General features: G+C 42.7%; 3 protein-coding genes and 2 non-coding genes across 10 annotated transcripts; 4 read left to right on the forward strand and 1 right to left on the reverse strand.

The window, feature by feature from the left end:
• The first annotated feature begins 261 nt into the window (after positions 1–261).
• On the forward strand, positions 262–122,150 carry SMARCC1 (SWI/SNF related BAF chromatin remodeling complex subunit C1). Its single transcript, XM_068982944.1, has 28 exons — positions 262–456; positions 8,047–8,166; positions 15,344–15,429; positions 18,416–18,497; positions 19,838–19,930; positions 23,717–23,786; positions 28,390–28,459; positions 31,721–31,796; positions 36,535–36,660; positions 39,497–39,618; positions 42,127–42,251; positions 43,386–43,445; positions 47,975–48,012; positions 50,544–50,665; positions 53,954–54,025; positions 54,732–54,845; positions 55,400–55,553; positions 56,441–56,554; positions 58,372–58,431; positions 64,631–64,889; positions 65,591–65,752; positions 83,680–83,735; positions 85,797–85,911; positions 86,566–86,720; positions 91,723–91,857; positions 102,251–102,512; positions 117,075–117,251; positions 119,763–122,150. The coding sequence occupies exons 1-28, from the start codon at positions 262–264 to the stop codon at positions 119,858–119,860; spliced, it is 3,318 nt and encodes a 1,105-aa protein (XP_068839045.1). The 3' UTR covers positions 119,861–122,150.
• TRNAS-GGA (transfer RNA serine (anticodon GGA)) lies at positions 113,217–113,288 on the reverse strand. Its single transcript has one exon. It is a non-coding gene; the product is annotated as a tRNA-Ser (tRNA).
• Positions 122,151–128,522: 6,372 nt separating the features above from the next.
• CSPG5 (chondroitin sulfate proteoglycan 5) lies at positions 128,523–140,436 on the forward strand. 2 transcript variants are annotated; one of them, XM_068982982.1, is made up of 5 exons: positions 128,523–128,619; positions 129,296–130,406; positions 133,215–133,403; positions 135,296–135,371; positions 140,275–140,436. In XM_068982982.1, the coding sequence occupies exons 1-5, from the start codon at positions 128,523–128,525 to the stop codon at positions 140,434–140,436; spliced, it is 1,635 nt and encodes a 544-aa protein (XP_068839083.1). The 2 variants fall into 2 exon arrangements, with proteins under 2 accessions (XP_068839083.1, XP_068839084.1); XM_068982983.1 differs by lacking the exon at positions 135,296–135,371 and having other exon boundaries at positions 140,275–140,326.
• A 37,167-nt stretch (positions 140,437–177,603) lies between these two features.
• Positions 177,604–190,057, forward strand: ELP6 (elongator acetyltransferase complex subunit 6). 5 transcript variants are annotated; one of them, XM_068982183.1, is made up of 8 exons: positions 177,604–177,725; positions 179,737–179,815; positions 180,825–180,895; positions 183,509–183,627; positions 184,615–184,816; position 185,003; positions 186,689–186,852; positions 188,007–190,057. In XM_068982183.1, exons 1-8 carry the CDS (start codon positions 177,672–177,674, stop codon positions 188,133–188,135), a joined length of 819 nt encoding a protein of 272 aa, XP_068838284.1. In that variant the 5' UTR covers positions 177,604–177,671; the 3' UTR covers positions 188,136–190,057. The 5 variants fall into 5 exon arrangements, with proteins under 5 accessions (XP_068838284.1, XP_068838283.1, XP_068838285.1 ...); XM_068982182.1 differs by lacking the exon at position 185,003 and having other exon boundaries at positions 186,706–186,852; XM_068982184.1 differs by lacking the exons at position 185,003; positions 186,689–186,852.
• A 47,007-nt stretch (positions 190,058–237,064) lies between these two features.
• LOC138088047 (U6 spliceosomal RNA) lies at positions 237,065–237,173 on the forward strand. The gene has a single exon (XR_011145640.1). It is a non-coding gene; the product is annotated as a U6 spliceosomal RNA (small nuclear RNA).
• The last annotated feature ends 5,546 nt before the right edge of the window (positions 237,174–242,719 follow it).

Below are 242,719 nucleotides of genomic sequence, written 5' to 3' on the forward strand. Positions count from 1 at the left end.
CTGTGCAGGCGGAAGAGGCGGGTGGAGGTGCTCGTCCTAGGCCCGCCCGGCGCGAGTGCTGCGCATGCGTGCGCGCGTGCTCTCGTCGGTTAGGGCGCCGGTCCCGAGAAGAGGCGGGGCCAGGCTTCCGCGCCGGAAGAGGGTTGGCTGGGCGGGGCCGGGAGGCGGCGGTGGCGGCTGAGCGCGCGGGCGCGCGGGTGCGAACGGGGCACGCCGCGAGGGCCGGGGAGGGCCGGGCGGTGGGGACGACGGACGGCGACGATGGCCGCGGCGGCGGGCGGCGGAGGGCTGGGGACGACGACCGGCGCCGCGGGCGCAGGAGGCGCGGCGGCGGCCACGGGCCTGGCCGTTTATCGGCGGAAGGACGGGGGCCCGGCGAGCAAGTTTTGGGAGAGCCCGGAGACGGTGTCCCAGCTGGATTCGGTGCGGGTCTGGCTGGGCAAGCACTACAAGAAGGTGGGTCCGCGCGCCCGTAGGGGCCGAGGAGGCCACGCGACGGGGGCCGGGGGCGGCTGCTGGCCTCGCGGGCCTCGGGCCGCCCCTCCCCCCGCGCGCCACGAGGGACAACAAAGGCAGGCGCCGGGCCCGCCACGCCCCCGCCGCGAACTCTCGGCGCCCGCGGCTCCGCGGGCCCTCGGGGCGCCGCTCCTGGGAGCCCGGGCATCCGGGGCGAAAGCCCCTGCCCGCGCTTGTGAGGGAGCGGGTCGGGCTTCGTGACCCGGAGGGTGTGACTCTTCCTCTTTGTTAGCTGCTTTAGATGTGTGAACAGTGGTTATTAAAACTGTCTGAGCCGAGCTGTAAGAGCCGCGGCAAGTTTTGTTTAAGAGACCAGTCTTCAAAGTCCAGTGAGGTAACCAAGGTTTTCTTAAACCTGTAGTTGATATGCTAAAGAAGGACTGTGGACCGCTGTACTCGGACGTCGGTAACTGCAGGTTAATATAATGGATCACAGTGTTCTTGGGGACTCACTGATATTGAAAAAACGACGGCTTTTACTTCACAGTTCCCTCTGCGTATGTATAGTGGGAATGCAAGAGTTAATGTTGGCTTGTAGCTAATGTGAGGCTTTCCCTGAGAACCCCGTTCGTGTTAGGTCACCCCACTTCATATCACCTTCGTTTTCTTCATACCGTTTTTTTGCGATTATTTTCATTTACCTGCTTGTCTTGCCTTTGGAGTGTTGGACTGAGTCATTGGTACTGAAAGTTGTGACTTAGTCCCATTGTTTATAACAACTTTTTTAGCGTCCCCTTTATATAACTTATTTAGAAATGACTGACTCCCGTAGAAAGTGTAAGGAAGCCGAGTGCCAAAAGAAAAAAAATTGCTCTCTGTGTCCCAGAATTTCCTGAACACCCTTCAGAGTTCTCTACTTCCTCCGTTGTGGACCATTGCCCTGGAGCTGGGACGTTGTTTGGCCTGTTCACTACAGTGTGCCCTGGAACATTTTTGATCCTCATTGCTTGATCCTTAGTAGTTGCTTAGTAAATATTTGTTGAATGAATGAAAAGATAAAGTAGTCTAGAAACCTACTTTAGGTTTCGGGTGTACAGTGCAGTGAAACTTACCAGCCTTTGGAAGTTGTTAGGCATGGGCAGGGGTCTAAAGTTCTTCTGATACTCCACTGTGATACTTTCAGAACTCACCATTTCTTATCTCAAGTTTTGGGCTTCCCTGGTGGCTCAGTAAAGAATGCCCCTGCAGTGTGGTAGATCTGGGTTCCATCCCTGAATTGGGAAGATCCCCTGGAGGAGGGCATGGCAACCCCACTCCAGTATTCTTGCCTGGAGAATCCACATGGACAGAGGAGCCTGGCGGGCTACAGTCCATGGGGTCACAAAGAGTCTGATACGACTGAGTGACTAGGCACACAACACACACAGATCAGTTTTTAGAAAGTGAGAGGTGACATATATTCTTACTTACAGTATATTTTTTGGTGTTTTGACTTTATTCCCCTAGGAATTTTGGAGTCTCATTTGAAATTGTAGATTTTCCTCATTTATATGTTAAGTAGACAGTATTGTTTTTCCTTGTACATTGGTAAATTGCTCACTTTTTTTTGTGTAAACAGTAGAGCTTATGGTAGTAGCTAAGGGAATTGAATATGTTTATATTATGAAATTATTGTTTATCACGTGCTTTTCAGGCAATATTTTGGGTCTTAATATACCTTAATGTTTTTTAGTTACTTTTTTGGCTGCACTGGGTGTTGGTGCGCTCAGACTTTCTGTCATTTCAAAGAGCTGGGGCTACTCTTCGTATGGGTTTCTCATTGCAGTGGCTTCTTTTGTTGCGGAGTACAGGCTCTAGGGTGCTCAGGGCTTCAGTAGTTGCTGCATATGGGCTTCAGAGCACAGGCTCAGTTGTTGTGGCATAGGGGCCTGGTTGCCCCACAGCATGTGGGCTCTTCCCGAACTAGGGATCGAACTGATGTCCCAGTGTTGCAAGGCGGTTTCTTAACCACTAGACCACCAGGGAAGGCCCAGGCTGGATTTTTTACCCCAGTTTTGTCAAGATATAATTGACATATATTATTGTATTGCTTTATCAGTGTAGCTTTAACAGAGAGATACTCAGGAGGAATATTCCTTTGGATAGCAAGGAAGGGAATAGGAAAAAAGGAAGTACAGTGATAGTTTTTTCTACCTTTGCAGACTGCATCTCTTTTGGGCCAGGTTTCAGAGGGCAGCTTTAGGGTTGGATAGTCTTTCAGAGCTGGGTTTGGGTGGATGAGGAAGTGGCTGTGAGCCTGATTGCAAGAGAGGGGTGAAGCCAGTAGGCTAATGCTGGCTCCGTGTCCCTGAGGCCTTGAAGACAGAGTTAAAGTTATGTTTGACCTCTGAATGTTTCATAAAACTGAAATGTATTTCTTAGGCCTGTTCAGATTCAGAATTGCACATCCTTGGACTTGATAGTCAGAATCCTATCAGCCTCTTAGAGTGGTGTTGATTTGGTAAAAATATTTACAACATTCTTTGCTTCTGCGATACACACTATATCTCTCCTTGGTGTACACATAACTTTTGTGTTGCATTTAATACTGTATTTTCAAATTAATAAATCTCAGCAAATAAATCAACGTGACATTGATAGTAGCACTTTTATTGATGAGTTTATGCATGCACTATGAGGACAACTTGAGCATCCACTTTATCCAGGCATTTAAAACATTACTCGCTTAAATCCTCACAGTGGTCCTGTATGATAGATATTATTTGCTTCATTTTTCCCATGAGAGAAATCGAGACTTCAGGTTTAAGTAATTTCTCTAAGAATTACAGTTGAAATGAAGTCGCTCAGTCACACGACTCTTTGCGACCCCATGGACTGTAGCCTACTAGGCTCCTCTGTCCATGGGATTTTCCAGGCAGTAGTCCTGGGGTGGATTGACATTTCCTTCTCCGGAGATCTTCCCAACCCACGGATCGAACCCTGGTCTCCCGCATTGTAGACAGACGCTTTACCGTCTGAGCCATAGTGTCAAAACTGTTAGGAGTTACAAATTCGGGATTCAGAGAAGGTCCACCTGGCTCCAGCTCCAACCTCCCACCCCCACCCCCGACACCTTTTATTTTCTTTTTCCTATTTGTAATTCCTCTCCTTAAGAAACAATGTTGTGGTAAAGATAGACACTGGCACCTGCCTGTAAAAGCCAGGTGATTTCAAATTAAAAGAGAGTTCCCTTGTATTGTTTTTGTCTTCTGAATGTCCATAGAAGGTGCTCAGTTAATCTTCGTTCCATGAATGAACAGATTAACTAGAAACCTCTAGAAACCTATTTATTTAGGTTTTGTTGATACATTTGCATTACGGAAAGGAAAGTGAATACTTCTTGACTAGGATGAGCTTCTACTTGCCAAAGGAGTCTAGAGGAGGTGACCAGTTTAGGGACGCAGAAACTGCCCAAGGTTGCATTTTCAGTCCACTGCAGCAGTACAGAAGCTGGTTATCTACCTAAGGTGCCTGCTTTGTATTATTGGGTGTGTATCGTTTATCCTTAACACTGAAAGATATTTTTCTATCCATAGTTCAGAGTGGTTTTCAGATGATCAAACCTTGAGAAGGTCAGTGTATCTGTAAGCCATTAAGTTCCCAGGTAGGTTTCTTCCCAAAGTTTGGCTTACTCCTGAAATTAAAGATTTCAGGATGATTTAAATAAAGATGCTTTAGATTTAACGATGATCACTAAAACAGACTAGATTGCCCAAGGAAGGTGTTTCCATGCCCTTTACATATAATATTTAACAGGTTAAGACAGTTATTTTTTTCATATGGGACATCTGCTGCAATAGAATTGTTTAGGGAGAAGTTAAACTTTTAATATGTTATTAATGTCATGGAATATAAAGCAGATTTATTGATACAGCTTTCTAAGCATATTTTCCTAATTTTCTTAATCAAAACTTTGAGACTGAAAGATTTTTTGTTGTTGTCTTAAGTAAAACATGCTGTTGAACTTTTTTTTTTTTTGGATTAAAAATAAAATTTTTATGATTGAAGTTGTCTCTATAATCATTAAATTCTCCCCCTGTAAAACACCTTTAATAAACACCTTTAATCAAGGTGATGAAACACCTTTAATTAGGATTTATTATCTTGAAAACTATTAGGATCTTTTTATGTTTAAATGAGATTTTTGGGAGGAGTTGAACTGTCAGTATGGGATAGTAGAATGAGCATTACATTGGGTTGGTAAACGTGAGTTTAGTACTCTTGGCCACTGATTGATGTCATTGAGCAGATCACTTGATTTCTACATTTTACTTGTTCATTTTTAACTCCTGTAACCTGTTTTGAATCAAATGAGATAGTCCTTGAAGATGGGATTATATAAATTTGAGATACTAGTGATACCTTTGCCATATATCTCCTGATCCCTCTGATTGATTAAATAGAATGTTACTCTTCGAAATTTTTAAAAGTTGATTTAAAAATCTTATAATAGTTATACCCTGCCTTTTGAGAGGGTATGAGTATAGTTTACATAATATGTAAATGTCAAATTTATGAGTTAAAAATGTTATCTCTTACATGTATTTTCATGTTTGATAATTTTTGTGAGTGATTTGAGAAAGTATCTAAACAGTTAAAAAATATTTTATAGTTTTAAAATTGGATTTTAATATATCTAAGGTAATCATTTTGCTTGAGCCTTGAACCTGCTATCTTTATTCTGAAACTGTAGGGTTGTCCACGTGAAATCTTTCTCATTTCGAATGACAGTATGTTAAATGAAATAGCTGTAGATAGTGGTGAAGTTTAGAATACATACAAAGCTATGTATATAGGTCATTAACAATTCATTTTTGCCTAAAGGGTTTGGTTTTAGCTGAACAACCTTCCTCCAAATGGTGCCTTTTTCAATTTTAGGATTTGACACTGTTAAGTTGTCTGCAGGTATTAATTTTTCATGTTGCCTTACCATGTGCTAAAAACCTGCAGTACATTATGAGATCCCTTGGAGAAGCTTGTACTTATTAAAGATTGTAAAGTTACCTTGTGAGTATGTACAACATACTTTGCCAGTTCTGTGGGTTACACTTGAAGAGTTTATTCTTTATTATAGATAATACTGCATTCAGTATTACTGTTGAAATTGAGTATTCCTTATTAAAGATTTATTGTGTTGAACAATAGTCCTCAGAAAATTAAACTTGATGGTTTTTGTGTGAATTGGTATTATAGGAAAGGGGAATTGTAAGTAGTTTTTAACATTTAAAAATTGCTTACCTCGTTTTTTAACTTTTAGATTATAATAAATGTGTTCTTTAACTGAGATGCATGACATATGACAATATTTGAAGTGGATTTTTTTTGAAAGCTCAGTGGTTCTTAAAGTGTAGTGCATGGGAACTTGTTACGAACGCAGACTCTTGGACCTGACTGGGAGTGGGGCTAAAACTTAAGAACCACTATTTTACACTAACAGATCTGACATCTTATGTGCTTAATTGTATGAAAGGTATTTCTAGTTTTTGGCTTATGTCTGACACACGTTTCACTTCATAGCCTTATGGAAATGTGTTTTTACAGAACACCTTTGATATAAAAGGAAGCTATTTGTAAGGATAAAAAGGTGTAGTTTAGAACAAGGATAGGCAGACTTTTTCTATGACAAGGCCAGAGTAAATAGCAAGGCTTTGCAGCCCATGCAGTCTCAGTGGCAACTGCTCGACTGCTGTTGGAGGAAAGCAGCCATAGTCAAAGTGCAAATGAGTGAGTGTGCTGTGTTTTGATAAGACTGTTTATGGACACTGACATTTGAATTTCATATAATAATCGTGTGTCATGAAATATTATTCTTAGAACTTTTCCCCCAAGCATTTAAAAATGTTGGGCCATTCTTAGCTTGTGGGCCACACGGAAACAGGCAGTGGGCTGGATTTTACCAACCTTTGGTCTAGAGAGTTTCGTGTAAAACAAAGCATTCCAACAAAACACCAGCCTTCGGCAAAATTTAACTTATGCTGGCTGTTCCACATAGAGAGGAAAGCTAGTGTACTTGAACAAATAAAGAAGTGAGAGGATACTAAGCTTTAAGAATTGCCTGCCCTCTTGTTAATATATTATGCTCTTTCTTTGATTGGCAGCAGCACATATTGAGAACTAGTCAACTTAAGGCTTTGTAACTAACAGTAGATGATATAGCTGATATTTTGCTGTACAGATATCAGACATTATTTATTGCAATAGAAACATTAATTTTGAAATGTGAGGTGGTACTGGGAAAGAGGCTTTTCCAGAAAGAGAAATAGTGTTTTGGTTTTTTTTCATGGAAGTATAGATATTTCTACCTGCTCAGAATTGGCGGTTAAAAAAAAAAAATGATGGCCTTTCAAAGTGATATTGAATGCTTAATACAAAATTAAACTTATACATTTAATTGAACTCACTAATTTATGCTTTTCCTGTCATGTACTCTATCTTTCCTTGCTGTGATGTTCATTTGCTGTCTACCATGGATTTGCCCTTTGTGACATTACATACATCAGCATGGATAACTTTTCATGTATATTTATTTAAAAAGATTTTAAAATTTTGACCAAAAACTTGTAAAGCTTACCATCGTAACCATTTTTAAGTGCCCGTACATATGTATTTTTTTTTTTTTTTTAGTGCATGAAAACAACCATTTTAATGTGCTCAAAACTCAATTGCATAAAACAACCATTTTATTATGCTTAATAGTTCCCGTGTGTCTGGAATTTGGATGGGCATGTTCAGGATGACTATCTCTGCTCAGTGGTGTTTGGGCCCTTGACGGGGGAGGTTTGGTGATTGAGGGTGACTTGACAGCCGGGGACCAGAATCACCTGGAATCTTCTTTACTCATGTGTCTGGTGGTTATATGTCAGTCTTCTGGGACATCAGCTGGGGCTTTTCCATGTGACCTCTCTGGGTGGCCTGGGCCGCCTCAGTGTGGTGGTGTCAGGGTGGTTGGACACCTTTGTTGCTGTTCAGGGCTATAAAGGTGGGTGTCCCAAAGGAACTGCTTGGAAGCAAAGCTGTCTGATCTTTTTTGATTTATCCTCGGAAGTCACACAGCATCGCTTCTCTTGCATGCTAATTGGTTTTCAGTGAGTCCCTAAGGATGGTCTGATTCAATAGAAGAGGGCATAGATCCCCACTTCTAGATGAGAGGAACATCAAAGAGTTTGTGGATTAGTTTGAAAAACTTTTAACATAGTCGGTTCTCTGGCCACATAGGAAATTCAGTGGCCAATAGCTCTCATTCCCTTATAGTATCAGGCTTGAGTTTGAGGTTCAGGATCTCACCATCCAGGTGGGGATGAGATAATTTCGGTTTGGTTTCTTGGACATAGTATTTCTCATCCTTAAGATCTGTTCCCTAAAAAAAAAGATCTGTTCCCTAAAAGGATGTGTTATTTATCCAGCCCACTGCCCCCAATATTTGTTTATAGAAGTGTCTCAGACACTTAAAAATCTGCCACTGGGCCAGTGCTTAGGTACTAGGAAGTAAACTAATAACACTGTCTTCTGCACAGTTGTCCCAGTTTTTGAGTCTCTGTCTTTATCTTGCAGTATGTTCACACGGATGCTCCTACGAATAAAACTCTGGCTGGGCTGGTGGTACAGCTTCTTCAGTTCCAGGAAGATGCCTTTGGGAAGCATGTCACCAACCCGGCCTTCACCAAGCTCCCGGTAAGTACATCAGCTTTTCAGACTGAGACAGCTTCTGTTTCTGTACTCTTGAGTGGAGCCTGCAGCTCTTTATTTTGCTAGTGCTATTGTATAGAATACGGAAAAAGGAATCTCTACAGAATTTTTGCTGTAGAATTTTACTGCTTTTGAACTATAGGAAGCATCTCTTTCAGGAGTCATTTAACATTGGCATTAGACATCACAATAGTTACTACCTAGACTTATCTGTTAACATTTTACTATGTTGTAATTTCTATATTGTCTTTACTAAGGCTTTCCCTTTTTTTTCTCCTGATTCAGTTCTTGTGGCTAGAATGCTGTTTTGTGGAATTTCTTTTATTTTGTCCACGAGATTCTTCTGAGCTTATGTGAGAATATGATTCTGTTCCCCTTGAAGTTGGTATTTTGACTAGAGCTTGGACTTGGTGTAGAAATTGGTCATGTTTTATTTCTTTTTTAAATTTGTAGGCTTTGTTCTTTCTTAAACATTTGATTTTATACAGAAAAATCTGATACTACCTGTTGATTTCTCCCTTTTTCATACTGATCTTTAAAATTCATAAATATTTCTAGTTCTCATAAATCATAGTCTGAAAACTCAGTTATGTTTCTTTACCTCTGGGAACATTCGGTTTATTAGTCTTCTCTGCTTGTCTGTATTTCTTTATATTTCTGAACTCTTGATTGTACAAATACTAGATTTCTGGGAACTACCTGTCATATTTTCCTGTAATTTTTGTCTTCCAATTCTCTGGTTTGGGTTTTTGTAGTTTCCAGTCTGCTATTTGTTGCCTCTACTGAATTTGTTATTAGTAGACTTTTTTTTAAATCTAAAAAGCTTCCAGTTTGTGTGTTCTTGTTTCATCATTAACCTTTTTGTTTTGATAACTCACTGATCTCTCAGATACAAATGAGACTAAAAAATATTATTTTACTGACCTTGGAATGAATCTGTCCGCTTTGCTTATGGTATTTTTGCCACCCAGATATTTATTTTCATTAAGTCAAATAAATGGATGTGGTTTTATGAATCATGTTAGGATTCTTTCTCCACTCATAGGTGATAAAGGGTTTCAGCGATGCATTCTTGTATGATTTGTATGCTGTGGGGTTTTTCATGTAACTCCCTATCCATCTAGAATTTATCTTGGTATTCATTGTGAGCAATGAATCTAGTTTTATCTTCTTCCATATGATCATCTGGTTAACACAACAACAGTTATTCAAGGGTACTGCCTACCCCCACTGATTTTTGAGTTCAGCAAATATTAAGCATTTGAGTATGTGCCAAGTTCTGAGAATTCACGCAGTAATGCAGCGTATTGTTTGTCCTCAAGGGGCTTACACACTCTTTCTTCGAGTTGTATAAATAGAGCCTTTGGTCTCAGGAAATGTTTTCCCAGGGAAAGGACATGTGAACTGAGTCCTGAAAGTAGCTGCAAGATGAGATTTTCAAGCAATGAGAGCAATGTGTAAAACCCTAAAGGCCTGAGAAAATTTTGGCACTTTAATGTGGTTTCAGATAGTTCAGCAGGGTTAGAACAGTAGGCAGAGAGATGGGCCAGAATCAGTCACAAAAGGGTAGAAGTGTGGCTTTTATCTTGAAAGTGGTTGGGAACCAGAGCAAGGGGGAGAGTAGAGGTAGCTTAATCAATTTTGGGTTTTATAATAATCCTGCAGGCTTTGATATGAAGAATGATTTGGAAGCCTTGAGATTGAAGGCTTTAAAATCTCTTTCTCCATGAAGAAGCTGCTCTCATAATCCAAGTGAGCTATAGTCAGAATAGAAAGTTGAAATAATGAGAGGGGGTAGAACTTTGTGGGCGTTTTTGTTTGTTTTGGTCGGAGGATGGGTTGTGCGGGTAAAATAAGAAAGAATTGCCTGGGATGACTGCACTGAGCAGATTCCTTTAGCACTAAGGTGAAAGTGAGAGTGCAGAAGCAGGTTTCTGGAGAACAGTACTCAGTTTAGTCTGTTTGAAGTTGGCTCTCCTGTAGGGCATCTCTGATTCTGAAATCCTGTAGGTAGTTGGAAATGAGATCTGGAGTTTTAGAGAAAAGGTTGAATTAGAGGAAGACATTTGAGAGTTACAGGGTGCTGGTTGAATTCACATTTGTAGGGCAAGAGCATTCCTTCTGTTTTAATTATTTTTTAGTTACTCTTTACCTACTTTTTTACATGTAATTTAAGTTAGTATATTAGCATTATAGTAAATACATGTATATAATTTATAAATACATGTTTAGATGTTGGAGGTACTTAATGGGAGCTATTCAGCTGAATAATGAGCATATTTTCTGTACTATGGCAGATTGAGGGTTTGGGGGTAACTTCTATAAGCTTAAAATTAATTGAAAGTAAACATTTGCAAGAATAGTGCAAAGAACTTTCATTTTCCTTCATTTAGAATCCTCAGTTTTTAGCATTTGGCCACATTTGCTCTCTCACTCTGTTTTTCTCTACATGTTTGTACATATTCTGAATCATCTGAAAATTCCATGTTCCTTTACCTCCAAATACCTGAGTGTTTATTTCCTGTTCTTTTACATTATCAACTAGATTAGAATGATCAAATCAGGAACTGGTTGAAGTTTTTATCATTTAAAACACTATAATATGTATAGTTTATATTTTATCAGGTATAGAATCATTTAGAATAAAATTTACATGTAGCACTATATGAAGTATTTTATGTAAGGTGATTTGCATTATATTGGTATTCCTAACTAGGGTTATATGAATGTCTTAAAAAGTAGTGTTTACAGGATGGTTTATTTGGGGAATATTAAACTCTTGGGAACTAATCCATTATAGTTCTTCTGAATTTTAAAGATTTTAAAGAGAATATTTTTAGGCATAAGCTGTACTTAGAAATAATTCATGGTTTAGTGCTAGAGGAACCAGATTTACTTCTTTTTCTTTCCAAATAGTGTTTAGCTTGTTCCCAAATGAAAGGGATTGATACAATAAAGTGTAATGGTGTAAAACGAAACTGAAGGAGAGAGACAGTAAAGCAGTGTTTCAGTGAAACACGTAAGCTATTTACCTTAAAAAGCTTTTTTCCTGAATGAGTAGTACTGGTGTAAGAGCTCACTATTTGGGCTGTTTTTTGTTTTTTTTTAATCAAACTAGACTTGTTAGTTACTAGCTCCCTAAGTCATATTAAGGGCTTCCCTGGTGGCTCACATGGTAAAGAATCTGTCAGCAATGCGGGAGGCCTGGGGTCAGTCCCTGGGGTGGGAAGATCCCCTGGAGGAGAAAATGGCAACCCACTCCAGTAGTCTTGCTTGGGAAATCCACAGGATAGAGGAGAGCCTGGTGGGTCCTAGTCCATGGAGTTTCAAAGAGTTGGACGGGACTGAGTGACTTTCTGGAGAAGGCAATGGCAGCCCACTCCAGTACTCTTGCCTGGAAAATCCCATGGGCGGAGGAGCCTGGTGGGCTGCAGTCCATGGGGTCGCTAAGAGTCAGACACGACTGAGTGACTTCACTTTCACTTTTCACTTTCATGCATTGGAGAAGGAAATGGCAACCCACTCCAGTACTCTTGCCTGGAGAATCCCAGGGCCGGGGGAGCCTGGTGGGCTGCTGTCTATGGGGTCGCACAGAGTTGGACACGACTGCAGTGACTTAGCAGTAGCAGAGTGACTTTCATGTCACTTCACTAAGTCATATTGGATGTTAAACAGCTGGCTCAACATAGGATATGTTCTATCTAATGCTGAGAAATTAGAAAGATTTAGGGGGAAAAAGGTGCTTTGTAAGGCTAAAAATATATTGCACAGATAAACATGGTATGAATTGAAACAGAAGTGTTTTTTTACCTCCACAAGTAAAATTTCTTGTTATTCCATAATTCCTTCAAGGCTTTTAGTACATATGCATACATAACACAAACATAATTGTAACACGAAAAGCTAGTTGATTTTGTATTCTGCTTTTTTATTTATGTGTGTTTTTTAAATTGTATTGAAGTATAGTCGATGTACAGTGTTGTGTTAGTCTCAGGTTTAAAGCATAATGATTCAGTTATACGTATATCCATTCTTTTTTGGATTCATTTCCCATATAGGTTATTATAGACTATTGAGTAGAGTTCCCTGTGCTATAGTAAGCCCTCTTTGGTTATCTGTTTTTAAGTTCATTTATATCATTTAAAAAATTTAGATTTGACAAGTTAGTGATATCATATTTGTTTTTCTGTGTCTGACTTGTTTTACTTGGTATGCTAATTTCTAAGTCTGTCCATGTTGCTTCAAATAGCATGATTTTATTCCTTTTATAGCTGAGTAAACTCCTACTGTATATGTACCACATCTTTATCCATCCCTCTGGTGATTGACATTTAGGTTGCTTCCGCGTCCTGGCTATTGTTCAGTAGTGCGGCAGTGAACATTGGGGTGATGTATCTTTTCAAATTATGGTTTTCTTTGAATATATGCCCAGGAGTGGGATTGCTCAATCATATGGTAGTTTTAGTTTAAGAAACCTCCTTACTATTCTCAATAGTGGCTACCCCAGTTTACATTTCCATCAACAGTATAGGAGGATTCCTTTCTCTCCACACCCTCTCCAGTATTTATTATTTGTAACCTTTTTGAGGACGGCCGTTCTGACCAGCTTGCGGTGATACCTCATTGTAGTTTTGATTTGTTGTTGTTCAGTGACCAAGTTGTGTCCAATACTTTGTGACCTCATGGACTGCAGCACACCAGGCTTCTCTGTCTTCACTATATCCCAGAGTTTGCTCAAACTCATGTCCATTGAGTCAGTGATGTAATTCAACCGTCTCATCCTCTGTCAACCCCTTCTCCTGTGCTCAATCTTTCCCAGCATCCGGGTCTTTTCTAGTGAACCAGCTCTTCGCATCAGGAGGCCAAAGTATTGGAGCTTCAGCTTCAGCATCATTCCTTGATTTGATTTGCATTTCTTTTAATAATTTGCGATCTTCATTTTCCTGTCACCCATCTGTGTGTCTTCTTTGGAGAAATGTCTATTTAGATCTTCTGCCCATTTTTTTCTTTTATCGGATTGTTGGTTTGTTTTTTAAACAGCTGTGTAAGCTGTTGGTCTATTTTGGAAATTAACCCCTTGTTTGAGTTGCATCATTTGTAAATATTTTCTCCCATTCTGTTGGTTGTTTTTTCATTTTGTTTATGGTTTTCTTTGCTGTGCAAAAACTTTTAAGTTTAATTAGGTCCCATTTGTTAATTTTTTTCCCGTTTGTTTGTCTTTGTTCCCATTACTCTAGGAGATGGATCCAAAAAAATATGCTGTGATTTATGTCAAAGAGCATTCTGCCTATGTTTTCCTCTAGGAGTTTTATAATAACTGGTGTTACATTTAAGTCTTTAATGCATTCTCAGTTTATTTTTGTATATGATGTTAGAGAATGTTCTAATTTTATTCTTTTACATGTAGCTGTCCAGTTTTCCCAGCACCACTTATTAAAGAGACCATCTTTTCTCCATTGTATATGCTTTCCTCCTTTCTCACAGATTAATTGACCATAAGTGCGTAGGTTTGTCTTTTGGGCTTTCTGTCCTTTTCTGTTTTCTGTGTCTGTTTTGGGGCCAGTACTATACTGTTAAATTGACTGTGGCTTCATAGTCTTCATAGTATAATCTGAAGTCAGGGAGTGCGATCCCTCCAGCTCTGTTCTTCTTTCTCAAGATTATTTTGGCTGTTAAAGGTCTTTTGTTTTTCCATACAAGTAAAAAATTTTTTTCTTCGAGTTCTGTGAAAAACATCATTGGTCATTGATAGGGATTTCACTGAAGCTCGATTACCTTGGGTAGTGATGTCATTTTGACAATACTGAGAACATGGTATATCTTTTCATCCACTGGGGTCATCTTTAGTTTCTTCTGTTAGCATCTTACAGTTTTCAGAGTACAAGTTTTTTGCCTCTTTAGGTAGGTTTATTCCTGGGTATTTTACTCTTTTGTTATGATGGTAAGTTGGGTTGTTTCCTTAATTTCTCTTTCTGATCTTTTGTTGTTAATGTATAGAAATGCAACAGATTTCTGTATATTAATTTTGTATTCTGCACTTTTGCCAAATTCATTGATGAGCTCTAGTAGTTTTCTGGTAGTGTCTAGGATTTTCTAAGTATAGTATCATGTCATCTGAAGATAGTTTTATTTCTTCCTTTCCAATTTGGATTCCTTTTATTTCTTTTCCTTCTCTGACTGCTGTGTCTAGGACTTCCAAGACTATGTTGAAGAAGAGTGGTATCAGTGGGTATCCTTGTCTTGTTCCTGATCTTTAAAGGAATGCTTTCAGTTTTTTACCATTGAGTATGATGTTAGCTGTGGGTTTGTCATATATGGCCTTTATTATGTTGAGATATGTTCCCTTTGTGCCCACTTTCTGGAGATTGTGTGTGTGGTTTTTTTTAATCATAAATGGATGTTGGATTTTATCAAAAGCTTTTTCTGCATCTGTTGGGATGATAATATGATTTCTTCAGTTTGTTATTGTGTATCATGTTGATTCATTTATGGATACTGGAAAACCCTTGTATATTTCTGAGATAAATCCCACTGGATCATGGTGTATGATCTTCTTAATGTACTGTTGGATTCGGTTTGCTTGTCTTTTGTTGAGGATTTTTGCATCTATGTTCATCAGTGAAGTTGGCTTGATATTTCTTATTATACATTTTAAAATTTGAATTTTATTTAGTTTTTTAAATTGAAATTGTAATTTACCAGTGGAGTTAGTAGTATATCATTAATTTGTCCATTAATGTTTTCTGCTGAAAAAATTTGATGTGTCTTTTGTAGGTCTTCTTTTTCATAGACTGTTCACTTAAACATTTTTTTGTGCCTCAGTTTGTTCCAAAAAAGTAAGGAACTTATTGAATTAGGAGTTGTTTATAATTTTGAGTTTACATAAAGCTTAGACTTCCCAGGTGGCTCAGTGGTAAAGAATCCACCTGTTAATGCAGGTTCAATCCCTGGGTTGGGAAGATCCCTTTTAGGAGGAAATAGCAATCCACTCCAGTATACTTGCCTTGGAAATCCCATGAACAGAGGAGAGTGCTACTGCCCATGGGGTTGCAAGGAGTCAGACACAAATGAGCTTGCACTTACTTACAAAGCTTAGAGTTCAGACAGGAGTAATTGTCAGAAGTTTTTATTTATCTCATGTGTAACTTGTATCATCTTTTAGGCAAAATGTTTCATGGATTTCAAAGCTGGAGGCACCTTGTGTCACATTCTTGGGGCTGCTTACAAATACAAAAATGAACAAGGATGGTAAGTTTTTTTCATTTATTTGCACGTTTTGCTGTGATGTGTGTAAGGGAAGAGTCTCAAAGTGAAATGACTTCCTAAGTCATTATGAAACTTGCTTATTTAGTGTATCAATACAATGAAATATTTTTATCTGAAAAGATTTCAGGTGGTTTTGAAGGCTACGTGAAATAAATCATCTATGGCTTAAATATCAGGCCAACAAAGAAGTAAAGGATAGAGTTACAGACTTTTAAGAGGAATGAAGAGTAATAATTTTTCCAAATCTTCTCAGATTATAGCAGAATTATCCTCTTTCAAGTACAGTTATAAACCAGTTGCAGTACACACCTTCCCTTGTCTCCTGTGATTTACACACTTGCAGTGAGTGGATCACTTATGTTCTGACAGTGCATATCTTAATAACTGTCCACCCATTTGGGCACTTGAATAGTGGCTTGTCATCTTGATTATGCTGCTGACTCAGATGAGATCATAAGGAATTAAGATACTCAGGTTGAAATAACATGAAGCATAATTCAAACAATTGGCAAATCTTCAAACAAAATTGTACTGATTGATTGTCCAACCAGAATGTATTAAGAGTGTACCTTGTCCCCTTTCACTGGCCAGCAGTTGTATTTATTTGTATTACTTCCATCTTTTCATCCTAGCAATTTGTGATAGATTTGAAAAAGGTTTTATAATTTTAGTTTAATTTACATTTCCCTTTTGGACAGGTTTGAGCATCTTTGCATAATTTAAAAAGTAAAGTTTAAATACTCTTGGTACTTTAAAAATAAGTCAGATAAAATATTTCAAGTAAAGGTTATACTGTATTTATCTGTTTTCTTTTGTTCAGTTTTTCTTAATATTCATATATGTACTTTTGCTTACTTATACTGTAGATTCAGAAAAGCTTTAATGTGCCATGTTATCAAATTACTGTTTGGCAAGCCATTTTGGTTTATTATGATGGAAAATATAAATTATACATAAAAGAAGAAAGACTAATACAGTGAATTATTTCTAGTCATGCATCTTCTGCTTTTTAGAATTTCATCTGTAAATACTTCTGTGTATTTCTAAAATTAGATTTTAGAGGTTTTCTTGGCAGTCCAGTGGTTAAGACTTTGCACCCGGCAGGGGGCATGGTTCAATCTCTGGTTGAGGAATTAAGATCCTGCGTGCTGCATGGCATGATTAAAAAAAATTAGATTTTAAGAAAGCATGATAATAGTACCATTATCACAGCCAAGAAAATTATCGGTAATTTTTCAGTATTGTTAAGTACTGTCCACTTAGTGTTTGTTTCCTTCATAATCTGACAAATATTTTTTATATTTTGTTTTAATCAGTATCCAAACAAGATTCATACACTACAGTTGGTTCATATGTATAAGTCTCTTTTTTAAGTAATTTTTTAAATATTTGGCTCTGCTGGGTCTTCATTGCTGTGTGGGCTTTTCTCTAGTTGTGGAGAGCAGGGGCCACTCTAGTTGTGGCACACCGCACTGTAGTTGTGACTTGCAGGCTCTAGAGCACGGGCCCAGTAGTTGTGATGCATGGGCTTAGTTGTGCCGCAGCATGTGGATCTTCATGGACCAGGGATTGAACCCACGTCTCCCTCATTGGCCTTGAATTCTTCACCACTGAGCCACCAGGGAAGCCTGCCTCTTAAGCTTCTTAAAACATTTCTGATTTTCTTTCTCACTCTTCTTCTTTTCCTGAAAAAACTACATTCAAAAAAAATAAAAACAGGCTGACTTGTAGAATTGTATTATGTCCTTGTTGTTCAGCCACTCAGTCATGTCTGACTCATTGTGATCCCCTGGACTGCAGCACATCAGGCCTCCCTATTCTTCACTATGCCCCAGAGTTTGCTCAGATTCATGTCCATTGAGCTGATGATGCCATCCAACCATCCCATCCTCTGTTGCCCCCTCTTCCTCCTGAAGAAAAGGCTTTATCCCAACCAAAGTATTTAGGAGAAAATAATAGAATGGGAAAGACTAGAGGTCTCTTCAGGAAAATTAGTGATACCAAGGGAACCCTTCATGCAAAGATGAGCACAATAAAGACAGTATGGACCTGAAACAGAAACAGAAGATTCTAAGAAGAGGTGGCAAGAATACACAGAAGAACTATACTAAAAAGATCTTCATGACCCAGATAACCGCGATGGTGTGATCTCTCACCTAGAGCCAGACATCCTGGATGTGAAGTCAGGTGGGCCTTAGGAATCATCACTGTGAACAAAGCTAGTGGAGGTGATGGAATTACAGACCCTGATGCTGGGAAAGATTGAAGGTGGGAGGAGAAGGGGATGACAGAGGATGAAATGGTTGGATGGCATCACTGACTCAATGGACATGAGTTTGAGCAAGCTCCAGGAGTTGGTGATGGACAGGGAAGCCTGGCATGTTGCAGTCCATGGGGTCGGAAAGAGTCAGGACATGACTGAACTGAATCTCTGGAAATTACTAAGAATAGGTAAAGACAACAGCAACATATTATGCTTGGGTACTTAGATAAAGAAACATTCGGGAAGGAGTTGAAGTGTAGGTAAATAGATGAATTTTACCACATTTGGGACAGTAGTAGTTAGAGCCTTATAGACACTCTTGACTTTGAACAGATGACTTTTAAGCGTATATAAAGTAGACAGACTTTCCGTATACTTGGAGAATGGTATAGTAGTTCACTGCCTTTGGATCTGTGGATTACTTTTATATATGATGTAAAATATCTTAGATTTACAGAAAACGGGGGATGCTTCTTGAATTTGGTAGTTCATTTTGATTGGAGTAGATTGAATATCATTAAATGTAATGTTTTATGATGGTGTTGACACTGATTTCTCATACTGCCAAGAAAATATGTTACACATTTTGTAGAGTGCTATTTTAATATCCAAACCTTTTGAGCTCATTTGTATTGGGTACTAAAACCAAGTTTTCACTTTTGTTTAAGGTAGGAGACAAATTAACTAATGATTTTTTGCTTACAGGCGGAGGTTTGATCTGCAGAATCCATCCCGAATGGATCGTAATGTTGAAATGTTTATGAACATTGAAAAAACATTGGTTCAGGTAACTCAGAAAATTTGATTGTTAAAACTTTTTTCCTTTAATATGCTTTTAATTCTAAGATTGGCTTTATTCTAGCTCAAAGATCAAAGGGAGAAAAGTTTCCTGAAATCTATTATTGTATTATTTTTATGATTTTTGGGGATTAGAGCTATAAGGTATGACTATGTCATGACTCTGTCACTTATAAATATTTTTCTTAAACATGGTAAATAATTCATAATATTTTCTTTAGTAATTTCACTAATCCATTATTTAGATCTTTCATATTTAATATGAACATTCTTTCATCCTAATAGTCCTTTGTTTATACAGTCATTTTCTTTGGATTTGTTTCATGCTGGTAAGTCGCTTCAGTCATGTCCGACTCTGTGCGGCCCCATAGACGGCAGCCCACCAGGCTCTGCTGTCCCTGGGATTTTCCAGGCAAAAACACTGGAGTGGGTTGCCATCTCCTTCTCCAATACATGAAAGTGAAAAGTAAAAGTGAAGTCGCTCAGTCGTGTCCGACTCTTCGTGACTCCATGGACTGCAGCCTACCAGGCTCCTCCGTCCGTGGGATTTTCCAGGCGAGAGTACTGGAGTGGGGTGCCATCGCCTTCTCCGTTGTACATTCATGGTTGTACCATAAATAGAAATCTTATTTCCCCAACTAGATTACAACTTGGAGAAGAGAACACTTAATTTTCTTTTCTTTCTTAGTGTTTTTACTAATAAGTAATTTTTAATAATCACTGAATTAACCTTCATGGGGAGAGGCGACTGGCAATTCTGCTGGGTATTATCATAAATTTAATTCCTGAAACTTTTCTCATGGGCTCTTAACTAAGAGACATAACTGAGCAGTTTTTGTATCTTGGCTAATTTTTGGTGATGATTTGGGGAGTTAATATGCATGTTTTAATCATTGCTATTCATAAGATTAGAAGTGGGAGAAAAGAACTATAATCAGTTTTTATATTTTAAGTAAATTAAATGATGAACCAAAATGGGCATCCCTCCACCCCCAGGTTAGGTAAAAATGCTACATGAGACTTAGACTCTCGAGTCCAGGTAAAATTGACTAGGATTAATTTATCAGTATAATGCCTTAATGAAAAGTATAATGAATTTCTCTAGGTCATGAGTCTTAGCAGTTTTTTGATCAGTGAATGGCATTAAGTAGCCTGCTGAACACCTGGGTTTTGTATTGAAATAAGGCTGTTACATGCTGCAGCAAAGTATGTCTTCCTATTTTAAGCAGTATGGCTTTGAGTGCCAGCTTTTGTCATTAAGGTAAATGGATAAATAATGTGACATTATTTCAGAACTAAGAATTTGGAAATGTTTTCTTTTTCCCTCAGAGCAATTGTCTGGCCAGACCCAACATCTACCTCATTCCAGACATTGATCTGAAGTTGGCTAACAAATTGAAAGATATAATCAAACGACATCAGGTAATATACATGATCACTTCAGAAACATTGTGTATATAGATTTCTTGTGAATCTCAGCTATAAGTTATATCTTTTGATTTCTGTATATATGTGCATAAAGTGAAAGTTCCTCTCTTTGGGTTCTTATAGTCCCAAGTTTTCTTCTCTCTCCCCTTGCCTCCAGTTCTTAGCCTAAAATAGCATTTTTCCACTAGCGTTATTGAGATACAATTGATACATAACATTCTAAATTGAAGGTGTCCAATGTGATGATTTGATACATGGCTGTTTCCTGGAGTAGCATTTAAGAAAGTCATTGGTGTGGATTCATAACAGTCTTACAATGAAATACGTCTTTTTAGAGTTAAAGAGACCAGTGTACTGTGCCTCCTTGTAATTACAAAGTCAAACAGTGAGAGTTAGTGACACAGTTATTGGTAGAAGGTCGAAGGTCGAATATTACTTCAAGTAAACCTGCCTCTCTCCCATTATATGTATTGTATTTATATTTGTAGCTTTGAAAAAAATGACTGGAAGATTCTGTTTTCTCCACAAACTTCCCTTCTCTTGGTTTACATGTACCAGTGCTATCTTCTCACATCTTCAGTTCCTTTCTCTAACTTTATTGTGGTGAAGACCTTGGGTATTTATGCATGTATAGGTCTGTGACTACATAGTGGCTAAACTGTAAGCAGATCTTTGTCATGGTAAACTAGCTGAGGACACTCAAGGTAATTTTTTGAAGCAACATCACTTGAATGACAAAGTTTTACCACATGTTAGAATTGGTTGAGAAACCTCATGAAATATGTTTATTTTTTTCCTGCTACAAGAGAAATTGCTTGTTGAATTATATTTTAGCATTTATTAAAGTTGTCTATTAAGTTCTCAAAGCAAATATTCCTAATACTGCTTTTTTTAAATTAATTTTTATTAGAGTATAATTGTTTTACAATGTTGTGTTAGTTTCTGCTATATAGCAGAGTGAATCAGCTGTACATATACACGATATTGTTGTTTACTTGCTAAGTTGTGTCTGACTCTGTGACTCCATGGATTGTAGCCCACTACACTCCTCTGTCCATGAATACTAGAGTGGGTTTGTCGTTTCCTCCTCCAGGGGATCTTCCCAACCCAGAAATTGAACCCATGTCTACTGCATTGGCAGGTCGATTCTTTACTGCTGAGCCACTAGGAAAGCCCACATATACATGTATCCCCTATTTTTTAGATTTCCTTACCATTTAGATCACCGCAGAGTTGAAAAGGGCCACATATTTTCTTTTTTAATTTTTTGGCTGCAATGTGCAGCATACAGGATTTTAGTTCCCCAACCAAGTTGTCAAACCTGTGCCCCCTGCAGTGGAAGCACAGACTCTTAACCAGTGGACCACCAGGGAAATCCCTCTGATATTGTACTTCTAAAAATTGGCCATTTAGAACAGTCTTTTTCTTACCTATAACATCTGCACAAAAGAGAAGAATTATAGGAAGGTGCCTTTAGATCAAGCAGTCTGAAATGGAATTCTTTTTTTTTTTTTAACTAGTATTATGACTTTGAACAAGTCACTTAACCTTTTTTCTTTTAGATTCTTTATTGGAGTGACCGTCAAATGTATCTTAATTACAGGTGGAATGTTAGAGGGCATAAATGGAAAAAGTTAACCAGTGGGTTTCTGCTTTCAAGCTAAAATTATATACTCTTATTGCTCTGAAATCATCCTGGGAAAAGTTTGTATGTTTTCCTGCAATTTAATATTGAACATTTAGGTGTCATAGTTCTTAGGAAATCTGACTCAGTGATTGTTTTCTAAGGATAACCTCCAGAGAGATAAAAAGAGCTTCCTGGTTTCAAGATCTCTTCCCTAACATTCTATGAAAGTAATACTAAGATCAGATGATCAGGCCTTTGCTCAAGCATTTAAAATGCTCTAATAACTCTATTGATTGATCACTTACAGTGTGCCTGTCACTGTTCTTAGCTCATTGTGTCTGTTAACCTAGTCCTAACAAAATTCTTGTAAAAAACGTTTTATTGTTACAACTTAATTTCACAGAAGACACTGAAGCACAAAAACATTGGGTACTTGTCCCATGTCTTGTTAAGTAGTACAAGGTAGAGCTAGGGTGCAAACCCAGGCCTGTCTTATGGACTCTAGAGGCCAGAGTCCTCAATAGTGTGCTCTTCCGACTGCTGCCACAACACATTAGTTGTTGACATTCCCTTTTTAACCTTTCCTCTGGCTGTTAGAAGTGTGCTCTAATACTTCTGATGATTGTGAATTCTTTGCCTTCTTTGGTAGCTATTTCATCTTTACATGGCTCAGTGGTAAAGAATCTGCCTGCCCATGCAGGAGATGCAGGTTTGATCCGTGGACCAGGAAGATCCCCTGGAGTAGGAAATGGCAGCCCACTCCAGTATTCTTGTCCGGAAAGTTCCATAGAGAGAGGAGCCCAGTGGCCTGCAGTCCACGGGGTTGCCAAGAGTTGGGCACGACTGTGCATGCACAAGCGCAAGAGTCATTCTTAGATGGCCCTGAGTCTGAGAGGCTTACAGTTTCCTTCATTGGAAATGGCATTATAGTGCTTTCTGATAGTGATATTTAGTGAATACTCATTGTCATGGACAAAATTAGGTAGTATGTTAATGTGCTACTTATACCTGATTTTAAGACTTCTTGTCATTTTTATGGTTTCTATAATAAGCATTTTTTTAAAAGCATTTATTTATTTGGCCAAGTTGGATCTTGGGTGCAGCATGTGGGATCTTTAGTTGAAGTGTATGGGATCTAGCTCCCTGACCAGGGATTGAACCCAGGCCCCCTGTACTGGGAGTGCAGAGTCTTAGCCGCTGGGCCACCAGTGAAGTCCCAAGAGTGAGCATTTTTTGTGTGTAAGTGACTTCAAGTCATGGGACTTCCCTGGTGGTTCAGTGGTTAAGATTCTGGGATCCCAATGCAGGGAGCATGGGTTCTATCCCTGGTTGGGGAACTAAGATCCTGCATCCTGTATGTTCCCCCCACCCCCCAAATAATAATAATAAAATAAAAATAGATGACTTCCATGTCATGTTCTAGACTATATGTGGTATTCTAGCTGTGGCTTAGCCAGAACTTGACTTCAGCATTCTATCATTGACTTAAGACAGCAGTAGCATCCATGGGATCGCGACTGAGCGACTTCACTTTCACTTTCATCCATTGGAGAAGGAAATGGCAGTCCACTCCAGTGTTCTTGCCTGGAGAATCCCAGGGACGGCAGAGCCTAATGGGCTGCCGTCTATGGGGTCGCGCAGAGTCAGATAACAACTGAAGCGACTTAGCAGCAGCAGCAGCAGCAGCAGTAGCATACATACATACTGGAGTGAAGTCAAATGTCCATCTTGTATGTATGTGGCCCTAGCTTATGACTCATGGCCTTAAACTTGCATTGATTCACTTCAGGTAACATTGATAATTTGTGATGACTTCGGGATAGCTTGCAAAATTAGTTGAAGGTATTCAAATTACTGATAAAGTTACCCAGAGAGAGAGTTCTGAAGAGAATTAGCCAAGAGTTAGCTAATAAATTAGCATTATTTTCCTATACAAAATAAAAACTGTCTATAGATAATTTTTGTTTCTTCTTGTTAATCACTATCCCTTTCCTTGACTAAAAATAATAAAAATGTTGTAGTCTTAAAATAGTGCTGTTAAATTTAAGATGTAGAATAATGCCCCTGTAATTCCCAGGCAGTTTACATCTGGCATCTCATAGTTTATTTGTCATATGTTTTATTTTTACATTACTTGTTCATTTGCTTTCCAGGGAACATTTACTGATGAGAAGTCAAAAGCTTCCCACCATGTTTATCCATATCCTTCCTCACAAGAGGATGGTAAGTTAGTTTTTGGTTATGGACTAAAAAACTATATTTCACTAGATTTTTAAATTATCTCAAGTGGTTTAAACAATATAGCCAGCTTTTTAAAGATAAGAGACTTTTAAGTATCAAATAAATTTCATCGGTAATTTAAGTTCGTAGGGGTTTTTAATTTTTGCTCAGTTATGATTAGCAAGCTAACTCTGTGACATCCAGTTTTCTAATCATTAGACTTATTTCTTTGTTGGTAATCATTATCTGGTGGTTAAGTCTAGGCCAGCCTTATATACTAACTTTGTTAATGTTTGCCATACCTCTTGTGTTCTGAAAATTAAGAGAAATTGCAAGATAGAGGAATATCTCTTGGAAGATTGGCTTACTGTCTAAACAGGGCCCCTCAGCAATATTTTAGTTTGGTGAATTTGTAGTGATTCAGATTTTGATCTTTAACTTGACTGTCATGAAAGTTAATTTTGTCATTGGCCAGAGTTCATTAGACCTATGAAAACTGATTTTGTACCTTTTACAAAGATTTGTGCTAACCATTCTTTCAGAGGTTGGAAAGTTGGGAAACAAGCTGTGAGTTAATCAACCAGGTTAACTAACTTAGATTGAGAGATCTCTTATAGGGATCAAATCTCTGGTAAGCACATCATATCCCTTTAGGACATCTATATGAAAAGTCAAATTATATCAGATTTGAATGACTAATTACCCCATGCTGAGTGTTTTTCCCTGACCAGTGCAGTTATGCTAGAAGTCAGTAACAAAAATTACCAGATAATCCTTGTATGCTTGGAAGTTAAGAAACATATTGCCGTATAATCCATGGGTCAAAGAAGAAGCTATAATGGAAATGGGAAACTTTGGAGCTGAATAATTATGAAGTGAATAATAAAGTGTGAGAACATTAAATTTTGTAGGATGCAGCGAAGCTATGCTCAGAGGGAAATTTTATCTTTAAATGGATGTATTAGGAAAAAAGACTGAAAATTCAGTGGTTCACAAGAAATTTATCTCAAGAATTTAAGAGAAACAAAGGCAAGGGCAAAACTTAATGAACTAGAAAGTAGTAATAGCAAGATGATGAGCAGTGTCAGAAACGGTTCTTAGAAAAAACTAATAAGACAGAATCATGTGGCATATAAGCGACAGAAAGAGAAAGAAGAATGTCAAGAATGGAAGGGGGGCATCACTACAGATCCAACAGATGCTACAGTTGTAAGAGGTTAGATTGATTGGTTGCTTGCTTGCTCGTGCTTTTGGTGTTAAATGTAGGAAACCATTTCCTAAATCTAGAGTCACGAAGTTTTACACTTGTCTTTCTTCTAAGAGTTTTATAGTTTAGCTATGACATTTAGGTCTTTTCATTATCTCTTTTGATGCAGAAATCTTGATTTGGTTTGTAACAGTCATAATTTTAGCTCTGTGATTATGATACTTCTATAAAGTGTGAAACCTCTCTCTGCCTTCCTGGTTTAATTGGTGGTTTCTCAGATTTTTATCCTTTTAGGTAATAGCAGTTGGTTTCCACTAGATGGAGGTGGTGAATTAGCTGTGTATATAGCATTCTATTGTTGGCTAACTCTCCTCCAATAAGGCTGGTATGGAACTTTTAGCTTATGAACTTTTTGAAAAAAATTACCTTTTACAAAAGATTTGAACTGTAATTGTTATATCTAGATTTCTTACTCATGCTAGTTTTGTTTTTCTCCTTTGTTTAACACAACCTTGATTACTACATACTGATGGTTGTTTGGTATGTTGCTGTCAGTAGTTACAGTAATTGTTAGGAGATAGCATTTTAATTTTAATATATTGGAAGCTATTTTTTAATGTAAGATATGCTTCTCCACACTATAGGATTTACCGTAGAGAAGCTGACAAGTAAATGTAGACTCTCAGCAAAGCTCTGTGTTGGGTTTATTACATATACCGTTTTAGGTAACTGTAGATGATAACAATACCAGCCACAGCACATTACAACCGTGTTGTAAAACTCTTGCAAATGCAGTATGTCTTTTATATAGATTAGTTAAGTTTAAAATAAAAGGTGATATTTAAGATATTAGTAATATTTTGAATATGGTATGCTAAAGGGGGCACAAAATAAAACCATAAAGGTAGTAAATTATGAAATTTGAGGAAAATCAAGTGGCAAAGTTTGTGTATCAGAATAGTGGGAATAAGAGTGAGTAGGTCAGAGAACATGAGTCTGATTTAAAGAGTTTTGTTTTTATTTGGTGAGTGAAGCAGAGGGTAAACAAATTTTGATGGTTTGGTGAAGAAAAACATGTAGCTATTGGCTATAGTAGTAGAATTTTCCTGGGAGTCGATTCCTGGGATACCTGATACAAGGAAGCTGGTTAGAGAACAGGATCCATTGGGAAGGTCTCAGATTGCTGGAGGAGGGTGTGTGTAACCACTGTCTGGGATAAGTCCACATATCAGGAGAGCACAGGAGATGAGTCCATATCTTTAACAGTCAAGGGAAGATAAGGAAAACATTTCCAAATACAAGCAGTGGGCAGTGGAATTTTTCTACAAGAAAGTAAAGCCTGATATAAGGCATTTGGTCAATCAGGAAATAATTGATAACCTTTGAGAATGAAATTTCAGTAACTTGCAAATGAGAGCAAGTTGTGAAGTTGGTGGAAGATCACCATTGCCCCAGAATTTATGGCAGGGAAAAGACATCAGAGATGGTTTCGGTTGTGTCTTTCATTGGTGGCTTTACAGTATATTTCTGGGCAGAGCACATAGTTGAGTTAAGACCTGCTAGGAATAAAGGGATTGGTTTAAGAACATGGTTTGAATTATAGCTTTTAGCAGAAAGAATGTGTACTTCCTCAGAGAAGAAAAGAGAATTTTAAAAAATTGAGATACTATTTAGAAGAGGAAAACAGACTAAATATTGTTCAAAATAAATTATTTAGATAGAAAAGCCCCTTAGGCTTTCTTATCTGTTCTTAATTTTTTTTGTTCTCTGACTTGATAATTTTAAACGACTAGTTTTTAAGAACTTTTGAAATTTTATATTGGAAAGTGTACAGCAAAGGGATTCCATTATACATATACATGTATCCTCAAACCACCAGTTTTTGAGTTTGCTTTCTTTCTTCTGATTGGCCAAGTCTGATGTTGAACCCCTCTAGAGAATTTTTCAGTTTCATTCTTATAATCTTAAACTCCAGAATCTCTTTGTTGATGATTATTATTTTGTTCATACATTGTTTTCCTAGTTTTGTTTAGTTGCTTTAAGTGTGTTCTCATGTAGTACTTTGAGCTTCTTTAAAATGATAATTTTGAATTTGTCAGGTAATCCATAGATGTTTGTTTCTTTATGATCGATTCATTTCATTCCTTTGATTGGACCTTTTTCCCTTTTACTTCCTGTATTTTTTTTTTTCCTGCTGTGTTTTGTGCATTTGGATAAAGAGCTGCATCTCTCGGTCTTTATGGCCTGGCTTGATATAGGCAAAGACTTGGACAGATCAGCTCAGCTTGAGACCTGACATCCATCAGACAGTTTCTCGGCTTGAGTATATGATTTCTCAGAGAGCTTTGCTAGTTTCTCTTTCAGGAAATTATAGTCTCTTGCTCTCTCTAGTGTCTGTCTGCCGTACAACAAGTTTGCTGTTGCTGCATCAAGCCATTGAGTGAACTCTGATTTGTGGGTGCCCAGGCTTTCAGAGTATGCTGGTTTCCCATTAACACTGAATTAGTTGAGACAGAAACCTGTCCTATAGGTTTGTGGACTTCATGGTATTAGTCAGTGAAGCTGGGGCTATTTCCTGTTGATGTTGGCAATGAGAAGCCAGTTTTACTTAGCTGATTTCATTTGGTTTTTCTGTTCTGCTGTTACGTGAGATTCAAGGGCCTTATCACCTCATTAGTTCCTTTTTAGTACTGGAAATGAGTTTTTTAAGCTACCAGAATTTTCTAAGCTACCAAAGGAATCATAACAAGTACTGAAGTGCAGATATGATTCCGCTATGATTAAATCAACAAGAATCATCTGATTATATACATGTGCATCTCTTTTTGTTCAGGAAACTTGAAAGTATCTACACTATGTCATATTGTTTACACTCTTGTTGGGCGGGCTAAATTAACAGGAAGTCATTCACATATAATCAAGTATTATTGCTAAAACTTCTGATATAGCACTATGAAGTGCTGTAGGATACCAGAGAAAGTGAATCTGGAGGGAAAAGAGCAATTGGTAAGACTTTCATCAAGGAGCTGAAGCATGGCTTACACATAGAAAGATGTGTCATGATTGCAAAGCTTACCAGAAAAATGAAGGAGAGGTTCTGTGTGGGAAAGGAAGCTGTAAAAAACATAGTGGTCTTGATTTGGGTGGATCTGGTGACAAATAGGCAGGTGGGGGGGGGAGTATTTTACTGAAGTAGACAGTTGGTTTTATCAAGAGTGATGGATAATTGACCTGGAATCTAATAAGTCTGAATAATCACTGAAAAACCTCCCCTTAATAAGGAATTTTTGGAGGAGCTTCTAGCAAACCAAAAACTCTAGGTAGAAATTAAGTTCAAGAAATAGTTGATTCATCTCTTCTGTCAGATTGACTAAAATTGTTTCTCTTTTTCCTTTTCAGAAGAGTGGTTGAGACCTGTGATGAGAAAAGACAAGCAGGTGTTGGTGCACTGGGGGTTTTACCCTGACAGGTAATGGTGAAATGTCCTTAGACCTGGTATATAAACAGTTTCGTCAGTTATATATATATACAGTTTTGCTTTCTGAGTAGTAACAATTTTGTTGATTTGTTTTAGTCATTGAACTCAGTTCTTTTGAGTATTCTCTACTGACTTTCGTGTTTATTAAGTTACTGAGTTCAGTGGAGTTCACAGGCTTTATTTATCTTAAACTGATAAGTTTGCTGTGTTTGTCAAGACAGTCTTTCAGTAATCAGTCTAATACCGACTGCTAATTTGGATTTGTTTCCTTTAGGAAATGAATATTTCCTCTGGATATTTTAATGACTTGTTAGTTTTATTTATTTCTTAAAAATAGGCCATTTTATTAAAAAATAAGTCATTTTTCAGTTTATGGATTCTTTATTAAGGATGAAATTATGTATAAAATGAAGCATGTATGATAACTCATACTGTATTTCAGTATCTAAATGTGAATTAATGTTATAAACAAGAACCTGTGTCAGTAAAAATAGTGGCTCTTGTTATTTAATATTATGGCTGCATAGAGGGAATGTAGACGAAGGATAACCTTTCATGTCCTTTATCTTCAGCCTGTGGCAGAGCTGTTCATGTGTTCATTTCACTTTTGTCAAGTGAACAGACTCCGTTGTGGGTTTTTCATGTTAGACCAGTCGTCTTTCACCTGTATCCACATCCACTTTTAGCCTTTGCTACCACATTTTTGTGAGCAAATCCAAGACATCATTTCAGTATTTCCGTTATAAATATTTTAATATGCATTTCTGAAAGATAAGTTGTTGTTGTTGTTGTTTAAGAAATAAGCACAAAGCCAGTGTCAAACCTAAAAAATGTCAGGGCATTCCTTAATGTCAAATCATTGACACATGATACATTTGATTAATTGATAAGATTGATGTTTGTTAGAATTTAAACACATCTTGTGTCAATTTATTACTTAACTTATTTTTCAGTTCTCCCTTTGGGTTCTCCCTGTGTCTTCACCCCTCCTTACAGTGTATTACTCAAGAAATTGGGTTGTTTGTCATGCAGATTTTACCACACTGGGCTTTTTTATGGCGTCTCTGTGATGTGTTTGAACGTTTCTCCATTCTCTGGGTCTAGAGTTGATCAGAATCTATTTCAGTTTAGGAAAGGAACAAAACCTGCATAGGTGTGTGTTCTTCATCTGGAGACATATAATGTCTTGGTTATGTGGTGTTTTTAAGTTAATCTGTTTGAGTGACTTTATTTAACTTGTAAATATATTTTTTTGGAAAGAAATATATTTTTTGGTATCTTAAAAATTTAAAGAACAGTATTTATACAAGTTGAGTTAATTAGAACCAAGATGAAGTTAGCTTGCTTGTCAACCTTTTCTGAACTATAATTGACCATTTTACATGAACTAACATTTTTTAAAAAAAATAATATTTAGGTAAATTCTTTTTAGAGAACATTTCTTATCTCAAGGCTTTAGGTATTCACGGCACTATTAAACTTACAAGAACTATCACAGGAACTATTGGAGTTTGAAACACTTAGGTGGAAACTCAAATTTATGACAAGCTCCGTAAAGCATAGGATTGAAATGAATTTTATAGTTAACACTTTATAAGACGTGTTAGCCTTTTTGCTAGCCTTTTGTTTATATATCAAATAAATTGGAATGACTAGCTCATGTCTTATCTTCTCAAGGGACCTTGTTAGTTCACTGTCTTTAGTAACTTAGTTTGTGCCCTCACTTCTTGGGCAGCATTTTCTCACTAAGACTTAAAGAATGTAAGTTTTAATCACCATCATAATCTTTACCTATTATAGTTAATTATTTGGCAGAGGAACTTTTTTCCTCCAGTTAATGTTTAAATGTTCCTAGAAAACTTACCACAGTGCTATTTATAGACATGTTGAGCTGTACTTGTTCCAAATGCTTTTGAACTAACTTTTGAGAAGTGGCTAAAGCCAGCCAGTGCTTGTTACCGTATTTATATTTCATTTAGTTATGACTTTGTTCTATAATGATTTATTGGCCAATATAGGAGCATTGATAAAGTAGGTAACTTGGCAGGTAATTTTATACTTATTTCAAAATTGTAGTGGGGGAGGGGAGTAATTTATATCAGTGTGTTGGATTTCACTAATAAGAGAACCATTGAGCAGAGACATGTGAAGATTGGAGGGAGTGAGCTAGATGGATATCTGGGTAGTGAGGAGCATATATAAAGGGTATGAAGGGACCCCCGCTTGGTGTATTTAAAGCACATTACTAAAGCCCATGTGAGTTGAGTATAACATGAGTGAGAGGGAGTTCTAGGAGATGAAGTCATAGGACCAAATCATGAAGCCTTGGCAAACCAGTGTAAGGATTTTGACTTAACTCTTGAATTTGGTGCAGGTTGGAAGGTTTTAAACAGTGAGTGGTATGGACTGACAGCTTTTAAAAGAAACCGCTCTGGTTGTTCTGTGAAAAATGGAATCCCAAGGGCTTTGCCCCAGAGTGGAACTGTGAGAAGTTAGATAGATTCCAGACATAATTTGAAGGTAGAAGTGGTAGAAGTTGTTGATAATTTGATTATAGGGGTAATTGAGAGTGAAGTCAAGGATATCGTCCAAGGATTTGGGCCATAACAACAAGAAAAATGGAATTGGGATTTTTTGCTAGGTCATGTTGGGGTTGGGATGGCATTATATGTTGACTTCTGGGTGTATTAGGTTTGGAAGCTTTATTTGGCGTATAGTGAGAGATGTAGAATTGGCGATTGAGTTTATGAGTCCCGAGTTCAGAGAAGAGGACAGATAGGCAGATACAAGATTTCAAGTCATCAGAGTATGTTTGAAGCCGTGAAACTGCGTGAGATGATCATCAAGGGGTTGAATAGGTGCGGGGATTATTCCAGAAAGTGAAGCTTGGGGCTTCAGTGTTAAAGAAGTTTGGGAGGAGAGGAGAAACTAGCCATGGAGACAGAGGAGAGGCTAGTGTCCAGAAGAAGTGCCAGATAATAGCTCTGTCTTAGAGGACAAGTAAGGGACATCCTTTGACGAGTGGTTAACATGTTAAAATTCTGTGCACAGAGGCTTAACCTTTGGGTATCACGACGTGAAGGTTACTGTAGACCTCTGCAGGAGAGTTTTCTTGTTAGAGTGTTAGAGACAAAAGAAGGTGATAATTTGCTATTACTGGATCCTAACAGTATTTCTAAAATGTGTTTTTACCTCTAGATCAAAGTGAATGAATTTGGGTTCTAATTTCTTTTTCCATTTTTTTTTTTATAGCTATGATACTTGGGTCCATAGTAATGATGTTGATGCGGAAATTGAAGATCCACCGATTCCAGAAAAACCATGGAAGGTGAGAGATCTTTTTTAAAACAGAATTTTTTAAAAAGTAAAAACAAAATTTACTGTTTCATAAGTTAATAGCTCTTCTTAGGTGTTCTCAACAACAGTGTTTTAAAGAGGTATATGCAGAGTGATGACCTTTCTTATCATCCTATTAAGAGATACCTGTGGTCTTGAAGACCTCATTATCCAGGTCTTAGATTAGATGTCTGCAATGATGTTTGAGGACACCTCAAAGCAAGTTAGATTGCAGTTTGAGATATTGAGAAAGGAGTGTTAGAAGTGGAGTTGAACATTGTTGATGTCATTTAGGAAGGCTAGGAGCAGTGCTTGCATGACTTTATATAGACTTGTCTTACTGTTCATTTCTATTATAATGTTTTCAGCTTTTAATGTGGAAATTTTGAAAGTTGCAAGAATAGTACAAAGCAAAGCACTGTTTTATATTCTTCTTCCAGATTCCCCTCTTATTATTGAAATAATTTATCATCTGATACAGGGCCTGTATTCCATTTTCACGAATTGTCCTGTTGATGCAGTAGGCTTTATAGTATATTTAAGTTTTTACCCTGATCCAGGATCCAATTCAGGATTACACATTACATTTAGTTGTTACATCTCTATATTCTATTTTAATCTGAAACTTTCAGCTCTTTTTTTTTTTTCTTCTGTGACATTGTCATTTTTGAAATACATAGGTTAGTTGTTGTTATAGTTCTAGAATGTCCTTGAATTTTAGTTTGTATGTTTCCTCATTATTATGTTCAAAGTATGCACTTGGGCTGCAGTATTCCATACCTAATACTGTATCCTCCTCCGTGCATCATACTGGGCACCTCCTATTGTCCATTTTCCCCATTATGGCTGATAGTTGGATTGTTTGTTAAGATACTATCTGCCTGCTTTTCTCACTGTAACATTACCATTTTTCTCATCAACATTTAAGATACTTTATAGGGAAAAACTGAGAGTGCAGAAATACCCTTTTTTTTAAATTGAATTTCTATCTGAAGGTTTGCTCGTTGATGAATAGTTTCTGCGAATGATGCTGTCTGTCTGCAGGTGGCATTTCAAGTGAGGACAGGTCCCCCCTTCTCCCTCGTGTGTCTGCGCTCTGCGGGCACTCACAGAGCACTGACAGTGCTCCTTCCTTTTGATGAATTATCTGAATTTGGCCAGGGGAAACTCCTTTAGGCTGCCTCCTGTGATCTTCTGGCATTGTTTGATTCATTTTTGCATACCTCGTACTTTCTGGGACAAAAGATGTTCCAAACTCTTTTTGTAATGTCCCTATCCTAGTATTTTTACAGGTAGCTCTGTTTTCCATGAGTGATTTTACATGATTTTTATTGACTTTTATATAGGATAAGCAACACTTAAATTGGATCAAAGTGTTATATTTTAGACCTGGTTCAGCCTGTTTCCAGTTGTGTGACCTTCAGAGAGATAGCCTTTGAGCTTTAGATTCCATATGGAGTTAGCAAAAATTACTTTTTGTTTTAAGTAAACTTTTAATTTGGAAATGAGTCAAACTTACAGAAAAGTTGCAAGAAAAAGAATAGTACTTGGCATACTTGAATACCCATTATCCACATTTGCCTGTTAACATTTTACTCCCTTTTTGAGTTACTATTTATATTTGATACTTGCATATAAATATTTTTTCCAAATCATTTGAGGTAAAGATGCATATGGAATGGGTCTTTAGGTATTTTAGTCTACTGTTTATATTTCATTGTTGCTGCTTGACCTGGTCATTTTTTAAAAATAAATTTGTATTGGAGCATAGTTGATTTTCAGGGTTGTGTTCTTCTGTACAGCAGAGTATATATCAGTTATACATTATCCAGTCTTTCTTAGATTCTGGTCCCATATAGGTCATTACGGAGAATTGAGCAGAGTTCCCTGTGTCATCCAATAGGTTCTTATTACCTATGTTTCGTATAGTGGTGTGTCCATGTCAGTCTCCCCCTTCCTCCCTTGGTAACCGTGTGCTTTCTACATCTGTGACAAATAGCTTTGTCACCTTTTCATGAATTCTTTGACTTCCGGTGTTTCTTCTATGAAGTGCTTGTTTCTACCTCCTGCTTTTTTCCATTGCATTGTCTTTTTCTTTGTGGATGTTATTTAGATATTCTGCATAAGAACATGCATGGTTATGTCATCATTACTTGTATTAAAAATAGATTTTCCTAGTAAGCTTAGCTTTTTGTTTTTTGCTTCTGAGGTCATCTTGATATTTTCCTATCATCTTTAAAAATTACTCTTTAGTTTTGCATTTTGTGTATAGAGCTTTTATTTTTTAACGTGTTACGATGTAGGAAAGATTTCTTCTTGATGTGGTGTTAGGTCAGCTCTCCATTCAGGGTGGGAAGATATTGAACCTGGATTTGTCTCCCAATGATCCATGCCATTTCTGTCAAAAGTAAGCTTTTATACAAGTTGTGGTTTGTTTCTTGACAGTTACGAAGTTTAATTAGTTGATTTGTTCTGAGTAGTATTCCCACTTTTTTCTTCAGGAGTCGCTTGGGTCTTTGCACTTTTGTATAAAGTTAAGAATCAGTTTGTTGAGGTCCATATTAAACTCATTGAAGTTTTGATTGGAATTATATTTAAACTATAGAACAACTTGGAGAGAACTGACGTCTTTACAGTATTGAGTGTCTCAATTTGTGGAAGCAATTTATCTCCCTATTTATTTAGATCTTTTATATCAGTAAAGTTGTATACTTCTCTTCAGATTTCACTGATCATCTCAGAATAATCTATAGTAATTATACATTTTGAAATTTTTTCCTCTACTAAGTCTGGTATATGGAGTGTCGATTGGATAAAACTATGTTTCCCTTTGACAAAGATTGGCAAATTGTATCCTCTTGGGTAAATTAAAGGCACCTGTTTTTGCATATAAAATTTTATTAGATCACCAAACCCATTCATTTATATATATTCTGTGGCTGATTTCACACTATAGCAGCAGAGTTGAATAGACCTGAAGAACATATGGCTTGCAAGCCTGAAATGTTCACTATCTGGCCCCGCAGTAAAGCATGTCAATTCCCTCTATATTTGTGTTGTCCCATTATCTTCAGGGAAGATGATTTTAAAAAACAACAACAAAAACTACCTTTAAATGTAACTGAAGAGGTTATATCCAAACCATTCTCTCATTGAAAACTTGAAAAGAAAGTGAACTTACGTAGAATATTGAGTTTTAAGCCAGCTTTTTCAGTCTACTCTTTTACTTTCATCAAGAGGCTCTTCAGTTCCTCTTCACTTTCTGCCACAAGGGTGGTGTCATCTGCATATCTGAGGTTATTGATGTTTCTCCTGGCAACCTTGATCCAGCTTGTGCTTCATCCAGCCCAGCATTTCACATGACGTACTCTGCATAGACATTTAGAACTTAATACACTAAATCACAAGTTTAGAACTGGGCTTGATAGCAGTTTACCACAGTATCATTTTATAGGTAAGGAAACTGGGCTGATTTTATGTAAGATTATACAACCTATTAATATTATTCTGAGGCGAAGGTATTTTTATGAGAAAGATTAATAGAGCATAGTAGTTTAAGAGCTTAGGCAGAACTCAGTGCAAGCCTAAGTTTTCTCTCTAGTAGGGTAAGTAATTGGGCAGCTTACTGACACTGTCTCTTTTGCTCATTAGAAAACTGGAGAGGCTAACCTGCATTGTTTAGAGGGATTAAATGAGATCATATTGTTTGTAAGGTGTTCAGCAGAATGACTGGCACAGATGATTGTTAGTTGTCCCTACTGTCCTAACATACTTTCTCAAGAGAATTCTACCAAGGTCTGCTGGATAGTAAAGAACGTACAATGTGAATCTTCCGCTCTGCTTTTAAAATACATATATTCTTTTCAGTACTTTGAAAAACTATTAAATTTTCAAATGCTGTGACATTTGAAATTTGTCTAAAATTTACCTTTTGTAATTACTTAGAATGTTATTGAATGTATAAATATAGATACATCCTTTATGCATAAAGAAATGATTATCTTGGGCCTTCTGTTTTTGAATGTTTTTCTCACTGATTTTTTGGAAGATAAAGATGCAGCGATTAGTGAAATGAACCACATAGTGAAATACGAATACCATATGGTATCGCATATGTAGAATACAAAATTTACTCCTAGAAACAGTGGAAAAGTGGATGCCAAGGATTGGGGAGTAAGAGAAATAGGAATACCAGTTTTCACTGCAAGATGAATTAGGTCTGAAGAGCTAATGTCAAAAATGAAAAAAGTTGAAAGCAGTGTATTTTAGACTTGAAATTTGCTGAGTAGACTTAAATGTTCTCTTATGTTCATACTAACACACACGTGATATAAATATGTGTGGTGATGGATTCACTGGGGCAGGGAATCTGTCACAAAGGGTACACATGTCAAATCACAGTGTACACCTTAAACGCCTTCACTTTTATTTTTCAGTTATATCTTAATAAAACGAAATAAAAGAGGACATGATTATAAACTTTAAGGGTCTTGATTATCAACACCTCAGTGCACACAAAACTTGTGATGCTATTTTACTATTTACCCAAAGACATGGAATAAAAATTAGACATGGTTAAGTTGCCACTCGTGTCGTTAGTAGTCTTATATTTTTAAACTATATGTAGTTAAAGCTTTAAGTATACTAAATCAGCTTGTTTCATTTTGAGTACTTTAAAACTGTAGCCATTTATTATTTACATAGCTCTTCATGCTTTGATGTGATTTTAGGTTCATGCGAAATGGATTTTGGACACTGATGTTTTCAATGAATGGATGAATGAGGAGGATTATGAGGTGGATGAGAACAGGAAGCCTGTGAGTTTTCGTCAGCGAATTTCAACAAAGAATGAAGAGGTATTTGGTTTGGCACCATTTTTTTTTCTCTTGGTGTTTTCTTCCTTGGCCTGTATCTTATCAAATCTTATTAATAAACTAATGTACAAAGCAAGGGTCATCAGCCATCAGGTGTATATAAAAAGTTACTAAATGACCATAATGATCATCTCAGGAGCTGGCGTCTCCCAAAAAGGAGCATGACAGTCTCAGAGAGTCATTAAGGTTTAAAGTGGGTCATGCAGTATGTAAGGTGGTACAACTGATTTTGGTTTCTAGATCTTGAGTATGAATTTTGTAAGCTAAATATCATTTTCCACAGGAAAACTAGTTTAGTTTTAATATTTTTTAATAACTTTGTTGGGCTTCCCAGGTAGCGCTAGTGGTAAAGAAACCTCCTGCCAATGCAGGAGATGTAAGAGACGCAGGTTCTATCTCTGGGTGGGGAAGATCCCTTGGAGGAGGGTGTAGCAACCCACTCCAGTATTCTTGCCTGGAGAACCGCATGAACAGAGGAGCCTGGTGGGCTACGGTCTAGGATTGCACAGAGTTAGAGATGACTGAAGTGAATTAGCATGCACAATAAAATGTAGGCTTTAAAGGTCTCAAAAGTTATAGTTCAGTTCTCTTTTGAGGCGGCCCAACTTGACAGTAAACACTTAATCTTTAAGCCACTTAAATATTTATCCATGTTTCCTTGTAAGGTAAAAGTTTAGAAGTGGGTGTGTCACTAGAGAAACACTTGAGACTGAGAAGAGGGCTGACGTGTGTTCATGTTGGGTTGTGACATTTTCAGATGGACACCTGTGAGTCCAGGAGTCTATTTTGCTGGGGACACTTAACATTTTTGCTTTTTGTCTTGTATTTTAGTTTTCTGAAAAAAATCTTGAGACATAATACGTTTAAAACAGAATTTAGAACATACAGTTCTTTTGTACCTATTTTCAGCCCTGAGACTTTCTTACTAAAACTGTTTGTCACACACTGAAGATTCTTTATTTTTAAGAAAATATTTAAAAGTTGAGTCTTTTTCATATCTTTTAAATTCCTATTTTCTTTGGCATTTGACTTAAATTTTTTTTTAATTTTACTCTTCCCCCACTTAAGTTGTTGGTGTTCATTTGCTGAGTCACGTCCGATTCTTTGCAGCCCCAGGAACTGCAGCACACCACACTTCTCTGTCTTTTACTATCTCCCTGAGTTTGTTCAAACTCATGTCCATTGAGTCAGCAATGCCATTCAACCATCTCACTTATGTGCTTATGGATTTGTTTCTCCTTAATGTATTTCAAGCCGAGTCTTTTGTTACTGAAAATAACCACATGATTGAATTGGCATATTCAGATCTACTCCTGCTCAGATTTAGATTGTTTATTCACTTATTTTAGGGGGGATTATATAAAAACTAATATCCCCCTTTAAAACTTTAACTTCAGGCTATACAATCAGAGATACGTGGTTTAGATTTTCTTTAAAACTTCTCTGATCAGGGGATTTTCCCAGTGGTCCAGTGGTTAAGGCACCATGCTTCCACTGCAGAGGGAATGGGTTCAGTCTCTCATTGGGGAATTAAGATCCTGTATGTCACTTGGTTGTGGCCACACACAAACAACAACTTCTTTGATCGCCTGTAAGATAATCCACATTCTGAATTTGATGCTACAGAGCTTCTGAAAGGAAATGGATAGTGGTAAGGGGTATGAGGGTACCAGAGGACATTGATGTTTAATTGATGTTTTAATCTCTGATTCTTTTTTTAACCTCAGATACAATACTTTGGATCATTTCAGGTGTCTTGTCTTTATTATGATCTGTTCTTTTAAGTGGGTAATTATCACCTACAGACTGACTTTTGTGTGTTGATTTATCAGTATATCTTACAACTCTGTGCTGTGCTTAGTTTTCAGTCACGTCCAATTCTTTGTGACCCCATGGACTATAGCCTGCCAGGCTCCTCTGTCCATGGGAATTCTCCAGGCAACAATACTGGAGTAGGTTACCATGCCCTCCTCCAGGGGATCTTCCCAACCCAGGGATCGAACCTAGGTCTCCTGCATTACAGGTGGATTTTACTGTCTGAGCCATCAGGGAAGCCCAAGAATACTGGAATGGGTAGCCTATCCCTTCTCCAGGGGATCTTCCCGAGCCAGGAATCAGACCAGTGTCTCCTACATTGCAGGTGGATTTTTTTCAGCTGAGCTACCAGGGAAGCCCATGTTACAACTCTCCTGAGCTCATTTATTAGCTCTGATAGTGTTTTTGTGGATTCTTTTTCCATACGTAAGATCATGTCATCTGCAAACAGGAATAGTTTTACTCCTGTGGGTTGGCTTTTAAATAAAAAATTGCAGGCTTGTTAACTTTTACTTCTTTTGAGTCATCTCTTCTGTTTCTTTTAATGATGAACTAGGAGTAGTTTCTGGTACTCTTTCACATGGTTATTCAGCCAGTCTTTGTATTTCATTGATTTAATAGCTTGTGTTTCATGTTTTTTCCAGTGGTTATTGTAAATGTTTCCCGTCCCTTCTCTTCCTTCCTCCTCCCCCACCTTCCCGAAACACAGAATTTGAACAGGAACAGTTTTTAGTTGTATGGGGTTTGAGCATGTCTGTTCTGTAGCAAAGTTTGAATACCTGTGGGGTGGTTCTTACATATCTATCGATGGTGTGTCACCTGGAAGGTAGGGAAAGTCTTCTGGCTGCTAATGGTCCAGGATGGTTTATATTGTGCCTTTCATTTACTCTGAGCTAGTAGGTTTGACATCTTCTTTGTGAAATCTTAGTTTTGGACAAGGATTTATGGAAACTGAGACATCAGCAAAGCTGGCTGATATTTATTTCCATTTCCTTCTTCCTAGCCAGTCAGAAGTCCAGAGAGAAGAGATAGAAAAGCATCAGCTAATGCTCGAAAAAGGAAACACTCACCTTCCCCTCCGCCCCCGACACCCGCAGAATCCCGGAAGAAGAGTGGGAAGAAAGGGTAAGAACTGCACTGTGATACAGGAGGCACTGAAACAGACTCGAAAGGACTTCCCAGATTTTTACCTTTACATGGGACGTTTGGCTGTGGGAAGTCTAGCTTCGACTTGGTACTGTCTTTCCCTGATTTTACCACCTGGTCCTGTACGTGATCCAAGTGACGTACGGAGGAGTGAAGCTCTGTTTTATGTTCTGCGTGGTGCAGCAGTGCAGTGCCTTGTTCAGTAAGCCACATTTGTATTTAGTGAATCTTGCTTGAGTGGAGGTTTTGATTTCTATTGAGTAGGTTCTTGTAGGGATTCAGGTCTTCCTGCCCTGAAGTAGATAATAGATGGTTCATAATACATAGTATATATTTTGTATGTAATAAATGCATATTAAATAAATACTTAATAATTTTAGGGTTGTCTAGCTCAAAATATATTTTAATAATTTCTTAAAGGTTACAGTTTAGTTTTAGAAGATGAGAGTTTCCAAAATTTATTCTTCTCATGTGACAGTGACTTACTTGAATTTCTGGCTATTGTCAAGTAGATCTTCACAGTGCAGACATCTTTTTTTCCATTAGTTTCCTTTTGTGACTTTCTTAAGCCACATTTGTCTTTTGCTGCCCAGAGCATGCCTTGAGTCTCACTATTTCTTGAAAGGTTACTTGAAGCATTCTTAAACATGTGTAGAAGCTTTTAGAGAATTTAAGAAACTCTTAGTCTCATAAATAATAATAATGAGTTAGTCACAGATACAGAAAAGATTTTTATCTTTGTCAAGTCACATGTATTTGTTGTTAAAATAGATTGTTCTTTGGGGTTTGAGGAGGGTAACCTTATTTTCCCAAACTTATAAATTTAGGAAACAAATTTCATAAATTCTGAAATGTACTGTTGATGTTCAGAGATTTCAGAGCTACCTGTAATATAACAACTTTCCCAAGTGTTTGGGGCCTGAAATTGATATGTTACTTTTCCCTTTATGGCCTAAGACGGGCTGCTAGGACAGGAATGGCCACAGAACCAAAATGTTATGTCCAGGAAGCTCACAGTGGTGGCGTTTAGCCTCTGCTGTAAGTATTGTTTATAGTCACTAAGTCATGTCCAACTCTTTTGTGATCTCATGGACTGTAGCCTGCCTAGCTTCTCTGTTCATGGGATTTCCCAGCAAGACTATTGGATTAGGTTGCCATTTCCTTCTTCAATCTTGCCAACCCAGGGATTGAACCCACATGTCTTGCTTTGGCAGGTGGGTTTTTTTACCATTGAGCCACCAGGGAAGCGTCACTCTTTTAAGTATAAAACCCACCACATTCACGTTCCCAAAATAAATGTATGCATGTCCTTTAATGTATGCATCTGCCTTCTAATGAGCAGGACTTCGCTCATTTAAATCCACTTAGAATACTCTTATCTAACCAAAACATCTTGAAACCTGTTTTCCTAACATTTGTTATATTCATCTTCCTCGCATCTTTTCTTGCTTTTAAAGTATTTGATCTGTCTGCCCCCTTTAATTTCATAGGCTTAAAAATTTGTCCTATAATTTTTATTTTAAAAATTATTTTTACACTGTATACCTTAGTCTCACCTGTGCCAACATGTTGTCCCTGTAGAAAGAGAGCTATGTGGATTCTCTCAGCAGTGTGAGGAATCTTCACTCTATTTCTCCATTCTCATTTCCTTGTCAGTATATTCTAAATTATTACCTCAAAACAGAATTTTTTTTTCTTATGCTTTTACTCATCATCCTGAAACATAGCCAACTTTTTAGTGAATTATTTTAGTTCCCAAGGTTTAGCTTAACTGTCACTTGACTAACTCTCTGAGGGTGGGGTGTTTTTTTTTGGTCCTTGTATTCCTTTTTTTGTGTCGATGCACATCACATTAAATGAGGTAGTTCATGATTTTCGTCCTGTAGTTCTTCAAGATAAGGAATCAGTCCATTCTTGTATGAACTTTAAATAGGCTTTCTTGTGTGTGTTAGTTTTAAAAATAGATGTTGATTTGCTTGATGAAAGAGCAATGGCAGTTTTTACAAATTTAAATGTTACTACTGCTTTTAGTGATTTTACTTTGCACTTCCTGGTGTTTGGATGATATAGAGAGCCAGGAAGAATACAAAAAACAAACAAACCAAAAGAAAAAACCCAAAACCACCCACTTAGTTGTATATATCTTTGAGAAAATTTCTTGTGTGATTCTTTATGATCTTTAAAATACTTGCTGTATTTCCATAGCAAAGTTTTTTTTGCTACACTGATGTAATTACCTTTTAGGATACTGTCTGCAGTTTGAATGGTAGGATTTCTGTGGCCATTTCTTATGCCCTGTAATTTTTATTTTCCTCTTGACAGGTGAGATGTACTTTGGGGAATGTATCTAATTTGTTTGGATTTATGTTTGTCCCTTAAAGTGATTCTGAGCATAGGTTCCCAACGATGTAGTTAAAATCTCTGAAATTGATTGCTATAAGTGGCTATAGTCAGTCTTGTTGTGTTCACATATCTTTTGTGTCTTAGCCAAGCTAGTCTTTATGGGAAGCGGAGAAGTCAGAAAGAGGAAGATGAGCAAGAAGATCTTACCAAGGACATGGAAGACCCAACACCTGTACCCAACATAGAGGAAGTGGTTCTTCCAAAAAATGGTTTGTATCCTTTTGCGTAGACATGGGAATGTTAGCTGTGATTTACTCACTCTCAGCAGGGCCATGGGATGATGCTCTCCTTGCTGTATGTCCCTAGTTCTCAGTGGAAGTATAAATTGATGAAGCCACTTAACATGATTTGGCTATCTCTTAAATTTAAAAATGGGTACATCCAGGGACTTTCCTGGCAGTCCACTGATTAAGACTTTGTGCTTCTAACGCAGGGGCACGGACAGGTTCAGTCCCTAGTCAGGAAACTGAGATTCCTATGCTTGCTGTGTGGTGTGGCCAAGATAAAAAAGTACACATCCAGTAGCAGTCTTAATTTCAGAATCCCTATTAAATAATTGCATGTCTATGTAAAGATAAGTATAAAAGAATGTTGATTAGAGAGTAATGAAAAATTGAAGATAAATAAACTAAGTTTCCATTGACATAGGGCTAGTTACCTTCTGATCCACTCATGGACACAGAGGCTCTTAAAAATGAAAGAGGACTTCCCTGGCGGTCCAGTGGTTAAGACTCTGTGCTTCCAGTGCAGGGGTGCAGGTTTGATCCCTGGTTGAGGAACTAAGATCCTGCATGCCTTGTGGTGCAGCCAAAAGAACAAAAAAAGAAGATATAACTAAAAATACATGGAAGATACATAGGTGCATTATAACATGAGATAAAAAGAATACTAAGGATTAAGCACAGTATGATTACTTTACACCCATAAGATTTAAAACCCTTCGGATGTTTTCAAGTCTCTGAGATGTGAAAGGCATCAGTGCTCCCTCAGTTTGTCTGTCTTAATGAATGGCGCACAAACGGGGATACACAAGCATAGAAAAAAATAATAAAATATACTTTTGGTAAGGGAGTTGAAAGGTTCTTTTCAGGGTTTTCTCTGTATTTCTGTATTGTTTACTTCTATGATGACAGAAGAGTTCTGCTTATTTAATTATTACAAAATATAGTCTGTTACTTTGTTAATATTTCTTAGCTGAGCTTAAGATATTTACTTGGAGGTGAGTATCAAATGACAGTAGAGTTGCCCTGAGATTCATGTATTTTTTAATCTTCTATTCTGTTTTCTTAAAAACAAGTAGAACTTTCCCCTTAAAACATGATTTTTTTTTCCTTTCTTTCTAGTAAACCCAAAGAAAGATAGTGAAAATACACCTGTTAAAGGAGGAACTGTGGCAGATCTAGGTAAAAATCAAAATCTGTAGTTTCATGTTGTTTTGTGTCAGAGATATGTCAGGTCCTTTGAGAATCCTTTCTTTACTGAGAGGTGTCACTTTCAGTTGCTGTGCTTTCCAGCACAGATACTTACTATGGCTGTGTTAGTACCATCATTGTTTAGTTACCTACTGTATTAGGAAATTTAATTTCTTAAGGTCCATTCTTTGCAGTCTTATGAATTTCTTTCTCTAAGCATAATGTTTTCTTGCAAACCAGCAAAGGTGGTAGTATGATACCTAAATCAGAATATCTGAGTTTTAAGGAAACAGTTTTAGTTAATGCACTTTTTATAATCTGCCTGGAATACTTGTTTCATGATGTGTGCAAATTGATTATGTCTTCAGAACAAAAATCTGGTAACTGTTAATACTTTGTAAGCCAACAGAAAGTTTCACTAACAGGATAAAATGAGAGTCACATCATCCTTCTACTGTATTTTCAGGTTATCGAGTACATTTTCACAAGTAAGGTCTAACTCTTGGATGTGCTGTGAGGGTAGAAAAGAGTGTAGTCATTTGTTCCAGTTTTTAAAAATAGTTTGAAACATCTTTTTTGGTGAAAGTTACATATGAAGTAATGATCTCGATTACTTTGTTCATTTGTGAAAGTCAAAGGTAATCCTAGTGTTTTCAGTATATATTAAATTTATGAATTGATGGGATTTTAGACCTAATGGGTATATTCAAGATCTCTTTATGTGGAAAAAGTGTCTTGGCTTTACTATCTCCTAGTCAGGTGAATTCTGTATTTCAAATTAATTGCTGTGATTCTTGATGGCAGACATGTGTGGGTGTTTGGGAGAGTTTTTCTACTTCATTTCACTAAATACATCCTGCTTTTTCTGGCTTCAAGCCTGTCGTTGGACATCAGTGGATGATTCTGTTTTTGATTATGTTGAAAGTAAAGCAGAAAATTGTCTTAATGACAGTTTATAGAGAGGTGCTATTAGGTCAGCAAAATAAAGTTACTATCAAAATGCTTCTTTCATAGCTGTTTTAATATTAGTAACAGAATATAGATTTTAAATAGCTAGTAACAATTTTCATTGTCCATAAGTTTATATTGTCTGTTTTATAACCATCACTTATCCACTGACTAAAAGGCCAAGAACACAAAAGCTAATGATATACAGTATTTTGTTCTATATTCTCAGTGCTGTGGCAGTGTAAAATATTCTTAAGACTTGAATAATCTTCACTGGGACAGTTTGTTAAATAGAATGCTAGTTTATATTTTAAAAGTTAAATCCTAAGAAAGAATTATTCCATAGTTTTAAGGGAGTGGACAGTTGTTCTTTTAAAAGTGAGGTGTCTGTTGTTGTATTTTTGTAGTAGACTTTATCAGAGGAGTCAGATTGAAACCATGATTAGGGAAAGAATGGGCTCCCGACTGGATAAAGAGTTTCAGTGCTAGGTGTAGGAGATCTTCCCTTTGTGTTAGTGAGCAGGCTGAGGTCTCAGTCAAGAGGGCTGTGCTTACGGATGCTGCTGACCATAACTGAAGGGTTTCACTCTTTGGAATCTGAAGTGTTTGTCCTGACTTTTTATCCACGGACCAACAGGCTTTCGAAGGATCATTTAAGCATTTGACTTTCTGCATTGGCTATAACCTGACTGATTCATCAACTAGGAATTATTGTTCAGAGTTGTTCATTGTTTTAACTGATCCATATTTTGCCTTATATGCCACCAAGCTAAGTATACCCAGTCATTTCTTTGTTGAGATCTCTGAAAGGTCATTATCCAGGGGCTGAGGTGTGAGTGCGTGTGTCCATACCTGGCAGGAGGACAGCATTGACTCTGTACTACCATCTAGGAATCAGTATATTGTATTATCAGAAGTGTATTTCCATTGGGTACCAAGACTCCCTCAAGGACGAAAATCTGTTAAACTAAAATGAAATAGTATAATTTTACCAGAGAGCGATTATTGTACTACCAGCATCTAGTGAGAAGTTGATTATCCTTTGGTTTACTATGACCCAAAGGACAAAAGTTCAATTTTGACAGCTTTACCCAGATTTCTTTCTGTTAGTCACTTCCTCTGAAAAAATAGTCCCTGTGCAGAGTAGGAGGACTAATGTTGGTAATACTGTAACTTACACTACCTCTTTGTGGCTATTTGTTTCTGACTTAAAAATCAAGGAACATGGGACTTCCCGGGTAGCCCAGTGGATAAGACTCTGTACTCTTAATGCAGGGGGCCCAGGTTCGATCCTTGGTCAGGGAACTAGATCCCACATGCCACAGCTAAGACCTGGCACAGCCTAAAGAAATAAATAAAATGTTTAAAAAAAAAAATCAGGGAACAGTGCCCATCTTTATGTTACAGGAGTACATGTCAGGTGTCATTCTATATTTGTGTGCATTTTTGCATAAAACCACGTTAGCCCCAGTTTATAATTAGGAAATGAAGACTTCTGGGGTTCAGGAACATTCCTAAGCGCACAGCTGCTAAGTGAGAGAGCCCAGACCCAGGTCTGCCAGCAGCGCAGTGCTTTGTCTCACTGCACTCTGCTCCTTTCTGTCAGCCTCTCTCTCATGCTCACTGGTCTTTCAGTTTTGTGAAGTCATCAGGTACATCCCCACCTGAGGCCCTTTGGTTTGGCTTCTTTCCCTCTGTGAAATGCGTGCTTTGTCCTTCTCTCAAGTTTTAGCTTAAATGTCACCTTTTCAGAGAGGCTTCCTGGTATATGGGCTCTGAAAGATCTACCCACTCAACATTGTTTTTATTTTCTGTATAGCAGTTGTCAGCATTCGATATCTTTTATTTTCTCTTCAGTCTTCTACCACTCATAACTGGAATGTAAGCTCCATAAATACGGGGGCTTTTTCTTTTTCATCATTGTGTCTTTAGCATTTGGACAGTGGCTGGTGCATAATAGGTAATAAATAAAATTAAGTTAAATGTCTGAATGCTAGTTCCTTATTACCTGGTAAAATACTATGTTTATGTCACATCTAAAGGATATATTTATATCCTCTAAAGTAGGGGTTGGCAAACTTTTTTTCTAAAAAGGGCCAGATAATACATATTTTAGGCATTTTGGGCTATAAGGTTTCTGGTACAACTAGTCAAGTTTGCCATTATAATGCAGATGCAGTCATCCATAATATATAAACAAATAATCATGGCTTATTCCCATAAAATTTTATTTATGGACACTGAAATTTGAATTTCAGTTAATTTTTAAAATTTAATCATTCAAAAATGCAAAAGTCACTCTTCACCTGCAGGTGAGATAGGAATCCCCCAGACCATGCCCAGATTTGGAGCTTCTCTGGAAGGACTGGTGGAACTCAGCATTCAGTTGTGCGCGCAGCTGACATCTATCAGAGCGACACAGGCAGCGCGAGCAGATCGTAAGGGAAGGGACACAGGCAGAGTCTGCACACAGGCTTCCTCCCGCGCGCTCGCTCACCTGAGGGGTCACACGGTGTGCACTCTTCCTGTGGCAGCACGCGTGCAGTGTTTCCAGCCACAGAAGCCCCTGTGAGAGTCCAAGATCAGTGTTTTTCTTGGTCATGCAGGGTACCCTCTGCCTAACACACACCAAAATTTCACGCTGCAGAGATTCATCACAAGCTGTGTTGTGCCACGGTCTAGGCACAGTGCACCACCCTTGCTATCAGTTAACTATCGGTTAGGAACACACCAAGTCACTTCCCCAGATTCCCTACAGAAACAAGCAGTGGGCCAGATTTAGCCTGTGGGCTAGAGATCCTGACCCCTAGTCTAAGCAGTTTATTTAGTGCTTTCAAAGCAGATTCTTAGAAATATTTGCTGAATGAATAATGACAAAATACTGAAAAGATGGCTTCTTTGTATTTTCTTTAAGCTTTACAGTGCTTCATCACTGCCAAGAGTCAGGATAATTATATTAAAAATATTACAGGAAGTTAATAATGTAATTATTTGTGCTGTAACCTCTTACCCTTTCCACTGTGGAAAGTTATCTGCCTTTCTGCTATGGAAGTCAACTATTTAAATTATACATGGATTTGCCTCTGTTCTTTTGCAAGGCTAGCATTTAGGTCCTGGAGTCCCTATCCTCAGAAGGTATATAAACACTCTTACCAGAACTTTGTCCATAGCGATTGATTATCACCTCCTTCTTTACTCCTCATTCTTTACTCATTTCCTCTGGGATCTGAAATGTCATTACTTCATTTCACTAAACTTCAGGAGGCCGGAGCCCTAATCAAGTCCGTTACCTGTTATTAAGTAAGATTGTGACTAAGATTGTAGGCCAAGCAGTAATTAATTATAAATTCCCTATTGTTGGAAATCTTTAATGATTTGTGCTTTGAATTTTTACTCACCTCTATGCTCCTGTGTACAGATCTCATTTACTGGATTATTCACAGTGAATTTGCTTTAATAATGCTCTCCTTTTTGCCTTGTCTCTGTCCAGTATCATTTCCTTAAACCTTAAAGTTTCCAAGTAATCCAAAGAACGTTTACCTGTTAAATCAATTCCGTGTTTGATTTTGCAGATGAGCAGGATGAAGAAACAGTCACGACAGGAGGAAAGGTAATGATTTATTTAGTTAGGCCTGGTGCAGTGGTAACTCTTAAGGGTCCTATGTGTTCAGCAGTAGACATACTGAACTGCAGGTGTCTTTAGAAATATTCTGAGATCCTTCTGATTTTTTATATTTCTGTTTAACAACCCCTCCCCCCCAGATAGTTTGTCTTTCTTGACCCCCTGCAATGCTATCAGGAGGAATTGCCATTCTCCCAGGTAAGCGTTTCTCATGTACTGTGGTTTCTGGTTCCGTTTCTCTCCTGGTTTCATGTGAAAAATCAGCTGCGCAGTGTTCCAGGTGAGCAGAGACAGCGCCTTGCTTTGATTTTCTCACTCCCATTTCTGTTAGTGCAGCCCCAGTCCACGACTGATGAAGCTTTTGATCATACTCTTCACCTCTTTTGAGTTTTACAGTTACTTCATGTTTCATCAGTTCTGCTCTGGAGACATACGAGTAATTAAGGCCTTGGATGATGTTGAATTTCAGGCAGGGTTTGCTTCTCTTTAAATAAATGGCCCCACTATTTATTCAGGCTGTAATCTCTGTGTTAAGATGTGTAACTAATGCTTAATCTCTGTGAAATAACTTCCTTAATGCTGAAAATGAATAGTTCTTTTTTTTCTTTTTCAGTGAGTCAGAGAACTTCCCCATAGTGACATTTACTGTTTTTTATACATTCATGAAATGAAAATATTCATGACAGGATTTCAAGGAAAAGTATTTCAAGAAACTCTTGTGTAGATGGCTTTTTAACTGAATCGTTCTTATGATTTTTTCTTTGAAATTAAACTTCTGTATTCAGAGAAGTATTCTGTATTCATCAACTTATTAACATTGATGAATATTACGCTTGTGAGAAGATGTCATCATTTAGAGTATATAATATTGTGTGGTAGTAAAAGAGCAAAATACAAGCCAAAGAATTTCCCAATTTTTTAACATCAAGAATGAGAGTAATTTTGAAATTGTGGACAAGTTTTTTGTATAACTTAAAGCTAAGACAGTTAGAGGTGGTTACTCCAGTAACTGGTCCCACAATGTCATTCTTTTTTCCTCATTGAGATGATTAAACTCTAGACTGTCAGCTTTTATGCATTTCAGTGCCAACTTCTCCCTGCTTTTCCTCAAGAAAATTTTCTGAATTGAATCACATTGAATTTGTAAAACCTATGGCGCAAAAGCAACTTAAGCATGGTTTTCACTAGCTTCCCTGGTTTGGGAAATAAAATTTCTTACCTTTGTAATCAATATTAACACTTTTGCTTTAACATTATTTAAGTGACAACCAGTTTCCTTAGTGCTTTCATACTTTAAATTTTTTTGATATGCATTGATCTTAAGGAAACTATTGTCTTAAGTTTCTAGCACTAACTAGATCCTTACCAGGAAATAAAGGTTGAATTACCTTAAATGTAGAAATTAAACTCTGGGACCATTATAAAAGAATGTGATTCAAAACTTGACTGCTTTCTTAAAAGAGTTTCATAAGGTTAAAACAGTAAAAGCACCACAGATAAAAGGCTAACAGAAATAACCCTATACAGTTTGAAAACACCTCAGTGTCAAAAAACTTATTTCCTATCGTATCTTGATAAAAATGTTTAATGTGAAGTTAATTATAAGGAATCATTGAGTTAAATAGAGATTGGAAGATACTCTACAAGCCATCGTAAAACTCCTCCTCCTCCTCGGAGAAGGAGGAGGAGGTTAAAGGAGGCTAAAGAGACGCATATGGACTCCGTGATCAGGTTCTGGTTTGGGGAGAAAAATCTGTGATAGACATTTCTGGGACACTTGGATCCATTTGAATGTAAACTGTATGTTAAATGATATTATTTAAAAGTGATTATTATAGTATAAAAATACTCTTCTGTTTTGACCTAGTGCAGTGGTATTTGCAATTACTATTAGCATAGCCAGGTTTTTAGGTGAATTCATTTGTAAAACCTCCATAAATATGATAAAAGTCAGCTAATTTCTGGCAGTGAGAATGGTTAACAGTATAGGCCCTCTAGCTGGATTTCCTGAAATTTTGTCCTGTTGATGTCATACTAGCTCTGTACATCATTTTCTCATCCACAGAAGAGATGATAAATAGTACCTGCTGTTACTGTGAGAAGTAAGTGAGGTATAGCTGTTGGTGGATGCTTCATACTCAATCTTTGAAGTTGTAGAAACTTGATCATTAGGTCTTACTAGTGTCATTGAGTTAACCTTATAAATTGAGAACTAGTCATTTAGATTTCTGATCCTAGGATTAGGGAAAACTAGACAAATACAATGCAGGCTACTGTGGAAAAAGTTTCAGGCCGCCTTTGAGTTGATTCCCTGATCTGTTAAAAAGGAGGAATAAAATCTGCTCTCTCATCTGGACATCTTGTGAAGGTACCTTTAAAAACTGTGAAAAGCTATTTTTCCTTGACATTTGTTTTCCTAGTCCTTGAAATTAGATCAACTAGCTGCATTTTCTCTAAACTGCTGTCAGAAGTTTGAAAGCTATTCCTTATCTGTCTAAACTTTGGCTTATTTTCTGTAGGAAGATGAAGATCCTGGCAAAGGTGACCAGAGTAGATCCGTTGACCCTGGTGAAGATAATGTGACTGAGCAGACCAATCACATTATTATTCCTAGCTATGCATCGTGGTTTGATTATAACTGGTGAGTGTGTGCTTATATCTGTGAACTTGGCACTGAGGAGTGGGGACACTTTCCTTGAAACAGTACTGTGCTCTTCTGCCCAAGTCCTCTCATCGGTAATCCCTGTCACACTAGATGATGGGGGATGGAAAGTTATTTTAACTCTGGAATGTGTTCTTTTAGTTGTTTTACTTAGGGATAGAAACTAGATTATGTTGTAACTTAGGGTTATAAAATTTTATAAACTTAAGCCTAACTTATTTGGTGTCAGTTTTAGTTCAGGCAGGCAAATGCTTGAGTATTTAATTATTATGAAATACTGATGTTTATTGTATGATTTTTAAACAGATTAAAAAAATAATTTTGTGTATGTAGTTTTGGCTGTGCTGCTTCATTGCCATGCGGTCTCTTCTCTAGTTGCAATGAGCAGGGGCCGCCATCTGGTTGTGGGATGCAGGCTTCTCATTTGCAGTGGCTTCTCTTGTGGTGGAGCATGGGCTCTAGGGTGCACGGGCTTCAGTCCTTGTGGCACACAGGGTCAGTAGTTGTACTTCCCAGACTCTAAATAATAGAGTGCAGGCTCAGTAGTTGTGGCTCATAGGCTTAATTGCGCTTGTGAGATCTTCCTGAACCAGGGATCCAACCCCCGTCTTCCATATTGGTAGGTGGATTCTTTACCACGGAGCCACCAGGGAAGCCATGTGGTTTCTAAATGTTATGGAAATACATAAAGAAAAACTCCTCTGACTACCCAGTCATGGCTTTCTGTTAATGGGAAACAGGAGCCCTTTCACATATAAACCCTGGCATGTAAAAGAGTTCAAGAAAACACTCATCTCAGCGTCTTCCTTGTCCTTTACCACAACCACTGTGGCATCCTTGGAACATGGATGGAAATAAATGCAGACCTAGATATCTTACTTCCTGATTACTTTTGAAGTGTAACTGTTCATATCAGGCTGATTTTTGACAGTTTTTTATTTTAAAATAAATGTACCAGAACTCTAAATAGATTAGTTTCTTTAAGGTCCAGCTTAGATGGTAAAGCATCTGTCTACAATGCAGGAGACCTGGGTTCGATCTCTGTGTTGGGAAGATCCCCTGGAGAAGGAAATGGCAATCCACTCCAGAACTGTTGCCTGGAAAATCCCATGGACAGAGGAGCCTGGTAGGCTACAGTCCATGGGGTCGCAAAGAGTTGGACACGACTGAGTGACTTCACTGTATCACTATACTCAGTCTAGTGATGCCGCCCTCACTCTGAATCTCGTGGTCCTGTTTGGACATTTTGCCTGCTTTCAATGGTTTTTGTGTTATTTTTAAGGATATATGTGCCTGTATATCTTTATATACATATATATGTGTGTGTATGTGTATACATATATTATACACACAGACACATACATACATACATATCTATAAAACCGCCTTAGAAGAATAGGGTGGATGGTCCACTTGAGTCAAACCTTTTTTTCCCCAAACCAGAAGGTATGGTTTCTACTGTCGAGACTTTTCAGCATACTTTTTAAAACTTAACTCTTCATGCTGTTTCTCAGTGTTATGAATAAGTGGAAGCTGAAACAGAATAAGTAAATAGCTCTACTTTGAAGGTCAGTCTTCATTCATTATGATGTTAAATGAGTTTTAAATTTGGAAGTTACATTATTGTTAATTAAAAAGATTCAGAATGGTTTGAGAAACTAGCATTTTCCTCTCAAAAAATGAGAAAGTCATAACAGTATATAACATTGTATGTTTTTATAGGTTCCAGAAACACTTCCATTTGCATGTCACAAAGTGCTGTTAGATGGACAGTAGAGGTATTAGTTATATCCCTGTTTATAGATGAGCTAACTGTTGTCTCAGTTGAAGTGTTTCAATTGCAGGGTTGATCATTGGAAGAACTCAGGCTTTCTAATTCTGGATACCACTCTTTCCACTACTTGACTCATTCACAGAACCTAAGGAATCGGCTGCCAGTACTTCAGACATAGATTTTGAAAAACAAAGTGCTTGTGATTACATATTCTTTTGTGTTCTGTTCTTGGTGAAATTGTTTTTTTGGCTTCTTCCTAACCTGTAACATAACATAACATGTTAGAACCAGTTTGTAATTACTTACAGTTACTCTTTTTATAGTAAAACCTGGAATTTCATTATACTAGATCTATGGAACATATTTGATCTTAGAAATTATCTTCTTAGATGTTTCCAGGTGATTCATTTTATTTATAGTATTTGGTAATATTCATTTCAAATAATTTAAATGTTAGCAGATAAAGAGTGAATGCTTTTATTTGTATTCACAGACTATTGATCTGCTTTTTCCCATGCAATCTGTGTACCTGGAAAGCCACTGAGAAACTAAAATGTATCATTTGGAAAAACGTCGTTGCATGCATAGTCTTGTCCGACTCTTTGCAGTCCTATGACTGTAATCTGCCAGGCTACTCAGTCCATGGAGTTTCTTTAGGCAAGGATAAGGGAGTGGGTTGCCATTTCCTCCTCCAGGGGCTCTTCCTAACCCAGGGATTGAATCTTGAGTTTCCTGCATTGGCAGGCGGGTTGTTTACCACTGAGCCACCATTAATGTCTAAACTTTGTGCTAAACATACAGTTGGTTCATTTGTAGAATGTTTTGGGCCTGATCATTTTACATGGTTTCTACAGTGCTTATCACCTGTGTAACATTTTATAAAATTATCAATGCTTTTATTTAAATGTTAAAATTTAGTGCTGTGATCTTTATTTTTAAAAGTAGTAAGTCACTAAACTGTATTAAAAAATTAAGTTCACTTCAAAGTTTCTGAGGACTGGTCAAAAACGTGCGCTAATGTCGAATCTGAGAACTGATCATTGTCAATTCCACTGTCTTTTGGTTATTCATTTCACCAATTTGTTGCCATACCAGTTACTGTGATTTTGGTCCTATGATTTCCAAAGAACTTCTTGTATCTTCTGGCTCTTCATCTAGTTATGGTATATTAGGACAATTCCATAAAATCTGAAGCCTTCAGTGTGTTAGTAGAACTTTTTGAGTTTGGTTATGTGAGTAGAAAGACTATAGTTACAGTATTAGAGGTGAGATAGGGAAATCTTTTTTGAACTTCTAGTTTATATTTTCTTTAGTTTTATTATTACATACTCTCAATACATAGGAACTTGTGCAGGCCAATTAAAGTTTGCAAGTAGTGCTCAGTTTTTGGTTTTATCCAGTTTTACTTTGAAAATTAAACAAGCTTAACTCAAATTTCAGGATTTTGATTTTCTAAGAGGACTCTTAATTGTTTCTCTCTCTTTTCTCTTCAGTATTCATGTGATTGAACGGCGTGCTCTTCCTGAGTTTTTCAATGGAAAAAACAAATCCAAGACCCCAGAGATGTGAGTGAAATGTAAAGATGTGATCCTGATACTGATCTGATACTGATATCAATTTTAGTGGGATCAGTATTTAGAAAACCTGACTATTTGGATGTGCTTGGCAGGGGCTTCTTAAAGCACTCTTCTTAGTTAATCTTTGCTAATGTCAGAGTCACCACACGGTGCTGAATTCTAGCTCCACTGACTAGCCGTGTGGTCTGGGGACAAATTCTTTAATCCTCATCTATAATTGGAATAATAATAGATCCTACCATATAGAGAGATTGTGAGGATTATATGTGTTACCACACAGAAAGTGCTTAGACCTAAGACTGGCACACAATAAATTGTAGGTATAGTGTAGTGTAGTTAGGGAGACAGCCTGAGTAACCAAGTGTTATTTGCAAATTTTGCAGGCAGCTAAGGATTTATCGATTCACCTCTGTGACCAAGGTTATGCTTGTTTTACTTCACATTAACTTCATCACATTACTCTATTGTACTTATTGTTACATGTTAGCAGACAGTTGTTTTGTGTTTTAGGGATTCTTACCCTGAGTTGCATGCATGACTGTTAATAGTTGGTACAGTATCACTCTGATTTATTGGCCTGTTGTCTTAACTTTTTGGTGTGTTTGCCAGAGGAATGTGAAACTACTTTGCTCTATGAGTTACTGTTTTTGAAAGGATGTGGGTTCACCTTAGAAATTTGGCCATTACTTTTTAGATACTTGGCATATCGAAATTTCATGATTGACACATACCGCCTAAACCCCCAAGAATATTTAACCAGCACTGCTTGTCGGAGGAACTTAACTGGAGATGTGTGTGCTGTGATGAGGTAAGAATGTCTGGACTTTTTCTCAGATATTTCACTGCAGATGGTTACTGGTACTTTGCTAATGTTAGGCTGATTAAACTGGATGTTTTCTTGGTTAATAAAATACCTAAAGCAGCATCTTTTTTTAAAATTCACATTTTATATCTTTTAATCATAAACTGACCATAGATAGAGAGTGGGTTAGGATGGGGAGTGAATAAGCTCTGTGCCCTAAATCTGTCTAAAGAAAAGAAAAAACCAGTAGATTCCATTTGTAAGTTTGGTTTATGTGTGAGTTCTTTCACCGTGGACCTACACAGGCATTTGTTCTCATTTCTGTGGTTGAAATAATTAGGCTTTCTACTTGGTTTGGGGGTGCTATATTATTAACATTATTTTGAGTTTGTAGAGACTGTCCTTCAAACCAAAACTGTTGGTTACTTTGTGAAGGTTCATAACCTGCAAAAGAACATTTTTACTTGTTTTTTTGTTTTTTTTTAATGAAATGTAATGATGGTTATGAAGATGATGAGGTACATTCTTTAGATTTTAACTTTCAGATATTTATCCTTCAGGGTTCATGCCTTTTTAGAACAGTGGGGGCTTGTTAATTACCAAGTGGATCCAGAAAGTCGACCCATGGCAATGGGGCCTCCTCCAACTCCTCATTTCAATGTGTTAGCTGATACCCCTTCGGGGCTTGTTCCTCTACATCTTCGATCACCTCAGGTAAATTAATACCACCTATTCTTCAGGTCTGGTGGTTCAGATGATAAAGAATCTGCCTGCATTGCAGGAGACCAGGGTTTGATCCCTGGGTCCAGAAGATCCCCAGAGAAGGAAATGGCAACCCACTCGAGTATTCTTGCCTGAAAAATCTCATGGACAGAGGAGCCTAGTGGACCAAAATCCATGGGGTCGCAAAGAGTCGGACATGACTGAGTGATTGACAGTTTCAGTTTTCATTCTTCAGGTCTGGGTGACAACAGACAACCATTTCTAGTATTTGTATTCAAGAATTACTGTTATATAATTGTGCTGTCTCTTAGCTGGTAGGTTGTGTTTGTTTTTATCTGTTGTAAATGTTTGAGTCCATAAGAATGTTTTATGTTTTAAGATAATGCTCTCTCCTTAATCCCAAGAGTCTGTGCTTTATCTTATCATGTTACGGATTTACTTTCATAACTCATATGATTCCTTTATCACCTCTGCCATCAAAGACAGTAATCAAGAAACAGACTGTTTAAATTGTTTAGAACTTCTTCCCTTTCCTTAACATTTGGAAAATCGTCATCTATGCACACATTCTTGAAAAGATTATTATGTCAGTCAGATTATGTGTATCATTGTATTGGAATAACACAAAGGAAACCTATAAATTGCCCCCACTGTGAAACATTAAAGAAAATTTGTCTGTTGTCTCTATGACTTAAGAGAGGCAAAAAAAAGTTTCTTATATGTTGAAACTTTGTTAGTTTAGCATAAGGATTTTTTTTTTTTTTTTAGAATCTCCACCAGGCATCATTTAAGTGCCAGTATTAAACAGCTTTAAAAACTTCTGTCCCCTTGACTTTGTAGAGGTTAGTACAGCCATTTATTGTTTATTTGACTCATAGATTCCTGCTGCTCAGCAGATGTTAAATTTTCCTGAGAAGAACAAGGAAAAACCAATTGATTTGCAGAACTTTGGTCTTCGTACTGACATCTACTCCAAGAAAACCTTAGCAAAGGTAAGGATTTTTTGATAGGGACTTACGGACTACAATCTAGCATATCCTAATTTTCCTTTTTACTTCTAAGAAGCAGCATTTTCTGTAAGCAACTTGCTTTACTTTCTGTAGGCTAAGAAGATGAGCTGTCTTCATAAATCTGATGGCATTTTATAGAAGTCACTATATGGTATGGTTAGAAGATAGATATATAAAAGTAACTTTGATTAATATGTTAAAGAAAATGAGGGGAAAATGGGGAATTTCAACAGAGAAAGTGAATATATAAAAAGAATCAAATACCTATTGAACAGTTAAAACTATACCTGAAATTAACCCATTGGATGGGTTTAACAGAAGATTGGACACAGCCGAAGACGGGATAGATATATTGAAACACCAAGAGAAAAAATATGGTTGAAGTTGAGGGGACAGAACAAAGAGAAAAGAAGGCAAGAGACTCATGAGATACGGTCAGAAGAACGATTCATTTATCATTAATAGAGACCCATAAGGGGAGAGATAATGGCATAGAACTGATATTTGAAAGTGTAAGGGTTAAAAATTTTCCATAACTGATGAAAAAATAACAATACCCAGAATAAGAGAGATTGAATACAGAGAAAAGCATACTTGGGCATTTGATGTTTAAACTCTGAAAGTTGATGTGTTAAAGCAACCAAGGAGACTGGGGGTGGAAGTGGGCATATTAAAGTCAATGGCACAATGATAAAACGGATGTCTGCCTTTTCAGCAGAAATGATAGGAGCCAGAGGACAATGTAAAAATATTTTTAAGTGCTGAAAGGGAAACTGTCACTCTGAAATTCTGTATTCAATAGAAATACCTTTCAAAATTGAAAGTACAGTAAAGACCTTCACAGACATTCAAAAGGTGCAACTAGCTCAAGGTGTAGGAAAGCTGAAGGAAATTCTTGAAGTTGAAGGGTAGTGATTCCAAGTGGAAGCACCTGATGGTTAGGAAGGAATAAAGACCATAGGAACAGTTACATTGAATTGCACGTTAATGGTTTTAATGTTTTAATCGAGCAGCAGAGATTGTCAAATTAGATGAAAAATTGAGAACATACGTTGTCTGAGACACTCAAAATATAAAGACACATACTAAATGAAAATGAATGGGAAAGACATACCTTCTAAACAAAAGAAAGCCAAAATCACTATATTAATATTTATAAACGTAGACATCAAAACAAGTTGTTTTACCAGAATTAAATAGAGGCATCTCATAATGATAAAGGTATTAATCAATCAAGAGGACACAAGCTCACTTGTAAGTTGTCAAAGATTCTCTTGAAAAAAGTGATTTGGAGTTTAGGGAGTCACTTGGAGATTTTATTAATCAAGAGATGTTAAATATGAGATATATGGACCTGTTGCAGTTGGAGTGAACTATCTGCCAGAGTGCCCTATTTGTAGTACAGTTTGTCCTTAAATCTGGGATAAAGTACAGCCTTCAAGGTATACCAAACATTAGTTTTATGTTTTAATATTATATTGCATCCATAGTGTGAGTTAAAATGCTATGCTGTTGTAGATTCAAAATGTGTTTTTAAATATCAAAGTAGTAGAAATGAGTAGTGTAAGTGATCCATGTCTAGGTAGTCCATGAGTTCTTGGTAGACAGCAAGAAATCTTTGAAATAAAATAGCCTTTCTCTTGGGAGTTTAAGTTCCTTACATGTTTTATTCCTGTTATTCAGGGACTTATTTTGGTGGTTTGCAGAAAACAGTCCCTGGAACTTAGAAAGGAGCTCTGATGAGCTCCATATTCAGCCTTTAGGAATGAGTTAAATAGTTTCTGAATTTTCTCCTTTAGAGTAAAGGTGCTAGTGCCGGAAGAGAATGGACTGAACAGGAGACTCTGCTACTCTTGGAGGTAAGCACATTAATGGTGGACTCCCTTTATTATTACGAGATGGGTGCCAAGTTTCTGTGCCTAGCATTTTAAATAAACCTTTGAAATTTATCCTAAAAATATTAAATCCATGCAGTGAGTTTTAATAGAATATTCTTGGGCTGTTAAAGTTTGTATATCACACTAGAGGTAACGTGCTGGCTGTCAGTAGCGGAGATCAAGCTTGGATATGTGTTATTTTGGCACGGGTTGAGTTTTTTTATTTTAAATCTGTTACCAACAAATACTGAAACTTTCCCAAGGTAGTCTAGATGTCTAACTCTTCCTCCATGATTAGAAGTTCTAGCAACTCTGGACCCTCGTTTTCACACAGCAGTAATTATCTCCTTGGCCTTGGGTAGCAGATGTTCCTTTGAATTGGGGCATTTCTTCATATCCAGTTTTTCTTAACTTAGACCATGTCAGTCATTGTAGACTAATTCTCTAGAGTTTCTATGCATTTGAGCATACAACCTCCGTATCTCCCAAAAGGATTTCAGAAAAGGGACTGAAAATATCTGCCATTGAAAAAATTACCTTGTGAACGAAAGGTGAAGGCTGTGATGAATCCCTGATTATACACAATGTCTCTGTCCATCAGCATGTTGCTTTTTTCAGTTTCCTTACGTCTTTGGAGATTCTTGCAGATCTCTTAATTGTACTCTGAAGGGTAGGAAAAGAGAATCTTTGGTTTCATATTTGCCATTTTCAGAGGAGAACTGTTTGCCTTCAGTTCAGTTCAGTTGCTCAGTCATGTCTGACATTTTGCGACCCCATGAACTGCAGCATGCCAGGCCTTCCTGTCCATCACCAACTCCCAGAGTTTACCCAAACTCATGTCCATTGAGTCGGTGATGCCATCCAACCATCTCATTCTCTGTCGTCCCCTTCTTCTCCTGTCCTCAATCTTTCCCAGCATCAGGGTCTTTTCAAATGAGTCAGCTCTTCACATCAGGTGACCAAAGTATTGGAGTTTCAGCTTCAACATCAGTCCTACCAATGAACTGCCTGGACTGATGTCCTTTAAGATGGACTGGTTAGATCTCCTTGCAGTCCACATGACTCTGAAGAGTCTTCTCCAACACCACAGTTCAAAACCATCTATTCTTTGGTGCTCAGCTTTCTTTATGGTCCAGCTCTCACATCCATACATGACTAGGGAAAAGCCATCTCTTTGACTAGATGGATCTGGATTTTCATAATTTGCTTGTCCATTTAGGTATATTGTTTTAGTTTATTAGGCAAGTCTGTTACCACCTGGATATGTAGTTAGAAGCAGGAGAAATATCCTAATGGCTTTTTCAGATAATTAGTATTCTTTGATAAAGGCATCTGCCCTGCCCCCCCCTGTTTTTTAGAAACATACTGAAGGTTTGTGGGGATCTTGATTAAGCAAGTCTGTTGGTGCCATTTTCCCAACAGTATTTGTTCACCTTGTGTCCGTGTCACATTTTGGTGACTCTCAGAATGTTTTAAACTATTTATTGTTAATTATATTTTTTTACAGTGATCTGTGGTTTTAGATGTTACTATTTCAAAAATATCATTCACTGAAGGCTCAGATAATGGTTATGGGCTTCCTTGATAGCTCAGCTGGTAAAGAATCCGCCTGCAATGCAGGAGACCCAGGTTTGATTCCTGGGTTGGGAAGATGCTCTGGAGAAGGGATAAGGCTACCCACTCCAGTATTCTTGGCCTTCCCTCGTGCCTCAGCTGGTAAAGAATCCGCCTGCTGGGTTCGATTCCTGGGTTGGGAAGATCCCCTGGAGAAGAGGACAGCTACTCACTCCAATATTCTGGCCTGGAGAATTCCGTGGACTGTATATAGTTCATGGGGTTGCAAAGAGCCAGACATGACTGAGCGACTTTTACTTCAGGTGATAGCTAGCACTTTTTAGTAGCAAAGTATTTTTTTAATTAATTTATTTTTGTCTGTTCTAGGTCATTACTGCTGTGGGGGCTTTTCTCTAGTTGGGGCAAGTGAGGGCTACTCTTCATCGCCGTGTCTGAGCTTCTCTTGTTGTGGAGCATGGTCTCTGTGTTGCCAGGGCTTCGGTAGTTGCAGCCCCCAGGCTCTAGAGCACAGGCTTACTAGTTGTGGTGCATGCGCTCAGTTGCCCCTTGGCATGTGGGACCTTCCCAGACAAGAGATCAAGTCCATGTCTCCTGCATTGGCAGGCGGATTCTTTACCACTGAGCTACCAAGGAAGCACTGGCAACAAGTTATTTTAAAATGAAAGTACGTGCGTTTTTTTGAAGACATAAAGCTATTGCATACTCAGTAGACTACAGCATAGTATGACTGTAACTTTTATATGCACCGTAAAGGCCAGCATATCTGTGTGACTCGCTTTATTACAATCCTCACTTTATCACAGTGGTCCAAAATTGAAACTGCGGCATCGCCAAGGTATGCTTGTACAGTATCACAGTAAACCTTGGCCACTGGTAGTTTCTTAAAGGTTAGTTGGTGTGAAATCCGTTGGTCTCTCCTGTTGGACTAGTAATGGATCTTATACCCATGTATGATTACATAGTGTCTTTCATTGATAAGTTGGAAAATACTGGTTTTCTGATTTATGCAGATCTTCCAAATGTCGATGGAGTTTATTATACAATATCAAAAAATGCAAATTGATAATATTGGTACCAGTCTCATTAGGAAGTCTTTTAGAGAGTAGAACAAGCTTTTATGGGGGATGCATGATTTTCAGAATTGTAATTTTTCACTTAATTGTTGGCAACAGTATCAGTTGTTTTCCTTGGAGTGATAATTTTGAGAATCACTGTTTATTTTTGAGACAGTGTCTGCCAAACATTTGTGTCTGTAAAACTGTGGTGTGTTAGCGATTCGGTCTAGTGACAGTGATACTTGGAGAAGAGAGTGGCTACTTGAACTTGAAACTCATCGCACAAGTGCTTTTCCTTTAGATAGTTATCATGCTGCAAGAGTTGGTAGTCTTCCTGTTTACCTGGCATTTCATAACATCAAATATTGAAAACACATGGGCTAAGATAATTAGATTCAATAAAACCATTTTTACTATTTCATCCAGGAAATGTTTAAGTTGGCTTACGTGGTTTCTCCAAGTACATGGTAATGAGGACTTAATGACCCTTAAGACATCTGGTGCTACTTCCTTGATTCACAGTAAGGGGCCAGTGGTTTCCCCCCGTTGCTTTTGTACCGTTGTGCACATGTCAACATAACAAGTAAGACAGTAATGTCCCAGTGTTATTATTTTGATCTCTCAGTTTCTGTGAAGGGGTCTGGTGCTCTGTGAGTTTCCAGACCACACTTAGGGATCCTTTGGGCCTAGGGTGTCGAACATATATGTTCTGCTCTAATTTGATTTTATGAATTGTTCCAACAGTCATGGTTCATGAAAAATTTTAATGGTGTATTAACTCTTCTGTTTTCATTTTTACCAGCCTCTTCTACTTTCCTTATTCTCTCTTCTCAGTCTCTTTTTCTCTGTGTCTGTCTATATTCAAAAAGATTGGTTCCTTTTGCGTTTTTACCACTATTTTCATTTGTTCTTGTCTGTCCTTTCAGTGTCATTGGTATGCAGACAGCTTCTTTCCTGAACTCCTTTTTCTTTAATTCAGGGCTGTCTTGTCTAGTCATATCTGCTTGTGGGTATTGATTTTACCGTTCTCAGTCCTTGTGGGGAAATGTATGGGAAATGCTTTTGTATTGCTCATATAGAATCTGTGGGCTCTGGGAAGAGATGCAATTGTGCAGTACTGCCTGAAACAGCATTCTCCTATCGGTTCTTTTTCCTTGCTGTACATTAATACTCAGGAGTTTTCTTCTTTGTGTCCAACTCTTTGCAACCCCATGGGTTGCAGCACACCAGACCTCTCACTATCTTCTGGAGTTTGCCCAAGTTCATGTCTATCGCATCAGTAATACCATCCAGCCATCTGGACCTCTGGTGCCCTCTTCTCCTCCTGCCCTCAATCTTTCCCAGTATCGGGGACTTTTCCATTGAGTCGGCTGTTCGCATCAGATGACCAAAATACTGGAGCGTCAACTTCAGCATCAGTCCTTCCAATGAGTATTCAGGGTTGATTTCCCGTAAGATTGACTGGTTAAGATTAGTGGGTAGTAAATAAAGAGTGAGGTCAGAATGGCCGAGCTCCTGTTTACCCTGAACATATCCCAGAAAGCCACAGATCTCCACACAATAGTGTGTTTTCTCTCCTGCAGCTGGAGGCTTTGCAACTGGTTGATTTTCCTTTTAAACATGCTGTTGAACCAACAGATGTCTGCACTTACCCAGAGGAATATAAAAGTCTTCCCAACAGCATTGTTGACTATTCACACCTTCTGTTTTTATCGTTTATTTATCGATAATTAATAGCTTAAGAACATGAAGTCAGAGGAAAATTTTTTAATCGATTTAGAACCAAAAACTTCGTCAATTTCACCGACAAACACATCTGGAAGACTCGTTAGAGTATATTATTGTCCATTCTCCCTCCCCCAAATCATACCATTTTATCAGACAAGCATATCACATAAGCTACTTAACCAGGTATCTTCCTGTGTAATTTTATATTACACTTCAGCTTCCAGTTGTCCTGAAGAAAGGCCTTTTTAAAAATTAATGGGGTGTTTTCGTCTACACTCCTCGGCTTTCAGGGTCTTACCGACCAGGGATCGCACCTTTGCCCCTCTCAGTAGAGTCCTAACCACCGTACTGCCAGGGAATTCCCCAGATTTTTTCGTTTTTCTTTTAATGCTTGGAGTCATGGAAAGTGAGATTCCTTTCCTAATTTAGTTTGGCTACCTGTGATTAAATTCAGCACATTTTATTTGGTACTGTGTATCAGGCACTGTGGCCGACAGATTGAGATATAGTGTCTACAGTTCAGTAATTCAGTTCAGTAATAGTCTAGTCTAGTGTGATAGAAACTGATTGAAACACGATTAGAGGTATGACGAGCATAAGACACGTACAGAGGAGTGGCTCTGTAGCTGGCCTGGGTAGATAAGATATAATGGACAGCTTCCTGGAGTAGTGCTAGTATTGGTTCTGGTCCGTGATATTTCTAGTACAGAACAAACTGTACATACACACAATACTTAGGATGTGAGATCTGGGTATTCCCGGAACATTAAAGAATGATGGTGAGGTGGAAGAATTAGCAGATCCCTGTCGTGTTTGACCTTAATTCCATAACGTAATGATGAGAACTGAAATAGTTTTAGGCAGGCAAGCAACAGTCTCCTGTGTCACACATCCAGCAACAGGAAGAAGGATGGATTGAAGGGTAGAGACAGGCAAGTCTAAGAATCCAGGTAAGCAGTGGTGAAGACCCCAGTGATGGCAGGAGGAGGTGTTGCATAGTGTAAATGTCTGCTGATGACTTTTTTTCTGTATGTCACCCTTTTCCTTCGTGGAGGCCTGTCGCCATGTTGTTTTGAAAGCCTCTCTTCATTCTGCCTCTCCTATGTAATGCTTCTGTTGTGCTCAGGCTCAGAACTTCACTGCTTCTCAGCCTTGTGCTTTTCTGGATTCTGACGGTGGCTTGAATTCTGCATGTCAATTCCTTAGCTTTATTCTGGGAAAAAAACTTCCTGAACTTTCTTTACTTTTCTCTGGCTAAAGGAAAATGAACAAAGAAAAAAGCTTAAAAGTAAGCTCATCTGAAAAAGTTATGCTGGAAAGTATCAAGACAATCTCTCCTGGATTTTGCTCAAACATGTCCTTTGAGTTGGTAATGCCAGCTAACCATCTCATCCTTTGTCATCCCCTTCTCCTGCTCTCAGTCTTTCCCAGCATCAGGATCTTTTCCAGTGAGTCGGCTGTCATATCAGGTGGCCAGAGTATTGGAGCTTCAGCTTCTGTCTGTCCAGTGGATATTCAGAGTTCATTTCCTTTAGGATTGACTGGTTTGATCTCTGTGCAGTCCAAGGGACTCTGAGGAGTCTTCTCCAGCACCATAATTCTTTTTATTTGTTTTATTTGTTTATTCCTTTTATTTGTTTTTCTTGACTAAGAATTTAACATAATAAGGAAAGCAATCAGATCTAGCTGCTGTGAACAGTATAACTATTTTCATTACTGTTTTTAATTTAGAGCCCATCTAAAGAACAGTCGCAGGTTTCTGATGTCGTTAAGTATTACTTCCTTGTTACCTGATATTAAAGCTTCTGTTTTTTCCATCACAGGCTCTGGAGATGTATAAAGATGATTGGAACAAAGTGTCAGAGCACGTTGGAAGTCGCACTCAGGATGAATGCATCCTTCACTTCTTGAGGCTTCCCATTGAGGACCCATACCTTGAGAATTCTGATGCTTCCCTGGGGCCCCTGGCCTACCAGCCTGTCCCCTTCAGTCAGTCGGGAAACCCAGTCATGAGCACTGTTGCTTTTTTGGCATCTGTGGTGGATCCTCGTGTGGCATCTGCTGCAGCCAAAGCAGCTTTGGGTATGGACTTTCTTAAGCTGCCTCACGAGCGTAACCATTTCAGAGCATGGTTTCATGCTTTCATGATAGTTTATCTCAGATTTAGGTGTTATCAGCTGTTACACTCATTGCAGTTTTATGTATTACCCCTTAAGGATAGTAGGTTATGTTTTCTAAATAAAGCAGTTAACATACAACATTTTTCAAACTATGAGCATTTTTTAAGAATTTAGAGGGACAAAACAGTGGTTTTTAATGGTATTTGTGATTCATATGGATTTTTATACAATTGGTAAAAAGAGCTATTTAACATTCTTGCGTTGCATGAATTCTAACTAAAACTTTCTCACACTATAGAATTCTTTCTTGACTTTCTGGTTGTTTCATCCTTACTGTTTTCTTGATTAAAATCCAAACAGCAGGGTTAGATGAAATTTGGACAGCAATTTTGATTGTTACTGATAGATATTTAAAGATCTAATCTCTTGTTTATATAGTAAGACTGTGACGCATAAGGTAAGACATAGGAGTCATGGAATTGCTTCACTGTACACGTTTATTGACTTTGGCCTTCTTGACTTCCTGGGATAGGTCAGATTGAGTCTTGAGAAAGGTCACTAGGTTACACACGACACACTAGTGTTGTGTCAGATTTCCTAGTTTACACTGAAGCAAATATTCACGCAACACTAGATCACTGTTCCATTTTTATTCCTACGCAGAGGAGTTTTCTCGGGTCCGGGAGGAGGTGCCCCTGGAGTTGGTGGAGGCTCATGTCAAGAAAGTTCAAGAAGCAGCCCGAGCCTCCGGGAAGGTGGATCCCACCTACGGCCTGGAGAGCAGCTGCATTGCAGGCACGGGGCCAGATGAGCCAGAGAAGCTGGGTGAGTCCCTGCTGCCCCCGAGGATGGTTAATAGTGGCTGTGTTTTCCTGTCAGCTTGCTAGAATAATTGGGTTCGCTTGCACTTAAAAGTGGCTACAATGATCAATACAAACTTAGGCCTTAAAAGAATTTATGTATGACTTTTAAATCTCTTCCTTTTGTGATATAATTTTTAAAAATTGTCTCCTGTTAATAAATCACAGTTGTGAGGTATCTGATGCCTGTTTTTAAATCTAGGTTTTGAGTGTATAGACCTAAGAATTCCAAACCGACTTTTGTGATTGTTTTAATTTAGATGTTGCTGAGTAGATTGTTGTTTTGGGTTATTTTAAATTGAAATAAACTTCATGTGAAATCCTTCATTTTATGCACTTAAAATGCATATTATCCAGTGGTTTCTAGTAAATTCTCTGTGTTGCGTATTCATCACCACTGTCTAATCCCAGGACATTTTCCTCACCCCAGAAGAAATCCCATATCAATTAAGCAGTGACTTCCCATTCTTTCTCTCCTCAGTTCTGATACCATTAATCTGCTTTCTGTCTCTATGGATTTGCCTATTCTGGACATTTCTTATAAATAGAAGCATGCTGTTGTGGCCTTTTGTGTCTGACTTCTCTCATGTAGTGTAATGCTTTCAAAGTTCATCCATGTTGTCCTGTAATTCAGTACTTTGTGTCTTTCTGTGCTAGATAATACTCTTGGGTGGATATGCCACATTTTACTAATCCATTAATCAGTTCATGGCTGTTTGGTTTGTTTGTGCTTTTTATTCATTTGAATAATGCTGTTATGAACATTCATGTACATAACATTGTCTGCTTCTTGGGTGCCTAGGAGTGAATTGCTGATCTTGGGAGATTGTATAATTAACTTTGGGACGCTACTCAGTTGTTTGCACAGTGGTTTTACCTTTTTTTTCCCCCACTAGCAATGTATAAGGTTTCTGATTTCTTCACATTCTCACATAAATACTTGTAGTTTTCTGAGGACCCTCCATACTGTTTTCTGAAGTGGCTATACTTAAATGTTTTTTAACTACTGATTCAAAATCTGTTTACTTGCTATAGGAAATTATTCTCTTTCTTTTTGGGATAGTTTTGGTAGTGTGTGTTTTCGTAGGAATTTTTAAGATTATCTAGTTTGCTCGCCATGCATGCAAAAAAAAAATCATAAAACCAGAGCTAGAAACAACTCAGATGTCCATCAACTGAATGGATAAGCAAAATGTGGTATTCAGTGGAATATTATTGGACCATAAAATGGAATGAAGTATTAAACATATTCTGCATCATGGAGGTAGCTTGTAAACATTATGGTAGGTAAAAGAAGCTAGTGAAAAGAGACAGTATATTGTGTAATTGCAATTATATGAAATGTTCCAAATAGGTAAATGTGTGGAGACAATCGGGGCTTCCCTGGTGGCTCAGTGGTTAAGAAGGAAACACGGGTTTGATCCCTGGGACCAGAAGATTCCCTGGAGAAGTAAATGACAACCCACTTCTCGAATGAGAAGTGTTCCTATTCTCACACTGAAGTAAAAATTCTGTTTTATATATAGTTATCAGTTGTGTATTTCCAGTGTTTTTTACATTGTTCATTAATTTTTTCATTCATTATGAAACAATTTCTGATGAATAACTCAAGCTAAATATTTATTGCTGTCATCTTTCCTAATAGTTCTGTCATTGTCTTAGTTATATGAAATTTATATAATCTGTGCTTCAGCTGCAGTAGCTTTTTGTTTTTTTTATTTATTCTTACAGAAAAAGATAATATGAAGTTAAAATTTAAATTGTCAGCCAGTATTGCACAGATGATACCTTTTGAACTCCTGGTGCTCTGTTGTAGGTGGTTTGAGTAGATGCTAGTAAGGTCTCTTCTAGCCTCAAACTTCACGGTTTCTGTGAGTTACCATAGGACCTAGCCCTGTTGTTTTCTCTGCTTTCTTTAAAGTATCAATCTAGCAGCTTTATTTTGCAAATATGAAAACAGATTTTCAGATTCATGAAACCTCTCACTCCAGCCCTAAGAATACATTATTGACCTAACTGTTCTTAATATTGGTTACTAATCCAGAGTATCAAGGCTTTGACTTAAAAAGTAATTTACAGTATCCACAGTATTTCTGAGTTTGAAAACACACTATTTTCTTCTCTCTTAGATGGAGACAGAAATTAGCAAGCCAGACCATGTCTCTGTTGCTTTTTGTTGATTCTACACCATGTGGCAGTGCCCAGTTCAGGCCAGGAAAACCTGGGTCTATTGAATGCCTGGGAAAGGTCTTACTTTCCTCAACTTTTTTTGTGTGTTTTTGGTTCATCTGTAGGGTCTTTTGGTTCCCTGTGGTCATGGAATTGAAAAGGGTTGGCAAAGCCTTCTTATTTGATTCAAAAAGTGTTTCTGTGCTTTTTGGTATCTGAGACATGCTTTTACATATAAATTTGTTCAAAAATTTTTGGTAGATAATATCATAAAGCATTAGTGGTTAAGAAACAGGTTGCAAAGTTGGCCATTTCTGGTTTAGTGGGATTTAAAAGAGGACTTCTTCCCCACACCTCCCCCCCAAATCAAACAACCTTAGTCTTGTGAGGCTAAATTTTTCTGATTCATTAGTTAACGTATGGTTTCTACAGTGTACAAAGCTTGAATCAGACTGCTGCAGGAAGTACTGGCGACTCCACAGGGTGATTCTTAGAGTGACATGAACAGTAAGCTTCACTTGTAGTACCTGGAGGTAGCCTTGCCAGCTAACCTTTTTGAAGTACAGTGTGTACTCAGTAGTTGCAGCAGCAGAATTTGGGTCCTTTACCATTTAATAAGACCGTGATACTGGGAAGGATTGAGGGCAGGAGGAGAAGGGGATGACAGAGGGTGAGATGGTTGGATAGTATAACAGATTCAATGGACATGAGTTTGAGCAAACTCAGGGATATATATAGTGAAGGACAGGGAAGCCTGGCGTGCTGTAGTTCACTTGGTCGCAGAGTCAGACACGACTGAGTGACTGAACAATAGCCACCATTTAATAAGGTTAGGGAAAGAGCCAGGATAATGTGAATGTTTCTAAATGAGTCATGAACAGAGTTCTATAACTAATGCTGGCCTATCACAGCTAAAGTGATTTATCTTGGGCTGTGACTAACAGAATAAATTACGAAATAGCAAGTGGTGCTCCCTGTAGAGTTGACTCAGCAAAATTGTAGTGGGGAATCAATAGTATGCGTCCTATCTTTCTGAACCACATACTAAGTTCAGAGTTCAAAGAAAGGAAGAATCAAATGTACATTTAAACTTACACTTTTTATAACAAAATAGTGCTTTATACATAGCACACAGATTTGAAAATAGAATGACATAGGTTTTCCTTATCAAGATAATATCATGCTTGGGTGGTACATTAGTCATACTTTTTATTGTGACACTTAATTTGCAGTTGCACTAATGTGTATTGATGATGATGATGAAACAATATGGGGAAAAATGTTTCCTTATGAAATATAAGACTTTGGATTTCTCTCATTAGCTTATCTAACTTTTTTTTTTTAATTTGTTTTTATTTTTGACTGCCCTGGGTCTTTGTTGCTTTGCACAAGCTTTCTCTAGTTGCAGCAAGCAGGGGCTACTCTCTCCTTGTGGTGCGCACACTTCTCCCTGCAGTGGCTTCTCCTGTGTGGAAAGGCTCTGGGTGCACCAGCTTCAGTAGTTACAACATGGAGGCTCAGTAGTCTCAGCTCGCAGGCTCTAGAGCATGGGCTCAGATAGTTGTGGTTCATGGACTTAGTTGCACCACAGCATGCGGAATCCCTGAATCAGGGATTGAACCTGTATCCCCTGAATTGGGGGGCGAATTCTTATCCACTGTGCCAACAGTGCAGTCCCTTATCTAACTTTTTATTGTGAATTGCAAGGGAGTATTTGGTGAAATAAAAGTTAAGATAAATGAACACTAGGTCTGGAACACAGTATTTTTCATTTATTATGTGAATTTCATTTGTTACAGTTTCTCATGAGAATTGTTTAGTAAAGAAGTGTCAGCTTAGGATTTTGTTCAGTTTATCCTCTTTAACACTCTAGTCATTGATTAGTATCTACTGATTTTTTTTTTTGTATGGGTTTTTGTTTGACCAGAGACCATTTTAGGAATAGAAAAAATGATATTGATATTTGATACCTTTTTTATTTAATCTAAAAATATCATGAGATTTTATTTGCTTGTGGGAAAGATGGGAGAAGTTAAGACAAAAGAAATGAAAAGAAAATTTAAACATTGCTTGGAAGTCACTATAAACTTTATACATTTCTTTCTGAGCACCCATATTTTTTACACATTTTATAGGATTGTTTTTTTAAAAAATATTTTTGTTTTTATTTATTTCACTGCAGTGGGCAGGTCTTAGTTGTGGCTTGTGTGATCTAGTTCCCCTTCCAGGAATCAACCCAGGCCCCCTGCAGTGGGAGTGCAGAGTCCTATCCACTGGGCCACCAGGGAAGTTCTTATATAGGACTTTGGTCATTTGAGATTCTTTTCAGAACAACCCTTTGGAGAAAATGGCATTGTGTTCATATAAGAGCGAAGGAACTGAGGTGTTGGCAGATGACATTGGCATGCTTGTAAGAGTGGACTAGAATTTGAACCTAAATATCTCTGACCCTTCCTTCTTTCCTCAACCTCTTTCCTCTGTAAACTGTATAGGTATGTTTGTGTATTTTTCATTCATTAAACAGGGATCATTAAAGGCCTAATGGCTCCATTGTATGTTTTGCCTTATATAGTATGGCAGATACCATGGAAAAAGACTCAGGCCCTCCTGAACACCTAGGCTCTGCAGAAGAAGTCAGGCAGATGTACTGGGAAGAATTCAGTTCACTTCACTCACTCAGTCACGTCTGCCTCTTTGTGACCCCTTGGACTGCAGCACGGCAGGCCTCCCTGTTCATCACCAACTTCCGGAGTTTACTCAAACCCATGTCCATTGAGTCAGTGATGCCATCCAACCATCTCATCCTCTGTCATCGCCTTCTACCGCCTTCGATCTTTCCCAGCATCAGGGTCTTTTCAAATGAGTTAGCTCTTTGCATCAGGTGGCCAAAGTATTGGAGTTTCAGCTTCAACATCAGTCCTTCCAGTGAACACTCAGGACTGATCTCCTTTAGGATGGACTGGCTGGATCTCCTTGCAGTCCAAGGGACTCTCAAGAGTCTTCTCCAACACCACAGTTCAAAAACATCAATTCTTCGGCGCTTAGCCTTCTTTATAGTGAAACTCTGACATCCATACATGACTATAGGGAAGAGTGGCTGTGGGTGATTCATCTGTACTGGAGTAAGTATTAAGAAACACACAGAAAAATTCAGTCAGTGTGATTCAGTATATGAGCATAAAACATAAGCATTCTTGGATGGGAGATCAGTTTTAAGCTAGACTGTAGGCCCCACCCACCCACCTTTTTCACTCAGAGATAAATGAGACTGTAAATATGTTGTGTTATCATGGTGTCTCATTGTGTTCTAGGTGTTGGAGTAATGGTAAACAAAATCGTCCAAAATTCCTGCCCTTGTGGACTTTTATTTTAGACGTGGAAGATGGAATTAGAATATATAAATTAAATGTAAATACATAGAGTGTGTTGGCCGGTACCTGGCATCATGAAAATCAGAGCAGGGACTCATCGATAAGAGTGAAGTGTGGGGAATTGCAATTTTAAATGGTTAGGGGAATGAATGTCTCACCATGAAAGTGACATTCGGGCAAGGATATAAGTGGAAGGTAAGGAAAGGAGCTGTGTAGACATCCAAGATCAGAGGGTTCAAGGCATGGGGTGCAGCCAGCATACAGGCCTCTGGACAGGAGCTGCCTGCTATATGGAGGAATAGCAAGAAGAATCACAGACAGGTAGCTGTATTGCAGGGTAGAGGAGGTCAGGGGAGACTATGAGGGGCCTTGTGGGTCTTTGTAACAGTTTAACGTTTACTTGGAGGTGGAGCCAAAGGAAGGATTTGAGCAGAAGAGTGTCAGGGTGTAACCTGTGTTTTAATGTTTCATTCTGTTAGGTTGAAAATAGACCCCATCTAGGAACTGTTAAATTGATGTATTTTTGTAATAACTATGTACTGTGTTTGAATATTAACAGTTTTTTTATTTTATCACCACACCTTTTATTAAAGAACTTTTTTTTTTTTAATTTGACCTGGAAATAAAACAGAATTCCCTTTCTGATCATCCCTTTATTTGTAGCCAAGCATACTGAAAAGTTGATAGGATAGCACAGTGTAGTCTCCTATGCCTCCCAGTTAGGTTCAACTTTGCCATTTTAATCTATTTAGGCATCTAAATAAACAATTTTTATTTTATTATCTTTATGAATTATTTCAAAGTAAGTTGTATACATCATGATTCTTTTCATCCCCACTAAGTAACTCAGCATGTGTCTCCTAAGAATAAGGACATTTTCCTAACTAAATATTGTAATACAGTGACTCTTAGTCACTTAAGGTCATCAGCCCTTCCCCTTAGGGTGTTGGAATGTACATGTATATTCAGGGGTCAAGCAGGAGTCTGTTAAATACATATTATTGTACCCTCCATTTGTATTGCCTAATCTGAAGGCAAATGGATGTGGAAACAGTAGATGACTTTATTTTTCTGGGCTCCAAAATCATTGCAGATGGTGATTGCAGCCATGAAATTAAAAGACACTTACTCCTTGGAAGGAAAGTTATGACCAACCTAGATAGCATATTGAAAAGCAGAGACATTACTTTGCCAACAAAGGTCCATCTAGTTAAGGCTGTGGTTTTTCCAGTGGTCATGTATGGATGTGAAAGTTACGACTATAAAGAAAGCTGAGCACCAAAGAATTGATGCTTTTGAACTGTGTTGTTGGAGAAAACTCTTGAGGGTCCCTTGGACTGCAAGGAGATCCAACCAGTCCATCCTAAAGGAGTTCAGTCCTGAGTTGATTGGAAGGACTGATGTTGAAGCTGAAACTCCAATACTTTGGCCATCTGATATGAAGAGCTGATTCATTTGAAAAGACCCTCATGCTGGGAAAGATTGAGGGCAAGAGGAGAAGGGGACGACAGAGGGTGAGATGATTGGATGGCATCACCGGCTCAATGGACATGGGTTTGGGTGAACTCTGGGAGTTGGTGATGGACAGGGAGGCCTAGCGTGCTGCGGTTCATGGGGTCGCAAAGAGTCGGACATGACTGAGCGACTGAACTGAATCTGAAGTATGGGTTTTACTTTATTTTATTGTTTTGCATGCTGACTAGATTCACTGTCTGTATCTTAATTCTGGTTTAGAGAAATTTGAAAGATTAAGTTCATTGATGCTTTTTCCTTATTATTGACTATGCTTTTGGGGAACTTGAATCACAGATATTATTATATATAGAGTGTTCAGAGAAGATTCTTTTATATCAATGAGTGAATTGTCCCCTGAGCTCCTGAATGCCTTGTGAAATACTGGATTCAAGGAGTATATCTTGAGCCATTTGTCACAGCTCTGTGTAGAAGAACCCAACTCATTATTCCTAGTTTTTGAGAAGGTTAAGAACTAGCCTAGTCCATCAGGAGATGAAGAGCACACTGATAATAATAATGTTGAAAAGATCACTTTCTAGGAACATAAAGCCCAGAAGTGACTGTTAAGATTCTTGCCGCAGATACTGTTTATAGCATATAAATAGCCTCATTCTTCTCACCCTGAGGATTCCCATAACATCTTTAAAATCAGGCCCTTCTAAAACACCAGTGTGTGAGACCATGCTAGGCTCGTGAACCTAAGGAAACAGGGATCAGTATCTGATCTTCAGGCTGCGTCATGTGGAGTGGACTTCTCTGTTCTCTTTGTCACTGTTATATTTTAAGGGCTCTTTCAGATCTGTATCAAGAGGCATTGAAATAGAGATTCAGACTTCTGGGCAGCTCAGAATAGGATATTTAACCTCTAAGGACTATCCAGGATTTCAGTGACTTATCTAATGACTCATTCAGTAGATGATAGGACAAGAATTTTTAGGAAGAAATTGGCTTCATGTATATTATTGTCTGCCTTTAGGTGATTTGTAAAAATCAAATCCCATATTATGCTTAGTTGATACAGCTCTCTTGATATGAGGCAGTTATGTAAGACAGGTAATACTAATAATTGGGGCTGTATTTTATGATGAGTTACATAAACATAGAAAAATAATTCATTATTGGAGAATTTGAGATAAAATGAAATAGTATTGTTCAAGGAGGACTACAAAGGAAGTGATATAAGAAGGAACACAATGGGTTGTGTAATTTTAGACTAAGGAAGACTTCACAAAGAAAGTAGAATTTGAGCTGAGTATTGAAAAAGTGGTTTAGAATGTCACTGAGCCAGCTTGGAGCAAATACAATTTTCTGTGCTGTAGAACAACATGAACAAAGGCCCAGAGGTAGAAATGGAAGGTTGTTTAAAAGGTGAGAAGTAAACCATGTTGGCCATAATATAAAATTCAAAGAAGGATGTAGAAAGAGAACAGCGTACAGAAGCTGGAGTGAGGTTATAGAGAATGATACAGGCTCATGAGCTTGCTTGGACGGTATTGCCAGCTTTATGGAATGTTTGGACTTTAATACAGGGAATGACCTGATTATTCTCCCAGAAATGTTCCTATTGTGAGTTCTTACCATGGGCCTCATTTTTCCCTTCCCTGGGAAGACAAAACTTATTGGAATCACATTTCTAAAATTTTTTGGTCTCAGGACTTTTTTAACTATTTAAAAATATCAAGGAACTCCATGCTTCCATTTATCTGGATTGTATTGTTGATATTTTTTACTGTATTAAAGATTGAAACTGGGAAAGTTTCTAAAACAAAATGTTACATAGGTGCACATTTCTGTAACTACCTTCATCATGTAGCATCTGGAAAGTCAGATTCCACACTTAGATGAGAGTGAAAAGGGAAGTAACATCTTTGTGTTGCTATGTAAATAGTTTTGACCTTGGGAACTCCTAGGGTACCTGGACCACATGTTGTGACTCAGTCACTGAATTAAATAATCATCTTGTACGTGAAGAATATTCATGGTGGGAGAGGGGCCATTATTATAAAAAGAAAAACAGTTATAAGTAGAGGCCCATGTGGAGGAAGCACAGTTACTTATACTTCATTCAGTTAGGGAAGGCTTCACAAAGGAAATGACCTTGTAACCAATAATGAAAAAGGAAGGAGTGAACATAGGTGGCATATTTTGAAAATAATACAAGAAATCTGTGGGGAGCAGAGTTCCTGGTCAAGTGCATCTGTGGAGGTGTGCGACTGGTTTTGAAAGGCTTTTACCTCGTAGACTTTACCTTGTAGAGAGGAAGGCCAGAGTCTCTGTAGAAGTAACATTGTTCTATCTATTCTAGAAAGTGACTGTTGACAGTTTACAGATGATGTTTAAGAATGTTCTCAACAAATAAACGTCATTCTTTTCCAAGGAGAATCATGACTTATTTATAACATACTTTATTAAAGGCAGGTATTTTGCAAGCATTTAATTCTTTCCTCAAAGCTAACTTTTCCAGTTCCCTCAAGACTTTAGGAAATGGTTTCTTTATCTCTCATTTTGGTTTTGCTAAGCATATTGTTTATGGGCTTCCCTGGTGGCTCAGCAATCAGCCTGCAATTCAGGAAACCTGGGTTCGATCCCTGGGTCAGGAAGATCCCCTGGAGGAGGGCATGGCAACTCACTCCAGTATTCTTGCCTGGAGAGTACCGTGGACAGAGTATAGTCCATGGAGTTGCAAAGAGTCAGCCATGACTGCAGCGACTGAGCATGCATGCCCTGGTGACTCAGATGGTAAAGAATTTGCCTGCAGTGCAAGAGACCCAAGTTCTATCCCTGGGTCTGGACGATCCCCTGGAAGAGAAAATGGCTGCCCACTCCAGTATTCTTGCTTGGAAAATCCCATGGACAGAGGAGCCTGGTGGGCTACAGTCCATGGGGTTGCAGAAAGTTGGACACAACTAAGGGACTAACACTTTCACTTTCAAGCATATTATTACTAGACCATAAAGTACACCTTGTGGAAGCTGGGAGAAAGGGGTGGTGACTGGGCATGAAATTGTCCTGAACTAGTGGATGAGACCATTTCTCTGAAGATGTTCTTACGGATGCTGGCTAATTTGCTTCTCACCCTTGGTTGAGGTTCATTCAGAAGTTAAGGAGGTATGTGTATGTTAGTCACTTAGTCTTGTCCGACTCTTTGTGACCCTGTGGACTGTAGCCTTTCAGGCTCCTCTGTCCATGGGATTCTCCAGGCAAGAATACTGGAGTGGGTTGCCATTTCCTCCTCCAGGGGATCTTCCCAACTGATTGATCCTGGGTCTCCTGCATTGTAGGCAGATTCTTTACTGTCTGAACCACCAGGGAAGCTCGGTGGAGGTACAGTAGTTATCTATTGGTGCAAAACAAATTACCACAAAATTAGTGGCTTAAAACACAGTACATTTTTTATCTCCTAGTTGCTGTGAGTCAGAAGTCAAAGTCTATGCATAGCCTAACTTGTCCTCTGCTGAGGATCTCAGAAAGCAACAATCAATCAAGTTGATGGTGGAGCTACATTCTCCTCTGGAGGCTTGACTGTTGAATCCATCCCCAGGCTCACTCTTGTTCTCAGAATTAATTTACTTACGGTTGTAGACCTGAAAGCCTTGGTTTCTTGCTGGCTGTCAGCCGGAAGCGTCCCTCGGCTCCTAGGGCCACTGAGGACTCTTTGCCATTGAGGCTTCCCCTGCATGGCAGCATACTTCATCAGTCCAACAAGGAGTCTCCAGAGCGAGTCTGCTAACAACATAGGGTCTCGTATCATTTAACATTCTGTCACTCTGGCTATGTTCTGTTGTGGCTAGAAGTAAATCACAGATGCTGCTCACACTTGGAAGGGATTTATACAAGGGCATGAAAATCTCAAGGCAGGGATCCGATGAAGCCATTCTCATGTCTCACCACCAGTGCCCCTCAATTCCCAACATTCAAGTTGAGACCTTGAGAGTCTGGCAGTGTCTCCAAGACTATCTTTGTTCATAAGCAGGGCTGTTGTATTAGGATGAATTTTCTATCACAGAAGTTTGTAAGCTCTTCCTGTAAAGGACTGAATGGTCCTTTACAGGACCTTTACTTTTACTGCCTTTGATGACAGTCTCTGTTGCAACTACTCAGTTCTGCGTTTGTGGTGCAGAAGCAGCCATCAGTTCAGTTCAGTCGCTCATTCATGTCCAACTCTTTGCGACCCCATGAATTGCAGCACGCCAGGCTTCCCTGTCCATCACTAATTCCCGGAGTTCACTCAGACTCACGTCCACCGAGTCGGTGATGCCATCCATCCATCTCATCCTCTGTCATCCCCTTCTCCTCCTGCACCCAGTACCTCCCAGCATCACAGTCTTTTCCAATGAGTCAACTCTTTGCATGAGTCAACTCTTTGCATGAGGTGGCCAAAGTATTGGAGTTTCAGCTTCAGCATCATTCCTTCCAAAGAAATCCCAGGACTGATCTCCTTTAGGATGGACTGGTTGGATCTCCTTGCAGTCCAAGGGACTGTCAAGAGTCTTCTCCAACACCACAGTTCAAAAGCATCAATTCTTCCACACTCAGCTTTGTTCACAGTCCAACTCTCACATCCATACATGACCACAGGAAAAACCATAGCCTTGACTAGACGGACCTTTGTTGGCAAAGTAAGGTCTCTGCTTTTGAATATACTATCTAGGTTGGTCATAACTTTTCTTCCAAGGAGTAAGCGTCTTTTAAGTTCTTGGCTGCAGTCACCATCTGCAGTGATTTTGGAGCCCCAAAAAATAAAGTCTGACACTGTTTTCCCCATCTATTTGCCATGAAGTGATGGGACCGGATGCCATGATCTTCGTTTTCTGAATGTTGAGCTTTAAGCCAACTTTTTCACTCTCCACTTTAACTTTCATCAAGAGGCTTTTTAGCTCCTCTTCACTTTCTGCCATAAGGGTGGTGTCATCTCCATATCTGAGGTTATTGATATTTCTCCCGGCAATCTTAACAAATGAGCACGGCTGTGTTCTGATAAAATTTTATTGACAAAAACAGCCATCGTTTGCTGACCCCTTGTCAGCTGGATTGATCAGATATCTCTTGAGTCGTTAGTAACATAATAGAGTGGGAGCCAGGCAGGTCATTTTATAAACTGATCTGGTCCTTTACAGAAAAGATCACATGGTGAGGGGGAAGTCACAGATGACACACCAGATTGCGAAAGATCTTTGGCAGCCAGGGAAGATTGAGAGTCCTTTGTTGTCACTGAAGCAGCACCAGAGGCCACTGAAAGGCTCACGTGCAGCCAACTGAGCTTTCTGATTTTACTAATTGCCATTGAACACTTACTATGAGCCAGACAGTTATTAGCATTTTACATGAACTAATTAAATCCTTAGGTCCATCCCTGTGAAGGAAATAATACTCTTCTTTTGTGTATTTGCAAACTTAAGCCACTGTCGGCTAAGTAGCTTGCTTGGTGTTACTTGAGCTGGTAAATTGTCGGGACAGGATTCGAGCCTAATTAGTGTGTATCCAGAGCTTATCCTATTTTTCTAGAGCAGGGTCTTGGAAATCTTGGGTCTTGGGCCACATGCAGGTTGCCACCTATGTTTATTTAGCCCACAATATATGAGAATGGTTTTTACGTTTTTAAATGTTTGGATGAAACCGAAAGAATAATATTTTGTGATACATAGAAATTATATGATGTTTAAATTTCAGTGTTCATGAAGTTGTATTAGAACACAGCCACGCCCATTCATTTCCAAGCTGCTTTTGTAGCCGATTTCTGCTGCTATAGCAGAGTTGAGTAGATGCCACTAAGACTGTAGGGCCTGCAAACCTGAAAACAGTTACTGTCTGACCCTTTACAGAAAAAGTTTACCAACCCCTGATCTGCTGCTAAGAACTAGTTGTAAACTGTGATGTCGATATCTTCCCTTGGCTGATGCAGCATTAAGTATCTGGTCAGAGGAGTTTTTTTTCTTCCTCTTTCTGTCTTTGGTTTGTGGCTCACTAGTTTATGTCAAGTGCTTTCTTATAGGTTGGGAATTTTCTTTTATTCATTCTAGTATTTTTAATTAACTCTGCAGACTTGGGTGAGGCCATATATTTGTAGGGAAAGATTCTTTACCTTCTAGTTGATTGGCAACAGGATGACATTAAGGGATATGTGAACGGCTGCAACCTCTTCAGATTTTACACCTCTGACCAGAACTCAGACCAAAGACAAAGCGCATGTGTGCACATGCTGGCTCTCTCTTTCCAGGAAGATTTCTAATAGCCACTGTAACAAAATGTTTTATAGAATAGAAACCATTACTCTTCCATATAGCATCCTGAGAAGTATACAGCTCATAATTAAACTCTTAATAAACATCTCCTTAAAAGTCTGAACACTCATCTTCAGATAGTCCCCCTTACAGAGAGTCTGTTTCTAACTCTACCATCCTTTTATGAATAGGTATTAATATTATATTAATATATTGTTCATCTTGAAATTATAAGAGTTGATATCAAATTTGGCTTGCTTTACAGTAGGAAGAGTATGTTCTCTTTTTAGAATGCAGACCTATAGATTGTGATTATTTATTTCAAATGTAGATTACCTTCATTAAAAAAAATACTGCATTTCTCCCACATAGTACTTATTCAGTATGTAATTAAGTTGATCCAGCAAAGGCGGCTTAATGCACATTCAATTCTAAGTAACTTTTGAGGTTTTAGGGTTTAAAAAAGCTCCATCTGCATTTGCTTTTTTGTTCACATCATTTTATTATATTTTAATGTATCTTAATTCTTGTTACATATTTCATCTGAACTAGGAATTAGAACATTACCTGTAGTTGTTATTTCCCTTGTACCTGATGTTCTCACTTTCCTACTCCCAGGACTGAGAATCGTGAATTTTTGAATAGTGTTCAGCTGTACACATACATACAAAGTTTTCCTTAGATATGGTATTGCTTTAAGTGTAGTTGCCACACTGTGTTAAGGTGATTGCATCACTAATTCAGTTGTCATTTTTTCATAAAGTAGATTTCTTAATAAAGGAAAGGAGAGAATTGAACATTTTTGAACAGTGAACCTTGAACATTCTTGCTTAAGTTATTTTGTTGTGAACTGCTTCTGTGAGTAGCACTGTTTTAGGAAGTCCCTAGTTTCTCCCTAAAGTTGACCAGTAACACTTGATCCATTACCTTCCTAGTACTCGAGTCTGCTGATGCAGCAGGTGTAAATGATGTTCCGTTATGGTTTTAAATTAAATTTCTCTGATGACTGCAGCATCTTAAATTTATCAGTCATATGTCATTCTGTGGAATAACTGTTCTTGTCTTATACTCACTTTTCCATAGTGTTTGCCTTTTTCTTTATAAATCTGAGGAACTAATCTAGTTACTGTGAGGCATGTGTTAGTTACTTGTTCTTTTTGGTATCTCAATGTAAAGAAGTCCTTTATTTTCATTTTAATAGTTTTTTCTTCTATTTTATGGGCACATTTTATGTTGTGATTAAGAGATCATTCAGGGTTTTTTTTAATGTGTCTTTATCTAGAATTGATTTTTTTTTGTTACCATATTGAAATGCAGTTGATTTTGTATGTTAATTCTATAGCTAACTGTTTTGCAGTGCTGTCTTTATTTCTGGTAACTTTCCTGCAGATTCTTCTAGGTACATCGTTTTATTTTCTGCAGATCATAATTATCTTCTTCTTTCCTTTCTACCCCTTTTTTATTTCTTTTTCTTTATTGACTACCTAGGCTGTGACCTCTATGGCAATATCAGAGGAAAGTAGTGTACTGGTATTCATGTCTTGCTCTTGATAATAAATGGAATACTATAGGCATCTCTTCTTGAAGAATGACATATATTATAGGATTATTGCTGACTGTTTCTGGGGGGCTCAGGAACTTTCCTTTTATTTTTAACCCTTGTCATAAAAGATACTGACTTTTATCAGATACTTTTATGCATATGAGCAAAGAAGTTGATAGAAATATTAATGTTAAATCACTCTTCTGTTATTGTCATTATTTTTTCATAATATTACCTTTTTAAATACACTACTGTTTTCTGGTATTTTGCTTTGGAGTTTCTCATTTGTGACTATGAATGAGATTTAGCCTAGGGGCCTGTATAATATTCCTTATCTGTTGTCTGTATTCAATTTGTGAATCAAGGTTATTACTGGCCTTATAGAATGAGTTAGGAGATATTCTGTCTTCCATATTCTCTGGAAAAATTTATGAAGATTAGAATCATTTTTTTCCCCTAAATATTTGGTAGAATTCCCTAATAAAAACATCTGGACCTCTGGTGTTTTTGTCTTAAGTTTTTAAGCTTTTTCAGTTATTATACTTCTTCTTCTTCCCAGATCTGTTTAGGAAAATCAGTTTTCTCATAATTTGTTAATTTGATCTAGTTTTTCTGTTTTATTTGGCATAAACTTTTTTAGAGTGGTTTGTCACTTCTTTTTTAAGTATAGTCAATTTGCAATATTAGTTTCAGGTGGATAGCATAGTGATTCAGTATTTTTATAGCTTATAATACTTTACAATTATTATAAAATATTGGCTATGTTCTCTGCTGTATAATATATTCTTTTTTTGCCACTTAATTTTTAAAATTGAATGATATTTGCTTTACAGAATTTTCTGGTTTTCTGTCATACATCAACAAGACTCAGTCATAGGTACAGCCATGTCCTCTCCTTCCCAACCTCTGTTCCATCTCTTTCCCCATTCCAGCCTTCTAGATTGTCGCAGAGCCCGTTTGAGTTCCCTGAGTCATACAGCAAATTGCCGTTGGCTGTCTATTTTACATACAGTGTTATAAATTTCTTTATTACTCTGTCCGTCCAATCTCACCCTCTCCCTTCTCCCCTTCCACCGCGTCCATAGGTCTCTTCTCTGTGTCTGTTTCTCCATTGCTGCCCTGCAAATAAATTTGTTAGTACCATCTTTATAGATCCCATATATATGTGTCAGTATACAATAGTTATATTCTTTTTCTGACTGACTTCATTCTGTATAAAAGGGTCTAGGTTCATCCACCTTACTAGAACTAGGTGACTCAAATGTATTCCTTTTTATGGCTGAGTAGTATTCCACTGTATATATGCACCAGAGCTTCCTAATCCATTCATCTGTTGTTGGACATCTGGGTTCCTTCCATGTTCTAGCTATTGTATATAGTGCTGCTTGTTGCTTATTTATTTTATATATATGGTAGTTTGTGCTCTTAACCCCCTTCCCCATCTTGACATTCTTTCCTTTCCTCTCCTCACTGGTAACCACTAATTTATTCTGTGAGTCTGTTTCTGTTTTATTTTTTATATTTCTCATATCAGTGATAACACAGAATATTTGTCTTTCTCTGCCTGGTTTATTTCACTAAATGTAATGCCCTCCAGGTCCATCCATGTTGCTGCACAGTGTGAAATTTTGCTCTTTTTATGGCTAAGAAATAATTGTGTGTGTGTGTGTGTGTGTGTTCCGTGTGTGTGTTCCACATCTTCTTTATCCATTCATCTTTTGTTGGATACTTAGATTGTATCCATATCTTGGCCACTCTAAATAAGGTTGCTCCAAACATTGGAGTGCTAGTATCTTTTTGAATTAGTGTTTTCACTTCCTTAAATATTTACTCAGGAGTGGAATTGCTAGATCATATAGTGGGTTTTTGTTGTTGTTTTTGAGGAACCTCCCTACTGCACTGATTTACATCCCCACTGACTGTGTACTAGGATTCTCTCTTCTCCACATCCTCGCCAGTGTGTGTTAGTTGTAATCTTTTTGATGAGAGCCATTTTGACATGTGTGAGATGATACCTCATTAGGATTTTTACTCTCATTTCTCTGAAGATATGCAACTTTGAGCCTCTTTTCTTGTGTCTGTTGGCTCTCTGTTTGTTTTCTTTGGAAAAGTGTTTATGCAAGTCTAATGCTCATTTTCTCATTGAATTATTTGTGTTTTTTAAAATATTTAATTGTATGAGCTGTTTATATATTTTGAATATTAACCCTTCATCAGTCAATATTATTTGTAAATATTTTCACCTCTTCAGTTAGGTTGCTACCACTTCCATTTTGACCTTTGCTTTTTTATCAATAGTTATGGCCTTTCTTCCATTTTTAATATTAATTTCTGCCTTCCCTCTCTTTTCTTGATCTGTCCCAGAAGAGATACCTTGATTCTATTTTATATTTTTAAACTGTTGTATTTTTGTTTGTTTGTTATATCTTTAAATTTTTTTGCCCTTGTTATTTTCTGCCTACCTCCCCTATTCTGTTTTTCTTTCTTTCTTTTCTATAAAGAATGTACAGCTTATAGACTTTGACCATTATTTCTTTTCTAATCTAAGAATAAAAGGCATATTTTACCTTTTCCCATAAGTGGTATTTTTACTGCATCTCAAAATTACATTTCCAAACACAGAGAAGGGTGTATTTTAAGCTTCTGATTTCATTGCATTGTGGTAACAAAGACAACTTTAACTTAAAAAGTGTTTTTGAACTTTTAATTTTTATGTGTACAGAAAAATGGAGACCCACAGTGGGCAGTTCAGTTCATTTTCGCCCATTAAACGCACTCGTGTAAGCAGCCCCAAGATCAAGAAAACTGATTATTACCAGCACCCCAAGCCACCCTTGAACCCACCCTTTTCCTGCTGAACCACTGTCCTGATTTCTAACACCACAGATTACTTTCACCTGCTTTTGAGTTTTAAATTACTAGAATCATAAAGTATGTGTGGTTTTATGTCAACCTTCTGGTTGTGAGATCTGTCCATTATACTATGTATAGTTGTATTTCAGATACTCTCAGAATTTTATAATAGTTTTTACTTTTTCCCCACATTGTACTATTTGTTCTTATTCCTTTGTAGAAGGAGCTGAAGAGGAAAAAATGGAAACAGATACTGATGCTCAGCAGCCTGAAAAGGTAAAATGTCAGTCTGTTTGAATTCTCCCATGACAGAAAAGCCATAGAGAGCACAGTCTTTCACACAAAGCAGTTTGGGTTTATTTTAATCTTTTGAGTCCCTCTCGGGACTATAAGTGATTCTGTCAGCCATTTTCACTTTCCTGGTTTAAGGTGCAGTTCTCATAAGACATAATACAGGACATTTTTCATTTGTTTTATTTAGTGAGGATTTATCCACTCTTCAGGTTCCCGGTAGGTCAGCTGGTAAAGAATCCACCTGCAACGCGAGAGACCTGGGTTCGATCCCTGGGTTGAGATGATCCCCTGGAGAAGAGAACGGCTACCCACTCCAGTATTCTAGCCTGGAGAATTCCATGGACTGTATAGTCCGTGAGATCACAAAGAGTTGGACATGACTGAGTGACTTTCACTTTCACTTTAGTGAGGATTTATCTATCCGCTCTTCCAGCTTCTGCTTCTGTAATTCTTTCAGACAGAGTTGGGGAATGTGAATACAAGAGACTATTGAAAACTTAAAACTATTGAATTTTGTAGGGTTTGGGTTCTGTACTTATGCCGGAAGAGAATTAGAGAGTATTGAGGAATTTTCTGGGAGACTTAGCTGTCAGCAGAAAAAAAATTGGAAAACTTAACAAGAAGGTGACATTTGAAGTATGTTTTAAAGAGCACATAAAGGTATAACGCTTGAAATGAAGAATGGGGAATCAGATATTCCAAGTGGCAGTGGAGGGAGAGACACTGCAACCAGTGTGCAGAAGGCATCCAGGTGCCCAGGATGTTTGTGTCCTGACCCCTGTCTCATAAAGGCTGTAAATGTGAGGTAAGCCAAGCAGAACAGAATTGTCAAGCCTCTTCAAGATCAGGATACAGAATAATCAGTCAGTCACTGTTTAAATGAAGCAAGGATTTAAGGTCTTATTTACATTTTGTGCTTTATCATTGTATATAGATAAGGAGAGGAAGGGAATCATAGTAAAATTAATGATTGTTCTTACAGCGTCTCAAATTCTGTGCGTTATACTTTACATTTATGAATTTATCAAGTTGCTAAAACAGCCTCAAGTCAATGATAGTCTCTTCATTTTATAGATGATGTTATATAATTTGTCCAAGGATTTCAAAATTGATAAATGATGCCAGCTCCTGACCATAGAGCAGGTGAAGCTTTCATTCTCCAGAAAATGATCACTGATTGCTCTGCTGTGCCTCTTCTAAGAGCCATTGTAAATGCCTGTGTTGAAGAGCTTTGTCAACTTTTAATTTTGGCAGCATTTCATTTTGCTTCTTGGTTGATACTGTACATTGTATGTATTTTTATTCATTTTATATATTGAAGTATAGTTGATTTACAGTATTGTGTTAATTTCTGCTGTACAGCAAAATGATTATTATACATATATATACATTTTTAATATTATTTTCCAGTATGGTTTATTATAGCATACTGAATATGATTCTCTGCTGTACAGTAGGACCTTCTTGTACTGTGCATTTTAAATACTTTTAGTACTTTCCCTGGTGGCTCAGATGGTAAAAAGTCCGCCTGCAATGCAGGAGACCTGGGTTCGATCCCTGGGTTGGGAAGATCCCCTAGAGAAGGGAAAGGCTACCCACTCTAGTATTCTTGCCTGGAGAGTCCCCAAGAACAGAGGAACCTGGCGAGCTGCATGCAGTCCACGGGGTTGCAGAGAGTCAGACACAACTAAGCAACTGAGCATCCAGACGACTAACCATGTGTTTGTTTGTTTAACCAGTAAATAAGTCACACTGACACTCTTCTGGACACTGTGTCTCCAGCATTATGGCAGAGTGGGTGGGACTGTACTTAAGAAACATGAAGTCTCATGAGCATTCAGGAGTTGTGGATAGTGAGAGGTATTTATTGAATTTATTGACTTTTTTCCAGCTATTCTTGGCAAGACTTTTCTGAACCTAGTCCACCTGTTGCCAAAAATAGTGGAAACTTTTGTTATTCTAAGATAACATCACTTGTAAAAGGACCTTTTATTTTCTTTTTCTCAAGTCAAGTCTCTGTTTTTTCTTTTGTACCCCTTTCAGGCAGAAAACAAGGGGGAAAATGAAACGGATGAAGGTGATAAAGCACAAGATGGAGAAAATGAAAAAAACAGTGAAAAGGAACAGGATAGTGAAGTTAGCGAGGATACCAAATCAGGTAATTTGAGGAAACTCTTTGGACTTTATTATGTAAAACACTAAAAGCACTGGAGAAATGTGAGCAGTTAAATTGTGTAGAAATAGTCCTTCGTTTGCTACATGTTTCTTAACAATAAATATGAATTTGAGTTTTATTTTGCACTGAGGCACCATCACCATGATGGTGACTACATTGTTTTCAGCGATACAGAGACAAGCAAGTTGTTTGGCTGTGACTGAAGTCAGTACTTCAGTGCATTTTCTTTCCAGTTTGTTGCTGGCGTGTCCCATCCTGCCTGACTTGAAAGGCTTCCAGAGGTGCCTGTTCTTGGCTTCTGATTTGCTCCAGACCCTAGGATTTCCCAGAGCATCTCATTGACTGATGAACAAACATTTTGGTCTTAGGACTTAGCTCCCCTGCATGTTCCTTTATATCCAAGGGAAACTACATAGAGAGCTCAGAGAAGACAGAGTGTCCTGTTTAGAAAATCCATCTCAAGCAGAAGCCGACTAACATGCACGGAGTGGATCAACAGAAACCTTAAGAAGGGAAAGGCACTGGGATCTCTTTGTAATATCAGTCCTAGTTCGTCATGTGGCAGAGGTGAGAAGTAAGATGGCTTATTCAGACTGGGCACACTGGTAATAAAGCTTCCTGATTTTTCCCCCCCAGAAGAAAAGGAGGCTGAAGAGAACAAGGAACTCACTGATTCTTGTAAAGAAAGAGAAAGTGATGTTGGGAAGAAGAAAGTAGAACATGAAATTTCTGAAGGAAACGTAGCCACAGCCGCAGCAGCTGCTCTTGCCTCAGCTGCAACGAAAGCCAAGGTTTGCCCCTGACAGCTCTTTTCCTAGTGCTCTCTTAATCCATGAATGGCTGTATTGTTTTGACGTTACTGGGAATATTTAGTATAGAGAGCCTTGCACCTCATAGATGACTGTTTGAATGACATTTCTAGGTTAAGAATTCCATGGGCAGGAGGATGGTGGAAATAGCAGACCTGGGCCTAAATGGTGGCTGCTTTCGAGTCATTCATTGTGTCATTCATTCAGTCTTCTGAAGACTGCAGTGATTGAAGGCAGAATTTAAAGTCTTTCAAATGTGCCTGCAGAACTTGTCTTGGACTGTAGTTCCAATAATTTCTACCAGATTGAAATATTTGTAATTTTTAAGACAAAAATCTGTTTCCTTGTATAAATACATCACCCTGCTTTTACAGACTGGAAGGAACAAGAAGGAACCTAAAATAGCTCTTTTTCTTCTTGAATTTGCCAGCTTTTCTGGGGGTGGTTTTCTCTATTTATAACATGGTATTGGCTTCCCAGCATATTTAAGAAGAAAAGAGAATGTTATTTTCCCTGCTTTGTGTTAAGTTAGCACTTTAAAGCATTCCAGGCATGAATATGTCAAGTTTAAAAAATCTATTCACCCCTTTTCTATTTTACCCTCAAAAGTAGTCTCCTTTCATTATAGGTCACCACATTTTAAGCAGTGGTTAGTGGGACATGGCTAATTATTTTATCTGGACCTGTTCTTGATCCATTGGTAAAGATGTTTTTCATGGTGTTTAATTACCCCAGACTATTTAGCTGTTGTAAACTGTTTCTCCAAGTGTTTAATCTGTGTGGCATGACTTTATCACATGCCACACAGATCCATTGATGACCCAGTTCAAACCACTGTTTGGAGTGCCTGCCCATTTGATATAGGTGCAGACGGTGTTGGGGAGGGTTGCTCACCGGTCACAGAATTGTTCAGTCAGATACCCCAGCTGAATGTTACTCCACAATAGATTGAGGTCTTGCATATTCATACTAGGCAGTCTCTTCTAAAGATGTGTCCTGATCTTCATGGTTCTTAAGTATAATTTTAGGTATTCTCTCTTGTCTGCCACCCCCGATGTCTAGGAATTTGTGAGAGGTACTCTTGTTTTAGTGAATACTTTGACTGTTGTTTCATATTTGTTTGGTTTTTTTCTTCCTTCATTGGAAGCAGTTTTTGAGTCTGTCTTCTGCGAGGTTGGATTCCTGGCTATCTTCGTTGTTTCTAAGCTGTCCAAGTTATTTCTGTTCATGTTGTCATCAATTGGGCATGTTTTCTCTAAAAAGCAGCCAAGCCAGGAGGGCTTCCCTCCTTTATGCCTTTGAATTGAAAGACACAGCTGTCCACCCAGTCTTCACTCAGGTCACCTTTGCATTGAAGTATAACTTAGACACAAATAAGTAGATACGTGTGTCTACAACTAGTACATTTTTTCACAGGCTGAACCCACTATAGGCTCATAAACAGCAGCCGTGTCAAGCTGTATATATAACCTTACCTGCTTAGCATTAGCCTCTTCATATCCCTTCCAGTGACTGCTTCCCTTCAGAAGTAGATGCTGCATGCCTCCTAACAAGTTACTTCTTATGGAAGAAATCATATGCAGAAAAACCTTTAAAAATACCGATATAAGCATGGTACTTTCTTAAATAACCTCTCTGTCTCTTCAGGCTCTTAACGCCTTAGGGAGTTTGGGGATCTTCCCTGATCAGGACCCTTCTCAGTTCTCAAGGGTCATTTCTCTCCCGTCTGTCCTGAAGTCTCACTGTCTCTTCCCATTATTTCTCCTCTCTGTACTACTATGTGTGCTTCATTGTAAGTTGCCAAAGAAGGAATTAAAGTGGTAGATGACCGTAAAAAGCCTCAAAGGTCTTTTTGTGCTTTGGACACAAACGTTTGTACCACTGACCACCTTGCCACTGTTGTTTGATTCCTTCATTACAGAGGAACTGCTCTATGGGTCAATTACCGTGGCCCTTGGATAGTCCGTACAATGTTTAGAAGAGTGTCCAAAGAACATTTTCTGTCCAGGTCACTGAATTTCCACTCCCTCATCAATCATTCACTCTTTATTTCTAATAGACTTGGAACTTGGGTCTTCATTCTTGGAATACCTGTGTCTTCCACTAACTTGTGAAAGTGTTACAGATGTTCACACTACATGACTTGGTTCATGAATTGTTCCATGCTACTTTCACAGCACACATAATCATTTTTGTGCTACGTTGTAATTAAGGAGTAAGGAATTTGCTTAAATTACTGTAATTAGTACAACTTAACTAGCCTATCCAAGTTTTCTGTTATTCTTGTTTTTGTTCTTCTGAGTCTATAAACAGCTTTGTTATTAAGAGTTTTCCTTGATACATTTTAATAGTTTGCCACACTCTGACATGGAGTGGTAATTAGAGGTTCTAGAACTAGCTCCGAAACATATAGAGTGGTTATGCTTTCTGGCTCTCCTCGTCCTTGCCAGATGAGGGGCTTTTGGGTGGAGAGATAGGCTTTTTCATCCCACCTACTGACAAGCTGTGGACTAACTCACCTGAAGAGTGGTGTGTGGGTGTGAGAAAGCACTGTTGGCCTAGTGCCGTCCATGCCTTCCATCTGGGTTTAGCTGGAAGAAACCATCCAGAACTACTGCTGGATAAACTTAGAAACTCCAGAAAATAGAGTATGTCCTCCTTTATCAGTAGCAGTAGGATTCAGTTCTCATAAGATAGCAGAAATCACTTTTTTTTTTAAGCCCACATAGACATTTACTTTGGAGAAGGCAATGGCATCCCACTCCAGTACTCTTGCCTGGAGAATCCCATGGACGGAGGAGCCTGGTGGGCTGCAGTCCACGGGGTCACTAAGAGTCGGCCATGACTGAAACGACTTAGCAGTAGCAGCAGCAGACATTTACTTCAGGTTTCTTTTCTACTGCCATGCCATACCCACCTACTTTAAAAAGGAGATTTGTCTTCATGGCAACTGGGTGTTAGTTTTAGGACATCGGGAAGATTTTTTTTCTTATCCCTCAGAAATACTTCATAACTTGCTCCCTTATGCCTGAAATTCTCTCTCGAGATAGGAAAATTGTATCTTTTTCTCATTTTACATGAAGTTAACCAGAATACATTCTTGAATAGCATGTATAGGATTTTGAGTCCTTGATTTTGGAAATTTGTCTTTATTTTGTACCCAATTAAGTTGTACTTGAAATTCTAGACTGAAGTTTATTATCTATCAAAATTTGGAAGGCATTTTTATCTTTGTTTTCAAAAATCTAGTTTTCCTTTTGAGAAGTCTAACATAGTCTGAATTTTTGTTTGTAACGTTTTTTTCTTTTTGGTCTGTCTGAAATTTTTTAGAATTTTCAGTCTTTTGTTCTTAAATCTCCAAAGTTCATTGTTGTGAATCTTTTTTTTAATGTTTATTTGCTTACATGGTAATAATCCCTTTATGTTTAATAACTTGTGATCTTCAATTTTGAGAGGAAGTATTTTGCTGTATTTATTTGCTAATGAGTGGGGATATCCCTAAGTTCCCCGGCTTCCCTTGCAGCTTAGTTGGTAAAGAATCTGCCTGCAGTGCAGGAGACCTGGGTTCGATCCCTGGGTTGGGAAGATCCCATGGAGAAGGGAAAGGCTACCCACTCCAGTAAAAGTAGAACATTTTCTGCCAAAGCCAGCAGAGTTCTAGGATTCCCATTCCCATTTCAAAAAGCAAAACAAAACTAGAAACTGGTAACAGTAGTCTCTTGTGAAGGGAGAGACACAAATGAGAAAGAAAGTCACTTCTTCTTTTACACCTCCTTGCACAGTGAATTTTATATCAGAAGTACAGAATTACAACACTGTCGATGATAGCAGACTTAGAATCATGTAATCTTCATTTTAACTTTTGGTATTGTTGATGCAGCTTAATATAGTTTAAGGAGGGAAACATGACCATTAATAGCTATAGATTCTTTCATAAAATCTTTCACCTACACTTCTGAATCTTCTTGCAGGTAAGTCTCCAAAAGTATAAAACTGTTTTTGTTTATCAACTATAAAAGAATGAAATATAAGGCTCTTATTTAATCAGTGTTCTCTTTAGGTCCCCAAAACTATATTCAACTCCTTGTGCATGTTCACTCCTTCTAGATTTTATAAGAAATACAGATCAGTAAGACAGCCACCCTGTGTTAATTCTCAAAACCTTGTGTAGAAGCAAGATAAGCACACAAATTCAGCTGATAAAATAGTGGAAAATCGTGTTGGGGGTGTGTTGCTGTAACCTCTTGGATGGTATCTGGAGAAGGTGGGACTGATCCTTTGCACATAGTCGGGACATTGGCCAAGTATGGGATCCTCGTCCTCTCTGGGGGATCCTCATCTTCTCTGACTGATGTGGCATTTTCCTCTGGGTGCTGCTGAGTTGACAGAAAATGAGAATAGGACCCATTAGTCCTGTTGCAGGGAGTGAGTGATACATTCTTCCAGAATGTCTTCCTGTTTATCTTCAAACTAGGGGTGAAGTATTGTTCACCTCCTTTCCTCCCTGTTCCCAGTAGACCCTCACTAGGGGCTGTGCATCTGCGTCTTGGGCGCTGACGGAGACCACTGCTTGCCTGCCCCCTGGACAGTTCCTGAGAAGGGAAGGGCAGAGTTAGAGTGAGGGTTGGAGGCAGGCTCGGCAGCAGATAGGGAAGTGCCCTGCGGGCCATTGTGTCCTTCTGTTTGCCCATCGAGGCCCTGATTCATTCTCCCTTTCCTGGTGGGCTCTTTGAAGAGAGTAGATTTTCATGGTAGAAGTTGCCTTTTAATCCTTAAAAAGAGTTGATTTATATCTGTTAAGTACTAGAAATTGAGGCATGGATAAGTTGTTAAATTGAAATAAATGCTAGAAACTTACAAAGAGGGCATCTAGGGCACCATTCTCAATTACATAATTCCCACTTTCAGTAGCAATTTCAGCATTGTCTTACTGTTTTCTAAGCAAATGTTTACCGGAATACTTCAAATGATTTCTTGCCCTTAGCACCTGGCTGCCGTGGAAGAGAGAAAGATCAAGTCTCTGGTAGCTCTTCTGGTTGAGACACAAATGAAGAAACTGGAGATTAAACTTAGACATTTTGAAGAACTAGAAACTATCATGGACAGAGAGAAAGAAGCTGTAAGTAATGGGAATTTTATAGTGGTTTTTTGACAGTTAACTTGGATCACTTTTCATAAAACACAAACGAAAGAAAATATGGTAACCTAATTTGTTGGTCTCTATCGCTATCATTTAACTTTTTCTGTATTTGCTTTGCTCTTTCGAAAGGATTATCAGTCAGTGATGGTAAATTAAAGGAAGTCTGAAAATAATTATCTAAACCTCAGCTTCTTACACTTCTTGGCTTTGCAGATACTTGACAGTATCAGATTCTCCCTTCTTCAGTAGTCGGATCTTATACTCACTGTATTACCTGTGTGTTATGTTCCCTCTCTTCTATGGAGAGCCGGGTCTAGAGGAGTAGTGAGAAGCAGCATTTTGTGGGGGTGTACATTTCTGATATGCCCCAAACAGGACCGAGAGAATCACAGCAAAGGCCAAGAATAAGAAGAGAAGCCGCAAGAAGCAAGAAGCATAGAAGCAAGGGAACATTTGATTATCTGAAGGAACTTTTTTTTTTTTTTTTTTTTTTTGAGAAACAGAGATGAAGTTCTCTGGAGAAGTTTTTTTGGATGAGTTGACCAGGAAAGGAATTGATGTTTTTTCTAAATAATGGCTAAGTTTGAGGATTTAGTAGTTAGGAATTTTTTGGGTTGTTTTGACTTCTTTGTGAGCATGCCATATGCTGATTCTGTAAATGAGACAACCTTAAACCATTCCAGAATAGTTTGAATCTTAAGGATCCATTTGCCTCTGTTTAACTCTTTGTTTTTGGTCAGTCCAGGCAAGTCCTCTGGCAGATTCATGTTGACTAGTCTCGGACACGACTGAGCGACTTCACTTTCACGCATTGGAGAAGGAAATGGCAACCCACTCCAGTGTTCTTGCCTGGAGAATCCCAGGGACGGGGGAGCTTGGTGGGCTGCCGTCTATGGGGTCGCACAGAGTCGGACACGACTGAGGCAACTTAGCAGCAGCAGCTCAGTAACTATCACAGTAGCCCATTTTCATTTTGTCCTAAGACTTGTTCTGCCTCTTACATTCTGGCCCCATGAGGAATAAGCTGCTTCGGTAACTACCTTGCACACACCCTGTGCTCTCTTATCATCCCCAGTCCCGTAGCCCTGTTGGTATCTCTCACATCCCCTGCCCTCTCCTGTCCCAGGAGCTGCTGGCCACCCTGTCCCCTCTGCGTCTCTGAGCACTGGCCATGCCACCGCACGCCAGATGCAGGCTTCCTTCATGGCTGTGTTCTCTTCCACCTGTGTGCACCTGCTTTTCCACCAGCAAGGTGTTTTTCTTGCTCCTTGCCAACCTCCTGCACCTGTGGGTGACGTGTCCTCCGTCTCTGCTGCTGTGGCAGCCTAACAGAGCACTTGCTGTATTGTAAATGCTAGTGCATGCACGCGACTCCCTTACCAGAGTGTATACTCTTCCTTGAGTGTCTCCGTTCACACACCACTGGCACATCAAGGGTGCTTGTGTAAGTGTCTGTCGAATGAATGCATAAGTGTCAGAAGCTGGGAAAGTGGAAAAGAAAGTTTAACTTTGGGGACTTGACTTTAGTTTAACAGGGAAGACAGAGACCAGGTGACAGTACTGTGTGTTCAGTTCCTGTGGGAACATACCTGGAAGATGCGGAGAGGATGCTCGAGAAAACCTCCAAGAGGGGAGCTGGAACTTTGAAGAATGAGTGGTTGTGTTTATCTTACCCTAAGAAGCTGTCATGGGGCTCTTTTCTCAGCTTTAAAAATAAAAACACTTTATCTTCAGAGGGTGAGCCTGTGGATGCATTACTCTTAAACCCCCTAGTGAAAGACTGTGTCCCCTGGAATGGCAGAGCCCTCAGTCCCTCCTTGGTTCTCTCCACGGATTCTCAGACATCTGGGGGTAGTGTGTGAAGGTTCTTAGCCCTTCCAAATTTTCCTTGTGCTCTGGAGTTTTAATAGTTATTTATCTCAAATTAACTGCTCTGTTTTTCTTATTTGAATCTTTTTTTAATGTTAAATTCTAATTGAGCTCATAAAACATTTTACAGAATAGTCTGAATAAAAAAGTACAACCAAAAACGTGGGTAAACATTCTGCTGAATCTTTTTCACCACACAAGGTTGCTCTTCTCAGATCCTTTGGTGATCAGCCTGTCTTTTGTAAATCAACATTTGGGGCAGGAAAGTTTATTGTGTAAGACAGCCCCTACCCCTAGGCACTGAATGTCAGTAACCTATCTGTATTGGTTAGTGCTGTGTAAAAAATACCCCAAAGCAGTGGCTGAAAACAGTGCCTCACACATTTCTTAGGGTTAGGAATCTGCGAGCAGCTTTTCTGAGCGCATCAGGCTCAGGGTCTCTGATTATGCTGCCCTCTTCGTAAGGCTCAGCTGGGGCTGGTAGACACACCTCCAGGCTTGTTCACATGGCTGTGGGCAGGAGACTCTGGTCCCTTACTGCATGGGGTTCTCCATAGTGTTCCTCGTGAAGTGGCTTCCCTTCTTAGAGCCAGCGACTGGAAAGAGCAGCCAAACTGGAAGCCACAGTATCTTTTATAACCTCAATTTGTCAGTCACAGCCCTGTGCTTCTGCTGTATTCTCTCAGCCCCACAGCCCAGCCTTGATTCTGGCCTGGGGGTGCTGTACGTTGGCAGGGCTCAGTGGCAAGGCCTCAGTGTTAGGAAGCAGGGTCATAAGGGCCCACTTGGAGGCTCACTGTCAGGAAGCAGGGTCATAGGGGCCCGCTTGGAGGCTCGCTGTCATAACAGCCAGAACGTCCTCCAAACTGTAAAATGGCTCCCATTCATTCCATGCACAGTAAGACATGCTCTCTTTTTCTTCTGTTATCCTGTGGGCGAGCAAAGCCTTGGCTATTTCCTGCTGATGATTTCCTGTCCTCCCAGGCCTGTTGTGAAGATTAAATGAGAGAATTATGGCATGTGCTTAGCACACTGCCTAAAACACAGAGTAAGTGTTCAATAAATATTTATATGCCCCCTTTATGAAAATCAGTTATCAAGAATTATAGATTAAATTGTTAATATTTATAAGCCTTTGCTTACTTTATGAACATTTTAGAATCCAGCAGGGATGCTAGGTGAGAGCGTGAGGCTATTTCTGGTTAACTCTTCTCATAGACAAAGGTTCTAGAACTTGAACAGATCACACAGTTCATAAATGACAGAGCTGGGTCTCAAACATGTTAGTTCAGCTCTATGTTTTAATCTATTACTTCATAACTTGTAAGGAAATGAGCCATTCTTACCTCTTTTTCACCCGAAGACTGAGATATGCAGGGTTTTAACAAGCCCCTGTTATGACTCTTGAAAGTTGAAATTGAGAAGAGCAGTCAGCTGGGAGCTGCATGTTACAACCCACGGCCTAGTGCTCTGGCCCCGGCTCTCAGTGCGCTGTCAGTCCGATCCTGCTGATCTCTGCCTACAGATCAGTAGCTTCAGGACATACTTTTTTGAATTAAACATTTGGTTTTGTTTATGTAGCAATAGGTTTCAAAAATCTTTTTTTAGACTTTCAGAATCAGATATGAAATTTCTTCTAATAACTTAAAAATCAGATGTTCTTTTGAGTCTTACTGAGAAATTAAGAGTAAGGCTGTTAACAACTCAGTATCTAGTGTAGATATTATGAATACAGCTATAATTAGAGCTCAGTAGTTTTGTTACAGCCCGTTCATAAAATACTGGTACAGGAGGAAGGTAGTTAGGGAATATACAGAGTTTGTCTAGGAACTGACAAGATGAAAACTACTGACCCCAGTTTAGGTGAGGATGCTGAGCTGGCCCTGGGTTAGAAACTCAGAGTCTGCCCAACTATGCAGCGCTCCATGCCAGACCGATGGCACACGTCATTCAAGGGAACAGGTGACAGACATGGGCTGTGTCGCAGGTTGGAGAGAGCTGGAGGGCCTGGGCCCTAGCTACAGCATTCTTACTCGAATTAAAGGGGAGGAAATACGTGGAGGCCCATGAGGATCTGTGTCTTGATTTCTTTTATAGCCTCTGGACTTGAAGCTCTCATTTGGCTAGGTATAGAAATCATGTACCTTCTGAAAAAGAGACATTGTAGGAAGCTGTGAGAAACCTTCAGGAAGTGAGAGAGTAGATGAGAGATTGACACAAAGATACTGCATGAGGTAAATGAGGCCAAGGGAATTCAGTGGAGACTATAAAGTAAAAATTCATGTTGGCAACACAAATTGTCTGATCATAGTTGTTTCAGTCATGGCTTTCTCAGGCAAACATACCTTGTTTATTTCTATGAGATTTAGAAATTCTGCCGTTTGAGAAAGTCAGGTCATCCGTTTGGCATGGAAGGCTGCACAGTTGGGCAGACTCTCTGAGTTTCTAACCCAGGGCCAGCTCAGCGTCCTCACCTTAACTGGGGTCAGTAGTTTTCATCTTGTCGGTTCCCAGACAAGCTCTGTATATTCCCTAACTGCCTATTTTTATTTCACCTGAGCTCTGCACGCCTTGGCCAGAGAGCCTGCATCCCACCCTAGAAAGTACAGACTTTGGCCCTGGAGGCACCTGACACATTCCCATAAAGTACCTAAAAAATCTTACAGGAAGACTGCTGCTAGAGCAATATAGTATACCACACAGCCACATATATTACCTTACAGGAAGGGAAGGAATATGGGGAGAGATGCTGCAGTTAAAGGTACATTTTAAGTTTTAATGATGTCAGTAGTTAAGTTTGAAAGAATTGTGAGCTCGACTTTCAAGGTAGTTAAAATGTGGTTAAATAGTTGCCAACTTGAAAGGTCATCCATGAGCTAAAAGATGGGACAGTTTCGGGATTGCCTCCGATTGTCAAGATCTTTCTGGTAGAGGAAGGACTGATCTGAGCTGGTTATTTTTTTAAAAAATGCCCCAAATGCAAAACTGTGAAGAGGAAGGTGTGATTGCTAAGACCAAGAGTCTCCTTAGACTACTTAGATCTACTGCCTAGATCTGGCAGTATTCATGGCATAGACAGTGGATTAAGTTCATTTGTTCATTTAGCAAATGTTTATTGAACACCTACTTTGTTCTAGGCATGTTATGTACTGTGGATACACTGGTGAATAAAACTGTTTGCCTTACTTAGTAGACCTTAAATATTAATGAAGGATGCTGGATGCCATGTGCTGTGTATTTGTACGCGTGTGTATTACTGTGTATGTATACATACCATTATGTTTCAGGATGGGTAGGTGAGACTGAGAGAGGCAAGGGAAGGGTTTGCATATCAACTGATGTCATCTGAGTAGGCCTTGGCAAACTGACAATTGGGTGAATGTCTTTAAGGCCTAGAAACAGCCAGTATCAGAGACTCTTGAGGCTGGAGCGTGACTGACATGTTTGAAACTAAGGAGTAGGCGGGTGGGCGGGAGTTAGGAGGGAACAGCATGAAGTCAGGGACAGTGGTGCTCTAAATCACAGAAGTCTCTTATGACAAATTAAGGAAAAATTAGCAAAAAAAGTTAATTTTATACTGCCGCAGAAGAATAGTTTCTTGTGTATTTGTATTGACAGTACTTCATCTCTGTGCGTGTGTGTGTGCTAAGTCACTTCAGTTGTGTCCGACTCTGTGACCCTAGAGTTGGACGCGGGACTGCAGTCCACCAGGCTGCTCTGTGGGGTTCTCCAGGCAAGAATACTGGAGTGGGTGGCCATGCCCTTCTCCAGGGTATCTTCCCAGCCCAGGGATCAAACCCAGATCTCCTGCGGCAACTGCATTGCAGGCGGTTTCTTCATACCTCTGAGCCACTGGGGTAGCCCCCTTTCATCTTTGTACTGCCTGTCATGTAATTGAATCTAATGGTAGACAGGCACTGTGACATTATGGATAGTTTTATCTGAGATTAAGAAAGCTATACTTAGAAGCGAGTTTACTTGAAAAGACACAGGGCTTCAGGCAGCAGGCACTTTACAAGGACTTTACAGGTGACCGGTCGCAAAAATGATGTCAGCTCCGCTTTGGGATTTCCACCTCCAGAAGCAGGTGTGGAAGCAGAAAGATGCAGTTGAGTTGTTTTGTTTTTCCAGAGGTGTACAAAGGAATGATTATGCCCACTTATTTCTTAAGTGGATTTCTGTTCATTGATATCAAACCTTTCAAAGGAAGGTGTGTTTGTTTACTTCGGTTCTGAGGCCAACTAGTCAGAGGCTTCAGGGCTCTGCTACTACCCTTGGCAGTGTAGATGGATTTTTGAGGCCGCCACTTTCTTTTACTGTTTCCCACCCCTCCTCCCTGTCCTATGCAAATGAAGTTGGGAGAGAAGCTCTGTGTGAACTTCAGCTGCAGTTGCAGCTGTGTGTGCGTTTGGGGTCTTGTTGTAGAAAAGTGCTCTGTTGTGTTCCGGTTCTGCTTGGATTTGCTGCTTTATACATACACGGCATCGGAATGAAGAGGGAGAGGAAGGCAGAGTTTGAATGCTCTGGGGGTCGAGGATGTCTTCCGATCAGAGCCACAGGCAGCTTTGTATGATATTGGGTTCCCTAGACCCATATTGGAGCCGCGAGAGAAAGTGAACAGATTCATTAGCTCCCTGTTTACAGGAGTAATCTACACTATTTGGCTTAGCCGTGGGGAGTTATCTGTAGTCTTTGATCATAGAAAAAGGAGAAAAGAAAGTCAGGTTATCTGAAGCATGTTACTTGGTCAGTTTTAGTGTTGTGTTTTGTGGTTACACAAATAATATGAATACATTAAAAAGTGACTTCAAATTTATTCCTAGGAATAATCACTGTTAATAATTTAGTGTCTTCCAGAACATTTCCAATGAGTAGATAATGTTTGTTTGTGACCACAGTGTTTTTATATATATATATAATTGATAGAAATATTATTGCAACTTGTTTCTTTTCTAGTCAGTGTATCTCAGACATAAATGTACATCAAAAATAATACATTAATGACTGTCCTTATACAAACATACATACAGTTTTCTAGCACAGATGTCCACATATAGAATCGCTGGATTATTGGTTTTGTGAATTTCAAGTTTGCTCAGAACTATTGTGCTCTCCTCAAAAATTCACAGTTCACATTCACATTTGATTGCCACAGAAGTGGCAGTTAGATTGCGTAACAGTGGTGGTGCTAGTGGTATAGAACCCACTTGCCAGGGCAGGTTAGGTGTAAGAGATGTTCAATCCCTGGGTTGGGAAGATCACCTGGAGGAGGGCACGGCAACCCACTCCAGTGTTCCTGCCTGGGGAATCCCATGAACAGAGGAGCCTGGCGGGCTACAGTTCATAGAGCCACACAGAGTTGGACACAACTGAAGCAACTTTAGCATGCAGGCAGCAATAGTCAGTTACCTGTAACAAGAGAGATTCCTTTTGTATGGTGGGGCCAGTATGTGTCCATAAGCTCTGCTGCAGGCTCCCCAGAACAGAAGTGGTCCTCCTGGAGCCAGCTGGTAACCTGCCGTGAACATTGCTCTCACTTCACAGGAGCTGTTCGTTGCACATTTAATCTAAAGCTTAAATTGGGTTCTTTCCAGGTGTGTGTGTATGTGTATATATGTGTATGTGTATATTTAATCACATCCTTTTTAATTCTTCTAATTATCATTTAATTACTTTGTATGTTTTGAAGTGATAATTGAAGCTCATGAGAAAATAGTATAATTGAGGTCAGTTCATTTTAGAGAAGGACTGGACTTCCCTGGTGGCTCAGATGGTAAAGCACCATCTGCCTACTATGTGGGAGACCTGGGTTCAATCCCTGGGTCGGGAAGATCTCCTGGAGAAGGAAATGGCAACCCACTCCAGTATTCTTACCTGGAAAACCCCATGGATGGAGGAACCTGGCAGGCTACAGTCCATGGGGTTGCAAAGAGTCAGATGCCTGAGCAACTTCACTAGACAAAGAAGGTGGGGCAGATTTTTATCTTCAAGATTAATGCTTTGATACTAAGGTCAGCTCCTGAAGAAAGGCTAGTTTGATTTAAAAACAAACAAACACGGAGATAGGTAAAATTTCCCTTCAGAGACACAAAATCTCCCTCCAGTAACAGTTCAGCTTTTTATAAAGCAAATCTTGACCTATATTCTAGAGTTCTTACATAACTGCAGGACTTCAGCCAAGCTGTTCAGAGCAATAGTGGCTCAACAGGAACATAGGTTGAGGTCCTTTTCTGGCAACCTCGTAAGTCTAACTTCAGGGTAGTGCTAAATTTCCTGGAAAGAACGGTTAGAAGAAAGCAAAACCTAGGACATATGGTCAGAATCTTTAGATTTCTCTCTCTTTTTTTTGTTTGATTTATCTTTTACCTCCATTATCTCACTGATTAGTCATCTTGCAGAGCTGGACTTCCAGAGGATTCTCTGGCTGTTGAGAATTTTGTTCTCTTACAGCTCCCTTCCAATTCTGAAAAGAAGGGTATGTTACTGAGCCGGCTCCTGCCTCTTCCGGTCACTGTTAGGAAGAGCCCCCACCAGCCTGTTAGACCATGGTAGCAGTAGCACCCTGTCTCCTCTCTCCTGATCACCCTCTACTGCTGCTAAGTCGCTTCAGTTGTGTCCAACTCTGCGCGACCCCATAGACGGCAGCCCACCAGGCTCCCCTGTCCCTGGGATTCTCCAGGCAAGAGCACTGGAGTGGGTTGCCATGTCCTTCTCCAATGCATGAAAGTGAAAAGTGAAAGTGGAGTCGCTCAGTTGTGTCCGACCCTCAACGACCCCATGGACTGCAGCCTACCAGGCTCCTCCGTCCATGAGATTTTCCAAGCAAGAGTACTGGTGTGGGGTGCCATCGCCTTCTCCACCTGATCACCCTCAACCACTCACAGAATCCTTTTGTTTCAGATCTCCATCTCCCAAGGGAGACTCTCTGCAAGCCAGCTAAACACACTCATGGTATAAGTGTTGCCATCTGTTCTCTCCCTTTCTTCTCCTCCTCACCTGGCCATGCTGGTTGGCTTCACGCTGTGTCCACGGCCTGTCTTCCCACACCCAGTCCATCTGTGGATGTTCCCTCCTGGCTAACTCCTGACAGCCAGTGAAGCTTCTCACTAGGCTCCTTAGGGACTTCTCCCCAAGCTGCTCTCTGCTAAGAGCCCAGATTCGCAAGCAAATACTCATGCATATTCTACCTAGATTTTGCTAAAGATAGTATGTAGTATTTATCTATAAAACTGACTGCTCCTGAAAGCCAAAACGTTCCATTTCCTTAACTTGGAGTAGTGCTCTCCAGCAGCAATGTAGTGAGCCATATATTTAATTTAAAATTTTCTAGTAGCCACATTAAAAAAAAACAATAAAATCATAAAGATAGTTTGTTTAATGCAATATATGTATGTTATTCTTAACATGTAATCAGTATGAAAAGTTAATTTTTTTCAGATTTCAAAATTCATTGCAGGTGTTACATTGATAGTACATCTCCTTTCAGATTAGCCACATTTCAAGTGCCCAAGAGCCATTGTGGCTGCTATAGATAAATGCCTCCCAGTGAATAAGATCTTGCTCTCGACAATGGTGGGGTAGAACATTATAGAGTAGAAATAGATCAAACCCTCCTTATGATCTTTATAATGCTTACTTCTAGAAACCTGAATTTTTATTTTTGTTCATGTTAAAGATGATTTTTCTCTGTCAGCTTTGGGTTTAAATTAATTTTGATGGCTTTTAAGGTGACCACCCATTCTGTGCTACTGTTTGGCATATGGTTTCTGAATTTTCTAGCATATATAATAACTTACTTCTCTTATTTCTCTGTATTTTAATTTGGGTCCCAGAAAGATTATCTTGAATACTGAAATGCTTATTTTCTTCAGACCACGAGTCATGTAAATTTTTATTTAGACTTTGAAAATATGCTTTGAATGTGTCACCCAGTATAATTTTGGCTACTTGGAAGCTAAGATTTACAGTAGCAGTGCCAAAGTTCCATCGAGAAGATGTGTATCTTTTCAGCTAAGGCCACGTCCACTCGTGCAGAGGATTTAACTGTGATGTCACATTCTAAAATAGTAGCCAAAAAGGATCACTTTCAGAAGAGAGCACCTAAAATGGTTGGACTTGAAATACTAGTATCTTAAGGAACTATCAAGAGGACAAGAGATGCTTGTGTCACCTAAGAGAGTAAGGCGGTCATGGAAGCTATTTTTTAAATATCTGAGGGCCTGCCAACAAAGGGATTACCTGTGTGCTGAGTACAGTTGCCCCACATGGGGTGAAAGTTCCAAGGAAAGGCAAATCTTACACTTAACATAGAGAAAAGCTTGACTTCAGTGCTACTCAAGAAGCAGCGCCTTTTCTCTGACTGTGGTGGTTGCAGGAGAGGAGGTGACTATGTAACGGTGATGAGGTTTGGGGAACTTTGGCACCGTGTGGATGTCCTGTGTTGGCATCCAATCCTGAGAGCCTCTCCTGGTGTCATTTCTCTTCCCCTTTCTTTTCTTAACAGTTAGAACAACAGAGGCAGCAGTTGCTTACGGAGCGCCAGAACTTCCACATGGAGCAGCTGAAATACGCTGAGTTGCGAGCCCGACAGCAAATGGAACAGCAGCAGCATGGGCCGAACCCTCAACAGGCACACCAGCACTCAGGAGGACCCGGCCTGGCACCGCTGGGAGCAGCAGGACATCCCGGCATGATGCCTCATCAGCAGCCCCCTCCCTACCCTCTGATGCACCACCAGATGCCGCCGCCTCATCCACCCCAGCCAGGTGAGAGGAAGCTGCTCACAGATGTGGCTGGGCTCATCCCTATGCTCGGAGCATGAGAGGGGCAGACCTCACTGTTGGGGATTTCTGACTGAGACTGGGCAGCATGTCCATCGTCATCCAGGACGTGGGAGACAAGTGAATCTGGCTTTGTAGCCATCACCACATGAAGCCTGCTGGGTTCTGTTTCCAGGGTCCTCTTGGCATGATGCCTTTTTCTTGGATAGGTCGCCAGTATATCCCAAAAGTTCCTTAAAAATTCATCCTTGGATTGTCTACGCTGTTTTTTCATTGACATTTCAGAGTACAGTGATCTCCTAAGATGCATTTTCAGTGATCATCACCTTTGTGCCATTCTTAGCTTTTTGTTGTAGAAGTCTTCTGCAGGCGAAAGTAGAATAGTGTATTAAGCCTCCAAATACCTATGACACAGCTTCACTTCATGTGTTGGAGAAATCTAGGCCTGTGGCTGTGCCCGATTATGCACTCAAGGTGCATGGTGTCATTTCACATGGCCTTCTCCCCTCTTTCCTCCTCCCACACATCTCCCAAAAATAAACCACAGGATGGCGCTGGATATTTTCGCAGGTTTAGGGTCACTTTGGGGATGCAGACATTTTTCCTGTGGTGTCCGTTCGTTCTTGGTGACATTCAGGTTTGCCAGTGGTTTTGGTGTTCCTAAGTTCCCCATTAAATGACTCACTTAAGATTTCACCTGCCAATGAGAATTGCTTCCTAGATCAGTTATTTCATCAGGTGTTGCCAAATGTAAGATTTCTGAATTAATTGTCCTTTCTGCCTTTATTTATATTCAGTGATTTGTTAGCAGTGATTCTTTTGTTACAAAAGCTTTTATTCACCAGTCATTTTATTACCCTGAAAACTAGTCCTTGCAAGAAAGCCTGGATAAATGCTTCATTCTTTACCTTCAGTCATCTGAGTAATGAGTCCTCCCTCCTCCCCCAAGCCACCCCTCCACTCGCCCACAAAGAGTCTCCAAAGGTGACCGATAAGGATTTTTCTGTTGCGTGTGTATGCTTTTAGTATTGTGAATTTGTATGTCCTGTATTTTTATGTGTTTCAATGTTATGGACCTTACTCATTTTCATTCTGAAATTGTCCCATCTTTTAGTTCATGGGTGCCCTTCAAGTGGGCAGCTTTTTACCACCTTGAAAGTCGAGCTCACAATTCTTTCAAACTTAACTACTGACATCATTAAAACTTAAAATGTACCTTTAACTGCAGCATCTCTCCCCATATTCCTTCCCTTCCTTTAAGGTAATATATGTGGCTGTGTGGTGTACTATATTGCTCTAGCAACAGTCTTCCTGTAAGATTTTTTAGGTACTTTATGGGAATGTGTCAGGTGCCTCCAGGGCCAAAGTCTGTACTTTCTAGGGTGGGATGCAGGCTCTCTGGCCAAGGCGTGCAGAGCTCAGGTGAAATAAAAATAGAAAGATCCTTGGAAGCCTGAGAAGATTCTCATTGTTACTAATGTCGGTTGACCTGACTTCTCAAATGGCAGAATTTCTAAATCTCATAGAAATAAACAAGGTATGTTTGCCTGGGAAAGCCATGACTGAAACAACTACGATCTGACAGTTTATGTTACCAACATGAATTTTTACTTTACAGTCCCAGACATGTTTAGGCATTAGTTTTTATTGGCTTGACCCAAAAATGGGGCTTTCTCTCTCGCTCTTTCTCTGTCTTTCACACACACACGGACGCACGCACACACACACACACACACTCTGCACTTGTGGAGTTTACTACCACTATTAGATTGGCTGCTTGATCTGTGTGACATTTGTGAAGATAGTTTCAGAAGTCTGCCAGGCTCATGACACAGGATTGCTTTACTTCTCAGTCCTTCTGTCTGTCTGCTTGAGTGGGTCTTAAAATCTAATTTTCTAACAGAATGATGATCCCAAAGTGATTTTTTTTCAAAAACAGTTATTTTAAATTTTTCTTTAAACTCTTGGGATAAATGTTTAAGAAGAGGTTTGCTGTGGCATTTGTTCTTAATGGTGTTGAAGCATCACCATCCGCAGTAACTATTCACAGAATTTCTCAGGAAGTTCTCCACCATCTGCATTTAGAAAAAGTATCCTTCTGCCTTTTTTTCTAAATTACATCCTGGGGAGAACAGGTGTTTGTATGCCAGGCCCTTCACCCACAGTATTTTTACTTACTTCCGCTATCCTCCCTTTAGAAGGGAAGAACTAATGCATGTCAAGGCTATGTTGCCTTGCCGCACGATGGAGCCAGGCTTCCTGCCGGACTCCCTCTTATTGCAAAGTGATATCACGATGCCTCTTCCTGTGATGGAGGACCAAGGGGATTGGTAATAGACTCAGATACAGCTACATTCTTTCAGGGAGACAGTGGCGAAAAACTAGAGTTTGTAAAATAGTCTGAAGAATACAGATAGGTTATGTTTCTCTTTTTACTTAGAGAAATAGGCTTTTCTTAAGTGAATTTGGAAGAAAAGGATCATTGTGTGTCTAATGAGAGTGTTTCTGTGCCAAGCTATTCTCTCTGCCATGTGGTATGTGAGAGCTTAGTTCCCCAACCAGGGATCACACCCACACCCCCTGCAGTGGAAGTGTGAAGCCTTAATCACTGAACTGCCAAGAAAGTCCCTCTTTTCTTGAAAATTTTTTTATTGAAATGTAACATACATATGAAAAAATGAACTAGCCCTAGTAAATGCTTGATGATTTTCAACAAAGAGAACGTACCTTTGTAACCAACAGTCAGAAGACCCCTCATGAAGTCCAACACCATAGACCAGTTGGGCTGGTGGTGAATGATGCCTGGATGGGCTCTCGTCCTGGTTGTTGTCGGTTTGGCTTCTTTCACTCGACACTGCGGATGTGAGATGCATCTGCATCGTCACGACTGGTCATAGATTTGCTCTTTCTTCTTACTGCACATGTTCCACTGTGTGGCTCTGCCGTGATGTGTTATATACCATGATCCATTCTCCTGTTGATGGATGCTCGATTCTTTTCCATTTTAGTTATTAGAAATAGTGCTGCTGTGAACATGCATTTGCCCTTGTCTTTTCGAGGCATTGGTATACATTTCTGTTGTGTGCGCCCTGAAGAAGTGAAATTTGTCGTGTGCCTAGAATGAGTCTTAGGAAGTCCATGTATTCACATTAGTTGATGCTGCCAAAATTTTGCCAAAATTGTAATGCCAGTTTACATTCTCTCCCTTAGGGTACAAGAGTTCCACCACCTCAAGGTGGTCATTTTCCATAGTTTCCCCTTTTGTGGGGTTGCTTTGGAGTTTGAATATAAAAATCAGATGTGTTGGAAAGTAAAATTATGAATAATAAATTGAACCCACTAATTAAAAGCTAACTTAATATTAGCAGTTCAGAAAAGACTGGTTTTAACAGCTAAGTCTGGTACACCAGATTCTAGAAACTGGCTAAAGGGGCTTTTTGTATTAAGGCAAGCGAGGGAGTCTGTAATATTTTAGGTGGAGAACAACTTTAGTCTCTTATTTGTCACAGGTGTAAGTTCATAACTGTGAATATAGTCCTTCTGACCAATATTTCCTAGGTTTAGAAAAATTAGCAGGCCGCAACATTTATGTTATAAGCTGGGGGTAATTATCCAGGTCAGTAGACTAGCTTTTGGTATTTGGCCAGAATTTATGGTGTGTGAAGGAAGGAGAAAAATCAGCCTCTAAAAACCAGCAAAGTTGGGAAAGTGGTGAAAGATGGTCAAGTGGTAAATTTGTCCAGCTCTCTGACTTCATAGAATTTATGTTATTTTGTAGATAAAACACATGTAATCTTTCTCCACAAAATTGGCCATCAGTTCATGGTAGAACCCATTAAAATATGGCTCTGTGTTGTGAGACTGTCAAGCCCTTTTGGGCCCAAGCACCAGAGGGGCTAGTATAAACCAACACCTGTAAATATTCCATTTAGTTTGTACCTCTGCAGTCCTTCCATCCGCCCCATTAATTCATTCATGTGCTTAGAATTTTTGTATACAGAGTACATCTGTTTGCTGCTATCTGTCTTCTTGGGCTCTTACTATTTGGTCGTACCCCTTACTCACCTGCGAACTCTAGCTTTTTGTAGGTTTTTTTCTTCTCCCTGATAAAGTGTCCAAAGATGATTTGTTTTCATCAAACGAAAAGTCAAAGGAAGAATCTCCAGTGTACAGTTGGCAGGTGGAAACTGGAGGTGCCCATAGCCGTCCTTATACCACCCTTAGGTTTTGTCAATCTTCGTAAAATACACAGCACTGCACTTTGTCTTTTCATTTAAATTGAAACACAGTTTGATCTCATAGAAGTGATTCGAAAATTAAAGCCATAACTAGTTCTTCCTGCACGACTGCCTTTCTCAATTGGCACAGATGAAAGAGTCATGGCAGCCAGCAGTTCTTGAACACATGCTTGCCCACAGCCCTGGCCCACTGCATTCATGACAGCACATGGGGAGCCAAGGAGCATGGCGGGGTAGTGGCTGCTCGTCCCTGGGGTGTTCTTGATTGTGATCAAGGAGGACACCTGTTACTGTAGGGTGTCTCCCCCAGGGGCCTTGGCACCTAAAGTCATCCCTCAGTTTCCACCAGGGGTTGGTTCGGGACCCCGGTCGGGGGTGCATGAGTATCTATAGATGCACACGTCTCTTAAAGAAAATGATACTGAACAGTGAATACAGTCAGCCCTCCATATCCTCAGATGCCGATCCCATGGATACGGAGGAGCAGAGGGCCAAGTGTATTTTAGGGAGATTGCCTAAAAATCTAGGATGTGAGTGCAGTGTAAGCTCTGCCTTCCCCTTGGGCTTTTAATAGTAAATGAGGTGCTCTTGAGTATTCATGCCTCACGGATCTGGAGTGAGCCGCCTGCATTGGGGAAGCCTTTTTTTGTGTTTCTGTATGTGAAAAATGGAGAGAAAAGGACATGTTGGTTTAAATAACCTGTATCATTTCCTCATTAATAGTGTAAGAATTTTTAGAAGTGCGGCGCTCCCCCCCCCCAAAATCAGAGTAGGAATTGATCTGATCTAGTGAGAACTCAGGGATGATAGAGATGTGTTAATAATAAAACTAGAATATTTTGCATCAATGAATAAAATACTGGTTGTTCAATGAAATTTCCAAGCAAGGCATTAAGTACTTGACTTTCAGGCCCCCACATTAGATCCACTTACACAACCCTCCCTGTGGGAAGTAGTGCTCAGGAAAGGATTACAGCCACTCACTACTTCCTAGCCTTTCTCTCCCCCCAACTCAGAGCCCCACACTTCAAAGGGAACTGGACCAGCTCATCACGGCAGCCAAGTTTTTATTATCTGCGGTGCCTTGGGTCCTACTCGCATCATGTGATAACAAGGCTGCCGTGCCGCTTTCCGGAGTGGCAGGTTATCCCCACAGAGAGAACAGTGAGGGCACAGTCTTCAACAAAGAGCGTCTGTGGGCCTCCCCCCTCCCGGAAGCTGCCTCCGGGGAGCCCCGGCTTCCCCTCACTTGGCCCTCATGGTTATTTCCGTTCTCTGGGGGACTCGCCAGCGGGTGTGTTGTGGGTGGTTAGAAACAGCAAGGAAATGTGCTTCTGGTTGGAAGTTCATGGCTTCCCTTTCGTTGTTTTGTGTTCTTTTACCCACCTGCCTCTCCCATCCCAGAGAATAAATACGAAGTCCTTAGATGATACTCTGTTGAGTGTGATGGCTGTAACACTTCAGTATAAGGTCTAATAAACCTGAGAGTGAGAGGAGTTTTCCACTAGGCAAAGCCTAATTTTAGCAAACCTTCCAATTTTTCAGGCTTCAGATGCCTACTGCTTTAAAAAAAAAAAAAATCTCGTATGTAGGTCAGACTCCCACCAGTTTATGCTTTGATGCTGCTGTTCTGAAGCCACATCTCTCTCTCACCTCCCTCTCTACTGGAAAAGGAAGCACCTGAGATTTTTTTTTTTTTCCCTTAATAAAAATACATGCCCACACCCTTCATTTTGTTTGGTAAGGCCTGCCCCTATTCATTTTGGGTACCTGTGAGCCAGACTTCTTAATGTTCAGTAAAAATGAAATGCCTTCACATCTTGTCATCCACTTAAAAATGATGAGACCTATATCAAAAACCAGAAAAGCCAAGGATGTTTAGATCGCAAAAGAACAGGGGATGACTTATAAGAAGTTGGTTTTTGGCTTCTCCTCAGTCCTCTTAAACTCTACCCCTCTTCAAATTTTGTCCTTAGAAATTAGCTTTTCCAGGGAAAGGAATACCCTTCTAAGGCAGGATGATGTACAGGAAAGGACAATGAACCTTGGGGTCAGACAGCTCAGTCCCTTGTTCCTTGTGACTTGAGACCAAATTCCATTGCCTCTCTGACTTCATTTCCTTAATTATAGTCTGGGCCCTCTCTTTCAGTCTTTCTAACAACCTGAAAGATTCCATGAGGTCCCTGTCATTGCCTGCAAGTGACACACCCCAACTCAGAGCAGCATTCTGTCTCCTCGCTATCTGTTCTCTAAATCCACTGCCCTGGGCACACCAGCGCCTCCGGATGGCACAGAGACATTGCCTCACTCATAGTGTTCCTTGCTTTCCTGAGGAATGTCTGTCTGTGCAAAGTCCCACAAGCAGAAGTAAACTGTTGTTCCTCTAGTCCTCCCTTTCTGGTGCCAGCTCTTCCCAAGGAGCCATTGTCTTCTCATACCTTAAATACCAGTACTCCGGTGGCTTTATGGCTCCGTTTATGACAGGAGGATAGAGGAACTCTGTTGTACAGAAAGCTTCAGGATTTATTGCAAAAGAAAGGGTTTGTTGTTTCGCTTTCCAGCTGTTGGGTATATAGTTTGGTCTTAAAAGCCTAGAGCGCCCCCAGCTTGTTGTTATACAGATTTAGGGTAATAGAGGAGTCAACCACTGCCTCTGAGCAGGTGGCTTGGAAGCAGCACTTACAGCTTATCCCGGTGTTGCTTTAGTAGATAGCACCTTGTGAAAGTTGAAAATGTCAGTTGCTCAGTTGTGTTCAACTTTTTGCGACCCCATGGACTAGCCCACGAGGCTCCTCTGTCCATGGGATTCTCCAGGCAAGAATGCTGGAGTGGGGATTCTGTCCATGGGATTCTCCGGGGGATCTTCCCGACCCAGGGATGGAACCCGCGTCTTCTGCATTCCAGGCAGATCCTTTACCATCTGAGCCACCAGGGAAGCCTGTGCGTCTGTGTTAATGGGCCACTGATTCCCCTCTCGCCAGGACTGTTTCTGAAGCTAAGTGTTTAGTGCAACAGGGTTTCCACCATATAGTCTACTGGAAGATGGATGCTCCACACTTTCATCCTCAGAGTGCTGTGTTACGGGCACCATGTCTGGAGCCAGAGCCCCTAGGTCAGAGCCAGGCTCCCTTACTTATGACATTGGATGAGCTACTCAGTCTTTGTCTTCTCCTTTCATAAACATGGTAACTCATAGGAACAGAAATGTAGGGGTTTCACATTTCTGGGAGCTGCTGGAGCAAGGTCATGCTTCCCTCCAGGAGCTCTCAGGGAGATCTGTTCCTTGCCTCTTCCAGCTTCTGGTAGCTGGTAGCTTTCCTTGGCTTATGGCCACACCTCTTTATGGCCACTCCATCTTTATCTTCCTTCCTGTCCCTGTGTCTTTTCCTCCATGTGTCCCTTATGAGGACACTCAGCATTAGATGTAGGGCCCACTGAGATAATCTAGGGTGACTGCAAGATCCTCAGCTAAAATCTGCAAAGATGCTTTTTCCAAATATGGTTACATTTACAGGTTCCAGGTATTAGAATGTGTGTGTATGTGTTTGGAGGCCACCATCCCACCCACTGCAAGGTGCCAGCAAGTATGTTTGTTAGAGTTATATATTGCAGGAGGCAGAGCAGTCTCTTTACTGTTGATACAGTGAAGAAGAAAACATGGTGCTTGGAATTAGTTTATATCATTTTTTTTTTAATGCTGACTGGTACATGAAGTCCTTTCACATGACCTGTTGGATTTGAGCACAGAATAGTATGGTAAAGAATTAGATTTAGAATCAAAAGACTTGGATCTGATTCCTCTTAAAAGTTTGAAGACCGTAAAGAAATCTCTTAATTTTTTCTGAGCTGCTGTCTACTCTAACTTGAGAATGTTTGTTCTTCCTCTCATAAGGCAGAGCCATAGACATAGTAAGGCATCATAGCAAACCATTTCCCTGATCGTACAGAGAACTGGATGTTAGAGTACAGCATGTATTTAGCATTGCTGTTTATAGTAATCTCAGGAAACTGAGGCTTGGGTCATCTTAAACAGCTTGTCCAGAACCGCTCATCTAGGTCAGCGTGAAGTGGAGATCGCACTGTTCAGTTTGCAGTCTCGTTCATCTCTGCTTTCCCTGTTGAGAATGGTATTGTAGGGGCTTCCCTGCTAGCTCAGTTGGTGAAGCATCCGCCTGCAATGCAGGAGACCCCAGTTTGATTCCTGGGTTGGGAAGATCCACTGGAGAAGGGATAGGCTATCCACTCCAGTATTCTTGGGCTTCCCTTGTGGCTCAGCTGGTGAAGAATCTGCCTGCAATGCGAGAGACTTGGGTTCGATCCCTGGGTTGGGACGATCCCCTGGAGAAGGGAAAGGCTACCCACCCCAGTATTCTGGCCTGGAGAATTCCATGGTCTTTATAGTCCATGGTGTCACAAAGAGTCAGACGTGACTGAGCAACTTTCACCAGTACTTTCCTCTTTGAGAGTGTTACTGGATGGCTTACTGACGGGTGTGCTCACTGGTCAGCCAGGAGTTTGGGCAGCCCATACCTTGCTCAAGATATCACAGTGGAAAACTCTTCTGTGCTGCTGCAGATAAGAATGGTTAGCACTGAGCAGTTATGTGTCCGTTCACTTAGCATACACCTGGTCTGTGCTCTTCCTTCTTTCTTTCTCTCTTACTCAGTCTGACCTTTTTGTAAAGGCATTCTTCAGTGCTCTAATGTCAGTTTTCCAGAGAGAGAGATCTGAGAAGGGCTAGCAAAATGTTCTTCCTAACTTGCTCAAAGGCCTCTTGTCCAGGTTGAACTGGGTAGAAGGGGGCAGTCTGTACCCATTAACAACCATGAGCTGTATTATCTGCTCTAGTGAACAGCTTCCATTCATCACAGCAAGTCCATTAAAAGGGTTCTTTCATCTCCAGGTTGAGATTTTGTAGGTCTGGACTCAAACTAGGCCTCCTGTCCCCAACAAAGCAAAGATCCCTCTTCTCTCCCTGCTCACCACCTGGAGTACCAGTAGAGAATCAGTAGAGACAGAGAGTTTCCTAGGTGGCTCACCGGTAAAGAATCCGCCTGCCAAGCAGGAGACACAAGTTCAGTCCCTCGGTCTGAAAGATCCCCTGGAGAAGAAGGTGGCAACTCACTTCAGTACTCTTGCCACAGAAATGCCATGGACAGAGGAACCTGGTGGGCTGCAGTCCATGGGGTTGCAAAGAGTCAGACGAGACTGAGCGAGTATATGACAACAGTAACGAGATTCAGAGAGCGGGAAACAAAGCCTTGTGTTTAGTAATGACCTCGCACGTGTGTGGTAAGAAGGAAACTGGGAGAGTTCCAGAGGACTGACCCTAATTCTCAGAATAATGAGGCTCTGTGTGTGCTGCTTACCTCCCATTGGAAACTTTGAGGGTTCTGCGCCTTCCCTTCGCCCCATCTCAGCGTTCCACTGGAATGGCAGCCAGTGACGTACCTCCTGACCGCAGAGTGAAAGTCCTTCCCCATTCTCTGCACTGCACATGCCAGTCAGATGCCAGACTCCCATTTTTTCTCCTTCTCAACTTCATGCTTGCCCCCTTCCTCTTCCTCATTCTCTCATCCATCTCCAGGATGTCTGTAGGGTGCTGTTCCCAGCTCTTTTCCGCTCAACCTGCCCTCATTCAGCCCCTACTTCTCTGCAAAAGCTCTTCTAGACTCAGACTCCTCTGCATTCCTTCTTTAAAAAAAAAAAAAAAAGCCATTTCTTTAAGGATGTGCTGGGTCTTCGTTGCCGCATGTGGGCTTTCTTTAGTTGCAGCTCACGGGAGTTACTCTCTAGTTGTGGTGCATGGGCTTCTCGGCTTTTCTGTTGCTGAGCACGGGCTCTAGGGTGCAAGAGCTTCAGTAGTTGTGGCTCCCCGGCTCTAGAGCGTGGGCTCAGTAGTTGTGGCTCACAGGCTTAGTTGCTCCAGGGCATGTGGGGTCTTCCTGGACCAGGGATCAAACCCATGGCTCCTTCACTGGCAGGCAGATTCTTTACCACTGAGCCACCAAGGGCACCTCTCCCCATCCCTCCTTATCGCTTTGCATCACACAGAAAATCAGGCGCTTCTCCAGAACCCTTTAGCCAGGCCCCTGTAGCCTTACTGGCCACGTCTTTCACCTCGTTCTGTGTGCTTGACTCATCCAATCCCTTGTGCCTTGATTCGTGTAGACAGACCAAGCATGGACAGTTTAGTTCTAACCTGGGAATTTTTTTTTTTTCAATAATCTTTTGAGCTCATTACTCCTACATGTACTGCAGGTGGTAGATAGTAAGGTGATGTAGTTATCTCAGAGGGGAGGGCAAGTATGAAGAAAGTGAAAGTGAAGTCGCTCAGTCATGTTCGACTCTTTGCGACACCATGGACTGTAGCCTGCCAGGCTCCTCCCTCCATGGGATTCTCCAGTTCAAGAGTACTGGAGTGGGATGCCATTTCCTTCTCCAGGGGATCTTCCCGACCCAGGGATTGAACCCGGGTCTCCTGCATTCCAGGCAGACGCTTTAACCTCTGAGCCACCAGGGAAGCCCAAGTATGAAGAGGCTGCATATAAATGAAACAACATTCATATTATCTTCTGACTCTGTAACTCAGGCTAGGCCTTGTGCTTACTTTAGTCTCCTGTTACCCTGTTCCTAATTCTCCTCCATTAGTTTGTATACACATCATCCAAAATCCTAAATTGTCCACAGATTGGTCTTAATTAGCCACAAGGTATCAAGTTCGTTCGCTTGCTCCTTCCACAGTTTTCCTTTGGTTTGCCTGCCTACCCTTCATGTGTCCTCATCCTTTGTATGGCTTGTAGGGCACTTGGCCTTTGTGTCTTGCATCTCTGCGTCACCCTCTCCATGTATAGACTTCAGCACTGCCTAAATCTGTCCTCGCCCTGTGGCCCAGGCCCCAGCAGCTTTAATGACATGTTCAGTGGTGTGAGGGTGGCAGTCATGTCAGCCCAGCAGCTACTCTTGCTTTCTCTAAGGAGATTTGATCAACTCGTTCTCCAGCATGTGGAGAAGACCTCTGGGGCTCTTCTGCACTTCCTCAGATTGCATAAGAGAGCAGGGGTCCCCCAGAGCCCCAGACTTGCTCTCCTGTTTATTCTGAGGCATAAGGCCAATGTATTATGTTTTTTAAAAAGCAGTCTTGGGATTTTCCTGGTGGACCAGTGGACCTCCATGCTCCTAGTGCAGGGAGCCAGGTTGAATCCCTGGTCAGGTTATTAGATCCCACTTGCCGCGACTAAGACCCAGTGTAGCCACAGGAATCAATATTTTAAAAAGCAATATTTTTAAAAATTAAAAAAAAAGTCCCCCAGAGACAATGGACCACCTCTCTTCTTGCCTCTTGTGTTTCACTGAGGTTCTCTTCATGGACACCCTGTAGTAAAAGGCTTCTCTCTGAGTCCTGGCTCAGGGAACAGACACTGGAAATAGATGGTGTGAGGCTTAAAGCTTTGTCTTTGTTAAGACAGGCCCTGAGGCTTAAAGCTTTGTCTTTGTTAAGACAGGCCCTCTTCTAAGCACTGCTAAAGAGCTCTTCACTTGAGCTGTCTCCTCTCCTGCTCTACCTCTGTTAGGTGCCAGTTAGATATCTGGTAGTGTGTGTTCCTGCTAAGTTGTTTGAGTCATGTCTGATTCTTTATGGCCCCATGGACTGCAGCATGCCAGGTTCTTCTCTCCTCCTCTACCCCCAGAGTTTGCTCAAACTCATTTATGCAGAGTGCATCATTGCTGGGCTAAAAGAAGCACAAGCTGGAATCAAGATTGCTGGGAGAAATATCAATAACCTCAGATATACAGCTGACAACACCCTTATGGCAGAAAGTGAAGAGGAACTAAAAAAGAAGCCTCTTGATGAAAGTGAAAGTGGAGAGTGAAAAAGTTGACTTAAAGCTCAACATTCAGAAAACAAAGATCATGGCATCCGGTGCCATCACTTCATGGGAAATAGATGGGGAAACAGTGTTAGACTTTATTTTGGGGGGCTCTAGAATCACTGCAGATGGTGACTGCAGCCATGAAATTAAAAGATGCTTACTCCTTGGAAGAAAAATTATGACCAACCTAGATAGCATATTGAAAAACAGAGACATTACTTTGTCAACAAAGGTCTGTCTAGTCAAGGCTATGGTTTTTCCAGTGGTCATGTATGGATGTGAGAGTTGGACTGTGAAGAAAGCTGAGCACCGAAGAATTGATGCTTTTGAACTGTGGTGTTGGGGAAGACTCTTGAGAGTCCCTTGGACTGCAAGGAGATCCAACCAGTCCATTCTGAAGGAGATCAGCCCTGGGATTTCTTTGGAAGGAATGATGCTGAAGCTGAAACTCCAATACTTTGGCCACCTCATGCAAAGAGTTGACTCATTGGAAAAGACTGATGCTGGGAGGGATTGGGGGCAGGAGGAGAAGGGGACGACAGAGGATGAGATGGCTGGATGGCATCACTGACTCAATGGACGTGAGTCTGAGTGAACTCTGGGAGTTGGTGATGGACAGGGAGGCCTGGCGTGCTGCCATTCATGGGGTCTCAAAGAGTCGGACACGACTGAGTGACTGAACTGAACTGAACTGATGTCCATTGAGTCAGTGATGCTATCTAACCATCTCATCCTCTGCTGCCCCCTTCTCTTTTTGCCTTCAATCTTTCCCAGCATCAGGGTCTTTTCCGATGAGTCGGCTTTTCCCATCAGGCAGCCAAAGTATTGGAGCTTCAACTTCAGCATCAGTCCTTCCATTTAGTCTTCAGGGTTGATTTCCTTTAGGATTTTGGCTGGTTTGATCTTTTTGCATTCCAAAGAACTCTCAAGAGTCTTCTCCAGGACCACGGTTGGAAAGGATCAGTTCTTTGATGCTCAGCCTTCTTTTGATCCAGCTCTCACATCCATTCATGACTGCTGGAAAAATCATAGCTCTATCTATACACACCTTTGTTGACAGTTATACTTCTGCTTTTTAATATATTGTCTCTCTTTGTTATAGCTTTCTTTCCAAGGAGCAAGCATCTTTTAATTTCGTTTGTTTGTAGTTTAGCCAGTCCTTGCTTTTCTTTTTGAAAATTGAAATTAAAAGGCAGGATTGGCTATCAAACCAAATCTGGTCTATCTCCTGTGTTTGTAGGGGCCATAAGATAAGAATGGCTTTTGCAGTTTAAGTAGTTGGAGAAAACTAAAAAATGTTTATGTCACATGAAAATTATGGGAAATTCACATTTCAGAGTCCATAAGGGTGTATTATAATACATGTCACCTATTTTAATGGCTTCCCTGGTGGCTCAGTGGTACAACAAATCCACCTGCCAACGCAGGAGACATGAGTTTGGGAAGATCCTGTGTCGGGAAGATCCCTTGGAGGATGAAATGGCAACCCACTCCATTGTTCTTGCCTGGAGAGTCCCATGGACAGAGGAGCCTGGCAGGCTACCGTCCATGGGTTGCGAATGAGTTGGACAGTGACTAAACAACAGCAAAACTTATTTGTTGCATATTCTCTGTCTTCATGCTACAGTAGCCAAGTTGAAAAGTTGTGACAGAGGCCATATGACCTGTGAAGTCCAAATATTTACTGTCTGGTTCTTTTCAGGAAGAGTGTGCTGAAAGTTCTGTAGGTTCAGTGTGAGGCTGAACACAGGAGGTGCTTCACCGTTCTTGTGTCCAGCGTCTCCCGTGTTTCACATCAGAGCAACAGGAAGAGACGAAGGAGTTGTCTGTCCCTCGTGTGTCTCCCCCACCATGGTTCTCCAGGGCCAGTGCTTCATGGGTGGGGGCAGAGCGAGAGATATTTTGTGTGTGAAAAGGACTTGAGACTTCCAATTAGAATCCCTTTTTAATGGTGATTTCGTGGTAGTGACCAATCCCCTTTCAGGCATACCTTCCCAGATAGCCTGTGCGTGAAGCTCGGTCTGGACTGAGCTTCAGTTCTTAGACTGTGCAGTGACTTGCTGGTAAGCCCTCCATTCCCTGTGGTCCGTGCTTCGTATTTCGTGTCCTCAGGAAGATATTTGACAATCCATTGTTCACCCAAACTCACCAGAGTGAATGCTTTCTGTTAGGATTTTTTTTGGTAAAAGCGTCTTAAAACTACCTGCCTATACCAGGGTTTAGGGTAGTCGTCGACCCCACAGAGCTGCCTCCCTCCATGCCATCCCTCCATGTCCCTGACCCCACCCTGAATTAAAAGCTAGACAAATTATTCCAGATTATTGTTCTGTTGATCTTTCAATCCTTTTGGAGGTTAGATATCTGTATTTAGCACTCTCGGGCAGTGAGTTGATTCCTGTCTTCCTTACCTTAGTACTCTGAATCTCCCTCCACAGGTCAGATACCAGGCCCAGGTTCCATGATGCCTGGACAGCCCATGCCAGGCCGCATGATGCCCACCGTTGCAGCCAGCATCCACCCCCCTGGGAGTGGCCCCACCCCTCCTGGTATGCCTCCAATCCCAGGAAACATCTTAGGACCCCGGGTACCCCTCACGGCACCTAACGGCATGTGTAAGTACCCAGGCAGGGGGAGGCACTACCCTCGGGACTTTTGGGGGAGAGCTGTACACAAGGGAGGCAAGCACCGTTTGTTCCCTCTGGGGTGTGACAGATCCCTGGACAGGATGGCCTGTGAGGGGCTCTTCTAAAAGCTGGGCTTTGGTCATTGCGCTTCAGCATCCCTGGTGGACAGGTACCCAGGTGGCGAGCACAGAGTGCTCCCAGTTAGTCGGGAGCCTTCCATAGCCTTCGTGGATGCATTCGTGACACCAAGGGCTCTGGCGAGGCCAAGGGCACACCTCACCCATGCCTGTTTGAGCCTATCTAATTTGAATCTGAATCGATACACAGAACTACTGGTAGTTATTTTCTCTACAGGAGCCTTTTATGGATTCAGGATTTAAAAGAGGTAAGTGTAAAGAAAAGAACAGGGTCTGGTTTTGTCCAATATATTGGTAGTGGCTGCTTAGACTTAGAAAGGAGTATTCAGGGCTGTGTTGAGGAGGAGTTTGAAGTCTTAGCGGGCTCCATCGAGCGGGCACATATGCTGCTGAACAGTGTCTGTGACAGTGTGCAAAACCAGCTCGGTTTCGCCATGGAGCCCTTGTTCTGCTCCAACCCTGGCCTCCAAAGGGGTGCATCAGAGCCTGGCCTGCCCTCTTACCCTGTGGACCATGGTAATGGTTCCAAAATGCAGCTGACAGTGGCCATGTACCCCGCCACATCTGTGATTCCAGGTCCTTTTAGAGGAGGACCTGGGTCCTCATGAGGTGGAGTCAGCCCGTGTTTGTTTATAGTAATACAGCTTATAATAAAATGATAATGTATTTATAATACAAAAACATAAAGTAATAATAATGAATTTATAATACAATACAGAGAGCTAGGATGCAGAGGTATTCCTGGCCTCCAGGAGCTTTAGTTGGGAAAATAAAACATGAACAAGTGGATAGTAGTGTAGGATTTATCGTAAGTTACACAAGGCTATTAAGTGGCTTGAGCTCACTATAGTTCTCTGGGAGACTTCCTAGGGCCAGGAGACAAGTGCCATCAACACAGGTGCATCTCCTTTCTCATTGGACCCCTAGGAACAAGGACAGATTTAGGTGCACAGAAGAAAGACAGCACTTGAGCCGGGTCAGTACAGGATCACAGTTGAGAAACGAGGGACTTCCTTGGTGGTCCAGTGGCTAATAGTGCGCTCCCAATGCACGGGGCCCGAGTTTGATCCCTGGTCAGGGAACTAGATCCCACATGCTGCAACTAATGATCCTGCATGCTGCAACTAACACCCGGTACAACCAAATAAATAAATTTTTTTTTAAAAGCGATCTTTGTTGTTAAGTCAAGGATCAGAGATCATAGTCTAGTGCGTACCTCTTTTCCTAGCCTTGCTGCCCCACAGGCAGTGTAAAAATGTGCTGGCTGACTGGGAGGGTTGACCACGCTGCCATCCCTGTTGCAAACATAATATCATTGGTCTTTACCACTGTCCTGTCCTGCTGATAACACCTGATTTGTATACACGATTCCATCCTGAAGGGCCCTCAGTGCAGTACCTTGAGGGTTTGGAATGTTTGGGGTGCTCCCCATCACTTCCTGCCCCAGATGAATTTCAGGGATCCTGAGCTGCTGATTTGGCTTCAGGGCATTGGGCAGGCCTCATCAGGCAAGTCACTTCCCTCTTCAGGCCTTACTTTGCTCCCCTGAAAGGTGACACTAGGGAGTAAATCGGTGGGCTTCAAAACGCTTTGAAGAGCCTTAGCAATTGGGTGGACACCTCCTGAGGGGAAGGTTGGATGAATTAGCTGGTAAGCAAGGAGGTGCTTTAATTGTTTCATTCGTTTTCATCCCTGGCAAAATCTTGAAGTTTTTAAAACCCTGGATTGAATTATCTCTATGGTTGCTTTGTACACTAAAGCAGTCAGAGTAGAAATAGGAAAGAGCTCTTTTCCTAATTGTTCCCTTCAGGACCTGACCTAGTTTTGGCCAAAAATTTAGAGACTACAGTTCAGGAGTTGCGGGGCCTCTCCAGGCTATCCAGCTTGTTGGCCGCTGCTTCAAGTCAATCTCTGTGACCCTGGTGGAGACAGTTCATAAGAGCCAACAGTTTCTGATAGGCAGTTTCGTCCCCAGCTAGGCTAGGCACTCTGAGAGAACGGAAAGAAGACACAGAACTTGTCCAGGAAGGAACTTATCATTTAACTGAAGAGAGAGAATTAGCAGTGAGAACCATTAAGATAATGATAAAATCAAAATATAATTAAGTTCTGCAAAGGTCTGGAGGAATTGAGAGTGGGGCGCACTCAGACACCTCCGCACCCCCGAGCCGCGCGGGTCAGGGGAGCCACACGGGCGGTGACGTGGAGGTTCAGGTGGACCGCCCCATGTAGCCCTCAGCAGCAGCCGTGCCTCACAGGCCATAAAGAAACTTCCTTTATAAGTCCTGTTTCTCTGCATGGGCTCTTGCCCAGGACCCTTGTGTTTCCGGCAATGACAAGTTCCTTTTGGATGTGTTTGCAGATCCCCCTCCGCCGCAGCAGCAGCCACCACCTCCAGCACCTGCGGATGGAGGCCCTCCGCCTCCCGCTCCTGGCCCACCAGCCTCAGCTGCACCGTAGCCCGAAAGACACAGGGGACGTCGGCGCCCAGTGCCCCCAGCTGGAGTGGGGATGACAAGACTTGTGTTCCTCCGCTTCCTTGGGTTTCTTTCAGGAGTTTTCTTCTCACAGCCCCAAGCACGCACCCTGACTTTTCCCCATTCCTTTTGCCACCCCTCTCCGTGCTCTGACACCTGCTGTGTTAGTCCTCCTCCAGCACTCAAGGGGGAAGCCCGTGCTGCCAGTGTGCCCTGGTCACCCTGAAATACCTGGCGTCTCCCTGACCCGCTGTGGGGTATGCTGACAGTGTGTCTGCAGGTCCTGTCAACGTTAGTGGTCTATGTCTGTATCATTTTTTGCTCTCCTGCAGTTTTGCTCTGTTTTTGCTTTGTCTTATGCTTATATGGATAATGCTTTATAATCATTATCACTTTTCTTTTTTTTTCCTTTTGGTCATTATTGCTTTAAAGGAGAGCATCCTAAGTTAATAGGAACCAAAAAATATTGATGGGCAGAGGGGATAGCCAGAGGGGACAAACCTTAAGGCATTGTAAGTGACCTTATTTCTGCTTATCTGAGCTAAGAATGGTGCTGATGGTGAAGTTTCATGAGACTTTTGCCACACATGGACGCACCAAAATTTAAAGAGATGGGGAAAAGTGACCCCCCCCCCCCCCGATGTTATCCTTAGTGAGGACCGTGAGAGCCTCCAGCCTGCCTGGCAGAACACCCCCTTTTATCCCTGGTAGGGGAGAGCACAAGCGTTAGAAGAGATCCACTCCTTGCCCTGGCCCACTGGTTCTGGTTTTCTATGCAGACGGTTTGTTTAATTGCTAGGGGAGGGGGTGGGCATTTTGTTTTTGTCAAAAGTGTAAGCAGTGTAAGCTTTGAGGGCGGCGATTTGGGAGGCATTCCTGAGTTCCCTGAGTCTAGGGAACTTTCCCACCAGGAACGTTCTGAGGGTCTTGGGCAATGGTCATCCAGTATATCTAGCTCACTGTTCACTGCTTTGTGTGCATTCTTTTTTCTCCCTCTTTACAAGAAAGAAAAAACTTAAAAAAAAAAAAAGTAGATAGTGCTGAGTTTAGCTCATGGACTTGGTTAGGTTGGCTGGGGTTACAGGTCCCCAAACTACCTCTTGAAGTAGTCAGGGTGAGTGGGATTTAGTGAAGCGGTACTTTAGGTTTGGGGTGGGATTGGAGAAGTGGGGCAAGACCAGCAGCCTCTCATACCTTCTCCCTTCCCCGTCTGAGATCTCACATTCCATCTATCACATGGTTGGTTGTCAAGGAGATGCTGTGGGTACCAGGGAACTCACTTGGCAATCAAAGCATCATGGTTTGAGGGTGGGGTGTTCGGGCTGGGAGAGTGGAATGCCATTCCAGAGGAAGAGCCACAAAAATGCCTTAATATGAGCCCATTTCTACCCCTCCTGATGAGTGACTTGAGAGTTCTTGGTTTTCTCTTCTTGTCTGTCTTCCCTCTCCTCTATCCTTCCATGGGTGGGGAAACGGTGTTTTGGGTTGAGCTTGGTTTCCGAAGCACCTGGCCCCTTCACATTCTCAAGTGGCAGTTTCCTTTAGAATGCAAAGTGGAACATCTTTTGGATATCTTTTCTATATATTCTATAAAGCTTTACATGTGTGAGGGTGTGGGAAGGTGTTTATAAAACACCTTAGAACCTTTTTCCTTAATATCAGAAAGCAAAAAAAAAAAATCAAACCACAATTAAGATTTGCCTTTCAAACCCTCAGGTGTTACCTCTAACCAGGTGGCCCTGGTCACCATCAGAGTACTGGAACCAAGGAGACCTTGTTCCTTCTGTGAGTTTATTCCAGACTGTTGGAGTGGAAATGAGCTTGTTCCTACTGGAGTTTAATTCCATTGCTTTCGACTCCAGAAAGACCCCAGTGCCTTTAGACAATGGCCAGGGTTTTCTGAATTTTCCCGCCAGTCTTTCCCAAAGGAAACTCATTCCAAATACCTTTTCCACTGAGGTCTTTAAAGGAAGATGGAGTTCTGGTTCATACTGTGGTCTCTCGCAACCTCAGGTCTTTTAATGTGATCACTTTCAAATTTAAAAGATCCAGGTGGAAATATTTTAACTATGCTGGTAATAATTCTACAGAATACCTGAATTCTTAACACTGTTGTGTTTCAGTATAAGTGGTGACTTTTTCTTTTTATGTCTTTGATCTGATTTTGTTCCTGTAATACAGCCACCCGATTTTGTGAGGGGGGGAATAATACGTGGTTTTTGTACAAAAATGTTTCTCAGTGTGTTATTTTGGAAAAGTGAAGGGAGGGAGTTTGGGGAGACTGGAAGAAATTGATCAAGAAGGCCTAATCTCCCTCTTTTTCAGTGAATAAATGGAACATCATTTCTGGATTCTGGTCCCATTCTCTGCGTTCGTATCAGTTTCTTCATGTGTCCTAGGAGGAATCTCAACATTCAGCCTCACCTCGTCTTGGTCATTAGTTAAAGTTCAGTGGCTTGAGTTTCCTGACTGACTGACTACCTTCTCACCTTCATGAGGCTTAAGGAATGTCTGGTTGAGTGTTCCTGGTGCACTGTTGATTTCCGTGGTCAAACTGAAGAGACATGAGTGGATATTCTTCAGGAAAGGTGGCCAGCATCCTGGCACCTCCAGCAGAGTGGTAGTTCTGCTTGGTGCACAAGAGAATGTTGGTCAGGTCGCAGTTTAGACATCCCCGAGTCAGAGGCAGGCACTGAGGGCTGATGATTCTGTGAACTCTGGCACATTCTCATGGCCGGCCCTTGAGCACCCACAGGTGCAGGCCCTGCACAAAAAACAGAAACAGTGCTTTCAAGATGCTTGTGAACCCAGCGAAGCAAAAGAAGCGGATTCTTTGTCTCCCAGGAAGTGGACACTTGGTCCTTCATGAAAGCATGTTAGCTGATGGTGCTGCGCTTTCTGACCTATTCGACCCTTCCCTCCAGTGGAAGAGTGCTAGAACCAGCTGGGTCTCACAGGACTCGTCCACTCCTCTCAGGGGGTGATGAGGGATGTTAATCCTTGATTCAAACGAAAGACTGGTCTATCAACCTAGGTGTGAATTCTTTTTAGAACACACTGAGACTTGTACAGTTAACTAAGTTTCCACAGGTTTCTCGAATCCTTTCTGTGGAATAACCGCCTCCCGCCCCCAAATGCAATTAAGAACAGCAGTTTTTCCAACTTCGGTGCAGATCAGGAACATCTACAACTTTGTTAACATACAAGCTTCTGGGCCCCATTCTCAAAGCTTCTGATTTCAGCAGGTCTGTCTGGGGTCCATTCTGAAATTCTGCCTTTTTAACAGATTCTCAGGGAACTCTGATGGGTCTTGGGACTACCCTTTGAGGATTCCTGGTTAAGAAAGTTGTATGATAGAGCAAGCTCTCTGCAGTTTCTGACAGTCACTCTGTGAGCCCATTAGTCTCATAAACATTTGAGAGCCTGTTGTGTAGCAGGCACTAGAACCGGCATACAGTCATAATTATGAATAAGGTAAGGCAAGACCCCTGCACTCCAGGTCACTTAAGTTTTTGTAGGTAGAAATGGGGGATAACGTATATGGTCTGGGGAATACCAGACCGTCAAGAGGTTCTATAGTGCCAGGTGTCCACGAAGCAAAAAGGAACGGTATAATCAGTTGTTTCTTGGGGGATAATGTGCATAGTCTGTGAATTAAATGTTCTTCATGATTTCTGTCCTTCAAGGTTTGGTAAACTGAGGGTTGACCTTCAATTCCCAGAGGATGACTAAAAGGGTAGAAGAGAGAGTCCAAAGAATCAGCCAAAACAAAGTTTACTGAATTAATCATAACTGCCTCTCTCTTGGGCCACCCTTCCCTACTCCAGCTGTCAGGGGACACCAGTGGCAGAGAACCTTGTGTGGCCCCTCATCTTGCTTCTGGCTCACCCTGCAGAACTGGAGCCATCTTTACTCCTTTCTGCCTCCAGAGGCCTTTCCAGGCCCTTACAAACCCATGTGGATCAGCCAGATGCCTGGTTGCTGGCAGCCACCTTATACCACCACATACTCAGGGTACAGCCTTTGTGGGTCTCAGCAGAATCACCATTCCTAATACAGAACAGTGACACCACTGTCGGGCGGTCCGCAAGGGCTTTGGAAGTGGGCGGAGCTCCTGATTTCTTTGGTTGGTTGTCACTGACAGTGATGGCTCTCCCATGGCCATCCAAGTTGACCAGCATTCCTTGTTCCAGTTACCCTGCAGGAGCTGTGGGGCTCTCTAGCAGCGCTTAGGTTGCCTGCTGAGGTGACAGGACTCTTCAGGCAAGTCTGGCTGCTCCACATCAGAGGCTGTGTTGGCATGTGCAGTGTGCCTTTCTCCCAACTGATGTGGCTTTGAGGTAATGAAGTTCAGGGCCTTTCCAATTTGATGGCAGCCCCACTTCCAAACAGGATGACCACCTCCAAGTTGTAATCTCTTTTTCTAAGATGATTGCACTTGTGCAAATTGAGAATGCCGAGCTTCTGGTAGTGAGGAGGTGGTGGTCAGCACAAAGAACTCAGACCCCTGCCTTTTGGCTCTTTGCATCTTCCTGGTAATGGTGCAAGAAGATCATTCCCCAGCAGCTGATCACCAAAAACGTCACAGAGCTGACTTACCTTGTAGCCCAGAACCAGGTGTGTCTACTCTTGAGCGCTGGAGAGTAGGCCATGCTAGATGTCCCTTTCTGGCTGATCCAGGACATGAATCTGGACGGCAGTGTTATACCCTGTTAAGAGAACATAACATCGACTCTTTAAAAAAAAAAAAAAAAAAGCTTTTTTTTGTTTGTTTCCTTAAGTTTTGGCCATGCAGTGCAGCATGTGGGATCTTATTTTCCCAACCAGGGGATGAACCTGCAACCCCTGCATTGGAAGCATGGAGTGTTAACTACTGGACCACCAGGGAAGACCCCATAGCATCAACTCTTAAAACACCCAGGGGGCCAGGGGGAGAGGCTGGGGTTCCATTCTGTCAAGTGAGGCCCTACCTCTGCATCCTGATTACTCTTCTGAAATTAAGAAGCAAGAATGAAAAGCCTCCATAATAAAATGGGAAGATTTGGAATCAAAATGTTAGTACAAGTCCTGATCTTAGCAGTTTATTAGCATGATCTCAGTGTCCATTTGCAAGCATGTAAAGTGACCAGTACAACAGTAGTAGTATGGTTGTGAAGAGTAAGACTAATCAGAGCACTTGGAAAACTAAAACCTCAGGAAAATGTTAATGGTTACTACTGAGGACTTAAAGCCAGGAACTGTGCCACTTCCTGTTCAGACTGAAATATGCCCTAGCCACAGCAACAGGAGCAGCTATGCCCTGGAGAGCAGCCCCCTGGCTTTGTCAGGGGCCTTCTATGGACAGAGTGGCAGGCTGCAGCCATGGCAGTGGGCCTCGTGCCTTCCTTGGTTCCGCCAAACCCAATGGGAACTTCAGAGGCATGCAGAAGCCATAGCCTCAAACATCCCTGATGCCCAAATCCAGGAGACTTGAATGTGGGGACATGGAGTGTAAGCTCTAGACAGTAGTCTATTTACCTTTCACTCTCCAATTTTTTTTTTTTAAACATTTATTTATTTGACTGCTTCGGGCCTTAGTTGCAGCATTCAAACACTTAGTTGTGGCATGTGGGATCTAGTTCCCTGATCAGGGATCAAACCCAGACCCCCAATATTGGGAGCCTGGAGTCTTAGCCCCTAGACCACGGGGAAGCCCCCACTCTCCAATTTCTACATATTCTCGCTTCTCTTTTTTAGCCTACCCTCACACTGTGCCCAGAAAAAAATAACCACATTCATATGACACTCTATGGGTTATTGGTCACTGCCTTGATGAGCTTCTGGCTTATGGAGGTTATCACCTAACCAGGTGTGCTGTGCTTAGTTCTGAAATTGCTGGTGAGATCTGGAGAGGATCAGAATGAAACTGACAACAGTTGATTAAAAATCCCCAAATGAAGAAATTAGTAATAGAATGTTGATTCCAGAGAAGTGAGGAAGGTCACTGAGGAAGGAGATATTTCATATTTTATTTTATACCATATGCTTGTTTTACATAAATCAAAAATTGAATTTAAAAGGATATATTTAAGTGTTAACAGAATATATGACAGGAAATATAAACTGGGGTAGGTAGAGCTTTAACAGAGGGGTGTGGAAAGAGCCCCCACCCAGACCTTTCTTGTGAAAAACATAGGAGTAATTGTCATGCTGTAGGCACCAAAGGACCCGTCTATGAGGCCTCCTTCCCACAGACTGGCCTCAGGAAGGAGGAGGTGGGCATGTCCACCAAGATCCTCCACCTTGACAACCCTACTCAAGACAAGGAGACACACAGAAAGCAGCACACAAGGCCTTGAATGTAAGGCCAAAAAAAAAAAAGATGCAGAGAAAAGCTACAGGAAAGAAGGGGTGGTGTTGGCAGGTCCATTAGTACCTTTCTGGCTACAGGCAAGTGCAAACCTCTGCCTGGCCCTCTGCTCAGAGAAAGTTGTATTTCAAACTGGTATATACTGTCCCCAGAGGCAATATGAAGCCATGAAAAGAGCTTTAGCACATCAGCCCCTTCTAGACCCACAGTTCTATGGTGGGACTAAGATGGTTGCCATCCGTTCATTTATGCCTCCTACCCTCCTTAAGCAGCTGCACCTGTTGCCCGTGCAAGTGTCTTGCAGTCTAGTAGGGAATTATTGGAGACAGACAATGAGATCAGGGCAAAGTGAGTGAGTGAAGTCGTTCAGTCATGTCCAACTCTTTGCGACCCCGTGGACTGTAGCCCACGAGGCTCCTCCATCCATGGGATTCTCCAGGCAAGAATACTGGAGTGGGTTCCCATTTCCTTCAGGGATCTTCCCGACCCAGGGATCGAACCTAGGTCTCCCGCATTGCAGGCAGACGCTTTAACCTCTGAGCCACCAGGGAAGCCCCATCAGGGCAAAAGTATCTAACTACTCGGGTCAGACAGAAGGCTTCCTGGATGGGAAGGTTATGGGAACTGACCTTTCTGGATTAAAGGATTTGCCAGGTAGATGGTGAGAGGAGGGACCAACCAGGACGAGCAAGTAGATCTAGTTCCAGTGAAAGAAACAGGCTTTGAATCAAGGCAACCCCATCCAGAGACATGTACTAGTGACAGTTCTTGGTCAGTTATGTGGGTCCCAAGTGACAGAAATGGGCGTGTCTCAGAGTGCCCACATCTCTGGCAGTGACCTTGAATATCATCATTAGGGTTAATAGATCAAAAGGCAGACAGTCAGTTTGGTGGACAAATTAGGTGACTAGGCTGCGATTCCTACCACCAAGCACGGATCTGCAGATGAGTGGCTCTGTACTGCAGAGTGGGCTTAGGACAGGACCCACAGACTGTAACTCCTGGCCTGGCATAGGCTGTTTCCCTAGACTCTGATCTAGTCTCTTAGGGATAGGTAGCTCAGCTGGTAAAGAATCTGCCTGCGATGCAGGAGACCCCTGTTCGATGATTTCTGAGTCGGGACGATCCCCTGGAGAAGGGATAGGCTACCCACTCCAGTCTTCCTGGGCTTCCCTGGTGGCTCATATAGTAAAGAATCCGCCTGCAATGCGGGATCGATCCCTGGGTTGGGAAGATCCCCTAGAGGAGGACATGGCAAACCCACTACAGTATTCTTGCCCAAAGAATCTCCATGGAGAGGAGCCTGGCAGGCTACAGTCCACTGGGGTCGCAAAGAGTCGGACGCGACTGAGCGACGAAGCGCCGGGATTACCCACCAACCTGAGCTTTGGTGGCCCGGGAAGAATGGGGGGCGATGTATCTTGGAGAGGGACCAAGGAACCGGGATTACAGGCCGCACCCTAGGCTGCCTTGAGGAGGGAAATTCTTGCCCCCTGCCCCCAGGATGCGTTCTGGCGGGCCTGGCTGTGCGAGGTCTGGGGCTTTGGCTGCAGACGGATTAGGTCTGATCCGATTAGAGCCTGGGAGGTCCACTTCGCCCCCTTGCCTGGCACTGTCAGCGCCCTCCCCGCCCTCGTGGGGTCTCGGGGATCTCCTGGAGACCCTTCGCCCTGAACATCGGGTTGGTGCAGAAATCCGAGAAGCTCCGTGTGCCCTGGGTTCGGCTCACTGGCACGGCGCGGGCTGGGGCTTCCGCCCCCTGCGGCCCTTCCGAGCCCCGCCCCGAGCCTGCGGGTGTCTGGGCGCCCCCCTCTGTGCTCGCCGCTTGGCGGGTGGGTTCCTCGCTGTTGGGGGGCCCGTGCCAGCCCCTCCACTGGGAGGGCGGGACCACGGCCCCGCCCCGCAGGTCTCCCGCCAGTGCACCTGGCGGCTAATGCCACGAGCGGCACTGTGCGCCTGTCCGCGCGATACCCCGCGTCCGTTTGTCTCCGCGTGCAGAGCCGGGGGTCTGTCTGTCCCCACCGCAGGAGGACTGAGCAGGGCCGGCGTCAGAGCTACGTGCGGCGGGGCGGGCGCGGCGGGCGGGGTGGGGGCGGCGCTGAGCGCGGCAGCGGCGGCGCGGGAGGCGGGGAGGCGCGGCGCGCCGGGGACAGCGGCGGACGGCGGCGGCATGCGGCTTCTCCCTTTGCCCATCGTGGGCTGAGACGGCCGCAGCACGGGCGGGAGGCGCGGCGGCCGGTGAGCCGAGGGCGCAGCCAGCCGGGCAGACCGCGGACAGCGGTCGGGGGGCCGCGCCATGGGCCGAGCCGAGGGCGGGGGCCCGGGCCGGGGGCCACCGCCGCTGCTGCTGCTTCTGGGGGTTACGCTGGTGCTCGCTTCTGGGGCCGCGCCGGGTAGGTACAGACCGCTACCGGGACCCCAGCGGCTCTGGCGCCCCACCTTGGGCCAGGGTCCCGTTGGCTTCGGGTGCAAGAGGTGTCCGCGAGCTCTGCCAAGGGGGCGGGGCAGCGTCTTGCCTGCAGCTCGGGCGGGGGAAGGGGCGCACGAGGAGATGCGGGGACTTGCTGGAGGCGACTAGGCGGCCGCCACCCGAGTGTGGAGACAGAGGTGTTGGCTGGGGGTGGGCCTGTTGGGGCGGGGCCTGAGGGTGAGATTTCGGGGCGGGACCTGGAGGTGATGGCGGGGCAGGGGAATGCGAGTTCGGGGCGGAGCCCTAAGGGTGAGACTTTGGGGCGGGGCCTGGTGTGTAATGGAGCCCCGAAGGTAAGACTTTGCCAGGAGCCAGAACTGAGGGCCGCCCGGGTTAGAGCGCGGGTGATGTCGGGGGCGGGGCCTTTCGCTTGGGGGCAGGGCCTAAGCGAGGATAACGTTTGGTCGGGTGTGTTCTCGGGCTTGTGGGGCGGGCTCGGGGCGGGGCGTAATGATGGGGCGTGGCCTTGGGAAGGCTTGGCGCTCAGACTTAAGGTTGGCGGGGGTCTGAGAGAGCAGCCGCGGCGGGGGCGGGGCGCTGCCCCAGCTCTAACGCGCGCGCGGTCGCTAACGCCCCGCCCCTCTCCCTCCCTCCCACAGTGCCTGAGGCGGGCAGCGCCGTCGAGGCAGACACGCCTGTGAAGAGCGTCCCGGCGTGGGAGCCGCGTGCTAACTACACGCGGGAGAAGGCCGGCCCACCAGCAGCTGGGAAAGATGAGACTTCTCGGACTGCGCCCGGCGGAGAGCAGGCCTTGGTGGGCCCTGGGGTCGGGGCTGAGGAGGCGCTGGAGGCGTCGGCGGCGGTGACAGGCACAGCCTGGCTGGAGGCCGAGAGCCCAGGCCTGGGCGGAGTGACCGCAGAGGCGGGCAGCGGCGACACCCAGGCCCTTCCAGCCACGCTCCCGACTCCCGACGAGGCCCTTGGGCCGTCCTCGACGTCCGCAGCCACCTTCGAGGCTACGGAGGCCAGTGAACCACCCTCCCCCACCCCTGGCGACAAGCCGAGCCCAGGCCCTGAACTCCCCAGGGAGAGCCGCATGGAGGTTTGGCTGAACCTGGGAGGCAGCACACCTGACCCTCACGGGCCGGAGCCCACGTACCCCTTTCAGGGCACACTGGAGCCCCACCCAGCATCAGATATAATTGACATCGACTACTTCGAAGGATTGGATGGTGAGGGCCGTGGCGCCGACCTGGGGAGCTTCCCTGGGTCGCCAGGTACCTCAGAGCACCACCCTGATCCCGGGGGAGAGACCCCTTCCTGGAGCCTGCTTGACTTATACGATGACTTCACTCCCTTTGATGAGTCTGATTTCTACCCTACTACATCCTTCTATGATGACTTGGATGAAGAGGAGGAAGAAGAGGAGGACAAGGATGCAGTGGGAGGCGGAGACCTGGAAGATGAAAATGACCTTCTAGTGCCCACTGAGAAGCCTGGTCTGGGGCCCGGGACAGGCCAGCCCACCAGTCGGTGGCACGCTGTCCCTCCACAGCATACTCTGGGCGTGGTCCCGGGCAGCAGCATTGCCCTCAGGCCCCGCCCAGGAGAGCCAGGCAGGGACCTGGCCCCTAGCGAGAATGGCACCGTGTGCCGCAGTGGCTTTGTGAGACATAACGGCTCCTGCCGGTCAGTGTGCGACCTCTTCCCAAGTTACTGTCACAATGGCGGCCAGTGCTACCTGGTGGAGAACATTGGGGCCTTCTGCAGGTAAGGATGTGGCAGGCAGGTGTCCAGGGGTTTTGTCAAGAGAACTACTGAAGGGGGCATGGGAGTCTGCCTCAGCAGAGAGGGGGATGTGACAGGTTCCCAGAACTTGTGTGTTTATGGGTCAAGAGATGGTCCCAGTAAATATTCTACAGACTAACAGCTTAAATGTACTTCCTGTGAGCTCATCACTTACTTCCTCAGAAGTAAGATTGTGCATTTCCTCTAAGTGTCGTGCTCTTTACCAAACCAGTAAACTATAAACGCGAAACGAAAGGACTTGGCCAAGGGTTTTGGAAAAGGCCTTTGCTGGCTTGAGGGCAAGTTCTTGTTGGCAAGTTCTAGCTAAATTTGCAGAAGGAGAAAGTCCATAGACGCCCTGGGAGAAGAGAGAACTGCTGACCACTCCCTCTGAGCCATGTGCGAGGCAGAAGAAGGGCTCTGTGACCCGGGGGGGCACGCACTTCAGGTGGCACGAATGAGGACCTTCTCACTGGATAAAGACCCAGAGAGCAGCCACTCAAACAGGTCAAGTCAAGCAGAGTGTCCTTCCTCACACAGCAGATGTTTGGCGTTTCTTAGTTCTGGGTAGTGACTTTGCTCCTTCTACCTTGGTTGTTGTCTTCCTGGAGATACTCAGTCTGACATGTTTTAAAGACCCAGAAAGTTTAGTGTCAGAGTAACGATCTTGTGTGCAGCCACCAGCCCATGCCTCATTAGTAATTAACCGCATATACCTGCCCTCACGGCAAGGTAGTTAACCTGCTGGAGAACTCACAGGCTTATTCTTATTCTGGATGAAGCACATATCCAGGGCTGAGTGGTTTGCTTCTCTCCATCCTCTACAGGCCCTAGAAGAGGCAAGTAGACCTCAGATTCTTCTGGGACTTGTTTCCACCAGTCCTAAGAGTGAAACATTTCTGTAATCTGGGTATCTCTGTTTTTTTAAGTGCCATTCCCTATGTTTCTTTTTCTGGGGCTTTTTGGAGGTATATAAAGAATTCAGATTCTATAGGTCTTAATGTTCTGATAGAAGAATAATATAATGCATGCATGCTGTGCCTTTGTCATTAAAGCTTGAGTTTCCTTCCTATGAAGTTCTTTCCTATAAATGATTGTGTCATTAGGGTCACTAATATAAAATGTGTCCACACAGCTCTGATTGGAGCTGTCCAGCCATTGCCAAAAAGAAGAACTGTGATCAAGATATTATGGCAACAAGACCTTGCTGGTTGCTTAAGGGCTACCAGAAATACAGGGAAACCCTGATTTTGCTCCTCAGACTCTAGTTGTGGAGGGAGGACTATAGTAATGATTTTAGCCTGGGAGCTATGGAATCTCTGTGCAAAATTAGTATCTTTCATCCTATTGGAGGCCTGGGTTTTCACCTTCGAAGTTAGCTCCCCATCAGAGTATTAAATTTGGAGGCCTCGTTGCCTCTGGAGCACTAGAACAGTTCCCAGAACCTCCTGGAGCTATCAAGGGACCCCCCCAATAGTAAGCATGACCTCACTGAGTGGCATGCCTAAACTGACCATGGATCCTCCAGTGGATCCTGCCTTAGGAGGACTTCTCACTAGTCTACTCCAGCCCCCCTTGCACAGCTTCCATCCGAGGATCATCCACCCTGGGCCTCCCTACCAGAAATGCCTCCTCTGACGGGTAACCCAGGCCCAGCCCCAGCTTGGAAACTGTTTTACATTCCACTCACAGGAGGCTGCCGAGCCCTTGGTTGCAGACTGCAGCATGCTTTTGTCTGGGTCACCCGACCACTGCAGGGAAGCGAGCAGAGCTATGGCAGAACTTCTCCAGAGCACTGTGTTAGAGGGACCTTCTTTCCCCGCTGTCCTCCAACAGTCTCCCACGACTGCAGAGGGGCTGCTGGATAAGAGAATTCACTGCTTGCCACAGAGCCCCACCCTCTTCTAGGTGTGGAGTAGCTAATTCTCCCGGGTTTGATTTCCCCATTTCTGGACTCCTTTCTCCTCTGTCATTCACCCTGAGGTTCATGTCCCTCCTTTGCCTGCCTCTGTATCCTTCCACATTTTTTCCTCTTTGAAGCAGCCTGGTTCCCATGGAAACAGCAATGTCATTGGAAGAGTTGGAGCCTGGGAATGTCCCCAAGGGCAGGAGAAAGTCACTCAACAAAAGGACTGAAACCCACCCAGAGGGTTGATTCTCACTCTGCTTTCATGACAGTTCTCATGGTGACAGGACAGGAAGCTATAGGGGCGGCACTTGGGGGGCTGCTGAGATGGGGGAGAATGTGCATCTATCTTTGTGCTTGTCCTTGTCTGTCGCTTCCTTATTTTCAGTGTCTGGTTAGCCCTGTGAACTAGATGGGACTGCAGTGCCCCAGGATAGGGCGGGTCCTACTACTTTGTGGAGGTAGTTCCTATTGATCTTGTTTTTCATCCTTTTTTTTTTTCTCCACCAGAGCCCAGGGCAGGGGCTTGGGGGTATTCCGGGGGAATCTTGTGATTGCCGTCATTGAAGTGGAAAACGGGGTTCCCTTCCCTCAGTCACTTCACAGGCCTGTGAATGGCCAGTGTGCTCAGTTTCTCAGCACCCCATTTACCTCATTTGTGTCAACCGCCCTTGATGTATTTGTGCCACACACTCTTCCTGGTGTGGTTGTAAAGATGAGGCAAGAATAGCAACCCTAAAGTCTGCACAGATGAGGACACCCCACTTCCTCTAGCTGCTCATAGGAGCAGGATGTTGACGTAAGCCCCGGGGTCAGGGGTCAGACGCTCGCTGCAGCCACGGCTGGCTGCCCGTTGCCTCAGCCTCACCCTGTCACCGCTGCAGGTGCAACACACAGGACTACATCTGGCACAAGGGGATGCGCTGCGAATCCATCATCACCGACTTCCAGGTGATGTGCGTGGCCGTCGGCTCGGCCGCCCTCGTGCTGCTCCTGCTCTTCATGATGACGGTGTTCTTTGCCAAGAAGCTCTACCTGCTCAAGACCGAGAACACCAAGCTGCGCAGGACCAAGTGAGTCTGTGACTGCCAGCCCCGCCCTGTGGGATCTAGGAATGTGGTCCTGAGAGTTTCTGGCATCTGCTGTCCATCCCTGCTTGCGTTTTTCATACCAGAGATTCACCCAAGCTTACCCGATCCTACACAGAATGTGCTGGAATTGCAGCAGAGGTTAGGCCCTTGTGGCAGACTGCAGCTGTCCAGCACCATTCCACACACACACACTCACCACCTTCTCTTAGAATGCTTAGGAAAAGCAACCAGAGTATAGCAGCTCCTGACTCTGGTCAAGTAACTGGTTAGGTAATATGCTCAGCCCCCCACCCCGTCTGATTACACCTGCTTCCCAGGTCTTTGACAGCCAGAGGCCGGTATGAGGATTTCGCTCTCAAATCAGCATGAAGTGACTCCTCCAGCTCCCTCTATCTAGCTGCTCATAGGAGCAGGATGTTGACGTAAGCCCCTAGAGGATGTGCCATCCTCTTCAGTGAAAGGATTTAGCAGCGCATTGCTTTTCAAACTGGTCCACCCTGGTCCAGGCAGAAGAACAGAGAGTTCAAGGAAGTCCCGTTCCCTCTCAGTAGGATGTGGGGAGGGCTAGGACCTCGGCCTCACTTCCTCCACTTGGATTTGAAGGGCCATATGTGCATGTGGAGTCTCATTTCAGCTCTTCTCCAGGCAGAGGAGTGACACCCGTGCACCTGTGAGAACCAGCATGCGTTTGCCCTTGAAGCCCATGCCTTGAACACTTGGATGTGACCTTACCCACCGTGAGACAGTCACTGTTACCACTTAGCAAAGTAAAGAACCTTCTGAAATGTCACAGGAGTCAGACAAGGAGGAGACTGGAGTTCAGCTTCCTCAGGACCCAAGAGGCAATTTATGCAGGACCGCCCCACCCCTCTTTCCCCCTGTTGTTTCCCCCCCAGTTAATTCCCTCCCCCTGACCCGAGACTCTCTCCAGAGAATGGGACTGAAGGACTTGCCCTGGGTCCTGGGAAAGGGACAAAACGCCATCTGTTGCTCCTTTGCTGGGTAAACTCGTGGGACGTGCAGATGCCAGCAGCTCTCTGCCGCCTTTCAGCTAACCGTCCTGGGGCTGCAAGGGCCTCTCCATTGTGCCTGTGCATTGAGGCAGGGCTGTATCTGTGCATGTGATCACAAGCCAAGGCCCTTGGCTCCTCACACCACCACTGAGGGGGTGGGGGGAGGGTCAGGGTGGGAATGGGCCCACCTACCAGGGCTGCTGCTGATGACCGGGGAGAGAAGGAACGCTGCCAGGGCAGTAGAGAAGCAGGAGCTGAGGCCCAGGGAAGGAGCCTCTTCTAGGTCTTCCTCCTGGAACCAGTTTGCGTTTTGCACAGAGCATGGCTCCCCCAGCCCTTCAGCTCAAATGCCACCTTCCTTATTTCCTCTGCACACCTCCTTTCTTTCCCAAGCCTGGTTGCCACTCTGCAAACACTATTAATACATGTACCCAGTGCACTACAGATTCTGCTGTAGCGTATTGATTCTAAGATACCCATTTTTTCCCCACATATTAGCATCTCTGAAATTGGATTGTGTCTTACAGTCGCTGGCATCTTATAATCACTGTTGGCCAGATGGCAGTCATGATGTAGTTGTAATTGTCTGGCAGGCACAAACGTGGTCATAGCTGTTCATATCATTGTCAGTTCTTTATCTAAAGTCTAAATGAGTGCCTTAAAGTGTGTAATGAAAACTCTAGGTGATAAGAAAGGATTGGACCATGGTTTAAATGACAGAAGGTTTTTCTTAGTGGTACAGAAAATAGGGGTACACCCATGACATTTGACGAAATACAGTGTTTGCCCTGTGAAGCTTCTATCAGATGTCGCTGTGATCGTTTCACTTACATTTTCCCTTCTCTCTTCTGTCCTAACCAGCAAATTCCGGACCCCATCTGAGCTCCACAATGATAACTTCTCCCTGTCCACCATTGCCGAGGGCTCTCACCCAAACGTAAGGAAACATTGTGACCCTCCGCGTTCCCCTCCCTCTCACTGCCTGTGCCTGGGCTCGCTATGAAATGCTATCTGTCAGTTAACTGGTCTTCTCATTTGCCCTTGTGCCTGTTCCCGCCCCTGCCTGCGTCTCTGGTTCACTTCAGCATATGGACCCACTGCTCAGAGCTCTGAGGGTCTAGATAGTGTGGCCTGTACGGGCCATGAGAGTGAGAAGAAGGGCGTGATGCCGTGTCACTTCCTGGACAGGCAAAGTAGCACAAAGTACAGAAGAACCGTTTCTGGGATGGCTCATGATTTTCAGCTTCATCTCAGCTTTAGAAGTCTGATTTTTGTCTTCTTTTCTACATTGAGAAGAAAGCCTCTGCTTTTCTTGCTAGGGACTTTCTCACTGGTCTTTGAAGCAGATGGTGCTTGTTCTTTGGGGTGAATGGGAAAACCTCTGGGATTGCCAGAAAATCAATCTCTTTGACACTGTTTTGAGAGCCCTAAAAATGAGCAGGCTTATATACACTGGTTATATACACCGAAAGAGGCCAATCTAGGATAGTTTTTTAAAGTGTTGATATAAAGGGAAGCATAGAACACTGGCAGAACCAATAGTGTAGGGATAAATCTGTCCTTAACAAGGATGCGTTTATAAATGTAAGTTGAAACCCAATAAGAGGTCTCCCGATAGACCATTTCCTTTTTTTATAACTGGGGAAAGTGCATCCCCAGAAGGCAAAGGAGAAAATAATAGTCTATGAGGCTGTTCACCAAACCCCAGAAAAGAACAAGTTGACCTGCAGAAGGAGGAGAAAAGGAGTCAATTTAAATAAGAAATAAAAAAGGCCAATTTAAGCTAATTTTTTAAAGACTTTGCTATGAAGGATAGAGAAAAAACAGATATATTTTACGTGATATGTACCAAGATACTAAGTTTTAGATGAGCATAACTGTCAAGGGAACAAGATGTCCTATCACGTCTGAGATTGGTGACCACTCCAGTCAGCCCACAAGGATGTAGGATGTGCCTTGTCTTGGAACACCCCATCCCAACATACCCAGCCCCTGGCAGTGATGTGCATGTAGTTGCCATTTATGAATTACTGGTGATCACTGGCCTGCCATGGGGTCTCTCAGACCCACTGTCTGGTGTGCCATGTCATACATGAGGGACAGCAGGCCTGACGTGTACAGGAGTGCCTGCAATCAGGATGTTTATTAGCCACAGAGTGCAAGGGTCATTGGCAAAGCTTCTGACTCATGCATTTCTGGCAGCCTTGGTATGTCCACCTTTCCTCCTCACAAAGATGGAGGGGAAGGAAATAGCGTCTCTTGGAGGCCTTGGTTGTAGGAGCCAACAGAAAGGTCTCCAGTTCTTGCGGACCCAGCTTTGGGAAAGCAAGGCATTTATCCAGGAAAACTGCCACTGACCTTGAGTTCAGCATATGGCAGAGCAAAAACAGAGTGGAGCAGGTAGGTCAGCCATGGTGGACTCTGCCCGAGAAGCGCCCTGGGGTTGTCTGGGGGGCACTCAGCTCTCTGGCTCCTCTGGGATCCTGCGGGCCATTTCCATGGGCATCGTTCCCTCAGCTTGTGCCCCAGGGTACATCCTATCACCTCTGCCAAAGCCCTGAGCCTGTGGGGGGTGGCTCTCCTGTCCAGAAGCTGGATTTTCCACTTCACTTCTCATTCCCTCCACCTCACCCAGAAGTCAGACTTGGTCATAGTCAAGATCTTGTGCACTGACAGTGAAGACAGTTACCAGCTTATGATGGAGTGGAGCCCTGGCCATTGCTTCAGCCACCGCAGTGACTGCTGACAAGCGCTGCTGGCAGCAGGATGAAAGTGAGAGAACCTCCAGATGAGCTGGGAGCCGAAACGGGGGCAGCTAGTCTCCCCATCCCTCTCCCTTCACCCCTCAAAAAAAAAAAAAAGCCTTGTTGATTTTGGCATCTCCTAAAATTTTGTAGAGTTTTCTTTATCTTAGTAGAGGGGTTATTTCTTTTACAAGGAGATAGAATGGGTCCTTTTCCTACTCAGTTCCAATAATCTCTATAAACCACTGTCTGAAAAGATTTCAAACAACAAAGTACCACTTTGGGTCCGGTTGGGAAAGGGTCCATGGCTGGTGTCTGTGTCGGGGCACGTCCCTCTCCCCTGCTACACTCATTACTCTGTGCTGCTCCTGGACCGGGCCCTCTGCAGTGACGTGGGACGCTGTGGCTGGTGAGCCAGCAGCTGAGTGTGTGAGGGTCTTGTGTCACTGAGCAGCCAGCCTCGGAAAGAAACTTCAGAAGGAAAAGGAAAAGCCTGTGGCTTTACAGCCCCTGTTATGAAGGTTTGCCCTTTTCCGGGAGGAATGACAAGTGTGTGGAAGGCTGGGCACCTCCCACTGCATGGCGTGAGCGACGTGAGCGAAGTGAGCGAAGTTGTCTGAGCGCCAGAAGCTGCCCTGCCCATCTTCCAGCTGTGCTGTCAGCAGTGTCATGGGGGGGACTTGGTCCTCCTGAGAGTGGATGGATCTTCCAGGAGGCCTCTTAGTGTTGCCCATCCTCACCCCACCCTGCCAGTTTAAATCTTTCCTACTTCCCAGTCTCTGTTTCCTCCATATATTTGGTAAAACACTGGCTGCCCGCCCCCTTCTGATAGAGGCTTGTGTCTGAACAAGAAGACATCTAGGCCTGAACCCCTGGCGGAAGGATGCCCATATGGCTGGGACAGAAAGCTGTAAATAGTTCCCAGGGCTTAGGCCAGGGGGAGGTCCAGTTTCCTTATGATAAGGGACTTCCACCAAATCAAAGCCAGAGGGGCCTTCAGCTGGAGGGACTCAGCCACCCTAGGCCTAAGAGGATGGTGTTCTGGAGCAAACACGTGGATGAGAATCGCTCCATCCTGGTCTAGACATGCCCTCACCTGTTCTACCTACTGAAGGCACTTAGCTTGTCTCATACCATTGTCGGATGGATACCTGTGTTCCTGATCTGTAGGACTGACTTCTCCCACCCGTTGGCCTGGAAGGCAGCTTTCTCCCCTGTCCAAGTCCTCAAGAGGCCAGGTTTAATTAGGTTCCCCACCTTCATGGCATCAGTTTTGATGCCCAGGTCTATACAACTCACTAAATTCACTTTTTCACGTTAGGAGAATATGCCTGTGCCCCTGTATGCCCCCAAGGAGAATGTGATGGGCCCAGGGTAGGGGTGGTTGTCTTGAAAAACGTGAAAGTGAGTTCCATTCTTGCCAGAGGAGAGGTGAGTGTAGGCCATCCTGTCTTGCTCCAAATTTTGCTGTGATCCCCAGTCCCTTCTCCTCAGGGTCTCAGGTGTTTATGTCCAATGTCTTCCCCCACACCTCACATGACCTCTGCCTCATCCTGCTTCCCTCTTCCCATAAAAAAAACCTGTGTGTGTGTGTGTGTGTGTACATAATACACTTAATATATCAGGTCCATCTTTCCATCTCAGCACATATACATTTATGCCACTGACCAGTTTTTTCTCAGCCTCTTCAAGCGGGGGTAGAAAATACCCACTGCCTGTAGGCGCTGTGTACAGCGGCCTTGCCTGAAATCTGCCTCAACACAGAATGAAGTTCATTTTGCCTTGTGCCTGTCTCATACACACTGGAAGTGGGGAGAGTGTGTTCTGCTGTTGTCTGTAAATCACTCCTGAAGTCTTCGAAACTCTCAGATTGCTCTGTGCAAGCCGGCCTTCTGCGACAGTCCTCAGTGAGGCTGGAGTGGGGGCAGGTCATAGTGGTTTCTACACAGACAGTATACTGAACACCTGTAGCATCTGATGCAAGCCTAGCGCCTTTCCCTACTTTCCAACTAGTCCCTCCCCTGACCTAGTGCCATTACAGGTCAGACTCAGGACCAGGCAGCATGGACTCAGGCTCACCGTTATGTAGAGAATGTCCTGGTCCTTAATCACCATGAGTACCTTGGCTTTCAGAAGTGATTAAAGCAAGAAAGGGCTGAGCTGGCTGGTCAGATAGGCACATTACCCTTCTTGCCCTCCATGAACCTGCCTGGGTGGCTACCCAGCCTCTTTGATCTGCAAAGATTCTGAGGGCTTACAATAGCTATTTGGGGCTTCTGAGAAAGAACCGAGGCCCCCTGGGTAAAATCTGTTCAGGGACTCCTGAAGGAAGAGTAGTGGGAAGGTGTCGCTGTAGGAGTTCTCTGAACGCAGAGCTGGAGGACTGTACTGGTGCGGGTTTCCTGGGAAGTGTTAACAAGCTCAGCTAGGCTCAGGAGCTTCCTGGGGTTGCAGGCAACACAGAGAGGCAGGGAGGTGCGGGGACCCATCAGAGAGGGGCTGCAAACCAGCAGCACGGGGCTTAGACTGAGGGAGCACCATGTAAGTCGGCATCTGTGTGGTAGATAAAGTCTGATAGGCTCGCACATCTCCGGCCTCTAGTCAGAGAACATGAATTTGCTGTGGGGAGCGGGGCCCTGACTCTGCCGGAATCAGCTCTGCGCCTGACCACAGCCCTGTTTGCACACCAACAAGTCGTGTTCCTGATCAAGACCTTTTGGCGAGAGCAGAACTCCTCAGGATGGAGGGCCGTGTGAAGAGGGGCCGGGCACAGCTCACCAGCAGGTGAGGCTTTAGAGGGACCAGGCTGAGTATTAAAAGGGACTGTTTCTCCCCAGTCTGGCTTCCATTACAGGTATTTGTAATGCAGTTACCCGTTGGGTTTTCATCCGTACATGGCCAGTGTTTTTTGAGGATGATGTTCCAAAAAAGTAGCTGCTAATGAGTCACTTTGGTTCATCCAAGCCTCAGCACTTTCTTCCTTTTCTCAGTTTTACTTTTTTTTTAAGTAAAATAGAAAAGTCTGAGATGTTACTTGATTCCTCCACCCATTGTCTCCTTCCCACTCTTGCCTCAGCTTTTATTTTTCTCTTCCAGGATGATTCTAGCGCTCCCCACAAAATCCAGGAAGCTCTCAAGTCCTGCCTGAAAGAGGAGGAGCCATTTAACATCCAGAACTCCATGTCGCCCAAACTCGAGGGTGGCAAGGGTGACCCGGCCGACCTGGAAGTGAACTGTCTTCAGAACAACTTAACCTGAAGCCGAGCAAGAGAGGAAATGGGGGGCGGGGGGCGGGGGAAGAAGCATTATCTCCTCTTGTACAGATTCTATTTCTTGTAACCATTTGTTAAACTCCTTTCTTTTTCTGATCTCATGGCATGCCTTGGTGTATTTTGTACAGGAGGGAAAAAACACACCATAAGCAAAGAACCCGAAGAGAATTACAATGCGTTGGATTGTCTGTCTGTGCTGTCTGTACCTTGCTTCTGCTGCTGTGATTTCTAAACCTATGCTATTATTCAACTGACTTTTTTTTTGTACTTTGACCCACCTTTTTTTGAGATACCGGTTAAAAAAAACAACAACAAAGTTCTTGAAATAAAACTTTTTAAAAAGCCATTTTCACTGGTGTACCTATGTCTACTCCCTACCCTTTCTTGTCACTTTGAGTTGAATTCTTACCTTTAGTGAGGATGTGTGTTCATACACGTTTCATATCCGAGAAATGGTCTATGTATTAGTCTGCTTGAGCTGCCATAACAATACTATATAGCCTGGGAGGCTTAACCAACAGACATCTATGTTCTGAACTTTCTGGAGGCTCGAAGTCCAAGATCACATTGACCGAGTTGATTTCCGGTGAGGCCTCTGTTTCAGGCTTGCAAATAGCCACCTCCTTGCTGTGTCACAATGGCCTTTTCTATGTGTGCACATGGAGGGAGAGAGCTCCCTGGTGTCCCTTCATCTTTTTATAAGGACACCAGTCCTATTGAATTAAGGCCCTGCTCTGATGACTTCATTTAACCTTAATTACCTTATCTCCAAGCACAGTCACATTAGGGGCTTCAACACATGATATTTGGGGAGGACACAATTCAGTCCGTAACAGTCCGTAGCACCTATTATTCAAAATACTCTCCCTCTTTCTTAGAACATTTATTCAGCACATACTCAGCCAAGTGCTATGCTAGATGCCAGGAGCTCTAGATGAATAAGATAAACTGTAACTTCAAAAAGTTAACAGTGTATGTGAGAAATAGTCTTTTAAACATTTTTAATACATTGTGTCAACAGAGTCTAGTATATACAAAGCTGTGAGAGTTGGATTTATGAATTCAGAAAGGCTTCAAGGAGAGAGGTTTACACTGGACGTTGAAGGATGGGAGGCATTTTTCAGGACGATGAAGAAGAAAAGGACACTCACAGGAGAGTTCTGCTGTGTGACTAGAAGATTGTGAGGGGGAGACATCTTAGGGGATGGGGTTGGAAAGTGCATTTTAGGACAGATTGCCAAGGAGCTTGTTGTCTAGTCACTAAGTCACGTCTGACTCTGCAACCCTGTGTACTGCAGCCTGTCAGCCTCCTCTGCCCATGGGCTTTTCCAGGCAAGAATACTGGAGTGGGTTGCCATTTCCTTTTCCAGGAGATCTTCCCGACCCAGGGATTGAATCCATGTCTCATGTTTTGGCAGACGGGTTCTTTACCACTGAGCCACAGGGAAGCTAATTGCCAAGGTAAGTGATGGTAAAGGCAGATAGAATGATGACTGTAGCAATCCAGGCAGGAAATGAGAATGGATTAGAGACTTAACAGTTCAAATAGTCAGAATTTTGCTGACTACTGGTGAGGAGAGTTTTCTAGAACTTTGCCTGTGTTCCCTCTGTGATAATTCCATAACTGGAATCCCTGTGAGTGTTTCTTTTGCCTAATCTCTGCTGCTTCTCCCTGATTTGTCTCCTTTGGTGCCTCATTATTTTTTAGTTTGTGCTGGACACTGTATCTGAAAAATTGTTTCTTGCAGTTTCCAGATCTAGGATGGATAGAGGGGCTTTTCAGTCGCTGCTGTCACATGCCCAGGGGCAATGGAATTCTGAGATCACGTTATTGCAGATTCCAGGTTGACACTTCCTGACCACAAAAGGCAGACTGCGGATTTAGCAGATTGTGCAAGGGCTGATTTACTTCGGTTCATCCTGACCCCTTAGGGGGCTTCCCCTGTGGCTCAGCTGGTGAAGAATCTGCCCACAATGCGGGAGACCTGGGTTGGATCCCTGGGTTGGAAAGATCCCCTGGGGAAGGGAAGGCTTAGGGCACAGTCTGGAGTCTTAACCCAAAGCAGGCAGTGGTTTATCAGTGTCCAACACCTCCCCCAGCCCCGATCCTTGAAGACTTTCAGAAACACAATTCATTCTCTTAGTCACCTCTCCTAAATGGGCAAGCACCTCCAGGGAAAAGGGGCCCTGAATGCTTGGCTCCCCTGTCTAGATTCCTGTCCTCTCTGGGATGTCAGCCTAGCAATTCTTTAGAATCTCGTTAGCTCTTTGATGCTTTTAAGATGTTCGTACAGCCTTTTGATTGTCCTTGGTGGAAGAGTTGGTCTAATTCACCTAGTCTCCTATTTACCGACAACATGAGTCCTCTGTTTTCATCTCCGGACTCTTTCCCAGATGGCATTCCGCTGGTGCCTGTGAGCTCAGTCTGCTCTTTGCTATTGGACAAGGCTGCGTACTGGGGTGTTGGTCTGTGTGTGTATTATGGTTTCCTAACCTGACCTGTATCCACTTTGAGAGCGTTGGCGTGGTTCTGCTTAGGACTTCCTGTAATCTCTGATTTAGGGGACAGACCTGTCTTTCATGGATAAGCACTTCTTTTCACAAGGAGGCCCAGTCAAGACGGATTGTATGTGAAAGCACTTTGTAAATTCTAAATCCCATCCAGACACAAGGGTTTGTTAGTTTTGTTTTGTTTTTCCCACAAGAATATTATGAAACGGAGATCAAGCCCTTGGCTCTCTCCTACCTCCATAGCACATGCAGGAGAGACGGGGGAACCCAGATGGGAAGGGAACCAGAGACAGTGCAGGCCTAACAAATGGACCTACCTAGTGCTGCCAAGGGTCTTTGACCACACGAAGGGGCTGATGTGCTGGAATAGGGTATATTGATGTGTATCTGTGCCGGTGGTCCTCTTTCCTGCCTTCTGCCTGTGCTTCTCAGTAATTCTGCTCCATGGGGCCGGCCAGCATCCTGTCTCTCTCTGAGGGCCTCCATCTTTGCCGTTCCCTCCCTCACCTGCCCCTGCCCACCAGTGATTGCCTCGCACTGAGTTCCCCTTCATTTTCCCCCTTGGTGCTTTTTTTTTTTTAAGAGGATGATTCTCAGAGACAGTCTCTGTGTTTTTTCCACCCCACTCCACAGCTTGTCCTGTGTCCTCCTCCCTAAAGAAAGGACAGACTGAAAATGTGGGTAACTGAGGCAGCATGGAAGGAAAATCATCGGGAAGCCTTTTGGCACCGATGGGTCGTTTCACTTGGGAAACGTTTCACCTCTGTGCAATGGTGAACCATCTGTGGATACAAGGCATATCCTTTACACACATAACACACCTGTGTTAGTTTTCTGGGGCTGCCATAACACATGACCACAAAGTGAACAGCTTCAAGCAGTAGAAACTTACTCTCCCACAGTTCTGAAGGCTAAAAGTCTGAAATCAAGGGGTCAGCAGGCTATGCCCCCTCTCACAGCTCTGGGGAAGTGTCCTTCCTTGTCTTTTCCTCGCTTTTGCGGGCTGCCAGCCATCCCTGGCGTTCTTTGACCTGTAATTACATCACTGTCTCTGCCTTCACGTGCTCGGCTTCCGTCTGTGTGTGTCTGTCTACTCACAAGGCCGCCTTTTCTCTTTGATTTGTTTATGTATTTATTTTTGGCTTTGTCGGGTCCTCACGGCTGCACAGGCTTTTCTACAGTTGCGGTGCGCGGGCTTCTTGCAGTGGCTTCTGTTGTTGCGGAGCATGGGCTGTAGGACACACTCAGTAGCTGTAGCACGTGGGCTTAGTTGCCCCGTGGCATGTGGAATCTTAGTTCCCTGACCAGGGATCGAACCTGCATCCCCTGCATTGGAAGGCAGAGTCTTAACCACTGGATGACCAGTGGTTTATAGACATAAAAAAGTTATCCTGTACTCCAAAAGCAGCCGGAAACCTGGGACTCAGGGCTGGAAGGCCTCTCCATGTAGGAATCAGGTGGCCTCTCTGAGCCTCAGCATCTTCACCTGTAACATCCCTGTCTTTTCACAGGACTATCTGGGCATGGGATAGAGCAAGGACCAAAGTGGACCAAACCCTGCCTGGTGGAGCTTACTCCCCACAACATGAGGTCACACGAGGTAAAGTCCATGGAGAGATTCTGAGACACAGGAGGGGCTGTGCACACCCACCTCCAGGCCCAGGGAAAGGCTGAATCCTTGGACAGGGATGAAGGGGCTTTCCTGAGGTGTGTGAGCACCCCCACTGCTGAGAACTATAGCAGAGGCCCCTCCCTCACCCCAGGAACTCAGCACAGGTACCAGAGTAGCTTGGGGAAAGTATGGGGCTCCACTGAAGGGAACTTACAATAATATTGTCTCCTGAGTATGTTACAATGAGATTCTGCCATGCACATGGAAGCAAAGATATGCAAAGTTATCAGAAGGGATCAGATGGCCAGTCAGACTCCACAGTACTCTGGGCAAAGGTTCATCACAGCCCAGGAGGAATGTGTCCATCAAAGGCGTTAGCCTCCAGAGACTCATGTCCCAAGTGTACACCTTGGGGTGGAATTGCTGGGATGGAATTTAGCCAGTCTTTACAAGATAGTGTTGAAAGTGCTTGTTATCAGCTAAGAATTCCCACCAACAGTGGAGCTGAACTGCTTTACTCCACATTCTTCCCACCTCTTGATATTGTCATTCGTTTTCAATTTCAGTCATTCTTACAGGCTTCCTCATGGAACGCAGTTGTGTTTCTGACTTGTGTTCCCTAATTATTAATGAGATTGCACCCTTTTTCATATATTTATTCATCATCTATATTTCTACTTTGGGGAGGCACCCATTTAATAACTCTTTAGCCAATTGTGCTATTATTATCTTTTCCTTAGTCATTCACGGGCATTCTTTTTGTTTTCAATGTTATGGAAGTATAGTTGATTTATAATGTGTTCATTTCTTTTGCACAGCAACGTGACTTGATTATACATATATATTCTTTTTCACATTCTTTTCCATTATGGTTTTTCACAGGATATTGAACACATTTCCCTATGTTTTACAGTAGAACCTTATAGAGAATAGATCAGTGGTTGCCAGGGGCTGAGGATGGACAAAGAGCTGACTGCAAGGATGCATGAGGAAACTTGGAGTGATGGAAATGTTCTGTAACTTGCTTGTGATGATGGCTATACAAATATGTACATTTGTCAAAATTCATGAAACTGCACACTTTAAAAAGGTGAATTTCATACCTTGTGTCAGGGCTGCCCAAGATTATTCCCAGCTTTAATGACTCACTAGCAGGATTTATACAGCTGGGCATGAGGTCAGACTCACAGCTAAGATGTATTCCCAGGAAAGGGTTCAAAGCAAAATCAGCAAATTTAAAAGCCATACACAGAGAGGTCCAGAGAAAACCAGGAGCTTCCAGCAGATGCAACACAGGACATGCTTAATTTCTTCAGCAATGAATTGTGACAACACCTTTGAGATGGTGTCTACAGGGAAAGCTCATCAGATATCCAGAGTTTTTAGCAGGGAGTGGTTATGTAGACATCCACTGCTTCAGTTCAGTTCAGTTCGGTCGCTCAGTAGTGTCCGACTCTTTGCGACCCCATGAATTGCAGCACTCCAGGCCTCCCTGTCCATCACCAACTCCCGGAGTTCACCCAAACTCACATGCATTGAGTCAGTGATGCCATCCAGCCATCTCATCCTCTGTCATCCCCTTCTCCTCCTGCCCCCAATCCTTCCCAGCATCAGGGTCTTTTCCAATGAGTCAATTCTTCGCATGAGGTGGCCAAAGTATTGGAGCTTCAGCCTCAGCATCAGTCCTTCCAATGAACACCCAGGACTGATCTCCTTTAGGATGGACTGATTGGATCTCCTTGCAGTCCAAGGGACTCTCAAGAGTCTTCTTCAACACCACAGTTCAAAAGCATCAGTTCTTCAGTGCTCAGCTTTCTTCACAGTCCAACTCTCACATCCATACATGACCACTAGAAAAACCATAGCCTTGACTAGATGGACCTTTGTTGGCAAAGTAATATCTCTGCTTTTGAATATGCTATCTAGGTTTGTCATAGCTTTCCTCCCAAGGAGTAAGTGTCTTTTAATTTCATGGCTGCAATCACCATCTGCAGTGATTTTGGAGCCCAAGAAAATAAAGTCTGACACTGTTTCCACTGTTTCCCCATCTATTTGCCATGAAGTAATGGGACCAGATGCCATGATCTTCGTTTTCTGAATGTTGAGCTTTAAGCCAACTTTTTCACTCTCCTCTTTCACTTTCATCTGCATATCTGAGGTTGTTGATATTTCTCCCGGCAATCTTGATTCCAGCTTGGGCTTCTTCCAGCCCAGCATTTCTCATGATGTACTCTGCATCTAAGTTAAATAAGCAGGGTGACAATATACAGCTTAGCACATACCAAAATTCCAGTCTCCCAGAAAGAAACCGGCTATTTAGCATAAACTACATTGTTTACACAGCAGTTTAGGCACAGTGGATAGTGTCTAAACTCTTTGTACTTAGGGAACAGTGAGAACCCTTCCAAACACTACGTTCCCGGACACTAGCTAAGGGCCAATCTTGTAAGCAAGTCTTTCTAAGGCCAGAATGCTCAGACCTGCTAGATTAACACTTTTCCGCACACACCTCAACAAACCTACCCCCAAAAGGAAAAGAAGTGTTTCCCTATCTTGAGATCATGAAAGTGTTTTACTAAATAACCTTTTCTTTTTATAGTAAACTTCTAAAGATTGAAGAATAATTCCACATTAAATAAAAGACTGTGCCTTTCACATTCAGGTGTAAAAGCAGTGGTACATTAGAGGTGGCTCACACTGGCTCATGAGAAAGTTGTTAAATTTTCATGTATTTTGTGAACCAGTTTTTAAATACAGCAATGATTAAAAATTAACCTATAATTTACAATAAATAAAAATATTAAAAACAAAGGTAATGGAATTCCCTGGCAGTCCAGTGGTTAGGATTCTGCGCTTCCACTGCCAGAGGCAAGGGTTTGATCCCTGGTCTGGGAAGTAGGATCTTGCATTCCTCGAGGTATGGCCAAAAAACAAAACAAAAAGTAATAAATAGTCAGAATTCATCACATCTTATTTTATCTATGTCAGTTGAATCTGTATGTTGAAAATACCATCTATGTAGTCCTTCTATGCATTTTTTTTCCCTACTCGGCATTCAGTGACCTCACACCAGTTACTTGGAATAAGCCATGGTAGGAGTATTTATAACATAAGGTTCAATAAACACTGAAAGTCAGGAATTGTTCCTTTGGGGTAGCTAGTTGTTAAAACATCTATCAGCACACTGCTCTCTGTAATCCACCGGAATTGATTTTTGTAAGTGACATTAGGTAGGGATCCAATTTCTTTCTCTTTTTTTGGCAGGTGGATATCCAGTTGGCCCAGCATCACTTACCGAAGGGCTGCCATTTCTCACTTTCCCACGTCAGCTCTGAAGTGTCACTCGAGCATTATTCAGATGTCTATGTGAATCTGTCTGCCTCTGAGTTCTTTACTTTATCTCTTCGGTCTGTTTGTCTGCCTCTGTACTGCAATCACGCTGCATTTCTAGGTTCACAGTAAGCCTTGACATCCAGTGATCCAAGTTGCCTCACTTTGTTTGTCAAAGTATCTTGGTAGTGTTGAGTCTTTAGCATTTGTACACACATTTTAGTGCCAGCTTGTCAGTTTCCACCAAAACAAAAACATCTTGAAAAATCTTTGAGATTTAATTGCAACTGGATAGAATAGATAGGTCAATCTAGAAAGAGCTGATCTTTACAGTATTGAGTTGTCCAGTCAATGAACATGGTCTATCTTTCCATTTATTTGGGTCTTCTAGAATTTCTCTAAATACTGGTCTTTTGCATCAAACATGTTTTTTGGATTTCTTTCTATGTACTTGGTTTTTTAAAATAGTTTTATAAGTGATATCTTTTCATTTTCTGGTTTCTAATATATTTTACATAGAAACAACCATTGTTAATGGGACTTCCCTGATAGCTCAGTTGGTAAAGAATCTGCCTGCAGTGCAGGAGACCTGGGTTCAATCCCTGGCTTGGGAAGATCCCCTGGAGAAGGGAAAGACTACCCACTCCAGTATTCTGGCCTGGAGAATTCCACAGACTGTATGTTTCCATGAAGTTGCAAAGAGTCGGACACGACTGAGCGACTTTCATTCACTTTCAATCATTGTTAACACTGATTTGATATTTGGCAACCTTGATAAACACTCATAAGAATTTTTGTGTAGATTCTGTTGGATTTTCTATGTGTGTATATAATTATATAATCTGCAAAGAAAAGTAGTTTTATTTCCTCCTTAACAATTCTTATAGATTTTTATTCGCTTTCTTGGTTTATTGCACTAGCCAGGATGTTTCATTAGGAATAGATATGGAGAGAACAGGTATGCTTATGTCATTGCCAGCCTCAGAAGGAAAGACTTCACCCTTTCATCGTTAAAAATAATGTTTGCTGTAGGGCTTTTTTTGCAGATATCATTTATCAAATTAAAGAAATTTCCTTCTATTCATAGTTTGCTAAATGTTTTTCCTTTGAATAGATCTTAAATTTTATCAAAAGCTTTCCTGCATCTACTGAGATAATCATGTAATTTCTTCTTTCATCCTCTTAATACATAAAATTATATTGAGTTTTCAAATGTTAAACTGATCTTGCAATTCAGGAATAAATATAACTTGGTTGGATGCATTAACCTTTTGCTTTATTACTATGCTAAATTGGATAGCATGTATTTTTAGAAATTTCGCATATACATTCCTGAGTTAGGTTGGCTTCTAACTTTCCTTTCTTGTTAGATGTTTGCTATCAAGGTTATGATAACCTCATGAGGTGTATTGAGTGGCGTACCCTTTCTTATATTCTCTGAGGAGCGTCTAATATTGGCATCGTTTTTTCCGGTGAGGCCATCAGGGCCTGGGATTTTCTTCATGAAATATTTTCTTAGTTGCGGATTTAGCTTCCTTAACTATTTTCTATTTTTGTGTCACTTTTGATGACATATTTTTCTGAAAACTTGTCCATTTCTCCTAGAAGGTCAAAAAATTTTAGCATAATACTGTTTTCAGCATCCTCCTGCAATTCTAATGCCTGCAGGATCTATAGTTGTGTCTTGTTTTTCTTCTGGATATTGGTTATTTGTGCCTTCTCTTTTTTTCTTGATTAGTCACAGAGGAGGCTTATCAGTTATATCAGTCCTTTGAAAAACCAAACTTCTTGGCTTTGCGTTCATCATCTCTGTTGTGTATTTGTTTTCTATTTCCTTATTTCCTGATTTTATTTTTATTATTGCCATTCTTTAACTTTCTTTGACTTTAAAAAAATATATTTATTATTTATTTATCTGTCTGTGCCAGATTTTAGTTTTGACATGTGGGAGCGCAGAGACGTAGCCACTGGGCCAGCAGGGAATTCCCTCTTTGAGTTTATTTGCTGTTCTTTTTCTGCCCTCTTTATGGGTGCTTGGCTCAGTCCTTCTTCTAGTATACCTGCTGCTGCTACTGCTGCTAAGTCGCTTCAGTCGTGTCCGACTCTGTGCGACTCCATAGACGGCAGCCCACCAGGCTCCCTCGTCCCTGGGATGCAAATACGTAGGGATATTTTCTGTATGTCAGGCACAGTTTGAAGTACTTTACAAATATTAATTCATTTTTTCTTTATAATTACCCTGTGCAATGGATATTTTTATTATCTCCACTTTGCAGAGAAGGCTTCCCAGGTGGCTTAGTGGTACAGGATCTGCCTGCAAGGCAGGAGACCTGGGTTCAATCCCTGGGTTGGGAAGATGCCCTGGAAAAGGAAATGGCAACCCACTCCAGTATTCTTGCCTGGAAAAGTCCATGGACACAGGAGGCTGGTGGGGTCTCAAAGAGTTGGACACAACTGAGCAAATAACACTTGCAAAGAAGGAAGCTCAGGCACAGAAGTTAAATAACTTCCTCCTAGTCAGAAGCCAGAGTTGGAGCTGAGACTTGAACCTCGGCTTCCTGACTCGAGTCAGTGTTCGAAACCACGCTGTTGCCGCTCTGATTTTTCATTCTTGGGTTACTTGCTTTCTGTGTCTTCTGTGTGTGTGTGTGTAATTTATTTATATTTGGCCATGCTGGGTCTTCTTCGATATGTGGCTTTTCTCTAGCAGGGGCTCCTCTTCGTCGTGGTGCACGGGCCTCTCCTTACAGTGACTTCTCTTGTGGCAGAACATTGGCTCTAGGGCACAGGGGCTTCAGAAGCTGTGGTTTCCAGGCTCTAGAGCACAGGCTCCATAGTTGTGGCGCACAGGCTTAGCTGCGCCACAGCATGTGTGATCCTCCCAGACCAGAGAGCGAACCCATGTCTCCTGCATTGGCGGGCGGATTCTTTACCACTGAGCCACCAGGAAAGCCCCTGCATATAGTTTTCTGAGAGCAGAGATCCTAACTGTGTTTTCACAGCCATGGCTCCAGGGCTCGGTAGGTAGGCAGCAGTTCTGTTGAATGGATGGATGAATGAATGAGCAGTAGACTCTGGTGCATTGAGAACAGGGCAGTTTCCTGTTTGTGTCCACGGTCCCCAAGGCTGGGATAGGGCTGAACCTTCTTCTGGGTGTGCTGATTGGGGCCTGTGAAATGAACCATCTCTGGATCCCTACGCTCTCCATCTTTGAGGCCCCCAGGGGAGGCTGTGCAGAGGTCCCAGGAACCTCAAAAGAATGGCCCCTCGTCTGGCTTTGCCCTCTCGTAGCTGGGTGCTTGCACGCTGGCTCCTTCTCACCCCTTTCCTGTAGAAGGAACGGAGCTGGCCTGCATCCCCCTTGGCACTAATGTGCACACTTGAAGTTCCTGAGGCCGGCCCAGTGGGCGGCCTGAGCTGCCGCTGTGAATCACGCAGCCTGCTGCCGCCTGCCCACACGGCTGGCTTTGAGGGCTGGCCAGGGCCTCTGGTGGGAACTGCCCGCTGCCCTAATTGGGCCTCTCCTGGGAGGCAGCCGGCCCTGCTTCTCACTTGTCTTCACTCTGGCTGCCGCTTTGCCCTCTCAAGGAGGACGGCATGCTTCCTGATCCGGCCGGCTCTGTGGCCAGCCAGGGCTGGAGTTCACCCTTGTCTTACAGACAGAGAAACAGAAACCCTGGGGGTAAGACTGGGTCCCTGCCCAAAACCACAACAAGGCCAGGCAAGGTTTCCAGGAGCAAGCCCGAGAAAGCCCATTGACACGGCTCTGTTCCTCTGCTGGAACTGGAATGAGTTCCCACAGGAAAAAAAAAAAAAGACCTCCTTTTGGCTCCTGTGGCCACCTGGCGGCTGCCAAGTATCAGGGACAAGACTCTGGCTGCTGGCATTCATGAAAATGTGTCCATGTGAGAACTGTCACTGCCCCCCAAATGCCGACAAACCCACAAAAAGGTAGATGGGAACATGGCCGAAAGAAGCAGAGGGTGGGTCCCCTCTGAAGCATCGCGGGGAAAGCTGGGCAGCCAGGACTCCTGTGACTCGTCTGCTCCGTGCCTCAGTGTACACTCCCTGGAAAATGGAAAGAGTTTTCAGATGCGTCACAGCGGGACTAGGGCAGATTTTTTTTTGTCTGTGAAAGGCTTGCTGCATGCCTTACACTGGTCACACTCAGAGACCCTCTCGGGTAGGGAAGAGCTTAATTACCAGCTGGGCCTGCTTCTCTGGAGGTGGTTGGTGGTTTAGTTGCCAAGTCACATGCGTGACTTGGACGTGACCCCATGGGCTGTGGCCCACAAAGTTCCTCTGTCCATGGGATTCTCTAGACAAGAATACTGGAGTAAGTTGCCGTTTCCTTCTCCAGAGGATCTTCCCGACCAGAGATCGAACCCAGGTCTGCTGTGTTGCAGGCTGATTCTTTACCAGTGAGTCATGGGGAAAGCCCCTTCCTATTTTTCTAGCTGTGGCTTAAATCTTGTCTAGAAAATCCCCAAAGAACCTGAGCCAGCCCCGCTGGCCTTCCTTCAGCAAGAAGGCACTCACTGCCTCCCACCATGACCCATTCTTCTTTTTCTTCTTCTCCCACCTTCCAGGCCTTCTTGTTATTTTTGAAAAATATTCATTTATCTGGCTACACTGGGTCTTAGTTGCAGAGCGAAGGATCTTCTATCTTCCTTGTGGCGTGTGTGATCTAGTTCCCTGACCAGGGATGGAACCCGGGCCCCCTGCATTGGGAATGAGGAGTCTTAGCCAGTGGACTACCAGGGAAGTTCCCCCTCTTCTTGTTAAATGGGTCATTTTTCTTCCATAAGCCTCCTCTTGGTCCTAGTTCTACGCTGTGTGCACTTAAAATGAATCTTTTTTCCTTTGGTGATCTTTCCAGGACCAAAAGAGATCCAAAATGCAGGTCCTGACCCTTCTCTTCTCCTGGTGAAGGTCTTCAGGTCCCTTCAGCTGTCATGATATGACAGCTTTCTTGGGTGATGCCTGGGTACTCTTCTCAGAGCATGCTGCTGGCCCAGAAGCACTCTCTGTAGCCCAGGTGTGAACCCAGAGGGGCCACTTAGGTCCACAGAGCCAGGCAGATCCATGTCTTAAAGTTCACAAGTTATGGTTCAGGCTAACGGTTCAAGGAGCAGACCTCTGCTTTGACCTTCACACCTTCCCATTGACTCGGAAGGCTAAACTTGGACCTAGAATTCTTGGACCCAGAGTTCTGTCCCAGAATGTGAGGGGCTGGAAGAGCAGCCTTGCGGCCCCCAGCCTGGTCCCCTTCCCTGTTACTCCTGGCTCCACCTTCGACACGAGCTGGTCCAGGAACAAGCATAGGGATACTGCAGTTAACGTGTCCCAGCTTTCCTCACACACTTTGGCCTCTCCGACGCCATCCTAGGGAAGAAAGCCAGGCAAGCAGGCTTGGGGCCTTTGGGGCAAGAGAGTCTGGGGTCCCAGGCAGCAAGTGTGGTCTGGAGGAAAGCAGGCGTGTCCCTTGGCCCTGAGGACCCCCTGCCCCATGAGGGCAATCAGAACCCTCCTTACCTGCGTTTGAGGGGTTCACTCAGTGGCCTTGTTCCCACGACCAGCATCACACATCCTTCTGTTGAGTCATCCTGGAGCTGAGACCCATTTGGTCCCTGATGTCATTTTCCGAGGGATGTGATGACTCGTTTGTTCAGCCGGATTTGGGGGCCCATGTGCTGCATGGCGCCTTGTGAATTTCATATTTCTCTCTTTTTTTTTAAATTAATTAATTTGGCCGTGCTGGGTCCTCATTGCTGCTTGTGGGCTTTCTCTACTTGGAGCAAGCGGAGGCTACTCTTCCTGGCGGTGCGTGGGTTTCTCATTGTGGTGGCTTCTTCTGTTGCAGAGTGCAGGCTCTAGGTTCACGGGCTTCAGCAGTTGCAGCTCACGGGCTCTAGAATGGGCTCAGCAGCTGTGGCACACGGGCTTAGTTGCTCCGCAGCACGTGGGATCTTCCCAGGGATCAAACCTGTGTCCCTGCATTAGCAGATGGCTTCTTATTCACTGAGCCACCAAGGAAGCCCCCTGAGTTTCCTATTAATATTTTTAACCTGCTAGGATTGTTTCAAGCCCCTTCTGTCCTCCAGGAGCCACGTAGGAGCAAACTACTTGGGTTTCCGCCATCTGTACATCTGCTGAGTATTGCATTCGCACCCCAGCCAAGCCCTCTAGAGGTCATCTCTCACCCCCCAAGGAGCCTGGCTCTTTCCCCTGGTGTCCCTTCTTCCTTTCTGGCTACGTTGGTCCCAGGATGCAGGCTTAATGATGCTGAAAGCCAGCTCACGATGCAGGGGAAGTTGAGCGTGCTTTGTAGACTGGCAAAGCTCCTGCTGTGCAGCTGCGTCTGGGGTGGCTAGTTGACTTCCCGGGCCCATCAGCTTGGGCCTTTACATGGCAGATGGCTCAGCCTGGCACTTCAGGCTGTGACAGCTCACAGGCCACACCTCACCAGCACTGCTCCAGCTTCGGCTGTCCAGGGCCCAGCCCCAGGCCAGGCTCCCCCCACTACCCCATTCCTGTCATCTCCGCCTTCCCTTCATGGCCTGGTTCTGGCCTCCAGCCCACTTCCTCCCTGTCCCACCCAGATTCCCCCCAAGAATGTGGTCAGCAACCCAGCCCCTCGGGCACTGCCCCAGCTGCGCAGAGCCACCTGGCCTGAGGTCACCCCCTCCCCAGCGTGGCCCACATCCAGTGACTGATCCAGGTGGGGGTAAAAAGCTGGCCATCTTGACCCAGTGCTAGACAACCCTGCTGGCCCATTTTGGCTCCCTGTGGGGTCAGCCGAGGCTGGCACAGGCCTGCATCATACCTCGACTTCTCTGGCGTGTTTGTAGATGGGGGAGTGATAACGGCTTGATGATGAAACTTGAAAGGTTTCTGCTTAACCCTGGGATGACCAGCTTATTCCTTCACAGAAACCTTCGATTCTTTAAGCTTTATTGAACTGTGATTGGTAAACATGATAATTTTTGTTGTTGTTCAGTTGCTTGGTCGTGTCCAACTCTTTTGCAACCCCATGGACAGTAGTCCTCCAAGCTCCTCTGTCCATGGGATTTCCCAGGCAAGAATACTAGAGTGGGTTGCTATCTCTTTCTCCAAGGGATCTTCCTGACCCAGGGATCAAAGCCAGATCTCCTACACTGGCAGGCAGATTCTTTTCTAATAGTTACCAGATATTATGTAACATACTCAACAGCAGAATTTCATTTCATTCTCATGACAACCCTCAGAGGTATGAAGGTTTTGCCTTTCCTGTTTTTTAGTTGATATACAGTATTATGTTTCAGGTGTACAACCTACTGATTTGATGTTCCAATACCTTACGAAAGTCATCAGTATGACAAGTCTAGTAACCATCCATCGCCATACGAAGCTATTACAGTATTATTGACTATATTCTTTACACTGTAATATTACATCCCTGACTGAGGCTCATTTCTGTTATAACTGGAAGCTTGACCTCTTCATCTCCTCACTGATTTCCCCATCCCTCTCTCCTCTGACAACAGTTTGTTCTCTGTGTCTATGAGTCTGTTTGGCTTGTTTTTCTAGGTTCTACATATAAGTAAGATCATATGGTATTTTAGGTTTTGGTGTTCATTTATCATTTTTTGGCTGCGCTGGGTCTTCCTGGGAGCTTGTGGGCTCTTCTTCGGGGGACTCAAGCTTTCTCTAGTTGCAACACTCAAGCGTCTCTTGCTGTGGAGCACGGGCTTTAGAGCCCACGGGCTCGGTAGTTATGGTGGGCGGGCTTAAATGCTGCATAGCACATGGGAGGGATCCTAGTTCCCTGACCAGGGGTCAAACCTGTGTCCCTTGTGGTGGAAGTGCAGAGTACACAGTATCCACTGGGCAACGAGGAAAGTCCCAGGATTTCCTTCTTTTTTATGCTGAGTAGGAACCTGAAGGTTCATGGATGAATTAATTGAGTGTGCACTGCTGGGAAGTGATTTTTATCGCACAGTCACTCACTCAATACATCACACTTCAGACCAGTATTTCTTATTTTCTGTTGCTTTTATTTTTTATTAAGTTTATACAAACTATACATTTTTTTCTTAAGAGAAAACATAAACGTAGTCATGTTATTCCCAAGTACATAATTATAATAATGCCACAAATCCACATATGATTTTCTTTTTATTTATTTTACTTTTTTTCTTTTAACAAAGTATATAGGGTTTCCCAGGTAGCTCAGTGGTAAAGAATCTGCCTGCAAACTCAGGAGAAGCAAGAGATGTGGTTTTGATCCCTGGGTCAAGAAGATCCCCTGGAGGAGGGCATGGCAACCTATTCCAATTTTCTTGCTTGGAAAATTCCATGGACAGAGGAGCCTGGCAGGCTACAGTCCATGGCGTTGCAAAGAGTTGGACATGACTGAGCACATGTGCGCACACACACACACACACACACACACACACACAAAGTGTACAGAGAGAAGGATATATGATATTTAATAGGATATTTCTATAGGCTTTTTTTTTCCAAACTGGTGTTTCTGTCTCTTAATGTTCCTATCTGTTTGTTCAAATATCTTCACCCAGGCAGAATCTTTATGCTTTTATTAATCCTTTAGGAGAAATATTTTGAAATTTCTATTAAAAAAAAAAGTCTATCCTTTGGGCACGGTACTTATTTTCTGATTTCTCCATGAAGTCTTCCTTGTGTTTCCCAGGAGTCTAGGAAAAGTGCATGCGTGGGGGTTGAATGAGCAATGACGAATGAATGAATGAATGGCTGGATCCACAAGGGTGTGAAATGCCATGACGGTGTGTGATGAGTGTCAAGTACAGAGGGAAATCTTTGGAGAACCGTTCTCACCTTTCTGCTGTAAGCCACACGGCACTCGCACCATGGGTACCGTGTGAGACCCAGGCACACAGCTGTGTTAGCAGCACAGGGTGGGGGCTGAGCAGGGTCCCAGCAGTGCATCAGGGCTGTGAGGCAGGAGGAACGAGAGGGCTGTTCTTTTCCTGAGGCCCAGCAGAGAGCCCTCCACACTGGTTGTGATTATTTTGAAAGCAGAAGCCACCAGGGCGTTCAAGCCCTGGGTTCCAGCACAGTGAGGCGGTCTTGGGGACGAGGAGGCACCCTCAGAGGGTTTGGAGAAGGAACAGTCTGGGAGGTAGGAGGACCACCCAGGTGACTGAGCCAGAGAGGCTGGTCTGTGTGGCCTGCTGCTGCTGACCTGAGATGACGGCAGTGGGGCCTGCTGGAGGGCCGGCAACGACCTTGAATGAGCAGGTCCAGGGAGCAGTGGGACGGGAGCAAGATTCAAGCAGGCTCAGGAGAGGGCGGAGAGGCAGCCACCGTGTGCCAAAGGCCGCCTGCCTGGGGCTCTTGGCGTGGAGGCTGCGGGGCCCCATGTTTTGGGTCTGTGGGCTTCCAGCACAGTTTACATTTTGCAGTGCCTCGTGTGGCCATGGCCAGCTGTTCTCCCTGGACCCCTTCCTCCTGAGAGAGGCTGTCGCCTCCTCTCCTCCCAGCCCGATCCCAGCCATCTTGTGCTTCGTGTCCGACTCTTGGCGGCCCCACCAGCTGCAGCCCACCAGGCTCCTCTATCCATTTCATTTACCAGGCAAGAGTACTGGAGTGGGCAGCCATTTCCTCCTCCAGGGGATCCTCCCAACCCAGGGATCGAACTCGCATCTCCTGTAGCTCCTGCCTTGCAGGCGGATTCTTTACCTGCTGAGCCATCAGGGAAGCCCAGCCACCTACCCATCTCCATTCACTCACCAAAGTCCACACAGCCCTGCCCAGCCTCCCTGGGTGGAGGGCGGTTGGGCAGGTTGGATGCATCCTCCTGTGGCCACACCAGTGCTGTGGTGCATCTGGCCTCATTGGAAGCGTCTGTCTGTCCGCTTCTCGGATGGGGAGACCCTGGGTAGAAGTCCCATTGTCCATCTCTTCTGGGCGCTGTCAGCCTTAGCTGAGCTGGGCTCAGTCTATGCTTCCTGAAGGGATGGGTGAGCCCAGGAGACCCAGCGTGACTACCTAGTGAAGACCCCCCTTATTGCTCAAGGAATAGTCTGGGCTCCCAGAGGAGGAAGGCAAACCCTTGGGCCAGGGCACACTGGAGCAGGTGCTCAGACTTTGCTGGGTTTTCCGTCCCCTGCCAGAGCTCACGGTCTGACTGCTTCATCCATCATCAGAGGTCCATGGGGTTACCTTCAGCTGTGTGGTTGGTTGGCGGGGGCACCGGCCCTTTGTGATGGGGCTGGGCTGGCATCGGAGCATGAGACGAGGGCCGGCTGGCAGGGAAATCAGAACAGTCCTTCTGCCAGCAGCTCCTCTGGGTTTCACGTAAGAGGATTAGGGCTCAGGATGCTGGACAAGGGGCTTTTATTCTCAGCGCTGCGATTTCACTGCAGAGCCTTTGGAGAGAGGAGGCTCAGAAGTTGAGGAGGGACCGCCAGCTCTCTCACCTGCCAGGCCCTGCAGTTTAGGGGAGCACAGGGAGCCCCAGGCCCACAAGTGGGATGGCTGACACCCAGCCTGGTCCAGAGGCGTGCAGTCCATGGGAACCCCTGGATCCTGGGGCGTCAGGATGGAAGGAAGCATACACACTGGTTCCAGCCTCCACTGAAATTTCCTTGGGGGAAACTGAGGCCCAGAGAGAGGTCGTGACTCTCCCATGGTCACTTAGTGACGGAGGGCCTGGAGGGAGGAGCAGGAGGCACAGCGGCTCCTGGGCTGACCTGGGAGTTGGGCCTGATGACAGCACCAAGGCCGATTCCTTTCCCCCATTGATTGGTTTTGCCTGCTCTCGAATTTCTTATAAACAGAATCATGCAGTACATACTCCTTCGGGTAAGCCTTCTTTCTCTCAGCATCATGACTTTGGGAGTCCAGTGGATCTGAACTTTGTTCCTTTTTATCTCTATGTGTATTCCATAGTGTGCTTCCCTGGTGGCTCAGCAGGAAAGAACCCACCTGCCAATGCAGGAGATGTGGGTTCCATCCCTGGGTCGGGAAGATTCCCTGGAGGAGGGCATGGCCACCCACTCCAGTCTCCTTGCCTGGAGAATCCCAGGGACAGAGGAGTCTGGCGGGCTATGGACCATGGGGTCACAAAGAGTTGGACATAACTGAGCATACACACATGCTTTCTGTGGCTCCGGAATTTGGGAGCATCTCAGCTGGGTGGTTCTGACTTGGGGTGTCTCTCTAGGTTGCAGTTAGAGGCTGCACGGACTGGGATCACCACGTTGAAGCCTCCTTGGCTCACATGTCTGGTGTCTGGCCTGATTTAAGACCAACAGCTGGAGACTGACCCCACTGGGACTCCCTGAGTGCCTCCCTCTGTCTCCCATGGTCCTCCCACTGGGACTCTCCAGTAGAGAAACCCCAAGGCAGCCAGACATTTATGTAGCTCCCAGGGCTCCAAAGGTGGATGTCTGGCAGACAGCCTGGTGGGACCTATTTGTCTTCTTAAACTCAGCTTTGGAAATCACATAATGTCACTTCTGCCATCCTCTTGGTCAAGGCAATTACAGAAGCCTGCCTAGGTTCAAGGGCAGGAATCATAGATACCCTCACCCCCACCCCACCGCCCAGTGTAGCATCAGCATCATGTAAGAAGATATGGAATGGGATACGTACTGGTGTGTGCTGGATACCATTTGCCCCAGGAGGTAGCAAAAGGATGAAGGTCAGGAGGGGAAGGGGCAACCTAGTGCAGATCATATACACGAGGGAAGAGCGCTCCAGGCAGAGGGAACCAGTTGGAAGTAACCACCTGGCATTCTCAAGACCCAGCAAGAAGGCCAAGGAGGTGGGGAGGAGTGAGTGATGGAGAGACTGGTAGAAGGCATTAGGTCAGAGATGTAACCTGGGAGGCCTGGGGGGGCTGGAACAAGGAGCAGGAGCAGGCAGCCCGGGGAGGCCAGGTGAGGACTCCAGCCTTTATTAGGAGGGAGCCTTGGGGTGGTATTAAAAAGCAGAGACATTACTTTGCCAACAAAGGTCCATTTAGTCAAGGGTATGGTTTTTCCAGTAGTCATATATGGATGTGAGAGTTGGACCATAAAGAAAGCTGAGCATTGAAGAATTGATGCTTTTGAACTGTGGTGTTGGAGAAGGCTCTTGAGAGTCCCTTGGACTGCAAGGAGATCCAACCAGTCCATCCTAAAGGAAATCAGTCCTATATATTCATTGGAAGGACTGATGCTGAAGCTGAAACTCCAATACTTTGGCCACCTGATGTGAAGACCTGACTCATTTGAAAAGACCATGATGCTGGGAAAGATTGAAGGCAGGAGGAGAGGGGACGACAGAGGATGACATGGTTGGATGGCATCACCAAGTCAATGGACATGAGTTTGGGTAAACTCTGGGAGTTTGTGATGGACAGGGAGGCCTGGCATGCTGCAGTCCATGGGGTTGCAGAGAGTCGGACATGACTGAGTGACTGTTTTTCTTTTTCTTTCTATGGGGTGGTGGGGACACTGCTGAGGAGCAAGAAAGCCCGTGAACTGTCCACTGCTGCACTTCCAGAGAGAGAGGTAAGGATGCCAATGAGCCAGGCTTCTGGCCAAAGGTCTGTAAATCGAGCGTGTAACCCTCAGGGCTGGTTGTTGATATTGTTTAGTCGATCAGTCATGTCTGACTCTTTGCAACCCCCCATGGACTACAACACGCCAGGCTTCCCTGTCCTTCACTTTCTCCTGGAGCTTGCTCAAACTCATGTTCATTGAGTTGATGATGCCATCCAACCATCTCATCCTCTGTCATCCCCTTCTGCTCCTGCCATCCATCTTTTCCAACATCAAGGTGTTTCCAATGAGTCAGTTCTTCACATCAGGTGGCCAAAGTATTCAGCTTCAGCTCCAGCATCAATCCTTCCAATGAATATTCAGGGTTGATTTCCTTTAGGATTGACTGGTTTGATCTCCTTGCTGTCCAAGGGACTCTCAAGAGTCTTCTCCAGCACCACAGTTGGAAAGCATCAGATCTTAGGTACTCAGCTTTCTTTATGGTCCAACTCTCACATCTGTACATGACTACAGGAAAAACCATAGCTTTGACTAGACAGACCTTTGTTGGCAAAGTAATGTCTCTGCTTTTTAATATGCTGTTAGGTTTGTCATAGCTTTTCTTCCAAGGAGCAAATGTCTCTTAATTTTATAGCTGTAGTCACTTTCTGCAGAGATTTGGAGCCCAAGAAAATAGTCTATCACTTTTTTCCCCCATTTATTTGCCATGAAGAGATGAGGCTGGATGCCATGATCTTACTTTTTTGAATGCTGAGTTTTAAGCTAACTTTTTCACTCTCCTCTTTCACCTTCATCAAGAGGCTCTTTAGTTCCCCTTTGCTTTCTCCCATAATGCTAGTGTCATCTGCATATCTAAGGTTATTGATGTTTCTCCCAGCAATCTTGATTCCAGTTTGTGGTTCATCCAGACTGGCATTTTGCAGGATGTACTCTTCATATAAGTTAAATAAGCAGGGTGACAATATTCAGCTTTGACATACTTCTTCCCAATTTGGAACCAGTCCGTTGTTCCATGTCTGGTTCTAAGTGTTGCTTTTTGCAGGGCTAGTTAGCGGGCAGCTTTAGCCAGTGTCTGCTGCCCTCTTGTGGACGTGCAGGAGATCACCTCAGCCTGCTTTCAGCTTTTGCCTGCAGGCTATGGACTTGGCAGGTTCACTACAACTTGGGGCTATAAAAACTCTTGTTACAGAAGGTGGAGGTATCAGGCACTTGGAGGAAGCAACTGATAAATTTTGAAACAAGACGGCAGGGGTTAACTATGGTATAAATAGAAGCTGGGGCAGATCTGTGTGTTTTCTAGCAGCCCTGGTTGGCAGCAGCCAGGAGGGAGGTGGGGATGTAGGATGCACTCGGCCAAGGTGCTGTGGAGCAGGTGCTGCAGAGAAGGGGACAAGGTGGAGACACAGGGTGCTTGCCAGTGGTCAGTCACAAGGGCCCTGGCCCTTTGTGTTTGCAGAAAAGAATTTCCACAAAGACAGAAAGCAGTGAAGCAAGTAAAATGTTTCTTAGGAGGAAAAAGAGTACAGTAAGTGTGGATAGACGCATGGGCAGATTCAGAGGGAGAGTCCCTGAGTTGCGCCCTAGTGGCAGTTTGAGTTATTTTTATGTGGTATTTCCTCCGGGTTTCCTTTGGCCAATCATTCTGACTTGCCTGGTTCACAGTCCATATTTGATGTACCTCAGGATCCTCCCAGGTGTGCGTATGCATCTCTTGGCCAAGATGAATTCTACCGCAAAGGCATATGGGTAGAACATCCCTTGACATGACTCCCCTTTGGCCTCCAAGGAGCCTTCTCTGTGCATGTGCGGTTGGGGAGGTTTCCTGACTTTGGAAACAAGAAATATGTGGTCTATGCAGGCTCCAGCCTCCTCCCTGCTATTCTTATCTTGGAGTTTAGGAGGTCAGTAGAGAATGAATCTCCAAGTGCTTGAGGGTGGGGGCATATTTGCCTCCTGCCTCAACTGAAAGCATTGCTGCTGTAGAAACCTAGGAGCCTGCACTCTGGCAGCTGCTGCAACTTCCTCCCTCCGCCACAAGCCCAAGGTCACCCACCACTGCTGCTGATGCTGCCAGAAGAGTCACTGGCAGCATGGGGAAAAAAAGGCTTCTCACAGCTGGCAAAGCAGTCCGGAGGGTGTAGCTTTCAGACTTCCAGCCCCTTCTGTGCGGAAGTGAGCACTGCAGTCCAGGGGCCGTACCAGCCTCTCAACTGCTATGTAACCCTCCCGCCTTCTCTCTTTTGTTCCTCCAGTGCCTTCCAACACCATCTTTCTGCATCAAATCCTTCTTCTGTTAGAATTTTCTGTATTGTGTTGGTCTGTCTATGCATAAACTATGGCTTGGGGCAAATCCAGGTATTTGGGAACCTGAGGCTTATTCAAAAGGGGAGAGTAATTCTCTTTAAGAAAAGGAATGCAACATTATGAATAAAAAATGAGCTTTCTTAGCTTTATGGTAAAATCACCCTAAATGCCCTTTGTAGACACTTGCACATGTGTATCAAAGAGACATGGTTGAGTATGTTCACACTGTAATAGGAAAAAGACTATAACCAACCCATGAGTATTGATAGGAAGATGGATAAACACAGGAAGAGCCAATATTTTATATTAAAATGACACAGCTTCTCCTCTGCTGCTGCTGCTGCTAAGTCGCTTCATTCAGTTTTGATCAAGTTACAGCAAGGTTAAATAAAACATAGTAATGTTAGTTGCTCAATCATGTCCAACTCTTTGCGACCCCATGGACTGTAGTCTGCCAGGCTCCTCTGTCCATGGGATATGGGATTCTCCAGGCAAGAATACTGGAGTGGGTTGTCATGCCCTTCTACAGAGGATCTTTCTGACCCAGGAATCAAACCTGGGTCTCCTGCATTAGCAGGCAGATTTTTTTTTTTTAACCATCTGAGCCACTAGGGAAGCCTGAACAAAATACACTACTTCTAAAAGTGACCTGGGGAATTCCCTGGTGGTCCAGTCGTTAGGACTCCACACTTCCACTGCCAGGGGCCTGGGTTCAATCTGTGATTGGGGAACTAAGATCCCTACAAGCTACATGGCATAAAATAAAATAGTATCCCTTACTTCACCCCAGACACAAAAATCAAATACAGATGGATTAAAGGCTTAAATGTAAAAAGAAAAACTTCACAACTTTTGGAGAAAATCTTATATATCCTTATGACCTTTGGGGTAAGGAAGACTTTCTTAAACAGCTCAAATAATAAAGGACAATTTTGATAAATTTGGGATCATCAAAAGATAATGCATATGGAGAAGGGAATGGAAACCCACTCCAGTACTCTTACTTGGGAAATCCCGTGGACAGAGGAGCCTGGTGGGCTACAGTCCAGGGGGCCACAAAGAGTCGGACACAACTGAGCAGCTGGACAACAACAACACACAATCAGGCAGACTGTGATTTGGGGAAATAGTTCTTGATGGAAATGTGGCATAAAATGGAGAATGGTGTCGCAATATGCAATATAGAATTTTGTAAGAAATTAAAATTTGTGTACAGAAAAATAGTTGCAAATATTCAAACAATAAAGTCTGTGGCTAAATGGAAAAAAAAAGATAATCCACAGACTTCCATTTCCATCCAAGTTAAAGTAACAAGGACTAGATTTACCTTCTTGCTTAAAACAACCACCCCCCCCCCACAAAAGCAAAATATGCAAATATATGAAAGCACAACTTTAAAGATATTGGATATCAGGTAGCAAAGGACAGTGATCCATGAGAAAAGGGAAAATAACAAAGTGAACGCTCTGATTGTCCCGGCACACTGCCTCAAGTTTCCACGCAGGGAGGAGGAGCTAAAGTGTAGAGATCTTGGAGTGGAAAAGATGGAGCTGAGAGTCTGGGGAGACCAAGGCTGCCATAGACGTCGGACCCAGTACTGGAGAAGAGAGAGTTGCAAAGAGAGAGAACCCAGAGACCTGCAGAGTCACCCTCCAGTATTCAGCATGTAAGGGAGCTACCCAGGGCTGGGGGAGAAGCATCACAAAGATTGAGAGAATGAACTAGGAATGGAAGAGAACTTCCTCAACCTGATCCAGGGCATCAGTGAAGAAACCACCGTTGCCATCAAATGCAATAGTGAAAGATTGGATGCTTCTCTGCTAAGAGGAGGAACAAAACAAGGATGCCTGCCCTTGCCACTCCTGTTTTGCATTGCATTGGAGGCTCGGGTTGGGCCAAGTAGGCAAGAAAATAAATATGAGAAATCCAGATTGGAAAGAAAGAAGTAAAACTACCTTTACTTGCAGATGACAAGGTCTGATATATAAAAAATCCTGAGGAACCTACTAAAAATCTGTTGGAACAAATACTTCATCAGGGTTGCAAGATACTTGATATATAGACAAAATTGTATTTTTATACACTTGCAGCGAACAACCTGAAAAATAAAATTTAGAATTTCAGTTTGCAATTGCATAAAAAAGAATAAAACATACCAGAATAAACATAACAAGTACACACCTTATACTCTGAAAGTTGTAAACCGTTGAAGGAAATTAAAGAAGATCTAAATGAATGTAGAAGTATCCAAGATTCATGAATCAAAAAAACTTAACATCATTAAGATAGCAATGTGCTTCAGATTCATCTACAGATTCAACACAATCCCTATCAGAATCCCAGATGACAGAGATTCTTACTTCACATCATATACAAAAATTAACTCAAGATGGATCGATGACATAACTGTAAGAGTTCAAACTACATAATTCTTAAAAGACAGCACAAGTATATATCTTCATGATCTGGGATTTGGAAATGGATTCTTAGATACAACACCAAAAGTGCAAGCAAACAAAGGAAAAACAGTAATTACATTCAGTTCCGTTCAGGTCAGTCATTCAGTCGTGCCCGACTCTTTGCGACCCCACAGACTGCAGCACACCAGGCTTCCCTGTTCTTCACCAACTCCCAGAGCTTGCTCAAACTCATGTCCATTGAGTCGGTGATGCCATCCAACCGTCTCATCCTCTGCTGTCCTGTTTTCCACCCGTCTTCAATCTTTCCCAGCATCAGGATCTTTTCCAATGAGTCAGGCCTTCGCATCAGGTGGCCAAAGAATTGGAGTTTCAGCTTGAACATCAGTCCTTCCAATGAATATTCAGGACTGATCTCCTTTAGAATGGACTGGTTGGATCTCCTTGCAGTCCAAGGGACTCTCAAGAGTCTTCTCTAACACCACAGTTCAAAAGCATCAATTCTTCGGCGCTCAGCCTTCTTCACAGTCCAACTCTCACATCCATACATGACTACTGGAAAAACCATAGCTTTGACTACACAGACCTTTGTTGGCAAAGTAATGTCTCTGCTTTTTAATATGCTGTCTAGGTTGGTCATAGCGTTTCTTCCAAGGAGCATACGTCTTTTAATTTCATGGCTGCAATCACCATCTGCAGTGATTTTGGAGCCCAAGAAAATACAGTCTGTCACTGTATCCACTGTTTCCCCATCTATTTGCTATGAAGTGATGGGACCAGATGCCATGATCTTCGTTTTCTGAATGTTGAGGTTTAAGCCAACTTTTTCACTCTCCTCTTTCACTTTCATCAAGAGGCTCTTTAGTTCTTCTTCGCTTTCTGCCATAATGGTGGTATCATCTGCATATCTAAGGTTATTGATATTTCTCCCAGCAGTCTTGATTCCAGCTTGTGCTTCATCCAGTCCATTGTTTCTCATGATGTACTCTGCATATAAGTTATATAAGCAGGGTGACAATATACAGCCTTGATGTACTCCTTTCCCGATTTGGAATCAGTCTGTTGTTCCATGTCTGGTTCTAACTCTTTCTTCTTGACCTGCATACAGATTTCTCAGGAGGCAGGTCAGGTAGTCTGGTATTCCATCTCTTTCAGAATTTTCCAGTTTGTTGTGATCCACATAGTCAAAGCCTTTGGCGTAGTCAATAAAACAGAAACAAATGTTTTTCTGGAACTCTCTTGCTTTTTTGATGATCCCCAGTGGATGTTAGCAATTTGATCTCTGGTTCCTCTGGCTTTTCTAAATCCAGCTTGAACATCTGGAAGTTCACGGATGGGTCATGGTGGAGAGGTCTGACAAAATGTGATCCACTGGAGAAGGGAATGGCAAACCACTTCAGTATTCTTGCCTTGAAAACACCGTGAACAGTATGAAAAGGCAAAAAGATAGGACACTGAAAGATGAACTCCCCAGGTGGGTAGGTGCCCAATAGGCTACTGGAGAAGAGGGGAGAAATAACTCCAGAAAGAATGAAGAGAGAGAGCCAAAGCAAAAACAATACCCAGTTGTGGATGTGACTAGTGATGGAAGTAAAGTCCAGAGAACAGTATTGCATAGGTACCTGGAATGTTAGATCCATGAATCAAGCAAGGTAAATTGGAAGTCATCAAACAAGAGATGGCAAGCATGAACGTCGACATGTTAGGAATCAGTGAACTAAAATGGACTGGAATGGGCGAATTTAACTCAGATGACCATTATATCTACTACTGTGAGCAAGAATCCCTTAGAAGAAATGGAGTAGCCATCATAGTCCACAAAAGAGTCTGAAATGGGTCCAGTCTCAAAAGTGACAGAGTGATCTCTGTTTGTTTCCAAGGGAAACCATTCAATATCACAGTAATCCAAGTCTCTGCCCCAACCAGTAATCCTGAAGAAGCTGAAGTTGAACGGTTCTATGAAGACCTAGAAGACCTTATAGAACTATCACCCAAAAATGATGTCCTCTTCATTATAGGGGACTGGGATGCAGAAGTAGGAAGTCAAGAGATACCTGGAGTAACAGGCAAATTTGGCCTTGGAGTACAAAATGAAACAGGGCAAAGGCTAATAGAGTTTTGCCAAGAAAATGCACTGGTCATAGCAAACACCCTCCTCCAACAACACAAGAGAAGACTCTACACATGGACATCACCAGGTGGTCAACACCGAAATCAGATTGATTATATTCTTTGCAGCCAAAGGTGGAGAAGCTGTATACAGTCAGCAAAAACAAGACCGGGAGCTGACTACGGCTCAGATCATGAACTCCTTATTGCAAAATTCAGACTTAAATTGAAGAGAGTAGGGGAAACCACTAGACCATTTGGGTATGACCTAAATCAAATCCCTAACAATTATACAGTGGAAGTGAGAAATAGATTCCAGGAATTAGATCTGACAGACAGAGTGCCCCAAGAACTATGGACAGAGGCTCGTGACATTGTACAGGAGGCAGGGATCAAGACTATCTCCAAGAAACAGAAATGCAAAAAGCCAAAATGGTTGTCTGAGGAGGCCTTACAAATAGCTGAGAAAAGAAGAGAAGCTAAAGGCAAAGGAGAAAAGGAAAGATATACGCATATGAATGCAGAGTTCCAAAGAATAGCAAGGAGAGATAAGAAAGGTTTCCTCAGTGATCAATGCAAAGAAATAGAGGAAAACAGTAGAATGGGAAAGACTAGAGATCTCTTCAAGAAAATTAGACACCAAGGGAACATTTCATGCAAAGATGGGCACAATAAAGGACAGAAATTGTTTGGACCTAACAGAAGCAGAAGATATTAAGAAGAGGTGGCAAGAATACACAGAAGAGCTATACAGAAAAGAATATACAAGAATACAAAGAATATACAGAAAAGATCTTCATGACCCAGATAACCACGATGGTGTGCTCACTCACCTAGAGCCAGACGTCCTGGAATGTGAAGTCAAGTGGGCCTTAGAGAGCATCACTACGAACAAAACTAGTGGAGGCGATGGAATTCCAGTTGAACTATTTCAAATCCTGAAAGATGATGCTGTTAAGGTGTTGCACTCAATATGCCAGCAAATTTGGAACTCATCAGTGGCCACAGGACTGGAAAAGATCGATTTTCTTTCTAATCCCAAAGAAAGGCAATGCCAAAGAATGTAAATACATTGGACTTTATCAAAACTGTAAACTTTTTTGCTTCAAAGAACATCATCAAGAAAGTGGAGGGAAAGTGAAAAGACGACTCATGGTTGCAGAAAAATTCATAAATTTATTCCTTCAAAATGAGTATTCACATACCTCAGAGACAGTGTGGGTTCACTTCGATGCTGAAACTGAAGCTCCAATACTTTGGCCACCTGATGCAAAGAGCCAACTCACTGGAAAAGACCCTGATGCTGGGAAAAATTGAAGATGGGTGGACAAGGGGACAACAGAGAATGAGATGGTTGGATGGCATCACTGACTCGATGGACATGAGTTTCAGCAAGCTCTTGGTGTTGGTGAAGGACAAGGAAGCCTGCTTCAGTTCATAGGGTTGGGTTTCAAAGAGTCAGACACAACTGAACGACTGAAAAATACTAGATTCTTAGGTGTGCAGTATCTTTTTGTCTAAACAGCCAACGACTTGGCAAACCAGAGAAACTAAAGGACATAGTATTAAAAGAACAGAAGAACAGAATTATTTATTAGAAATTGTCCCATGGTTTGGAGGAGGGTTTGTATGGAATTGAATGCTGTGAATTACACAGTGGGTAATTTTGTTTATTGAAGTATATTGAATTGACATGCTTCCAGTTGTACAGAAGTTATTGCTCTATCTATATACAACTAAAAATCGATAAAGGTAACTAGATAGATAGCTTTTTCCATTATACGTTATCAGCAGATATTGAATATACTGACCTGTGCTACAAGGTAGGTCCTTGTTGGTTATCTAAATTATATGTAGAATAATGTGTATGTTAGGGTGTGGCTTTTTCCATGATCCAGTGGATGTTGGCAATTTGATCTCTGGTTCCTCTGCCTTTTCTAAAACCAGCTTGAACATCAGGGAGTTCATGGTTCACGTATTGCTGAAGCCTGGCTTGGAGAATTTTGAGCATGACTGTACTAGCATGTGAGATGAGTGCAACTGTGCAGTCGTTTGAGCATTCTTTGGCATTGCCTTTCTTTGCAACTGGAATGAAAACTGATCTTTTCCAGTCCTGTGGCCACTGCTGAATTTTCCAAATTTGCTGGCATACTGAGTGCAGCACTTTCACAGCATCATCTTTCAGGATTTGAAATAGCTCAACTGGAATTCCATCGCCTCCACTAGCTTTGTTCATAGTGATGCTTTCTAAGGCCCGCTTGACTTCACTTTCCAAGATGTCTGGCTCTAGATTAGTGATAACATCATCATGATTATGTGGGTCGTGAAGATCTTTTTTGTACAGTTCTTCTGTGTATTCTTGCCACCTCTTCTTAATATCTTCTGCTTCTGTTAGGTCCATACCATTTCTGTCCTTTGTCGAGCCCATCTTTGCGTGAAATGTTCCCTTGGTATCTCTAATTTTCTTGAAGAGTTCTCTAGTCTTTCCCATTCTGTTGTTTTCCTCTATTTCTTTGCATTGATCGCTGAAGAAGGCTTTCTTATCTCTTCTTGCTATTCTTTGGAACTCTGCATTCAGATACTTATATCTTTCCTTGTCTCCTTTGCTTTTCGCCTCTCTTCTTTTCACAGCTTTTTGTAAGGCCTCCCCAGACAGCCATTTTGCTTTTTAGCATTTCTTTTCCATGGGGATGGTCTTGATCCCTGTCTCCTGTACAATGTCACGAACCTCATTCCATAGTTCATCAGGCACTCTATCTATCAGATCTAGTCCCTTAAATCTATTTCTCACTTCCACTGTATAATCATAAGGGATTTGATTTAGGTCATACCTGAATGGTCTAGTGGTTTTCCCTACTTTCTTCAATTTAACTCTGAATTTGGTAGTAAGGAGTTCATGATCTGAGCCACAGTCAGCTCCCGGTCTTGTTTTTGTTGACAGTATAGAGCTTCTCCATCTTTGGCTGCATAGAATATAATCAGTCTGATTTCAGTGTTGACCATCTGGTGATGTCCATGTGTAGAGTCTTCTCTTGTGTTGTTGGAAGAGGGTGTTTGCTATGACCAGTGCATTTTCTTGGCAAAACTCTATTAGTCTTTGCCCTGCTTCATTCCACATTCCAAGGCCAAATTTGCCTGTTACTCCAGGTGTTTCTTGACTTCCTACTTTTGCATTCCCTATAATGAAAAGGACATCTTTTTTGGGTGTTAGTTCTAAAAAGTCTTGTAGGTCTTCATAAAACCGTTCAACTTCAGCTTCTTCAGTGTTACTGGTTGGGGCATAGACTTGGATAACTGTGATATTGAATGGTTTGCCTTGGAGACGAACAGAGATCATTCTGTCGTTTTTGAGATTGCATCCAAGTACTGCATTTCGGACTCTTTTGTTGACCATGATGGCTACTCCATTTCTTCTAAGGGATTCCTGCCTACAGTAGTAGATATAATGGTCATCTGAGTTAAATTCACCTATTCCAGTCCATTTTAGTTCTCTGATTCCTAGAATGTCGACGTTCACCCTTGCCATCTCTTGTTTGACTACTTCCAATTTGCCTTGATGCATAGACCTGACATTCCAGGTTCCTATGCAATATTGCTCTTTACAGCATCGGACCTTGCTTCTATCACCAGTCACATCCACAACTGGGTATTATTTTTGCTTTGGCTCCATCCTTTCATTCTTTCTGGAGTTATTTCTCCACTGATCTCCAGTAGCATATTGGGCACCTAATGACCTGGGGAGTTCCTCTTTTGGTATCCTATCACTTTGCCTTTTCATACTGTTCATGGGGTTCTCAAGGCAAGAATACTGAAGTGGCTTGCCATTCCCTTCTCCAGTGGACCACGCTCTGTCAGACCTCTCCACCATGACCCGCCTGTCTTGGGTTGCCCTGCAGTCATGGCTTGGTTTCATTGAGATTAGATTGACTAGTTTTCTGTGAGTATGGTTTCAGTGTGTCTGCCCTCTGATGCCCTCTTGCAACACTTACCATCTTACTTGGGTTTTCCAGAAAAACATCGATTTCTGCTTTATTGACTATGCCAAAGCCTTTGACTGTGTGGATCACAATAAACTGTGGAAAATTCTGAAAGAGATGGGAATACCAGAACACCTAACCTGCCTCTTGAGAAATCTGTATGCAGGTCAGGAAGCAACAGTTAGAACTAGACATGGAGCAACAGACTGGTTCCAAATAGGAGAAGAAATACGTCAAGGCTGTATATTGTCACCCTGATTATTTAACTTATATGCAGAGTACATCATGAGAAACGCTGGACTGGAAGAAACACAAGCTGGAATCAAGATTGCCGGGAGAAATATCAATGACTTCAGCTATGCAGATGACACCATCCTTATGGCAGAAAGTGAGGAGGAGCTAAAAAGCCTCTTGATGAAAGTGAAAGAGGAAAGCGAAAAAATTGGCTTAAAGCTCAACATTCAGAAAACGAAGATCATGGCATCCAGTCCCATCACTTCATGGCAAATAGATGGGGAAACAGTGGAAACAGTGTCAGGCTTTATTTTCTGGGGCTCCAAAACCACTGCAGATGGTGACTGCAGCCATGAAATTAAAAGACGCTTACTCCTTGGAAGAAAAGTTATGACCAACCTAGATAGTATATTCAAAGGCAGACATTACTTTGCCGACTAAGGTCCATCTAGTCAAGGCTATGGTTTTTCCTGTGGTCATGTATGGATGTGAGAGTTGGACTGTGAAGAAAGCTGAGTGCCAAAGAGTTGATGCTTTTGAACTGTGGTGTTGGAGAAGACTCTTGAGAGTCCCTTGGACTGCAAGGAGATCCAACCAGTCCATTCTGAAGGAGATCAGCCCTGGGATTTCTTTGGAGGGAATGATGCTGAAGCTGAATCAGCTCCAGTACTTTGGCCACCTCATGAGAAGAATTGACTCATTGGAAAAGACTCTGATGCTGGGAGGGATTGTGGGCAGGAGGAGAAGGGGATGACCGAAGATGAGATGGCTGGATGGCATCACGGACTCGATGGACGTGAGTCTGAGTGAACTCCGGGAGATGGTGATGGACAGGGAGGCCTGGCGTGCTGCGATTCATGGGGTAGCAAAGAGTCGGACACAACTGAGCGACTGAACTGAACTGAACTGAACTAGGGTGTGGCAGTTACATCACAGTACTTTGGGTTGCATTTCCTTAATTGTTAGAGATAGTGAGCACGTTTGGTTGCACTAAGCTTGGTTCAGCTCTAGGAGGGCCCCCACCCCCATCCCCCATCTGGAGACTATAGTTTCTTCTAGAGGGGACCAGGCAACACAGGTCCCCAGGGGAGAGATTTGCAGCAACAAGAAGGGAACTAGACATGATTCTCATATCTTTAAAATAGACAGACAGGTGTATATCTATATACACAGACACACAAACACACACACATACGTATATATATGTACCTGTGAATGCCAGCCTTCTAATTTATTCCTGCACCCTCACCTTTCCACTTGGTAATCTTAAGTTTGTTTTCTAAGTCTGTGAGTCTGTTCCTGTTTTGCAAATAATTTCAATTTATATCAGTTTTTCAATTCCAACTTTAAGTAGTAACATGTGAGATTTGTCTTTCTCTAAGTTCCCTTGGTATGATAGTGTCCAGGTGATATGGTTGTCAGTTGTTTGCGTTTCTTTAATAATCAGACATGTGGATGGAACATAGTATTCTGTGCTGTTTTTTAAAGGGTGTGCGTACAGTTTCCCCTCTCGAAATTGAATTCTTGAAAACTCGCCCTGATTTTATTTTTTAATGTTTCTTTATTCATGTATTTGGCTGTGTGGGGTCGTAACGTGGCCTTGGGAGCTGCTGGGTCTTAGTTCCTGGACCAGGGATGAAACCAGTTTCCCATGCATTGGAAGGAGGATTCCTACCCACTGGACCACAAGGGATCTCTGGGGTCGCATAGAGTCGGACACGACTGAAGCGACTTAGCAGCAGCAGCAGCAGAACCATAAGGGAACTCCCAAGTCTGTCTTCTTTTGAATTCTTTTTCGATTCCCTGCCTTGTGACACTTCTTGAGAGCCGCTGTCCTTTACAGCCCCACAGGCTTTGTTAAATATGAAGGACCGTTATGCGTTGGTGGTTGTAAAGTTATTATTAGGAGAAATGTCTACAAGGCGGCAGCACTTCCTTATGCCCCACTCGAACTCAAGCAAACGGAACTTTCGAAGTCCAGTTCCTGGGTTGTAAACGAGACTGGAATGTGCCAGCATAAACACCCAAAGGCTTGTATTCCATTATTTCTTTACCCTCACCTTTCTCCCAACCCCCTGCAAGGAATCCCAAACTGCTATATACTTCGGCTGCTGGTTTAAATACCAGCAGCAACTTTAAGGAAGGAGGCTAACCATGGGCGCATCAGGTCCAGCAGATGTGGAGACCAGGTGACTTTTCAGACCTCTTCCAGGCCAGAGGGTCCAGCATCCTTTGGGTGCACTTGGCTTGGTTTACCTTTAGGGGCCCCCCATCTTGAGATAGTGGTTTCCTCCAGAGGGGACGAGGTGCTACCGGGGCATGGAAGGTGTCGCTCATTTGTGGCACGTCCTCCACTGCTCCCGGTGCCCCAGGACACTCCAGGCTTGAAACCCAAACCCGCTCAGGCGTTCTGGAGGTGACCCAGCACAGGACACTGAGGCCTGAGCAGAATACAGTAGGTATTTGTTTCTTGTTTCCCTTTCTATTTACAAATTTGGGCTTTATATTAGAATGTAATTGATTTACAATGTTTTGTTTGTTTTAAATGTACAGCAAGGTGATACATTTTTATATATACAGAGAGCTGTTCGTTTATGGATTCTTTTCCTGTTCAGCTTATTGGCCAATGTTGTGTTGAGTTCCCTGTGCTCACAGTAGATCCCAGGTGACTGTCTATTTTATATGTGAATATACATATAAGTTCAGCTCAGTCGTTCAGTCATGTCTGACTCTTTGTGACTCCATGGACTGCAGCACTGCCAGGCTTCCCTGTTGATATATGTATATGTATATATGTATATATATATATATATATGTATATTTATATATGTATACACACACACACACACATATATGTGTGTATCTGTGAATGCCAACGTTCTAACTCACTGCTCCTCACTCCCCTTGCCCCTGGGTAATCATGTTTGTTTTCTAGGGCTGTCAGTCTGTTCCTACTTGTAAATCAGTTAAATTTTATCAGATTTTCAAATTCACACATAAATGGTAACATACGATGTTTTTTTTCTCTTAGTTAACTTTGTATGATCATGTCTAGGTCCATCGTTGTTGCTGCAAATGGCATAATTTCACTCTTCTCTATGAGTAATATTGCATTGTAAATATGGGCCATATCTCCTTTCTTCATTCCTGTGTCATTGGGCGTTTTGGTGACTTCCCTGTTCTGGTATTGTAAATAGTGCTGCAATGCTCCTTGGAGTACATGTGACTTTTTGAATGATGGTTTCATCCAAATAGGCCCAGAAGTGGAACTGCAGGATCTTAATGTAGTTCTGGTTTTCCTTTCCTATGGCGCTTCCATAGCAGTTTATTAGCTATTTACATCCCCACACAGGTACAGGAGGGAAGATTTCCTTTTCTCCATGCCCCTCTCATATTGATTTTTGTAGATTTTTGCAGGTGGCCATTTCTATCTGGTTGGAGAAGACACCCAGTTGTCAATTTCACTTACAATTTCTTAAATAATTAGTAATGTGGAGCATGTTATCCTGTGCTTTTGTATTAAACAGCGTGAGTGTAGTTTGCTCTTGCAATTGGATTCTTGAAAGTCAGCTCTGTTTTTTTAAAACATTTATTCGTTTGGCTATGTCAGGTCTTAGAGCAGGCTTAGTAGCCCCATGGCAATGTGGGATCTTAGTTCCTGGACCAGGGATTGACCAGGTGTCCAGTGCATTGGAAGGCAAATTCTTAACCTCTGGACCACAAGGGAAGTCCTAAGTCTGCCCTCTTTTGAATTATCAATTCCCTGCCTTTTCACATTTCTTGAGGGCAGGTGTCCTTTACAGCCTGCAGGCTTTGTGAATATGAAGTGCCCTTCAACTGCAGTGGACTGTCCTGGTGGCTCAGTAAAGAATCCACCTGCAACGCTGGAAATGTGGGAGATGTGTGCGAGACGCGGGCTCTATCCCTGGGGTAAGGAAAATCCCCTGGAGGAAGAAATGGAAACCTTCTCCAGTATTCCTGCCTGGAAAATTCTAAACAGAGAGGCCTGGCGGGCTATAGTCCACGGGGATCACAAAGAGGTGGACACGACTGAGCACCCCCGCCTTGTTGCAGATTAAGCTGCGTGGTTGTCAAGTTGTTCTGCGGTGTGTCCACAAGGGGGCAGCACTTCCTCGTGCCTCACTCTGATAACTCTTGTCTTGTTCAGTCGCCCAGTCTTGTTCAACTCTTTGCAACCCCTGTCCTTCACTAGCTCCAGATATAAATGATATGGAGAAAAATAAAAGAGGGCTGAGGGGAAAGGACAAGAATTGCTGGGGAAGGGACAGTTAAGAACTTAAATAGGATGCTTAGGGAACTTCAGTTCAGTTCAGTCGCTCAGTTGTGTCCAACTCTTTGCGACCCCATGGACTGCACAACACCAGGCCTCCCTGTCCATCATCAACTCCTGGAGTTTACCCAAACTCATGCCCATTGAGTTGGTGATGCCATCCAGCCATCTCATCCTCTGTTGTCCCCTTCTCCTCCTGCCTTCAATCTTTCCTACCATCAGGGTCTTTTCAAATGAGTCAGCTCTTCACATCAGGTGGCCAAAGTATTAGAGCTTCAGCTTCAACATCAGTCCTTCCACTGAATACTCAGGACTGATCTTTAGGATGGACTGGTTGGATCTCCTTGCAGTCCAAGGGACTCTCAAGAGTCTTCTCCAATACCACGGTTCAAAAGCATCAATTCTTCAGCGCTCAGCTTTCTTTATGGTCCAACTCAGACATCCATACATGACGACTGGAAAAACCATAGCTTTGACTAGATGGACCTTTGTCAGCAAAGTAATGTCTCTGCTTTTTAATATGCTGTCTAGATTGGTCATAACTTTCCTTCCAAGGAGTAAGCATCTTTTAATTTCATGGCTGCAGTCACCATCTGCAGTGATTTTGGAGCCCCCCAAAATAAAGTCTGACACTGTTTCCACTGTTTCCCCATCTATTTGCCATGAAGTGATGGGACCAGATGCCATGATCTTCGTTTTCTGAATGTAGAGCTTTAAGCCAACTTTTTTACTCTCCTCTTTCACTTTCATCAAGAGGCTCTTTAGTTCTTCTTCACTTTCTGCCATAAGGGTCGTGTAATCTGCATATCTGTATATCTGAGGTTATTGCTATTTCTCCTAGCAATCTTGATTCTAGCTTGTGCTTCATCCAACTCAGCATTTCTCATGATGTACTCTACGTATAAATTAAATAAGCAGGGTGACAATATACAGCCTTGATGTACTCCTTTTCCTATTTGGAATCAGTTGTTCCATGTCCAGTTCTAACTGTTGCTTCCTGACCTGCATACAGATTTCTCAAGAGGCAGGTCAGGTGGTCTGGTATTCCATCTCTTTCAGAATTTTCCAGTTTATTGTGATCCACACAGTCAAAGCCTTATGGTGTAGTAAATAAAGCAGAAATAGATGTTTTTCTGGAACTCTCTCGCTTTTTCGATGATCCAGCAGAAAATTGGCAATTGCTCTCTTGTTCCATGGAGGCTTAGGGAAGGCATCGCTGATAAACTGACATGTGAACAAAGACCTGAAAGAAGTGGCGTGTTTTTTTGTTTGTTTGTTTGTTTGTTTTTAACGGCTGCAGCCCAGGGAGGGGAAACAGTGCAAAAACCTAAAAGAGAATCATGCAGGGCGTGTTCCAACCCTACTTGGTCAGTGACCCTACTCTGATAACCTGTCTTATCCAAAACCTACCCCCATCTCACCGTTATTCCTTTATCCAGCTTCATTTTTCCCCCCACATATAAATTTTCAATGTATTATTCCATGTTTATTACGTCTGTTTTCTGTTTTGTGCGAGAGCGGGCGTCTTCGCCTGTCTGGTTCGCCCATTGCAGCCAAAGCGTTTAGTAGTGTGAGGCACACCGCAGGAGCTTGACAGGAGGCTCTGGGATGAGAAGAACGCGCGGTTGAGGGAAGGAACAAGAGACCCGACCTCCTGATGCCTTGGTCGTGGGAAACTCTCTGGGAGTGGAATGCAGGTAAGAAGCCCGCACAGCTCAGCGTCCAGGTTCCCCGGCCTTGTGCGCGTCTCTGCGCATGCGCCGAGTGCGACCGATCCGCGCGTCTCATTGGCTGCGGCCAGAGGAATTGCGCATGCGCACTCCTCCCGCGTGGTCCTGTGTGGTGGGTTTTGCACTCCAGCCTCCGCTGTATCCGTGACAGCCCATCTTCCCATCCGGGGCCCCCGTGCGTTCTGGAGCTCGGAATGTTCCCAGAACTCAATAACCTTCTCAACACCACCCCTGAAGGGGCGGAGCAGGTAAGAGGTCGCAAGGTCGAGGAGGAGGTTGGATTCTCCTCGGCGCAAGACCAAACACCCGGATGAAGCGCGCGCGGACCCGTGGGAAACCACGTGACGTCCGTGGCCCGGGGGCGCTTGGGAGTTGTAGTCCGCAGAGAACCCGACCCCCAGGCTAGGCTAGACACTTAGGCCCGCGCAAGATGGGCATCCTGCGGGTTTTCGAAGGTCGCGTGCTCCCGTGAAAGACCACAGGAAGCACGTTATTCGTTTGAGTTGACTTAAGTATATAGGCGACCCTTGTGCGTGTTCAGCGTGGTGGGAGTCCCAGCGCCCAAACAGAGGTTGGTGGGGGTGGTTTAGTCGCTCTGTCGTGTCTGACTCTTTGTGACCCCATGGACCGTAGCCCGCCAGTCTCTTCTGTCCCCGCCCCCCCCCCACCCCCCGCCCCCCCCCCACCCCCCCCACCCCCCCCCCCCCCCCCCCCCCCCATCACAAGGGAGCAACTTCTTAACGGCCTCTTCTTAACGGCCTCCTCTGTCCTGGGAACACTCGGCAGGTTTCAGCGAATGCTTCTGCTCGTCTTCCTCCCCATGTTTTTGAGCAGTGCTCTCTGAGTTGCTCGCAGCCAACGTTTGATTGCACAGCACGCCTTTGGCACCACAGCCTCCCTGCTGTTTTCGTCGCTCTCTCCTTGCCACGGTCTGGAGCATCTCAAAAACGTTCATTCGTTAGCCCGAGGGTTGCCTCTCCTAGGGATATAGGTGATTTATTTCATAACTCCTGTCTTTCTGATGAAATGGTAAGCTCGTCCAGGCGGCCAAGACACCTAGTGTTAAAGCGTTTGTGTTACTCCATAGTCCCAGGCGAATAGTTTTCAGTGAATCCTTGTGCATTTTAACTGCCCTGCAGTTTTTCTCTGCCCAAGCCTCCAGATGGCGCTGCTTACATTGCCAGTTACTACTAGCACCTCCAAAGTCCAAACTGAGGGCCACAGTGAGGGATAGAGGTGGGCACCAGGAAATGACAGCGCCAGGGGTAACCCTCAGAGTCTGCTAGTGTAATCTTTCATGTTTTATGAGAGGAAAAAATATCAGGACAACAGAGAGATGACCTTCCCTATCATTGACAAGGAACAAAGGGTGACTGGAGCAGGACAGCCAGACCTTGCAAAGGCAGGACAGCCAGATCCTGCAAAGGCCATCTTTAGAGGTCTTTCCAGGGCTCTCCACAATGAGAGCTCTGCCTGACGTAGTTTCCAAGGCCACTGGGAGGAGGACTTTGATCCTGGCTGTCTCTTGGAACAACTGCTTTCTCCTCCCCTGCCTATGGGACAGAATTGGCATGAAGATTAGAGTTAGGGAGGACATTGGATTAGATGACCTTTTAGAAGACCCCTTGCAATCTGGAAAGTCAGTGATTTTTGTTGGGTTCTGATGGTAAAATCTTACTTTGTTCAGGATTTAATTCTCTCAATGGCAACCCACTCCAGTATTCTTGCCTGGAAAATCCTATGGACGGAGGTGCCTGGTAGGCTGCAGTCCATGGGGTCGCGAAGAGTCAGACACGACTGAGCGACTTTACTTTCACTCTTCACTTTCATGCGTTGGAGAAGGAAATGGCAACCCACTCCAGTGTTCTTGCCTGGAGAATCCCAGGGACGGCAGAGCCTGGTGGGCTGCTGTCTATGGGGTTGCACAGAGTTGGACACGACTGAAGCGACTTAGCAGCAGCAGCAGCAAGACTGGAGAGGAGTGAGGGAACGAAGGGATGTTATTCTCCAAGCCTGGGGAAGATGATAGCTTGAGATGCGCTTCCCCAAAATGAGTACGTTTGATACAGATCACTTTCATTGTTGGTTTTTCTATAATTTTTACTTATTTTCTTCTTTTTCTGGTTAAATAAACACACACACACATGAGTGTCCAGGTATAGAGATTTAAGAGTAGACACAATCCACCAGATTTTGACACTCAGTTGACCTCTTTCCAGGGAGTCTAATACATCTTTTTGTGTTCTTCTTTACTTGTAGGGGAAGCTGACTCTACTCTGTGATGCCAAGACAGATGGCAGTTTCCTTGTGCACCACTTTCTCTCCTTCTATCTCAAAGGTATAAGACTATCATAAAAGAAAACCCAAGGCCGGGGGGTCGGGGAGGAAGAGGCCTGTTTCAGGTAGCACTAGAAATAGTATTAACTAGTCAGGCCTTTGGTGTTTGGGTAACCAGATGGTTATTTGTTAGTTCATGGGATTACTGGACCATCTTGTTCCCACCCCTACTATGCCAGAGTCTGCCATGTATTCGTTATATCCAGTATTGCCTTCCATTTCTCCACCACCTGTGCCAGCACTGACTCCCTTAGGGCCTTGTGTGGCCTCTTCATTTAATTGATCCTTGGTCCTTGGGTAGTTGAAGTCTCTAGGCACTCAACCCATTAACACTTTGCCCTGGCAATAGATGCTTCCTAAGGAACAGAGGGGGGGAAAAAAAAGAGCTCTGCACTTCACACAGAAATCGATTAGAAGAAAACAGCCAAATGAAAAAAAAAGACTTACTGATTCTCCTTGAGTCCCCACTGAGCCAGGCCAGAATACAAGGCTGACCTTTGGCACCCTGAGTTGTAATAATTTACAGCTTTGAAAGTGATTTTTCCTTTCTAGGTGACGTTATTGTCAGCTTATACAGAGCAAGAGCATCTACAGATAAGTTGTTAATTAAGTTCATAAAGTAGCTAGAGTTTCTTTGTGTTCTTCTTATATCCTCTTGGGTATTAGACTGGTTTAAAAATTCAGTTGTATCTCTGTAACCAACAAGTAGTTAGAAAAACACAGCGTTTTTAAAACTATAATGTATTTCCAGGGGAACAAACTAAGGTTCCTAGCGATACATCTCACAGGTAAAGTACATCTCAGAATCAATGAAATAAGATATGATTATTAATATAAGGTATAATTATTGATATGAAAAAAGTACCTCTTCAAATCAAATTGAGTATGTCAGGTTGCAAGGCATGGGTTCTCTAGATCTGCCTCAGTTCTTTGGTTTCCAGAGGCAGGAAGTATCTGAGACTGATTGTAAATAGAGAGTTGGTTAAGAATCAGTTTATTTTGTTTTCCAGCTAATTGTAAAATCTGCTTTGTGGCCCTCGTCCAGTCCTTTAGTCACTATAATATCGTGGGGCAGAAGCTGGTAAGTATGTTAGACCTCTGTGATGAGATCCCTGAGTGAGTGTGTGTGCCAGGCACATGTATGCTGTCAGGCTGGGCTTCCCTGTTTGGGTTGCAGGGAACTTAGAAAGGGAAGGACTAAGGAAATCATGGGATCCTGAACCCTTTATCTGAAGGGCGAGGGCAGCATCTCTGCGTGTTTTGTTCATTTGTCGAGTGTTTAGAACCAGACCTGTTATGGATTAGATCAAACCCTTCTCCACTGAGTCTGGACCAGTTGAGGTTTCTTCCTTCTCAGGGTGAACATTAATCTTGTCCCCAGTGGGTTAGAGATCGCAGCTTGGTCTCTGCCCAGCTGAGTGCCTCCCATTGTCTCTCCCGTAGCCTAGGGTTTTTGTCGCATGCCCCTCACGTCATCTTGGCTTGCCCCTTGTCTTACTGAATGCACCCAAGCAAGAGTAAGATGTCTGAGGGGCTGGTGACCCTCCTGGCACCTTACCTGACACATTACTTGTGACTTGTGACCAGGTGAATTTCTGGGGCTCTTGTTGTTACGTGTTTTTGGTTTTTGTTTTAAGTCAGGCCCAGAGCGGGAGAGAACCAGGCCACCCATCAGCAGTGATCTTCGAAATGACGGCCTTACTGTCAGTCCTCTTCTCTGATCGGAGGGAAACCAATGAGAGGGCGAGAGGGTTTCCCATCCTTTGCAGGGAAGGGAGAAGTTCCTGTGCCAGAGGTCAGGGCACAAGCTCAGGGAGCACGGTCGTGTTAGGAACACGGGTTGCATTCCAGGTCGGTGAGGCATGCGTTTGGCCCTGGCATCTTGAGCTAGGATGAGACAGGTGTGTATTCTCATATCCGGTTTGGCTGCTTTCCCTGTTACCTTTGACTCACCAACACGGCAGGAATGGCATGCACAGCTCTGGGTGTGCCAAGCACTAGAGCGTGAGTTTCCGTCCTCTTGCTGTAGTATTGTTCTTATATCAGTACAATAGTAATGAGCAAGAGCAAAGGAGACGGTCAGGGGTCCTCTCTGCCAGGCCGGCTGTTGTTGCCAATGGTGCTGCACAGTGAACACCAGTGTGTGACTGAGCGATCAAGGCCTGGTCTGGGGACACAAGGAGTCTGAGTTCTGTGTCACCTGCTTCTTCTGCGGAACCGTAGGTTGCATGTCTGGACAGTGTCACCATCACGGGGTGTTTGTTGAAATGCATATTCCCAGGCCCTGCCCCTAAGTCTTCCAGCTCTGGAGTGGGGCCCAGAGATCTACATTTTAATCAGGTATCTCAGGAGATTCTCTTTTTTATTTTTAAATTTTTGGTTAGGTTGGGTCTTCATTGCTGCGGGTGCTTTTCTCTTACTGCGGTGCATGGGTTTCTCATTGCAGTGGGTTCTCTTGTTGGGAAGCACAGGCTCTAGGGCGTGTGGGCTTCAGTAATTCGAGTTCCCAGGCTCTAGAGCACATGCTCAACAGTTGTGGTGAAGGGGCTTAATTGCTCTTGACACATGTGGGATCCTCCCAGTTCAGGCATCAAACCCGTAACTCCTGCATTAGCAGGCAGATCTTTACCACTCAGCCACCAGGGAGGCCCTCAGGAGATTGTTAATTGGGTGGTTCATAAAGACCCATGTTTACAGAGCGCTGGTCGAGAGCAGGGGTTGACCAGCCACAGTCTGCACCCCATGTTTTCTGTACGTGAAGTTTTATTGGAGCACAGCCACCCCCATTTGTGTCTGAGTGGTCTGTGGCTGCTATGAGAGCAGAGTTGAGCTGTTGCAACAGAGACTGTCACCCCACCACCACGTTACTACTTACTTTCTGTTTTTAAATGTACTTTATTTTGTAACTGCTGCTGCTACTGCTGCTAAGTCGCTTCAGTCGTGTCCAACTCTGTGCGACCCCATAGACGGCAGTCTATCAGGCTCCGCCATCCCTGGGATTCTCCAGGCAAGAACACTGGAGTGGGGTGCCATTTCCTTCTCCAATGCATAAAAGTGAAAAGTGAAAGTGAAGTCACTGAGTTCTGTCTAACTCTCAGAGACCCCATGGACTGCAGCCCACCAGGCTCCTCCGTCCATGGGATTTTGTAACTACATGCCCTTAAAAAGGCAACTTTATATTACTATCATAAAGTAAAAAGCAGTACTAGGTAAAAAATAAGTATATAAGAAAAGGAAATAAGTTTTTTAAAAAATGTGACAAGTAGAGACTTCCCTGGTGGTCCAGTGGCTAAGATTTTGTGTCCCCAGTGAAAGGGGCCTGGGTTCGATCCCTGGTCAGGGAACTAGACCCCTCATGGTGCTGCGAAAGAGCCTGCATGCCACAATTAAGACCCAGCGCAGCCAAATAAGAAAAGAGTAAAAAAAATATATATATTTTTAAAGAAAATGTGAGAACTACATGTAAATGCACATGTGACAATAGAACAGGGGTTGTGTGTGGGGAACACCCAGGGGAGACGAGACCTGGACTCCCATGTCAGGCAGCCAGACGCGCGTCTTCAGGGCTCCAGATGGGCCCGGAGCCCTCGCAGGAGCTGGAATCCTGCAGTCATGAGCCCCTTGGTGCCAGGTCCTCTCTGATGAGGCCCCCGCTAGCCCGGGAACTCACTCTCCTCTCCGTGGTCGGGTGCAGGGTGTCAGCCTGACCGCAGCGCGGGAACGTGGGCAGCTGGTGGTCCTCGAGGGGCTCAAGTCCGCGGTGGACGTCTTCTTCCGGCCCCGGGAGGAGCCGCACCCCCTGCAGTTCCTCAGGTCAGTCAGCCCGCCGCCCAGCCCAGAGCACACCCGCAGGTGGGCCCCGCCCCGGTCTCCGTGTGAGCCCTTTCTCTCTCCCCGGCGAGTGGGAGGGCAGAGCCGGCTGCGGAAGGCAGGCACTGCCTGCGTGCCACAGCATCACTCAAGGTCTTTCTGTCAGAGACTGTGTGCCTGTCCCGGAAGCTGTAGAAAGCTAAGGAACCCACAAAGATGGGAGATCCTGCATGCTGCAACTAAGAACCAGCACAGCCAAATCAATAAATAATATTTTTTTTTTTAAAAAAGGCCAAGTGTGTGGCCTGTGTGTGTGGCCTTGTGCACAGCCTGTCCCGTCTCTGAAGCTGGGTGTCTTTGAACAGGTGGGCCTGGTCTCCACCTGAGCCCAGATTATATAGACAGCATCATTCTACCTGCTGTTAGCGGGGTTTGGCCCTGGAGTGTGGGGCCATGAGGCCGGTACCTGTGCCCCAGGCTCTGATTTCTGAGCCCACCCCCCCACCACCCCCGTTGCTGGGAGACCGCTGCTGCAGTCACTGGGGAGGCGGAGGTAGCGGGGCCAGTAGTAGGTCGGACCTGGTCCGAACATGAGCACTCAGGCTGCCGCTTGGCACCTGGACGCGTGAACTGCTGCTGAGCTTTCATCCTCAGTTATGACCTCCCAGGAAGGCCTCTCCCTTTAAAGCAGAGACCTTAAGCCCTTGGACTGACAGGCTGTGTGGGCCTCTGGGGGAGTTTATTTCTGTGTCCCCGAGTTTCTAGCACAGTGCTCTGTACCCAGCAGGCCTCAGGGAATAGTTGAACTGAAATAAACATGCCCACGGGAGCATGGCTTTTCTTTCCAGGCAGCTCATGAGCCCGTTGGTGCCAAGCACTGGACCCACTTCTTTCCCTCCTCCCCCCCGCCCCCACCCCGTGCTGCTGTGTTGTCTCTTGAACATCTGGAGAGCACGTGAGCTATCTGGTGACTTCTGCCCTGTGTCCCAGGGAGGCCAACGCCGGGGACCTGCAGCCACTGTACGCGTTTGTGCGAGACGCCCTCCAGCCTGTGGACAGTGGGGAGGCCGCCTGGAGGTGCCCGGTGCTGCTGGTGGACGACCTCAGCGTGCTGCTGAGCCTGGGCGTGGGGCCCGTGGCAGTGCTGGACTTCATCCATTACTGCAGGGCCACCGTGTGCCAGGAACGGAAGGTAATCGGGCTGCACCCCGAGCTCCTGTCGTGAACCCCACAGGCCCAGAGGCCACTTGCTGGCAGTTACCTCTTCTGTCTGATGGCTTGGGGCTTTTTCTTTACTCGGCAGCCCAGAAATCTTCACCCCACGCAGCCTGCAGTCTACTACCTCCATTGCTAAAAAGTAAGACCCTGAAAACTGAAGGGTGCCTGGCCCTGTCTGTACTGGGATTGGCCACGTGTGGTACTGCGTCTGTCCCCGCCCTGCCACATGGCAGTATCGCTCTGAGTGTGTTTTGAAGGTCAGTTAAGATAATAGATGTCAAACTGCTTAAAGGATTGTGAGGTGAAGGGACTTGCCTGGCAGTCCAATGGTTAAGATTCTGTGATTCCACTGCAGGGGGTGTGGGTTCGATCCCTGGGCAAAGAACTGTGATCCTACATGCCACACAGTGTGTCCCAAAACAAAAACAACAATATGAAAATTGCGAGGTGCGATGCAGGGATAGGGTGTAACCTTCACTGTTAAGTCATGAAGCAAAAATAGAGACTTTGCCTCATAGAGATTTTAACAAAACAGTAACACCTGTGGTACCCACCTCCCAGGAACCAGACCACAAGAATTAATTGAGGGGGAGCTTGCAGCCATCAGCTGAGCGTGTGTCCCACAGGGCCAGGCTGGGCACAGGGCGGTGGGGATGGGGGAAGTGGGTTAGTCAGGGTGTGTGGATCCAGCGGCGCATGCCACTCACCTCCTGCGTGCAGGGTCCTGCCTGGAAGCTGGATTTAGGGGACCTTCTCAGGCCATCCTGCCTACAGTCGCAGGGCCAGGCGCCAGGGTGATGGGGAGAGAATGGGAGGAGGGGGACGTGTAAGGGGCCTCAGGACACAGTTCAGTGGGGCTGGGGGAGGAGTGAAGCAGGTAGTCAGCTTGTGCAGCTCAGCCTGCTGTGTGGCCCCCTGTGCTGTGTTCAGTCACTCAGTGTGACCCCATGGAGTGTAGCCCGCCAGGCTCTTCTGTTCACGGCATTCTCCAGGCAAGAATACTGGAGTGGGTGGCTGTTCCCTTGTCCAGGGGAGTCTTCCCAATCCAGGGATCAAACCCAGGTCTCCCACATCGCAGGTGGGTTCCTTACCACCTGAACCACCGGGGAGCCCAAGAATACTGGAGTGGGTAACCTATCCCTTCTCCAGGGGATCTTCCCAACCCAGGAATTGAACCGGGGTCTCCTGCAGGCGGATTCTTTACCAGCTGAGCTACCAGGGAAGCCCCGTGTGGGCCACTACCAACTTCTTTTTGTAAAAATAGTTATATTAATTGAGAAAGTAAATCTTGGGAATAGTTTAATAAAATAGTTTAATACTAAAATTTCAATATCTTTATATTATAAAGTTTTTAATATTTTAATTAAAGTTTTAATATTAAAATAGTTTAGTAAAGAAAAAAAGAAGATATAAACAGGATATAAAGTCGACTCTAGCAAAAAGTCAGTCTCTCCTTCCCTCCCTCGTATGTCCTTCCGGAGCGTCTGAGCAGGCATGAACGCATTTGTATGTACGCTCGTCTCCCTGCTCTTCTTTCCGCGTTCTGAGTAACCCACCATCCGCACAGTTTGGTACTTCTTTTCATTTACTAACACACAGTGTGTGTTTCGCTGTCCACTGCCCCCGAAACAGGACACACTGATGTGCTTAATTCTTTTCCACAACTGGATGCTCTTCCTTGCTTGCGGACCAACTGAGCTGGACGTCCAGGCTGGGTGTGCTGGTGAAGCTGTTCGAGCAGACGATTGCAGGCCCGGGCCCTGAGCCCAGGCCCGTGAGAGGGCGTGCAGGGCAGTGGAGGCTCCCAGAGACCCACATGTCTTGAGCCTGGCGTCCCTCCTGACAGCCTCCATCTTGTTGCAGGGAAACGTTGTGTGCCTTGTACACGACAGTGGAGACACTGAGGATGAGGAGAGCGACGTCCTGCTGAATGGCCTTAGTCACCAGAGCCACCTGATCCTGCGGGCTGAGGGCCTGGCCACCGGCTTCTGCAAAGACGTGCACGGGCAGGTGCGCGGGGCCCTGGCTCAGCGGGAGCTGCTCGCCTCCTCTGTGCGCCCCACTGCCCACGGGACAGTGTCGGGCCTTGGGGTAGTCAACTAGGATATGCCTTCAGGTGGGAGGGAGGTCTTGGAAGTCGTGTGAGTGCAGGTCAGAGTCCGCTCCAGCGGTTCTCAGCCCCGTGCACCAGGGCAGGTTTTGCACGGTGGTCATTTGCAGCCAGAGAGGAGCTCCTGGAGAGTAGATGACTGTCCAGCTATCCCCTGGGGAAGGCAGTAAACAGCAGAATTCCACTGCAGGGTCACAGCAGGCTCTGTGTGTTCAGGGCAACACCATTCCTTTTCAAGTGGAGACTTGGGAGGCTGTTCTTCTGGGCTGGCATTACTGCCACCCCCTAACCCCACCGCCAGGATGTTTGGAGTACTTAGGGGGAAGCATGGAGTCCTGCCTGTGCCTGGAAGGGAGGTCAGGTTCTCCCCATGCCCGGGGGCTGCCGTGGTTCTCTGCCTTCTGAAACTTCTCTTTCGGGATCACCCCAGAGCCTTTGCCACCTCTTCCAGGTTAACTTCGCGTTGACCACTTTTGACCCATTAAGGGTGGGTGGGAGTTTTGGCCCAGAGTCATTCAGAGTCAGGTCTGGAAAACAGAGCATCCGAGCAGGCTCAGAGAGGCTGTGCTGGTGGTATGCCAGGCACACCCCGAGGAGACCCTTCCACTGGCAGCGTGTGGCCCTGAAGCCGCTCAGCCCCGCAGAGCGTTGTAGTCACTCAGGACAAATGTCCAGTCTTTGGAGCCTCGGGATTGAGTGTGCGCATTTTAGTGCGTTGGCCTTCCAAGCTCATCTAGCCCAAAAGTGCGAAACCACGCTCACAGAAAAGACCGAAAGGAAATGCACAAAAGTACTTTCATGGTTTCTCTCTGGATGAGTGTTTTCTACTTTTCTTTGTCTTTCATGTTTTCCAGGATGAGCAAATATTACTATTGTAATGGAGGGGAAACCTTTATTTTTAGGTGATGGGTAGTAAGCTTTGTTTCGGAAATTGGTCCCATTTACCGCATCGCACCTGGCCTCAGCTGAAGGTCACCGAGGAGGCAGACAGGGTTCACACTGGAGCAGGTGCTTGGGGGGCCTCTCCTCTTTCATTGTTCTCTTTGTCACTTAGCTGAGGATCCTGTGGAGAAGACCACTGCAGCCCACCACCCACCGGGATCGAAGCCTCACGTACCAGTACAAGATACAGGACAAGAGTGTGTCCTTTTTCGCCAAAGGAATGTCTCCTGCTGTTCTGTGACCTGATTTAGGGGTGGTTGAAGCTACCTGGGACTGGTTTTTGGTGGTGAAAGATAAAGCAACCGAGCAGAAATGGGGTCCTTTGGAGCGTTCTTCATATAAAACGCTTTAGCTCCAACTCCCCATTTTTGGTTGTGGTGACTTTCAAAGCTGGAGTGGGTGTGAACGTGCCAGCCAGGAGGCAGTCCTGGATGGCAGGTGTCCAGGGTGGCATCTAGGATAAGCGTGGCCGATACACAGTGAGCTCCCAACTCGTGGCTTCCCGTGGATGGTCACGTTTACTTTTCACCTTCATCCTGACACAGTAGCTGCTTTTCTTCTCAAAATACGGCATTTGATAGAATATTTTAAAATTACGAGTATAAGTCACTTAAAGTAGCTATTAAAGAGCGCCATTCTTTTATTAATATGTAAGTATTTATACACGCTTCATATGAGCTGCAGTTCTGAATGGGTAAGGCACCGCAGGACGCTTTTTACATGATACGTATTTTTTCACTTGGTTTATAAATATTTTCAGTAAAGTTTTAATGTTTAATAGCTACTTAGCATTTTATGGTATTATTAATTTCTAATTTGCATAGCTATTCTCTGGGTATGTGGGTTCTGATTTTTGTAATTATAAATTATGCTGTTATGAATTTTACATACTATGCCTGTTTGGGGATTGAGGCAAATACTTGTTTCCTTAGAACATTCATCCATTCAGCAAATATTGAGTACCTTCTGAGGGTGTGGGGCTTCCCTGGTGGCTCAGATGGGAAAGAATCTGCCTGCAATGTAGGAGACCTGGGTCTGATCCCTGGGTCGGGAAGATCCTCTAGAGAAGGGAATGGCAACCCACTCTAGTATTCTTGCCTGGGAAATTGCATGGACAGAGGAGCCTGGCAGGCTACAGTCCATGGGGTCGCAAAGAGTCGGACATGACTGAGCAACCAACACTTTCTGAGGGTGTGACAACGACCAAATAGGTCTCTGCCCTCGTGGAACTGACATTCCAGGGGAGGAGACAGACAGTCCACAGAATTGAGAAGTAAGGGATGTAGAGTTAGACCATGATCAGTGCTCTAAATAAAGCAGAGAGGGGGCCTACGAGGGTAAGGAATAATGGCATTTGAGAGCCTACTCCCTGGAGTGGAATTCACGATTGGAAGCGTGGCCCGGCCCCCAGCTGCCATCAGGTCGTCCCATTCTGGATGACGGCACCAGTGAACAGCCACCTGTTGGTTTCCTCCACCAACTTCAGGTTGACGACTAGATACAATTTTCTGAATTTTCCCACGTGTATAGGATCTCTTTATCACCCTTAATCATTTACCATTTAAAAGCTGGTGTCAACCTCTTTTTTTATTCTTTGTAATAGTGGGGGAAGTAAGATTTTATCATTGCCTTTGTGTATGTTTTTCTACATTCTGGTTTTTAGAAAATAATCTTCAGAAGCATTTTTTTAATATTCAGATACACATCAAGAAATAGTTTTCAAATACCTGTTTTACATAAGGGCTTAATAAAATAATGACACCTGCTGTGCTTGAATGGGCATAGAAAATAGGAGCTAAACGTGATGCAGTGGAGAAGGTAACAAGGCCCATCGAGGCAGTTCAAGTAGTGCGAGTGAGGCTTACAGGCTGATGGTCACAGGAGAGAGCAGTTATTTACCCTCACTTTTTTTGTTTTCTTTCAATTGAGGGCAGAGAATCAGGGAGGAATATATGGAAGCAGTACTATTTGAACAGGACCTTGGAATGTTCTGTTGTTTTTTTTTTCTGATGGTATGTTAATTCTTCAGAATTCAGAAATGTATGTTTCTTCCTTGCTGGAATGAAGGTGCTATTCTTTGTTTCTTTTCCCTACTTTTAAAATATCAATAGTTTTTAAAATATGGTTAAAATGTAGACTTGTTCAAATTTGTCTTCATGCTGATAGCTATTAATAAACAACCCAATAGTATTTACTAAGAAGTAATGTTCTTTTCTCCTTATATAGTTCTGGTTTATTTATGTGTGAAGTTCATAAATGAAGCTCTGTGAAATTTGTCTTTAGTAACTATTGAAAGGTTAATGTATGTCAGTACCAAGATGTCTCATTATTGGGAATTCCCTGGTGATCCAGTCATTAAGACTTGGAGTTTCCCTGCTGTGGATGCAGGTTCAATTCCTGGTCAGGGAACTAAGATCCCACAAGCTGTTTAGTGAGGCAAAAAAAAAAAAATAGTCTTCACTTAAAGGATATTATGCCCACTTCCTGGGTTGGCCAGAAAGTTCATTTGCATTTTTCGGAAAGATCTTATGGATAAATATGGGTCCAATCCAGTATTTAGCCAGATGAAATTTACCAGATCTTACCAAGGTCTAAAATATTCTTCGGGGACTTTTTGCTCTCATGTAAAAAATTGTAGTTGTTTGAGCATAGAGCAGTATGTATCTCGTAAGCCGTGTTGAGGAATTTGCTGCTTTTTGTATGTTTTGAAATTCTTAGTGCGTTTTATTCTTGGACTTGGACTTGGGTTGGTCAAGGTCAAGTAACTTTTTGGAGGTAATTTAAAACTTTTTCTTTGTCATTGGCCTTTATTTATGGCTACTTTTCTTTGTTGTATCAGTTCCAGTACTATTTATTTCTGAAATAGTTACCCATTCTATTTGTTTGTCTGAAAAAAGCATTTGTAAACCAGATCTACAATAAGGGACTTGGATCTAGAATATATAAAGAACTCTTAGAATTCAATAAGAAGACAAATATCCCAGTTAAAAAATGGGTAACAGATTTGAATAGACACCTCACCAAAACAAGCATAGGAATAACCAACATACACGTAAAAAGTTGATCAGCATCTTTAGCCATTAGGGGAATACAGATTAAAACCACCATGAGATACCACCGTATTACCACTGAAACAGCTATTAAAAAAAAAAAAAAATCTGACAATTACAAGTGTTAGCAAGGATAAGGAGAAATTGGAACCCTCACATATGCAGGCAGGAATGTAAAATAGTGTGGCCACTATGGAAAACGGTTTCTTAAAAACGTTAAATGTAGATCCAGTGTATGACCCCGCCATTGAGCTCCTAGGTGCTCACCCAAGGGAAATGAAAACATACATCCACACAAGCAGTCATGTGAATGTTCGCAGTGGTCTTATTTATAATCACGAGAAAGTAGAAGCAACCCAAATGTGCATCAGCAGATGAAGAGAGACAAAGTCTGGCATTTCCATAAATGAAGTACTGTTTGCGTAAATAGAAGTGGACTACTGATACATGCTACAACATGGATGAACTTCCCATAACTCTGTGCCAGACACAGATTACATGTCATACAGCCCTGTGGGATGCGGGGTCGGGGCTGTCAGGGTGGTGAAAATGAGAAACAGCTCCACTAAGCTGCTTTTTGGGATGATGATAATGTTCTAAAGTTACATTATGGTGATAGTTGCACTTTCCTAAAAATCTTTATACCTAAAACAGGTGAACTTTATGGCATTTAAATGATGGGTACTGAGGTTAGGATCCAGACTCCTCTTCACTGAGAGCTCTGTGTTAGTAACAAACAATCCCCCGATCCTAGTGACTTCCACTAACAAACATAGTCTTCACTCGCAGGGCATGTTCAGGGGCCGCAGCTCATTGCTACAGTTCTGCTCCAGGGCCTCTCAGTCTGGGACCCAAGTGGAAGGAGCCAGTCCCAAAGCAGGACTGTTGCTCTTTTGTCCAAGGGAAGGAACAAGAGGCTGACCCACACAAGCAGTGGTGCTTAAAAAAACTTCTGCCAGACCTGTGGAGGTCACGTTCACTCACACTCCATTGACCAAAGCAAGACTTGTGGCCAGGGCTGACACTGAAGTCGCTCACCCTACAGGGAGGGATCACGGTCACTTAACAGTGGGCAGGGCTGTGTGTAGGATCTGCTCACAGAGAAGGGAACAATGAAGTCACTGACTATAATCTCAAGTGACTTAACCTTGCCAGCCCTCAGTTTTATCATCTACAAAATGGGGAGATAAGAAGAGCCTGTTTCATGGGGTTTAAAACATTGTCAGGATCAAATAAGCGATGAAAGTAAGATAGCCCTGGCATGTGGTTTAAGCAGTAGCTGTTGCTGCAAACTCTTACCTTACAAGGCCCTGCTCATACAGCATCCCCTTGGTGGTCCCTTCTCTTTGGTGTCCTGAGCCCACCAACTCCCACCCACAGCGCTTGAAAGCTCAGTGGCAAAAGTTTGACTTCAGGGTTGTGCAGATTGCCATTTGATGCTGCCTTTCTGTGACCTCAAACAAGTTGTTATGGCTCTGGGTGCTTTCATTTCTGTATCCTTAAAATGAGGCGTATGTACCTGACCTGCCTCTAAAGGCCATGGTGAGGATTTTATGAGGTAGTAATTGGAGAAGGCAATGGCACCCCACTCCAGTACTCTTGCCTGGAAAATCCCATGGACAGAGGAGCCTGGTGGGCTGCAGTCCATGGGGTCGCGAAGAGTCGGACACGACTGAGCAACTTCACTTTCACTTTTCACTTTCATGCATTGGAGAGGGAAATGGCAACCCACTCCAGTGTTCTTGCCTGGAGAATCCCAGGGACGGGGGAGCCTGGTGGGCTGCCATCTGTGGGGTCGCACAGAGTCGAACACGACTGAAGCAACTTAGCAGTAGCAGCAATAATATTGTAAAGCCCGTCTCTGGGCTTTACAATCAATAGTTGTCACTGTTATCGGCAGCTATTATGACCTTATAATATTGCCTGTAAGGTCTTGTTTGAAGGCGTCCACTAAGACAGCTTCTCCAGTGCAGAGAATTAACTTGGATCCCTGTCTCTGACACGTAGGAACTTGATAGTTAATAAAGGCATTGACTGAATATTAATATAACTTGGAGATTTTGAGTATTTTTAATGACTTATCATGGTTATTCAGATGACTGCTGGCTCTAAGAATCTTAAGAGTTTTACCTGTGTTCGTAGTGATGTAAGTTTTTTGGAAACCACAGAGTTCAGTTTTCTTGGTTGTGTCTTGGGACCTGACTCTGAAGTCCAGGTTCCCTGAGGTTAAGTTCATTTTCCTGACTGCAGAGCAGCTGCAGGTCAGACCCTTAACTCAAATCCAAGGATTCTGGTCCTAAAGCAGCCCTTTGTGTTCTTATCATGTTGCCAGCTGCTATCACTAATGCTTAATTTCGTGTGAGCATGATTGGTAGTGCAAGTGATTGCAAAGAGAGCACCGTTTCATCATGAACACCCTTCTCTGTGTCCATGACAGGCTGAGGTGGTCGGGCAGTGGGCTGGAACCCAGCCTGTGGCTGTTATGTGCTTGATCAGTTACCAGAATGACCCTGGGGAGATGTCCTCCCCTCTCAAGGAAGTTGTCTTCATTTGTAAAATAGACCTAGCCCTTGTTTTTCAAGATTGTCATGAGATTTGGCTCTGCATGGAATTTCAAGAACTGGGAACAGTTATTACTTCTGGATGAACTCTTCAGCTCCTTTTTTTTTTTAATTTACCGTGGGGAGCAATCCAAAATAAGGTTGAGCTTTGGGTAGTAAGGGCAAAGTGGAGCTTGTAGCCCATTTCAATAAAAAATGTTGCCTGCCATTGAGCCATCAGCCACTGCAGCTGCCTACCTCCCACCAGTAGTACACCCCAAGGGGCATTCAGGATGAAGAAAACCAGGGTACTAGCCCTCACAGTTAAGATGCATATCAGTGGAATGATTTCAGTGAGCCGAGACTCTTACGTCTTCCCATACTTGAGATGTCTGTTTTTGTGATTAGCAGTAGACTTTGGGTGCTTGACTACATGTTTTTTGTTTGTTTGCTGTGTATCCTGGCTCACCTCTTACCTCTTTGAAACAGTTCCTATCTGAGAGGCTGTTTTCAGGCTGTAGTTAGTTGGCTGTCATGTCCCCAAAGAAAACACCGTTCTCGCATCCAGGTTGTGTGTTGTTTTCCAGTTGACAAGCTGTTCCACCTGAATTGTATTTAAAAACTAAAATCGGGCATCTGCAACTTAACCTGGAAATGCACAAGGAATAAGATAGGTGGATAAAGGGATGGTGTTTTTGGTTGCTTCTAGAAAAATGTGATGCTGTTTGTGTGTGCTCGGTTGTGTCTGATTCTTTGCAGTCTCATGGAGTGCAGCCTACCAGACTCCTCTGTCTGTGCACTTTTCTCGGCAAGAATATTGGAGTGGGTTGCCATGCCCTTCTCCAGGTGATCTTCCCAACCCAGGGATCGGACCCACATCTCTTGCGTGTATTGCACTGGCAGGTGGATTCTTCACCACTAGAAAATGGTAATAGTTGTAGAATCTAGAATACATAGTTGTTAACTATAAGAAGACCGAAGATCATGGCCACTTTACGTTCAACTCCTTGGGGAGATTCAAGAGTGGATTCACCCTGGACCCATGAGCCTTAGGGTCCCCAGAAGGACCCCAGTGCAGTGGGGGGGTTCTTGTGCAGTGGGGGATTTGGGGCAGTGCTGCGGGGCGCAGAAGGACTTAACCAAGTGTCAGTTCTGGAGGCCCTTGTCTTTTGGGAGAAGGCATATAGATCTTGTTGAGGGTCAGTCCCCTGTAAACTAAGGTTGGGTGAAATGGTTGGGTGGGGAAGGGATGGGGAGTAAGCAGGGTGACAGGAGCACCCAAAAGACGGTCTAGTCATGTACATCCCTGTGGTGGGGTTGTGAAAAGACGTTTCCAGTGCTCTTTGGAGAGAAGACTTTGGTCCCGTGGGCCTGGGGTGGGGCTCAGGAAGACTCTGACTTAACTGAACATTCCCCCCAAGATTTTCTGCCAAGTTCAGAGCCATATTCTTTGTAGGAATTTGACGGTGAAAGGAAGAGATCGGGACTTGGTCACGCAGGGTGACATCACTCAGAAAACGAAAAACATTGGATAGACTTCGTATTTGTCAAAAGGAATGAGGCAGTGGAGAGCGAAGGGAGACTGGTGACAGAGAACTGAGGTGCCTTTTGTCCAAGGCTTCCGAGGGGCCCAGTGATGGCTTATAAAGGATCAGATGTAGAGTGATGCGAGCTGGGTAAGGGTGTAGGTCAGGCTCGCCTATACTGCTCTCTGTTGTTGCCCCTCTAAAAATAACCAAAAAATTCTTCCTTTATAGAATAAACATTCTCCTTTAAAGCCAAAAGCCAAGTCTGAATACAGGGCAAAATGTTAAAAGCTCACTCTGGGCCGAGGTCAATATCCCCATTTGTATGGTCAGGCCACTCAAGATGGCTGTTCTCTTGCTCTTGGTACATTCCCCTGCCCAAGACATGCTTGCTTCACCTGTACGCTGCTCACATGCCTGACCTTGCTAGTACTTGCCCCACCCCAGCTGGTGATTGTTCTGATCAAAGGGTCCATCTGGTGCGTGCTCCTCCCCCTGGTTTCCCTGTAAACTTACGAGCCCACCTGACATCAATTCCCCTACAGCTGGTAATCAGTTTCCCTTTCTTCCATGTCCCGCTTGCCACTGGTGGGGTGTTGCTCCAGGACCTTGCTTTAGATTAGGTAAGCTCCCCCATCCTTAAAGCAGGGGTCCCCAACCTCCAGGATCTAATGCCTGGTGATCCGAGGTGGAGCTGATGACATAATAATAGAAAGTGCACAATAAATGTAATGCTCTTGCTGCTGCTGCTGCTAAGTCCCTTCAGTTGTGTCCAACTCTGTGCGACCCCACAGATGGCAGCCCACCAGGGTCCTCTGTCCCTGGAACTCTCCAGGCAAGAACACCAGAGTGGGTTGCCATTTCCTTCTCCAATGCTCTTGAATCATCCGCAAACCACCTCTGACCCCCATTCCCCAGTCCATGGAAAAATTGTCTTCCACAAAACCAGTCCCCAGTGCCAAAGAGGTTGGGGACCACCTCTTCACACTGTTGGTGTCTCTCTCGCTGACTCCAGGCTCGTTCTTCCGTCTTGAAGTGGGCAAGCACAGGGCTTGTAAGCCTGTGGGGATGCAGCCCAACACCAATATTGTTTCATTTTGCCATGACGGTGGTGTGAGTGAGGAGGAGGGCAAGGCTTTGGAGATGTTGGTACAGGGTTGATGGGAGGGGCATGACTGGCCTGTGAGGGGTGATGGGAGCTGGAGCTGCCCGAAGGGCTGCCACTGATTTTAACCTTGGTGTGGTTACTGTTAGGGACCAAACGACGGTCTCTAGGACCTGAGTCATGTTTACCAGAAAGAGACAGGATATGCGCTCATCCTGCCTGGCCAATCATGTAACGCCAGCTACTCCTGTAACTGAGACAAAGAACTGCCTGTATATAAGCCGCCATACTTCTTTGTTCGCGGCTCTTGTCAGATTCCCTTGTGTGGGATGAGACTTGGGCCCTAGCGCGCTAGGAATAAACAAACTCCCTTCTTGCGTTTGCAATACTGTGGTGGCCTTGCTCTCTCGGTCGGTTCGGAGATACGGGCTCGGAGCATAACAGTTACATCTGCCCTTTATGCGCCCCCAGCGATGCCACCCTCAAGGGCAGGACAGGGTTCGTCTCTATGTCCAGATAGCTCTGAGGGGAGTGTGCCCAGGGTAGCATGATGGGGTGAGGCTGAGCCCTGACACTTGAGACCTGTGTGTGGCGTGATCAGGCCAAGTTTCCCTCAGACCCGCAGACGATCACTACCCATCCCGGGAATGTATCAGCAGTGCGTCCACTGGGACCTGTACCCTCGTCTCGGATAGAGGGTGTCTTCTTCTTGAGAGACCTGGTAACAAGACCTAACTCGGGGTTTTTTGGAAGATCAGATGCAAGGACTGTGCAAATTGCTCAGCTCATCTATGTTGTCCAACCCAAATTCACATGGTGGGTGCACAGTGAGGCCCGACAAACAGAAATGTAGGCCTTTGGAGCAGAGAAAGATATATTCCAAGGATCACTTGAGGGGAATGGGCGACTCGTGCTTGAAAGACCTGAATGTCCACCATGGTGTTCATGGTTTTATAGGCAAAATTGGGGGTGAGGGCTGCAGTGTGTGACTTTCTTCTCATTGGCTGGTGATGAACAGGGTGGTGGTCTAGGAAGCTTGTACTCAGCCTGAAGTTACTATTGTCCACCTGGCTGGGGGCCTTCCTTCAAGCAGAGGAACTCAAAGGGCTTTGTTGTTATATCAGTCCCTGGCGGAGGAACAGGGACTGTTTCCCTCTGTTTCTGCATTCCCTCACTTCCTGGATTAGTAACTGTTTGAATTTGCCCTTTGGAACTCAGGGAAGGTCAAGCCTTTTTCCTACAAACAAGAAACAGGGACACCACGATAGGCTTTTTTTTTACCCAGGAGTGTTACCTGAAAATCGGGTTCGCCTCTTGGTGGATACTGAGGCAACAGACACAACCAACTCAAAGTTTGTGAGCAGGAACGTTTGATGGTTACTTACAGCAAGTAAGAACACCAGGCATCTTTCCCAAAGCAATGTCTCCCCAGACAGCGAAACTGGGGAAGGATTACGCTAAGGGTGCATGCGTGCTCAGCTGTGTCTGACTCTTTTCAACCCCTGGACTGTAGCCCCCAGGCTTCTCTGTCCATGGGCTTTCCAGGCAAAATACTGGAGTGGGTTGCCATTTCCCTACTCCAGGGAGTTTTCCTGATCCAGGGATTGAACCTGCAATCCAAGCTTTAGTTGATTGAAGTCAGGAGGGTCAACACCATTGTTCCATCCTCCATTGGGTGCAGGCCTGGCTCCTGCAGAACTCAAAGATGTATGGTGTGTGTATCCCTTGAGGGGGAACTAGGTCTCTGCTCTATCTCTGCACTATTGATTGATGGCCTTTTTTCTGTTCCTGCGTTTCTGTCTTCCCTTAAGATCATTGATTACTGACACCTGTTCAAGGACAAGCATCGTGGTGGCCCTTACAGGGCCCTTAAATCATAGGATTGGATCAAAAAATGTCAAGAAAGCCACATCTGTTATTCTTTCTCCGGGCACCCCCTAACTTACTTGCTTATTGGAGGGCACCACAGGGTCCTGCTTGGTTTCAATCCCCTCTTTACTCTGGTACTCCTCAGTCTCGAGGGAAACAGGTGTCGGACAAGAAAGGGAGGAACATTTTGGCTAGAGAGGTTAATCATAAACTCCACAGAGGAACTTGGTTTTAGGGTGTCTTGGTTTCAAGCACCTGGCACGGAGTAAACGGGACATAGATATTGCTATTACAACAAACGTGTTCCATGGAATACAACCAAGTGTTCCACATTTCATGTGTGCCCATGGAAAAATCTCATGGAGATTTTTGGAAATGGAAAAATCTCAACACCCTAATCCTTCACCCAGAGGTATCCACTGAGCACACATCAGCATCACTCTAGAATCCTTTCCTTGGATTTTTTAAAAAATTGAGCTCAGTCTGAACCTTCTCTTAAGAACATCTTTCCACATTAGTTAAGTATTCATAAAACATCCTTTTAAAGATAAGGATGAAATGGTAGGATAGCATCACCAACCCAATGAACTTGAGCAAATTCCGGGGGATAGTGGAGCCTGGCTTTCTGCAGCGCAAAGGATCGCAGAATCAGACACGACTTAGCAACATCGTTTTCAAAAGGCCTTAGACAAAGTCACTTTCATGGACATAATTTGACCCAACTGCATTTGTTGCATACTTCCCCTGCCTTTAAGTTTTCGCTGTTATAAAACAGAGAACACGGGCGTCCTGTGAGTGTTCTTGCTAATATACCCTGGAATGTGCTGGTAAAAAGCGCCGGTGCTGTACTCTGGGCTCTGTCCCAGCGTGACACTCTGCCTCGCCGGCCCCGCCCGGACATCTTCCCTACCAGGGAGTCGTTCGGCCCGGCGTCCGCCAGGGGGCGAGCGGGAGTCGCGGGCGGCAGGGCTCGACTACGCATGTGCGCGCCGCTGGGAGCACGTGCGAAGTGCGGCGGGGGCGGGAGCGGGAGGGGAAAGGTAGGAGGTGAGAGGTGAAGGGGCGGAGAGCTGCGCGGGCGCCGGGCGGCGGGGAGAGAGAGAGAGGGAGGGAGTGAGGGAGGGCGCTTCGCCCCGGACCGCGCGGGCCGGGAGCGCGCACGCCGCGCCCCGCCCCCGTCCTCCCGCCGCGGCCGCCGCCGCCGAGAAGCTGTTGCCGCCACAGGTACCTCCGCGCGCGTCCCCTCAGCGTCCGCCGGCCGGCCCGGGCCTCACGCTGCGCGGCCCGCGGGGTTCCGGGATGCGGGCCGCGAGCGCGCCGGCGTGGGCGCTGTCCAGCAGCCGCGAGGGCCGCGCCGGGAGACCGCGGCCGGAGAGGGGGCCGGCTTGCCGCGACCCCACCCTCACCGCGGCCGCGCCCCCGGCCGGGCCCACCGCGCGCGCCCGTCGCCCTCCTCCTCGCCCCCCCGCCCAGGCGACCGCTGGCCTGACAGGGGGTCGCGCTGTTGCGCCCCCGGGGCCCCGCCGTGCCCCGGGGAGCTGCCGGTTCTAGAACCTGCTTTTGGACTGTCTGCGTGTTGCGGGGAGGGGAGAGCACGCTGTCCGCACCTGTCTGTTCTGCGTGATCTGCTTGAGAGGCAACACGTAGCTAGCTGCTTCCCTGGGTTCTGCCTGGTGTCTAGTTTTCTGTTTCCCTCACCAATCAACGTGCTCACTACTGTCGCCTCTGTTTATACTCTGGGTGGGCTTATCGCCCCAGTGTACCGTGCTGGAGCCTGAAGTCAGGATGGTTGTGCAGATGGACATGCTCTTGGCCGTGGTGACTTTCCCCGGTCGTCTCACTCGCTGCCCGCACCTTCTGTGGTGATAGAGCTGGGTGACTAAACTCCTGGGGATTTTGCAATACATTTTGTGAAGAGGACTTAGTAAAGGTTTCTTTCACGATGCTAGCTTTGAGTGTGCTTCTGACCCAACGTTTGTGAAGTTGGCTTATGCAAGTGTCCTTATGGGGGTGCTGCCATCTTAGGGTATCGAGCTAAAAACTGAAGCTTTTGTAAGGGAGTCAGGGGCAAGGGTGTCCGGTTGGGTGTATTTTTAGGTGTTCCTCTAATTGACTACTTGTATCTATAATTTTATGTTGATGAGAGTTTTAGGTGTCTCTCACATTTTGTAGCATTTCCTGTGGGGGACACGCGATGTAAAAAAAATACAAAATGTGTATTGATATATCTCTACAGTCATTCTTTCGGTGGTTTGTTGAAGCTGAAGCAATCCTCATTGATTATGAACTCCTCTGGTGTTTGAGAGACCCCGCTTTTCTTTTGCTCTTGTGGCAAAAACAGCACCTCTCCGGGTGGTCTCCATGCGGTGGTTTAGGTCTTCCCCACCCCCGCCCCGCGCCCTCATCTAGATTCGTTTACTGTCCGGAGGTGGGTATGAAAACTCGACTGCACCCAGTTTATGACAGTGGAGGGTGAAGATTGTGAATTGCTTGAAGAATTCAAGCAGTTATGAAGAAGTCACCTGTCCAGTTGGGAAATGAGCCATACCTGTGGGGTTTGGTACATAGGCATTTATTAACATTTGATGGTAGACTTTAGAGGATGCTTACTCTTAGCGTGTACTTGAACGTGTCCCAAGGACTCTGGAATAACACTTAGGTTTATGTGTTATTTTCTTATCCTCACCCTCGGTGGCCATTTGGTTCCCACTAGTGTTAGTTGGAGAAGTAAATGGCAACCCACTCCAGTATTCTTGCCTGGAGAATCCCATGGACAGAGGAGCCTGGCAGGCTACAGTCCATGTGGTCACAAGAGTCGGACATGACTTAGCGACAAAGAGAGAGAGTGTTAGTTTTACTGGTTCTGACAGGCATTTCATGTAGAGTTTTTATCAACACTCCCATTGAACGGATAAGAAGACTCCCCACTCATAGAGAAAGGGAGTTGCCAGGGTCACCCAGCTTGTCACTGGGGATCAGACCTTCAAACCAAGTCTCCCCGACTGCACTACCTACTACTTCCACGGTAGAAGTGTAGAAGTGAAAGCTGCTCAGTTGTGCCCGACTCTTTGCGACCCATGGACTATCCAGTCCATGGAATTCTCCAGGCCAGAATACTGCAGTGGGTAGCCGTTCACTTCTCCAGGGGATCTTCCGAACCCAGGAATCAAACCCAGGTCTCCCACATTGCAGGCGGATTCTTTACTAGCTGAGCCCCAAGGGAGGCCTTCCATAGTAATATGTTCCCTTCTTGAGTTGGCTGCTGAAACAAAGTCCAGGTGACTTCTTTTGCCTCCTGAAGTAATAATTCTGGGTAAGATATTTTATTGAGCACTTGGGCTATCTAGAGTCTCTGCTGAGTGCTCTCATGGCAGCCTATCTCTCTTAACCATCATAATAACCAGGAGAGATGACCCTGTTATCACCCTCTTTACTCATTAGTTTTAGAAACATTATCTGACTGGCCCTGGGTAACCCGGTGAATTAGAAGCCGAGCCCAGTTGCAAATCCAGGTTTGTCTGAAAGCAGAGTCCATACTTTTATGCCATTCTTGCATCTGCTGGCTTCACAGTCTTCTCCACTACCATACCAAGTGAGAGGTAGCAGAAGACGACGTTGGGGTGAAGGGAGGAGCCCAGAGTCACAGACTTGAGTCAGGGATGGTCCAACTCAACAGGAAGGAGATATTCATTTGACCTCTGCATTCCATAGCTTCTCCCTTGAGTGGTCTGGGACACAGCTTGCAGGGTTGCTGGGCTGTGGACACTTTGCAGTAGAGTCCAAAGTGGGTATGTGTATGCATCACGGGGGCACATGGGTCTCAGGAAAAAAAAATTAAGCCAGTTTTTTTATTTCAGCCTTATTTAATTTTTATTTTGTATTTTATAAGTACAGTTGGTATTATCACAGTAGTTCAGTCACTCAGTCATGTCCAGCTTTTTGCAACCCCATGAACCGCAGCACGCCAGGCCTCCCTGTCCATCACCAACTCCCGGAGTCTACCCAAACCCATGTCCGTTGAGTTGGTGATGCAACCATCACTCATGGTGATCCAACCATCTCATCCTCCATTGTCCCCTTCTCCTCCTGCACTCACTCTTTCCCAGCATCAGGGTCTTTTCCAATGAGTCAGCTCTTCACATCTGGTGGCCAGAGTATTGGAGTTTCAGCTTCAACATCAGTCCTTCCAATGAACCCCCAGGACTGATCTCCTTTAGGATGGACTGGTTGGATGTCCTCGCACTCCAAGGGACTCTCAAGAGTCTTCTCCAACACCACAGTTCAAAGACATCAATTCTTTGGCACTCAGCTTTCTTTATAGTCCAACTCTCACATCCATACATAACCACTGGAAAAACCATAGCCTTGACTAAACAGACCTTTCTTTGTTGGCAAAGTAATGTTTCTGCTTTTGAATATGCTATCTAGGTTGGTCATAACTTTCCTTCCAAGGAGTAAGCGTCTTTTAATTTCATGGCTGCAGCCACCATCTGCAGTGATTTTGGAGTCCAAAAAAATAAAGTCAGCCACTGTTTCCCCATCTATTTCCCATGAAGTGATGGGACCAGATGCCATGATCTTAGTTTTCTGAATGTTGAGCTTTAAGCCAACTTTTTCACTCTCCTCTTGCACTTTCGTCAAGAGGCTGTTTAGTTCTTCTTCACTTTCTGCCATAAGGGTGGTGTCATCTGCATATCTGAGGTTATTGATATTTCTCCTGGCAATCTTGATCACGGTAGTACATACATATAATTTTAACACAAAACCTGGGGATATGTACACACATATTGGGGATATGTACTTGAGTTTTTGTTGTTGGGAGTTCGTAAAAACATTAAGAACCCCCTGGTTTATTTAATACTCAGCATTTTCTGAATTCATAAAATATGTAAAGTGTCATGCTAACCGTTTGTTCCTAAGTTGGAAGTCTAGTGAAGTTCAGTGTAATTCTGCATAATCAGGGTATTTCATATTAATGACCAATGATAAATTCTTTTAGAAATTGTATTCTGAGTGTCAAAGATTTGGTTTTTCAGTAGCCTTTATGTTGCAAATATAGTAGTACTCTTTACATTTGAAGCTATAGTGACTGATATAGCCCTTTAGAAGTTAAAGTTTTGGTAATTCCCTCGCTATCCAGAGGTTAGGGCTCTGTGCTTTCATTGATGAGGGCCTGGGTTCAATTCCTGGTCAGGAAACTAAGGTACCACAAGCTGTGTGATGTGGCAAAAAAAAAAAAGGAAGTTAAAATTTTGTTGAACCTTTTCTGTTTTTTTTTTCAGAGTTTAACTTTTTAATTTTATATTGGAGTATCGCCAAGTAACAATATTGTGGTAGTTTCAGGTGAGCAGCAGAGGGACTGGCCATACATATATATGTATCCAGTCTCTCCCCAACCCTACTCCCATTCAGGTTGTCACATACTGTAACACTGAGCAGAATCCTATGCGCTATGTAGTTGGTCCTTGTCGGTTATCTCTTCTAAATAGAGTGGTGTGTACATGGCCTCCCCAAAGTCCCTAACTTTCCCTTCCCCCTGGCAACCATAGGATCATTTTCTGCTTTCTAAGAAAATTCATCTGTATCATTTCTTTTTAGATTCCACATGTAAGGGATGTCATAAGGTAGTTCTCTTCGGCGTGGCTCACTTCACTCAGTTCACTCTCCAGGTCCACGTGTGTTGCGGCAATCGCCGTTCTTCCATTCTTCTCCCGGCTGAGCGACGTTCCGTTGCATGTATGTGCTGCATCTGTGTCCATTCCGTGTTGGTGACACTGAGGCTGCTCCCCCGTCCTGGCTGCTGTCAGCAGTGCTGCAGGGAACACGGGTGCGTGCATGCTTTTAGATTATGTTTTTCTCTGGACGTGTGCCCAGGAGTGGGATTGCAGGTTCATATGGTAGTTCTGTTTTTAGTTTTTTAAGGAACCTTCATACTGTTCCCCTTATTGGCTGTATCAGTTTGCATTCCCACCAACATTGTAGCAGCAGAACTTCTTCTATTTTAAACAACTTAATTGAGTTTGAAGCCCAAGAGACTAATCAGTGTACACAAATATGGCATTTGTAATAGTTGTAGTTGTGGTGTTCTGCAACCTTAGAATATTTTCAAATTATCTAAATGTTGAAATTCTAAACATGTTGATTCCTTATCACTTTTTATAAACTAGATTCTTTAGTTCATTCCACTACAGTGGTTAGTACATTATTTCAGAATGAGTGGTTTCAGAATTGTATCTAATTAAAAAATATCTTTGTCATCTTCCAGCTTATTTCACAATTGACTAGATTAGTGTTCTTCAGGAGTTTAGGTTAAAATAACAGAATGGGTTTTGAGCAAGAAATATAGTTTCCTAATTATATAAGCTGGTATTATCCAGATGAGATAGTATTACTTCATACCTAGGTTCTCAAACTTAAGTGTGAGTTGAAATTACCTGGAGGAGTTGTTTTAACCTCACCTCCAGAATCTGTAGGTCAGAGGGAGACCCTGGAATTTGAAATTCACACAAGTTACTAGGTGCTGCTACTGCTGCCTTACATGCGTAGTTGAAAAGTCGTGTCTGACTCTGGTCACCCCGTGGACTGTAGCCCGCCAGGCTCCTCTGTCCCTGGGATTCTCCAGGCAAGAATACTGAAGTGCGTGGCCATGTCCGTCTTGAGTGGATCTTCCTGACCCAGAGATTGAACTTGCTTCTCCTGTGTCTCCTGCATTGCAGGCGGATTCTTTACTGCTGAGCCACTGCTGCCTGAGGGAACCACAGTTAGAGAGCCCTGGCTCTAAAACCAGAGCACGAGGTCAGTGTCTTCATGATTCACTTGGAATCTCATCAGCATCGCCTTACAGTTTTGCCAAGCTCGGGCAGTCCTCTGAATTAATGATGACTCAACTTACCATTTTTCAGTGATATGACGGTGCCAAAGCAATCTCATATTCAGTAGAAACCATGCTCCAAATTTTGAATTTTTTAAATCTTTTCAGGGCTCTGATATGTTGACAGCAACACTCTGGTGATGCTGGACAGCGGCATTGGGCCACAGCTCCCAGTCAGACATGTCCTCATGAGGGTGACCAACTAATACAGTTAGAGCCATTCTGTATTCAGACAACCATTTTTTCATTTTGGTATTTTTCAGTATGGTATTCAGTAAGTTACATGAGATATTCAACACTATTATAAAATAGGCTTTGGGTTAGGTGATTTTGCTCAACTTTAATGTCAGTGATCTGAGCACATCTAAGGTAGGCTAGGCTAAGTGATGACGTTCAGCAGGCTCGGTGTAGCAAACACAAATTCGGCATTACAGTGTTTTCAGCTTAGGATGGGTTTATCAGCACATACCTGGAGGAGGGCATGGCAGCCCACTCCAGTGCTCTTGCCTGGAGAATCCCAGGGACCGGGGAGCCTGACAGGGTACAGTCATGGAGTTTCCGAGAGTTGGACACAACTGAGCGGCTAACGCACGTGCACACACACATCAGGGTATAACTCCTCTGTAAACTGAGGAAGATCTGTGCGTCTCTGGCTCCTGTTTTTAGTCAATTTCCTTTTTATTTGTAGATAATGTCATAATTATATTCTCAACTGTAGTGCTGTTTCTGCTTTCCCTGCAGTTTCTAAGTTGAGGAATTAGAGTTGTTTTTTTAATCCGAATCACTCGTCTTCTTAAAAACTGGTAAGCTCACCCATGTGCGCGCACAGAATTTGCGTTGTCCATAACCCCAGTGGCAACCACTTGTAGGGCTCTTCTCAGGCTTCTTTCTTGCTCATCCTTCTTTTCTTTCTCTGTGTAATGGGTTCATACTGTTCTGTATCCATTTTCTGTGTGAACATTTTTTTCAAGTATAAAACTGTTCTAGAACATTTTTTTTTTTTTAAAACATGGGCTCTCATTTATTTTGATGTTTTTCAGTGGCTTTCACTTTGAGCAGCCTTGTCCAGTCCAGCCTGCTACATGTGGCTCTGGGCTTCGTTTGCACCTTTCAGAAGACTGCGCTGTCACTCACGAAGTCTTCAATCATGGTCTCTCTTTCTCAACAATCTTCAGTAGCTCCCCATTCTTATAATCTGCCCCAGACTGGCACCTCCACCCCTTCTTCCCTCTGCCAGGCAGTGTTTATGCTGCCTTATCTTTTTTTTTTTTTTTTTTTGTAAGAGGCCACTTGGATGGAAGAATTTTTTAAATGATTTATTCATTTATTTTTGGCTGTGTTGGATCCTCTGGTTGCGGTGAGTGAGGGCTACTTTCCAGCTGTCACATGCGGGCTTTTCATTGTGGTGGCTTCTCTTGTTGCTGAGCGCAGGTCTAGGGTACCCCGGCTTCAGTAGTTGTGACACATGGGCTCAGCAGTTGAGGCTCTTGGGCTGCAGAGGACAGGCCCAACAGTTGCAATGCACAGGCCTAGTTGCTCCAAGGCACATGGGATCTTCCCAGACCATGGACTGAACCCGTGTCTCCTGCATTGACAAGTGGATTCTTACCCATTGAGCCACCAGGGAAGCCCTGTGCTGTCCCAGCTTCAGGGAGCGATTAGTTCTCATCTTTCAGGCATGAGCCCTGGTTGGGTTTGACATTCATTCTCAGTTGTCCCCCTAGCAACAGTGACTGTTAGGAATATCAAGACCTGCCTTCAGCAGGCAGCAGAGAATGTTGCATCTCATAATCTTGTCAGGAGGATAAACTTGACTTCTTCACCCCCTCAAAAGCTATCCTGAACTCAGCTGTGGTAAAGAATGTCCATGGGATTGTTCTGGCACATGCTTCGGTGCACCTGTTCCAGGCAGTGTTTTGTCTTTGAATGAAACTGGATCATTAGCAGCATATTTCTGGCCTCCTTCTGCTTCGCACTGCCCCATCAGCTTGTGTTAAGAGCTATACAAGAAGCCTCCAAGAAAATCTGTGAGTCCAAATAGAAATTTCCTTCAGGTCCAGTGCCTGGGAGTGGTCATGCCTCTTCTGAACCATTGGTTTGATTTTGTTTAAACCATACTGTGAACTGTGTCAGAATGGGTCTCTCTTTGCCTTGCTCCCTAGGGAGCTCACAGTCTCATTTATATTAAGAGTCCCCTGGCTTGTGTGTTCTTACTTGTGGCTTATAACATTGTTTTTTTTTTTCTTTTTAATGGCTAGACATTTTGCTCCTTCTCTCAAATTTTACCATAAAAAACACATTTCATGTCTTTTCTAAACATTACAGTGATTACATTCTTGTCTCCAAATCTGTCTTGCTATCCTATATCCTTTCATTTTTTTTTTTTTTTACACTTGAATCCCTCTGAACCCTGCTTTCGCTTGCCCCCTGCCGTTTCCTCATTGTTTTTTGTTGTTCCAGTTTTCTATTGTGGTAAATATACAAGTTTCCATATTAACCATTTTAAGTGTACAGTTCAATGATATTAAAAAACATTTATAAATTTTTGCAACATTACCACCATTCTTTCTGTGCTGTGGATAGTTGTCTCTGACTCTGCGATGCCATGAACTGTAGCCCACCTGGCTCCTCTGTCCTTGGGATTCTGCAGGCAAGAATACTGAAGTGGTTTGCCATGCCCTCCTCCAGGGGATCTTCCCAGCCCAGGGATCGAAGCCAGGTCTCCCTCATTGTGGGCAGATTCTTTACTGTCTGAGCCACTAGGGAAGCCCAAGAACGCTGGAGTAGATAGCCTATCCCTTCTCCAGGGGAGCTCCCTGAGCCAGGAAGCGAACCGGGACCTTCTGCATTGCTGGCAGATTCTTGACCAGCTGATCTACCTGGGAAGCCCATTCTCTCTGTATCTCTCTTCATTTTGCAAAACTGAAACTCTATATCCATTAAGTCGTAACTCATTTTCTCCTCTCCCAAGTACCTGGCAGTAACCATCCTAAATACTTTATATAACTATGATGTTGACTAAGCATATCATGTAAATGGAATTATACCCTGTTACTGTCTCTGTGACTGGTGTGTTTCATGTAGCATAATATTCTCATGTTGTAGCATGGGTCAGAATTACTTCCTTTTTAAAGCTAAATAATATTCTGTGTATATACCTCATTTTGTTTATCCATTCATCTGTTGATAGAAATTTTTATTGTTTCCACCTTCTGGCTGTTGTGAGTGATGCTGCTAATAACGTGGGTATACAAATATTGGTTCAGGTCCTTGTTTTCTGTTCTCTTGGGCCAATATGGAAGTGGAATTGCTGGATTGTATGGTAATTCTATGATTCATTTTTTGGGAACCATCAGACTGTTTTCCCCAGAGGCTGTACCATTTTACATTCTTGCCAGCAATGCACCAGGGTTCCAGTTTCTCCACATCCTTGCTAACACTTGTTGTTTTCTCGATAGTAGCCATTGTAATGCCTATGAGGTGATTATCTCTTTTGTAGTTTTTTTAAAATATTTTTTTGGTGAACAAATTTCTTACAAGATCACTTAAAATCAACGTAGAAAATGGTTGCATAGTACAGATCTCAACTATTCACTGAGAATACATTTTAAGAATAATTTTCTTTTATTATATATAAACATTTATTTTGATAATACTCTTTATCACTTTAGCTTACATCATTCCAGTATGAAAATGTGTAATTGAAGAGAGAATATTTCTTCAAAACTCTAAATAAAGAGCTTTACCGATCAAATTTGCAGCAGTACAGTCTTTAGAAATACGTAATTGTTCATTTTACAGTAATATTTCCCCTTTAAAAATTTGTCAGTTTGTCACAGGTTTAAAGTAAAAGGTACCTAATGCTCTGAAAGTATATGTAGTGTAAGTGAACCAAAGCTTTTTTCAAATATCAATTCTTTGTAAGTCCTACAAATTTGTGTGAACATAACTTGCATAAATTAAATATTTTTTCTGTTGTTAATTTGTAATATCCTATAAAACTCAAACATATTCATATCTATCATGGGCAGCTTATTTTAGCATTTTACCTGTAAAAAACACTGATCTATATACTTAAAATGATTTCTTGAAAAAACATTTTCCATAATATAGTCCAGCATTTAACAAATAATACAATTAAAATTTATCCCTTGATCAGTATTCAGATTAAGAGTAACTTTCTTAATGTTTGCAAATGAAGACTTATGACTTGAGATAGGATCCATTGACAGCATCATACACTGATTCAGAAAGATGTCTTCAGTAACTAAGGCAGAAGTGAAAGTGTACTCGGAGAGCAGCATTTCTAAATCTCATTTTACATGTGTACTTTGAAATTTATTCCAGCATAAGCAGTTTAACAATTAAATATCATAATCACAGAGCTGACCATTTTTTAAAATATTTTTGAAGTTCATGTACTCAATTTGACCTTAAAACCTTTTTAAAATATTCACAATTTAAATGGTAAATACTCACATGTACACCCATGGCTGATTCATGTCAATGTATGGCAGAACCCACTACAATATTGTAAAGTAATTAGCCTCCAATTAAAATAAATAAATTAAAAAAAAATAGCAACTGTTAAGCTGTTAAGTCACTTCAGTCGTGTCCGACTCTGTGCGACCCCATAGACGGCAGCCTGCCAGTCTCCCCCGTCCCTGGGATTCTCCAGACAAGAACACTGGAGTGGGTTGCCATTTCCTTCTCCAATGCATGAAAGTGAAAAGTGACAGTGAAGTCGCTCAGTTGTGTCCAACTCTTAGCGACCCCATGGACTGCAGCCCACCAGGCTCCTCCATCCATGGGATTTTCCAGGCAAGACTACTGGAGTGGGGTACCATTGCCTTCTCCGTAAAAAATAGCAAAGACTGCCCTAAATTTGTGCTTATACAGTTTATAAAATGGATGAAAGAGACAACAGAGGAGATGTCTAACTGATGTAAGGTCGCAGCAATATTTGTCTAAGTATACTGGCATCTGCTTTAATTCACGAAGAAAGAAATTATGAGTCTACATTCTGAACCCACAACCTAGTATTGATTGTGTATGTGTGCTAAGTCTCTTCAGTGTGTCCAACTCTTTGTGACCCTATGGACTGTATATAGCCCGCCATGCTCCTCTGTCCATGGGATTTTCCAGGCAAGAATACTGGAGTGAGTTGCCATGCCCTCCTCCAGGGGATCTTCCCCACCCAGGGATTGAACCCGTGGCTCCTGTGGTTCCTGCATTGCAGGCTGATTCTTTACCTCAGCCGCTGGGGAAGCCCAGTATTGATTGTATATTGTCTCAAATTACTAGCCCCCTGCTTCACTTCAGGTTGCTAAATCCTGCCTTCCTAAATGTTTATAAATGGGCAGGAGTCTGGATTGACACAGTTCAGTGGTGGGGTTTTGTTTTTGTATTTTTAATCCCAGCAGCTGTAGCACTAGCACTGTCCCGGGTTCAGAGCAAGTTCTGTTAATATTTCTGAAGTGTTTTCCATGGTTGCTATTGACTCATTGTAATTTCAGTTTGCATTTCCCTAGTGAACAGTATGTTGAGCATTTTTTCATGCTTTTATTAGCCATTTGTATATCTTATTTGGGGAAATGTCTATTCAAGCCCTTTGCCCATTTTTTAATCAGATCACTTTTTAAAATTTTTTATTTGTTTTTAAACTTTTAACTTTGTATCTAATTTTTCTGTTGTTGTTGAGTTTTAGGACTTTTCTTTATATTCTAGATATTAATCGTTTATCAGATATATGATTTGTAAATATTTTCTCCCATTCTGTAGGTTGCCTTTTTACTCTGTTGACAGTATCTTTGTGTTTTTGGTCCATGCTGCACAACTTATGGGATAAAAGTTTCCCAACGAGGAGTCGAATCTAGGGCCTCGGAAGTGAGTATGCAGAGCCGTAGCCATTGGATCCCAGAAAGTTCTCTGTTGATAGTTTCTTTTGATGCACACAATTTAAACTTTTTATGAAGTTCAGACTGTTTATGTTTCATTTGTTCCCTGTGCCTCTGGTGTTATACCAAGGAATTGCCAAATCTAATGTGAATTTTTGCCCTCTGTTTTCTTTTAAGAGTTTTTATAGTCTTAAGTTCAGAGCTTTGATCCTTGTGTATTCATTGCTGCTAAATTTTGTAAAGGGGTACCTTCTGAAAAAGCCTTGTACATTTCAAAGGACTTCTCTGCTTCTTAATGTTTATTATCATTAAATTGAAATATACACAGAACCAGAGAGTAGTGATCCATTGTGATGTATCACTTAGTTACATCTCATCCTTACTGATACTTTTTTCTTGGCTATGCCACACAGCATGTGGGATCTTAGTTCCTCAACCTGGGATCAAACCTGCACCCCTGCATTGGAAGCGCAGTCTTAAACACTAGACTGCTAGGGAAGTCTCTTTTATTTTGTGGGGGATACTTTAATAATTGTGCATTCATATAACTCCCAGAACCAGACTGAGAAGAATTAGTGCATTGATTATACATATTCAGGACATACAGACAGTGTATGTTGCATATAAAGTAATGTAGCAATTTCCTTCCAAATTCCTTAATACATTGCATGCTCTCAAATAATATGTCTTAGTTTTTAGATGAATTGCAAGCCCAGTCATGTGTCCTGACACGTGTTAGTTTTCTTTTTTTAAGAAATAAGAGCCGGCCTATTGGGTGTGAAGTGATATCTCATTATGGCTTTGATTTCTATTTCTGTAATGATTAGTGATGTTGAGCAGTTTTATGTGCTTTTTGACCATTTATATTCAATGTATCTATTCAAGTCCTTTGCTCTTTTTTTTTTCCTTTTTTTGGCCATGCAGCAGGCACATGGGATCTTAGTTCCCTGACGAGGGATCAAACCTGTGCCTGTTGCATTGGAAGCACAGAGTCCTTTGGACCCCTAGGGAAGTCCCTACTTACCCGTTTTTGAGTCGAGTTTTTTGTTGTTGCTGAGTTGTGGCAATTCTTTCTATATTCTGGATATTAATCTCTTTTTAGATACATGATTTGCCAATATAGTCTTCCATTCTGTGGGTTGTTCTTTCACTCTGGATAGTTTTCTTTGATGTACAAAAAGGATTTTGTTATCTGTTGTTTTTTTCTGTGCTTTTGGTGTCACATCCACAAAATCCTTTCAGAATCGGTATCATGAAGGTTTTACCCCTGTGTTTTTAAGAGTGTTATTAGTTCTGGTTCTTTGTTTATTTAGGTCTTTGATCGATTTTGAGTTAGTTTTTGCATATGATATAAGGGTCCACTTTAACTTTTTTGCATGGGGCTGTCATGTTTTCCCAGCACCAGTTGCCAAAAAAACTTTCACCAGGTGTCCCTCTCGTCTGTTGGCTCTCTTCGGCACTCTCTCCCTCACTAACAGGTCTTCTGCATGCTTTGTGTTTGGAATGGAACCATCTTCCATATGGTGTTTATATTAAAAGCTCTTGAGATAATAATAAAATCTAGACTCATCACACCTTCACTTTTGAGAAAACTCTCAAGAAGCATGGTACTTTTCAGAAGAACACACTTTTCTCAGGAAGCCACAGGCAAGAGGCTTCCATTCCGTGAGGTCTGGACATAGCCATGTGTGGCTGAGAACAGGAGTCTGGTCCTGGCTGTGCTTCTCAGACCAAGGCTGAGGGCACCCTACCTCTGGGGCAGCAGTCTTACGAAATGACAGGGCTGCCTTACGGAACTCCTGCGTTGTTTCTAGCTTTAAAACAGATTCTTTGCCCATGTTCTTAGCAGTCAGTTCAATTCATTTGTTAGTCATTGCTGACCATGTCAAGAGGGAATGAAAATGTAGGTTGCTGGCGTTGTGGAAGAAAGTCTTCATTGTATTTGTTGATGCTGAATTGTGCAGAGGGGTCAGCATCCTGTAATGGTTATTTGCGAAGATCATCACAACCGTTTAATTTGGTCTTCCTTCAGTACGAGTATTGCTGTGCCATCCCAACAATTACCCTAATTGTGGCAGTAGTCATCCTCTTGAATGTGATGTCTTCAGGCTTCAAATTCTTTGAAATCAGCTTTCATTCATTAACTGAAACTCCTTTCTTTTCTCAGTACAGTTAATTTAAGTCTGCTGAAAATCCTTCCAGCTTATTTGGGTAATTTTAATGCTCAGAGAAGCAGAATTTCCTGTCCCGATCATTGATCCACTTTGCAAATCAACTTGCCTTTCAAAGGTGAATTCTTGTCACCAGTAGACAGTGAACAGACCTATAGTGACTTTCCTCTCGGCACCAAATGAAGTCCTGACCACTCTAGGGAACACAAAGGTGACTCAGCCGTGACCTCCCAGGAGGGACTGTAGTCAGTCAGTGAAGGCTGGGAAAGTCAGAATAAACACAGGGCCAAGTCGAAATACAGTTACAGAAGCTCAGAGCAGAAGGCTGCTGCTCCTAGAAGGAGGCTTTCACTTTTTTTTTTTTTTTAATTTTAGCTTTTCAGGGCAGTACTGTATTCACAGAGCACAAAATTTAAAAGGTACAACACGGTATACACCAGAACATTTCCCTTCCATCATGCCCCTGGCCACCAGATCCTTCTCCCAGAGGCAGCCAGAGTTACAAGTTCTCGAGTGTCTGTTCAGGCCTGTTCTATGCATAATACAGACGAATACACAGAGAGCTCCTTTCTTTTACATGAAAAGTAGCGCACTTGCTCTTTTCTCTGTTTGTGATAGATCATTGTCAATACGAAAGAGCTTTTTATTGTCTGTTACAGCTGGAGAATATTCCATTGTCAGGATGTACTTTTATTTAGCCAGCGCTCTGTGGATGGATATGTAAGGTGTTTTACATTTTGCTAATGCAGACACTGCTGAGGCACGTTCTGTATGCATCAGTCCACGAGTGGCCACGGGCATGTGTCCGTTCACTTACCTGAGGCAGGAGTGCTGGGCGGTGAGTACGTGCTTCTGTGGTTTTGCTAGCTCTTACAAGTTAAACCTCCGTAAAGGTTTTGTCCTGGAGAAGGCAGTGGCAACCCACTCCAGTACTCTTGCCTGGAAAATCCCATGGACTGGGGAACCTGGTGGGCTGCAGTCCATGGGGCCACTAAGAGTCGGACACGACTGAGCGACTTCCCTTTCACTTTTTACTTTCATGCATTGGAGAAAGAAATGGCAACCCACTCCAGTGTTCTTGCCTGGAGAATCCCAGGGACGGGGGAGCCTCGTGGGCTGCCGTCTATGGGGTCGCATAGAGTCGGACACGACTGAAGTGACTTAGCAGCAGCAGCAGAGGTTTTGTCCACTTAAGCCCCCAGCCAGTATGGCACACCCTCACCAACACTGTGGTATCTCACAGTTTGGACTTTGCCAGTTTTTTGGTTTGTTTTTAAATGTATTTATGTGGCCGTGTCGAGTCTTGGTTGCAGCGCGGGGGATCTTTGTTGCATCATATGGTCTCTCTGGTTGTGGCTCAGTGGCTGTGACTCGCGGGCTTAGTTGCTCCGAGTCCTGTGGGGTCTAGCTTCTGGACCGGGGATCAAACCCGTCCAGCACTGCAAGGCAGATTTTTAACCGCTGAATCACCAGGAAGTCCTGATCTTTGCCAGTTAGGTAAAAAAAACCTAGATTTTTTTCCTCCAAAACTTCTTAGTTCATCATGTAGAAAAGTTAATTTAAGGTTTAAGGGCCATTTCTGTTTTCTGTGAAGTCAGTTTGTATCCTTGGCCTGTTTTTCTGCTGGGCTTTAGTGTTTCTTAATTTCATAAAAAAAACTTACATAGGAAGAAACTTTGCACTTTGTCAGTGACAGGAATTGCAGTTATATTTTTATAGATTAAAAAATTTTTTTATTGATACTTAGGATGGTTTGGGCATGAAAAAAATTGATTTTTAATTGACTTTTTAAGGCTTCTGGGTTCTCTATCATACATAGAAAGATTTTCCCTGGTAGAAGTATATGAAAAATTATCCTGTGGTTTCTTAAAGTACTTTTTATGTTTCCTTTTTTACCTTTTAGTCATTATCCATTTGGAATTTTTTTGGTATGAAGTGTGAGTCCAACTTAATTTTTCTCAATTGGCTGCTCATTTGTTGAAATACCTTTTATTGAACAATTCATCTTTTCCCCACTTCTTTAAATATCCTTTATCATTTACTATGTATGATATACTCTGCCACATATCATGTATATTGGGTCTATTTCTGGACTTTTGATTGTAGATATTAATCCATGTTTTAATGTGTTGGTATTGTATTGTTTTAGTTACCCTAGTTTTATAGCATATTTCAGTGTTTGGTAAAGTAAATTCTAATTCATTATCTTTATTTTTCACAACTTTCCTTGCTGTTTTTTGTTTTTCTATATGAACTTTAAGACAAGTTTGTTCATTAAAAGCCCTGTTTGTTTTTATTGGGACTAAATTACAGTTGTAGGTGAGTGTAAGAACAGTGGCATTTTGCTGATGAATCTTCCCTATTGGGATCACATGCCTTTCTCTTTGAGTCTGGTTAGTTCTGATGGATTTCTTAATACACTTGGGCTTTATGCCGAGTGTATTCTCAGGGCTTTCCTGTTTGTTTTTAATCCTGAAGCATTTTCCCTTCTATCGACTTGATGATGGTGCATGTGGAAGTGTTGATTTGTATATATTAATTTTCATCATCTTACCTGATTTTTAATTAATTATGCTAGGTCGTCAGTTGCTTCTCTTGGATTTTTTAGGTATATAATATTATCCATAAGTAAATTTTTCCTCTGGTTGTATACCTGTGTTTTCCTTCTGTTGTCTTTTTGTGGTTGGTGGTACCTCCACAACAGTAGTAAATACTGGTGGTGAGGTACATAGCTTTGTTTGGCCTCTGACTTTAGTGGGAAGTCTTTTAATGTGTTCCCATTGGGCTTGACTTAGCTTTGAGGTTGAGAAGGATGTAAATAGGTAGTTGAAGTCTGTATCTTACTGTATATTTTTAAATGTAAATATGTATATAAATATTCAAGCATTTGTCAGTTTAATTAAGGTGTAATTAACAAAATTGTGTTTATTTAAAGTATACAGCATGGTAATTTGACATATGTGTATTTTGTGAAATAATTACCACAGTCAGGTTAGTCAACACATCAGCACCTCAGTTACCTTTTTTCTTTCTTTTTTGTAGTGAGAATACTTGTAGTCTCTTCTTTCAGCAGTTTTCAAGTACTCACAGTATTGTTTACTGTGGTCACTGTGCTGTGTGTTAAATTCCCCAGAGCTTATTCATCTTATCAGTGAAGTCTTCTGCCATTTGACCAGCATCTCTCCATCTCTCCCAGGCCCTGGTGACCACCACTCCACTCTCTGTTTCTATGAGTTTGACACTTTTTTTTTTTAGATTACACTTACGAGGGAGATCATACAGTATTTGTCTTTCTGTCTGATTTCACTTACCATCGTGTGCTCTAGATTCTTCCAAGTTGCTGCAAATTTCAGGATTTCCTTCTTTCTCATGACTGAGTAATATGTTAATACACACAACCCTACCTTATCTGTTTATCTGCTGATGGACAGGTAGGTTGTTTCCATATCTTGGCTATTGTGAATAATCCTGAACTGAGTCTAGGCATGCAGATAATCTCTTCAAGAAATGGTACTTTTGGATGTATGCCCGTAAGTGAAATTGCTGGATTATATGGTAGGCTGATTTGTTTTTTTTTTTAATTTTTATTGGAGTGTAGTTGCTTTATAGTCTTATGTTAGTTTCAGGTCCACAGTGAAGTGGGTCAGTTACACATACATCCACTCTTTTTTAGATTCCTTCCCCATAGTTAGGCTGTTACAGAGTATTGAGTAGAGTTCCCTGTGCTCTACAGTAGATCCTCATTAGCTGTCTGTTTTATGTATAGTGGTGTGTATATGTCAACCCCAGTCCTCCATTTATCTCCCTGCTCTTACCCTCTGGCAACCACAAGTGTGTTTTCTACATCTGTAGCTCTCTGTTTTGTAGATAAGTTCATTTGTACCCTTTTATTAGATTCCACATATAAGCAATATCGTATGATTGTCTGATTGTCTGACTTCACTCATTAGAACAATCTATAGGTCCATCCCTGTTGCTGCAAATGGCATTATTTCATTAATTTTTATGGCTGAGTATTATCCCATTGTATATATATATACCACATCTTCTAAAACCATTTATCTGTCGATGAGCATTTCTAGGTTGCTTCCATGCCCTGGCTATTGTAAATAGTGCTGCAGTGAACCCTGGGATGCATGTATCTTTTCAAATAGTTTTTTCTTTGTATATATGCCTAGGAGTGGGATTGCTGGGTCACATGGTAGCTCTGCTTTTATTTTTTTAAAGACCCTCCATACTGTTTTCCATAGTGGCTGTGCCACTTTACATTCCCACCAACAGTGTAGGAAAGTTCCCTTTTCTGTGCACCTGCTCCAACACTTATTGTTTGTAGACTTTTTGATTATGGCCATTCTGACCCGTCTGAGGTGATACCTCATTATAGTTTTTTCTCTAATAATAAGTGATGTTGAGCATCTTTTCATGTGCTTTTTAGCCATTTGTATGTTATCTTTGGAGAAATGTCTATTTAGATCTTCTGCCCACTTGAAAAAGATTCTTTGTGTTTGGCCCTGCTTACTGTTGGTTGCAGTGCAGGCTTCCCTCTGGTTTGCGGCTGGTGGGGCTGCCCTCTAGCTGTGGTGCCTGGGCTTCTCTTTGCAGTGGCTTCTTTTGTTGCAGAGAATGGGTTCCAGGCTGTGCAGGTTTCAGTAGCTGCAACTTCCGGGCTCAGTAACGCTGTCTGCTGGGCTTAGAGCACGGGCCCAGCTGCTCTGAGGCACGTGGGATTCTTCTGCACTGGCAGGTGGGCTCTTCACCACTCAACCACCAGGGAAGCCTGAGCTTCTGCCTACCTTTTGACTGGGTTGTCTTTTTATATTGAACTTCATGAGCTGTTAATATATTTTAGAGGTTGATCCCTTCTTGGTTCCTTCACTTGAAAATATTTCTCCCATTCTGAGGGTTGTCCTTTTGTTTATGGTTTCTTTTGCTGTGCAAAAGCCTTTTAGTTTAGGTTCCATTTGTTTATATTTGGTCTTATTTATTTTCCTTACCCTAGGAGGTGGATCGAAAAAGACCTTGCTGCAATTTATGTCAGACAGTCTTCTGCCTATGTTTTCCTCTAAGAGTCTTATAATATCCAGCCTTACATACAGGTCTTTAATCCATTTTGAGTTTCTTTTTTGTGTATAGTGTTAGGGAGTGTTCGAGTTTCATTAATTTACATGTAGTTGTCCAGTTTTCCCAGGACTCCTTACTGAAGAAATGGTAGTTTGGTTTTTAAATTTGGGGGACATTTCCATAGTATTTTCCATAATGGCTGTACCAATTTACAGTTCCACCAGCAGTGTACAAGAATCCCCTTTTCTCCACATCCTTGCCAGCATATATTGTCGTCTTTACATGTTGTCTTATTGTGGTTTTGATTTGTATATCTCTGATTAATGAAGTTGAGCATCTATTCATGTACCATTTGTTTGTCTTCTTTGGAAAAATGTCTGTTCTGGTCCTTTACCCATATCTTAATCAAGTTATTTTGTTTTTTCTTTTGCTCTCGAGTGGTATGTGTTTGGCTATTAATCCCTTATCAAATAAATGGTTTGCAAATGTTTTCTCCCAGTCCATACGTTGTCTATGCATTTTATTGATTGTTTCCTTTGCTGGATAGAGCCTTGTACTTTAATGTAGTATTGTTTTGGCCAAAAAGAAGTTTGTTCTGGTTTTTTCATGATACAGAAAAACCCAAATGAACTGTATGCCAACCTAATACTTTTTTTCTTTACTTTTTTTTTGGCCTGTGCATTGCCAGGACCAGTGTCAAGGAGCATATTCTCTATGTAACCTTCTAGGATTTTTATGATTTCAGATTTTACACTTAAGTCTTTGATCTATTTATTTTAAGTTACCTTTTATAAGTGGTGCAAGGGATCACCACTTACATAGGGATCCAGTTTTGTTCTTTTGTATGTGGATATCCTGTTTTCCAAACACCATTTATTGAAGAGACTGTCCATTCTCCATTGTGTATTCTTGGTTCCTTGTCAAAGACTAGTTGGCCCTACATGTACGGTTCAATCAGAACTTAGCTGGGGCGTTCCGCTGGTCTGTGTTTCTGTTTTTATGCTAGTACCATACTGTTGGATTATTATAGCATATGATGCCTGTAACTTTTACTGTTCTTTCTCAAGATTGCTTTGGCTCTTTGGGATCTTTTATGGTTCCACACGAATTATAGGATTATTTTCTTGTTTCTGTGAAAAACACCAATGGAATTTTGATGGAGGTTGCATTGAATCTAGATTGTTTGGATAATATGGACATTTTAACAATATTCTTCCAATCCATGAACTTGGAATATTTTTCTATTTATTTCTATCTTCCTCAATTCATTTCATCAATGTCTTATGGTTTTCAGTGTACAGGTCTTTTATGTCCTTGGTTAAATTTGTTCTTAAGTCTTTTATTCTTTTTGATGATACTCTAAATGGGATTGTTTTCTTGTTTCTTTTTCTGACAATTTGTTGTTAATATTTATTGGGTTGGCCAAAAAGTTCCTTTGGATTTTTCTCTAAGGCGTTACAGAAAAGCTTGAAACCTTTTGGCCAACCCAGTAAAAATGCAGGTGACTGTTGTGTATTGATGATATTATATCCTGCAACTATACTGAATTTATCAGTGTGAATTTTTTTTTTTTTTGGTGGAGTTTAGGACATATGATCCTGTCATCTGCAAGCAGACAGTTTTATTTCTTCCTTTCCAATTTGAGTATTAAAATTTTATTTTCTTGCGTAGTTGATTTGACTAGGATTTCCAGTCCCATGTTAAATAGAAGCAGCAATAGTGGGCACCCATGGGAATTCCCAGGGCTTCCCTGATAGCTTGGTAAAGAATCTGCCTGCAATGCAGGAGACCCTGGTTCAGTTCTTGGGTTTCCCTTGTAGCTCAGCTCATAAAGAATCCGCCGGCAATGAGGGAGACCTGGGTTCGATCCCTGGGTTGGGAAGATCGCCTGGAGAAGGGAAAGGCTACCCTTTCCAGTATTCTGGCCTGGGGAATTCCAAGGACTGTATAGTCCATGGGGTGGCAAAGAGTCAGACATGACTGCACAACTTTCACTTTCATGGGAATTCCCTGGTGGTCCAGTGGTTAGGACTCCATGCTGTTAATGATGAGGGCTTGAGTTTGATCCCTGGTCAGAGAACTGAAATCCCACAAGCCACATGGCACGGCCAAGAAAAAAAAAAAGTAATGGACACCCTTGTTTTGCTCCAGCTCTTAGAGGAAAAACGTTTAGCTTTTCACCATTGATTATGATGTTGACTGTGGGCTTGTCATATATGGCCCTTACTATGTTGAGGTACATTCCTTTGTTCCCAGTTTGTTGAGAGTTTTTTCTTATCATGAAAGGATGCTGAGTTTTGTTATGCTTTTTCTGTGTTGATGATCATAGGATTTTTATTCTGTGACTGTGGCGTATCACCTTTATTGATTTGCAAGTTGAGCCATTTTTATATTCCAGAGTAAAACCTCTTGGTCATAGTGTGTGATCTTTTTTAAATAATTCACTAACTTATGGCTGTGCTGGGCTTTTGTTGCTGTGCTCAGTCTTTTCCTAGTTGCAGCGAGTAGGGGCTGCTCTTCACTGGAGTGCGCAGGCTTCTCATTGCAGGGCCTTCTCTCCTTACGGAGCGCAGGCTGTGTAGGTGTTCAGTAGCTGCAGCCCTTGGGCTCAGTAGTTCCAGCATGTGGGCTCAGTTGCTTCGTGACATGTGGGATCTTCCTGGACCAGAGATCAAAGCCACGTCCCCAGCATTGGCAAGCGGATTCTTAGCCACTGGACCACCAGGGGAATTCTCTACCAGGGAAGAGTGTGATCTTTTCAGTGTGCTGCTGAATTTAGTTTACTAAGATTTTGTTGAATTTTGATTTTCTTTTTGTCAGGGATATTGTCCCATAATTTTCTTGTCTTGCAGTGTCCCCTGTCTGGCTTTGGTATTGGGGTAATGCTGGTCTCTTAAAATGAATATGGAAAAGTTCCTTCCTCTTCAGTTTTTTTGGAAGAATTTGAGACAGATTGGCATTAAGTCCTCTTTATGTGTTTGGTAGAATTCACCAGTATAGCCGTCTAGTCCTGGGCTTTTGTGTGTTGGGAGGTTTTTGATTTCCGATTCAGTCTCTTCTGGCTTCCCTGGCGGCTTAGATGGTAAAGAATCTCCCTGCAATGCAGAAGACCTGGTTTTGATCCCTGCATTTGGGAAGATCCCCTGGAGAAGGGAATGGCTGCCCACTCCAATATTCTTCCCCACCCACCCCGCCCCCAAATGTCATAAATTTTTTAGTTAGGCAAAAATTCATAAGTTTTAAAATATATATAAAATGTATGTTATTTATGTATACAAAAGCTTTTCTACTATGCTTGATAAAGGCTTGAGAAAGAACAAAAACGAAGTGATGGAGAATTTGTAAAATATAAACTAAATGAAATGGGAGCACTGAATATGAAATAAAAGAGGTGAAACAAACTAGATAAATGTAAAAGATCATCATATAGTCCAGTTGTTTTTTAAACATGACTGCTCATTAGAAAGATATCTGGAGCTTTGGAGAGGGAAAAAAGCAGTGCCTGGGCATTTTTTTTTTTTTTAAATTCCAAGATAATTCTGATATGCATCTGGGTTTTAAAAAAGTGATTACAACTGTTTCTATTAAATGGTAGTTTTAGTGATGCAGAATTCTATTTTTCTGTTGACCACTCATGATACAGTGGTATTATGTGAGTAATAGTTACATAATCACCATAGTAAAAGATGCTCATCAGTTTTCACAGTCAATAGCCGGGCAAAAAATAAAAGGTGATTGCAGTTGCAGGCCAGAATAGGAACGTGATTAACCTATCAATATAAAGTAATTACCTACAACCTGGGGAGGGGGTGGCGTCAAGCAGAATGATGTGTAAGTGAAGTGCGTGCATGCACATTTTTTCATCTGCCCGGCCAGTCTATGTCTTTTGGTTGGTGCATTGAATCCACTTACATTTAAGGTAATTATCCATATGTATGGTCCTATTACCATTTTCTTAATTCTTTTGGGTTTATTTTCCGTAGGTCTTTCCCTTCTCTTCTGTTTTCTGTCTGGAGATGTTCCTTTAGTATTTGTCGTAAAGCTGGTTTGGTGGTGCTGAATTCTCTTAGCTTTTGCTTGTCTTGAAAGCTTTGATTTCTCCATCAAATCTGGATGTGAGTCTTGCTGGGCAGTGTATTCTTGGTTGCAGGTTCTTCCCTTTTGTCACTTTAAATCTTGCTATTCCCTTCTGGCTTGTACAGTTGCTGTTGAGGAATCAACTGGTAGGTTGTTGTCATTTTTCCCTCGTGGCTTTTAATATTTTATCTTTGTCTTTAATTTTTGTCAGTTTAATTACTATGTGTTTTGGTGTGTTCTTCCTTGGGTGTATCCTGCCTGGGACCCTCTACTTCCTGGACTTGGTTAACTATTTCCTATCCCATGTTAGGGAAGTTTTCAGCTGTTATCTCTTCAAATATTGTCTCAGGTCCTTTCTCTCTCTTCTCCTTCTGGGACCCCTGTCATGCAAATGTTGGTGTGTTTTAGGCTGTTTCCTTTTTTTTCATTATCTTTTTCATTCCGTTCTTTGGCAGTGATTTCCACCGTTCTGTCCCCCAGGTCATTTATCTGCTCTTCTGCCTCAGCCATCCTGCGGTTGATTTCTGCTAGTGTATCATTCATCTCTGTTTGTTTGCTCTTTAGCTCTGCTAGGTCTTTGGTAAACATTCCTTACATCTTCTCCATTGTTTTCCTGAGATCCTGGATCATCTTCACTATCATTATTCTGAATTTTTTTTCTGAAAGGTTGCTTATCTCCACTTCATTTAGTTGTTTTGCTGCGGTTTTATGTTGTCCCTTCCTCTGGGACATAACTATCTGCTTTTTCACCCTGATTCCCTTGCTGTAATGTGGTTTTTGTTCTAGCTGCTGTGGGATTGTGGCTCTTCTTGCTTCTTCTGTCTGCCTTCTGATGGAGGAGGGTAACAAGCTTGAGTAACCTTCCAGATGGGAGGGAATGGCTGTGGGGAAAAACTGGGATTTGCTCTGGTGGGCAAGGCTTTGCTCAGTAAAGCTCTAATCCAGTTGTCTCCTGGTGGCTGGGGCTGCACTCTCTAGCTGTCAGCTGTTTGGCCTGAGGTGACCCACCTCTGGGATCTGCAGGCTCTATGGTACGGCTGACGGTGACCTCCAGGAGGGCTCACTCCAAGGGGAGTCTTCCAGGACTGCTGTTGCCAGTGCCCCCACCCCTGTGGGGAGCCCCTGTGGACCCACGCCTCCACAGCAGACCCTCCAGCACCAGCCGGTGGCTTTGGTTCAGTCACCTGTGGGTCACTGTTCCTTTGCTCTGGGCCTTGGTACGTGCATGATTTTGTTTGTGCCCTCCAAGACTGGAGTCTGTTTCCCTCAGCCTTGTGGAAGTCCTATCATCGAATCCCGCTGGTCTTCAAGGTCAGATTCCCTGGGGACTCCCAGTTCCCTTTGTTGGATCCACAGGCTGATGTGGGGTTCAGAACCTTCATTACAGTGGAGAACTTCTTTGATATTGTTGTTCTCCAGTTTGTGGGCCACCCACCTGGTAGTTATGGGATTTGATTTTATCACGATTGCAACCCTCCTACCATCTCACTGTGGCTTCTTCTTTGTCTTTGGATGTTGGATATCAGGATGGTGGGTCCTGCCAGTCGATAGTTGTTCAATGGCTACTTGAGATTTTGGTGCTCTGGCAGAAGATGAGTGCATGTCCTTCTACTCTGCCATCTTAAACCGGAAGCTGGAACTACCCAGCTGCAGTATTTGTGCCTGGAGAGTTCTGTGGACAGAGGAGCCTGGTGGACTACAGTCCACGGGGTCACAAAGAGCTGGACACAACTGAGTGACTAAAACTTTCTGTCTTCTCACTAGTAATCAGGCTGTTCAGATTTTCTATTCTTGATTTAATCTTCAGTTCAGTTCAGTTGCTCAGTCATGTCCAACTCTTTGCAACCCCATGAATCGCAGCACACCAGGCCTCCCTGTCCATCACCAACTCCCAGAGTTCACTCAGACGTCCATCGAGTCAGTGATGCCATCCAGCCATCTCATCCTCTGTCATCCTCTTCTCCTCCTGCCCCCAATCCCTTCCAGCATCAGAGTCTTTTCCAATGAGTCAACTCTATTGGTTGTATATTTCTAAGATACTATTCATTTTTTTTTGGTTGTCAATTTTGTTGGCATCTAATTTTTCATAGAAGTCTCTTATGATCCTCTGTATTTCTGTGATATCATCTGCTTTCATTTCTGATTGAATTTTCTCTTTTGGTGAGTCTAGCTAAAGCTGTGTCAGTTTTGTCTTTTCAAAAAACAAGCTTTTGGTTTCATTCATCTTTTCTGTTGTCTTTCTAGACTGTTTCTGCTTTGATCTTTGTTATTTCCTTCCTTCTAAGTAGAAGGCCTAGTTTAGTCTTCTTTTTCTGGTTCTTGAGGTGTAAAGTTAGGCTGTCTATTTGAGATAGTTTTTTTTCTAAGCACAGACCTTTATTATTATAAACTTTCCTCTTAAAACTACTTTTGCTGCATTCCATAAGTTTTGGTATGTTGGTTTCCATTTTTGTATCATGACTTAAAAAATTTTTTTAATTCTCTTTTGATTTCTCTGATGTATTGGTTCTTCAAGAGTTTGTTGCTTACTTTCCACGTTTGTGAGTTTTCCATTTTTCTTCCTGTTACTGACTCCTAGTTTCATATTATTGTGGTCAGAAAAGACCCTTCGTTGTTTAGGTATTGGCTTCTTTCTTTGGCTGTGTCAGGCCTGAGTTGCGTTACGCAGGGTCTTCCGTGCAGCGCCCAGCCTCTGCCTAGTTGTGGTGCAGCTTCAGTCGTTGCGGCACGTGGGCTTAGTTGCTCCTTGGCGTGTGGGATCTTAGTTCCGTGACCAGGGATCAAAGCTGCCTCGCCTGTATGCAAGGCGAATTCTTTACTGGACCACCAGGGAAGTCCCTCCTTCATTCTTTAGTTTTCTAAGACTTGTTTTCTGGCCCAACTCAGGATCTATCCTGAAGAATGTTCCGTGTGCGCTTGAGAAGAATGTGTGTTCCAGTGCTGTTTGCATGAAATATTTTGTGCCATGTATGTCTGATGGGTCCATTTGTTCTGGAGTTTAGTTCAAATTCAAATGCTTCCTTATTGATTTTCTGTTTGAACAATCTCTGTTTCGTAGACAGTGGGGTGTAGAGGTCCCCTACTGTTACTGTATTGTCCTTTTCTCCCTTCAGATCTGTTAGCATTTGTTTAGCATATTTAGATATAGTGACCTTTTTTGTCTCTTGTCCAGCTTTAAAAAGTATCTTTGTTGATTTTGTCTTCGTTCATCTTTGGCTGTGCTGGGTCTCCTTCGCTGCGCATGCTTTTCTCTGGTTGTGGTGAGCGGGGGCTGTGCTCTTGTCCTGGTGCATGGCCTTTTCCCTGCGGTGGCTTCTTTTGTTGCAGAGCAGGGGCCCTGGAGCTCACTCTCAGTAGTTGTGGCTCATGGGCTTAGTTGCTCTGTGACATGTGGGATCTTCCTGGGTCAGGGATTGAACCCATGTCTCCGGCATTGCCAGGCAGATTCTTTACCAGTGAACCTCCAGGGAAGCCCTGTTGTTAAGTTTTTGTCTGGTATAAGTATAGCCATTTCTGCTCTCATTTGGTTTTCATTTGCATGAAATATCTTTTTCCATCCCTTTCACTTTGAGTCTTTTTGTGTCCTTAAAGTCCATGGGGTCGCGAAGAGTTGGACACGACTAGGCGGCTTCACTTTCACTTTTCACTTTCATGCATTGGAGAAGGAGATGGCAACCCACTCCAGTGTTGTTGCCTGGAGAATCCCAGGGACGGGGGAGCCCGGTGGGCTGCCGTCTATGGAGTTGCACAGAGTCGGACACAACTGAAGTGACTTAGCAGCAGCAGCAAAGCTAAATTGAGTCTCTTTGAATAGATGATATAGAATGTCATTTGGTTACCTGTTCTAATAAAGTTTCTCCTTGATGATGAAAAAAAAAATCTAAATTGAGTCTCTTGTGGGAAGCATATAGTTGGGTCTATTTTTTTTTTTAAATCCATTCAGCTACTGTATGCCTTTTGAATAGATGGATGATTTAAAGATGTAAAATTTAAAGTAATTATTGATAGGTAAAGATTTACTAGGGCTTTTTGTTGGCTCAGCTGGTTGTATCTTATTATGCTCTGACTGTTTCGTAGTTCCTTTGTTCCTTTCTTCCTCTCTTGATATATTTTTTTGAATTGATAATTTTCCTTAGTGGTATATATTTTTTAAAGTATATTTAGTGCCTTAATTGAGGTAAAATTGTCATGCAATAAACTGCACAATATTTAAAGTACAATTTGATGAATTTAACATATATATATATATATATATACATACACATCCTGAAACTATCACTGCAATCAAGATAATATACATATCTGTCACCTCCCACAAAAAAAAAACAATAAAACAGACCCATCTAATCAGCCTGCAATGTAAAGTGAAGAGTTGTATTTTAACAATTTTGTTTGTTTGTTTTTATTAATTGGAGAGTAATTTCTTTACAGTGTTGTGTTGGTTTCTGCCATAAAACAGTGTGAATCAGCATAAGTATACATATGCCCCCTCCGTCTTAAACTTCCCTCCCAGCCACCCCCATCCCACCCCTCTAGGTTGCCACAGAGCACGGTTGAGCTCCATGTGTTATCAGCAGCGTCCCACTGGCTTCTGTCTTACACGTGGTGATGGACATGTGTCGGCGCTGCTCTCTTGGTTTGGCCCCCTCTCCTTCCCGCTCTGTGTCCACAGTCTGTTCTCTCTGTCTGCGTCTGTTGCTGCCGTGCTGATAGATTCATCGGTACCATTTCTCCAGATTCTGTATATATGCATTGTTACGCAATATGTGTTTTTCTCTTTCTGACTTACTTCACTGTAACAGGCTCTAGGTTCACACACCTCACTGAAACTGACTCAGATTTATTCCTTTTTGTTTACTTTTGTTCCTTTTTATGGCTAAGTAATATTCCATTGTATATATGTATCACAACTTCCTTATCCATTCATTTGTCAGTGGACATCTAGGTTGCTTCTGTGTTCTGGCTGTTGTAAATAGTGCTGCGCTGGGCATTGGGGTACGTTTGTCTTTTTCAGTTATGGTTTTCTCAGGATATATGCCCAGGAGTGGGGTTACTGTGTCCTATGGTAGTTTTATTTTTAGTTTTTTTCTTAAATAAATCTCCACACTGTTGTCCCTAGTGGCTATATCAGTTTACATTTGTACCAGCTGTGCAAGAGCACTCCCTTTTCTCTACATCCTTTCCTGCATTTATTGTTTATGGAGATTTTTATAATGGCCATTCAGACTACCTCATTGTAGTTTTGATTTGCGTTTCTCTAATAATGAGTGGTGTTGAACATTTTTTCATATGTTTGATGGCCTTCTGTATGTCTTCTTTGGAGAAATGTCTGTTTAGGTCTTCTGCCCATTTTTTAATTGGGTTGTTTGTTTTTCAGATATTGAGCTGCCTGAACTGCTTTTATATTTTGGAGAATCCTTAGTGGCATGTTTTGATCTTGATCTTTTATCTGTCTGCTCTAGTTTTCTGTTTTGTGATTTTTGTCAGGTTTGTAAAAAACACCTTCCAGTGATAAGAATCAATTTTAAGCTAATAACTTTGATAGCATATAAAAATTCTGTGCTTTTCTCTCTTCTTCCACTTTATGTTTTTGATATCATTTTACATCTTTTCATGTAGAAATTATTGCAGCTATAGTGATTTTTAATACTTCTGTGCCTCCTCCTTTACACTAGAGTTAAGAGATAACATACCAGCATACTACAGCACTAAAGCCATCCTCAGTATGTGGGAGATTGGTTCCATGACACCCCCCATCCCTTGTATATACCCAGAATCCAGGATGTCTAAATCCCTTGGATAAAATGGAGTAGTGCTTATGTATAAACTTTAAGTCATCTGAGATTACTTATAATAACTAATGCAGTGTAAATATCATCTACGTGGTTGTAAATACTATGTAAATTGTAGCTGGAATAGTGCATATTCAAGGTTTACTTTTTGGAACTTTCTGAGTTTGTTTTCCTCAAATATTTTCAGTCAGTTTCTTGCAGTCTGTGGATGTGGAATTCTTGTATAGGGAGGGCCAACTGTATTTTGAATTTGACTGTATACTTGCCTTTACCAGTGTGTTTTATATTTCCTTATGTTTTCATGTTATTAACGTCCGCTCATTTCAGCTTGAAGAACTCCTTTTTAGCATTTCTTGTAAGGCAGATCTAGTGATGATGAATGCTCTACACATTCGTCTGACTGGGAAAATCTTTTTTTTTAAATTTATATATTTCTTTTGTGCTGCACTGGACTCTGCTATGAGCAAACTCTAGTTGTGGCCAGTGGGGTGCTGCCCTCTAGCTGTGCTGGGGGCTTGTTGCTGTGGCTTCTCTTGTTGCAGATGGGCTCCAGGACACACGGGCTCCAGAAGTTGTGGCCGCGGGCTTAGCTGCCCTGTGGCTGTGGGATCTTAGATTCTGGACGAAGGATCGAACCCATGTCCCCTGCATTGGCAGGTGGATTTTTAACCACAGGACCACCAAGAAGTTTCCTGTGTGGGAGAGTCTATCGCTCCTTCATTTCTGAAGGATAGGTTTGCCAGGTAAAGTATTCTTGGTTGGCAGATATTTTTGCTTTGTTTTGTTTTATTGAAATATGGTTGATTCACAATTTGGTGTTAGTTTCAAGTATACAGCAAAATGATTCAATGTTTTTTATGTATCTGTTCTTTTTAATTATTTTCCCATTTAGGTTGTTTCATAATACTGTATAGGTATCATAATACCTATACAGTAGGTCCTTGTTGGGTATCCTTTTTCAGTATAACAGTGTGTACATGTCAGTCCCAAACTCCCTAACTGTCCCTCCCACAACCTGTCCTCTCTGGTAACCATAAGTTTGTTCTCTAAGCCTGTGAGTCTGTTTCTGTTTTGTAAATATGTTCACTTGTATAATTTTTTAAAGATTCTGCATATAAATGATATCATACCATATTTCTCTTACTCTGACTTACTTCACTTAGTATGACAGTCTCTAGCTCCATCCTTGTTGCTGCAAATGGCATTATTTCATCCTTTTTAATGGCTGAGTGATATTCCATTGTAATATGTACCATATCTTCTTTATCCATTCTTCTTTTGATGAACATTTAGGTTGCTTCCATGTCTTGGCTATTGTAAACAGTGCTAAAAAGAACACTGGGGAGTGCATGTATCTTTTCAGACCAGGTTTTCCCTGGATACATGCCCAGGAGTGAGATTGCAGGATCTTAAGGTAGTTCTATTTGTAGTTTCTTTAGGAATCTCCGTACTTCTTTGTTCCATAGTGGCTGCTTCAGTTTGTATTCCCACCAACAGTGTAGGAGGGTTCCCTTCTCTCCACCCCATCTCCAGCATTTATTGTTTGTGGCTTTTGATGATAGCCATTTTCACTGGTGTGAAGTGATAGCCATTTTAGTTTTGATTTGCATTTCTGTAATAATTAGCCATGTTGAACATCTCTTCATGTGCCTCTTGGCCCTCTGTAAGTCTTCTCTGGAGAAATGTTTGTTTGGGTCTTCTGCTTATTTTTCTTCTGATGATACTAAGCCACATGAGCTGTTTGTAAATTTTGGATGCTAATCCCTTGTTGGTTACATCACTGGCAAATATTTTCTCCCATTATATGAGTTGTTTTTAATTTTGTTTATGGTTTTCTTTGCTGTGCAAAAGATTTGAGCTTAATTAGGTCTCATTTGTTTATATTTGTTTTTATTTCCTTTACTCTGGGAGACGGGTCAAAAAGATACTGCTGAGATTTCTGTCGTGAGAGTGTTCTGCCTGTGTTTTTCTCTGAGTTTTATAGTATCCAGTGTCACATTTAGCTCTTTCATCCAGTTTAAATTTTTTATGTGTATAGTGTTAAATAATGTTTTAATTTTATTTTTTTGCGTGTGAGTTGTCCAGTTTTCCAAGCACTGTTTGGACTGTCTTTTCCATTGTATAGTCTTGCCTCCTTTGTTTAGATTAACTGACCATGGGTACATGGGTTTATTTCTGGGCTTTCTGTCCTCTTCCTTTGATCTGTCTTTGTTTCTGTGCCCATACCATATTGTTTGGATAATTATAACTTTGTAGTGTGGTCTGAGGAAAGGGGCCCTTTTCCTCCAGCTCCATTTTTCTTTGTTAGGATTGCTTTGGCTATTTGGGATATTTTGTGTCTCCATACAAATTTTAAGATATTTTGTTCTAGTTCTATTAACAGTGCCATTGGTAATTTGATAGGGATTGCATTGAATCTACAGATTGCCTTTGGTAGCATGTCATTTTACCAGTATTGATTATTCCAATCCAAGAACATGATATATCTTTCCATCTGTTTGTGTCATCTCCAATTTCTTTCATCAGTGTCATAATTTTCAGAACACAGGTCTTTTGTCTCCTTATTCCTAGGTACAGTATTTTATTCTCTTTGATACGATGGTAAATGGAGTTGTTTCTTGAACTTCTCTTTCTGATCTTTCATTGTTAGTGTATAGAAATTGAACAGACTTCTATGTTTTAATTTTGTAACCTGCAACTTTACCAAATTCATTAATGAGCTTTAGTAGTGTTGTTAGAATTTCCGGTGTATAGTATCATGTCATCTGTAATAGTGACATTTCACTGGTTCTTTCCCTTTTCCAGTTTGGATACCTTTTATTTCTTTTGTCTTTTCTGATTGCCATGGCTAGGACTACCAAAAACTCTGTTGAATAAAAGTGACGAGAGTGGGTATTCTTTGTTCCTGACCTTAGAGGACATGCTTTCAGCTTTTCACCATTTAGTATGATGTTAGCTGTAAGTTTGTCATAAGTGGACTTTATGATGTTGAGGTAGGTTCCCTCTGTGCCCGTTTTCTGGGGAGTTTTTATTGTAAATGGATGTTGTATTTTGTCCAAAGTTTTCTTTATGTCTATTGAGATGATTGTATAGTTTTTAGTCTTCAATTTGTTGATATGGTGTTTCACATTGATTTATGGATGTTGAAAAATCCTTGCATCCCTGGGATAAACTCCACTTGGTCATGATGTATATAATCTTTTTAATGTATTGTTGGATTTCGAGTGCTAAAATTTTGTTGAGGATTTCTGTGTCTGTCATTAGTGATCTTGGCCTGTTATTCTGTGTGTGTGTGTGATATGTTTGTCTGGTTTTGGTATCAGGGTGATAGTTGGCCTCACAGAATGAGTTTGGGAGACTTCCTTCCTCTGCAGCAGTTTCAGAAAGATAAGTGTTAGCTCTTCTCTAAATGTTTGACAGAATTCGCCTGTGTAGCCATCTGGTTCTGGACTTTTGTTTGTTGAGAGTTTTGGGTTTTTTTTAAGGTAGACACATTTCTTTTTCTCTTTTTTTTTAACATATTAATTTTTTTAAAAACAGTAGTCATTTTTTTGGCTGCACTGGGTCTTTGTTGTTGCATGTGGGCTTTCTCTAGCTGTAGAGAGCGAGGGCTACTTTTCCGTTGTGGTGAATGGGCTTCTCATTGTGCTCCATTGCGGGGGCTTCTCTTGCTGCAGAGCGCAGGCTCTCAGGCCTGCGGGCTCAGTAGTTGTGGAGCACAGGCTTAGTTGCCCTACAGCATGTGGGATCTTCCTGGACCAGGGATGGAGCCTGTGTCCCCTGCATTGACTGGCGAGTTCTTAATCACTGGACCACCAGGGAAGTCCTGTTGGGAGTGTTTTAATCAGAGTTTTAATTTCAGTACTTGTGATTGGTCTGTTCATATTTTCTGTTTCTTCCTGTTTCAGTCTTAGGAAATAGTATCTAAGAATTTCTCTATATCTTCCAAGCTGTCCTTTTCATTGGTGTATGGTTGCTATAATAGTTTATTTTAAAAATATATGTATTACTATAGTTGCCTTATAATGTTTTAGGTACACAGCAAAGTGATTCAGTTACACATATATACATATATTATTTTTCAGATTATTTTCCATTATAGGTTATTAAAGATATTAACTATAGTTCCCAGTGCTATATGGTGAACTTTTGTTTCTTGTTGCATATCAGTTTTTTTCAGTTAGAAATCTAGCATTTTATTCATACTGGGTCAAACTAGTGGAATCAAAATGTCATAAATTTTTTAGTTAGACAAAAATTCATTAGTTTTCTAAAATATATATTATACATGCTATATATATTTGTATATACTATGCTTGATAAAGGCTTGAGAAAGAATGTAAAAACAAGGAAGGGATGGAGAAAGTAGAAAACATAAAGGAAATGGAAGCCCTGAATATGAAATAGAAAAAGTGGAACAAACTAGATAAACGTGAAAGATCATCATATAGTCTAGTTGTTTTTAAGCATGGCTGCTCATTAGAAACATTTCTGGAGCTTTGGAGGAAAAAAGCAATACCTGGACATTTATATTTTTCAAAAATGTAATAGCCTCTTATGATTCTTTGTATTTCTGTGCTGTCAGTTGTAACTTCCTTTTCATTTCTGATCTTGATTTGAGTCATTTCCCTTTTTTTCTTGAAGAGTCTGTCTAAAGGTTTATCAGTTGTTATCTTTTCAAAGAATCAGCTTTTAGTTTCATTGACCTTTGATATTATTTCCTTCATCTATATCTTTATTTTATTTTTATTGGAGTGTCGTTGCTTTACTCTATATCATTTGTTTCTGCTCTGATCTTTATGATTTCTTTCCTTCTACTAACTTTAGGTTCTGTTTGTTCTTTCTCTAGTTGCTTTTGGTATAAGTTTAGATTGTTTATTTAAGATTTTTTTTCCTGAAATAAGGTTGTGTTGCTGTGAAATACTCTCTTAGGTTTGCTTTGGCTGTATCCTGCAGGTTTTGGATCGTTGTGCTTTTGTTTTCGTTAATCACTGGGTATGTTTTAAATTCCACTTTGATTTCTTCAGTGAGCCACTGGCTGTGTAGTAGCATATTGTCTTCTGTGTGTTTGTGTTTTTAATAGTTTTTTTTCCTTGTACTTTATTTCTAATCTCATAGCGTTGTGGTTGGAAAAGATGCTTGATATAATTTCAACTTTCTTAAATTTACCAAGACCTGCTTTGTGATCCTGTTTTTCTTTTGTTAATAAGATGGTTTGTATTATTTTTTAGGCTTCACATGTAAGTGATATTATATAATACTTGTCTTTGTCTTCACTTGGTGTGATGTACTCTAGGTCCATTCATGTTGCTGCAAATGGCAATATTTCTTTCTTTTTTCAATGGCTGAGAAATATTCCATTGTATGCATGTGTGTAGGGGTATGTGTGTATCACATAAAGAACACATGTTCTTTATCCATTCATCTTTTGAGGGGTACTTATCTGAAATGGCAACCCACTCCGGTACTCTTGCCTGGAAAATCCCATAGACTGAGAAGCCTGGTAGGCTATAGTCCATGGGGTCGCAAAGAGTCGGACACAACTGAGCGACTTTCCTTTCCTTTCCTATCTGTTGTACATAGTACTGCTGAGAACATTAGGGTGCATCTATCTTTTCAAATTAGAGTTTTCAGCTTTTCTGGATATAGGTTGGCAGATTTCTCTCTCTCTCTCTTTTTTTTTTTTTTGCAGCATTTTGAATAAATCATTTCGTTCTCTCCTGGCCTGCAGTATGTGAGAAATCCACTGGTAGCCTTATGGGAGTTTCCTTGTATGTGAGGAATTTTTTTCTCTAGTTGCTTTTAAAATTCTCTTTGTCTTTGATTTTAGGTGATTTCATTATGTTGTGTCTTGAGATCTTTTGCTGCTGCTGCTGCTGCTGCTGCTAAGTTGCTTCAGTCGTGTCCGACTCTGCGACCCCACAGACGGCAGCCCACCAGACTCCCCCATCCCTGGGATTCTCCAGGCAAGAATACTGGAGTGGGTTGCCATTTCCTTCTCCAATGCATGAAAGTAAAAAGCGAAAGTGAAGTCACTCAGTCCTTAGCGACCCCATGGACTGCAGCCTACCAGGCTCCTCCGTCCATGGGATTTTCCAGGCAAGAGTACTGGAGTGGGTTGCCATTGGATGTCTAAATCTCTTCACATATTGGGAAGATCTCAGCTATTATTTCTTTAAATAAGTTTTCTGCTGCCCCTTTCTCCCTCTCTCTTCCTTTGGGGACTCCAACAGTTGTTAGGTTGTTTCTCTTCATACCCCATAATTTGTGAAGGCTTTCTTCACTTTTTCATATTTTCTCTTCATTCACCTTAACCAAATGACCTGTCATTGACTTCATGGATTTTTTTTTTCTTCTGCTTGATTAAGTCTGTGGTCGGACACAACTGAGCGACCAACACTTTTGTTCATGTATTATTTTTCTGACTTCATGGAATTGTCTGTTTTCTTGCAGCTCATTAAGGATATCTTTAAAACAAATACTTTGAATTTTCTGTTGGGTAGATTGCAGATCTCCATTTCTGTGGGGTCAATAATTGAAGAATTACTGTGTTTCTTTGGTGGTGTCATGTTTCATGGAGTTTTCTTATTCCGTGAAGTCTCATGTTGCTGTCTTTGCACTTGAAGCCATCATCTCTTCCAGGCTTCAGGAGAGATACAACTTCTGTCAGCCCTGCTAGGGATTTCTCAGGAAATGAAAATTTCATTAGCATCTACTCGAAATACTTTTTTAATGGTTATTGAGTTTTAGAATCAATCTGTAGAAAACATATGGAAGATTTTGTAAGAGCTGAAAAAGTGAATATTACATATCTTGACAATCTATGATGATAATAAGCATTAAAATAACTAAAATCAGAACTACCTTCTGGTACTGTTTGATAGAAGTCCATGTATACCACTTTTATAATTGAAAAGTAATTGCCATTTCAACTCATAAAAGGTAACTTGGGGGTGATACTCCCATTCTTGATTGAGTGATACTTAGATCAAATGGCTTTGTTTACTTTCATGGAGCTGTATGCTTATAATGTGTGCTTTTCTGTAATATTTTATGCTAAACTTTAAAGTTTACTTAATGTTGACTCAATAGTTGTTATAAAAAGGTTAAAAGTACAGAAAGTTGACTTAAACTGCCTCTGCATGTAAGAATATCACATGGAGAAAAACAAGCACTATTAGCAACATTTCTTTCCATTCTCTTGTGCTTTTTTTGACCACTTAGCATGTGGAACTTCCCCAGCCAGGGATAGAGCCCATGCCCCCTCATTGGAAGTGCAGAGTCTTCTAACCAGTGGACCACCAGGAAAGACCTGTTATGTGTCTTTTGCCTATATCCTTTACTTAATTTTTTTTCTGATTGGAAAAGTACATGTTCTCTTTGAAAAGTTGCTAAACACAGTAAGGCCATGCTTCTCACAATGGAATAACGATATGATTGACAAAATGATGCCAAAGACCATAGTATGGAAAGTTTCATTAATGGCAAAGAACCCAGAAATTTAAGATTTTTAGGTTAAAAATGGGTTCTCGGATTTCTCTGGCAGTTCAGTGGTTAACACTCCATGCTCCCCATGGATGGTACACAGGTTCAATCCCTGGTTGGGAATTAAGTCTGCATGGCATGGCCTTAAACAAGGGAAAATGTAAGGGTCCTGATTTTGCTCAGCATGTGGTAAGCACACAGTACCCTTTGTCTCTGGCTGCATGTGTGTTAAGTAGCTTCAGTGTGTCCGAAACTGTGCGACCCTATGGACTGTAGCCCGCCAAGCTCCTCTGTCTGTGAGATTCTCCAAGCAAGAATACTGGAGTGGGTTGCTGTGCTCTCCTGCAGGGGATCTTCCCAGCCCAGGGATCAAACCCAGGTCTCCCGCAGTATAGACACATTCTTTACCATCTGAGCTACCAGGGAAGCCCAAAAAACTAGAGTGGGTAGCCTGTCCCTTCTCCAGGGGAACTTCTGGACCCAGGAATTGAACCAGGGTCTTCTGCATTGCAGGCAAATTCTTTACCAGCTGAGCTACCAGGGAAGCCCATTCTCTCTGCGTCTCTTACATCTCCTGCATTGGCAGGCAGGTTCTTTCCCACTAGTGTCACCTGGGAAGTCCTGGCTAAATACACTTAAATGACTAGGGCCGATGGCATGGACCAGCGGTTGGAAAGGAAACTGTTTTTGTTTTTTCTCTCCATAGAGTATCTTGTAGCATGGACTCAAAGGTAACTCAGAACCTGTAACTGGACACTAGGTTTAGACAGAATTCCAAGAGAAGCTTGTCCTTCTAGTCTGAGGAGTGAGAAAGGGACTTCTTAAGAGATTGGAGGGTAGGGATGCAGGAGGAAAATCTGGTGTCTTGTTTGTTTTTTTCTCTTCCATTTTCTCCTGCTCTTGTCCCCCGTGAAATTTTGTGGTGGTGAAGGCAATAATGACATTGGCAGCCAGCAGGGAGAGGAATCCTTTTATTTACAGGGATTATGGTCTCAAGAGCATGGAGAAATTTGCTGATTTTGTTCTCAATTCTTACTACTTGACCTGGGAAGCAATCACAGTTGTGGGAGGTGCTCAGCAGTAGAAAGAAATGAAATTCTTTCCTTTCTTGCCAGTAGATCCGCAGAAGGTCCTTTGGGAGCTGGAATGTCTTGGAGAGGTTGTAAAGAGGAACGTCAAAGTCACTCAGTGGTGTCCAACTCTTTGTGACCCCATGGACTGGAGTGGGTGGCCTTTCCCTTCTCCAGGGCATCTTCCCAACCCAGGGATCAAATCCAGGTCTCCCTCATTGGAGGCGGATTCTTTACCAGCTGAGCCACAAGGGAAGCCCAAGAATACTGGAGTGGGTAGCCTATCTGTTCTCCAGCGGATCTTCCCGACCCAGGAAGTGAACCGGGGTCTCCTGCATTGCAGGCGATTCTTTACCAGCTGAGCTGTCAGGGAAGCCCTGTAAACAGGAAGGAACTCAACAAAGTGAACCCGTAATACCGTGTATGAACTCTTGGATTCTCCTAAATATTATTTGTGCATTTGACCCTAAACAGCACACCGGAGGCTAGACTGCTGCCCAAGTCATGTGCCGGAATCTGCACAGTACGCTTGAGACAAGTCAGAATGATACCGCAGGGGCTTTGAAATGATCTGGTGTTGGAACCACAGCCCAGGAAGAGAGGATAGGAATTTGTGGGTTGGACTTAATCAGGGAGATTGCTGCTAAAACAAAAATGTGCACTCGCTTCAGCAGCACGTACACTGAAATCGGGACAATACAGAGAAGATTAGCATGGCCCCTGTACAAGGATGACACGCAAATTCCTGAAGTGTTTCATCTTTTTTTTCCTTAAAAAACTAGGAATAGAACTACCATATGACCAAAAATCCCACTACTGGGCATATACCCTGAGAAAACCATAATTGAAAGAGACACATGTACCCCAGTTTTTGCTGCAGCACTGTTTACAATAGCTAGGACATGGAAGCACCTAGATGTCCATTGACAGATGAGTGAATAAAGAAGTTGTGGTACATGTGTACAATGGAATGTTACTCAGCCATGAAAAGAACAGGTTTGAGTCAGTCTTAATGAAGTGGATGGACCTGAAACCTGTTACACATAGTGAGATGGGTCAGAGAGAGAAGGACAAATACCACATATCAATGCATATATATGGAGTCTAGAAAGATGGTACTGATGAACCTATTTGCAGGGCAGCAGTGGTTATACAGACATAGAGAACAGACTTTCGTGGACCCAGTCAGGGAAGGAGAGGGTGGGACGAATTGAGAGAGCAGGATGGAAACAGATACATTGCAATGTGTGAAATAGTTAGCTAGTGGGAATTTGCTGTATGAGGTAGGGAGCTCAAATCAGGGACTCTGTGACAGCCTGGAGGGGTGGCTTGGGGTGGGAGGTGGGAGGAGGTTCAAGAGGGAGGGGGCATATGTATACCTTTGGCTGATTCATGTTGATAATGGCAGAAACCAACACAATATTGTAAAGCAAATATCATCCAATTAAAAACTAAAAAAAAAAACCCCACCATTTTCTATTGGACTTGAACAAGATCCAGAATACTGTAGCATAGCATCCAAACATTCGAAGTTACTCCACATATAAACAATCAGGAAAATCTTATCATCTCCTAAGGGGAAAAGACAGTCAACAGATGGCCGTCATGACATAATAGAGATGTTGGAATCAACAAAGGAATTTAAACTATAATTATTAGTTAAAACCTGGCTCTAATACTTGAGGGTGCACATTCTTTTGTGTAAGTTTGTTTATATTGGCCATGCTTTGTCTTTGTTGCTGCGTGGGCTCTTTGGTTGCGGCAGGTGGAGGCTACTCGCTGGTTGTAGCGCACAGGATTCGCATCGCAGAGGCTTGTCTTGTAGTGGAGCACGGGGTCTGTAGGTGCAGGTTTCAGGCGTTGCGGCTCCCCCGCTCTAGAGCGCAGACTCCATAATTGCGGCACATGGGCTTAGTTGCTCCGCAGCTTTTGGGATCTTACTGGACCAGGGGTCAAACCCATGTCTCCTGCATTGGCAAGCAGATTCTCTACCCCTGGACTACCACATTATTCCTCTCGACGGTGAGCATTTCTGAAACAAATGGAAAGATAGACACTTACGTTGGAAGTTTTATAACTGAAACTATATTTAAAATTGATTGAGTGGACTCAGTGACAGAATAGAGATATATTAAGAAGTCAGTTAACTTGAAGGTAGAAGGGTAAAACGTATGTATTTGAACAACAGGTTTTTAAAATAAACTGAAGAAAAATGAAGGGATCTTCAGGGGCCCATGGGAAAGTAACAAAATGTTTATCTTTCATGTTATCAAAGTCTCAGAAGAAGTGGAGATGGAGTGCAGTAAAAGTCTGTGTGGACATTATAGGAAGAAAGAAAGATGTTTCTTATGCAGTTGACATGATACTCTACTTAGAAAATCCCAAGGAATGTACAAAAAAGACTGGAGCTGATTATCGAGTTCAGCACAAATGCAGGATACAAGAGCAACATACTGAAATCAGTTATATTTCTTTGTACTAGCGATTAACACGGGGAAACTAAAATTGAAAACAGAACCAGTCAAAAAAAATTGGGTGTAAATCTAATAAAACATGTACAACACTTGTACGCTAAAAACAGTAATGATTAAAATAATACAGTAATGATTAAAGAGGGAGTTCCTGTGAGGGGTTACGACTCTATGCTTCCATTGCAGGGGACATGAGTTCAATCTCTGGTCAGGGAACTAAGATCCCATAAGCTGCAGTGCTGCCAAGGGTGGGGAAAAATAAAAGATTAAATAAATAGAGATATTTTGTTCATAGGTTGGAAGACTAAACATAGGAGCAATATCAATTCTTCTCAAAATTGATAATGCAAGTTTATTGTAATTCCTATCAAGATTTTTTTTAGACATAGACAAGATTACTCTAATATCTATATGGAAAGGCAAAGAAACTAGAAAGGGTCAAACAATTTTGAAGAAGAGTAAAATGAGAGGAATCTCTACCCATTTCAAGACTTTAGAGCTACAGTCATCAAGACTACGTGGTGTTGGGGGAGGGATGGACACACAGATCAGTGGAACAGTTTAGAAAACCTAGAAATAGACTCACACGTACAGCCAGTTGCTTTTTGACTGAATGTTTGTGTCCTCCACAAGTTCTTACGTTGAAACCCTCAGTGTGATTATATTAGGAAGTCATAGCCTTTGGGGGGATAATTAAGTCGTGAGGGTGGAGTCCTCATGAATGGGAACCTGCCCTGGTGAATGAGGCCGCAGAGAGCTCTGACTGCCTTTTCTGCCATGTGAAGGCACGGAGAGAAGACGGCGTCTGTGAACCAGGAGATGGGCCCTCAGCAGCAGCTGAACCTGCCAGTGCCTCGGCTTGGACTTCCTAGACTCCAGAAGTGGGAAGAGTAAATATTTATTGTTTAAGCCACCCAGTGTATGCGATTTCTGTTGTAACAGCCCAGAGGGCTAAGACAGGTGCCAAGGCAATTCAGTGGAGGAAAGGTAGTCTTTTTAACATGCAGTGTTGCAACAATTGGTTATCCACGGGGAAAAACAAAATGCGCACCTAACCTCACATCTACACAAAAAAGTGACTCACATGTTTCATAGATCTAAGGTAGGTTCAGACAGTAAAGAATGGCCTGCAACGCGGGAGACCCAGATTTGATCTCTGGTTCCAGAAGATCCCCTGGGGAAGGAAACGGCTGAAGAATTCTATGGGTGGAGAAGCCTGGTGGGCTGTAGTCCAGGGGGTCACAGAGAGTCCAACACCACTGAGCCACTAATATACAAGAATTAAAAATTTTAGGAGAAAACATCAGAAAAAAATTTCAGAAGTAAGGCTTGGTGAAGAATTCTTTTTTAAAAATTTATTTTTTATCTATTGTAGCGTTTTAATTTTTTTTCCCTTTGGCTGTGCTGGGTGCTCATTGTTTTGCATGGACTTTCTCTAGTTGCGGCGAGCAGGAGCTCCTCTGCACGAGCTTCTCATCGCTTCTCATTGTGGTGGCTTCTCGGGTTGCAGAGCACAGACTCTGTAGAGTGAAGGCTTCAGTAGTTGCGGTGTGCAGGCTCTCGGGTGCATGGGCTTCAGTCATTGTGGCGTGTGGCCTCAGTAACTGCAGCTTGCAGGCTCTAGATCGCCGTCTCAGTGGTTGTGGCCCACCGACTTAGTTGCTTCTCAGCATGTGGGATCTTTCCAGACCAGGGATCAAACCTGTGTCCCCTGCTTTGAAAGGTGGATTCCTATCCATTGCACCACCAAGGAAGTCTGGTGAAGAATTCTTATACATGGCACCTAAAGCATGACCCATAAAGGGGAAAAAAAAATAGGATAAATAAAAGAATTTTTAAGAAGACAGGTTACAGATTTGAAGAAAATATTTGTGAACAACATGTCTGGCAGGGACTTACATCTAGAATATCTAGAATATATTATATAAGGAAATCTCAGCAACTCCTGAATACCTAGTGGATCAAAGAAGAAAGCATGTGAGGCATTAGAAAATACTTTTGAGATGAATGAAAACAAAACAAAAATTCACAAATACAGAAGCTGTGGGATACAACTAAAGTTGTATTTAGAGGGAAATTTACAACTGTTAGTGCCTGTATTAAGAAAGAAAAAACAGATCAGTAACCTTAAGAAACTAGAGAAAGAAGAAATAGAAGCTAGAAAAGAGAAAAATAAACCCAAAACAAACAGAAGGAAGAAAATAATAAAGACTAGAGTGTAAACAAATGCAGAGAGACTAGGAAGATAGTGAAGTACATAAAAGCTAGAGTTTGTTTTATTAAAAGATCAACAGACAATAAGAGGAAACTCAAATAACTGGAATCATTACAGAAAGTGGGGATGGGACGGTACCACCAACCTTCAGTAATAAAAATGACTATAACACTATGAACAGCAAATATTATGCTAATAAATTCGATAGCCTAGGTGAAATGGATAAATTTCTGGAAACACACAAACTAACAATTTATTCAAGAAGAAATAGAAAATCTGAATAGACTTGACAGATAAAGAGATTGAGTTAATAGTTTAAAAACTTCCCACACAGAAGGAAAAAGCCCAAGATCAGATGGCTTCACTAGTAAATTCTGTCAAATCTTTAAAGAAGATTTAACTAGCTTTGACTGGACAGACTTTTGCTGGTAAAGTAGTCTCTGTTTTTTAATATGCTGTCTAGGTTGATCATAGCTTTTCTTCCAAGGAACAAGTGTCTTTTAATTTCATGACTGCAGTCACCATCTGCAGTGATTTTGGAGCCCCCCAAAATAAAGTCTCTTCACTGTTTCCATTGTTTCCCCATCTATTGACCATGAAGTGATGGGACTGGATGCCATGATATTAGTTTTCTGAATGTTGAGTTTTAAGTCAACTTTTTCACTCTCCTCTTTCACTTTCATCAAGAGACTCTTTAGTTCCTCTAGGCTTTTCGCTTTCTGCTGTTAGTATGATGTCATCTGCCCATCTGCATCTGAGGTTATTGATATTTCTCCCAGCAATCTTGATTCCAGCTTGTGCTTCATCCAGCCTGGCATTTCACATGATGTTGATGTACTCTGCATATAAGTTAAATAAGCAGGGTGACAATATACAGCCTTGATATACTCCTTTCCCGATTTGGAACCAGTCTGTTGTTCCATGTCCAGTTCTAACTGTCGCTTCTTGACCTGTATACAGATTTCTCAGGAGGCAGGTAGGGTGGTCTGGTATTCCCATCTCCTGAAGAATTTTCCACAGTTCATTGTGATCCACACAGTCAAAAGCTTTGGTGTAGTCAATAAAGCAGAAGTAGATGTTTTTCTGGAACTCTCTTGCTTTTTCGATGATCTAGTGAATGTTGGCAATTTGATATCTGGTTCTTCTGCCTTTTCTAAGTCCAGCTGGAACATCTGGAAGTTTACAGATAATGTACTGTTAAGCCTGGCTTGGAGAATTTGAGCATTACTTTATTAACGTGTGAAATGAGTACAATTGTGCAGTAGTTTGAACATTCTTTGGTATTGCCTTTCTTTGGGATTAGAATGAAAACGGACCTTTTCCAGTCCTGTGGCCACTGCTGAGTTTTCCAAATTTGCTGACATATTGAGTGCAGCACTTTCACAGCATCATCTTTTAGGATTTGAAATAGCTCAACTGGAATTTGATTGCCTCCACTAGCTTTGTTCATAGTGATGCTTCTTAAGCCCCACTTGACTTCACATTCCAGGATATCTGGCTCTAGGTGAGTGATCATACCATTGTGGTTATCTGGGTCATGAAGATCTTTTTTTGTACAGTTCTGTGTATTCTTGCCACCTCTTCTTAATATCTTCTGCTTCTGTTAGGTCCACACCATTTCTGTC

Source organism: Capricornis sumatraensis, chromosome 10, assembly GCF_032405125.1.
Source record: "Capricornis sumatraensis isolate serow.1 chromosome 10, serow.2, whole genome shotgun sequence".
Lineage (NCBI taxonomy): Eukaryota > Metazoa > Chordata > Mammalia > Artiodactyla > Bovidae > Capricornis > Capricornis sumatraensis.

Coding starts and splice junctions, on each gene's coding strand:
- SMARCC1 (XM_068982944.1), top strand. CDS start 262: ATGGCCGCGGCGGCGGGCGGCGGAGGGCTGGGGACGACGACCGGCGCC. Junction 28,460..31,720: donor TGGGGGTTTTACCCTGACAG/GTAATGGTGAAA, acceptor TTTTTTTTATAG/CTATGATACTTGGGTCCATA. Junction 42,252..43,385: donor AGTGGTTCTTCCAAAAAATG/GTTTGTATCCTT, acceptor CTTTCTTTCTAG/TAAACCCAAAGAAAGATAGT.
- CSPG5 (XM_068982982.1), top strand. CDS start 128,523: ATGGGCCGAGCCGAGGGCGGGGGCCCGGGCCGGGGGCCACCGCCGCTG. Junction 133,404..135,295: donor ACCAAGCTGCGCAGGACCAA/GTGAGTCTGTGA, acceptor TGTCCTAACCAG/CAAATTCCGGACCCCATCTG. Junction 135,372..140,274: donor CCGAGGGCTCTCACCCAAAC/GTAAGGAAACAT, acceptor TTTCTCTTCCAG/GATGATTCTAGCGCTCCCCA.
- ELP6 (XM_068982183.1), top strand. CDS start 177,672: ATGTTCCCAGAACTCAATAACCTTCTCAACACCACCCCTGAAGGGGCG. Junction 180,896..183,508: donor ATATCGTGGGGCAGAAGCTG/GTAAGTATGTTA, acceptor GGTCGGGTGCAG/GGTGTCAGCCTGACCGCAGC. Junction 186,853..188,006: donor GCAAAGACGTGCACGGGCAG/GTGCGCGGGGCC, acceptor TTTGTCACTTAG/CTGAGGATCCTGTGGAGAAG.